Here is a 245,413-nt window from a genome sequence, read left to right as displayed (position 1 = left end):
TTGTTACCCTTTTCTGAGGAACATGTTTCTCAATCCGTGTGATCCTGACAGAAGAACTTGAAAACATGAAAACAGAAGACAGTTCTTTGTGCAATAAGAAATATACCCATTCAACATAATGCCTTCTGGAAACAAACCTAGGATAGATTTCCTAGCCCAAAGAATGGACTACCAGTTTATTGGCATCGCCACATTTTCTATAGCCCTTCAGGATCATACGTACCACACTTCATACCACACTGCTAACCAAACTGACCTCTGCTGTCTAAACAAAAGAGGCACCTTTTAAAAGTGGTGATTCTCTTTCTTTAGTAGGGGGAGAGCACATAGCACTATCCACCCCCAGCACATAGCATCCCACCAGTGGCTGTTGCTGGGGTCTGTCTTATGTTGCTTTTTTACATTGTGGGCCTTTTGGGAACAGGGATCCGTTTTATTTACTTATTTATATCTATATGAACTGCTTTGGGAAGCTTTGTTTAAAAGTGGTATATAAATATTTGTCGTATCTGTATTCATCTAGTACAACATTCTGTTTCCCATCATGGTTGCCCGGATGACGTTGGGAAGGGCTGTAGTTCAGTGGAACAGTATCTGCTTTATACGCAGAAGGTCCCAGGTTTTTGGAGTAGAACTCCCAAGGCGTTTGGACGTTGTGGCTGGGGATGATGGGAGTTGTAGTCCAATAACATCTGGGGACCCAAGGTTGGGAATCCTTGGGGTTCCGCATGTGGCCATTGAGAGAACACTGAATCAGGGGTGGGGAGAGGAGAAGAGAGATGGTCTTGTGGTAGCAAGCATGACTTCTCCCCTTAGCTAAGCCGGGTCCACCCTGGATGCATATGAATGGGAGACTTGATGTGTGAGCACTGGAAGATGGAGTGGATGTAAGGGGATGGAGCCGCTCTGGGAAGAGCAGAAGGTTCCAAGTTCCCTCCCTGGCAGCATCTCCAAGATAGGGCTGAGAGAGATTCCTGCCTGCAACCTCGGAGAAGCTGCTGCCAGTCTGTGAAGACAATACTGAGCTAGATAGACCAAGGGTCTGACTCAGGATATGGTAGTTTCCTATGTTTCTATGACCACCCTGCTCCTAAGTCCCTTCCAGCTCTGACATTCTACCAGGAGAGGAGAGCTGGTCTTGTGGTAGCCAGCATGACTTGTCCCCTTAGCTAAGCAGGGTCTGCCTTGGTTGCATATGAATGGGAGACGTGATGTGTGAGCGCTGCAAGATATTCCCCTCAGGGGATGAAGCCGCTCTGGGAAGAGCAGAAGGTTCCAAGTTCCCTCCCTGGCAGCATCTCCAAGATAGGGCTGAGAGAGACTCCTGCCTGCAGCATTGGAGAAGCCGCTGCCAATCTGTGTAGATGATACCGAGCTAGATGGACCAGTGGTCTGACTCAGTATATGGCAGCTTCAGGGGCATAACTATAATAGGGCAAGGGGAGACAGTTGTCTGGGGGCCCACTGCCTTGGGAGGGCCCCCCCAAGGCAAGTCACATGACTGACTCCCCCAGCCGCGCCCCCGCCCAGGCTTCCTTCAGTTGTATTCATCCTCCGAAAGTGATGCGAGTGTTAAGACCTGGAGCTACCAGAACAGCATGTCTTTCTCTAGCACCATTAAATGACTTGCATTGTCCACAGTTTACAAAACCTTCTGCTACGCCCCTGGGCAGCTTCCTATGTTCCTATCACTAGATTAGTCCATGCATCATTTTTAATCCTAAGCAAGTCAAGTGTCGGGATCAAATAGGGAAGAAGACCTTCACAGCAGAATTCTCCAACAAACAAAGCCACAGACTTCCTTTTCAGCCGACCACAGATATTGCTATTTTGGGTGGCAAAAATAATTCCACTCCTCATGCGGAGGGTTCGTGCACGCTTGCAAGAACACAGAAAAGGACATACTGCGTTGGCATGAGGCACCAAGTTCGGCTTTCTGAGAATTTCGCTTCTGCATTTTGAATTCCAGCAAGTGCCCTTGTCTCGACAGCTGTGAAACCAGAATTGAGACCGCCTAATGGCCGAGCCTGATTTCATGGGATTCCCAGTGGTGGGGGTGCGGGGAGACAGGTTGGATAACTCTTCTCCAGTCTACATGACTTGCAGATGTTAAATGAATTATGGCAAATCAGCAAGATGGCTTCATAGCCATAATTGACATTGTGTGCTCCGCGCTTCCATACTCCCTATTACAAATCTCACTTTTTGCAGAGAGTAAATTAGCATAGGATGCCAGAATCCACTTGGACGCAATAGAGAAATAGCCATGTTTCCATTACCCCATAGACTTTTTTTCTGTACCATATTCACCTGAAACCCACACTAGTTTTCCCCCCAAGTTCTCCGAATTTAGACATCAGAGGGGTCATCTAAAATTCAGAGTCCACTTCCTTTCGGGTACATGCAGGTATAGCCTATGTTTAACCTATATGTTTTTTAAGGGAGCTGTCAAATGTAGAGTCGTCTTCTATTTGGGTGATTTTATTTTTAATTTTTGCAGAAATGTACCAAACAAAACAAACTACCAAATCCAATCCAATCCAATCTTTATTACGGTCATAGAGCAGAGTACAAAAACACAAAAAAGAACAGACTCACAAAAACAGAAAACACAAGAACAAATATATCAAGATCAAACATTTAAAAACCTGAACGGATTTTACAAATTATATAACAGTACCTGGCCACTCTATTAATAACATTCTACAAACTACCAAAACAAAAAACAAAATACAAAAACCCCAGCAGATATAACCCAGCTGAAAAACAAATAGGAACATGGGAAGCGGCTGTAAACTGAGTCAGACCCTTGGTCCATTGAGCTCAGTATTGTCTACACTGATTGGCAGTGTCTCTCTCAAGGTTTTAGGCAGGGGATTTTCCCAGCACTACCAGGAGACGCTGAGGATTGTACACTTCCCCCCTCCCCCATTATTTCTTCACTTGATCCATTTAAAGTATTTGTAAAAACACTTGTTTAAAAAAATCATTTTCAACCTTTCAGGTCTTGTATATGCAGGTTTGGGAGCATCAATAACATTTTAAAAGGGTAATCCTGTGGATAGACATGAGGACCCAGGGCGTTCCTTTTTGGACCCATTAAATATACAGAAACCTGCCCTACTTTGCACCTGGTCAATTGCCAACTCTAATAATTCCCTTATAACTAGGCAAAGAGGCACCTTTTAAAAGTGGCGATTCTCTTGTATTTAGCAGGGGGAAAGCAATTGGCCTTATCCATCCCCAGCACAGCATCCCTCCAATGGCTGTGGCCAGGCCCGTAACCAGCCTCAAAAAAACTTGGGGGATTGCAGAAGTTTGGTGGGGGGAGGTTATAAAATGTTCAGTGAAAACAGTCAGTGGGGCTGAGGAGGAAAGAGAATTTCTTGGTGTGGCAGATACATGTCATGCTACCAGCTGGTTGCGGGCCTGTGGCTTTTTTCGATTGTGAGCCCTTTGGGGACAGGGAGAACCATCTCATTCATTGATTGATTATTTCTCTGTGTGAACTGCTTGGGAACTTTTCTTGAAAACCGGTCTAGAAATACTTGTAGTCATCCTCGTGGTTGTAACAATAGCAACAGCAGCCTTCTGACCCTCTCCCTACATCATTTTCTTCATTGCCCTCCAGACTGATGGGTTCGGTGACGTGACTTCCCTTTTTCCTAAGAGGAAACCTCAGCGGGTTGCAGGCACAGCTACTTCCTTTTTAGGCATGTTGAACCTTGCATTATTTCGCTAGGGCCATAAGGAACTTCATACTTCTTGTCAAATATCAACGGAGGCAGCCTTCCTGTGAGACATGGGAGTTGGGTTTTTAGGAACAGAGGAAGCTGCCACATACTGAGTCAGACCATTGGTCTATCTAACTCAGTATTGTCTTCACAGACTGGCAGCGGCTTCTCCAAGATTGCAGGCAGGAATCTCTCTCAGCCCAATGTACTGTATGCTTTGGTAGTCTGTTGGTTCAATTAAAAAAAAATCTTGTCCTATCTTGGAGAAGCCGGGGAGGGAACTTGGAACCTTCTGCTCTTCTCAGAGTGATCCCATCCCTTAAGGGGAATATCTCGCAGTGCTCACACATCAAGTCTCCCATTCATATGCAACCAGGGCAGACTCTGCTTAGCTAAGGGGACAAGTCATGCTTGCTACCACAAGACCAGCTCTCCTCTCCTAAGAAGCAACCAACCAACAGAAATTTTTCCTTCAGCCCTCCATTTATTTCATCCCACCTCTCATTGATCTACACCAGTGCCACAGAGGCAAAGGTAAAGTGTGCTATCGGTGTCAACTCGTGCCCACAGAGCCCTGTGGTTTTCTTTGGAAGAATACAGGAGGGGTTGACCATTGCCTCCTCCCACGCAATATGAGATGATACCTTTCAGTATCTTCCAATATCACAGCTGCCCAATAAAGTACCTGTGGGGATTCAAACCGGCAACCTTCTGCCTGTTAGTCAAGTATTTCCCCGCTGTGCCCCAGCATACTCCAGTGTAAAAAGTAGTGCATCCCACTAATCTCACATGAACAATCCTGTCACTGAAATTTCGTATCTATAGGTCATAGGGAAGGTAAAAGTAAAGTTGTCCCATCGAGTTGGTGTCAACTCCTGGCGCCCACAGAGCCCTGTGGTTGTCTTTGGTAGAATACAGGAGGGGTTGACCATTGCCTCCTCCCTCACAGTATGACATGATGCCTTTCAGCATCTTCCTAGATTGCTGCTGCCCAATACAAGAGTTTCCCATAGTCTGGGAAACATTTGTAGTCTGGGAAACACACCAGCGAGGATACAAACTGGCAACCTCTGGCTTGCTAGTCAAGCAATTTTAAGTCATGGGTTTTTGAGGGCACAAGCAGCAACTGAACTCACAAGAACAAAAGAATATAACACAGGTCTATTGAGGCAAAATCCACCTTAAGTGGCGCAGTGTGAAAATGCTTGACTAACAAAGCAGAAGGTTGCCAGTTCGAATCCCCGCTGGTACTATATCGGGCAGCAGCGATACAGGAAGATGCTGATAGGTATCTCATACTGTGCAGGAGGTGGCAATGGGAAACCCCTCCTGTGTTCTACCAAAGATAACTACAGGGCTCTGTCGGCACCAGGAGTAGAAATTGACTTGATGGCACACTCTACCTTTATATTGATGCAAATATGCATTGGCAGAAACATTTTCGGCATGCAACTTAACATATTCCCATCCCACCTATTTCTTTTCCCCCTCTGTCTCTGAAGCAGAAGTCACACCCGGCTGCCTGGTGCAGCACAGACCAGCAGCAACCACACCATCCGGGACAGAATAAAGAGGATATGGGGGCCGCCGGGGGGGTGTTGAGGCCCTGGACTTCAGCTTGGAAGTCCAGGGGTAAGAGCGCCTCTGAGTGCCAGTATCGTTATGACGCCACCAGTTCTCTATCCAGGTCTATCCCTTGGTCTATCCAGCTCAGTATTGCCAACTCTGACCGGCAGCAGCACTTCAGGATTTCAGAAGGAGGTCTCCCCTTGCCCTTCTTGGAGATGCCCAAGATCAGTGGTGTCGCCACCACGGGATGAGGAGGGGAGAAATGTCCTTGGGTCGCCAGGACACCCCTTGCCCCCATCCCCTGCCACAATGGGGAGAAGTTGTTGGACTACAACTCCCATCATCCCCTGCCACCATGGCCAAGGCTGAGAACCCCTGGGTTAGTATGAAGGACAGATATCCTTTACCAAAATAAATTTTCCTCTTGCTCTTTTCAAACCAAGAAATGATTGGGAAGGGAATTTGTATTTCTCACTTGAGGACAAAACAAAAACCCTCCACATAGTAGGAATGAATGTGGGAAGATGGAAATTGGCTTTATTGTTCTCCTGGCTGGGGGCAAACTGAAGCCCAGCATCGCATCTCCTCATGGCAGGAAGCCTTGGAGAGTAACAGGAGAACGGGGTCTGCCTTGAGAGTGCCCAGTATGTGATGCCGCCAGCCATGACTGGAAATGCAGATGCTCTAATACAGAGAGGGCAGGCACTTTACGGCAAAAACAGGAACTTCAGAACATCACACCTTAATCTTAATCTGTTTACAGCTATAAAGTCGGGCTGTGCGTGAAATTCGCTCAAATCGATTCAAATTCGAATCAGATTCAAATCGATTCAAATTCAATGGAGATTCACTAGAAACGATTTGAATTTGCCCAAAGTCGATTCGAATTCGGTCCCGCACCCTTCCTTTGATCTTTGCAAATTCATGGCGATTGAGAGAAAGTGTAATGACTCTCATAAGAACATAACAGCCCTACTGGATCAGGCCCAAGGCCAATCTAGTCTAGTATCCTGTTTCACACAGTGGCCCACCAGATGCCGCTGGAAGCCTGCAGGCAGGAGTTGAAAGGGGCATGCCCTCTCTCCTGCTGTTACCCCCTGCAACTGGTATTCAGAGGCATCCTGCCTCTGAGGCTGGAGGTGGCCTATAGCCCTCCGACTAGTAGCCATTCATAGACCTCTCCTCCATGAAATTATCCAGACCCCTCTTCAAGCCATCCAGATTGTTGGCCGTCACCACATCTTCTAGCAGAGAATTCCACAGGTTGATTATGCATTGTGTGAAAAACTACTTCCGTTTGTTGGTCCTAAATTTCCTGGAAATCATTTTAATGGGATGACCCCTGGTTCTAGTGAGAGGGAGAATAAAATTCTCTCTCTCCACTTTCTCCACACCATGCATGATTTTATAGACCTCTATCATGTTTCCGTGCAGTCTTCTTTTTTCTAAACGAAAAAGCCCCAGGTGTTGTAGCCTTGCCTCATAAGGAAGGTGCTCTAGGACCCTGATAATCTTGGTTGCCTTCTTCTGCACTTTCTCCAGTTCTGCAATGTCCTTCTCTAGATGTGTGGTGACCAGAATTGTACGCAGCACTCCAGGTGTGGCCGTACCATAATTTTGTATAAGGGCGTTATAATATTAGCAGTTGCATTTTCAGTCCCCTTCCTAATGATCCCTAGCATGGAACTGGCCTTTTTCACAGCTGCCGCACATTGAGTCGACACTTTCAATGAGCTGTCCACCACGACCCCAAGATCCCTTTTCTGGTCAGTCACCAACAGCTCAGATCCCATCAGCGTATACTTGAAGTTGGGGGTTTTCATCCCAATGTGCATCACTTTACACTTACCAACACTGAAGCGCATTTGCCATTTTGTCGCCCACTCCTCCAGTTTGGAGAGATCCTTTTGGAGCTCAGGTTAGGAACTGGCTGGGTGATTCTCTGGCCCTGATTTTGACCGTGAGAATGAGCCCATGGCCTCTAACCTCAGGGACAAAATCGCAGGCCAGTAGGGCAAAATGACTGGAAACAAATAGCAGGCATATATACAAGCAGGTGCTGATAGTAGACGCTCAGGGTTTAAAGAGCTACTGGAATGGATAAATGTTGTTTTTGCCCTTGTGAGTCTGACTAAGCTCTTGAACTATGCCCTGGGCAGGAAGAATGTTGGATATTAAGGCACAGGCCAAAGCACTCCTGGAAATCCCAGAGCTAAGCTGCTAGGGTTAGAAATACATACCGTGCCCAGTGAGAAGGTTCGTTCACTGAGCCTTCCACTGCCCTGGCCACTCACCTCTTCGAAGGAAGTGGCCAACAGACAAAATCCACTTAGACCCAGCAGGGGATCTGTGATTTTAATTAAAAACTGGGAGGGAAGTCCCCCAGAATCCCGCGGCACTCGGCACAATGTCGACATTTTTATCACATTACTTGGAATTGCTCTTCTTACCAACAGTGTTAAGAAAATGTCTGCTGCCTAGGACCCGCCGGGGGAACCGTGAATTCATCTGGAGGTCGAGATGGAGGAGTTGGGTGGAGCAGAGAACATAGGAAGCTGCTGTCCACTGAGTCAGACCCTTGGTCCATCTAGCTCAGTACTGTCTTCACAGACTGGCAGCGGCTTCTCCAAGGTTGCAGGCAGGAGTCTCCCTCAGCCGTATCTTGGGGATGCCATGGGGGGGAGCGCAGAGGGCGGGGGGGGGGGCAATGCTCTGCACCCAGCTCAGCCAATATTTATTTGTTTGTTTATTTGTGTATTCATTTATTTATTTGTCACATTCCTATACCGCCTGATATATACATCTTAAGCGCTGTACAACATTTAAAATGTTTAAAAGTCACAGATCAAAATACACGACAATAAAAACAATCGAATAAAAGAGTGGTTAAAACAGGTTTTAAAAAATGATTACAAATTAATTCTAATTAAAAGCCTGCGAAAACAGGAGAGCCTTGAGGTTCTTCCTGAAAACAAAGAGAGAAGGAGATGCTCTTATTTCGTTGGGGAGCATATTGAAGAGCCCCGAGGCAGCCACAGAGAAAGCCTGGTCCTGTGTAGCCACCAAAAGAGCTGGTGGCATTCATAACTGGACCTCTACAGAAAATCATAACAGGCGGCAGGGTTTATGACAAAGGAGGCCCTCTCTTAAATAGCCTGGACCCAAACAGCAGTGGGGAAATGACTTGACTAGCAAGCTAGAGGTTGCCAGTTCGAATCCCCGCTGGTATGTTTCCCAGACTCTGGGAAACCCCTATATCGGGCAGCAGCGATATAGGAAGGTGCTGAAAGGCATCATCTCACACTGCGAGGGAGATGGCAATGGGAAACCCCTCCTGTATTCTACCAAAGACAACCACAGGGCTCTGTGGGCGCCAGGAGTCGACACCAACTTGTTGGCACACTTTACTTTACCTAAGCCATTAAGGGGTTGATAGGTAATAACCAGCACTTTGTATTTCACCCGGAAAAATATCAGCAGCCAGTGCAGTTCTTTCAAAACCGGTGTTATGTGGTCCCTTCGTGTTGTCCCAGAGACCAACCTGGCTGCCGCATTCTGTACCAATTGTAGTTTCCGGACTACGTACAAAGGCAGCCCCACGTAGAGCTCATTGCAGTAGTCAAGCCTGGAGGTTACCAGCATATGTACCACTGTTTTAAGGTCATTCACCTCTAGAAATGTACGTAGCTGACATATCAGCCATAGCTGATAAAAAGCGCTCCTGGCCACCGCCTCCACCTGAGAAACCTGGAAGAGCTTTGGGTCCAGGAGCACTCCCAAGCTACGTATCTTAAGTGCTCACACATGTAGTCTCCGATTCAAATGCAAACCAGGGCAGTCCCTGCTTAGCAAAGGGGGCAATTCAGGCTTGCTACCGCTAGACCAGCGAAGAGGTGGAAGGACAGGTTAGGACCGGAGGGCAGGAACAGATATCTGGGATGGGAAGTGGAAGCAGGAGCAGAAAACCAGAGCAGAGACTTAGGAGCTATTTATTTAAAAAGGATCTGGCCTGGCCCTCCACTAAGAACATAGGAAGCTGCCTTATACTGAGTCAGACCCTTGGTCCATCTAGCTCAGTATTGTCTACGCTGACTGGCAGCAGCTTCTCCAAGGTTTGGGGCAGGAGTCTCTCCCAGCCCTACCTAGAGATGCTGTACCACTGAGCGACGGCCCCATTCCTAAGGGGACGTTTTTACAGCGCTCACATGCAGTCACCCATCCAAATGCAAACCAGGGTGGGCCATGCTTAGCAAAGGGGGACTTTCATGCTCGCCACCGCATGACCAGCTCTCCTCACACTGCTGATGGGGCAGCTTACAACTAACTGAATAGAATAGGATACGATACGATACGATACAATACAATACAATACAATACAAAAAAGGAACATTAAAACACAATAAAACCATCAATCCATAATAAAACAAGGAGGAGAGTTGGTCTTGTGGGAGCAAGTGTGAATTGTCCCCTGGCACCTTTTTCAAGTGGTGATTCTCTTCATATTAAGCCAGGGGAGAGCAACTGGCCCTATCCATCCCCAGCACGGCATCCCTCTAGTGTTTGTTGCTGTTATCTGTCTTACGTTTCTTGTTTAGACTTTGGGGACAGGGAGCTGTTTTATTTATTTATTTTTATTTCTCTATGTCCGCCGCCAAATAGGGTTGAGAGAGATTCCTGCTTGCAACCTTGGAGAAGCTGCTGCCAGTCTGTGAAGACAATACTGAGCTAGATAGACCAATGGTCTGACTCAGTATATGGCAGCTTCCTAAGTTCCTAATAAAGAATAACCAAACAAACATTATTTTGTTTAACCAGCAATCCAAAAGAGCAGACAGGACTAAAACAGAGGCCAGCCTCTGTCAGAAACTCCTAATGTTCCCTGCTAACTGAACAAAAGAGGCACCTTTTAAAACGAGGTGATTCTTTTTATTTAGCAGAGGGAGAGCACCTGGCCCTAGCCACCCCCAGCACAGCATCCCTCCAGTGGCTGTTGCTGGGGTCTGTCCTACTTTTCTTTTTTAGATTGTGAGCCCTTTGGGGACAGGGAGCCATCTTATTTTAGATATTTATATCTAGGTAAACCGCTTTGGGGAACGTTGGTTGAAAAGTGGTAGATAAATATTTGTCGTATTGGTAATGAAAGAGAAACCACCACAGCAATCGTCTCTATTAAAAAAAACAACAACAACATCTGAAGACCCATCTCTTCACCCGAGCTTTTTCAGCTTTTTAAATTTGTAGGTTTTAATTTTATGCTTTTAAAAAAAATTGTTAAACTGTTTTAACCTTTTATATTAGTTTTAATTGTTTTTATGTCATTGTTAACTGCCCAGAGACGAAGGTTTGGGCGGTATAGAAGTTAAATAAATAAATAGATAGATAGATAGATAGATAGATAGATAGATAGATAATGAGGCCAGCAGTTCCCCTGTCTAACAGCTCTTACGGCTAGGGAAACCCTCCTACAGTCTAGCCTAAATCTGCTTCCATTTAATTTCAGCCCACGGAGTCCATTTCTGCCCTCAAGAGCAACAGAGCCCAGGAGATGGCTTCCTCTCCCATATGACAGCCCTTCAGCCTGCTACAGTTCACATCCAAAAGGACTGAGCTGCCGTTATGCAACGGAGGTCCACAAAAAGCCACTACAAAGCAGCTCCATTAAGAGCCAAACAAAATGAAAATCCCATTCCCGGGAAGAGGGGGACGGGAGGCCACCATCTTGATGCTCAGGGGGAGCTTCTGAGCAAGAAAACGGCGTCCGTTCCGGAGCACAGGAGACGCTTTTGGTTCGGAGCCACTTCAGTGCTCCCGATGAGCTCGAGTGGGATTAAACCAGTTTAGTGTTGAGCTCTGAGGCTCCACCTCTGTCAGCTCTTCTGTGTCCCCAAGTGATAGATCTTGGAAGGCCTAGCCGGCTTGTCCCAGCAGTGGGAGCAAAGAAGCTCTTGGATCCAATATTTGTCTTTTGCAAGCTCCCCTTTCCTTGATGGCCGCTGGGGATTAGGTGTTCTGAAAACAACGCTGTCCTCTGATCCGCGGCTGCTGCCGTAGCCGAGTAAAAGGTTAAGAATGGGCCGCCGTCTTGCTGAGGAGCAGATATTTCCACCGCAGCTGGCCTTACTAACGGAGGTCTCAAAAGACAGCTCACTCAGAAGGGGCTCGAGCCAAAAGTGGTTCCCATCCAAACTGAGGACAAAACGACATAAAACCATGGGACGCTAGAGAACGCCTTCTTCTTCATCAACCCCGCCGCCTATTAAGATCATCTGAGGAGGTCCATTCGGGATTGCCACCAGCTCGATTGGTGGCGACTCAGAACCGGGCCTTTTCTAGAGTTGCCCCGGGACTCTGGAACGCACTTCCTAATGAAATTAGAGTCTCCCCTAAAGGTGCAGCGGGGAAACGACTTGATTAGCAAGCTAGAGGTTGCCAGTTCGAATCCCCACTGGTATGTTCCCCAGACTATGGGAAACACCTCTATAGGGCGGCAGCGATATAGGAAGATGCTGAAAGGCATCCTCTCACACTATGCGGGAGGAGGCCATGGTCAACCCCTCTTGTGTTCTGTCAAAGACAACCACAGGGTTCTGAGGTTGCCAGGAGTCGACACCGACTCGATGGCACACTTTACCTTTACCTTCTCTGAAAACATACCTGTTTAGCCAGGCTTTTAGTTTATAGTTTTAAAGCTTCAGGTTTTCGTGTTTTTATTTGTATTTTTTAAAATTTAATTGTGTCAATGTTTTAATGGTTTTTCAATTGTGAATTGCCCAGGGACCTTTTTGTATGGGGCAATACAGAAAGGAAGGAAGGAAGGAAGGAAGGGGGAGAGAAGGGAGAGAGAAGTGAGGGAGAGAGAAAGAAAGAAAGAGAGAGTTGGAAGGGACCTTAGAGACCCAACCCCTCCTTAGTCTAAGAACTGGCTCCAGCATCCCTGGAGGATGGAAGGACAGCTGGTTTTGCAGTAGCTGCCAATTTCCATTTGGATGGGTGGCTGCATGTGAGTGCTGTCTTCTGTGAGATATTCCTCTTAGGGGATGATGGGGCTGTAGCTCAGTGGTAAAGCATCTGCTTTGATACCAGAAGGTCTCGGGTTCAGTTCCTAGCAGCATCTCCCTGCAGGGCTGGGAGAGACTCCTGCCTGAAACCTCGGAGAGCTGCTGCCAGTCAGTGCAGACAATGCTGAGCAAGATGGACCAATCCTCTGACTCCAAATGAGGCAGCTTCCTATGTATAGTGTCCGGTGGAATTCTATGGGCCGTTTCTCACAATCGCTTTAATGTCAGTTGCACAGGGATCTATGGATTCCCGGCACACGTGTGCGTGTGTGCTTCCATGAAGTGTGTCCTGGGAAATTTCCAGGAATCTCAGTTTGCCACTGCGTCAAACCAACATTCAACTGAGATTGGTAATCTTAGATTTGAACTGGGCTGGGTGATCTCAGTTGGATGCTGGTTTGGCACAGTGAGAATCGGAGATTCTGCCACATGTCCAAGTTATTTATTTATTTATTTATTTATTTTTACATTTACAAGTTCTTGCAACACACTCCGCAGAAGAGCGAGCGAATGTATAGACGACATGGACATGGCACCCTGATAGAAGGCGACTCTGAGTTTAAGAGGATGCCTTAAGAGACAGAGGTTACATACAGGTTATAAGAAGAGGGGACTCTGAATTTAAGACGACCCTCCCATATTTTACCGGAGAGAACTGGGGGTGTGGGTGTCCTTGTCTTGGATTTGGGAAAATGCAGCAATCAAGCCTGTTGAGGTGTGGTGGTGTAGTGGCTCAGATTGAGTCTGACTTCTGATCCTTTCCACGACCCCCACAGGGAGGTCGGAGCGGGCTTCTCTGTTGTCGAGGTCACTGGGTCCTCTCCGGAGTGCTGTCGAACTCGGCGTCCCTTTCTCTTTGCTGCATCACACACACTCACACACCCCTAGCACAATGCAATATCCTCCCCGCTCCTTATCCATCGGAGAAAGCCTCCTACTTGCTTCAGGCTGGGAAGTACCTGCCCTCGCACCCCCCGCCGGACATGCCCAGCCGGCCCCCCTCCAGGTCCCCCGCCTTCCCTCTTCTCCCCGCTGACCTCACCCTCCACGCCTGACTCACTCACACACGCCTCTTCCAGGCGGCAGAGCCTCGCTTCAACCCCTGCCTCGCAAGCGCGCGATTGGCTGCCAGCAGCAGGTGGCCGCTCTCTGATTGGCCGCAGGCGGCGGCGGCGGGGCAGGGAGGCACCTGCCCCTCCTTCGACGGTCGGAGCGCTCTGCCTATATAAAGACCCCCGGCGAGCCCTTGAGCACCATACAACAGAGAGCTGGACGTCTGGGAGGAGGAGGAGGAGGAGAGCTCGGGCTAGAGGAGCGCGCACAGGAGCAGAGTAGCCGCAATCGACGTGAGCCCGGCACAAAGACAGCGGCAACCGCCGCCTCTTGCCCAGGAGGTCTCCCCGCGATCATCGACGTGAGTCCCGGAGAAGGCGAGCCGCCCAGCGCAGCCCCTTCTTCTTGCAGATCGACGTGAGCCCCGGAGCAAGAGCGCCGCCGCCTCCCGCAGAAGACCCCCCGAGAGGGCGAGCAGGAGAGAGAGAGAGCGAGCGCGCGCCTTCGAGGATGTCTCTGGCCGCCGTGGAGATCCTGGGCTTGACGCTGGCCATCCTGGGCTGGTCGGGCTCCATCCTGGTGACGGTGCTGCCCTCGTGGCAGGTGTCGGCGCACATCGAGGGCAACATCGTGGTGGCGCAGACCAGCTGGCGGGGCCTGTGGATGAACTGCGTGGTGCAGAGCACCGGGCAGATGCAGTGCAAGGTGCACGACTCGGTGCTGGCCCTCCACGCCGAGCTGCAAGCCGGGCGGACGCTGATGGTGCTGGGCGTGCTGCTGGGGCTGGCGGCGCTGCTGGTGACCGTGGTGGGCGCCCAGTGCACCGTCTGCCTGAGCGGCAGCGGCGGCGCCAAGGCGTGGGTGGCCCGGGCCGGCGGCGCCCTCTTCTTGCTCTGCGGCCTGCTGGTGCTGATCCCGCCCAGCTGGTTCGCCCACATCGTCATCACCACCTTCCACGACCCCAACATCCACGCCGGCCAGAAGATGGAGCTGGGCCCGGCGCTCTACCTGGGCTGGGCTTGCGCCGCCCTCCTCTTCATCGGGGGCGCGCTCATCGTCGCCTCGGCCCGCAAGCTGGACGCCGCCGCCGCCTCCGCCTTCCCGGTCAAGTACTCGGCGCCCAGGCGGCCGGGGGCGGCCTCCGTCTCCGGCGGCGCCGCTGCCACCGCCAACGGGGACTACGACAAGAAGAACTACGTCTGAAGCCGGCCTGGGGAAGGACATTCGCCAATGCCTGGATCGTCGTCGAAGAGGATATTTCGGAGAATTGTTCGACCCGTTCTGTGAAGGCCGCTCTCGACGGCTTGCAAAGACAGACTCTGCTGCTGCTTCTACTGCTGCTGCTGCCTGCAGACGCAAGGACTGGAGGGTGCTGGGCCCGGGCCGGCAGCTCAGATCCTTCCAGCCCCAATATTTAGCGGGGGTGGGGGCGGTCTCCAGGCATCGGCTGAGCTGCAGAAGGCTCCCGGCAGGGGAAGCATGGCTCCCCTCCACACACAGACTCCTTCCGCTGAACTGCTTTCTTTGTGCCTGTAAAACTTTACTGTTTAAAAAAAAAAAAAAGACGTCCAGGCATTTTCCTGTGGTTAGTTGCGTTTTCTGCTTTGACGGTCAGCAGTGTGGGGATTCCTTTATTTCCCCCGCCTTTGAAATCATATGTCAACTGAGTGCTTGCATTCTGATTTGTGGTTTAAAACATCTCCTTGTAGCAATATGGGTGGCAAAAGCAAGTGTGTGCAGATCGCTTTGGAAAAAAATGTCCACAGTTCTGGTTGTAGACAAGACATCTGTTTGAAAGGGGTGGGCGGGGGTCCTTGCCTGGACTTCTAATGTTTCAAAGGACCAAAGGGATTTTGCAGGATTTAAAAGTGTGGCTCTAGTGCTCTTCAGAGATGATGCTGTATCTGCGTTCTGATGTGTGTACACTCGTCTACATGTGTTTGTGTGAACGACTGTACCTGCGTTCATTTTAAAAGTGAACCTGGGCACAGGCCCTTCAAATGCAGGGTACAGATAGGAAAGTGTCCTGCTCTAACCTGCGTTCAACATGCGAACGGCTGTGTTGAGCGTAATGTGTGAATAGGACTTATAATGTTAATATGGAAAGGTGTTTTAAATGGTGCACTTCTTTTGGTGGGGAAGACTGACTTTCTTAGTCAAATTCTTTTGACTGGTCTCAGATTACATCCTTTGGAGTAGCCGGGGCATTGCTGAGATCCCAGTGGCAACAGATCCAGTCCCAACTGGACTTACTTTGAAGTCAGTGGCGTTTTGCAGGTCCACCCTAGAGTATGTGGTTTGTGGCTCTCTGAGGTCACTCAATGGTCAAGATTTCCTTCATCTAAATTTGCCTTCATGTCTTTTTAAGTGTATGATGTAACCCAATATGAAGGAGCTCAATTTCAGACCTGAATTTCTTAGTCATTTCAGTGTCCATCAGTATGAAGGAGATTAATTTCCGAGATTAATTTCTTAAACTAGCATTGCAGTGTTCGTCAATTTTTAAAAGATGCCTTTCAGAGCTGAATTCCTTAAATTCGGTATACGTCAATACAAAGAAGATGCACTTCAGACCTGGATTTTTAAAATTACCATTTCAGTGTTCAGCTTTTTGCTGCAATTTTAATTACAAATTAAGATTCACCCCAGTTCTGAAATGGGTTGAGTCATCCATTTGTTTTTGCTTCAAATTCAGACTTTTGACATGGCTCTAATGTACACCCTTGCTCCTAAGCAAGCCATATTCATTTCAGTGGGATTCGCATGGGAGACAGTACTGGTACTGGGCTTTATACAACAATTTCATACTGTAACTTAATCCTCTGTCGTGATGAGCAGTGTTTTCACTGCAAAGATTGTTATATATTTTATATATCTTCATATTTATATATTATGACTGCATGTCTTTTTTTTTCTGTACAAAAATGACATTTGAGTAAAGAGAATTGTTTGCCCCCCCAAAAATGCCTAACGTTTCTCAAGTGTCCCTGTTTGTCAATTGTTTTTAAAAGCTTGGCTTCTGCTTTTGGAATTGGGGTTTTGCAATGGTGCCTTGTGCTGCTTCCTCAGTTTCCCAATTTTCTCTCTTGGGATGGGCAAGATCGTCAGATGCCCCTTCTGCTTTCTCCGTGCCACAGCCCTGTGGCTGTGTTGAAACGGCGCCCAGTTTCCGTAGCCGCCGCCATTTGTTTCCTTTCTGGATTCTGAGTATTTGTTTAATTTCAAGGCTCAAAGGGCCGCTTGGTGGTGGAAGGCGGTTCACTCACATCCAGCGAACCAGAGTTTGCTGAAGATCTTTGGCAGCCAGCATCCACAGGCTGGCCTTCTCGAAGGGAAGGAGACCCAATTTGGCATCTCTTTAGCGCCACGCCTTTGCTCACAGTTCTTTCCCTCTTGTGTTATGCCAATAGTGCAAATTCCAGACGAGTAGCTATATGAGACCGGATCCTGAGTGTACATGGAGGTCATTCACACAATCAGAAATTGTGTTCTACCTGGGTTTGGGAGCTGTGTGTGCTCCCAATTTTCAGTTGTGTGGAAGCAAGGTGGGAGGAAAACAAGGTGGAATCTTTATTACCGTAATCGACCAGACAGAAATATAAATACAGTAACCTTCAGCAAGCATGATTTTGCCAATATTTTCTTTCAGAATACAGTTTAAAATATAATAGAAGGTAGGAGGAAAAGCAACCTAGGTTTTCTTCCTGCTTTGTTTCCTCACAATCACTTCTGCCCAGGTTTTCCTCTTACCTTGCTTCCATATAGCTGAAAATTAGGAGCACACACAACGCTCAAGCCTGAGTAGAACACAGCTTTTGAGTGTGCGGATGACCATACTATGTGCAAGTAGACATAGGAACATAGGAAGCTGCCATATACTGAGTCAGACCGTTGGTCCATCCAGCTCAGTATTGTCTTCACAGACTGGCAGCAGCTTCTCCAATCTTGCAGACAGGAAACACTCTCAGCTCTTTCTTGGAGATGCTGCCAGGGAGGGAACTTGAAACTTTCTGCTCTTCCCAGAGCGGCTCCATCCCCTGTGGGGAATCTCTTACAGTGCTCACACTTCTAGACATCTTGCTTTTTTAAAAAACACATTTATTTTTCCAAAAAAAGTGGAGCATATTTCTATATGCTCTGACAATTTGTATTGAATGACAAGATCCCAGACCTTATCAAATCAAAATCTAATTGTGGAAGGACCTTTGTCCCTCCAGTTCTTTATTATTGTTATTATTATTTACATTTATATCCCACTCTTCCTCCAAGGAGCCCAGAGTGGTGTACTGCATACTTGAGTTTCTCCTCACAACAACCCTGTGAAGTAGGTTAGGCTGAGAGAGAAGTGACTGGCCCAGAGTCACCCAGCTAGTTTCATGGCTGAATGGGGATTTGAACTCGGGTCTCCCTGGACCTAGTCCAGCATTCTAACCACTGCACCACACTGGCTCTTTGCAATAACAATCTTTGCTGCTGTTACTAGCAGTAAAATCAAGCATTTTACACTACCTACAAATTTTTAATCATCTAAAAACAAATTACTACAAATATGTATATACTGATTTTCAACAAAAGTTCTCCAAGTAATTTATATGGGGTAGGGATCATGAAAAAACAAGATGTTTTTCTGTCCCAAAAGGGTTCACAATCTTAAAAAGAGAAAAATAAGGTAGACACCAGCAACAGCCACTGGAGGGATGCTGTTTTGGGGCTAGATAGGGCCAGTTGCTCTCCCCCTGCTAAATAGAAGAGAATCACCACTTTTAAAAGTTCTCAGTCAGCATGGGTACAGCTAGACTTATTACCTTTAACTCACTGGGTGACTCTGGGCCAGTCATGTATTTCACAGCCTAACCTACCTCACAGGGTTGTCGTGAGGATAAAAATAAGCATGTACTCAGCTCCTCGGAGGAAGAGCGGGATATACATGTAAACAATAAATAAAAATAGCTGTAACTGAATATTGGTTATAGATTGTAGATACTGCAGAACTCCTCATCAACAACATTTTATCCTTGGACAACTATAACATGTACAAGTATCTGAGCCAATAACCCTGCATTTTCTCCACTGTGAATAATTGTTAACCATGTGTGACAATGGGAGTGGTGTTCTATATTTATACTATCTAGTAATCACCTTAGCTTTAATTCCCTGATAGCCAAAGACAGCAATTTAAGGCAGTTTTTATTCCATTTTTCTCCAACACTTGGGTCCCACATCCGTCTCTAAATCCAATTCCCACTTTTTCATAATATATTTCTTTTAATGAGCATTGTTCATGCAAGAGTCCTCCAGATCTCTCTCTCTCACACACAAAATCACGGTCCTCCTTTCATGCCCTTTAACTTGCCTGGCACACTCCTCTTCTAAGCTCTTCAGATTAAACACAATGCGAACAATACAAATCAAAGACAAGGTTGCTAACCAAGGCAAACAAGGAAGCCGTAATGAGAGAAATAGAAATGAATCATAATGGAAGGGGAAATGGGAACCAGATGGGGAAGCAGAAACTGTTGGTGGTTTAGACAGGTCTGCCTTTCAGAGACTTTTATGCCTATTCAGGGTGAATTGTTGTGTGTCCGTATGTCCTTGCCACATCAGTTGAGGGAAGGCAGGTAAACATTATTATTATTATTGATGATGATGTAAAGGAAATGGCTTGACTACCAAACCAGAGGCTGCCGGTTCAAATCCCTGCTGGTATGTTTCCCAGACTCTGGGAAACCCCTATATCGGGCAGCAGCTATATAGGAAGACGCTGAAAGGCATCATCATCTCATACTGCGCGGGAGGAGGCAATGGTCAACCCCTCTTGTATTCTACCAAAGACAACCACAGGGCTCTGTGGGCGCCAGGAGTCGAAACCGACTCAACAGCACACTTTACCTTTAATTATTACATTAATAATAACTTTATTTTTTTTAGGTTTACATTAAACAAGAATAAGAAGAGGGTTCCCTGTCCCACCCAAGGGCTCACAATTTAAAAAGAAGCAGAAGGAAGACCACAGCAACAGCACTGGGAGGGACGCTGTGCTGGGGTTGGATAGGGCCAGTTGCTCTCCTCCTGCTAAAGAGAAGAGAGCCGCTATTCTGAAGAGGTGCCCCTTGGCCCAGTGAGGAGAGGATCACTTGAGAGGCCGACCTTTGACCGAGGGGGTGGCTCATTCATTATTGATGGAGCAGCTGTCTGCTCTGCTTTTGAACAGCAACAGCAAAATATTCTCAAAGTGGGTTACATAGCAAAAGTGAAGAGAAGGTGGTTCTCTGCCCCAGAGACTCTCCCAATCTAAACAGAAACACAGGAGATGCCAGCAACTCAATGTGTCCTCTGCCTGCATTATGACAATAAGACGTGTGCATATCAAGTGCAACGGGTCGATATTTTCTATTTCACAATGGTAATTTTGAACAACGAACTAAAATGCAACCTTGAAAAGCTAGATATGCATCCTTAAATTGTATACCTTTGGGGAAGGGAAGAAACAGTTCAACGCTGTAATTTGGGATTGGATTGTTCAGCTACACATGTATACTTTTTTTTAAAAAGCAAATTAATCCTTGGATGAACTTCTCAGTTATAAATTTGCATCCTTCTCACTCCACCCACCCCCACTGGCCACCTACACGAGCTCAGATGATCGATGGTTTTGTTAGAACAACAACTGTTTCCCCCCACAAAAAAAATCTTTAAAAAATGCCATTTGGGGAACACTCCAGGGGTTTTCAAACTTGGGTCTCCAGATGTTGTTGGACTACAGCTTCCCATAAGAACATAGAAACAGGCTAGCTGGATCATGCCCAAGCAATGTTCTCTCTAATTGTTTTCATCTGTGTGCGGAATGAGTTTTGTTCTGGGCGGCAGTATCAAGGCAGTGTGTGCGCATGTGCATTCAGAGTGGAGCCTTCCTGAGTGGGATCTAAAATGAACTGAGTGGACATTAAAAAAACATGTGAGCATGCACACATGTGCGCACCTTAGAGCAGGCTTGCTCAACTTAGGCCTCCCAGCTGTTTTTTGGACTACAACTCCCATAATCCCCAGCCACAGTGGCCAATAGGCAGGGATTATGGGAGTTGTAAACCAACATCTGCAGGAGACCCAAAGTTTAGCAGCCTTGGTCTACACCAGGCCTGCTCAACGTAGGCCCCCCCAGCTGTTTTTGGACTACAACTCCCATAATCCCCAGCCACAGTGGCCAATAGCAAAGGGAGGATGGGAGCTGTAGGCCAACATCTGCAGGAGGGCCAAAGCTGAGCAGCCCTGCCTTAGAGGGAACACACTGCACCCAAGGCACAACATTTGTGCCCTGATTCAGAGAGGAGGAATTCAGTGTGCAGGAGCTGTTTTACTGAAAGGTGGGGCATAAGTGATTTCAATCCATGGAATAATAAATCTGTTGGGAGCCTCTGAATGGGCATCCCATGAGCATCCTCAAATGCAGCCCCATCTGCGCCACACGGCTTTCAAGGGGACACACATCCCCTTTCGCATTCTGGGACAACTAGTGGCAAGTAACTAGCTGTACAAAATTGCAGCTGGGTCCAGGTTCTGGGTTTTTTATTGGCCTCGTTGCTACCTCTGGATCACTTGCTGTCGAAGAGCAGGTTTTCAAGGCTGCCCTGTTATCTAGAGTGCCACAGTTCATCAGCAACAGGAGAGGCCAGGAGAGGCCATCAGGGCTTCAGGACCCTGGAGAGCGGCAGTAGAGCCATTTGCTCCCATAAGGACCTGACCTGGGATAAGGTCTTACATGTCCTCAGGCTTGGACTATCCCTCCTAGGCACTGCCCTCTCGCATTGGTAGGAATGTAGGAAGCTGCCATATACTGAGTCAGACCATTGGTCTATCTAGCTCAGTATTGTCTTCACAGACTGGCAGCGGCTTCTCCAAGGTTGCAGGCAGGAATCTCTCTCAGCCCTGTCTTGGAGATGCTGCCAGGGAGGGAACTTGGAACCTTCTGCTCTTCCCAGAGCGGCTCCATCCCCTGAGGGGAATATCTTCCAGTGCTCACACATCAAGTCTCCCATTCAGATGCAACCAGGGCAGACCCTGCTTAGCTATGGGGACAAGTCATGCTTGCTACCACAAGACCAGCTCTCCTCTCCAAATGCCTGGTGTGCAGGTATGGGAGAGGGCAAGGTTTGTGGTGTGGAAGAGGCCGGTTCTAAGGGTGAGCGGGGACTCCGGTTCAGGGCTGGTCCCAGGGTTGTTGCTTCTGGGGGTCTCTGCTTCTCAGGACTCCCCCCTGGCAGGTTCAGACTAGGGATGTCACAAACAAGAAAAAAAAACCAATCTGGCAAATCTCCCACCAATGAGATTATGCCCTGCTTAATTATTATTATTATTTTTGTAAAAAGAGCTCAATTTGAGTCCAGATGTTGTCCAGCTGCACCCCGTTGCTTTCAATGCAGGGCTTCTCTAGTTTGGCTCTCCAGATGTTGTTGGACTACAACTCCCATCACCCCCAGCCACAATGGCCAATACATTGTGGCTGGGGGTGATGGGGGTTGTAGTTCAACAACAGCCGGAGCGCCATGTTTGACCATCACTGCCCTTGGGGTTGCTGCCAGCAGGCTGGGGAAAATGACATGCCGGCATTTATGGATGAATTCTTTCCCCACAACAAAAGACGATATTAGAACGGAAGATCTCATTCCATAGTATATGCAAGGACACCCCGGTTTTGCAATCGCACCAGAAAAGGGACGCCCTTTTCCCCTTGAGCTCCTTTGAGAGTCAGCTGTGGTTGCTTGCCTCCCTGCAAGACCCCACCGTGGGCACCAGAAATGGGGTCTGTTGGCTTCATCAGGGTTTTTTGACTGGACCCTCCAGATAAGCCCCTGGCTAATCTAGTTCCAACCTGTCTGGGCAGTGAAGGGAAACGCACCCGTCAGCAGGCGAAGGGAAAGGGAAACACTTGGTCATGTTTGCAGCGGGATGTATAAAGTAGCATTTCCCCTTCCTGCACAGCGGGATATTTGTCGTGCATCTGCGCTCCGGAATCGAACCCCCTCCGCTTCGCTTGAAGCAGAAGGAAGCTGATAGCAGCTTCAGTGATTTGCACTGGGGAATCAGCACAGTTAACCACTCGGCTTCCCTTGCACAGGTCTATGAGGCAAGGTAAAGTGCTTGCCTCAAGCAGCAGATTATTGGGCCTTGGTGGGGTGGCAAAATGCCCCATCAGCATTTTGAGGGGAGAGCTGGTCTTGGGGTAGCAAGCATGACTTGTTCCCCTAGCTAAGCAGGGTCCACCCTGGTTGCACATGAAAGGGAGACTAGAAATGTGAGCACTGCAAGATATTCCCCTCAGGGGATGGAGCCACTCTGGGAAGAGCAGAAGGTTTCAAGTTTCCTCTCTGACTTCTCCAAGATCGGGCTGAGAGAGATTCCTGCCTGCAACCTTGGAGAAGCCGCTGCCAGTCTGGGTAGACAATACTGAGCTAGATAGACCAATGGTCTGACTCCGTATACGGCAGCTTCCTAGGTCCCTTGTTGCCTCGTGGACCTCATAGGAACATAGGGAGCTGCCTTATAGTGAGTCAGACCATCGGTCCATCCAACTCAGTATTGCCAGCACTGACTGGCAGCAGCTTCTCCACGTGATTCTCCCTGCTATCCAGAGATGCTGGCAGGGATTGAACCGGGGACCTTCTGCGTGCAAAGCAGATGTTCTGTCACTAAGCGACACAGCCCCATCCCCTGCCATGGCTTCAAAAAAGGAGAAGGCAGAAGCATTCGGCTCGGGAGCAAAGGTATCTTGGGCCGTCATGGTCCTTGCATCATGGCCCTGATCCAAACTGGACTCTCCTCTACACATGCAGAGGGTTGCTTTAGGCAAAAGAAACGGATGTCGTGGGGATGGGGCTGTAACTCACGGTTGGTGAGTCTGCTTTGCATGCTGAAGCTCCCTAGATTCAATCTCTGGCGGCATCTCCAGGTAGGGCTGGGAAAGAACCTGAGGCTCTGAAAAGCTGCTGCCAGTCAGAGTAGACAATACTACTACTCCCACTGATGCTACAACAACAACAACAACAACAAATATGTATATGTTGCTCTACAAAAAAAGTTCTCAAAGAGGCTTACTTAGAAAAATACATAATACATAAATACGATGGCCTCCCAAGGGCTCACAATCTAAAAAGAAATATAAAGCAGACATCAGCAACAGCCAGTGGAGGGATGCTGTGCTGGGGATGGATAGGGCCAGTTGCTCTCCCCCTGCTAGATATAAAAGATCCCCACTTTGAAAGGTGCCTCTTTGCTCAGTTAGCAGAGATATTTCCGAGTCATAAGAACAGCCCTGCCGGATCAGGCCCAAGGCCTATCTAGTCCAGCTTCCTGTTTCACACACACAGGGGCCCACCAGATGCTGCTGGGAAGCCCACTGGCTGTAGTTGTGGGCATGCCCTCTCTCCTGCTGTGACTCCCCTGCAACTGGTACTCAGAGGCATCCTGCCTCTGAGGCTGGAAGTGGCCCACAGCCACCAGACTAGTAGCTGTTGACAGACCTTTCCTCCATGAATTTGTCTATGCCCTTTCTAAAGCCATCCAAGCTGGTGGCCATGACCACATCCCATGGCAAAGAATTCCATAGTTTAATTATTCACTGTGTGGGGGAAAAGTACTTCCTTTTGTCCATCCTAAATTCCAAATTTTCCCAGACAGTTTGGAACCATCTCCCCCTGTCACCTCAAATTGGCTCCATTCTTCAGCCTCGAAACCTAAGAAGCTCATTTCCGGAGAAGGTATATGGTCAGTATCCTCTGCCGTGAAGACAGATGCAAAAAACTCATTCAGCTTCTCTGCAATCTCTTTCTCCTCCTTAATCACCCCTTTCACGCCCTCATCATCTAAGGGTCCAACCGCCTCCCTGGCAGGTTTCCTACTTCTGATATATTTAAAGAAGTTTTTGTTATTCCCCTTGACACTCCTAGCTATAAGCTCCTCAAACTCTCTCTTTGCACCCCCTTATTTTCTCCTTGCATTCCTTTTGCCACAGTTTATGTTCCTTCCTGTTCTCTTCATTTGGGCAGGACTTCCGTTTTCAGAAGGAAGTCTTCTTCCCTTCTAGATCTCCCCTGACTCTACTTGTTAGCCACGCTGACAATGGTCCTGCCAAGGAGTGAGATCAAAATGGGAGGAATGAGATGCTTCCTAATATCATTGGGGGACTATGTCAATCACACATCCCAGGCCCCAGCCCTACGTGATCATTAGAAGGGTCTTGCTTACTTTTTCAGAGAAGACAACTCAAGTTTCAGGGTTTGATGACTCTCCTCTCTGCTTAAGAAAACTGTTTGCCTGTGATTGACTGAATTTTGATTCCCGCCCCCCATGAGGCTGTGCTATGCTATGAAGTGTATTCTTGAAAATTTTATGTTAATTAGTTTTTTAAAAAAAATGGGGAAAGGGATGGCTAGAATCTTGGCAACCAGCCTGTGGACATAAATATAGGTCACTTTGAGGCTGCATGTTTGAGAGGCTTTGGCCAAGCTTAACCAGCTTATAGGGGTGCCAGGATGCAATTTCAGAAGGGAAAATGTTTCTGTGTGTTCCTGTTTTCATAGACATGGATAGAAAACTGCCATCACCGAGTCCGAGAATTGGTCCCTCTAGCCTAGAACTGTCTACACAGCCTGGCAGCAGTAGGAATGTCGCAGAGACCTTTTGCAGTTTCGTTACAGCCGAAACATGGAAAGCCGTGCTTGGGTCTGCCGTAGGTACCAAAGAAGCTGCCATATACTGAGTCAGACCCTTGGTCCATCTAGCTCGATACTGCCTACTCTGACCGGCAGCAACTCTTCAGGGTTTCAGAGAGGAGTCTTTCCTAGCCCTACATGAAGATGCAGAGGCACTCTTACCCCAGGACTTCCATATTGGCATAAATATGCCTGCTTTATATTCTTAGATTCTTGTGAGTTCAGTTGCTTTTTGTGTCCTCAAGAAGCCACGTGTTACAAATACTGCGTGTGTCACGGCGTGTGTGTGTGTGTGTGTGTCTAGGGGCATGATGCTTAACTTGCATTGGGGGCTGGGTAGGTGGGGCCTCCAAAGGCCTTTAGGTCCAGGCTCCAAAATTATCGAGGTGCACCTCTGCTTGGAACCTTCTGCATGCAAGCAGGCAGGTGCTCTTTCCAGAGCGGCCCCATCCCCTAATCTCTTACAGCGATCCCATGCTGTCTCCCATCCAAATGCAAACCAGGGCAGACCCTGCTTAGCAAAGGGGGCCATTCATGCTTGCTACCACAAGACCAGCTCTCCTCTCCTTTATGCAATGTCGACTTTTAGTCCTATGGAGAAACACCAGCAACAGCAACACCCCCCCCGCCCCGCTCTTTGTGTTCTCTTAACAGAAGTTTATTCCTTGCTGACTCCCCACAGGAAGAGGCCCTTGGTCTGACCTCATTTACAGCTCCTTGTAGCCTTCAGTTACAAAGCACAGGACGATTTCAGCCAGGACGTCACCACTCAGACCTCCCCATAATAACTGGGAAGGGTTTGCGGTCGCCTGGATACCCTCGCTTTGTTATACTCTTTCTCCCCTTAAAAACCCCGAGCGAGACCTTTGGCAACGAATCCGTTGCACCAGCGAGCATTGTCTGGTGGCATTTTAGGGTCTTGTTTACGACCTGCCATTTCCCTGTCCTGAGCCGCTGTGTACTTTGTGCCCATGAAGCAGATGCTGCTGCAGGAAAGGCTAGATTACAATGAATTCAGCCCAGGGTTGCCAGCTCTGATTGAAGCCGTTCTGGGAGATTTCTCCCCCTGTCACTGCAGTCAGAGGCGTTCTTACCCCTGGACTTTGGGGCCAAAGTCCAGGGCCTCCACAGCCCCTAGGGGACCCCAAATCCTCTTTAATCTGTCCTGGGTAGTGTGGTTGCCTGTTGAAGCATGATGAAACTTAAATTGCAAGTGGAGGGGGGCTCCAAAGGCTTTTAGGTCCAGGCTCCAAAATCACCTAGGTGCACCTCTGGCCACAATATTTTGTTCTGACCCTTTCCACAAAATCGAGCCATGCAGATTTTCAGGATTGCTGTTCCTGGAGACGGAGATTTCCAGGAATGATCATCCTGGAGACGGAATGACAGACACCAAATTCCTGGAGGCTCCAGGCCAGTTCTGGGGGGCTGGCAATTCGAACCCAGCCCCACACAAGGGAACATGCACACTGCCTTAAAGACGTGTGCAGCTGTTTCCTCCAAAGCTCCCCAAATCTCTTCTATAGACTGTGTTTGTATTATCCTTACATTCATCAGAATTAAGTTACCATAGTTTACCTGAATCCAAGAGTAGGTTTTTTCAAAGTTCTTGGATTTTAGAAACTGGGTGTATGTGTGTCATCTTAAATTCAGAGTCCTTTGCCTTTGGGGTAAATATTTATTTATTTATTACATGGATATCCTGCTCTTCTGCCAAGAAGCCCAGAGCAGTGTCCATGGCTATGTTTATCCTCACAACAACCCTGTGAGGTAAAAATTTGTCAGTTTTAATTTTGTGGTTGAATTGTTTTGACTTTTTATATGTGTTTTAATTGTTTGATGTTAACCGCTCAGAGACGAAGGTTTGGGCGGTATAGAAATGTGATAGATAGATAGATAGATAGATAGATAGATAATGTGGAATGGGAATATGTTTAAGTGCATGTTGAAATGTTTCTGCGTGTGCATATTTGCATCAATCAACCTGTGTTATATTCTGACATCCTTGTGAGTTCAGTTGCTGTTTGTGTCCTCAGGAACCCATGGGTTACAAATACTGTGTTTGTCATAGCGTGTGTGTGTGTGTGTGTGTGTGCAGTGTGGGGGGGTGATGCTTACTTTGTGGGAGGAGGCCTCTAGCAGAGGGGGGCCTCCAAAGGCCTTTAGGTCCAGGCTCCAAAATTACCTAAATTACCTGGACTGACCTCTGCACCATACTGCATTGTTCTCAGTGCTGGGAGGACCCTTCAAGAGGGACGGAGACAGCAGTGTAGAGAGGCTGCTGGCGGCCCCCTGGCCCTGCCCCGCACGTCAGACACGGGGGCCTGGCTAACCACGACCCCCACATCTGACGTCAGACACAGGGGATGCAATCTCCCTCCCCGAGGGGCCATGCATTTGGCACGGAGAGCTGTTCTGGCTGCACTGCCAATGCAGCACGAGCCGATCTCTCTCCTAAACGGGGCTGCGGTGCCCTGTTTGGGAGGGAGATTGCTCGGCCCCGCTGTGTTGGCAGCAAGACCAGGAGCGGGTCTCCCAGCCTTTAAGGCAGGGAGAGTCACTCCGGCTGCACTGCCAACACAGCGTGGGCCAATTTTGGCTCCAAAGGGGGCCACGGGGCCCCATCTGGGACTGAAATTGATGTCTTTGTTGTTATTTTATGGTTAAATTTATACCCCGCCTTTCATCAAGACAATCTCAAGGCAGCTAAATAACGTCCCCCGTGCCTGAGGCTGCCCTCGCGGCCCCTGGTTGGTGGTGGCCCGGGTTCTTTGTACCCATTCGCAGAAGGGGGGTTCTGCCCCTGGATGGGGACCTCTCTTAAGAGCTCCCTTGGGAAAGCACCCAGAAGGGCTACGCTTCCCAGCATTCTGTGCACACCTTCCAAGATGGAGCCAGGGGCCCAAGAGGGCCGCACAGCCCTGCGTGGTTAGTCTCTGCCCGGTGCTGGAGGACCGTGCAGAGGATTCAGCTCGGGCCGAAGCTTCACACAGGCCCAATCATGAGTCAAGGAGCCACAGAGTTGATGGGAGCTGCCACTGGCCCACAGGTCTTCCCATGAAAAACACTGGCATAGACAGAATCGCCAAGTTTCAGGTCCTCATGAAAAAGTATGAAGAAAGCAAAGCAACATCTCCAGAAGGCATTTCACATCCCGCCTGGCAGTGTACCCAGCAGGGTGACAACCTTGTTTGCAGATCTTTCAATGCACGTTCTCAAGTTGGGATCCTGTCCAAGTGGTCTGTCTTTTATTAGAAGTAGGATATCTGTTGCATTCACCAGGATAACCTTTACCACGCTCTGCTCCACACTGGCCCACGACAGATACAATAGCCGTCTTTCATTTCAACAATAGAATTCAGCCCAGCTGCTCCCTCCAAACAGATGCACCAACGAACAAGCGAGACCCACCGGGCAATTAGAGTGATTTCTTCTTTGCCGTGTTTCCTGCTATTCTTCTTTTGGAAGCTGCTGCCAAGATATGGTCGACTTTACGCTCTAGCTGGACTTGTTTACGTCTTTGCTTTCTTTTGCTTACCCTCCTCACTTTGAATATAACCCCACAACACAACGGTTTGATTACATTCTCCGGCGAGCACATAGGAAGCTACCGTATACTGAGTCAGACCACTGGTCCAACGAACTCAGTATTCTCTACACAGACTGGCGGCAGCTTCTCCAAGGTTGCAGGCAGGTGTCTCTCTGAGTCCTATCTTGGAGATGGCGCCAGAGAAGGAACCTGGAACCAGACCAGCCACATCCCCGAAGGGGAATATCTTTCAATGCTCACATATGTCACCCATTCAAATTCAAACCAGGGCAGACCCTGCTTAGCAAAGGGGGCAATTCCTGCTTGCTACCAGAAGACCAGCTCTCCTCAGCACTGCACCTACCCAGCCTTCTGAGTTATTGGTGAATACGCCAGAATGAGAACAGCAGCTTTTTAGCACGTTCTCTGCTGCGGGGTCCATGGTGGGTCCCAATTTCCCGAGCAGGCAGCAGGTCCACGTGAGTGCTACAGTTGCTCCTGTTTCCAACCCTTGGCTGTTGCATTTTTTAAAAAACCCCATGAAAACACAACAAACACTGCCCATCTTGGTGAATTCCTTCCAATGCAGTGGCAGTTACAGCATTTAACTCCTGCCAGTTACAGCATTTCCTGGCATGCTATAAAGTAAACGGCCGATTAAATGACCGTAAATTCCATGGAATTAAGGAGCGGAAAGGAGCCCTCTTTTCTTAATGGGCAGAGAAGGTTGGGTCAGCGGGTGGGGGGATAGGCCTTCCGTTGCTCCAAGACTTTCAGGAATTCTGCTGGCAATGCTTATGCTTTTTGCATCATTGCTCTTGGATTTAACGGGGGGAGAGCAACTGGCCCTATCCGTCCCCAGCACAGCACCCCTCCAGTGGATGTTGCTGGGGTCTAACATATTTCTTTTTTAGACTGTGAGCCCTCTGGGGACAGGGAGCCATTTTATTCTATTTATTTATATCTATGTCAACCGCTTTGGGAACTTTTGTTGAAAAGCAGTACATAAATATTTGTCGTATTTGTATTCCATGCCAGGAAAAGCATCACCTAAGAAGCATCCTGCTGGGTCAGATTAAATGGGAAGAACAAGCAGCATCTTTAATCTGGATCAGAGGAAACCAATCCAGGTGGAAGGTGCTGTCAGGAATCGAACCTGGGACTTTCAACATGCAAAGCAGATACTCTACCACTGGGCCTACATCATAGGAACTTCTGGGGAGATGATCCTGGCTGATCTGCTAGGTTACCACAAAAATACGCTGAATAAATACATTTGTCAGTCTTCGTTCATCGCAATCTCTGTCATTCATTTTGAATCGCTGCCAGAAAGCTCTCGGAAGGTGGGTAAGGTGTTCTAACAAAGTGAGTGCTGTTGAAATCAATTCTTTAACTGGTTTTATTGATTGTTAAATTTATATACCCCCTTTGATTAGAACAATCCCCAAGGCAGTTCACAGAAAAAATTGACAAGACAATTTAAAAAAAACCAATTAAAATATTAAGGTAAAATATTTTTTAAAAATGAATCACTTTCCTATTTCACTTTCCTATGGGAACCAGAAATAGTGTGGTTTTGTACCATAGAAAAGAAGGGAGACACTTTTCTGGGCCATTCACCTGATCCGTGCCTCACTTCTTCAACTGTGCCAAAGGATACGCAGCAATTAGGGAATGAAATGTTTGCAAGTGATACTCCTGGAGCTCAGCCCGCAATCACAGGAAAGCCTCCCCTCGAAATCCACATTGTCTTTGCCCTGCTTTATGCGTCTTCATGTTTCCTGCTGGCAAAAGGTCGCCTTCTCCGACGGCAGCAGTTTCAAGACTGCACTGTACGTTCAACATTACTCCAGCGAGAGCCGTCTGGGAAATCTGGGTACAGAGGAAACCGTCAGCAGTGAGAACCATTTAGGAGAGCTGGTCTTGTGGTAGCAAGCATGACTTGTCCCCTTAGTTAAGCAGGGACCACCCTGGTTGCATATGAAAGGGAGACTAGAAGTGTGAGCACTGCAAGAGATTCCCCTCAGGGGATGAAGCTGCTCTGGGAAGAGCAGAAGGTTCCAAGTTCCCTCCCTGGCAGCATCTCCAAGATAAGACAGAGAGATTCCTGCCTGCAACCTTGGAGAAGCCGCTGCCGGTTTGTGAAGACAATACTGAGCTAGATAGACCAATGGTCTGACTCAGTATATGGCAGTTTCCTATGTTCCTAACATAGGAAGCTGCCATATACCGAGTCAGACCGTTGGTCCATCGAGCTCAGCACACGGGCCACTGCCAGCCTCCCTACGCTGCTGACCAGAACAAATATCAGATTCACATGCCCAATGACAAATGAGTTGTCATTGGTCCTTTTCAGCCTTCCCATGGTAATGTATATACCTTCAGAGCATTGTCGAAGGCAGGCCTATGAAAATTTGCCCTCCCCTCCAGCTGTTTTTGGACAACACCCCAGCTGGTTTTGGATGACAACTGTGGCCAACTATGGGAATTGTAGGCCAACATCTGCAGGAGGGCCAAAGTTGAGCAGGCCTGGTCTAAGGGCACATGATATTATTATTATTTTACATTTTATATCCCACTCTTCCTCCAAGGAGCCCAGAGCAGTGTACTACATACTTAAGTTTCTCCTCACAACAACCCTGTGAAGTAGGTTAGGCTGAGAGTGAAGTGACTGGCCCAGAGTCACCCAGCAAGTCTCATGGCTGAATGGGGATTTGAACTCGGGTCTCCCCGGTCCTAGTCCAGCACTCTAACCCCTACACCACACTGGCTCTCTTGTGTTGAAGCTAAGCAGGTCTTTGTGTGGTCAGTGTCTGGATGGGAGACCCATGCATGCCACCTTTGGCGATGGAGCTGTAGCTGAGCTGCAGAGCATCTGTCCTGAACGCAGAAGATCCCCGGTTCAACCCCTGGAAGCATCTCCAGGTAGGGCTTGAAGAGACTCCTCCCTGAAACCCTGGACAGTACTGCTGCCAGTCCGTGCAGACAATACTGGGCTGGAAGGACTAATGGTTGGACTCGGTATAAGGGAGAGCCCTTTAGATATTTGAAGATGGCTTTCCTACCTCCGCTTCGTCGATCTCTTCTCCAGACTAAACACACCCAATTTGTCCAACCATTCCTCAGAGAACAGTTTCCAGACCCCTCAGCATTCAGATCTCCTCACCAGCTCCTCTTTAGTCTTTAAGGGCATGATAATAGTGTGGTTTCTTGTGGTGAGCTGGGGACTAGCATTACATCTGAGCCAGCCTGACATCCAAACATCAGCATATCCAGAGTTCAGCAGGAGCGACTGGATGTGTTCTGTCAGATCCAAATGGCCAATTAAGCATCCGTTTGAATCTTCTGCAGTCTTACAGGCAGTAAAATTCCACTTCTGATGCCGGGACTCTGCCTGTCTGCCTTGCGGGCCTCTTGAGATCTGAGTTGGCAGGACGGTGTCCTCTCTCAAAGCAATTCGTAAACACGGCAATCTTATAAAAACACACACAACAGACCATGCAGAGATTAGATAGGAGGGACCAGAAACCGTTTATAAAAGGCCCTTGGCACCTGATTAAAATGGCTAGACTTCTGAAAGAGGCGGCATGAATAAATAAATACTACATTCAGGGGTTTATCTTTGTTTACAGAGATAAGGCGGAACCCAGCAAACGCTCTTCACTAGTCCTCAATTGCCCTATTCAAAAATGTTCAAAATTTGCAATTTTGATTTCACTCAAAAAGATAAATCTTAGAGATTTTTTTTTACTAATAATCAAAACCAAGGTTATCAAATGTTACAGATACTCCTGCTGGTGAATCTCTCTGCTAAGGGGAATATCTGACAGCAGACGGTGCTCACATATAGTCACCCCTCCAAATGTAAACCAAGGCAGACCCTGCTTAGCAAAGAGGATAATTCATGCTCTCTGCCGCAAGACCAGCTCTCCTCCCCGCTGTTCAAGAAATGAGCCTCAGCATTTGATGAGTGTGCTTCATCTGGTCAAAAGTCAGCAAAGCATTTCCCATTTTGAAGATAGCCACGGTGGTCATAATCCTTCCTTCCCTTTGAACTAGTGAGTTTCGCCATCATGGCATATTCATATAATTTCGCTTTCCCATCAGTAGTTGCTGGGACAGGTTTTCCCATGTTTTGCTTAACAAGAAGTATACATGGAATATAACCATCAAGCTGCTTATCCCAGGGTTTTTCAAACTTGGTCCTCCAGATGTTGTTGGACTACAACTCCCATCATCCCTATCCACATCTGGAGGGCAAAGTTTAAGAAGCCCTGGCTTAACCTCACTGCATTCAAAACTGGCCACAGTTAAATATATGACAAATATTTATATACCACTTTTCAACCAAAGTTTCCAAAGCAGTTTACATAGATACAAAGATGGCTCCCTGTCCCCAACAGGCTCACCATCGAAAAAAAGTAAGATAAGATAGACACCAGCAACAGCCACTGGAGGGATGCTGTGCTGGGGATGGATAGGGCCAGTTGCTCTCCCCCTGCTAAATATGAGAATCACTACTTTTAAAAAGGTGCCTCTTTGCTCAGTTCGCAGAGGACTGTTTGCCTATAAATATTTATATGCATTCAGGCTTTTTCCCCGTACTTCAAAAATCCCTGCCTCATCTGGACCAGCTTTAGGAACATGGGAAACTGCCTTCTACCAAGTCAATCTAGCTCAGTATTGTTCAGCAAGGACTGGCAGCGATTTCTCCCAGGTTGCAGGCAGGAATCTCTCTCAGCCTTATCTTGGAGATGCTGCCAGGGAGGGAACTTGGAATCTTTTGTTCTTCCCAGAGGGGCCCAATCCCCTAAGAGGAATATCTTACAATGCTCACAAATGTAGTCTCCCATTCAAATGCAAACCAGGGTAGACCCTGCTTGCCACCCCAAGACCAGAAAAATGTAGTTGCTCTGTTTTCTGTTGCTACAGCAAACCAGAATTGTGCGGGGGTGGGTGGGTGGGGGTATATATTTTGCAGCTCCCATATAATCCTTTGAGAAAGTTTCTATTTGCAGTCACACACAACAAAATGGAATGCATACATAACAGGACATAAGCCGATTTGTTTGTCCCTCCACTATTTTTAAAATTCCAGCACCGGCAAAACGCCCAGGTTGAACAAGCAGCCACAGAAACACACTGAACTTTCCCTTTGTGGGACAGATTAATCTTTTTGCACACCGCCCACAGCCGGTGGCTACTACACAGGAGTTAAAGCCAGCCAAAATCAAGGTAATTCTTTTTAGAGGCAATTGAAATAAAGTGTGAGGTTTGAAACACAGCACCGCCATTCATCAGTTCCTCAGCTACCACTGGGGGGGTTCAGTTGTCCTGGAACCAGCATGAAGAAATACCATGCAGCAAGGGACATCCAAAAAGGTTTACACTCCACTGGAATGGTGTGTGTTGTCCACATTTCTTAGTCTTATAGGTAAAGTTGTGCCCTTGAGTCGGTGTTGATTCCTGGCGCCCAGAGAGCCCTGTGGTTGTCTTTGGTAGAATACAGGAGGGGTTGACCATTGCCTCCTCCTGCGCAGTATGAGATGACGCCTTCCAGCATCTTCCTAGATCGCTGCTGCCCGATAGAGGTTAGTCTGGGAAACATACCAGTGGGGATTCAAACCGGCAACCTTGCAAGACATTTCCCCACTGTGCCATTCTGTGGCTGCTTCTTAGTCCTATACCTTTTCCCTTTTGTTGTATAAAAACAATTCTTTTCTTTATATACTATCTTTTTTAGCCTATTTTCCAGTAGGTTTAATGAGATCACCCGGCATTCTGTATGTGTGTCCATCCATGTGAGTGTCCCCTAGGGATGTGCAAACAGGTTCAACATTGAACCATTTCAGGTCGACAACTTGGTGTCGAATCGAACCACCCCCTGTTCAGTCCAACGCCAGACGGAACAGAACCCCCTGGCCGTTTGGGTGGTTCAGGAGTCAATTAAGCTTTTTTTTTTTTTTTTAGTACACGTAGCCCTCCGGGGAGCTTCTCCGAGGCCATGGGAGGGGGTCTGGAGGTCCCCCCTCCAGCCTACCTCATGGGATTAAATCGCCCGGTTCAGGCATTCTTTAGCTCTTTCCAGGCCTTTCCTTCTCATGGCAGCCATTTTGGAAGCCACCACACAAGCACACTGGGCCCTGATGTGTCCGGGTTGTGACTGGGCAAAACTGAACCGGCCCGATCCAGTTCGGAATCGAACTGAACCATCAGGTTTTGTGCACACCTCTAGTGTCCCTGGCTATCAGCTTCACAGTGCCTGGATCAATATGAACCAAATCGGGTCCAGTGATAGGGACACCTCAGTGGCATAGTTTGTGATGCCACCCAACCCAATTTAAGACAGCGGACGCATGGAGAGGAGAGCTGGTCTTGTGGTAGCAAGCATGTCTTGTCCCCTTAGCTAAGCAGGGTCTGCCCTGGTTGCATATGAATGGGAGACTAGAAGTGTGAGCACTGGAAGAGATTCCCCTCAGGGATGGAGCCACTCTGGGAAGAGCAGAAGGTTCCAAGTTCCCTCCCTGGCAGCATCTCCAAGATAGGGCTGAGAGAGAGACTCCTGCCTGCAACCTTGGAGAAGCCGCTGCCAGTCTGTGAAGACAATACTGAGCTAGATAGACGAAAGGTCTGACTCAGTATATGGCAGCTTCCTATGTTCCTATGTGAACATTTGAGGCGCAGGTGGACTAACTTGTGAACCACCTAACCCATGTTTGTACAATTGTAGTGACACATATAGATGCCCCATTGGCATAGTTTGTGATGTCATCCACCCTGATCCAAGATGGCGCAAGTGGTCTAACTTGTGGACTGCCTAACCAGTTTGAACCCAATTTAGTCCAGTTGTAGGGACTAATAGTGAAAGGAAAGAAGGCAGATTAATTCTTACAAGAACTATTTGTTTATATGCTGTTTATCGAAGCTTGCTATAAAAATCCAATTAAAAGTTGAAAACATGGGGCTAGGAGATGACTGATATGGAGGTCATTCTCATGACCAGCCCTACCTGGGTTGAGCTGGTCATGAGAACCGCGGGGATCACACCCAATCCCAGCACTCCTAAACCGGGTAACCTGGGTTTTGTACCAGGGCTGAAACTGAGGTAGGAGGGTGTCTACCGTCCTACTCTGCTATCCGGTCATATGGGTGCACGGGCTGCTGGCAGCCATTACAACCATAGAGGACAGGGGAAGGAAGGACCCAGCCTCAGGGATTTCCATAATTCACCATGCCGCTCACATGGTACCTCATGGGATTCCTGGAGGTAGGGCTTCTCTCCCCCCCCCCCCGCCCAGCCTCCAGATTGCCACACGGCTTGCAGGGAACTGGAGACCGTGTGGTGGAAGGTAGGAATGACCCCATCGTCCCTTCCGAAGCGGCCGTGTGAACAACCGTGTTATCTTGCTACATAGATCTTATACAGACTAACACAGATCATTAAAACGTCCTTTTATTAAAAATTTAAAGCACAAACGTGCTTTGAGTACATCGGAGCTCCTGTGCGTTTAAAACAGGTTTACATAAAAGTTTATACAAAATAATGGCAGACACAAGATAACGGACAATATTTACACAGGATAAAACCCATATGCGGAAGGCAGGAAGACCCTACAAAAAGAAGACGAAAATGTTTTTAATCAACATGAACAGCCGCTCCCATCACACACTGCTGATTACTTTAACATGTTTGTGATTTAAGTTTTTTGTTGTTGTTGTTGTTGTTTTTTGGGGGGGGACTGTTCAGCATCACCTTACCATTAGGATAAAAGAGAAATAAGCGCATCCAGAAATTTACTCCGATCTTCCATTTTCAATTCAATTACTAGAGATAAAAGAAATGGTGTTAAGTGTTATATTATAGGAGAAGAATTTGGGAAGAAACTAGGCTTGTTCACACTCTCCATGAAGTCATCTTTGGAGAATATTCCAGCCAATTTTCATTTCCATTTCTCAGACAACATCAATAAAGTTGTATCGCTGTTTTTTGTGTTTTTCAAAGTTTTGAAAGCCTTTAAAACACCATTGCAGGTTTGACAGCTGCAGGCCTAATGATCAGAACAATCAAAGGATGAAAACACACTGAAAGCCCCCCTCTAACAGAGATTCCCAGAGGTTGTTGACTGCAACTCCCATAATCCCCATTGAATGGTCATTAGTCATTGAGTGAGTAGGGCAAGTGTCTTGCCAACCTTTGCGAGCAGTGTGAGCTCCCGATTTTCGGTCGTGGGGGAGTGAAAAATCAAGGTGGAGCGTGATCACTTACTAAGCTTCAAATGGGTAGGATGAACATCCTCAGCTTTACTACTACAAATATTTATATACCGCTTTTCAACAAAAGTTTCCAAAGTGGTTTACATAAACAAAGACAAAGACAAAAAGACAAAGACAAACACACATGATGGCTCCCTGTCCCCAAAGGGCTCACAGTCTAAAAAGAAACAGAAGATAGACATCAGCAATGGCCACTGAAGGGATGTTGTGCTGGGGATGGACAGGGCCGGTTGCTCTCCCCTTGCTAAATCCAAGAGAATCCACACTTTTAAAAGATGCCTCTTTGCTAAGTTAGCAGAGCAAAGAGATATGTCAAAGGCTTGACATTTATACTGGAGAAATATCTTTTACCACACAGAAGGCAAGAAAAGCAAAATGTTTACTTACTAGACATGTCGAAATGGTTGTGTAAAGTCCTAGAACTGGTGCTCTCTGCAGCTTTTTCAAAGGCTCTTCCAAAAAAGCTACATAGGGGGGGAATATTACATTTTTTAGCATTTCCCTCCAGAGCAGCCTAATTTCCCTTCCTTACTTAAAATACACCTGGACACACATTTGAAATTAAGCACTAAAGACTGCAACAATGCAGACCAAAGCATTATTTGTTTAAGTCCCTCTCATTACTTTGAGAAACCCAAGTTTTCTTCTTCTGCCTCTTTTGTCTTTCCAATAATCCTGCAAGGCAGGTGAAGCCAAATAGCTGACTGGCCCAAGATCATCTAGTGCAGGGGACCAAGATCACTGGTGGTCCCCCAGATGTTGATTAACCACAACTCCCATCATCCCCTGCCACACTCCCCACAAGGGAGATGATGGGAGTTGTAGTCCAGCAACATCTGGAAGACCACAGCTTGGGAAAACCTAATCTAGTGAGACCACAGCTAGGTAGGGATTTGAACCCGAGTCTTCGCAGCCCTGGTCCCATGATCTACCCACTCTACCAAACTCTTCCTATGCATGCACACAAAATAAATATGCAGAATTTCACTATAATTGCAGAATTTGTCTCTCTCCCTCTCCTCTCCCTCACCCCCACACCCCCCCTCGAGGTTTAAAAACATTGCTCAGGTTTACAGCCCAGCTTGCAAAAAAATCAGCCAACAGAACATTTACTTCTTTTTGTCAGAGCTTTCCGTGTGGGGCGGGATCCCCACCATGATCACCGTGCCTTGCTCCACATCCATCGGCGCAGCCACAACCATCGGCAGCAGTTTACAGCGCTTGTTTTTTGTCTGGAAGCCAGAAAGCACCTTCGTTATACAAAGCTCAAAAGACATTGTAACTCTGAGAGCTAATTTGGGAGTGAAAAGAATTAGGACATCAAACCTCCCAGAGGCCTTGGGTTTTATTTTTAGGCAGCAGCACCTGAAAACGGACTTGGGTTTCCAGTAATTAAACACCCAATGGTCCTCATCAATGTTCCCTGTAAGAGGGATCCCCAGGTGTTGTTGACTGCAATGGCTTTTGGCTGGCAATTATGGGAGTTGTAGTCAACAACATCTGGGAGCTGTAGTCCGCAATCCCTGTTAGAAGGAACACTGTTTGCAATGCTATACTGGCTTCCTACCAGTGTTTCCTCTAACAGGGATTTCCAGATGATGTTGACTACAACGCCCATAATCCCCAGCCAAAAGCTATTGCAGCTGGGGATTCTGGGAACAGTAGTCAACAACATCTGAGAATCCCTGTTAGAGGAAACGCTGCTTTCCACTCCTGAAGTCTGAAAGTTTTATAACTCACAATACTTCCCTTTCCCAAAAGGATCAAAGCAGAGTCTTATGGTGCTCAAAAATTAAACTATCCCTTATCAGGATTTTCTAGTAAATTTATATATGCATATTCTTCTAGTACGCTTATGAGAGAGAGAGAGAGAAATACAAATTCAAAATCTCTTATAAGAGTCAGTTCTTCAATTACATTGGATTGTTTAACAGGGGAAATGCCTTCTGGGAGGTAACAAGATGATCTGTTCCGATTAAGCAGACCAGAAGCAGGAACAATTAAGTTACTTACAGAGCAAATGAAGGATTTGAGTAAGGATTTGCTGAGCAGACATAATGACATTGGTCTGGAGAACAATCTCACGTCTGGTGTGCCCTGGAAAAGAGGATACGGTTTCTTTCACGTAAGTAAGAGGCAGCATGATCTGCAGATAAGCCGCAGCGCCAACATCCCTCTCAGATGTTTATGTGCCTACATGCACACTAAACACGCACACAATCCCCCTTCCCACTCCCAACATGTGCTTCTTTCAAGTTTTGAAGGGTTCATCAAGTAGCAGGGTTGTTGTTTAAGAAAAATAGGAGTTAAGGAAAGCAGTCAGACAAGCGAAGGTGGTTGCATGGGCTTCTGGATTTCAACCAGCAAGCATGAATTGTCCCCTTTGCTAAGCAGGGTCCACCCTGGTTGCATATGAATGGGAGACTAGAAGTGTGAGCACTGCCAGCTATTCCCCTCAGGGAATAGTTCCCTCCCTGCCAGCATCTCCAAGACAGGGCTGAGAGAGAGTCTCCTGCCTGCAACCTTGGAGAAAGCGGCTGCCAGTCTGTGAAGACAACACTGAGCGAGATGGACCAAGGGTCTGACTCAGTATATGGCAGGTTCCTACGAAACCACAAGAGAGCAGTTCATACAACCATACACTGGGCAAGAGAAAAGTCCTACTCAGTTCTGTTTACTGGACACGCCGCCATCTTGCAACAGTGTGCTCGATAAAAACCGAGGGAGATGGGGAGCTTGATCATCTCTCAAGCCCCAGCTGGCTAAGACGAGTTCACCCTAACCAGATCCCACCCCAGTTTATTATTTATTTATCTTATTTATATACCGCCCGATATGCGAGTCTCTGGGCGGTGTACACAAAATTTTTAAAAAACGCAACCAGTATAAGACACAACCAGGAAAGGTCTCATCGGCAGGCGGAGGGGTCTCCTTGTGAGGAGGGGACAGGAGCATGCCCAGCTGGAATGAGACCGCAGGTGAAGGTTGTGTGGGTTTGGATCACTTCGTGGAGGAGAGGTCTATCAAGGGCTACTAGTCGGAGGGCTACAGGCCACCTCCAGCCTCAGAGGCAGGATGCCTCGGAGTGCCAGTTGCAGGGGAGGAACAGCAGGAGAGAGGGCAGGCCCCTTTCAACTCCTGCCTGTAGGCTCCCAGCGGCATCTGGTGGGCCACTGTGGGAAACAGGATGCTGGACTAGATGGGCCTGATCCGGCAGGGCTGTTCTCATGAAGGTCTTCCGACTCCTATTCAAGGGCCTCGGTTACAACCAGTCATCATGGGCGCAACAATCCTCCCCGGCCATGCTTCCAAACCGCAGCCTTGCTAATCTGTGACCCTGCGGAGTTGCTGCCTGGCGTGGCCAGCTTCTGCTGGTGGTCCTGGGACATGGCGTGGTCTGACAGGTGAACCACCCCACTGGGTTCTCCTGGGTCCCAACCATCACCCCCTTTACAGAGGACTAGGCTGGCTCCTATATATGTCAAGGGTGAGTTTGATGGCAGATCACCAGACTGAGAAACAAGCAGAAGCCAATTGGTACCTCCATGAGGTAGCAATACAGGAATGGTCCCTGGGAGACGACGAGGTTGGTGCAAATGCAGCTGGCGACGGTCTGCTGGATGGCACACAACTGCTTCTTCGCAAGCGCCAGCCCGTGGTGCAGCTTGTCCAGGTTACTCCTGAAGGGGAAGGAAGCGGCTTTAATGGAAAAGGAAAGCAATTCAATGTAGACTCCAAATTTCCTACTCGTTATTCATGTTGGTTGGGCCTGTTCTGGTGATCAAAAGCGGGGTAGGAGCAGCCAGCCAGCCAGCCTCCAAGTCCTGAATACACTCTCTGAAAAAGGTTGTGTCTTGGCAAAACTTGAGAGGGGGGGGAGCGATTGTGAGCTAGCCGCTATCCAAGTAGGAGAGCGGCAACCAACCAACATAGTCTATCTTATTGTTGTGAGCCGCCCCAAGCAGTCGTGCACTGGAGGGGTGGGGTATAAATGTTTCAAATAAATAAATCGTTTACCCAGCGTTGTATCGAGTGTGGAGAAAAAACACGTCCCTCACTGACCTACTAGGGATGCACACAATATTCAACCGGAATTCTATTCCAATCCGGTCAAATTTTGTGCACATCCCTAGTAGAATCGATTTGGAACCGCTGAATAGAGTGGAGATTCATTCAAAACGATTCGAATTTGGCCAAATTCGCCCAAATTCGATTCGAATGAATCTCCACTCTATTCAATGGCTCCAAACAGAATGGACTCAAATTCAATTTGAATAGAATTCGGTTACATTTCATGCCCATCCCTACGTCCTACCCAGATCATGGCAAGCATACCACCACTCCCCAACTTCGACCATTGCTAACACATGACCAGTTCTTAGGAACACACATCAGTCTGGGATCCTGGCTGAGCAATCCAGCACATTCTTTTAAACTTGGACTTGGAAGCATTTGTTTCTTTACCCAGGGCACTCCAAGTCATTTTATGCCTCTTAAGTTAACTCAGAATCTTGGCAGGTCCAGATTCTGAGTTCACTTACATGACAACTAAATTTTATGCAGCTGCCTGTTTGATCAGACAGTCTCTCTTAACTTATGAGCTACAAAGAAGAAGGATTTATGAGTGGAAAATAAGTACAGATTAGACTTGTGTGGCTAATGTATTTTTGTTTGGTTGATTAGACTGTATTGTTGTGATTATTGGTCATGGACCAAAATAAACCGCATTCATTCATTCAGACTGGCTGAATGTCCCTTCTACGCAACATTTGGTCATGAGAACAGGCCCATTTTCTGGATAGTAAAGGTAAAGTTGTGCTATTGAGTCAGTGTTGATGCCTGGCAACCACAGAGCCCTGTGGTTGTCTTTGGTAGAATACAGGAGGGGTTGACCATTGCCATCTCCTGCAGTATGAGATGATGCCTTTTAGCACCTCCCTATATCGCTGCTCCCCGATAGAGGTGTTTCCCACAGTCTGGGAAACAGACCAGCAGGGATTCAAACCAGCAACCTCTTGCTCCCTAGGCATGTTACTTCCCCGCTGTGCCATTAAGTGGCTTTAGTACATGAAAGAGATGTATGAATACTGTCTGGCTGATATCCTGGAACTTCTTTAGTCGTAGTGGACCAACGCACAAGACACGTACATTAAGTAGTGTGACAAGAGGCGGAATAAACTCCAGCAAAAGAGATGCGTACATTACCTGGAAAGGCTATCCAAAGCCTTGATAAAATTATCTGTTCCACTTTCTTCCTTCTCTGTATTCTCCATTAAAGAAGCTGCCGCATACACTATGTCGCTGGCTAAGAACTTGTTTTTAAAACCAAAGTGGATGCTGAAGGTTTGTACTCTTAAATCCTTCATTCTGTGAAATCAAATGAAGCCAGCAGACAGTTGTGAACGTTTTTTTTAAAAGCAAAACCTCTACTTTCAACTAATGTTAACAGATGCTACCATATTTACCTGAATCGAAGACGACTCTGAATTCAAGATGACCCCCTTAACAGTGTTCCCTCTAACAGGGATTCCCAGATGTTGTTGACTACAACTCCCATAATCCCCAGCCAAAGGCCACTGCAGTGGGGGATGCTGGGAGTTGTAGTGAACAACACCTGGAAATTCCTGTTAGAGGGAACAGTGCCCCTTAAAAAGTAGAGGTTAAATATAGGTTATACCTGCATTTACTCGAAAGGAACAGGACTCTGAATTTCAGATGGCCTCCTGATTTCTAATATCAAAAAAGCTTGGGGAAAACCTAGTCTTGGGTTCAGGTAAATACAGTATATGTTGTGTTTTGGTTAATCAATTCTCTGATCCAGGTCAGGATCTAGATTTCATTCAGTCCTAGGCTGGAAGCAGGCAAAGAAACAAGCAGAAGGAGAAACAAAAGCTGTCTGCACTTGCCTTTCTATAAACAAGACTTATTTTATTAAACTATTAATATTTTTAATTATACTCCACTGCCTGCTCCTCGTATGCCACAATTCTTTCCTCTGGATTCTACACTATATACCAGCCAACATATTTTACCCAAATTTATCCGCAGATTCTTCAATCATCTCCCGCAAGTTCTCCTTCAGGGACATGTCCATCGAATTGAATTTCTGTTTCACTTGCTTCAAAGGTAAGCTATAAAAACAAGGCGACAGTGCGCATGTGGCATGTTAGCCGAAAACAAGGCTTTCTCTTTTTTTTTGCATTCTGCTAAAAGAGCGATTGCTCTGAAATATATCTCAGTGAGCGAGTTCACAAGTGCCAAGTCTTTAGAATATTGTGTGAACTGCAGTGAACCAGTAGGTTTGGCTGAGCCATCCGTTCCACAAGCACAACTTCCGGAGCACAAGCTAAGAAGGTGTATTGGGCAGAAGCGCCAAGGTCAGCCTGTTCTAACCTACTCGCGGTCCTGAACTCGACATCTAGCCATCCCAATACCAGGAGTAAGGCTTTCACATGTGGTTCCCACCTGGTGGCTTGCGGCAACCTCGCTTGCTGTGTTACAAGTGAAGCTGCCCCATGACTCTGTGATTCTACACTGGTTGCCGATAAGTTTTCAGGCAAAATACAAGGTCTTGGTTATAATCCATAAAGCTCTAAACAGCTTGGACCCTGCCTGGGTATTTAAGAGAACGTCTTCTTCCTTATGAACCCCATCGCCCATTGAGATCATCAGGAGAGGTCTGTCTGCATTTGCCACCAGCTCATTTGCTGGCTTCTCGGGGACGGGCCTTCTCCGTTGCTGCCCCGAGGCTTTAGAATGCACTCCCGGCGGAAAGAAGAGCCTCCCCATCTCAGACAACTTTTAAACGGGCAGTCAAGACACATTTGTTCACCCAGGCTTTCAATTAGATCCTGTTTTAATTGTTTGATGGTTTTTCATCGCTTTAACATTGTTTTAAATTTTAAGTGGTTGTTTTTACTGTATTGTTGTAAACTGCCTAGACTTGCATTTTGGGTGGTATATAAATATGCTAAATAAATCAATATAATAGACTACCTTCCAGACTAGGGATGTGAAGGCCCAGATTTAAAAAAAAAAGAGGGGAGGGGAGGGAAAACACAACAACCAGGGTTTTTTCCCCAGGAAAAAAAATTGGGTTTCCCCCCCAGGCGTTCACTTCTCTATCCCAGACTATCTGCTAGATGGCACCTCTCTTCCTGGTTTCAAATCCCTTCTCAGAATCTACCATTCCCATAAACTCTTTGGCACAACCTCCATTACCTATTGTACATAAGAACAGCCCTGCTGGATCAGGCCCAAGGCCCATCCAATCCTGTACCCCATTTTGTACGGTGGCCCACCAGCTGCTTCTGGGAAGCTGAGAGCATGCACCCTCTCCTGCTGTTGTGAGGCTGGAGACCTTTGCCACCAGACAAAGCTTAAGTAACTGGAATGAGTTCATGATCTTCCACTGTTTGCCTCTCCCTCCTCCATCTTCCCGATTAAGTTGTGGATTGTATGCTCCGTAGGTCCAGAGACCCGATCTTTTGCAGAGCACTAAGCACATTGACGGTGTAATAGAATAATAACAACAGCTCTTCTCATTCACTCACCCCATATCCGCAAGGAACTCCTGCAGCTTCTTCTGACCTTGCACAGACCAAAGCTTGAAGCTGGCGGAAGTGTAGCAAGTATTACAGAGGCTTTCATACAGAGACCAGTGTTGATAGAGAGCAAGACACAAGCTAGGACCAGCAATAAGAATTAGGGAAAAACCACAGCAGCATGTCGGATTACAAAGCAACTAAATGCAGGATTTAAACGATTACTGTTTCTCTTCTCTTGCCTGTTCCATCATACAAATATAGTGTATTTTAACCGTACGTTAAGCAAGACTATAAGTGAACAAAATTATGGCTATACATTTTAAACTGACATGTGCTTGGGGAACAGACGGCTCAGCCAAACTGACATGACCCTAGCTAACTGGGCAAAGAGACACCTTTTAACGTGATGATTCTCTGTATTTAGCAGGGGGAAAGTAACTGGCCCTATCCACATAGAAAGCTGCCATATACTGAGTCAGACCATTGCTCTGTCTAGCTCAGTATTGTCTTCACAGACTGGCAGCGGCTTCTCCAAGGTTGCAGGCAGGAGTCTCTCTCAGCCCTCTCTTGGAGAAGCCAGAGAGGGAACTTGGAACTTTCTACTCTTCCCAGAGTGGCTCCATCCTGAGGGGAAAATTTCACAGTGCTCACACATCGAGTCTCCCATCCAAATGGAAGCCAGGGCAGACCCTGCTTAGTGAAGGGGACAATTCATGCTCGCTACCGCAAGACCAACTCGCCTCCCTCAATGAGCTAAGGCTGAAAGATGGTGGTCTAAGGCCATTGAGCAAACCAGTGACCAAGTTAACATCCAAATCCCAGATCCAGCTACAGCACTATGGACCGCCTTGTTTTAACACGCGCAACGCAGCAATAAATGAGTGCAAGAAGTTCTCCAGAATCATTTCTCCCATTACTTCACCAAAGGATACTCGTATTCAAAGGCTATTCTCATGCAGTCAATAGAGAGGGAATTCTCTTCATCTCCATTGCGATGGTTATGCCTGGAGACGTGACGCTGTAGGGTTCCAATGTCCGTGACATATTTCATCCTTTTGACAGAGCAGAACAGGTGCAAATTTTTAACTGCCATTTCCTCAAGCACATATTTCTGGGCTCCTCATTCCCAGCACATTGTTTATCAAATCTGACAGAGGTAAGACTTGAGAAGATCTTTTCTCTTGCAGATTTAATGTTTCACCATCTACTGTGTTGACAGGTTGTCTGAGCAGAATTTCTGTTCCCGAACGTCTGTGTCCATGTGGGTTGGGGGAAGGATTTGAGCCATTTGACTGACTGACAGACAATTATATCCCGCTCTTCCTCAACGGGAAATGACTTGCCTAGCAAGCATGAGGTTGCCGGTTCAAATCCCCGCTGGTACCTATATCAGGCAGCAGCAATATAGGGAGATGCTGAAAGGCATCATGGCAGCCACCTCCTGCACAGTATGAGATGATGCCTTTCAGCATCTTCCTCTATCGTTGCTGCCCAATATAGTACCAGCGGGGATTCGAACTGGCAACCTTCTGCTTGTTGATCAAGCATTTCCCCGCTGTGCCATTTAAGGTGGTACCCCCAAAAGATGTTGGAGCACGCAACATTGCACACAGTTCTCTCAGGAAGTCAGTCGTATGAACGAGACCTTAACTTGTGCACATCAATCGGATACGTTTGGAATAACAGATATCTTAGCAGAAAACAGCTCACTTACTGAGTGATTTTGTCTTGAACCCACTGATCCGTTAACCCAACAATAGCCCACCTAAAATAAATAAATAAAAGGGAGTCAAAAATTTGCAGGCATCCCTTCCGTCCATGTTGGTATTGAACAAAGCACACATATTTTAAGGTCCCCGATAAAACTGGTTATTTCATATGGAATAAGCTTTCGGTTACACAGAATTGTAGGGCTGATATCTCCAGTATTTATGACAAATGAATAATTATTTTATTCTATTGTTTTTATTGTCATGCATTTTAATTTGTGACTTTTAAATATTTTAAATTTTGTACACCGCCTACAGATTTACATATCAGGTGGTATAAAAATATGATATACAAATAATTAATAAATAATAAACATAACATAACCCTCCTCTCCAGTTATTATTTAGAACATTTTCTTTTACACCCATCCTATTAATGGAGATACCTAGTGGTTTCCAGTTCAAAATTGCATAATTTCTTGTATATTAATTTGGAGGCAGATCTATAGTAGTACACAATATGCATCTGGTAACATGAAATAAACAGGATACGATATATTTTATAGGAAATGATCCTATACAATCATCCTGTTTTTGCTTCAGTAGAAGCAATAAAGTTCCAGCTTCAATAGTCGTAATGCAGTTTCTTTACAACTTAAAGCTACTTCAGAATACAATCAGCAATGCTATTTATTCATTGCATTTATATACTGCCCCATATAAAATCTCGGGGCGCTTTACAAGTTAAAACAATCACAACCTTAAATCATATTAAACAAATTAAAGTAACCATCAACAAAACTTCAAGACATTGTAAACCAAAAGCCTGATAAAATAGGTGTCTTTTCAAGAGTCACTTTAAAAACAAACAGAGATGGAGGACCGTCCTGATTTAATATGGGAGCATATTACAGAGCCCAAGAGGAAACCCTAGAGAAGGTCCGGTTTGAGTCACCACTAAATGAGCCAGTGGTAACTGCAGCCAGACGTCCCCCGATTATCTTAATAGGTGCTGGAGTTCATGAAGAAGGCAGCACTCTCTTAAATATAATTAGTTATCACAAGCAACTGAGTTACGTACCACAACATATCGTTCAAGTCCTTGGACATTATCCATGCCAAGTCAAACATCATCATGGCCGACTGCAAGAGAAATGATGGAAGTTATTTTCCGAATGGAACACTCAACAGATCACCATTGGTATCGACATAGGCCAACTGAGAATACCACTTCGTGTAACTGACCAAGTAGGCTCTACTCCATAAAACTTTGGCAAAAAGTTAGACTGCAACTCTATGCACACATTCCTGGGAGTAAGCCCCACAGACTTACTTCCGAGTAAATATGCATAAGATCTTAATCTTCAAGATGCCACAACACTCTTTGCCATTCTTGATATTTGATACTTACCGAAGTGCCATGATATTCATATTGCTCATAGTCGAAAAGAATTTCTTGCCTAAAAGAAAAGAACAGAACCCGTTGTTCTTCCAAATGTATGAAAGGTTAAAGTTTTTAAAAATAAAGTATTCCTGATGTGGAATGCATAGAGAGTGCCACTCAAATCCAGAACACTCCAGTATGCATATGGAACTCTTTCATGAACATGGATCAGGCACAAGGCCTATCTAGTCCAGCCTTCTGTTTCATACAGTGGCCCACCAGATGCCTCTGAAAAGCCCACACACAGGTTGCAATGTAAACACAGAGATACTTGGAAGCCAGTTCTAGTGGAATAAATATTTCCCAGTCAAAGTGGCTAGGCTTTGCTTCTGCCAGATGATTAATATTATTTATCCGATAACCTGGAAGAACTAGATTTGAACCTCTGAGGATTTTAAGTAGGTTAAACCAGAATTTCCCAACCTGTGGTACCCCAGCTGTTGCTGAACTACAACTCCCATCATCCCCAGCCACAATAGGGCTGGGGATGATGGGAGTTGAAGTTCAGCAACAGTTGTAGTACCCCGTTGGGAATCCCTGGGTTAATGAACATATATATTCATTATATAGTATAATAATATAGACTCTTAATATAGACAAATATATGACAAACCCCCTGCTAACTTGGCAAAGAGGCACCTTTTACCATGGTGATTCTCTTTATTTAGAAAGGGGAGAGTAACTGGCCCTATCGACCCCCAGCACAGTACTTCCAGTGACTGTTGCTGGTGTCTGTCTGATGTTTCTTTTTAGATTGTGAGCCTTTTGGGGACAGGGATCCATCTTATTTATTCATTATTTCTCTATGTAAACCGCCCTGAGCCATTTTTGGAAGGGCGGTATAGAAATTGAATTATTATTATTATTTCTTGTTTACACAGTCAGACAGGTGTTATTGACTGGTTTGTTTTATCCAGACATCGAGTCCTTCCCAAGGACCTGGGATGGCTGAATTTTATTGTCAGTTGTTATAGATATCGTCGCAGAATATAGGCTGTTCCCAGTAAAGCTGCCTTTTGTAATTGGCTGATGGTGATTTCTGTGGCCCCTATGGTGTTGAGGTGCTATTAATAATAATAATAATAATAATAATTTTGTTTTAAGTTCCTCAAACTTCCAGTTCTATTGTACAAAATTGTATACACAGCTTTACCTTATTTCTTCCGGGTAGTGCACAGACCACATCAGTATTTCAGAGCTCCCAAGTTAGGACATTTAGGACACAATCACATTTTTTGCAGTTCTAGTGAGCAGCAGAAATGTGCATTTCAAAAGCATACCTTCGAGCCTCCCACTCTCTCTTTTGCCGTCTTTTCATTGTCCTTTCCACAATTTCCTATACAGAGTTAAAGATATCAAGTTAAATTTATATTTCTCAGGCGTCCATAGTGTGGAAATGCAGACCATCCAAATGCAAACCAGGGTGGACCCCACTTAGCAAAGGGGACAATTCATGCTCACTACCACAAGACCAGCTCTCCTCCCCTCATGTTATATAGAGAGTTAAGATGAAGGTACTCTGAATAGTAAAGAGCATGAAAAGGAACTGTACATATTAACATGATGTAGCCAACCAAACTGAAACAATGGAGTAAACATTTTAGAGTAATTCAAAATTCGGAAAGAATCTAACTTTTAAATTTTAACTCTTTGAAACTTCCAAACCTAGGGTTATCCCCCGCTCCCCATGTTCTGAAATTCCAACTAAACAAATGGCCTGTTTACTTACTTGGTTTGTTTTCCATCACCCCCCACTAGCAAAATAATTACTAAAAATTACAACATTAATTTACAGGATTTCCCCTGTGATCCGAAAAACAACAATAACGGACTTCCTTCCATATTGGGGTCCATTTTATTTAAATGATATCAAGATACAAGGCACTTACCTCTTCAAGCCTCCGACGCTTTCCTGAAGGCTCCGATCCGTCACTTTCATTCCCAGAATCCTCCTCTTCCTCGTCATCATCCCTGAAGATATCATCATATGCTGGGATTTCAAGGTCATCATCTTGCTTAACCAGGAGTTTAATCTAGAAAAGCGTTGCATCAGAGAAGTTTAATGAAGCAATGATCCAAGTGAAAAACCAAATGTTACTGAGGAAGGGATATTCTTTCTCTTGAGTGGCATTTTACACCATAACCTCCACTCCTTCAAAGATCTCTGCCGTATAGGCTGGTGAGTAGCTGTCCCGTTTTGAATGGAAGCAGTGCCCTGGGTACACGTGTTCAAGAACAACCCCACCCTCAATTTCTGCTGTCAGTCAGTACAGACAATACTGAGCTAGGTAGATCAATGGTCTGACTCAGTATAAGGTATAGGCAGATGGTTCTTTTCTACCATTCTGGATAGATTCTTACTCTCTCTTCTCTCAAGACGCAGAATTTACCTGTGTCTCGTTGTAAATGTTCACTATGTTGATAGGCCTGTGAGTATCGCAGACAAAGAAAATGAGGTCTTCTTCAGGTTGAAGGACCTCCAACAGATCAATATTGGCACCACAATTGATTAGAACAAAATACTGGAACTGTCAATAAAAAGAGACAGATCAATCAGTCAATATGCCTCTTTTAGCTTGTGAAATGCTGTTCCGTATATAAACATCAACACTTCCCATACAACCTCACCATCTCTGAGGTACGAAAAGCCTCAGCTCTTTTGAGTTCTCTCAGAGAAAACAAGGTTACATTTCGGGGTTCCCAGAAAAAGAATGAAATCCTTCAGCTAACTCCTTTTTTAACAGCAGAAAAGGAGTTACACACAGTGAAATTGTTTATGACCAATCATTGTTTATTTCACAGTGAAATTGTTTATTAGGCATTCTTACCCAAGAGTACATCCCATCAAATTTGGTGGAACTTACTTCTGAGTAAATATTATACTTTGAAATCCTTAATGCAAAGTGGTATTTCTTTCTGTTATGTTTTTACCTGATCTTTATGCTCAAGAAATGCAGTTTCAAGTTCTTGCCATCCAGATACAGGAACCAAGGTATATTGTACATGATCACATTGGAATAAAGCCTCAAAAGAAAATTAAAGTGACATTTTAGAGGAGAAAGACCAGTCACACAAACAGCATAACACTACAAGTTATGGCTTTTGCTGAACACAAGCTTCTGAATAACTCAAAAACTTTCCACACACAGTCATAGAAAAGTGAAGATGATTTTCTTAAAGACATATCCAAAACTCTAATGACACAATTTTTAAAAAGTCATTTCTTTTAGTTATGCTACTACACTTTTTCTGCAGAAGGAGAGTAAAGGTTCTTAAAGGGGTTCTCAGGTGTTGTTGACAATAACTCCCAGCACCAGAAAAAGCCAAAATCCAAGACTAGTATGTTCTGTGAACAATAACCTATACACCACAATGGTAGTGTTTGTTATGCAAATAAAAATGCAAATTTTGCTTTCTAAATTTCAAAATATTACTGAATGATCAAATCTCTCAAGCAGGAAGGCACACATTAAGACAGCCAGACTCTCTCTTCATCTTCCCACAGGTTCTTTTGATGCCTTTAAAATGATTTTGCCTTTTTCATATCACCAGGACATTAAAAGGAGACTTACTTGGAGTATCTTACAAGCACATAATGCATCTACATCTGAAGCAATAAGCAGCAGCACACGCTACAAAACAAAAAGGCATTCAGTTAGTACATATGACAGCAGTCATTTGCAATTACCAAAGATCAGGGCTCGTTTACTCAAATTCTGCTTATATAGACAAGAAGAGGGAAGAAAAGGCAAAGCAGAACATTAAACACATTTCACTCCCAAATGTATAAGAACTTATTACCAGAAAGGATTTTAATATGTAATCAATGTATTGGGGTGCTGAGGAATAGTTGTTCTTCCATTTCCTCTCCCCCACCTGCCAAATAGATGTATCAATGATCTGGTTAACTATAAGGCAGCCTGACATTCAGAGACCAAGGCGCTCATTTCACATCTCATATATGTGTTTGTGAGAATGACTGTACTGGTGTTCATTTTAAAAGTGAAACTGGGTACTAATACTACAACAAATAATAATAATCTTTCATCATTATCTTTGTTAGCCGCCCCATAACAAATTGTTCTCTGGGCAAAACACCACTGTCCAACCAATCTTCTCAAAGTGATTTACACAGAAAAATAAATAATACATAAATAAGATGGCACCCTGTCCTCAAAGGGCTTAGAATCTTAAAAAAATTGGCCCTCCAAATGCATGTTACACATAGGAAGAGTACTTCTGTAACTTGTCCAGCATAACATGTGTACAGCTCTGTACCTGTGTACAGTACACTGCTGACTCATACAAACGAGTGCTGAACATAATGTGTGAATGGGTCTAACGTCTGAATGAGCGTCAAGCCTACAAGAGGTTTCTTTGTTACAGTGGCTGCCTGCCCCTCTTCTAAGCAACTACACAGTCGCCTTCCCTGTAAGGTAGGCTTGGCCCAATGTCAACTCCATAGCAGAGCTGGATTTGAACTCTTATGGGGTCTCTTACGGGAGAAGAGTCGGTCTTGTGTTAGCAAGCACGAATTGTCCCCTTTGATAAGCAGGGTCTATCCTGGTTTGCATTTGGATGAGACTCTTAGGCGATGAGGCCACAGCTCAACAGAAGAGTATTTGCATGCATGCTTGCATGCAGAAGGTTCCAAGTGTGACTCCTGCCTGCAGCCTTGCAGAAGCCGCTGCCAGTTTTTGTAGACAATACTGAGCTAGATGGACCAAGGGTCTGACTCTGTATATGGCAGCTTCCTATATTCCTCTTTCCTTATCTGAGCCGAACCTTCCTCCTCGGAAGGAGGACTGCAGAAGCCCCGAAGAGAGCAGCAGCCGCCTCCCCCTCACCTGGTTCACAACCACCTCGTAGAATTCCTTGCGAAAGTCTGCCAAAAACATGACCGAAGAGCGATCCCAGGAAAGGGTCCCGATTAAGGCTGGCGACTAAGACGGTAGCTAGCGGCGGCGGCGCCAAGAGAGAACTTAACTTTTCCTCTGGACAAAAGAAGGCGCCAAGCTGCTGGCTTCCCTCATTGGCCGCCAGGCTCCGAGTCTCGCCCAATGGCATACCCGTTCACTCTCCCTTGATTTTGATTGGACAACATCCTACCACCTCTCCACCAGTCACAGCGGCGCGGACAAGAAAGGCGGTGGGAGGGGCTAAATAGTTCTCTAGAAGGATTTCCGGTTCCCGTTTGCAGCTGGGTCTGTCCTCCATGTGCGGGGGATGAGGAGCTGGAAAGATCTATGGATTCATGTAAAAACGCCTTGGAAATCAAATCGCTTGAAAATCAACGTAAAAACTCAGCAAAGCATACAGGGCTAGAGGCGAAAGTCCTCTTTTTTGAAATATTTGATTGAATGTGTGCTTTGCATTCTCTCCCTTTTAAAATGCTGCCGTGCGGTGGCTTTTTCTGGTGATTTAAAATGGTTTTTAAGGTTTCAATTTGTTTTATTCGCTGTCAGAGCGGTATGCAAATATAATAAGTAAATAAACCACTTAGTGCATATTGGGTTTTTTTGAAAGGCAGTATTAAATACACACACAAATCATGTGCGCACCAGTACAGAAGAAAGATACTTGGCAAAGATGATGTCTTTTACTTTTACTTTTTAAAGAGCAGTGCGTTTTTAAAACGTAGCCAGCTTTATTTACATTGATTGCTATGCACGACTTCTGCTACTCTTATCTCGCATCAGAACCGGAAGTGACGGCTGCGAGGAGCACTACTTTTTTTTAACACGTTTCTCATTAGCAGGGGAAAGCGTGTTTTCAGCCGCCATTTTGTTTCTGAGAGCAACGACGTAAACAAGACCATTGACGAACGCGTCGTGAGCCCCGCCCACACGGAAGAAAACAGACGAGGCACCACCCACCCGCCTTGCATTCTGGGAGGTGTAGTTTAATGCCCGAAGGGAAGGAAACAGAGGGGGGGAAAAATCCTTGAGTTTGCCCGGTTTCTTGCATGCTTTGGAAGGGAGGTTGGGGCGCGTGAAGCAAGGAGGCAACGGCAGACGGCGTCGCTGGAGCTGCGGCCCTTGGGCGAGACCTGCTGGAAGCGAGCGAGAGGGAGAGAGGAAGGAGCGCCTCGCCGCCATGGTAGGCAGCCCCCAGAGCCCCACTTGGGGCTGCAGAGGCTGGACCAAGCAGGGCCCCGGGGATGCTTTCTTTGGAGGGGCAGGAGCTTCCCCGGACTGGTGGCAGCCCAGCAAAGTTCCTGGACCAGCAGCCCAGGGCTAGGAACACAGGCAGCGGCCTGCTGCTTGCTGAGTCAGGCCCGTGGCCCCTCTGGCTCAGGACTGCCTTCCCAGGCTGGCAGCCTCTTTTCCAAGATGGTAGGTGGCAGGAGCCTCGCTCCCAGCCCTGCCTGGAGATGGCAAGGATGGAACTGGGGGTCTTCCGCATGCAGAGCGGGGCCCCCAGGGCCCCTAAAGGGGAGATCTTACAGTGCTCACTCCTGGGGTCTCCCATTCCAATGCAAACCAGGGTGGGCCCTATTTGGCAAAAGGGGACCATTCGTGCTTGATACTACAAGACCTAGTGGCGCAGTGTGGGGAATGACTTGTTTGAATCCTTGCTGGTATGTTTCCCAGACTATGGGAAACGCCTCTATCGGGCAGCAGTGATAGAGGAAGATGCTGAAAGGCATCCTCTCAAACTGCAGGAGGAGGCAATGATAACTCCCACCTGTAATCTACAAAAAAAAAACCACAGGGTTCTGTGGTCGCCACGAGTTGACTCAATGGCACGCTCTTACCTTCACTACAAGACCAGCTCTACTCTCTTAGGTCCCCTGGACTAACTGGGCAAAGAGGCACCTTTTTAAAGTGGTGATTCTCTTTATTTAGCAGGGGGAGAGTAACTGGCCCTATCTGTCCCAAGCACAGGACCTCCAGTGACTGTTGCTGGTGTCTGTCTTGTGTTTCTTTTTTAGATTGTGAGCCCTTTGGGGACAGGGAGCCATTTTATTTATTTATATCTATGTAAACTACTTTGGGAACTTTCGCTGAAAAGTGGTATATAAATATTTGTTATATTTGTATTCATAAGGTGGAGTCAGGTTGGAATAGGGTGATACTTTGCCTAGTTAGCAGGGGAAACTTCTTTTTGTTGTTGTTTACACAGTCAGACAGGTGTTATTGACTGGTTTGTTTTATCCAGACATCGAGTCCTTCCCAAGGACCTGGGATGATGATGATGATGATAATTATATAATGGGTTAACCAGGATTTCCCTTAGAGTCTGTGTTCTCACAATCAACTTCTTGTGGCTCAGTGATCCTGGTTAACTCTTTTTAACCAGACTCACCTTGACTGTGTGAATGCAGCCTCAGACTGACATTTAAAGGAAATTGCATCTGCTCATCAGCCAAGTGGTGTTCTGATGTTCCTAATGCATCTTACCCAGATGGTTAGTTGTGTGAAAATGAACCAAATAAACTTAGTTTTGGGGAAAATATAACAACATGTTTTTGGGAATAAACAAATAGCCCATCATTGCTTTCCTATTACAGCTATTATATTGTATAAGGGCATGTCACATTTTCTAATGCATCCTTGTATTCTCTCCCCCCCTCCTTCCCCTTTCTCCAGTTTTCTTTTAATATGTTTGATCATCCAATCCCTCGGGTCTTCCAGAACCGCTTTTCGACTCAGTATCGCTGTTTCTCCGTGTCCATGCTTGCGGGACCTAATGACAGGTCAGATGTGGAGAAAGGCGGGAAGAGTATGTGCCGATTTTCTTTTGAATAATATTATCTTGAAGGCTAGTGGGTAGTTGTTTGTGGAGGGTGATACCTGGAGACAATATAAAGCTGCAAATGCTAAATAATGCCCTTAAATAATGTTTCTTGCACAAGTTCGAGTCATCTCTGTAAGACGTGTGAGGATCGAGCTGCTCATTATTCTGTAGGAAAGGTGGTTATGAGCAGTTGGCTTGCGATTCCTAGGCAGCTGAACTAGTGGCTTGCGTTCTCTCCCCTCTCATCTCTTCTTCCAGCTTCACGATGGCAGCTTAGAAGGAGCAATTTGGGCCCAAGGGGCATACAAGCAAAGGGGTGACATGCGGGGTTGGGGGTGGGACCATGTGAGAAAGGAAGAAGCTGCGGTGCTAGGAGCTGGTGTGATGGAAAACAAACATACCACTTCAGGAACGCTAGAGGTGACCTCATAGCAGCTGTACTAGAGGTGTGTGTGGAACTGGTTTGCATGGTTTGGTCGGAATTTGGACTGGACCATGAACCGGTTCGGTCAAACCGACCAGCTGTCTGACCGAACCGGTTCAAGTGCCTGTAAAGGGGAATCCGGTGAGGATTCCCCTTTGCTTCCAACGGTAATAAAAGGCAGTGAGAGAGGTAAAGGTAAAGCGAGCCAGCGTGATGTAGTGGTTAGAGTGCTGGACTGGGACCAGGGAGACTCGAGTTCAAATCCTCATTCAGCCATGAGACTTGCTGGGTGACTCTGGGCCAGTCACTTCTCTCTCCGCCTAACCTACTTCACAGGGTTGTTGTGAGGAGAAACTCAAGTATGTAGTACACCGCTCTGGGCTCCTTGGAGGAAGAGCGGGATATAAATGTAAAAATAAATTTAAAAAAATAAAATAAATTATGCTGTCAAGTCGATTTCGACTCCTGGTGCCCAGAGCCCTGTGGTTTTCTTGCATAGCACAGGCCAGCCAGTATGCGCCTTCTCCTTCAGATTTAAAGGCACCTCTCTCACCGCCTTTTATTACCTTTGGAAGCAAAGGAGAATCCTCACTGGATTCCCCTATACAGGTGCTCAAACTGGTCTGTGGACTAACCGGCTTAGGTCCAGTTCAATTGCTGACTGGACCCCTTTCACCGGGACCAGTCCACTCCACAATCGAACTGGTTGAACCGGCCCAGTTCACTGTGGACCAATTTGGCACACCCCTAAGTGGTACTGCTCTGTAAGTAAACATAACTTTCTCCCTGGGGCAAATGTGGAGAAAACTGGTTCTGCAGGTTTTCAAAAAAAGTTCAGCTTGAGTGGAGAAAAGCTGGATGTGGAGGGTGTTGGTTGGCTAGTACCAGTGCCGTCACCCCTCACTTCCTCCTGCCTGTGCCCCTTAAAGCAGTTCTGCAGTCACTTTTGAAGTTTGGGATATATAAACAAGGGAAGGATAAATAAACATATGCATAAACATGCTGTTTTTTAAAAATGGAGACAGACTGCCTGGTGTAGAAGGGGAGGGGCCAAATGCCAGATCTCAAAATTCAGTTTGCCGGGGTGTGTGTGTGTGTGTCTGAAATGCAAATTGTGAAGCCAGGCTTGCACCTGGGTGAAGAACCGATGGCGACAGCTTACAATGCAGCCTTCACCCACAGTCTCTATGTAGCACATCATGATTTTTTAATGCCTTCTGGCAGCGCGATACTATTTTCTCCGATGCAAATGGCTGCCACTCATACTTGCATCTGTGTAAGTTAATCAGTATCCTGTATTCCGAACTGCCCCGATTTTGTGTGTGGTCCCTTGGCACAACACAAGTGCTGATGTAGAGTGTGTGTGTGTGTGTGTGTGTGTGTGTATGCCTGCCCTATCCTGTGTTGGGGGCAGAACCTGTTTCTGTGAATTGGTACAGGGACAGTTTATGGCAGGTCTAGGTTGAGTTCTATCCCCCATCTTCCTCATGATGTGTAGTACTGTCTGCGTTGTGTCGTGGCTGATCTTTCTCCACATCCATTGGCTTGCAGAGGAAGCAAAATGCTCAGTATAATGAAGTCAGGATCCAGGGTATATTTCTCTAGCTGTTGTTAAATGGAGAGGAAAACTTGATATAGGAATTGCCATTAGCAGCAGCAACTCCATATTTCTTGTGATGTGCAGTTTTGCTCCAAGCTGCTGAAAGCTAATGGCTGGCGTACTGTGCAATGTTACACACATGGTGGAATGTAACATTTGCGCATTAGCGCGAATGTTAAACATAGGAACATAGGCAGCTGCCATATACTGAGTCAGACGGTTGGTCCGTCTAGCTCAGTATTGGTTACCCAGACTGGCAGCGGCTTCTCCAAGGTTGAGGCAGGGATCTCTCTCAGCCCTATCTTGGAGATGCCAGGGAGGGAACCGGGAACCTAGGTGCTCTTCCCAGAGTGGCTCCATCCCCTGAGGGGGGGGGATCTTCCAGTGCTCACACATCTAGTCTGCCATTCATAAGCAACCAGGGTGGACATTTGTTTTCCATTGTAATGTTGTACCTAATCTCACTGTAACTTTCTTCTTTGTTTCTGCAGTAATCATGCCGCCCTCAGCTTTGGATCAACTCAGTGAGTAATTTTTCTTCTACTTATTTGTGAAAAGCATCTTGCTAGACACATATGTACGCAAACAGCATGTGTGCCTTAACTTGTCCAGTAAGGATTACGCTAAGAGATAGTATTGTATTTATTTTTAGAAGTATTTTTCTGCCACCTTTCAGCTCCACAGTTGAGGCAGCTGGAATCCCAAGGCAGTTAATGTCTTCCATTAAACTCAGTGTTACTTTCAAACGAGCAACTATAAAACTAGAAACACTCTCAAGAAAAGGAGCACCAGTAATAAACAAGACATTAGCAACGGCATGTAACCTGCAAGTAAGCTCATTGCTGAAAAGGAAAGCAAAACGTTTTGCAGTTGGCACCTAAAGTTATAGAGTGAGAGGACTACCCCGTTGTCACTGTAACTGAGAAGGCCCTCTCTCTTTTGCCCATCAGCTCAACCTCTGGTGAAAGTGGGATATCTGACAGGACCCCTCTGAGGACCAAAGCATGTAGGCAGGCTCACACTTTCAGGCAGAGATGTTCCTTCGGGTATCTAGACCCCAAGCCATTTAAATCTTTAAAATTCCCATTTAACCAACAGCCATTCACTTAATAATCTCAAGGCTGTTTACAGGTGTGGTGAAACATAAACAAGGACCATAGCATCACAATAGCTGACCTATAGGATCTTTCCTACTATGTTGTTGTTTTTTTATGTTAAAGCCGATTCTTTCCTCTGGTTTTTCTTTTCTCATTTTCCAAATAAAAACGATTAAGGATGTGTGCCATTTAATGGGAGCCATTTTTGGGAGGGCGGTATAGAAATTGAATTAATAATAATAATAATAATAATAATAATAATAATACAACTTGAAGAGCACCTCAACACCATGGGGGCCACAGAAATCACCATCAGCCAATTGCAAAAAGCAACTTTACTGGGAACAGCCTATATTCTGCGACAATATCTATAACAATTGACAATAAAATTCAGCCATCCCAGGTCTTTGGGAAGGACTCGATGTCTGGATAAAACAAACCAGTCAATAACACCTGTCTGACTGTGTAAATAATTTATTATTTATTTATTTATTCGATTTATATCCCGTCCTTCCTAAAGTGACTTGGGGCGGTTTACATTAACCTCAAAAACACAAAATAAAACAATTGAAATCAAACATTTAAACCAGATTAATAAAATGAGATATCCTTAAAAGCCAGGCTAAAAAGACTGGTCTTTAAGGCTCCCCTGAAAGCTATTTACACCTAACACAACTTCCTATTTTATTTTATTCCACTCAAGATTCTTTTTGCTTTTCAGGAATGTTTTGTTTAGCATAACACAGCTTTCTCTCCCTGTTCTTACTAGGCCGGCTTAACATCACCTATCCTATGTTGTTTAAACTGACCAATAAAAATTCAGACCGAATGACTCACTGCGGCGTGTTGGAGTTTGTGGCTGACGAGGGCATTTGTTACCTTCCGCACTGGGTAAGTGAATGCGTTGGTCCTTCTCAACTGGGGCTGCACAAGTGAAGCCTCTGCAAGGTTTATTTCAGGTGGGTTAGCTAATGTGAAATGATGGTGGAGGAGCTTTCAGAATAATGAACAGTGGAACACTTCTTTAACGTTTAACCGAGCTCCAAATCTCAGTGGTAGAGCTTGTCAGAGGAGAGCTGGTCTTGTGGTAGCAAGCATGACTTGTCCCCTTAGCTAAGCAGGGTCCACCCTGGTTGCATATGAAAGGGAGACTAGAAGTGTGAGCACTGTAAGATATTCCCCCTCAGGGGATGGAGCCGCTCTGGGAAGAGCATCAAGGTTCCATGTTCACTCCCTGGCAGCATCTCCAAGATAGGGCTGAGAGAGACTCCTGCCTGCAGCCTGGGAGAAGCCGCTGCCAGTCTGTGTAGACAATCCTGAGCTAGGTGGACCAATGGTCTGACTTGGTATATGGCAGCTTCCTATGTTCCTAACTGCCTTGCATGCAGAAGGTCCCAGGTTCAATCCCTGGCAGCATCTCCAGGTCGGGCTGAGAGAGACTCTTGCCTGCAACCTTGGAGAAGCCGCTGCCAGTCAGGGTAGATGATACTGAGCTAGAGGGACCAATGGTTTGACTCTGTATAAGGCAGATTCCTTTATTCCTAATAAATTATACTTTTAGGAATGCAGTGCCTGTAAAGTATACCTCTTAAGACTTCAGTGACTCTTTTGCATGGCTAACTTGCAACTTTAGAGTTAAAATGGGTTGGAGGGAAAACACTACTTTTTCGAGGGCAAAATTAAGCACAGGCCAGATTAAATATTTCCAAGGACTCTTTGGTGCATTTCATTCTTTCTTTACAGATGATGCAGAACCTGCTCCTGGAAGAAGGAGGCCTGGTGCAGGTGGAGAGTGTGAATCTTCAAGTGGCTACTTACTCAAAATTTCAGCCTCAGAGTCCCGATTTTCTTGACATCACTAACCCTAAAGCAGTGTATCCTTGTTATCAGGGGAGCAAGACGCAAGGTTTGGGCTGTAGTACTTTTCTCCTAAAACCGTGGGGAAAGAGGCCGAACTAGCTTCTCCAGAAGTCAAGCAAACAAACGGATTACTATCGGGAACCTCTAAAAGGCTACATCAGTTAGAATACCCATTCGGTGGTCTGTCTGCAAAAGTTTGGAAGTGGAAAGTGCGGAGGCAAATCAGGAACTGCCTCCAAGTCAAAATGAGAAATCATAGTTTGAACTCCCTGTAAGGTATTCTCAGATGTTGTTGACTACAGCTCCCATAACCCTCAGCCAAAACAGGGAGATCATGTGGCAGCAAGCATGAATTGTCCCCTTAGCTAAGCAGAGTCCACTCTGGTTTGCATTTGAATGGGACACTACATGTGTGAGCACTATTAGATATTCCACTTAGGGGATGGGGCTGCTCTGGGAAGAGCATCTTGCATGCAGCAGGTTCCAAGTTCTTTCCCTGGCAGCATCTCTAAGACAGGTCTGAGAGAGGCTCCTGCCTGCAGCCTTGGAGAAGCCGCTGCCAGTCTGGGCTGACAATACTGATCTAGATGGACCTATGGTCTGACTCAGTATATGGCAGCTTCCTATGTTTGTGGCAACATGTGATTTTTCTCGGTTCAAATATGCTATTTGAACAAATTAAAACGCTTATATTTCTATAGTATTTGGCTATCTTGGGGATTGGTATGACACAGTCCAAGTCCCAGGAGGGGTTCTTGGCCAAGTAATTAGTGGGGAAAAGTGATCTCTACTCAGTGTAATATTTAATAATGTGGATAAGATTTATATTCCCTCTTAATAGTCTTTAAAGATTAGAAAATGCTCTGAGAAATTTTGCTTGCCTGACCACTGGAGATGTTATTGCCATCAACTACAATGAGAAGGTAATGCCTGCAGTTTCAAGCACTATCAACTAATTGTTGTAAACCGCCCAGCGATGTGAGTTTTGGGCTGTATGAAAATATGTTAAATAAATAATCCACGAGTGCCATTAAAGAGAGAAATATAAATCCTAGTTTGGGTTCTGTTCTGTATTTAGAATGAATTCTAAAAAAGTTTTATAATCACATGCTTAATATTGTTAGTAGGGCTGTTGCCTGATTTGAGAAATCTTCATTAGTTGATCTTATTAATTTGTATTGAATAATTGGGGTGATAAAACCAGGCAGCTTGGTTGCTGAAATGGCTCTAAAAGTTCTCTTTTTAGATCTATGAACTCCGAGTCATGGAGACGAAACCGGACAAAGCCGTGTCCATCATAGAGTGTGATATGAATGTAAGTTGGAAACTGGCATCTTAAATTCTACTTAATTTAAAAGGGGAAAGGGATGCTGGGTCAGAAATGTGTTTTTTAATAACTGGAAAGGAAAGGCTGCACAGCTGTTAACACAGAATTGCAAATCGACTGCATGCATCGTTTGTCCTAGATCGTCCTCAGAGCTAAGTCCTTCGCTCTGAGCAAGGAGACAGTCAGCTTTTACAAGCTCAGGGAGCAACCAGGAGAATGTGGGGGAGTTGAGTTTATCTTCCTGCTCATGGCAAGATCACACTAGCAAAGTATAAGGGGAAAGGTTTGCCAGTTCTTCCTTAGCATCAGGTTTATCAGTCACTGGGGGCATGAGACAGATATACTTGGCAAAAGAATTCCAGATAAAGTGTCGAGTAGCAAGGTCTGTGAATCTGTGAGACCAAAGGATGCGATCACCTGCCATATATCTTTACTTAATACAGGTGGATTTTGATGCACCATTGGGCTACAAAGAACCAGAAAGGCAGGCACAGCATGAAGAGGCTGCAGTAAGTGACCTGTTTTGCTCAATCTTTACTTTTGCGGGGGTGCTTTGGACACTCCTCCTCCTGAAATATAGATGATAGGTCTGGTTGATGAGTTTATATATCTTTGGAAATTAATTTTCTCACCTGTATATGTGATTTAGGCGGCAATGCTAGATGCACTTATTGGGGACTAAATCGCATCGAACTTTTTTAAAAAAAAAAAGATCTGTTCAAGCAAAAAATCTGATTTTTATCCACCCTGCTGAGAGACAAGAAAGAATTTCAGTGTACAAAACCCTGGCAAAGTTAGTAGGAAATTCTCAGGCCTTTGTATTGTACTGCATGGTAAAGCCAATATAAGATGAAACCAGCAACATATTTCCTCCTTTGCTTTGCAGGATGTTGAAGCAGACCATAGTGGTTATGTGAGTGACCTGGGCTTCCGTGTAAGTTTCTTTTCTTGATTGATGATGTTGCATCAAAAGGGATCATCATCACCATCTTTATTTATTTATTTATTTATTTATTATCCTTTTTGCACCGCCCAAAACTTACGTCTTACATAACAAATTGTTTTCTAGGCGGCTCACAACAGAGGATTAATACGTACAATAAAAAGACATAACACTTAACACATTAAATCATAACAGGCAAAAAAATGGTGAAGATAAAATACAATACAAAGCAGCATTTAAAACTCATTTTAAAATTAGTTAAAAATCAGATCAAATCTGAAAAGCTGGATTTAAAAGGCCTGGGTGAACAAAAAGGTCTTTACCTGGCGTCTAAAAGAACAAAGTGATGAAGCCAAGTGAACCGCACTTGGGAGGCTATTCATAAACGGTGCAACCACCGAAAAAGCCCTCTCCCTGGTAGCCACCTGTCTCACCCCTTTTGGCAGGGACACCCGGAGGAGGGCCTCCGAAGAAGAACTTAAGATTCAGGTAGGGACATATGGGGCAAGGCATTCTCTCAGGTAACCCAGTCTCAAGCCATTTAGGGCTTTCAAGGTTACAACCAGCACTTTGGATTGGGCCCGGAAAGGGACTGGGAGCCAGAGCAGCTGACGAAGCATTGGCATGATATGATCAAAACGTCCAGTCCAAGTTAATAATCTTGCAGCCCTATTTTGTACCAGCTGCAGTTTCCAGACCGTTTTCAAAAAAGGCTGCCCCACATACAATACATTGTGGTAATCTAAGTGGGAGGTTACCAGTGTGAGTAACTCCCCAAGCTCTCTCTCTGTCCAGGTAAGGTCGCAGTTGGCGTATCAGCTGACGCTGATAAAAGCTGCCCTGAGCCACAGAGGCCCCTTGAGCAAATAATATGCAAATATCCCTCACTTAAGGAACACAGGAAGCTGCCTTATACCAAGTCAGACTATTGGTCCATCCGACTCAGTATTGTCTACACTGACTGGCAGCGGCTGTCCAAGGTTTCGGGCAGAAATCTCTCTCAGCCCTACCTGGAGATACCAGGGATTGAACCTGGGACCTTCTGCAGGAAAAACAGATGCTCTTCCACTGAACTACTAGGAGCATAGGTTACTTATCTAGAAGCTGTTCAGACGAAACTTGCTACTCATGGGGTTCCGTTCCTCACCTACTACTGTGAGTAACGAGTCATTATTGCTATGGGGAAAGGGAGGTTAGGTTCCAAAGTGGAGGAAAAATGTGGGGGAAATGGCCAAAACTCGGTAGTAAAACATGAAAAAATTTACTGTGGCATGCTCCGTGGGGTCTGTATGTGCCCAGGAATGCAACAAAAATTGTGGAAAACAGTCAAAGTCAGTTTTTGTAAAGAAAGGAGCCACAAAATGGCACCCCGGTGACAAAATGGTGGACAGAAATTACCTCCACTGTCACTTCTGGCCCTCCAGGAACCATGGATACATGGGTTTTAAACCTTTTTTTCTCCACAGTACTGAAAACGGGTGTCAGTGAGATGAGGTTCTCCAGTACCCTTGAAAAATAATTGAGATGCAAGTGCTTCATAGCTTTGTGGCAAACACTTCATTGTACATGTTCTCATGGTGGTGTTAGGATTTTCATGCTTATATAGGACTGACTGTGCCTCTCTCATTCCCATAGGCATTTTCAGGATCTGGGAACAGGTTGGATGGGAAAAAGAAAGGTGTTGAACCAAGTCCCTCCCCCATTAAACCTGAAGACATCCGAAGGTTGGTTCACCATGAAACAATAAAAGGGGTTCTCTTGGCAAAATGCAATTGATTGTTGCCACCGGTAGCATTTCAATATGTGCGGACACAATGGATGGCATCGCTACTGGGCGTGTGTGTGTGGGGTGTTTGCTGCATCCATCTCTTTATTTAGCCCGGCTTGATTTCCTTCTGATCCCCAGATCGGAGTTTCTTCAGCTTCACCTTCAGACTTGATGGTCAGCTCCACTGCAGCCTGTAAGGGATGTTGCAAGAACCCGGGAGGGGAATAGTCCTCTGCTGAATCTACAATTTTTAAAATACTGGTTCTACAGAGGACTTAGCCATGACCTACATGTTATGTTGGAAAGAAGTCATCTTGTCTAAAAGCTGGCTGAAAATACTACTTTGTTTATAATTCTTTATTTCCAAGAAAGGGGAAATCTGGGCTAACCTCTCCGTTATGTGTGGTTTTTTTCTTTTCTGCAGAGGAATACCCAATTATGACTTCAAAATTGGCAAGATCACTTTCATCAGAAATTCACGGCCATTGGTCAAGAAAATAGAAGAGGTGAGTAAAGCTGTGCCCTCAGAATGCAGTATGAAATTCATGCAGCTAGCAAGCAGTGCTTCAGCTTGTTGGTAGACTTACACACATGTAAGTTGTTGATTATTACATAAACTCTGCAGAAGTCCCAAAAGCTGGTTACGAACTTGAGTACGTCTGCAATGTGGTGCAGTCCGGACCTGCCGAGAAAACGCTGTGAATTTCCCCTTTCCTCATTTAGTTGCCTTCTGCCTTCTGGAGTTGGCAGACCTTTTGGTCCTCACTGGCCTAAGTCCTAACAAGCTTCTCTTCTTTTCCTGGGCTTCGGCAGGTCTCCAGCTCCAAGTACAGAGCCCCTTCTGATACGACTTTAGTGATGGGAGAACCTCTGCTACGTGTCCCTCCAGGGCTGCTGTGATAACGTCAGGGAATCTCGGCCACTTGAGAGAAGCTCTTTCTCATACCTATGTTGCCCTGAGGATGTGCTGGCAAGCCGTGTTAAGGACTCTTCTCATGTGGCTGAGATCTGCGGGCCTTACTTTAGTACAGGACTAGGCAAGCTCTGTTTGCCTACAACTCCCATCCGCCCCAATGACTATTTTGGCTGGGGATGACGATGGGGGTTAGAGTTCAGCCACAGCTGGAGAGATTGCCTACCCCTACCCCACAACAAGGGGCACAGGAGTCAGCAGCCCCTGTTGATTCCAGTGGGGCAATGTGATCCCAAATGTGTTGAGAAATGCGAACAGTTCGTTGTCTCCGTGAGATCTTTGTTTTTTGTTGTGTGTCACTAGGAACAATAATAAAGCTAGCAGAAGTAATGTTTTCCTCTCTTTGCTTGCAGGATGAACCTGGAAACCGTTTCATTGCTTTTTCCGGAGAAGGCCAGTCACTGCGCAAGAAGGGAAGAAAACCATAAAACCCAGATCCCTTTGATTTGCTTAGAGACAATAAAATAGCACTGCAGCATTCTTGACCTTGTTTTCTAATTTTAATTAAGGGAAAGGAGACACTTGCCTATTAGCAATGCGCTGGGGAGAGAGCCTGCAGGCAAGCGAAGGGGCAAGGAAGAAGCCAAAGTCATGCGACCCAAGTAGCACACGCCGGGGGTGGGCGGGCGGGCGGGCAGGAAGCGAATGTTTGCCAGCAGCAGCTCCTCTGGACCCTGAGGTGCTGTGGCGGGCAGAGCAGCTAGGGGCCTCAGCACTCTCCGTGACCCCACCCCTGCCTCTGGAGTGTGAATGTTAGTGAAAATTCCATGATGCTCTTTAGGCCTAGCTAGGGCAAGGTAGACAACATGAGATCCTATGGGAGGCAGACAAGCAACCAGGACCGCATTTGGCATTTGAAGTTGTTGCATGGGAAACACACATACACACCACCACCACCAGCCTTGGCTTTTATATGGCTCAATTCATGTACAATGCCGATTATTATTTTACACTTGTCCCCATAACAGCCCTGTGAGGTAGAGACCACTGTGCGCTCGCTCTCTCTCTCTCTCTTTTTCTCTCTCTCTTTTGAGCCCAGTATATCTGCAGCAATCAATCTTCCCCTGCTGGCTGGAGATATGAGGATTTGAACCTCAGCCCTATAGACACTAGAGATGTCAGCTCCATTGCTGCATCCTCAGCTGTTGAATTTCCACCATTAAAAACTACTGGAGCCCTCCCCTGCACACACATGGTTTAAGATGCTTAGGAACCTCGGAAGCTGCCTTATGCTGAGTCAGACCATTGGTCTCTCTAGCTTAGTATTGTCTACCCGGACTGGCAGTGGCCTTCCCACAGTTCCATGCAGGAGTCTCACTCAACCTTATCTTGCAGATGCCTGGGAGGGAACGTGGAACCTTCTGCAGGCATGCAGCTGCCTTTCCCAGAGAGGCCCCCCCATCCCACTAAGAAGAATATCTTACAATGCTCATACATGTAGTTGCCCATTCAAATACAAACCAGGGTGTGGACCCTGCTCAGCAAAGGGGACCATTCATGCTGGCTACCAACAAGACCAGCTCTGCTCTCACACTGCCAAATAAAAAAGTTCATTTGACTTTTTTTAAAAAATTAAGCCCTGGGGAAGAAAGACCCTGTAAACCACCCCCACAAGAATCCATACCGTATTTACCATAGTCCAAGAGTAAGTTTTCCATCACCTTCTTTGATGTTAAAAATTGGGAGTGGGGGGGTCATCTTAAATTAACTCCTGGGAAAATACAGGTGTAAGCTGTATTTAACTCCTGTTTCTGAAGGTATCGTCTTGAATTCAGAGAGGACTTTCATTCGGGTAAATATGGTATTGACATCACGTCTTCCCCGCGCAGGGAGCCGACGACCAGCAACGGCAACCGGAAGTCTTTAGGCAGAACGAGTCAGACTGTGCCTCTTGGACTTCAACGGCCCTTCACTACCGCGGGGAGCGCGTCGCGCAGCCCGGGCGACGGTGATTGGCGGAGACTACGATCCGTCACAAAGCGCATCTTGCGGATTGGCTCTTCCTACCGTGGGAGGCGGGGCTGGGGAGGCAGCATGGATGGCGGCGGGCCGTGGAGGGTAAGAGAGGCCGGGATGCGAAGAGACGGAGTGGGGGGGATCTAAGGGGCCCTTGGGGGGCGGGGAGCCCTTCTTAATTGCAGTCGTCTGAGCGGAGGACCCAGTAGAGAATATGCACACTGTGCATATTTCACTGAGCTGAAACGGCCCTCTCGAGGTCTTCTAGTCCAACCCTCTTCTCAGTATGCAGGAAACTGCGACAGCATCCCTGACAGGCAGCCTTCCCGCGAAGGAGAGCCCACGACTGCCTGCTAATGTGCTTCTAACCGCGTGTTTTCTTCTACAGACCTTCTTACCCCTAAAGTTATTATTCGGTGTTGTTCTCATCAACTGCATGGGGCAGGCCGTTCCACGGTCTCCACATCATTTGCAGCCAGGAAATCCTTCCTGCTCCTGGCCTCTAGCCTAAATCTCCTTCCTTGCCATTTCTAGCCCTGCCCTGGGAGGCAACAGAGAACCAGTCGGCTCCTCCTTCCCTAGTCAGATATTTGGCTATCGGGATTCTGCCTAGCTTTCCCTTCTATAGACTCCTAGAGTTAACTTGGAGCTGGAAGGGGCCAGGGAGGTCTTCTCCCCCTGCGTGGCGCAGGAAACTGCTGCAGCATCCCTGAGAGATGTCAGTCCGGGGAAGGAGAGTCGGCATGCATGTCGGTCACTTGCGTGGTGACGCTGCTCCTGGTTGCAAGGAGATACACTGCAGCCCCACGCACCTGCTTTTTGTAGGAGCACCAGTGGGGTGGGGTGGCAGGTAGGCAGCGCTTTCCTGCCCCTTAAAGCGACCCCAGTTCCTCCGAACCGGTTCGAATGCCGGTTGCCGGAACCGGTTCGGCGCTCCTAGAACGGAGCGTCGAACGGTTCCGTGCTCATCCCAGCTTGCTATTCCCGCGTTCCTCCTTCCTTGCACAGATGAGGGGCCATTTCTTTTGCTTTTGTGTGTTGTGTTGGGCAGCCTCCACGAGCCTGCGATGATTACTGGACTGAATGGAAACACTGCAAGAGTATCCGGAACCTCTTTCATCACTACTATACCTACGGGAAGGCCCCTTCCTGCGGGCAGTGGAAGACGGACTACAGGAACTGCCGAGAGTGGGAGAAAACAAAAAGTGCGGTGGCTAAGGTATGCTGGCTAAGATATGATTAAAAGGCCATCACGAGCGTCTTTTCCTTAGACCCCAAAACTATTTTATAATGTCAAACTGCCGAGTAGGGATACGAACAGAGGGAGCTGCCATCAATGTTCCCTCTAACAGGGAATCCCAGATGTTCTTGACTACAACTCTCATAATTCCCAGCCAAAGGCCATCATAGCTAGGGATGCTGGGAGTTGTAGTCAACAACATCTGAAATTCCCTGTTAGAGGGTATGCTGGCTGCCATATACCAAATCCGACACTTGGTCCGTCTAGATCAGGGATTCTCAACGTTGGGTCCTCAGATGTTATTGGACTTTAACTCCCATAATTCCCAACCAAAGGTCACTGGAGCTGGGGATTATGGGAGTTGAAGTCCAATAACATCTGGGGACCCAACGGTGAGAATCCCTGGTCTAGATCATTATTGTCCACACAGACTGGCATCGGCTTCTCCAAGGTTACAAGTCTTTCCCCGCTCTACCTGGAGATGGTGCCAAAGTCCTGGGATGAACCTGGGACCTTCTGTATGCAAATGCTCTTCTGCTTTGCTGACAGATTGACTGTCAGGTTTATAAAACCTGTTCAAAGCACTCTGTATTGTGGATAAAAGTTTGTATGCAATACACAGATGTATGTGCAATGGCTGATTTAATCCATGTGTCCATGAAGCCACCTCAGACACATGGTGGGTCTAAAGTTGTGCCATCGAGTCGGTGTTGACTCCTGGCGACCATAGAGCCTTTGGTAGAATACAGGAGGGGTTGACCATTGCCTCCTCCCACGCAGTATGAGATGATGCCTTTCAGCATCTTCCTGTATCGCTGCTGCCCGATATAGGTGTTTTGCATAGTCTGGGAAATATATCAGCGGGGATTCGAATCAGCAACCTTCTGCTTGTTAGTCAGGCATTTCCTGCTGCACCATTAGGTGGCTATGGTGGGTCTAGGGTTGTACTAAAAGTTAACCTCTTGCTTACTGATTCTGTCTATTCCAGGATTCCCTTTGTCAGAGTGAGAGAGAGCGAGTGAAAGAGAAACAGAAGCATATACCGGTGTGGAATCTGAGGAAAAATCCTCCAACAGACTGGTACCTGCCCCTTTCTGAGGACAAACCCAAGTGAGGTCCTGGAATACAGCCTGTGAGACATGCACAATACCTCAAGATGGGCTCCCAAAACTGTTAACTAGAAAAGACCCCAGCCGTAATTCTAAACTCCCAGGAATCATATACCTCAACATGGTTGTGTCTGATTTTTTCTTAAATATAAATTAATCTGCCCTGAACCTTTGTACTTAGTCATATGCTAAAAGCTCCGTTTGGAGATACGATGACATTTTTAGTGTTCGCTACGAGTCCTTCAATGTGCTCAGTCGATCCACTCCCTCCCTTGCTAATCTGATCCAAAAGCCCTGGCAGTCGTGAGAATTGCCTCCGTGTACTCTGCCATTATAATACGGTGTGTGAGCCAGGACTGTGAAAGGATGAATCTTGCTGGCTGAGACCATGGGGCTGTTTAGTCTCACAAGAAGAGCTCTTCTCTCATCAGCAAAGTGTATCTTCTTGCGTCTCTCATGGGTCACATATGCTACATTTGCTCAGTTAAGCCTGCTCAGGCTAGGCTTCTCTGTGACAGAACTGACACTTCAGTAGTAGTGGCAACTAGAATAGCAGCATTTTCAAGGTGGAAGGGACTTTGGAGATGGCTGCTAGCCCTGGTCTGAACTCCTCCAGCAATGGATTGCCTACCACTGCTTGAGGGAGACTGCTCCATTGTTAAACCGCAATTCTGCTTCCTTGTAATGTCAACCCATTGGTTCCAGTTCTGCCCTCTGGAGTAACAGAGAGCACAAGTCATAGGAACATAGGAAGCTGCCTTCTACTGAGTCAGATCATGGGTCCATCTAGCTTAGTATTTACTACCCAGACTGGCAGCAGCTTCTCCAAGGTTACAGGCAGGAGTCTCTTTCAGCCCTATCTGGAGAAGCCAGGGAGGGAACTTGGGACCCTCTACATGGAAGCATGCAGATGCTACTCCTAGTGGCCCCATCCCCTAAGGGGAATATCTTACAGTGCTCCCATGCAGTCTCCCATTCAAATGCAAACCAGGGCAGACCCTGCTTAGCAAAGAGGACACTCCTCCTACGAAGTGACAGCCCTTCAGATATTTGGAGACGGCGATCCTGGCTTCCCCAAGTCTCCTCCAGGCTAAATTAACCTTACTGTGTATTCTATTTGTTTTGAGAAGGACCCATCAAACACCCACACGCAACTGATACTTCAGAATGAACGGATGACCAGACTAGATCCATCGGTTTGCCTTTACTCGACGCAGCATCTTCCACGTGTCGTGCAGCAAGCTTCCCACATCACTGCGTATATACTTTGGTGACGTCGTTGCATTTTCCGTCGGGAGCCTCATAGACAGGCAGCGGCGGAGTGAATATAGGCTCCGCCCTCTCAAAAGGGAAGAGCCCATCATCCCGTCGAATTGCGGCCTGGTACAATGGCTCCGACTCGAAGCGCAGTTCTTTCAATGCCTCTTCTTGGGCTTTCAGTAAGGACTGGATGGTGTTCCTCTCGGCCTTGCTCTGCCCTAGCTTGTATAGAGTCCACTTCTTCATCAGCAAAGCTCGCCTTTCACTCTCCTCAAAGGACAGAGGGGAGGTCTCTCGGACCCTGCCAGTGTAAAACAAACGGAACACTTTATTTAGCACCATTGGGACGGAAGAGTCTATAAACCTATGCGCAATCCTGAGCTACTATCCTTGTTTTAAAAAGTGAGATCGCAAGAGGGCATTATTGCACGCCAAAGTAACCTGTCGAGTCTTCCAACAAGGGGAAATGAAGTCCAAGAAGTCGACTTCTCAGTAAATACTGAGTTAAACTGTTGGCATGTCACAGCAGAGTTCTAGACTTGCGTTATGGAAGATTTTTCACTAAATCTGTTAGTAGCTCACTGGTGATAATGAACACCAACGTGATACTAAATTATCACAATTATCAATTGTATATTATTGGTGATAATTTAGTATTACCAACGTGATACTAAATTATCACCAAATTATATCTTTGTTTACATAATGCACATTCAGTTTTTATTTTATTTGAAATATTTTTGCCCCACTCTTCTGTAAAACATTAGAAAAAAAATGCTCAAGATGGCTTACAATAAAATATCATCATGGGGTTGTTACCCTGAAACAATGCACAAATATATTCTGGCTGCACAGTAACCAAACATTTCCCTGCAATTACCTTTTTTCATCCATGAATCTGGCTGGTGTTATAAAGTCTTCAATGGGAATCATTTCCTGCGAGGCTTTTTCCAGTTTTTTTATCTTCTTCCTCATTCGCTCTTTTATGGCAATGTCTCTCTTTGGATCCACTTTCTTCTTCTTCCTTGGTTCTGCTCTAATGGCCAAAAATAAACCCGCTCAAAAATTCCTTATCTCCAATTATCTATGCATAACACAGTAATACCTTACATTTCCCGAAGGTCTTCCAAACAGGGAGCTTGAATATGTATATTATCATCACTCAGTGTGAGTGAAGATAATATCATTCACTGCTACATCTCAACAGTGCTTCTGAGACCGTCACAGAAATGGCTCTGAAGCAGACAGATTGATCCAAAAATGTTTTGCATTATATATTTTATGGGATGAACTGTGAGCCCCTCAGATGTCTCTACATGCAGTGCGGTGGTATGAAGTGGGAGGTGTGGATTCAAATCCTCCCTCAGCCATAAAACTTACTGGGTGACCCTGTTCAAGTCACAGTCCCTGAATGTATCACAGATGGTCAAGGAAGGAATCCATAATGTATCAATTATGAAACACTTTGTATGTGCAAAGGCACTGTAGATCTTCTCAGCACAACAACAGGTAGTTGGTAGTTTTATTCTCTAAGAATAGATATTTACAGTTTCCTCTAATTTAACACATGGGCATGGAGAAGGTGGATATTCTAACCTTTGAAAAGTTAGAATATAAATAACATTACCTCATGGGCAGAACGGCTCTGAGTGTCAGAAGTGAAGATTGCCAGTGGTTCTCTCGAACTATAGAGCTATGGAAAAATTAATCAATATATATATTAGATCAATTAAATCAGAATAAGCAAGATAACCAGTAAGCCTTAAGAAACCTTTGAGCCTTTCTTTTGGGGGGGCAAAAAAGAAACTGATACTCATGGAGGTTCTTTGCCACAGTAAAATTCCCCTAACAAATCTAAACCATATATGTAACTCAGGGTGATTTCACACATTATCTTTTCCTACTTGAGCTTTGGAAAGAGTATAATGTGCAAATGGTGGCAGTGTGGGGTTTTTCTTTGGTGTTTTTTTTTTTTAGCTGAGGCACATATTGGGAAGCTGATCTTTGCAGCAGGTTTAAGATGCAAGGACTTAGAAAAGAAAGCATTCTTGAGTTGTCACTTTCCAGGGACATTGTTTTTCTAATGCAAATATTAATACTGGTACTGGATGAAGCAGTATCTAAAGTAGTCCACAGATGAAACAAAGATAGCTGAACTGAGAAAACTCATGCCCTCTGCCTGTAGCAAAGTGGATCACAGAAAGAGGTAGTTGCCAAAATAGGATCACATCTAGCACTGTGGTGTTGGGTGAGGGTGCAGAGGAGAGTCATTATGCCAATCAACAGAAGATGGGGCAGATTCCAGCACTGTCCAGCCTGCACTAAATGGGGAGAGAGGGGAGAGAGGGGAGCACTTTGGAACTGTCAGGACCATGTTGAAAAGGGTGAGAGAAAAGCTTATTGTCCTCCTTCCATAGGAAAGCCCTCTGTCTGTGCTGTTCATTTCAGGAATTCTGTTTATTACAAACTTTTTATGGACAGAATTCCTTTCCCCTTTGTTTATGAGAGCAGAGTTATTTGTTTGACTGAAAACCATTTGCAGTCAATCCTGCTTTCAGTTTGTGTGTTTGGAAGGAAAGAAATGCTTTTGGGAACATCAAAGAGCACCATCATATAAGCTTTCTCAAAACCTGAACCTAATAAGCTGTTTTAAGGAAATATAAGACTCCGTATTCTTTTATTTTGCTATACCCCCTCTGGAAATTGAAGTGGTTGAGTAAGAAAGAAAGAAAAAATGGCCACCAGGCACTAGAGACCTGATTTCCATTCCATACTTAAAATTATAGTCAGTCAATTTATTGCAGTCAAAAGATCAGGAATATTGAAAAATTATAAGATTATAGATACTGTCATCACAGTAAGTCCTTTCGTGTGTGACTTGTTTTGCCCTACTGATGTACTGAAGGACTAAACTGCTCATAATCTGCCATATTAAAAGAGGACACCTTTATCAGTGCTACCATCCATGCCTCCAGCCAACACACACTTTGCTGGTGGTCTATATCTCCAGCTAGATATATCTGCATATCTACCACCTAATGGCACAGCAGGGAAGTAGCTTGACTAGCAAGCCAGAGGTTGCCGGTTTGAATCCCCACTGGGAAACACCTATATCGGGCAGCAGTGATAGAGGAAGGTGCTGAAAAGCATCATCTCCTACTGCATGGGGGGAGGCAATGGTCAACCCCTCCTGTATTCAACCAAAAACAACCACAGGGCTCTGTGGTCACCAGGCATCGACACAGACTGGACGACACAACTTTACTTTTACCACTGCACCAGTAGCTGTTAACCCTGTTAGCTGAGAATAAAACCTCCATGTCGAGAAGCAGTCTATCCCTGAAGGCCATTTCCTGGGAGGAAGGCAAAGGATCACTTCCCAGCCCTGGCTTTTGACGAGCTTCGTCAAAAGAGACCTGAGAGAGAGAGAGAGAAACTAAAGGCTAGCCACTACTGGAAAGAGGATACTGGAGTAAATTTATCATATTATTAATCTGTCCATAGCTGAAAGAATCCGAGGAGGCAGGCTGGGGGGAAGCCACCTTTTCCCGCTGCCACCTACCTAAGCAAAGAGCTTCCGGGCCTGCTGCGAAGCAGGCTCAACACCTTGGAGGATGCAACCTGCGCCAACATGTTTCCAATGGGCCCCCTGCCTCGAAGAGCCGCTGCAGCAAACGAGCCTTCTCTGTCCCAAAGGGGGACACATCCGGCAGTGCACCGCGGTCCCCCGCGATTGGTCTCCCTCCAGCTCCCGAGCCCAGTAACAAAGGTTCCGAGCTGCAACAGCTTCCGCGGCCAGGGCCATTGAACTAATCACCATTTAAAAGTGCCCGTCTGAGTCTTTGCAGAACTACCTGCCACTACTGGGATACAACTTACAGCCAGATCCCCATCTCGCTTTATTAGAGATACAGTCAGAAGAGAAAGCCATTCATCGCTAAGACTTCTTGGTCTATAACTTAGCGGCGGCCAGAATGAAAATTGCTTATCACTGGAAAGATCCATCGGAACATCAGAAGCTGCCGTATACTGAGTCAGACCACAGGTTTATCTAGCTCAGGATTGTCTTCACAGACTGGCAGCGGCTTCTCCAAGGTTGCAGGCAGGAATCGCTCTCAGCCTGCCTTGGAGATGCTGCCAGGGAGGGAACTTGGGACCTAGATGCTCTTCCCAGAGCGGCTCCATCCCCATCACCTTCCCCATCCAGTATTATAGAGCACTGGCACATAATCTGTGGAATATTGCACTGATGGAGAAATTAACCCAACAACTCCAAATTTCTCGAGTCTTCCACTTCAATGGTTTTATTAACTATTGGCATCCTCATATCACGCACACACAAACATCCAGGGCAGAAGGCTCCAAGTTCCCTCCCTGGCAGCATCTCCAAGAGAAGGCTGAGAGCGATTCCTGCCTGCAGCCTTGGAGAAGCCGCTGCCAGTCTGTGAAGACAATACTGAGCGAGATAGACCAATGGTCTGACTCAGTCTATGGCAGCTTCCTATGTTCCTACGTTTGATGGTGCTGCTGGAAGACATCCCATCTCGGAAGGATATCCTTTCTCTTTGAAATGAAGGACAGCCCCTCTTACTCTGTTTCCCTTTCCCTGGTTGTGTCCGCATCTGGCAGATAGGAGATGTTAACCTCTTGCTGAATTCTCGCTACTTCTTCTTTGGAGAATCCACTTCTAAAGGTGTGGGGAGGAGCAGCAGCAGCAGCTCAGAGTCCAAGATGCTGCCCCCCAGATGCTGTGGGTCATGGGACTGTCGCACTCCCTTCCTCCCCTGCCAACACACGTGATGGCGGCTGGAGGAGGGGTGTGGATGGGTCATCATCACTTGATGGGTGGGGGTGGGAGTTGCAAGCTGCAGCCCCCCCCCCCGATAAATAAATAAAATAAAATAAAATAAAATAAAATCAAACCACCCCGAGGGCAGAGCTTGCTCCCCTCCGGCGCTCCAGCCAAGGGCCACCGGGCAGGGCTGGGGGCTCCGGGGCGCCTCCCACTCGCCACGCCGGCGCGCCGCGGCCCTCTCCTCGCCGCCTCTTGTTTCCCGCCGGGCCGCTTAGGTCGTTGCCCTCCACTGACTTCCGGCGTTGCCGGGGAGCCGCCGGGAGCGGGGGATGCGGCCGGGTGGAGGGCGAAGGGCCGGTGGAGGAGGGCGCGGGCGGCGGCGACGGCGGGGCAAGGACGGGCCGGAGGGATGGAGCGGCCCTGAGGGGAAGGAGGCGGCAGCTGGCGGGACGCGGGGCCGGGAGGCGGACCAGCAGGCGGCGGCGGCGGCGGCGGCGGGGCTCTGAGGCTCGCCCTCCCGCCCGCCCAGCCCTTCCGCGGGGTGCAGCGCCTGCCTCGGCCCGCAGTCGCCGTCCCCAACACGGAGGCCCCGGGGTCCCAGCGGCGGGAGGAGGACGAGGCGGAGGAGGAGGAGGAAGAGGCGGCGGCGGCCCAAAATGAAGCTCCTGAAGCCGACGTGGGTCAACCACAGTGGTGAGCAGCGGCGGGGCGGGGCTCCTGAGCATGTACAGAGCGCCCCCGGCCCAGAGCGGGGTGGGGCTGTCCCGCTGGGGTCTTGGCGGGGGGGGGGGGGCGGCTTGGGGGATTGAGGCGTGGAGGGGAGGGGAGTGGAGGGCCTTGAGCGTGTGCAGAGTGCCCTAGCCATGGTGTGGGCTTGAGTAGCTGCGGGGGTGCCTCTGAGCAAAACCACAGTACCACTCTCCTCCACCCCATCCTCTGGTGCCTAAGGTGACGAGGGCTTGACCGGTGCTGCCCGCCAAGTTGCTGCTGCTGCTGGCCCTGGGTTGCATGCTCGGGCTGGTAGCCGCTCTCGGTGGCTTCTGTGCTTTGGGGCCTGGGAACTGGGGGAGTGGAGGACTCTGAGCATGTGTGGCGGGCCCTGGCTGGAGTTGGTTAGAGTGAGTGCACACTGCAGTGTCGCTGAGCTATGGTGCAAACCCTCCCATGGCAGTTCAAAGTCGCTCAGAAGTAAGTCTTAGTGGCTGATTTTAGTCCCTTTAACTACAGCAGGACTTGGTCCGGATTCTGTCCATTGTGTTCGATGGGAGTGACTCCTGTCCTGTGCATAGCGTTGCAGTCTCAGCACATGAGGCTGCAGGTAGGGGCTTCCAGGATTATGTCGTATGGAGCCGCTTGATGCTCAGTTAGGCCATTGGTCTCTGTCTCTCTTTCGTAGTATCGTCTGGGGTCTGCTCTCCAAGCCAGAGGTTTTTCCCAGCTCTGTTATCTCAGAACTTTGAACTGGAGAGAGAAGCTGGGAGGGACTCAGTACTTCAACTAACTTGGTGAAGGGTTTGGGGCCAGTCAGTCTCCCACGGCCTGACCTACCTTGCAAGATTGTTGTGGGGATAATATGAAGGAGACCACACATGCTGCCTTGAGTTCCTTGAAAGAAGGGCAGGATAAAAATATGTCTTTAATAGTCCTCTGTTGACCGGGGTGAGGTGGAATCCACCATTAATTGCCTTGATTGTTTTATTGAAAAATGCATATATTGCCTTTCAGCAGAAAGGTTCTCAGAGTGGTTTACAGAGCAGAAGGAATGAGAAAATAGATCCCTGTCCTAAAGGGGCTCAGAAGGAAACACAGACACCAGCAACGGCTGCTGGGGTGAACAGGGGCCCTTGCGTCCCCCCTGCTATATATAAAACAAACACTGCTTGAAAAAGTGTCTCTTTACCTAGTTAGCAGGTGCTTGGTTCACCTTAGCCATCTTACTCTCTGGGAGATTTCTGTTCATTGATCTGCAGGTGCTGTCCTGTGACCATTAGGTTCTGGTCTGACTAGCAGGGTGAGGATGTAACATAGGAAGCTGCCTTCTACCGACTCAGACCATTGGTCCACCTGGCTCAGTATTGCCTACCCAGACTGGCAGCGGCTTCCCCAAGGTTGCAGGCAGGAGTCTCTTTCAGCTGTACCTGGAGGTGCTAGGGAGGGAACTTGGAACCTTCTTCATACAAGCAGGCAGCTGCTCTTCCCAGAGCAGCCTCATCCCCTAAGAGGAATATCTTACAGCGCTCCTATGTGGTCTCCCATTCAAATGTAAACCAGGGCAGACCCTGCTTAGCAAAGGGGACAGTTCATGCTTGTTACCACAAGACTAGCTCTCCTCTCCATGTAGATCATGACCAAGTTGGAGACATTTTTCTGCCCTTGCTGGAGGTAACCTGAGAGAGCTGCCAATTCTGTTTCCAGCCCAATCCAAAGCATTATTTCTTGGATCTTATTTTACACTAATTTCGGTGAAATTGACTTCATTCTTACTGGTCTTGTTTGGCATTGCAGGCTCGTTTTCAGGGCTGGTTTGTCAATATCGGGGATAATCTCCCTCTTTCGCTTTGTATCTCGTCTTGCCACCTTTAATGCTGCTTCAGACTAAACAGTTTGACTTCAAGCCCTACAAAGTATTTCTACCATTTGTTTTGCAAAACATTGTGGTCTGTGATGATAAACAGCATAATGTTTTTGTCTTACATGATCTGTTCAGCTGGGAAACCAAAATGAGCCCAGACTTTCTTGCACTGTGCTAAATAAGCTTTGCAAAGGGTCAGCTGCAAACTCTTAAGATCAGAGTTTACAAAAGGAACAATGCAAAAGCTCTTCTGTTTTAAGTATGCCTTAAATATAGTATGGGAGATTGGCTTTAAGAGCTCGTTGGGAAGCTGATCTGAGTGAAGACAGAGATTTAATCCCTGTTCATGTATGTACATAAAGAGTGGCATGCAAAAGAGGTGATACCAAAGGCACGATCTGCCTCTTGATGATCAAAAGCTGTTGCCTCTCTAGGGGTAGAGGCTGAGTAGGAAGAGTTCCAAGACTGTCTCCTGTGTCCATTCCAAAACTGGAATGAAAAGAAGTGGTTTTAATGGATAAGCATTGTTGGTTGGGTTGAGCAGCAAACCTTTCAGGCTGGTTTTAGGCCTGGTATGGAAGCAAGAAGAAGCAAGCTAGAAAAAGTATTGACGCTTTGGAACTTGGGTGCCGGAGAAGACTCTTGAGAAGACCATGGACAGCTAGGAAAATGAACCAATGGATCATAGAACAGATTAATCCAGGATTTTCACTCGAGGCACAAATGACCCAGCTCAAACTATCCTACTTTGGACACATAATGCAAAGACCCAGCTCCCTTGAGAAGTCCATAATGCTGGGAAACGTTGAAGGCAAGAGAAGAAGAGGATGACCAGCAGCAAGGTGGATGGACTCGATGACAGCAATGAATGCACCACTGAGAGACCTTGAAGGCCAAGCTGAAGACAAATCATCCTGGAGAGAATCAATCTATGTGGTCACTAAGAGTTAACACCAACTTGACGGCATTTAATCAATCAGTCAATAGAAGTTGAGCATGCCTGCATAGAACATGGGAAAACCCTCGTTTTACAGATGGCGAACACAACTTTGCTTATTGAAAATAGGAGGAGAGCTGGTCTTGTGGCAGCAAGCATGAATTGTCCCCTTTGCTAAGCAAGGTCCACGTCAAGTCAATTTCTACTCCTGGCGCCCACAGAGCCCTGTGGTTGTCTTTGGTAGAACACAGAAGGGGTTGACCATTGCCTCTTCCCGCGCAGTCTGAGATGATGCTTTTCAGCATCTTCCTATATCGCTGCTGCCTAATATAGTACCAGCGGGGATTCGAACTGGCAACCTTCTGCCTGTTAGTCAAGCATTTCCCCACTGCGCCATTGCTTGGGTAAATAACATCTAAACTGGGATTAACCGCTTTCCGGCTAACTCGGGATTTCTGTGTGGAAAAACAAAAAGAACATTCTTGTTTTTTAAGGAAGGGAGACCAGGAATATAGCTGCAAAAGTTCACCCGGCTGCTATATCATTTACCTGTCACAGGAATACTTTGCTGGTGTGCAGACACAAGCTGATATCACTGTTGAAGCTTGCTGTTGAGAATACACAAGTTGGCATATCTGCTCTGGGGCAGCCCAGTAGGAGCAAGCCTGTTTTGGCTGCTTGTTCGCGTTGAAAGAGGTAGACAAAAACGGCTGGTCGCAGATGCTAAGGAAAGAAAGAAATGTTTCGCCACTCGCTTATACTTTGGTGCCTGCCAGTATCTTATCTGAGTGTTAGGTTTTGCCTCTTACAGGGTTAACTGTGGCGAATTGGTAGCTTCCAGACGGCAGCAATGTAACAGTTCTGGAAGCCCTTTGGTAAACACTGAGGTTGTCGCCAATGATGGGAAGCGACACGTTTCTAAACACCTTGGATCTAGATGGTTTTTGTTGATACTATGTGCTTCCTAGTTTGGAGAAAGGATTGCACGCATGCCTAAGAATGACTTTCAAAACAAACAAACAAATGGAAAGGTGATCTCCTTTGTTGAGTCCACTTGTCTTGCTCTGCTTTTGTCACAGGAAGGCGGTATGCTTGGGGTCCCCAGATGGCTTTCCATCCAGGCCCCGAGCAGGCCCAGAATTGCTTTAGTTACGATCGGGTGGTTGCGTCCTGTGCCTTCATGCCATGACCCAGGGTCAGAGACCTCTAGCTGCTCTATGTGCACAGCACTTTGGGTCACGGTGAGAGAGGATATTGTGAGGAGGGCAGATAAAAGCCGCGCTCCCTCCTCTGTGGTATGAGAAGTGGGCGATGTTGTCTAACGGCAGGTGGCGAGCCCAGGGTTGGACTACAACTCCCATCACCCCCTGCTCTGAAATGATGGTGCAGGGGATGGTTGTGGTTGTAGTCCTAGTCCAACTGCAGCTTGAAAGCTTTTAGTTGGCTACTCCTATACAAGCAGAATAGTCGAAAAGATTATTTTGAGTCTGGTTATGATGACTCCTCAAAGGGCTAATGCTGTGTTTAGTCATAGGAATGTGTACCCCGGGGGGGGGGGACCTGACAGAGTAAAGGCCAGTTCCTGCAGCTTGTTGTGGTTGGGACTGGTGCGGCCAGTGTGTCTTCAGGCTAGTTTGCCCCACCTTGGATTGTTACCGTGCATTTTGGCCTGGGCTGTACTAGCATTCCAAACCGAAGGGAAGCTGTCATTAGGGAAATCGCTGTAACTAGACCGCTTGTTCGGGAGAACGTTAATTGTAGGGTATTTGGCCAGCAGAGCAGATTGTAAAATGATGGTAGGTGTGCAGGATGATGTATACCTGTCTCTTTCCAGTGCTGGACCTCTTGACTGCTGTAGCAAAACAATAAGGTGGAAGTCCTATAAATAGGGGTAGCATTAGACACACATCACTTTTCCTTACGTGTTAAAGTACTTGGAATTCAGCCTTGGAATACCCCGGAGAAGGTGAGAGGCTTGAGATGTCAGTGTTCTCCTAGGTGTCTAAATAGAAGCATGGAGATTGCAATTCATTTGACATTATTTGCATGTTCTTGGCATGATTCGCATACTACTGCCAATATTGATATGCTGCTTTTCAACAAAAGTTCTCAAAGCGGTTTACACAGAAAAATATCAACAAACAAATAAGATGGTTCCCTGTCCCCAAAGGGCTCACAGTCTAAAAAGGCAACATAAGACACTAGCAACAGCCACTGGAGGGATGCTGTGTTGGGGACGGATGGGGCCAGTTGCTCTCCCCTTGCTCAATCAAGAGAACCACCACTTTAAAAAGGTGCCTCTTTGCTTAGTTAGCAGGGGCCGTTCTGTGTCCACAAGTGCTTTAGGGAGACTTGATCTGCTGCTTTATAGAATACATGCACACGGTTTGCTTGAGTTTTTGAGTTGTGACTTTTCAGGACTCGAACACAAACCACTGGGCCCCACTCACTGTTCTCTCTAAGGTACGCGCATGTGCGTGCACTCACAAGTTTTTGGATGTCTACTCATTTCATTTTAGATCCCGCTCAGGTTGAATCAGGAAGGCCCCACGCTGAATGCACATGTGCACACACTGCCTTGATATTGCCGCCCAGAACAAAACTCATTCCGCACAGAGATGAGAAAAATTAGAGGGACCACTGGCCCCACTGGTGCATGAGAAAGGGAACTAGCAGACGTTTTGGTGAGAATATTGATTTAAACCATTTTAAATCTCCCCCCCCCAAAAAAAGAGAGAACTGATCCCCAAGGCTGTTTATAACTGATTAAAAACAAATTTAACAAATATAAGAATTGTAAAACCAGCAGCCCTTAAAACAGCAGATGAAATAAAATCAAAGTGGAAAGCAGTTAAATATAGGAAAGCTTGGGTGGATTAAAAAGTGTTGCAGTGCCATGTGTGTCATGCAAGTGCATGCCAAAGATGCCTGGTGACCCATGTTCTGGGTGCCATTACACAAAGAACAAAGATGTCCAGCTTCCAAGCTGCGTCCATCCCAGGACTGACAGATGGTGTCCTGGGAGGTGGAGATCCATCATGGAAGAATCATGGTGGAATATAAATGCAATAATCAATATATAGAAGAATAATATGTACCTTATCAATTATGTTAGGAGTATAGGAAGCTGCCTTGTACCAAGTCAGACCATTGGTCCGTCTAGCTCAGTAATGTCTACTCTACACTGACTGGCAGCAGCACTCCAGAGTTTTGGGCAGGAGTCTTCCCCAGCCCTACCTGGAGACGCTGCCAGGGACTGAACCTGGGACCATCTGGATGCAAAGCAGATAAGTTACCCATAGGAAGCTGCCATATACCGAGTCAGACCATTCATCCACCTAGCCTAGTATTGTCTACACACTGACTGGCAACAGCTTTTCCAAGATTGCAGATAGGAATCTCTCTCAACCCTACCTTGGAGATGATGCCAGGGAGGGAACTGAGAACCTCAGATGCTCTTCCTAGAGTGGCCCCATCCCGAGGGGAATCTCTTACAGTGCTCATGCATGAAACCTCCCATTCATATGCAACCAGGGCACACCCCGCTTAGCAAAGAGGGCACAGCATGCCTGCTACCACAAGGCCAGCTCTCCTCTGAGCTATGGACCAAGATCTTCCCGTTCCACCATGATGGGTGGAGATCATAATTGTTTTTCAACCTGTATGTAGAGTTAGCCGTGCACCTTTAAACTGTCAGAATGTAAATATTTAAATGCATTTGTGACTATAGATTAAAAGGGCTGGGCATAAAACAAATAAAACTTCTGTTAAGGGAGGTACTTGGGTTAGGAGGTGAGTGTTAAGAGTCCCGACAGTTTGCTTGCAGTGGATAAAGTTAAGGCAATGCATATCATTGTTCTCAGTCCAGAGAAATGTGCTCTTGTTAAATACTCTTGAAATTGCATGTTTAGAAGAGCTGATTAATCAATTCCTCATAATATGGAACTGCAGAACTGTTCCTGTGTGCCGGCTCCAATATAAAGGGCTATGCTTCAAGAAAAAAATACCATAAAACTAAGCAAGGAGCTGAGAATAATTAGAAGAGTTGTGTATAATAAATACACTGTGACTGCTCCTTGTGCTTGAGAAGGACCTCCAAGAGGGGCACAGAACTGTCACAAAAAAACTTCCTTATGAGGCAAGGCTACAACACCTGGGGCTATTTAGTTTAGGGGGAAAAGACGACTGCGGGGAGACATGAGAGGGGGCTATAAAATCATGCATGGTGTGGAGAAAGTGGACAGAGAGAAATTCTTCTCCCTCTCCCATCATACTAGAATCAGGAGTCATCCCATGAAATTGATGGCCAGGAAATTTAGGACCAGCAAACAGAGGTACTTTTTTACACAACGCATAACCAACTTGTGGAATTCTCTGCCACAATGTGTGGTGACAGCCAACAACCTGGATGGCTTGAAGAGGGGTTTGGATCACTTCATGGAGGAGAGGTCTAGCAATAGCTACTAGTCAGAGGGCTACAGGCTACCTCCAGCCTCAAAGGCAGGATGCCTCTGAGTACCAGTTGCAGGGGAGTAACAGCAGGAGAGAGGGCAGGCCCTCAACTCCTGCCTGTGGCTTCCAGCGGCATCTGGTGGGCCACTGTGTGAAACAGGATGCTGAACAGCAGGGCTGTTCTTACATTCTTATGATACAATTCCGGCATGTTTGACACTCCTGAAATCTTTTAAGTAACAGTCGCTTGCTTGCTAGCCTTCCCATGCAGAAGGCCCCAGGTTCACTCCCTGGCATTTCCAGGGAGACTTGCCTGTAAGCCTTGTAGAACTGCTGCCAGTCAGTGCAGGCAATACTGAGCTAGACGGAGCGAGGGTCTGACTCAGTAGATGGCAGCACCCTGTGTTCCTAAGCAGAAATGGAAAGTTTTCCACCGCACACCCATCGTTTGCTGTGCAGCCACACTGGCTTTTCAACAGCTCTTTGCAAGGCTTTCTAGAATACTTAGGACATATAAGCATGATATACACTATTCATTATGGACCCAGCTAGCCTGCTTGCAGAAATGTGAACCAAGCTCTGGCCATTTTGATCAAATTTGGGTTTTCAACACTTCTGTCGCTCTTTAGGGTTTTCTTTCAGTTGATGCGCTGTTTTTCCTCCTTAACTGGTCACATTTCAGAAGAGGCCCCCGGATTTCCTTCTCTCCTCGTTTGTCTGCCAAATTGTACAGTCATCAATTTTCGCCAGACAGGAGCAAATACTCTTTGGCTTGTCTCAACAGGATATAAAAGAGAGAACTCTCTCAAAGGAAGGTGAGGAGTCGGTGGAGCAAGTAGCTACTGCAGATTCCAACAGTAGCGTGTCGTGTACCTTTTGAGCAAATTACGACTGCCAAGAACATAAAGGGCTGGATCCAAAGAACCGAGAGGGGAAGGCAGACGGCAGCCTGTGCAAGTCCACAAATGCTCATGCAGAAACTTGTGCAGAAGTGAAGCAATGCAGTTGTCGGCAGGTCCTGTTGGGAACACTCCTGTGTCGGCTGGTATGAGAGGTGCTGCCAGCAGAAGGAAGTCCTTGGCTCTCATTTCTTGCACAGCCTTCTAGTGCGAGGTGTAAAACAGCCCTTTCGTGAGCAGAAGATCACGACACTAGAACCAGGGGTCATCCCATGAAACTGATTGCCAGGGAATTTAGGACCAACAAAAGGAATTACGTCCTCCCCCCTCCCCCCCCCACACACAGAGGAAGCTGTCATATACTAAGTCAAACCATTGGTCTGTCTAGCTCATTATTGTCTTCACAGACTGGCAGTGAATTCTCCAAGGCTGCAGGCAGGAGTCTCTCTCAGCCCTATCTTGGAGATGCTGCCAGGGAGGGAACTTGGAGCCTAGATGCTCTTCCCAGAGCGGCTCCATCCCCTAAGGCAGGGTTCCTCAACGACAGGCCCCCAGATGTTCTTGGACTTCAACTCCCATAATCCCCAGCCAAAGGCCACTGGGCCTGGGGATTATGGGAGTTGAAGTCCAAGAACATCTGGGGGGCCAACGTTGAGGATCCCTGCCCTAAGGGAAGTATCTTATAGTGCTCACACATGCAGTCCCCCATTCAAATGCAACCAGGGCAGACCCTGCTTAGCTAAGGGGGCAAGTCATGCTTGCTACCACAAGACCAGCTCTTCTCTCTCTCTCACACACACATCCATCCATCCATCCATCCATCCATAGAATCAATCCATGGAAGTCTCTGCCACGGGTGGTGGTGATGGATACCAGCTTGGATGGCTTCAAAAGGGGCTAAGGCCAATTCATGGCAGACAGGTCTATCAATGGCTACTAGTCTTGATGGCTATAGGCTCCCTCCAGCCTCAGAGGTGAGGATCTTCCCGATACCAGTTGCAGGGGAGCAATGGCAGCAGAGGTGGCATGCCCATCTCCTGGTTGTGGGCTTCCCAGAGGCATCTGATAGGTCCCTGTGCGAAATAGGATCCTGGACTAGAGGGGCCTTCTTGGGTCTGATCTAGCAAGGCTCCTTTTACGTTCTTAAGATGCTTCCTGCAGGCAGAAGGACACTTCTGGATCCACTCCAATGTCTCTCATGGCAAAATGCAAATGCCAAGGATCTGCTGTTCCACATGGTTGCGTCAATGTTATGAAAGAAGAGCAATAATGAAGCATTGTGCACATCCCTGGCCTCGTGCTAAATCTTTTTATTTTTGCCGCTCCTGAGTTGTTGTCCTAGAACTCCAGGCGGGGGGTCATTCTTGTGTTCAGTGTTGAGTACTTGAAGCATTCCCTGTAACAACAATGTTGCTGGCTCCCACAACCCCCAGTCAAAGGCCGTTGTAGCTGGGCTTGCCAGGAGCTGTAGTCAACATCCGGCAAGGCCCGTTACAGGAAGCGCTGATGCTGTGGATCTGTTTGAAGCATCCAGTACTACAAAGGATGCTTGATCTTGCTTGAGTCTGTATAGTGCGTTATCCTAAAGCTGGAGAACAGGTGATATTGAAATGGAAATAAAATGGACCAGGGCAATGTTATCCTCTGTTTAGGTGCTGAAAAGTCACCGTGGAAGTTCTGAAACGGAAAGGGTGAACCTTTTAACCACTTGATCAGTTAACTGGCTTCTAGATGCTTTGGGCTGTGCTGTAACATGGCTGAGCATCCAGCCGAGGGGGCGATTTGTTCCCTAAATAATCTGTAACTCTGTACAGAAGCGGCCTGGCTCACGTTCCCTGTCTTGCTCCTATTTTCAGGCAAGCCGATATTTTCAGTTGATATCCATCCTGATGGGACCAAGTTTGCAACTGGAGGTCAAGGTATGCGTGCAGATCTTCTCTTCTTCTGAAAAGTTTCAGATTTGCTTATACCAGAAATGAACGTATTAGAAATGCAGTACTCAATAGGTGGGACTCTGGTGTTTGGTATGTGGCTAGTTCAAGGCTGCATAACTTCAGCCCTCCTGCAGGTGTTGGGCCACCACTCCCATAATCCCTTGCTACTGGCCACTGGGGATGATGGGAGTTGTAGTCCAATTTTAACGATTGCATACATACTCAATAAAAATGAAGAGAAAACCTAGAACTACCCTAACCAGAGCAGAAGTACGAACCAGTGGCTATATAACAGCCAAATCTCTGTAAGACCACCTTCCTTTTCTCTGCTTGCTGATATACAAAGCAATCTGTGTTAAAATCAGCACTGTATTACTTGACAGAATTTAAAATAAGTGTGATTTGAGCCCCCTCTTTAACTTGTTTCCCCTCCTTGCTATATTTGTTTGGGCAGGGCCACATGTTTTCCTAATGAAAGGAATTTATGAAGAACAGTGCTGTTTCTGGACATGGACATCTATCTTAATGTTATTTGGCCGCTTTTGGTTCTTAAAATACCAGTTTTTGCCATTGGTTTAGCTACTTGTCTCTGTTTCGGGTACCACTTTCTCGTCGTCTGGAGTGTTCATCTGGAACCCAGCCCTCATCTGCATGTCCCTAAGTTCCATTAATTCTAGCAAATGTAATGTATGTGCAGCTATACTCTGGACTGTAACCTTTGTTTCCATATAGTTAGTTTCTGGAAAAGCATGAATTTGCAAATAAGTTCGAATAAACAGCTAGCTGGATGCTGGCAAGCTCACACGAAGGGTGTTAGTCTTTGATTATCGTCCTCGCGATGTATAGATGTTAACGTCTTCTTCGCCATGAGTCCCATTGCCTGTTGAGATCATCTGGAGAGGTTCGTCTACAGTAGCCACCAGCTTGTCTGACGGTTCTTTGGGGACGGGCCTTCTCTGTTGCTGCCCCTGGGCTTTGGAATGCGCTCCCTGTTGAAATAAGAGCCTCCCCATCTCTGGCACTTTTTAAAAAGGCACTGAAGACACATTTGTTCACCCAGGCTTTTAATTAGATTTACAGTTTTAATACTTCTAATTTTGGTTTTTAATTGATTTTAATGTTTTAATCATTTTTTATTTTCTTCAATTTGTATTGTTGTTATTACTTTGATTTATTATTATTTCTTGTTTACACAGTCAGACAGGTGTTATTGACCAGTTTGTTTTATCCAGACATCGAGTCCTTCCCAAGGACCTGGGATGGCTGGATTTTATTGTCAATTGTTATAGATACCGTCGCAGAATACAGGCTGTTCCCAGTAAAGCTGCTTTTTGTAATTGGCTGATGGTGATTTCTTTGAGGTGCTCTTCAAGGTCTTTTGGAACTGCCAAAATATTATTACTATTATTATTACTATTATTATTATTATTAATTCAATTTCTATACCACCCTTCCAAAAATGGCTCAGGGCGGTTTACACAGAGAAATAATAAATAAATAAGATGGATCCCTGTCCCCAAAGGGCTCACAGTCTAAAAAGAAACATAAGACAGACACCAGCAACAGTCACTGGTTTGTGGTGTTGTTGTTGTGCACCGCCCAGAGATGTATGGTGGCATTTAAAGATTTTATATAAATAAATTAAATGTGCCCTCTGGACATGCCAGTGCTTTTCTCTAAATGGTGTGCTGATTCTCCTTTCTCCTTAGGACAGGATTCTGGGAAGGTGGTGATATGGAACATGACTCCCGTACTCAAAGAGGAAGATGAGAAGAATGAGAAAGTACCCAAGATGCTCTGTCAGATGGACAATCATTTAGGTACCATAGTATACATCTCTGTATTTTTCAGTTGGTTTGTTCAAGAGAAGGACCAATGGCTGTGTTCTTCATTGTAAGGCCTGGGGGCCATTGGTGACTACCATAACCCCACATGCAGCTCCCTGACGGTTTATCGAGCCTGTGTGAAGGTGAGATGTGGCCTTAAATACCTGGCTCTTTTGTTTAATATGTCCTTGAAGAAAAGTGTAGTTCAAAAAGTGTGCGTGCTGGATTTCTTTACATTGCATCACTTTTCTGCATCCTTCTGTTGTCCTTTTTTTTAAAAAAAAAAATGTGTCTGGCAATCCAGCTCTCTTGTTTCCTCACACTCTTAATTAAATTAATATCTTGTACTCTAAGGAATGTCTTAAGAGCTCTTTTCTTATGAAAGTGTTTTTGAGGTAGAAACCTAAGCTGTTTCCATAGCTGAGATCAGGTGTGCAGACACGGCAGGAAGATAAGCTGCCAGTCCAGTTATCTGATGCACGCAGAGACTCCCAAAGGGTGTTAACCCATTCAGAGAATCCTACGCAACCCTGACATGCTCCTGTGTTAAAAAAAAAAAAAGTGCTTGTTCTCTGGGACTGCATTTTCTATTCTCCTCAGTCATGTTACTTGTCTTCTTCTTTTTCTAGCATGTGTGAACTGTGTGCGGTGGTCAAACAATGGGGTGTATCTGGCCTCAGGGGGAGACGACAAGCTGATCATGGTTTGGAAGAGAGCAATGTAAGTGCCCTCCCTTCCTCTCCTGAATCCAGACTCTTAACTGGATGTCAAAGTGTAAACATGTTAAATGAATAAACAAACTGCTTTTGGCTAACTTTCTTTCCTGTCTCAAATAGGTACGTTGGACCTAGCACCATTTTCGGTTCCAGCAGCAAACTTGCCAACGTAGAACAGTGGAGATGCGTCTCAATTCTTAGAAGCCATTCAGGGGGTGAGTGTGTCAAACCCTGGAAGCCATTTGATGGCCACGCATTATTGGGAGACAGCACCTCTCTGTTCAAAGCTCGCACCATGACACCTGGTTTCTCTAATGCAAGGCTGTTCAACTTCGGCCCTCCTGAGATAAGAACGTCAGAACAGCCCTGCTGGATCAGGCCCAAGGAGGCCCATCTAGTCCAGCATCCTGTTTCACACAGTGGCCCACCAGATGCCGCTGGAAGCCACAGGCAGGATTTGAGGGCAGGCCCTCTCTCACCTGCAACTGGTACTCAGAGGCATCCTGCCTTTGAGGCTGGAGGTGGCCCACAGCCCTCCGACTAGTAGTCGTTGATCAACCGCTCCTCCATGAAGTTATCCAAACCCCTCTTCAAGCCATCCAGGTTGTTGGCTGTCACCACATCTTGTGGCAGAGAATTACACAAGTTGATGATGCGTTGTGTAAAAAAATACCTCCATTTGCTGTAGGTATTTGGTTGCATACAGGAGTCTCTCTCAGCCCTTTCTTGGAGATGCTGCCAAGGAGGGAACCTGGAACTTTCTGCTCTTCCCAGAGTGGCTCCATCCCAAGGGGAACCTCTTACATTGCTCACATGTAGTCTCCCAAAGTGTAAGGCTACATGTAATTTTACTCAAAGTGAATGATTAATTTATCTGGAGATATTCACATAGCCCCCCCCAACTATAGGGTTCTAGGTATTGATAGGTGCACTGTTCATTTCAGATTCGAGAACAGCACTCAGTGCACTTAGGGGCCATGTAGATGGATGATGCAGAGTTGGACCTTTCTTCTCCCCATGGGTGTACCTTACAGCAATTTTCTGTGTCCCCTATAGATGTCATGGATGTGGCCTGGTCTCCGCATGATGCCTGGCTAGCCTCCTGCAGTGTGGATAACACCGTTGTCATCTGGAACGCTGTCAAATTCCCAGGTACGGTGCCCAGACTGCCAGAACCCCGAGACACACCAACGGGTTGCTGTGTTTCGTTGAGGGCTGCTTCACCTCTTAAGCCTCCCTTGACCAGGTGGCTCCAACATGAATTGCATCCCATGCACTCCGAGATGCATGCTGATCATACGTTGTCAAATAATATACCACTCTTCATCAAAAGGTTCTTAGACTGGTTGATGTCGGGCGAAGGAGAAGATGGCTCCCTATCCTCAAAGGGCTCACAGTCTGACAAAGAAACACGCAGGAGGTGTTGGCAACAGTCACTAGAAAGATGCTATGCTGGGCTGAATAGAAATAATTGCGCCTCCACTGCTAAATATAAGCCACCCCTTTAAAAGGTGCCTCTTTGCCCAGTTAGCAGGGTGTTCTACTCTTTTCTCTCTCCTATGTTCTTTGGCAAGGCCTTGGATACAGAGAGGTCAGGTTTTTAGTCTGTTGGTTCCTTATCCCAGCATGCTCCAGGGATGAGCGGCGACACTTCGCATGACCTTGTCCATCTGCAAGGAAGTTCCCTCTGTCAGCTGACTTCCATCCCGAGTGATTTCTTATGGCTCCTGACCTGTTTTGCAAATGTTGTCTGTTTTGTAAACGTACAGAAGCTGGCTACGGTTCTCCAGACTTTAACCTGGCACTGCTTGGAGAGTTTCTGCCTCTTAATCCATGAGCCAGCCCCACAGATGTTGGCCATGGGTCGCATCTCAGGGGATGGATGCTCACCGTGATTTTTTTTGCCAGCGTCTCGCCCCCGAGAAGTAGGGAAAGAGGTGATAGTGTTGCGGCAGTTATTTGATTGATTGATTGATCGATCGGTTGGTTGGTTGGTTGATAGATATGCCACCTGACTCCAACAGTTCTAGGTGGTTCACAAAAATAAACACCATAAAGCCAAAATAAAACCAACGATTAAAACAGCAATTTTAAAAATTAATTAAAAGAGATTATTACCCTAACCTAAAAAAAAAAAAGTCTTAAGGGCTCTTTTGAAGCCACATTGTTACTCCACAAATGTCTGTAAGGAGTGCATTCCACAGCCTAGGAGCAACTATAGAGAAGGCCCGCTCCCGAGTCACCGCCAGACGAGCTGGGGGTATACGGAGGCGGACCTCTCTCGATGATCTTAATGTGCCATGGGGATCATGCAGAAGGCAGTGCTCTCCAGGGTAACTCGGTCTTAAGCCATTTAGGGCTTTAAAGGTAAAGCACTTTGTATTTTGCCCGGAAACCTATCGGCAGCCACTGCAATTGCTTTAAAACAGGCATAGTATGGTCTCTCCGAGACATCCCGGAGACCAGTCATTTTGAACCAACTGAAGTTTCTGAACTGCATACAAAGGCAGCCCCACGTAGAGCGAATTGCAGAAGTCAAGCGTAAAGGTTGCCAGTGCACCACAGTTCTGAGATCGTTGTCTTCAAGGAACAGACTCGGCTGTCGTATCAACCGAAGTTGATCGAAAGCGCTCCTGGCCATAGCCCCAACCTGAGAAACCAGAGTGAGGCCTGGGTCCAGGAGCACTTATAGCTCTCTGGGGGTTGTCACCCCTTCTTTTATCCCTACCCCCAAACATTAAGGGTAAAATTATAGTCATTTCTGCACATTGTTCCCCGTTCAGGTGTTACCAGTTTGGGGTCCCCAGATGATCTTGGGCTACAACCTCTGTCAGAAGTTCAGGGGAGTTAGTTCATGGATCCCAAGCCTTGAGTCTCCAGATGTTGGACTACAAATCCCATCATCCCCCCCTCACAATGGTTTAGCCCTTGTGGGTAGGGGGATGGGAGCTGTAGTCCAACAATATCTGGAGACCCAAGCCTTAGTTGAACTCTTCCGTGTCCGTTTTCCCAAAGTGTGTTTTGCTGTCCCATTTTACTGGATTTTTCTTTCGCTCTCCGTAACCAGCAGTTGCATATGATCTGCTCTTTTAGTAATGGATTCCCGCTTGTTGAATACCAGCTTGCTCCCCAAAGCTGTCAGGCCCTCCTTAGTACGATGCCTGAAGAGAAGCCTCTAAATCCCTTGCGACTGAAACGCTGCCAAGGGTGCCCGAAAGTCAGCGTGTGCCCCTTTCTCTCGTTGCCCTCTGCAGAAATCCTTGCCACCCTGAAGGGTCACTCGGGCTTGGTGAAGGGACTCACCTGGGACCCCGTTGGCAAATACATCGCGTCGCAAGCCGACGACCGGAGCTTGAAGGTGTGGCGGACCATGGACTGGCAGCTGGAAACCAGCATCACCAAACCGTTTGATGAGGTAGGTGTTGGGTTGCAACACAACCCTGGGGAGTAACCAAGGCCACAGACATGATCGTTGTCTTTGGGAGTCTCATAAACGAATATTGCTAGGTCTCCGTACTAGGAGGGGTGTGGACTCTGTGCAAAGGCTGCCAGTCACCACTACCATCTTCTTCACCATCTTCTTCACCATCTTTATCACCATCTATTTGTTAGCCACCCCTATAACAAATAGTTCTCTGGGCAGCTCTCAACCGCACAACGTTGAAGAACATCCAGTAAAAACCCATCAAACACAACGGACAAATTGCAACACAAAATAGGAGGAGGAGCATTTAGGAGAGGAGAGCTGGTCTTGTGGTCGCAGCAAGCATGACTTGTCCCCGTAGCTAAGCAGGGTCCGCCCTGGTTGCATATGAAAGGGAGGCTTGATGTGAGAGCACTGGAAGGCAGGGTTTCTTAACCTTGGGCCCCCAGATGTTGTTGGACTACAGCTCCCGTCATCCCCAGACATGGCCTTTGTGGCTGAGGATGATGGAAGTTGTAGTCCAAAAGCATCTGGGGGCCCAAGGTCAAGAAACCCTGCTGTAAGGTATTCCCCTGAGGGGATGGAGCTTCTCTGGGAAGAGCAGAAGGTTCCAAGTTCCCTCCCTGGCAGCATCTCCAAGATCGGGCTGAGAGAGATTCCTGCCTGCACCCTTGGAGAAGCTGCTGCCAGTCAGTGCAGACAATACTGAGCTAGATGGACCAAGAGTCTGACTCACTATATGGCAGCTTCCTATGTTCCTACAATACACTATTTTTTTAAACTTAAAAAAAACCAGTTTAGACCATTGATGAGGTGGAGCATCTGCTTTGAATGCAGAAGGTCTTGGGTCCATTCTCTGGCATCATCTCTGAGTAGGGCTGGGAAAGACCCCTGCCCAGAACCTTGGAGAGCTGCTGCCAGTCTGTGCAGACAATACTGAGCTGGATGGACCAAGGGTCTGACCTTTTTTGGTTTTCATTTCAGTGTGGAGGCACAACCCATGTGTTACGTCTCAGCTGGTCACCTGATGGACACTATCTAGTCTCTGCTCACGCCATGAATAATTCTGGACCTACAGCACAGATCATTGAGAGAGACGGCTGGAAGACCAACATGGATTTTGTCGGCCATCGCAAAGCAGTGACGGTGGTGGTAAGCTATTTTATTTTATTTTATTTTATTTCTTTATTTATTTTATTTTATTTTATATACTTATATCCCGCTTTTCCTCTGAGGAGCTCAGAGCTGTATACATGGTTATTTTTATGCTCACAAAATCCCTGAGAGGTTAGGCTGAAAGATACATGACTGGCCCAGAGTCACCCAGTGAGTTTCATGGTTGAATGGGGATTCGAACTCAGGTCTTCCTGGTCCTCGTCCAACACTCTACACTATGCTGGCTCCCTGTCCAGAAGTGAAGCTGTGATTGGCCAGTGTCCTAGGGAACTGTGCTCACTTCAGAGGATTTAAGGTCTTGAAAGAGATGAAGACAGTAAGCTATAGGAGCCAGAGAGGTGTTCCCATCGATTGGAATTATCCCTGAAATGTAGAGAGTAGAGCGGTGACCTGCAACGATGTGTTACTCCATTTCTAGTAATTGTGCTTCTGTTCGGGAACAGTCTAGAACAGGAGCCTTGTGGTTTGACTTGGAACTTACAGAGGAGGGGTGAAAGGAAAAGGGGCACCTTTTCCTTCCCTTCCTCTTAAAATGTTTGCCTGCCGTACTAAGAAGTGCTAAAAGTGTACAGTGAGGGAAATACCGTAAGTATTTGATCCCCTGCTGATTTTGTCCATTTGCCCTCTGACACAGAAATGACCAGGCTATAATTGGAATGGTAGGTTTATTGTAGCTGTGAGAGACAGAATAACAACAAACAAACCCTCAAAAACCCAGTGCCCAAAAGTCAGCGATGGATTTGCATTGTAGTGAGGGAAATAAGTATTCAATCCCTTCACAAAAGATGTCTTAGTACTTGGTGGCAAAACGCTTGTTGGCAATCACAGAGGTCAGACGTTTCTTGTAGTTGGCCACCAGGTTTGCACACAACCCAGGAGGGATGTTGTCCCACTCCTCTTTGCAGATCCTCTCCAAGTCAGAAAGGTTTCGAGGCTGATGTTTGGCAACCCGAACCTTCAGTTCCCTCCACAGATTTTCTATGGGATTAAGGTCTGGAGACTGGCTGGGCCACTCCAGGACCTTCATGTGCTTCTTCTTGAGCCACTCCTTTGTTGCCTTGGCTGTGTGTTTTGGGTCATTGTCATGCTGGAATACCCATCCACGACCCATTCTCAATGCCCTGGCTGAGGGAAGGAGGTGCTCACCCAAGATCTGACGGTACATGGTCCCGTCCATCGTCCCTTCGATGCGGTGAAGGTGTCCTGTCCCCTTAGCAGAAAAACGCCCCCAAAGCATAATGTGTCCACCTCCATGTTTGACGGTGGGGATGGTGTTCTTGGGCTCATAGGCAGCATTCCTCCTCCTCCACACACGGCTAGTTGAGTTGATGCCAAAGAGCTCGATTTTGGTCTCATCTGACCACAACACTTTCGCCCAGTTCTCCTCTGGATCATTCAGATGTGCATTGGCAAACTGCAGATGGGCCTGTACATGTGCTGCCTTGAGCAAGGGGACCTTGCGGGCACTGCAAGATTTCAGTCCTTCACGGCGTAGTGTGTTACCAATTGTTTTCTTGGTGACTATGGTTCCAGCTGCCCTGAGATCATTGACAAGTTCCCCCCGTGTAGTTCTGGGCTGCTTTGTCACCGTTCTCATGATCATTGCAACTCCACGAGGTGAGATCTTGCATGGAGCCCCAGACCGAGGGAGATTGACAGTTATTTTGTGTTTCTTCCATTTGCGAGTTATCGTGCCAACTGTAGTCACCTTCTCACCAAGCTGCTTGGCGATAGTCTTGTAGCCCAGTCCAGCCTTGTGCAGGTCTACAGCCTTGTCCCTGACATCCTTCGACAGCTCTTTGGTCTTGGGCATGGTGGTGAGTTTGGAAGCTGAGTGATTGCTTGCTTCTATGGACAGGTGTCTTTTATACAGGTACTGTAACAAGCTGGGATTAGGAGCACTCCCTTACAGAGGGTGTTCCTCATCTCAGCTCGTTACCTGCATATAGTGAAAGGACACCTGGGAGCCTGAAATCTTGCTGGTTGATAGGGGATCGAATACTTATTTCCCTCACTACAATGCAAATCCATCGCTGACTTTTGGGCACTGGGCTTTTGAGGGTTGGTTTGTTTGTTGTTCTGTCTCTCACAGCTACAATAAACCTACCACTCCAATTATAACCTGGTCATTTCTGTGTCAGAGGGCAAACGGACAAAATCAGCAGGGGATCAAATACTTATTTCCCTCACTGTATATCGGGTGCACTGGTAAATGCATCTGTTGATTGCACAATATACCGTTTGATCTATTGTATATTATGGGGAATTGTCTGGAGAGTGGGAAGGAAAAAAGCTCTCCTTTTCCCTTCTCAATTCCCATGCCACCTTGTCTAGCACAGGGGGAAAGGTTAGTTTTTTGCTTTTTGAAGCTCATCTCTCCTGCCGAGAGTAGCATAAGCCCTGCTAACTGAGCAAAGAGGCACCTTTTTAAAGTGGTGGGTCTCTTATATTAAACAGAGGGAGACAGCAACGGGCCCTATCCAGTCCCAGCACAGCGTCTTTCCAGTGGCTGTTGCTGGTGACTACCTTAAGTTTCTTTCTAGATTTGGGACAGGGGGCCATTTTTATTACTTTTCCTATGTAAACTGCTTTGAGAGCTTTGGTTGAAAAGCAGTATATTAGTAGTAGATGTGATAGTGTTAGTGAAGAGCTCAAGCAGGGTTGTTGCTACCCTGTTTTCCATCTCCTCCCCCGCAGATAAGAACTCTTGAGTCTTCTTGCTCCTCATTGGGCTTTTTGCTTAAAAATGGCCATTTTCCTTCACACCCAGGGAGTCCCAGGGTATGAAACGCCTACCTGGCGGGTGGCACCATGTTGCTGTCCAGAGAGCCTCTTTCCACAAGTGGGAGGAGAATCGGCCTTGTAGTAGCAAGCGTGACTTGTCCCCTTTGCTAAGCAGAGTCCACCCTGGTTTGCATTTGAATGGGAGACAACATATGTGAGCACTGCTAAGAGATTCCCCTTAGGAGATGAGAAGAGCATCTTCATGCTTGCAGGCGGAAGGTTCCAAGTTCGCTCTCTGGCATCCCCAGAGAGGACTGAGAGAGACGCCTGCCTGTAACTCTCCTGCCTGGAGAGCCGTCTTCCCTCTAACAGGGATTGCCAGATGTTGTTGACTACCACTCCCAGAATCCCCATCTATAACAGCTTTTGCTTGGGGATCCTGGGAGTGGTCGTCAACGACATCTGGGAATCCCTGGGTCGACAATACTGAGCTAGATGGACCGATGGTCTGACTCGCTAGAAGTTCTGACTCTACGTTCCTCACGCCTTGGTGTTACCCTGGGCATGCAGAAACCTCCCTCCTGTGTCTGAGTAGCTCCATTCTGCTGCCAAACGCCTCAGCACGGGTCCGCCGACTCTCCTGTTAAAGGGAGCTACAAGAGGGCATTCTAAGGAAGCTTGACCTCCCCTTCTTTGCTTGGGTTGTGCCTGACAGATGTTTGCAGTCTGTTTGCCTGAATGACGCGATGGCCACCGAGCGCTCACTTGTGTTAGGTCAACGGGTCTGAAGTGGATAATTCCTTTTCAGAAATTCAACCCGAAAATATTTAAGAAGAAGCAAAAGAATGGGAGCTCGACTAAGTCTGGGTGCCCTTATTGCTGCTGTGCCGTGGGCAGTAAAGACCGGTCCCTTTCTGTCTGGGTAAGTCTTCTCTTCCGAAGGGATTCACACGTTCAGGTTTGGCTCACCGGCCAGCCGTTATTTGAGGTCTCCACCAATCCCTTCCCTCCCCACGGATCCTTTCCTGGCATACGGGCAAAGGGAGGGCTTAAGAGAGAGGACATAAGAACAGCCCTGCTGGATCAGGCCCAAGAAGGCCCATCTAGTCCAGCATCCTGTTTCACACACTGGCCCACCAGATGCCTCCGGGAAGCCCACAGGCAAGAGGTGAGGGCGTGCCTTCTCTTTTCCTGCTGCTGTTCCCTCTGCAACTGGTATTCAGAGGCACCTTGCCTGAAGCTGGAGGTGGCCTATAGCTGTCGGACTAGTAGCCATTGATAGAAGCGGGTCTTGGTTCATTTGCACTGGGAGACTGAGATGGTAAGGAATGGGGAGCCCTCTCCGACTGCTCAGGAGAGAATCCTGCTGTTTCTTACCTTCTCCAAAATGGGAGTGGAAATCAGCTCTTGGGGGAGAAGGTCTGGGTGTCCTGCTTGCCAGTGGGCTGGGGGCCCTCGCTGGCATCAAGTGGATTTGTACAGTCGGTGCCTGACCTTCTGACATGATCCATCCCATCCACTGGGGGATTCAATGCAGAATCCAGCATCTTCTGCTCTCAGAACACATCTGCTTGGCTGGTTTTCTGTGCAAAGAGAATAGGCAGTGTGTGATGTAAAATTTTGTTTTGGGGTTGGTTACCTTGGGAGAAAGCAGCTGAGTGTCCATCTGTGTCAAAGGGCTACTCGAAAGAACACTTCCCACAAGGTTTTTATATGAAACCTAGCTTGCTGTCACTGCAAAAGTCTGAGAACCCCAGGTGTATGGCATGATTTTCTGCATGCTGTGAGATTCTGGGAGGCAGCGGCATTTGAAGCAAGTGCATGGCTTGAACTTCCATCCAACCCGTAACTGGTTGTCTTTCAGCTGACGTGTCTGAAAAGGCCGCTTGTCGTCATACACGAACTATTTGACAAGTCAATCATGGACATCTCCTGGTAAGACGGCTTTTTTGTCCCTGGAAATCCTGCTCACCCACTGAATGCCGATTAACATCAGCGTGGCCTGTCGTTTTCCATTGTGGCAGGGGGGTGATGGGAGTTGTAGTCCAAGGCTGGGCACCCCTGTACTAAGCCATCTACAGGTTAAGGCAAGTTAGCCATTTGGCTTTCATGCCATTGGGCCAGCTGGGGGCTCCTTGTAGCTCTCTGAGTGGGCTTGCTCAAGCCATGGCTGTGATGGGCCAGCCAATGATTAAGGCCGTGTCCTTCATTGTAAGGCCCAGAGGTTAGGGGTGGCCACCACCAACCCTACATGTAACTCCCTGACTAACTGTTTATTGGGCCTCTGTGGCGCTTTGGTTGAAGCGGCATGCTCTACAGCAGAGGTTCCCAACTACAATGTTGCTGAACTACAATTCTGTTCACCCCCAGCCACAATACATTTTAGTTGGGGGCAGAGGTGCATCTAGGTCAGGGATTCTCAATGTTGGGTCCCAAGATGTTATTGAATTTCAGCTTCCATAATCCCCAACCCCATTGGCTTCTGGTTGGGGATTATGGGAGTTGAAGTCCAATAACATCTGGGGACCCAGCGCTGAGAATCCCTGACCTAGATAACCTTGGAGCCTGGACCTAAAGGCCTTTAGGGTCCGTCCCCCCCACTGCTGCAAGTGAAGCATCATCCCCCTACACACACACACACACACACTCCATGACACATGCAGTATTTTTAACACGTGGGTTCTTGAGGGGACAAACAGCAACTGGACTCACAAGAATATAAAACAGGTCTATTTATGCAAATATGCATTAGCAGAAACATTTCAACACGCACTTTAACATCTTCCCCTCTCCTCTATTTCTTTCCCCACTCCATCTCTAAAGCAGAGGTCCCACCTGGCACAGGGCACCGTCATGCTCAGCCTCCCGGGGCAGTGTGGGCTGATGGCATGGTGCTGTGTGGCAACCGCAGGACCTGGGACAGACTAAAGAGGATTTGGGGGGGGGGCCCTGGAAGTCCAGGGGAAAGAGTGTCTCTGGCTGGAGGTGATGGCAGTGGTCTTTCAGCCACATCTGGCGGAACCCAGGTTGTACTCCACCTCTGCTCTACAGAGTCCCCCTGGCACTCGGTGGACTGAGCCGTTCTCACGGTGCTGACCAGAGTGGGGTGGTGGTGGTGGTGCTGCTGCTCCTTGAAGGATGACGGAGCCGTCTTGAGCCCCTGCGCCATCTTGAAAGGTGTGCGTAGTGTGCTGGGAAGTGTAGCGCTTTCCTCCTGGAGCTCTGAAGTGGGGGATCCATCTCTCTCCTGGCACTGAAAAAGGGCAGTCCTGTGCCGAGGTCAGCACAGGCAGAAATGGCTCTCGCGTTAAAAGCTTGTGGGGCTTTTTTTGCCAGAGTGGTCCCCACTTGAAAAATAGTGAAGATTTTAGTGGCATGGAGATGCATAGCCCTTTTTCTTTGTCCTTCAACTGCGGATAATCCAGTTAGATGAACCCATAGATGGATGCCATTAGAGACCACCATGTCCTCAATTCCTCTCTCCCGCTCCGAGCGCGAAAAACGCAAGTTTTTAAACTGTCTACTCAGTTTAAAAAGGCTCAAAGTCTACTCAGCTGCGTACTTATCCCCACGAAGTCTCTCAAACCCTCCTCATTCCATAAGAGTTGCGGTCCTATATGATTTATAGGAAGCCTCGGTAACCCTCATGATCCAACATCTCCTCCATTTCTGCTTCCTTAGAGTCCAAGGCTGCCAATTTTGGCTCCGAAAAATGAGCTAGTGGCAAACTGGCGGCAAGCTTCCAGGGGGTGGACCTTGTGGTTGTAGCCTGCCTGCCGTTAACAGACCTGGCATTCTCTTAAGGCACGGACCTGTAAGAGGAACTGTCGTGCAATTATACCTCCCCTCCACAGGGGGGAGCTTTTCTTCTCACCTGCCGCAGAGTGTTCCCTTTCTCTTATTTGCAGTTGCTCCCCCTAGTGGTTGAAAGCAATTATGAAAACAACTTCCTCTAAGAAGTGTCAATGGGTGGCTGGCAATGGTGATAAACCATTGATAAATAGAGCAACTGGTTTTAAGTATTTTAAATCGGTTTTAAATGCTTCTGAACTGTTCCAAAATTGTTTTTATGTTGTTATAAGCAGTGTGTTTTACATGGTGCGTGTTTTTGTCTTTTTAAAACTTGTTGTGAGCCTTTGGATGGGGTGGTCTAGAAATGTAATAATTTTAATTAATTAATTAATTAACTGAAAGTTTGGATGTATTTCCATGTAAAAGCTAAGCAAAGATGCATAACTTTATTTAAAAGTTTCTGAATTGTTCCTGGATCCCACCCTTCCGAGGTGTGCCATACACGGGGTCTCTCCTTCTCCTTTTATCCTCACAACAACCCTGTGAGGTGTGTTGGACTGAGATTGGGACTGACCTAAATTCACCCAGTGAGTGTCATGGCCGAGTGAGGACTTGAACCTGGATCTCCCCAGTCCTTGCCGTCCATTCTAATCACAAGCTGCACGAGCTTTCCTTTCCACTGTACTAATCAGAATCCTTGACTTCTTGCTTTTCAGGACCTTAAATGGCCTTGGCATCTTGGTGTGTTCCATGGACGGGTCGGTGGCATTTTTGGATTTTTCCCAGGATGAACTTGGAGATCCGCTGAGTGAGGAGGAGAAGGTATTGTGTATTCCTTTGGGGTGGACTTTTAATTCAGCTTGTCGTCTTAAACATGAATGACTGTACGGGCCTTTATTTTAAAAGGGAAGCTGGGGCCAGGCCCCCGGAAATGCAGGAGACGGGTAGGAAGTCCTCTGCTGTACCCGTGTTCACCATAGTGTGGATATCTGTACCTTCATACGGGGTTTGTACCCTGTATGCACTCAACACAGATTGTACAAGTGTTGAAAATAGTGTGTGTGTGTGTGTGTGTGTGTGTGTGTTGTATTCTATTTATTTATTTATTTATTTATTCATTCATTCATTCATTCATTTGGCTAGCAAATGTATTGACCACCTGACTTCCTTAGACTCAAGGCAGTTTACATAAATTACAACAGCGAGGAAGAAAACACACACACACCCCACACACCCACATGTTAAAAATGAAAATCCTGGTAAAATAGATAAGTTTTCAGAAGCTTCTTAAAGGACAGAAGGGAGGGGGCATTACGGATCTCAGGAGGCAGGGTGTTCCATAAGGAGGGGGCTGCCACAGAGAAGGCCCTCCCATGACCCTGGGCCCCACATACCTCCCCTGGGCCTGGAACTCTGAGAAGGCCCACCTGAGACGACCTCACAGGGCGCGTCAGGGTTGGCCGGGAGAGGCTCGTATCGTGTCTGTTCACAACAGCCAGACTCTTAACTGCCCCATGGAAGTCATTCCGGGGACCTACATGGTTTGGGATATACAAGTTTTGGCTCCTAGTGTTAACAAAATGTATATGGCAAAATGTAGCAGGCAAAGCAAAACGTGGCTTGTTAGGGTTGTGTTCCTTATTTCCTGGAATATGAATTGTGTTGAATACCTTTTGACTTCTGTAGAGTTTCACCCTCCATCTCCATAGCTTGTTCCTAAAAAATCATGAAAGCCACTCACTGGTGGGGGACATAGGAAGCTACCCTGATGCCACACCATTGGTCCATCTAGCTCAGTGGATGTCTACCTGGATTGGCAGCTGATTTGTAGAGTTTCAGGGAGGCGCCTTTCTCAGCCTGACCTGGAGATGCTGCCAGGGATGGAACCTGGGACCTCCTGCATGCCGAGCAGATGCTCTGCCTTTGAGCTGCGATCCCATTCCCTGAGGAGAATAACTTTTGGCAGGCAGCACTTACAGGTAGTCACCCATCAAATGGTGATGCTTACCAAAGGGGACCACTCATGCTCGCTCCCACAAAACTGACCGCTACCCCACAAAAGATGAATAGAAAGCCTTTCCAGATGCTGCCCTTGTACCGAGGCAGACCCTTGGTCCATCTGGCTCAGTCTTGTCTACACTGACCAGCAGCGGCTTCTCCAAGGTTTCAGGCAGGAGCCTCTCCCAGCCCTACCTGGAGATGCTGCCAGAGATTGAACGTGGGGCCTTCTTCATGCAAGGAGATGCTTTTCCACTGAGCTATGGCTCTATCCCCAACAGAGCTAGCCGTCAATGAACTGCCAGCACTATTGTGTTTGTCAGTTAGGAACAGAGGAAGCTGCCTTCTACTGAGTCCGCCCCTCAGTCTCTCAGGCTCAGTATTGTCTGCACAGACTGGCAGCGGCTTCCCCGAGGTTGCAGGCAGGAGTCTCTCTCAGCCCGACCTTGGAGGTGCTACCGGGGAGGAACCGTGGAACCTTCTGCCTGAAAGGATGCAGGGGCTCTTCCCAGAGCAGCCCTAGTTTGCAGCGCTCACACATGGAGTCTCCCATTCAGATGCAAGCCAGTGTGGACCCTGCTTAGCAAAGGGGGCAATTCATGCTTGCTGCCACAAGGCCAGCTCTCCTCCCATAGCCTCGCTCTGTTAGCCATAAGGTTGGAATGTCACTCTGACATTCTCGCCCTTTGAATGTCTCCCATTCTAATGCAAACCAGGGCGGACCCGGCTTAGCAAAGGGGACCATTCACGCTTGCTGCCACCAGACCAGCTCTCCTCCCAGAGGTTCTTCCTTAAAATGCCCACAACTTGTTCATGTTTTTCGATCTCTTAGAGCAATATCCATCAATCGACCTATGGTAAAAGTTTAGCTATAATGACGGAGGCACATCTGTCAACCACGATCATTGAGAATCCAGAGATGCTGAAGTACCAGCAAAGGCAGCAGCAGGTGGAGCAAAAGAACGAAGCGATGCGAGATGCAGCCGGCTCGGCCGCGGCAGCCCCGAAAGTGGCCAGCATGGTCAACGGGGAGAGCTTGGAGGACATTCGGAAGGTAGAGGCATCAGGCAGCACTTCTCCACATTTGCAAAGCTTATGGATATCTTAACTGTCTGCACAGCCAGATTTTAGTTCGTCCTATTCCACACTTGGCCCTTTTGAATACTTCTGTGTACTGAGTCTGACTATTGGTAGCCCTAATTCAGTATTGTCTACCCTGACTGGCAGCGGCTCTCCAAGGATTCAAGCAGGAGCCTTTCTCAGCCCTACCTGGAGATGCTGCCAGGGATTGAACCTGGGACCCTCTGCATGCGAGCAGATGTTCTAGAGCCACATCCCATGAGGGAAGTGTCTTCCAGCAGACAGCGCTCGATTGTAGCCACCCGTCCTAATGCAAACCAGGGCAGATCCTGCTTAGCAAAGAAGACAACTCATGCGTGCTACCACAAGGCCAGCTCCCTTTCCAAGAATGCCCTCTCCAACATGGGAGTTTGTTTTTAAACAAATATTTATATCCCATTTTTCAACAAAAGTTCCCAAAGCAGTTTATGTAGAGAAATAAAAATAAAATAAAGATGGCTCCCTGTCCCCAAAGGGACTCACAATTTAAAAAGAAATAGAAGACAGACACCAGTAGCAGCCACTGGAGGGATGCTGTGCTGGGGATGGATGGGGCCAGTTGCTCTCCCCCTGCTCAGTAAAGAGAATCGCCACTTTGAAAAGGTGCCTCTTTGCTAAGTTAGCAGGGAGATGTTCCAGTTACCAGGAGTTGACATTCAAGTTGACGCCCTGAGCCATTTTTGGAAGGGCGATCTAGAAATCAAATAAGTAGTAGTAATAATAAAGATGGATTGCTCAGATCTTGAACCTGGGGCACTGTGTGATCAGTAAGCATACACAGCTGACTAGTCTGTTAAAAAAGAATCAGTGGGCACACGCATACCGCATGGTAAAACCGTGGTTCAGTGCTAGAAGCCTGAAGAGATTCTGGCCCTGAGCTCACGTGCTCCCCACGCCCTCCCCTCCCTCTTTATGCACAAGAGTAAGATATTCAAAGCTTTCAGTTGAGAGTAAAGCACAGTTTCCCATTAGGTCCTATTATGCTGATAGACCTTTCTAGCCATTGTAAAGCAAAAGCTCCAATAACCGCTTTTCTTCTAACAGAATCTTTTGAAAAAGCAAGTTGAGACCCGGACAGCTGATGGCCGGAGAAGGATTACACCGCTCTGCATAGCTCAGCTGGACACGGGGTATATGGCGAAGGGCTTTGTTTTTCTTTTCCATCTCGTGGTCTTCTGTGTTCATTCTCCCGAGATAAGACACAGTTTCTCTGTTTTCAAAATATTTAGCATTCGATTAAGTTGGATTTTACCTCGCATTGATTTCAAGGCATTCCGCAGTAACAACTTGTGAACTGCTGCTAGTCTGAGATTAAGTGCAGGGGCGTATCTAGGGGTAGGGCAGGTAGGGCACGTGCCCTAGGCGCCACTTGAAGGGGGGCGCCATTTTGTAAAATTATTAATTTTTTTTAAATATGGCTGCCAAAAACAAATGGCCACCGTGCATGCTCAAATGGCCTCTGTGAGGCTCTAGGTCAGGCATCCCCAAACTGCGGCCCTCCAGATGTTGCTGAACTACAACTCCCAGCATCCCGAGCCACAATTTATTGTGGCTGGGTATGCTGGGGGTTGTAGTTCAGCAACATCTGGAGGGCCGCAGTTTGGGGATGCCTGCTCTAGGTCATGCCAGGCTTTGCAGAGGCCATTTGAGCATGCGCGGTGGCCATTTTGTTTTCAGTGGCCTTTAAAAAAAAAAAAAGAGAGAGATTATTTTTAAAAACGGCCACTGCACATGCTCAAATGGTCCCTGCAAGACCCTAGAGGCCAGCGGGGGGAGGGGGAATCTTTGCAAACACCCCCCCCAGCCTTTAGGAAGCCCCCCAAAGGGGCTACAGGTAAAAAAATAATAATATATAATATAAGTCACTGTACACATATTCAGATTGGCACTATGTACAGAGAATCAGGGCTTGTGAATACTGAGCTGACGCTTAAGAGCTAGGATTGTATTCATTTGCTCTTACTTTGCTTCTTGTGATAAGTGAGTTAAATGTGATGTCTTAATAATATGGCTATTAATGGTGAGTTTGTCTTTGAATCAGTGTGAAACCCTTAATATTAAGGCCACTGGGAGTTTCTTGCTCTCTTTCTCTCATTTTAACTGTCTTTCTGAAAGACTAGAATATATACTATTCCAAGCAGTGACACAGTTTACTCTGCATATCCTTTAATTATTTTCAGGGAAAAGTCAAATTCTCCATTTATTTTTAAAACTTCTATAATAGTGATGCTACAATGCATAGTAGAGAATTAGGCAGGCACTTCTGTTTAGTTTTCCAAGTACATCTCCACGTAGTATTTGGGTATTTCATGAGCCCCCACATACTGAAATTTGTAGTTTTCCAGCATTTTTTGGTCTGGCTAAGTCCACTGCTAAATAGTTTTTGAAATATTAAAAGATTAACGAGCTTGACTTGTATTTTTCAGCTGATATAATGGTAAAGTTAGCTGAAAGATGGGTGTCAGATGCTTGGACACGGGGCGCAATTTCAGTGTTTGCCCCAGGCGCTATTTTCCCTAGATACGCCTCTGATTAAGTGGCAGCAGTTCTCCAAGGAACCGTGCGTTTTGGCTTTTTAAAATTAAAGTGTCGAAGAGATCTCAGATGTACAAGGGAGAATGAATCTCAGTCAATGTTATGGGATATGGAATTGCCGAATGAGGGCAATCTGCGGAATGCTTCAGGATTTCATTCTGCCCACGATACTGAATAATTGTTAAACTGAGCGAGGCTGTCCAGATGCAGGGACTGTAGTCTCATCAACATGTGGAGTACACTCGGCTCAGTTTTTCATTCCCTGCTGATCCAAGAGCGACTTTTAGGAACATACGTTGGGGACTGATTGTGAAAATGGAAGATGAACAAACTGAATCCGCATAAGTTGGAGATAATCCATGGGGCAAAATCTACTCAGTAGTGACAGTTTGACTTAAATCATTATTTACAAGCCAGTCATTTGGTCGCAGGTTCTGCATCCAAAAGTCGCCCACTTAAAATATGTCGCCATTTGCAGTAATGAACTTGACTGCTAGTAAGAAGGGTGAGCTATGTAGGTATTTTGGAAGCTGAGAATTGCCATATTTGTAAGGGTTGGATGGTAATTTTCCTCCCAAGGTGGTGCCTACCAACTGATAACCTGATCCTGCATTTGCAATAGTATAACCCCTTAAGATGTCACACTAACAAACTTACAGTGCTGATGTGACCAACATGGTTTGTGATATCACAGTTCGTTCCATGTTCAGTATATCTAGTGCAAACAGATAACTGATCAAGTCAGCAAACTTTAAGATTTATTAAGATCAGATGTTTAAAAATGAGAGTTCTCTTTCTGCTCTGTAGCTGAGAATAAGATGATACCAGTTAATGAGCGGTGATGAATAAATATGAATTTAATACAGATATTTTGCCTTATTACAAATGGCATGCTATGTGCAATAATGGATTTTGTGTTTTTAAAAATGTATGCGTCTTTGAGCCAGCATGGGAGCAGGAATACACTCCCGGTACTTTAAGCTAACATTACCTTTGCTTCCTTTTCTCTTTACAAAAACAGGGATTTTTCTACAGCTTTCTTCAATAGTATTCCCATTTCTGGATCCTTAGCCGGCTCCATGATGTCGGCTTCTCAAACGAATCAGCTCATGTCATTAGATTACAATGCAACCAATTCCCTCCACACTTCTAAGCCTGCCTTGGAACCCGTGGCAGTCAGTGTCAAACCAACCGAAGACACAGTCAACAAAGATGGGTCAGTATTGGCAAGAGAAGCTCTCATCTCTACCGTTCTCACGATGTCCTTGTCGCTGCAGATCACACCAACATCCATCGATGTCTGGCAAGTGTGAACGAGCCCTTGCAGAAAGAGCTCTCCTGTCTCCTTGCATTATCAAATGCGTTGCTCTTCAGTAGAATCAGTTCACTGAGCTAGATGGACCAGTGGTCTGCCTCGGTATTGTTGGAAATTCTCTGTGGTGAGAGAATTCCTTTTTCAATATAGCAGAGTGCACAGAGGCACAATACACAGCGGATTTAGTTAGGCATGCGTGTTTGCTGAGAGTAAAGTAACTTGGAGCCAATTCATAGTTTCAAATCAATATAAAAGGCATTTATTAAGGAACTCCATTCTAGATAGGAAAGTGAGGATTTAGGATCTCTAATCTATCTATCTAACTAGATGCAGATGGATTCTGCATCCTCTCTGCACATTTGGTGCAGGGAGAGAAACTTGCCATGTTGCCAGGTAGGCGGGCAGGTAGCAAGAGAGAGAGAAGGAAGAAGTAAGTTTGAATCCCTGAGATTAGCAATCTACATTTCAAAGGGATAGCATCAGAGCAGTGGAGAAGGGATGACAAATATCTTGACCCTCTAGCCCTCTGACTGTGTGCTGCAACTAGAGAGTTAGGTTTGTTCCAGGAGATCCATTGAGATCTAGCGTGGACACTTTGAATTGCTAATCTACAGCAACTGCCTTTTTGGAGCCGGTGAGGATGGCTACTTACCTAACAGGTATAAGGCACCTTCCTATGTAGCTGTGGTTCTGCGTGACGTGTGAACTCTTCCCCTTTTTATTTTTTGATTTGATTTGATTTCTATGCCACCCTTCCAAAATGGCTCAGGGCGGTTTACAACAGAATAAAAACAAGTAAAACCAGTGAACAATTAAAATCAAAACTATAAAAACAGAATAAAACTGACTAAACATTCAAACAGCTAAAAACCCTGGAGAACCAGGGCAAACATTAAAACAAATTAAAACAACTAAAGACCAAGGAAGTTCCATCTTCCATAATGTATCATTAGTGTCTGGAGTCCTGTAGCACTATCTTTTTCTTTTCTTTTCCCCTAACACAATTCTTTTTCTCTCTCCCTTCTCTTGATTTAGTGTAAATGCTACCTCGGCTCCGCCTGCTCCCCCTGCATCATCTCCCTCTGTGCTGAACACCCCTTCCAAGATAGAACCGATGAAGGCGTTTGATTCCAGATTCACGGAGCGATCCAAAGCCACCTCAGGGACGTCGGCCATCACGCATACAAACCAGATCGCCGTAGACAGGTGAGCAGGGAGTCGTCGAGGCAAAAACCCATCCTGGGTCAGCCTCGGGGAGTCGAGCGCCTAAGATTAGGGATGTGCACGGAACCGGTTCGGGTAGTAGTTTTGAAGTAATATAGTTTTATGGTTCCATAATTTCTTTTCATTATTTTATTTTATTTTTTTGCGTCATGCCCTACTGTTCGATCTTATGCTGGTCTTGGACTGTAATAAAGATGATTTGATTTGATTTAAGCACAAGATGTGTGGAGGTCAGCAGGGTAGGAAATGGCTCTCAAACGAAAGGCTTTCTTTTGCCAAAAGTGGCCCCCGCTTGAGAAACAGAGCAGATCTCTACCTTAAAGAGTTGCTGCTAGTCAGAGTAGATAACGCTGAGCTGGACCGGCAGCTGCCTCTACTCCGTAATCTGGAACCGGCCTCCCTCCCCATATGTCGAACTTGTTAAATATCTCAGCCTCTTCACAGGGCATCCTCACGCTTTCCCCCTCCTCTTCCAGGAGGTGCAAACGCTGATGCCGCCCCTCTTGCTTAGAGCACCCAACTGTTTTGGCCAACTAAACCATGCCGCTGACCCTTTTTGTCACTCCTGCAGAGCGAAGGAGGCAAACTCCATTCGGGAAAGCAAGCCCAGGGATATTCTGGAGAGCAGCAGCGACAGCGAGGAAAAGATCCCAGCAAAGCCTCTGTCGCTCTCGAAGCGCAAACTGGAACTTGAGAACGAGACCGTCGAGCAGAAGAAGAAGAAAGGCAGACCTCGGAAGGACTCTCGCCTCATGCCCGTCACGCTCACCGTTCAGGTAGCCAGGATGTCACTTGTCTCCTTCTGAGAACCATCATCAAGTGTTTTCTGTATCACAGGTGTTTGGGTCCCCAGATGCTGATGGACTACAACTCCCATTATTCCCAGCCACACTGGGCTAATGGGAGTTGTAGTCCAATAGTGTCTGGACAACCAAGGGTTGGGAACTCCTCTTCTGTGCAAAGTACAAGGTTTTGGTTATAACCAATAAAGCCCTAAATAGCTTGGGCCCAGGGTATGTAAGAGAACCTCTTCTTTGCTACGAACTTCACTGCCCACTGAGATCATCTGGAGCGGTTCGTCTGCAGTTGCCACCGGCTCCTTGGGTGACAACTCAGGGGCGGGCCTTCTCCATTGCTGCCTCGAGGCTTTGGAACACACTTCCTGCTGAAACAAGAGCCGCCCCACCTCTTACAACTTTTAAAAGGGCAGTCAAGACGCATTTGTTCACCCAGGCTTTTAATTAGATATTGTTTTAGTTGAGTTTTAATAGTTTTAACTTCTTCAGTTTTGATTGTTGAAATATGTTAATCTTTAATTGGTTGTTTTTCTTGTCTTGTGAACCGCCCAGAGAACTTGCGTTTTGGGCGGTATAAAAATATGTCAAATTAATAAATAATGAGAGGGGAGAACGGTTGACTCCCAGCTCTTTCAGATTCAGGGCCCACTTCTCTTGTTTAAACAAAACTCTTAAGTTCTTCTCTCCTTGTCTCTTTAGGACAAGGCTGCTCCACCTTGGCGCTCCTGCAGATGTTGGCCTGCAACTCCCATAACCCCTGCCTATTGGCCACTGTGGCTGGGGATTATGGGAGTTGTAGCCCCAAAACAGTTGTGGGGGGCCAAAGTTGAGCAGGACTGTTTGAGGATGAGCAGAGGCAGAGGAGGGCAACACTCCTATATCAGAAATAGTTGGGTAGAAGCGGGAATTACTTGCAATGCAGCTTCTCACGCCAGGATGAAAACAAAGTCACACCTCCCATAGTACCACCTTCTTCTGCCCAGTTGTTAAAGATTAAGGAACTCTGTCCAACATCTGCCTGTAGTACTGAGGTGTTACTCTAAAGTAGGGGTGTGTGTGTGAACCGGTTTGGCAGTCCTTTTCCGTATCGCTGAACCGGTTAGGACATTCGGCGGTGGGGATGTTACTGCTTAAGGAGCAGGGAGGGTGCTTTTAACCCCCCCCAACCCACCATGTTCCCCCAGCCGGAGCAGGGCAGCAGCGTACCCCCTTGCCACCCTGATCAGACCGGAAGTGGTCGGTGTTCGTGTGTGGACGTGTGCCACTTCTGGTCTGACACTGACCAGGGTGGCAAGAGGGTACGCTGCCACCCCACACCAAGAATTTTAGGTACAGCATTAGTGGGGTAAGAGCACCCTCCCTGCTCCTTAAAGGTAACACACACACACACACACACACACACACACCAGCTCTCTACTGCTTCGTGCACATCCCTACTTTAAAGACCTATGTAATTTCAGTAAGAGGAATTTAGCCTGTATCTCAGCTGCCGTCCCCTTTTGCATCTGCTCACCTCTAGCTGGGAGGAGAGCTGGTCTTGTGGCAGCAAGGATGAATTGCCCTTTGAGCTAAGCAGGTCTGCCATGGTTAGCTTTTGGCTGGGAGACTCCGTATGTGAGCACTGCAAGATCTTCCCCTCAGGGGATGGGGCTGCTCTGGGAAGAGCAGAAGGTTCCAAGTCCCCCCCCCCCCGCCCCCGGGCATCTCCAGATAGGGGTGAGATAGACCCCTGCCTGCAACCTTGGAGAAGCCGCTGCCAGTCTGGGTAGACAATGCTGAGCTAGATGGACCAAGGTTCTGTCTCAGTAGAAGGCAGCCTCCTATGTTCCCACATCCTCTTTTTGTCTCCCTCTTTTTCAAAAACAAAACACCACCATAGAAGGGAACAACCAGGGGTGCCCCACTGGTGTAAGCCATCCGCGGCCGGGACATCATCTGCTTGGGAATCCTCCTGACCCCCTGTCTGAAGACCCGTGCATACCCCTGTTGAGAACGGCTGCGTAATTTGCAAAGGGCATGTAAATCTGGCGCCTTGACTAACTGGTTGGCTTTTTGTGTTTCAGTCCCCGGCTGTCCTGTCTTCTGAGAAGGATGGCGCTTGCCACAGTGCACCCTTAGCACTTAAACTGCCAACCCCGGTCCCACAGAAATCATTTGCATTGCAGGTCAGTGGGTGAGGAATTAAATGGGCAGACTTGAGGGGCATCACTGGACTCTGTATCTGGCTGCCTTTGAAGACTCAACGAGGCTTGCTGTCAGAATGCACAGCTGACTTGAGCCGACGGGTGGAGTTCATGTCATTCCTGCATGCCCCTTGTTTGAAGGGACTGGATGCCAAGCCACCGCTCTAAGGCCTTCCCAGAATCTCAGAAAAAGATTGCTGGGTTGTGATCGCGAAACATGGAAATCCCTTCTCCCTTCAGGAGCTCTTTGCAGCTGGACCAGGGCCAGAAATTAATTCAAAAGTTCCTAGAAAGGGCTCCTCTTCTACCTTGCTTTCGGGTTCCTGAGCCTTTTCGGTGTAACGCCACCAGGGGCTAAATCCAGACACCTCTTTAAGCCATTTTTTTTTGGTCCCAACCGTAGCTTGGAATCCAGATCGTGGCTTGAACTTCCGAACGTGCTTATCTGGCAAAAATGTAAATGCAGGAAGCAGGCACTCCAAGGTTGGAGTGTGGGCCCTGGGGCCAGAACTGGACCACTGCTCTCCCCTGCTCCCCTGATCACTTTCTCCGGGGAAATACAAGGGGGGGGGAAGCAAAGAGGAAGTTGCCACCCAGCTGGTGGGCCTTTAGGGGCCCGGGGCCATTTGCCACTGCCCCCGCTCCAAATCATAGCAATGCGCTTGGAGAGAAGCAGAGTTCTAGATCCATGTGCCCGTGGGAGTTTAGGGGGAGATCTGTGCGTCAACTGCTTTGTGGCTGACATTTTCAAAAGTTGAACGGAAGCATGTGTGACTCCTGCATTTGGATCGCCCAGCAAGAAGTAGCACATCGCTCAACGCTTAGTTGGTTCTAAAGATGAATCCTTAATGCTTGGAATGTGCTCCCTGCTGAAATAAGAGTCTCCCCGTCTCTGGCGACTTTTAGAAAGGCAATTGAGACACATGGGCCCACCCAGGCTTTTAATGAGACTTAGTTTTTAACGCTGTATTAAATTTTAAATGATTTGAATGTTTTGGCATTTTAAATTTCCTTTTAATTTGGACTGTTTTATTGTAAAACCGCCCAGAGACAAACATTTTGGGTGGTATATAAATATGTTAAATAAATAAAATAGTAATAATAATGTGAAGCAAGAGGTTCTGTAACCCACTTCAGCTTAAAGGTAAAGTGTGCTGTCAAGTTGATTTCAACTCCTGGCGCCCACAGAGCCCGGTGGTTGTCTTTGGTCAAATGCAGGAGGGGTTTACCATTGCCTCCTCCCACGCAGTATGAGATGAGGCCTTTCAGCACCTTCCTGTATCGCTGCTGCCCAATATAGGTGTCTCCCATAGTCTGGTAAACATACCAGCAGGGATTCGAACTGGCAACCTTCTGCTTTTTAGTCCAGCATTTCCCTGCTGCACCACTTAAGGTAGCTTAGGCTAGTGAAAAAGTCTCACAATCCCGCTTGAAATGGTCTCATTGTAAACTGGTGTTTTAATGTAAACCTCCCTGAGCCTTTTTGGAAGGGTGGTATAAAAGTTTATTATTATTATTATTATTATTATTATTATTATTATTATTATTATTTAGGATCCTCCAGTCAAAGGAAAATGTCATTTTTCTACGGTCAGGTGGTATAAAGAGACCTGAATTAACAAGGGTTTAAGCACAATAATTGTGCCCTCGCATTAGCTTTTAGTGGGCCTAAAATCAGGCCTGCTCCACTGACCCTCCTGCAGATGTTAGCCTACAGTTCCCATAATCCTTGGCTATTAGCCACGGTGGCTGCGGGTTATGGGAGTTGTAGTCCAAAAACAGCCTGCGGGGGCCCAAGTTGAGCAGGCCTGGTTTAAACCATCGGTGAATGTTGTAGCTGTAGAATATACCCTGCTTGCAAGGTTAGCTACTGAACAAAGTGGTGCCTTCAGGCTCCCGGGTATTCACTGGTTTCAGCCTGGGTCTTGTTTTCGACCTTTGCTTGGTGGGCTTTCGTTCTAAGAGAACCGACTTTTGCAGGTGAGCTCGGATCCCTCCATGTACCTTGAAGTGGAGAATGAAATCACGACAGTGGGAGGTTCAAAACTTAGCAGGCTAAAGTGCAATCGAGAAGGGAAGGAGTGGGAAACGGTTCTCACCAGCCGCATTCTCTCCGCCGCAGGAAGCTGGTGAGTGTGTGTGTGTGAGTGAGAGAGAGAGAGTGAGTGAGTGTTCAAAGTGTGAACAAAAGCTGCTTTTTACTGAGTCAAACCCTTGGTCCATCTAGCTCAGGATTGTCTACACCAGGGATTCTCAGCGTTGGGTCCCCAGATGTTATTGGACTTCAACTCCTGTAATCCCCAACCAAAGGCCACTGGGGCTGGAGATTATGGGAGTTGAAGTCCAATAACCTCTGGGGACCCAACGTTGAGAATCCCTGGTCTACACTGACTGGTAGCAGCTTCTCCAAGGTTGCAGGGAGGAATCTCTCTCTCAGCCCTGTCCTGGAGATGCTGCTGGGGAGGGAAATGGGGACCTTCCGCACACAAGCAAGCATGTAGATGCTCTTCTCAGAGGAGTCCCAACCCCTAAGGGGGATATCCTACAGTGCTCAGACGTAACCTCCCATTCAAATGCAAACCAGAGCAGACCCTGCTTAGCAAAGGGGGCAATTCCCATGTGCTACCACAAGTCCAGCTCTCAGTGCTTCACGTTATCTTCTAATCATTACAGCAGACCGTTTTAAGGTGGGTTGGTATTATCCCCAAATTTTACAGAGGGGGCAGGGGCTGGGAGGGAGGGCGGCCTGAGGATATTTAGTGAGTTTGTGGCAGAAGCAAGATTTGGCTACTTCCTCATTCAGAGCCATTCTAGCGGGTGTTGTAAGGCACTGAAAGCTGTCGGGGGTCTGTCCCTGTTAACTTATGCAGCTGAGTGGCTCATAACTTCTTCTAAATGAGCCACCATTGCACGGTGCCTGATAACAATAAATAAAAACTGTATATAGCTGCCCCATAACAAGTATTCTGAGTGGCTCACAAAATAAAACATACATTTTATACACAAAACAAAACAAAGATTGTTTAAAAAGCTTGATGAACAAAAAGGTCTTCACCTGACCTCTGAAAGCACCAAGTGGTGGAGCCCGGCAAGCCTCACTGGGAGGCTGTTCCATAAACAGGGTGCCGCCACCAAAAAGTCCCTGTCCCTTGCAATCGCCTGCCTTACCTCATTTGGTGGGGCACTGACCATAGAAGGCGCTCTCCAAATATCGCCCTGGTACCTATACTCCTGTTAGGTGCCGGGTGGAAGCTATCCTGTTTTCTCCGCGCTTTAGTGAATCGTTCCCAACTCTGAGCTATTAATATCGATGCTGTGTCTGTTGTTGATCGTAGCCTGCTTGGTTTCATATCTACTGGGTTTGTTTTTCATTTTGTATGAAAATGAAAAGCAATTTCCATGGAGACCCTTGGTGGGGAACGGACGTCTTGTAGGTAAATCAGATTTAACCACTTCTGCGTTGAGACTCTTCTGCTCCTTCCTAGCGAGGTGGTGAGCGTCGCTTGTGAGAAACGGACCCTTTCGGTGTTTTCGGCCTGTGGCCGCCGCCTACTCCCTCCCATCGTCCTGCATTCGCCGATCTCCACTTTGCACTGCACGGGTTTTTACATCATGGCCCTCACGACTGCTGCAACCCTCTCTGTCTGGTAAGTACTCTGCTGCTACTCCCCGCTGCGCCTCCGGATTACAGAAACCAGCCACCGGACATACCGTAGAACGACGACACATGTTGCACACCCCATGTGCGAACTTGGAAAGCTCCCCTTCCAAAAGGCAGAGAGTTGGAGGAGAGAGAAATCACACACACGCATGCGCACCATGACGTCAGATGGGGATGGGCAAACTTGACCCGCTGTTTCTGGACTACAATGCCCAGCATCCATGGCCACAATTTATTGCAGCTGGGGAAGTTGGGAGTTGTAGCTTAGGGATGGGCACGGAACGCCATTTGTGTTCCTTTCCAAGCTCGGAACCAAACACAAATGCCCAGAACTTTCCGTTGGAACAACCGGTCGACTGACTGTTCCGACGAAATGCACTTGGAACACTCGAAATGTTCCGAGCGCCATTTTGGACTCCAAGATGGCGCTCTTCTGGCTTCTGCACACCCGTGGCAGCCATTTGCATGGTCATGACCACGTATTTATTTTTTACTGTGCAACTGATCAGAAGCAGGAAGCAGCACACAGTCCGGTTAGGTTAATCTGAAACATTGTGGTAACATCTCTCCCCTAACTGAACGGAAATGTCACTTCTTTCTCTGTGTCTTCTGCCTCTCAGGAACGTTCAGAAGCAGTCAGTAGTGGTGAAAGACGAATCCTTACAAACCATTTTAGCAGGTAATCAAACGACTTCCAAGTAGGGTTTGCCTATATGGTTAGGACTGCCTAAATGCCAGACCCTGAAAACAGTGCATAGTTGGAAGCTGGACTGGAACATAGGAAGCTGCCTTAGACTGAGGCCGACCCTTGGTCCATCTAGCTCAGTCTTCTCCACACAGACTGGCAGCAGCTTCACCAAAGTTGCAGGCAGGAGTTTTTCTTAGCCCTGTCTTGGAGATACTGCCAGAGAGGGAACTTGGAACCTTCTGCACGCAAGCAGGCACCCATCCCCTAAGGGGAATCTCTTCCAGCGCTCACACATCAAGTCTCCCATTCAAATGCAAACCAAGGCAGACCCAGCTGAGCAAAGGGGGCAACTCATGCTTGCTGCCACAAAACCAGCTCCCCTCCCCATAGCATTGAGCTCCCAAATGCCCACCCTGATGTAAGCTACCTAAGAAATTGCCTGATGGGTGTGACTCGGTTTGCATCAAACCATTCGTCCATACAATGCACTGCTCTCAGCTATGACTGGCAGCAAACCTCCAAGATCTCGGGTAGGGCCTCTTCCAGCGGGATATAGCAGGGACTTGAACCTGGGCGCCTCTGCTTTCAGAGCAAGCGATCCGCTTCTAAGCCACAGTCCTACGTGGATTTTCCTGCAAGCCAATCTTTCTTTTGCCTTTACTCGTAGGCAGCGAAACGACCGTCTCTCAAATCTTGTTGACGCAACACGGCATCCCAGTAATGAACATGTCGGACGGAAAAGCATATTGCTTTAATCCTTCTCTCTCTTCCTGGTAAGGCCAGATGTGAAAAGCGTGGAAATGCCTGGCTTTCTTCTGATTTGCATCCGGCTTAGTTTGACCTGAGTAAATGCTTTAATTCAAAATCGCGGTTTCAAATTAAGTAATTAGTTAAAAGTGTTCAGTATTCGTTTAAAAAAAACATGTGTATATATAGAAGGCCCTCGATTACATTCCACGATACCATCATGAATGGCAAAACTGGCAAGAGTTGAAACCTTGTGCCTATGGGAATTATGGGGTTACATAGGAAGCTGCCATATACAGAGTCAGACCTTGGTCAATCTAGCTCAGTATTGTCTACCCAGGCTGGCAGCAGCTTCTCCAAGGTTGCAGGCAGGAGTCTCTCTCAGCCCTGTCTTGGAGATGCTGCCAGGGAAGGAACTTGGAACCTTCTGATTCTCTTCCCAGAGCGGCCCCATCCCTTAAGGGGAATATCTTCCAGTGCTCACACATCAAGTCTCCCATTCAAATGCAACCAGGGCAGACCCTGCTTAGCTAAGGGGACATGTCATGCTTGCTACCACAAGACCAACTCTCCTCTGCATTAAGAACATATTTAACCCTTCTATCCCCTTGCCACAATTTATCCCTCTAGAGTCCCCTCCTCACTAGGGTTAGGTTCCTCGGAACATTAAAAATACTAAAAATTACCAAAATGGGGGGGTGGGGAATCCGGCAATAAGAGAAGAGTAGACAACTCTCCAACTCCTCCATGAATGGCCCCCAAAACAAATTCTCCCAAATTCCACAAAAACATGTCCCAGCGTTGTTCCACTCTGAGGAATCTATGGAGTTGTGGAATCTACTACCTGCTGAGTTTCTCTCCCTTTCTTTATTGGTGTCTGATGAAAACAACTCGGTCTGTTTGAGCTTTGTTTCCAGTTTACTTACCATAGCTTCCTCCCCCCCTCCCACCCGGTGGATCTGTATGGGTCAAAAACATGGGAAGCATCCTCAGTCAATAAATGCATTAAGGTCTGATATCTGTTGTCTTTCTAGGAACCTTGTCTCTGACAAGCAGGAAACCCTAGCACAATGTGCGGACTTCAGAAACAGCTTACCATCCCAGGAGGCTCTTCTGTGTTCGGGACCCTTAGCCATAATACAAGGGAGAACATCTAAGTAAGAACAGAAGTGTTTTGTCTTCATTAACACTCCCCCCGGTGCTTTTATCTTGACCACTAGCTGAATTTTTCTTATTTTGAGGTCTGGCTCATCACTCAGGCTCACATAGCCTCCTTTGCTCTGTAAATAACCTCCTTGCGGGGGGTGAACCAGCCTTCCGACTTGTTCCGATATTTGAACTGCAGTTAGAATGACACGTGGGTGGGCTACTTTGGAGATCAGTTAAACCATGGTTCAGTGCAACAGCTTCTAGCCTCAGTCATGACCACTCTCCCCTCCCCACCCCCATGCCGGAAAAATTCTTCTTCCAATTTCAGTCCGAAGCAAGCCAAACTCAATCAGGATGTCTGAACCAACAGATTCTGATCTGCCGTAGCCAAGTGGTTTGACATACATTGAGGTCTGAAGCAGTGTTCCCCCCTAACAGGGATTGCCAGCTGATGCTGACTACAATTCCCAGAATCTCCAGCTGCAATGGCTTTTGCTTGGGGATTCTGGGAGTTGTAGTCCACAACATCTGGGAATCCCTGTTAGAGGGAACCCTAACCCTTGGGCTCAGATCTTGGTTTATTCTCTGAGATTTGGTTAGAATAAACAAAGATCTGTTGGTTCGGACATCTCAACCTATCTTGGTTTGTTCTTAACAGCAGTCGGAAGTAGAATTCTTCCAACTCGTGCACCGACAAAGCAGGGGAGTGTGTCTTCCCAAGGCTAGGAATCGTGCTGGATCAAGATTGAACTGATTCAATGTCTGAATCGGCCTAAAGTGTATGAATTTGTAAGCATGATTTTTTAATCAGGCCAAAATAATGCATTTAGGCTTGTCCACAGTTCAACAAACAATACTATCAGTGTCCTCGAAATTACCTTTATAATAATAATAATAATAATTTGTCGGTGACCTGTACAAAATTATTGCTTAGCAGTGGAAAGTGCATGTCACCTTAAGTTTATTATTGGTTGTTATATATTAGTGTCCTTTCTGTACAATATGAAATAGATACCAAATTATTCCAAAGCTACACAGAAAAAAGTACCTTTTCCTCTTTACATAACACTACGCTTCCAGAACCTAAATCAAAAACAGACATCTCATGAAATTAGATAACAGACATTAGTCTCACACCATCAGTTCTATAAGCATGTTTCCAGAAGTCCACAAAATACCGCCATCTGTCTACAAAGAACTGCCAAGTGTTTTTCTCTGCTTGCCCATGTATAATTGCTATGACTTTACTCATTAGTATCCATTGCTACAATTTTCTGTGGCCAATGTAGTAGGAACGTTGGGTTTTTTCCAGTTTTTATGCAACAATAGTTTTGCTGCCATGACATCCTGCCAATTGTTACTGTGTTTTTAAACATATGGTTGAATATCTTGCAAAGGAAGAGGCCCTGGAAGAAGAAAAACAACTCTTTCACTCCTGTAACTTTTATATATTGACTCTTAAGTCTAATCCATAGTGGTTTTGCCTTACGTTTTGACTTAGAGATTGAACACCTCCATGATCTGGACTAGAATTCTATTAAGGCAAGTATAGACCTATAGATACCACCACACACACACACACACAGAAGGGGTTGTGACTGTCTTGAGGGAATATTCTTCCAGCTGAGAAACTCCCTACTTTTTGCTCAAGCCTTCCTTTCTGTCTCCCATTGTTAAGAGTTCCATTAGCTCCGCCCACCTGGTTGTCTGTTAAGTGCCCTCTAAGTCTGCGAACATTCTGCTCCTTTGAGTTGCCTTGGGACAGTTGGGGGTTCTTTTTGCCCCCTTGTGTGTTTTTCTTCAGTTTTTTGTGAAACCGATGTATCTGCAAGTTACCCTGCGTCTGTTGATCCTTCCCGCCTGCCTGCAGGTGTTCTGGCTCTGCGTCCATAACAATAACAACATTCCCTACGCTTTGGGGAAATGTTAAAATGGGGCGCCAGCCCTTTTTATTCCAATAGGGCTCCTGAAAGACGTTTGCTGTTGTGAGGTCTCTCCCCTCAAAAGTCTATAGGGGCTGCCATGCACACACCATGGAAGCAACAGGTGGCACGTTAACATACACAAACCAATGGCTGCTTTGCTCCTTAAATCGTCCCCTCTCTCTGCTTTTTATTCCAGTTCTGGAAGGCAAGCCGCTAGACTGTTCTCCATGCCTCACCTGGTACAGCAGGAAACCACCCTGGCATACCTGGAGAGCCAGGTCGCGGCCGCACTTACGTTACAGTCCAGTCATGAATACCGCCACTGGCTCCTGATCTATGCACGGTACCTGGTCAATGAAGGTGAGGCTCAGCTCGCGGCCCATCTATGGCAGTCGAGGGAGTTAGTGCAGGGATTTCATGCCAGGTCCTGCCAGAAAGATTTCGCTCCTGGCTGCCAGGCCCTCTGGCACCATGCCGAAATGAGCATTGTCACGGTCAGGGTCCATAAGGACAGCCCTGCTGGATGAGGCCCATCTAGTCCGGGCATCCTGTTTCACCCAGTGGCCCACCAGATGCCGCTGGGAGCCTTCCTCAATGCAGGAGTCTTTCCCAGCCCTCCCTGGAGAAGCCAAGGAACCTAGGACCTTCTGCACACAAGCAGATGCTCCACCACTGAGTTATGGTCCTTCCCCAGACCCTTGGTCCATCTAGCTCAGTCTTGTCCACACTGATTGGCAGCAGCTTTCCAAGGTTTCAGACAGGAGTCTTTCCCAGCCCTCCCTGGAGATGCTGCCAGGGCTTGAACCTGGGACCTTCTGCACGCAAAGCTGACACACTTCCACTGGCCTAAAGCCCCATCTCACAGTGGACGGAGTCACTGTTGGCGTCAGTGATCAGTTCTGACCTCCTAGTACACTTCCAAGCTAACCATGTGCCCTGATGCTCCACCCAGAAGCAGACCCTCTGGAACGTCCACAGATTTCCTCCCAATACCTCAGGTTGGAAGGGAGGCTTCTGAACTGTTCTTCGTTCTCCTTTTTGCTTTGATTCTTACCAAGTAATTTATGGACCTGATGAGGCCGAGGTATTTCTGTCTGGTAGGGGCGGCCCCTAGGCACTTCTGCTGTGTGCAGAAACATGGGTTTCTGTGTGCAGAAAACATGCACAGTGTTTTAGTAGGAGGCTGATGAATGTGATTTCACTTCCTGTGTTCCTTTAGGGTTTGAATACCGATTGCGGGAATTATGCAAGGATTTGTTGGGTCCCGTCCACGGCTCACTCGGAAGCCAGTGGGAATCGACCGTGGTGGTGAGTGCTGTTCTCGGACTAGATTCAACCAGATTTCTTGCCTCTGTGGATGGTTTTTCAGTGAGATGGCTGATCAGACTTCTGGGTCGGTGTTCCTGATGGGTTTAGGTAAACTGTAAGAATGCAAGGCTTTGGAAACTCAACAGTACTCACTTCTCTGGGTTTGTGCCCACAAAAACTTACTCCCTGCTTGGGTTATTTTCCAGTTTCACATTGGAAGCCATATTTTGGTCCCTCAATGGCAAGTGAGAATTATCCATAGTAGTCAATGGAGAATTCCAGGATGTTGATGTAGCTATATTTGGGTAGCAGCACAATCATCCCCCCCCCCCCCCCCCCCGGAAAAGGTACCAACAAAGACAAGTTTAAAATTGTCCTGCTGGTGCTGATACATCTCGTAGGCTGGGTTGGCTGTGGCTGAAAGTGCCCTGCAGTGTAGTCCAGTATTAATGGTGTGGGTAGAACTGTGGCTAATTTGGGTTTTTAGCCTAATATCGCCCAGACAAGGCACCCCTTGGTTTTACAGGATGTACGCCAGTGACTGGAGTAGCCTGTCTCATAACTGTAACATTTTAAAGTGAGCCTGTGTAAGTACTTTCTTTCTAAACAACTCTATGGGGTACCTGAGCTGAAGGCTTGTGATGAAGAGGCATAGTTGTTTTAAAAGGTTGGGAACCTCTGTGCTGGGGTACTGTGACCACTAGTTCATATGCAAAGGGCACTTTTCTTTAAAGTAGTGGTTTTCTTTATTGAGCAGCAGGGAGAGCAACTGGCCCTCTTCATCCTCAGCACAGCATCCCTCCCGTGGCTGTGGCTGGTGTCTGTCCTCAGTTTCATTTTTAGATTGTGAGCCCTTTGGGGACAGGGATCCATCTTCTTATTTATTTTGCATTTATATATTGCTTTTTCAGGTGAGCCTCCCAAAGCAGGTAGGTAGGTGGTTGGTTGGTTCGCGTGCGTGCTCTCTCTCTCTTTCTTTCTCGCTCTCTTTCTCGCTCTCTCGCTTGCTCCCGCTCGCTCTTTCTTTCTCTTGCTCGCTCGCTCGCTCTTGCTCGCTCGCTCTCTTTCCATGTAAACCGCTTGAGAACTTTTGTTGAAAAGCGGCATATACATATTTGTAGTCATAGGTTTTTCCATGTGACTGTATGCCTGAGGATAGCTGATGTGGCAAACTCCACCTCGAACACTTCAATTCGCAACGTAACGCATGTTAAGGGTTTGTCTTGTCGCTTCCACGCAGGGCTTACGGAAGCGAGAACTCCTCAAGGAACTGCTCCCTGTCATCGGACAGAACCTCCGTTTCCAGCGGCTTTTCACAGAGTATCAAGAGCAGCTAGACATCTTGAAAGACAAGTAGCCTCTTTCCAGCTGCTTCTCTGGCCTAAGCAAAGTTTGCATTAATAACAGAAGTAGAGGCGACGTAGTCGGAAAGGAACACTCCAGGGCAAGGGCAAGGGCCCAAAGTGGTGTTTTACGGAGTGAAATACTGTCACGTTCCAAGAAAGTTGCGAAAGGAATATGTGGAAATAAGGGGATGAACTGAACACCTTTCCCAAATGGAATTTGAGCACCGCAATTGTGGCCTGTGGGTGCCTTGGGAAGTTATGATGGAGAATGTCCTTCAGGGGTCCTTCTGAGTCCAGATCGCATTGTGACAAATATCAAAGAGACTATTTGAGAGTCACGTGGATTTTGGATATCCCACGAAAAGCACAGTACGAGAGAAAAACTGAACATATTAGTCCTCATTCTAGGGTTCTTTGCTACGGATTTCTTGAGGCTCTGATCTACGTTTGGGTTACGAGAAGGAGCCCCGTACAAAGAAAGTTTCATAGAATACTTAAGGAATTATGCAGCCAACAGACTCATAACTGTGAATACAATTTCAAAGGAAAAAAAAATTACAGGCTGTTCTATCACATGGACTATTTTTGTACTAGAATTTGCTAACTTGTAATATGAAATTTTATTTGGCCAATAACCGGAATTTCCCCTTCCAAGTCACCTGGTTGTATGAAACTTGTTAATTATGACAACTCTGTTGATGAATAATTGTACCAAAATTAACGTCATCTGTTTTTTAATTTTTAACTGTTTGTAAAAGGCATTGGGGCGGGGGAGGTAGCTGAAAGGGAGGGTTGGGTTTTGGGGTTTTTTTGTAAGTACAAATAATAAATGAACATTGCATTGATCTCAGAACGAAGTGGATGTTCTCGTGCTGCTTGTAGTAGCATTAAACTGTACAGGCCGCAGCCTGTTGAAACAGACGGAATTCAGCCTTTGTCTTTCAGTTGGCTTGTTTCAACCATAGGTGGTCACTCCCTTGTCTGAAAGGCCCTCGATTACAGTCCGCTTGAAATCGGTGGCTTCCTACCTTAGGGCAATGTCGTCTTCACTCTCCCCATCACCCCCAACTCAGCAGGCCCTTCTTACCTGCTCCAGATGCCTCCACCTTTCACTTGGTTCCTGCCTCCTATTCCCATACCAAGTCCAGCAACTCCAACGTTTCTCTTTCCACTGCTGTCTGGCTCTTAGACTCACAGGCAGGGAATGGTAGCAAATGGGTACATCCTCTTGGAAGGGAATACCTCACCATTTCTACTTGTTGGCTCCTCAGCGCTAACGCCAAATTTTCTCTTCCGTTCTTCTAGTATCCTAGGATGCCATGCAGCCAGCCTTGAAAACCTGAAGTCGTTCTAAAGTATCTAGAGGCCCACTCACAAGTTATGTTCAATAAGTGTACAGTCTACACAGGTACAAATCTGTACAAAGGTGCAGTCATTCACATGTTATGTTGAACGCAGGTACAGAAGTACACTTCCTGGCTGAACCTTACATTTGAAGGGCCTGTATCCAGGTTCACTTAATATGAACACAGGTACAGTCATTCACACAAACACATGTATGAGAGTACAGATAATCTGTGCAGTTGTACAGCATAATGTCTGAATCGGGCTTTAAAGGTAAAGTGTGCTGTCGAGTCAATTTCGACTCTTGGTACCCACAGAGCCCTGTGGTTTTCTTTGGTAAAATACAGGAGGGGTTTACCATTGCTTCCTCCCACGCACTATGAGATGATGCATCTTCCTTTATCTCTGCTGCCCAATATAGGTGTTTCCCATAGTATGGGAAACACCAGCGGGGATTTGAACCAGCAATCTTCTGCTTGTTAGTCAAGCATTTCCCTGCTATGCCTCTTAAAGTGGCGAATTGGGCTTTAGGCTTACCTTAATGCTGACCAGCTCCTTATTAATCTAGAACTGCGATTTCGACTCCTCATTCACACTGCTTTTGTGAGATTTGGGTTATTTTAGCTTATTATAGCTTAGTTGGCTACCTTTCATCTCACAATCCCAAGGCAGTTTACAAATGCAGTGAACGCAATTAGCACTTAAAAGCACAGGGTTTTTTTAAAAAAACCTTTTAACAGCTTTGAGAACTTTTTTGGTTGAAAGTAGTATATAAACATTTGTAATGTAAAAAATAACAGATGATCAATTCTGTATCCATGTGCATAGAAAGAACAGTGGCTAAAAGGCCAGCAAGTGTAACCACTTGCCTCTTGTTAACTAGACCCAAAGCTCAGGTGAAGAATATCGCTTTTAAATAGCCTATGAAAGGTCAGCAGACCTTGCAGGTCTGAACTGGTTACAAGGAGTTCTGCTTTTGAGAGAAGATGGAGGCAAAATACTAAATTTACCTGAATCCAAGATGAGGTTTTCCTCCCACGGTTTTTGATATTAGAAATCAGGAGGTCATCTTAAATTCAGAGCCCTTCAAGTAAATAAAAGTATAACTTGTACTTAAATTACTTTTTAAGGGGGTCATCTTAAATTCAGCCATCTTTGATTTGAATAAATAGGGTAGGAGTTAAGTAGTTAGTTTCTATCACCTGTTAACATTTCACCATCCTTTATGGAACAGCAGAGCTACTGTTTTGTCCTCTCTTCCTTCAAACATATATCAAAAGGTCCATATCCTTTCTCAGAGCATCTTTTGCCGCTTTCAGCTCATGCTGAACTTCAGCTTTCCTGACATGCAGCACTGCTGAGCTCCACGTAATGTAGCCTAGCTGCAGAAAGGTAAGTCTAGAAAGGATACAGAAAATGCCACCTTCCCCCGCCCTTCTGGCAAGGCTTTTGTGCCTTTAAAGCTCTATGGCAGGCAGAAACCCAACAGGTGTGACTTTTCTTGCAATGTAGTTGCAGTGTTAGGGTAATATCAATGGCTTCATTTTAGCCAGGCAGATCGGTGTTCAAGGATGGAGGAACTTTGGCCAAAAATGCAGGGGCTACCCAAGTTCTAGGCATCTGTATGACGTTAAAAAGAAATGTGTACATCCTCTATCAAAGCAGGGAGGAGGCCCTAGTCTTTTGTAAATAATACCCCTAAAGGGCACAAAAGGTTATAAACACTGTAAACTGGGTAAAGAAGCACCTTTTCCGGTGAGGAAGAGCAACTGGTTCTGTTCAGCCCAGTACAGCAAGCATCCTTCTGAGGCTGTTGCTGGAGACATCTCCCTTGCACTGCTTTTTAAGATTGGGAGGCTCTTTGGGGCAGGGAACCACTTTCTCTTCCTTTTAGTAATGCAAGCCACTTTGGGAACATTTTTGTTGAAAGGCAAAATGGACCCTTTGGCCAAAGGTCAGCCTCACTAAGTGCCCCCCACCAACTGGGCCAAGGGGCAGCAGCTTAAAATGGCACGTCTATTCTCTTTTTAAAGTTTCATTTCATTTCATTTCATTTCTTTATTATTTCTCTATGTAAACCGCTTTGAACAATTTTGGAAAACAGTATATACATTTTGTTGTTTAGCAGGGGGAGAGCAACTGTCCCTATACACCACAGACCAGGCAGCATTTTTTATTTATTAATTTTTATTTATCTATATTTTTATGCCGCCTGATATGTATATCTCTAGGTGGCGTACAAAATTTAAAATATTTAAGTGTCACAAATCAAAATACATGGCAATAAAAACAATAGAATGGGATTATTAAAACAAGTTTTTAAAATTATTAAAATTCTAATTAATCCTTCCTAGTGGCTGTTGCTTTCTCCTGAGATGATGATAAAAATAAATAATAACTTATGATCATTATTCATTCCCTTTTGGGATAGGGAAGGAACCATTTTCTCATCCCTTTTTGCTATGTGAGCCGCTTTGAGGACTCTTCTTGCAAAAAGCAGTATATAAATAATTTTTTAAAAACCCTTTAGAACCAACAGCGCTTTGCAAACCTCGCATGCCTATTGCAGCTTCTAGCACGCCGCTTTCCTGCATACTGTAGCCGATTGAGGAACCCAAAGATCCTCTTTCTGGCGATTTCCCCCACCAGCACCCCTCAAATCCTCTCTCTTTGCCACGCTGTTGGGATGAATAAAAAAAAAACCCAACCCGGAACATTAAGTTAGTCTCTCCGGGTTTCTAGGGGGAACGTTATGAGCGAAGCACGATCCTCAGCCGGAAGTTCCTGGTCTCTTTGGGAAGCAAGCGCTTTCGACACCGGCTGTGCAGCGACTTTGCGGGGCGGCCCCTCTTTCGCCTCGGGTATCTGGAGGAGCCGCAGTTGTGGGGTTTTCTCAGCCGTGGGTGACCCAGCGCAGCCGCCATGGGGAAGAGGCAGCACCAGAAGGATAAAATGTGAGTTAAATGAGGGTCCCCAGAACCTCCTAGCCCCCCTGCCCCTGAGTGGCTTAGGAAAGTAGTGTGTTTTGGAGCCCTGGTATTCGGGGTTGTGCTGCTTTTGACCCCTTGAACCCCTATTTAAAAGAGCTCTTGTTGCTGCTGTTGCAGGGAATAAGGTGGTCAACCCAAAGGGCGGCTTCCTAGCCGGGAAGGCTTTCTTAAGGTTGCTGCCAGCCTGGGATAGAGGCTCCCCCGCCCCCAGGAGGACTCTGGACACCTCCAAGTCAGCCTGGAGGCTTCAGTGGCTTGATATTGGGAGGAAAGCTGGGAGGCAAAAACCCCAAGGAGCATTTGGCAATCCTCCTTGGCTAAGCAGGGTCCACCCTGGTTTGCTTTTGGATGGCAGACTATTTCTGCGAGCTTAGATCTTCCGCTTTTGGGGGGGGTGATGGGGCTGCTCTGGCAAGAGCATCTGCATGTTTGCAGGCAGAAGGGGAATGGGAGGAGAGCTGGTCTGGTTGCTAGCAAGCTTGAATGGTCCCCTTTGCTAAGCAGGGTCCACCCTGGTTTGCATGTGAATACAACAAATATTTATACACTGCTTTTCAACAACAACAACAAAAAGGTCCCCAAAGCGGTTTACATAGACATTCAATAAATGGATAAAAATGGCTCCCTGTCCCCAAAGGGATCATAATCTAAAAAAGAAACACGATAAGACACCACCGACCGCCACTGGAGGGATGCTGTGCAGGGGATGGATAGGGCCAGTTGCTCTCCCTGCTGCTAAATAGAATCTCCACTTTTAAAAGTGCTTCTTTGCTCAGTTAGCAGAGGATTTACCTGCTTGAATGGGTGGCTACATGTGTGAGCACCGTGAGAGATTCCCCTAAGGGATGGGGCCGCTCTGGGAGGAGAACCTACGTGCTTGCATGCAAAAGGTCCCAGGTTTCTTCCCAAGAAAGTCTGGAGGAGTCTCCTGCCTGTAACCTTGGAGAAGACTCTGCCAGGCTGTATAGGCAATATTGAGCTAGATGGACCAACAGTCTGACTCAGTATATGGCAGTTTCCAATGTTTCTACTCTTGTCTTTTTCTTTAAATTGCAAGTTTTATCAAGTTTTATCTAAGAAACTTAATTTCCCTGTTAGTTGTGTTCCCCTGATCAGTGTGAAAGACAAAACACTACCTTTCTGCTTGCAGGGAATAAAACCGAAATTACATTTCAGGTGGCTAAATTTTGTGCTGTGGCCATTACGATCAGACAAGATTTGTTTATAACTAATTGTTAGATTTGGAAGATCTTCGATTCGAGGTATAACAGTTCCTAATAGAGTCTGGTAATCTGTATAGCTGAGAGGTTTTTGTTTTTTCTTGAGTTGACAGCTGTGATTGTTTTTGTTATTTGTCTGTTATTGTTTCTGGTCATAGACCGGAGTAAACGGACTTGTCTCTTTCCTGTCTCTCTGGTAGCCCACTCCAGACTGGAAGAAACATGTTTGTTTGCATTTCTGTACTGCCAGTCAAACACTCATGGCAGTTTACAGCCAAAGATTAAAACAATAAACAGCCAAACCAGACAGCTAAAAACAATTAAAACTAAAACAAAGCGGTTAAAATTAACCACCGAAGCCAAATGCATCAACCAGCTTCTCTACCACTGAGCTATCTCCCCATCACCTGAGCACTGTAAGATATTTTCATTAGGAGATGGAGCCACTCTGAGAAGTTCCCTCCCTGGCAGCATCTCCAAGACAGGGCTGAGATAGATTCCTGCCTTCTACCTTGGAGAAGCTGCTGCCAGTCTGTGTAGACAATACTGAGCTAGATATACCAGTGGTCTGACTCAGTATATGGCAGCTTCCTATGTTCCTCCCTCCTTATGTACATGGTGGATTTCATTTGTCAGGGGCTGTGAGGCAGTTGTATTCCTCCTTGCGTAGAAGGATCTTGGTTGAAATGCTTGTTGGAGCCACTGCTCGCGTCATTGTTCTTGCCAAATAGAGAAACTCATGACTGCAGCTGGGTGTGTTATTTCCTAATTGTGTCTTTTCCCTCTTTAGGTACATAACATGTACAGAATATACGCATTTTTATGGAGGAAAGAAAGCAGGTATGTAATGGCACAGCGGGGAAATGACTTGCCTAGCAAGCCAGTGCTTGCCGGTTCGAATCCCCGCTGGTATGTTTCCCAGACTATGGGAAAAACCTATATCAGGCAACAGCGATATAGGGAGATGCTGAAAAGCATCAGCTCATACTGCGAGGGAAGAGGCAATGGTAAATCCTTCCTGTATTCTACCAAAAAAACCACACCAGGAGTCGACACCGACTCAACAGCACACTTTGCCTTTAACTTGGATCCACACAGTTGTTTTTGCAGCCAGAGTTCTTACACATTCATCACAATATCTTGTAGACCTATCAAGATGCTCTAACTTTGCATCCGTGCACAGGTGGAATATTCTTTTAGAAGTATGGACCCACAAGAAAATGTTGTAGCATATTCCTGATGTGTGTATATTACCTGAGCCTGTGCTTGAGGATGGTGAAGGTTTTTTAGGCACCTTTTCCCCCTCAGAAGCAGAAGGGGTTGTGACTTGTCTTGGAGGAGTATTCTTCAAGCTGAGGCATTTTCTGCTCTTTATGCTCAAGCCCTCCTTCCCTCACCCTTGCCACTGAGTTCCAATAGCTCCGCCCACCTGGTTGTCTGTTAACAGCCCCCTGAGTATGAAAACATTCCACTCCACAGAGTTACTTTGGAACAGTTGCTCCTTAGGTTTTTCCAGATTTCGTGAAATTGATGTATCTGCTGGTTACTCTTGAGTTATTTTGTACCTCCCTCTTGCCCACAGGTCCTCTGGTTATGTGTCCATAAGGACCAATTACAGGGGAGTAACAGTAGGAGAGAGGGCATGCCCTCCACTCTTACCTGTGGGCTTCCCAGAGGGATCTGGTGGGCCACTGTGTGAAACAGGATGCTGGACTAGGTAGTCTTTGAGCCTGATCCAGCAGGGCTGTTCTTATGTTCTTATGACCATAACATTATCTATTTATTTTGGAAATATATATTAGATCCTTTCTATGCCTGATTGGGTCCCATATATTCCTTTATTTTTGCCTCTTTCCTATCCATCTCTGTCATTTGCTTTGTTGCATTAAGTTTTGTTATCCATCCATGCACTTCCTTCTGATATCTTGTCAGATATCAATTCTGATTGAAGGGGGCAGCTGAGATCATTTAGGATAGTTCTGAGACTGGGGGTCATAAATGCCATTTGCATCCATTAAAAAGTCCACAGTGCTTCCTAAAAATATATCCTTGAGGGTCACAGGACCTTCAGGGACATATTTTTGGGAGGCACAGGAAGCTGTAGAGGGAACAACATTTGCAAGAATCATCCCTCTGCTATTACATAAATGGAACATTTTTCAATGTGTACAATGTTAGTCTGGGTGTCAGCCATCTAATTAAATAAACAAAATACTTGCTGGACGTTTTCAAGGGAGGCTGGATGTCCATTGGTCAGCGATGCCATAGCAGATTGCTGCACTGAGCTGGGAGTTAGCCCAGAAGACCTCTTCCAACTGTAGAATTCTATGACACACACCTAGTCAAAGTAGTATGAATCTTAAACTTCTTGCTGATTTAAAAAACCCACTAAAGAGCCCTCAGTTTTCCTGTGTGTTGACAGCTTTAAAGAGTGGCATATGCCCTCAGATTTTAGGATTATATCATTTTAAAACCTGAAATGTGGACAAACATGAGACTAAAATATCCTTTAAGTGTAAGTATTTTTTATCTACTTTAGACTGCATTTATTCTGTGATGGTTTTTTTAAAAATGTTTGTTACATTGCTCAGGATTTATAGGAAAACCTCCCATGTTGCATCTAAAATGTTATCTTCTTGCTTTTTGAACAGAAATTCCAAAGTCCAACTACAGACGTCTACCTTTTGATCACTGCAGGTGAGATCTTAAAAAATTCTAGATTGACATAAAGTCAGCCCAGCTGGATCAGGCCCAAGGAGGCCCATCTAGTCCAGCATTCTATTTCACACAGTGGCCCACCAGATGCCTCTGAGAAGCCTACAGGCAGGGGTTGAGGGCATGGCCTCTCTCCTGCCGTTGCTCCCCTGCAACTGGTACTCAGAGGCATCCTGCCTCTGAGGCTAGAGGTGGCTTATAGCCCTCCGACTAGTAGCCATTGATAGACCTCTCCTCCTTGAATTTGTCTAAGCCCCTCCAGGCATCCAGGCTGTTGGGTGTCACATCTTGTGGCAGAGGATTCCATAGGCTGATTATTTGTTCTGGGGGAAAGTACTTCCTTTTCAACTTTCTCCACACCATGCATGATTTTGTAGACCTCTATCATGTCTCCCCTTAGTCGTCATTTTTCTAAACTAAAAAGCCCCAAATTCTGGTACAGTATGTATATTCCGTCATACTTTCCATCATTTTGAGCTGATCATCTAATTGTGTGACTGGCTTGTTATTGGTGCTCGTCTCTTGGCGTTTAATATATATCTATTCTAAAACATTTTGGGTGTTTTTGTCTTTCGCTAGCTTATCTTTGCAGCCCTTTGAATATCCTGTTTGCACGCCGGAAGGAATGGTCTTTGACTTACTGTAAGTTACGGCCCTTCTCATTTTACTTCATTTCACAGGCACTGATTTTGTCAGTCGGCCAGTCAGAATTTGGGTCACATGTGAAACGGAAAGGAATGTAAAAGGAGTCGTTCACAGTCAGATCTCAGCCTTGTCGTCTGGACAGGCTTTCTGTCAAAAACAAGCAAGGCTTGGTGATGTATCCTGGTACAAATCTTTAACCTGGACTCAGTGCAGGGTTGAAGATTTGTTCTTCCAGCTGTTGTTAGACCACAGCTCCCATCTTCTTTAGCTACAGTGGCTGATACTGTATTTACCTGGATAAAAGACAACTGAATTTAAGACAATCCTTGTAAAAAAAACCCAACACTACTACTCTGTATTTAGGGATGTTCATGGAATGGGATTTGCTTTCCGTTCCAAACTCGAAACGGAACACAAATGCCTGGAACGTTCCATTGGAACCACCGGTCAAACTCAGAACATTTCGAGTGCTCCGAGCTCCATTTTGGAGGGATCTTTCCCCCTTGCTGATGGGTTTTGACACTGGCTTCCGGCTTTCAATCTCCCTGCTTCCAGGTTGGCTTGTTATCATACAAATCTAGCTGATTCACTCTTATCCAGGATCTGAAGCCAGTTTCGAGACCCTGATGAGTGAACAGTGTTAATGTCTGGGACCATAGCTCAGAGGCAGAGCGTCTCCTTGGATGAAGAAGGTCCCAGGTTCAACCCCTGGCAGCATCTCCAGGTCGGGCTGGGAGAGACTCCTGCTTGAAACCTTGGAGAGCTGCTGCCAATCAGTGCAGACAATACTGAGCCAGATGGACCAAGGGTCTGACTCGGCATGCAGCAGATTCTTTTGTTCCCACCCGGAGGGTCAGCTTTTTTAATGAATAGAGTTGTAACCTAGTGGCAGAGCCTCTGCTGTCTCTGTCTTTTTCTATATGGCTTAACTGTCACGCCTGCCCTCCCAGGCAGTGGGGTGAACCCAGCCTGCCTAACTTTACTGGGCATTTTAAAGCATAATTCATGATGCAGAAATGCCATAGCTGAGTGGTGGAACACCTGCAGACAATCCCAAGTTCAATCCCTGGCAGCATCTCCAGGTAGGGCTGGGAGAGATTCCTGCCTGATGCCTTGGAGAGCTGCTGCCAGTCTGTGCAGACAATACTGAGCTAAATGCACCAAGAGTCTGACTCAGTATAAAGCATCTTCCTGTATTTATGCAACAGTGGATGGGATGGCAAGGAGAGAGATCTTGTGATTCTGTCGCTTGCTCCAGTTTCCTTCCTTCCTTCCTCCCTTCCTCCCTCCCTTCCTTTTTACTTTGTTTTTACTTTGTTTTTACTTTGTTTTATATACTGCTTTTCATTAAAATAATTTCAGACTTTACAATATAGCTGAAGGGACTTTTAAAGCTTAACTTTACAATATAGCTAAAGGAATACACAATTAAAATACAAAAAGTAGAGCTATTAATATGAATCTAAAAATCTCTATTTAAATATTTTAAAACCTCTATAAAACAGTAATACATAAAGCACAGAGCAGCCACAGTAAAAACTAATATAAAAGCCTGGGTGAAGAGCCACATCTTTACTTGTTTTCTAAAAACCGTGGTGGAAGCTGAGGAGCGAGTGCCAGCCAGGAAAGCATTCCAAAGCCTGGGGGCCATGACCGAGAAGGCCCTGTCCCACATGCTCGACAGCCGAGCCTCTTTCACCGTCAGCATGCTGAGCAGAGCCTCCTCTGATGAGCTTGCCCAACGGGCAGTAACCCTTAGGAGCAGGCGGACCTTCAGATATCCAGGGCCCAAACCGTTAAGGGCTTTAAGAGTCAAAAACAGCACCTTGAATTGGACCCAGAACGGCTAATGGATTGGAAGTGCTAGATTTAAAAACATCTCTTTCTGGTGAGAGCTGAGCTTTGAACTCGAGATCGGCTAGCTCACGCTCCTTGCCACTGACCTGCATCAAAATGCAAATGGGATTTTGTGGGGTTTTTTAGAAGACTACGGATTTCTTGATTTGCTGTCTGACCCTTGACCTTTTTTGCTCTTTCAGTAATATTGTTCCTTGGTTAAAGAAATTTGGGACGAATCCAAGCACCGGGGAGGTAGGTGTCCTTTGTTTAATACGGGTTAGGTAATTTCAGGGTCTCTTCTCTGCGGTGTTCTCTCCGGATCTCTCATTTACTTCTGTTTGGCCCCATCTTGCCTTGACCAGGGTTCAGCTTTGAAAGGGAATGTGCGTGCACATGTATCTGTATGCCTATATGCCTTTTTGAGTTTTCACGCTTGCTTCTGCCAACATAAGAGCACCAACTCAGAGCTACTTGGATGTAGCCTGCCTCCGTTCAGGTCTCTGCCTATATGAGGGCTTGTCTGCAATGATTGCTGGCAATTACTGTCTACAATTAGGGCTTGTCTGCAACTATATTAGGGCTTGTCAGACAATTAAACTCGTCTGCTTTAACAGTTTCAAGAAACCCGACTGAATATGTACCCTGATCAGTATTCTCCACCAGGACTGTACTTGGCCTTTCTGTCATAATAGCTATTCAAAGTTTGTAACCGCAAACACATTCCCCCCCCGTTAGACTACTGTAATGGTGCATCCTGTAGAGCTGCCCTTGAAGACTGTTCAGAAATTTCAATTGGCTCAAAATGCAACCATGAAACTGTGAACTGGGATTAGGGATGTGCACGGAACCGGGTGGGGGTGGCTCGAGGGGGTTGGGGGTCTTGCTTTAAGGGTGGGGGAGGGTGCACTTACCCTTCCCCCTGCTTCCCCCCTCCAGCTCTCGGTTTTGGTAAAAGCCTTTAAAACCTTTCCTCCGCCGCCCTTAAAGCGAGACACACACACACACACCCCTTCAAACCTTGAACCCACCCAGTGTTCGAACCTGTTCGGAGGCCCATAAAAGTGGCTTGGAACAGGTTCGTGCACATCCCTAACTGGGATGCATCAACCTAGACACATGTGGCTACTAAAATAAAAGACACATGTGGCTACTCAAATAAAAGAATAAATGAAAACTGCACTAATAACCAGTTTGTTTCGAGGCACCAGTTAGAGTGTGCGTTTTGACATTTATATCCCTGAGCAGCTGGGGACCAGGATACTTAAAGGTGCCATCTTCTGCCCAATCTTTAAGATCAGCTTTAAGGTCCTTCTCTGGGTGCCCTTGTCTTCAGCAGTGAATTCTAGACCTTTTGAAAGTTCCTGTTCCAGCCCTTTGCCCAGTGAGGCATTTGGCAATGGGAAGAAAGCCTTCAGGCAACCGTGCCCCATCTCTGGATTACACACAAGTTCAGGATGTCCCGAGGCGGCTGCTGTTGGGTGCTGTTGTCTTACTGGTGTTACTGATTGCTGCTTTTCCCGATTGTTGCTGTGGCTTATTTTCTCTGAGATAGTTGGGCTCGATTCTTGTGTTTTATGACGGTTTGCCCCTTTGAGGAAAGTAGATCCAGTAATACTCAAAATGAATAATTTTTTAAAATCCCAAAGTGCACTCGGTGCTCTCTCCAGCACACATTTAGGAGCGGAGGGGAGAGGTCCCATGCCAAATTTTTGTCAGAGTTTGGAACCAATGCCCATTTAGCCTCCATCTTGGATTTTAAGATTGACCTTGCCTCTGTGGGCATTATGAAAGCAAGCTCACCAACCTATGGTATGGACCTGAATCCAAGACTAAGTTCTTTCAAAGTGCTTTTATGTTAGAATCTAAGGGTCATCTTAAATTCAGAGTGCTGTTATCCCCTGCCAACTGAGCAAAAAGGCACCTTGTTAAAGTGGCGATTCTCTTTATTGAGCAGGGGATGAGCAACTGGCCCTATCCGTCCCCAGCACAGCATCCCTCCAGTGGCTGTTGCTGGTGTCTACCTTATGTTCCTTTTTTAGATTGTGAACCCTTTGAGGACATGGAGCCATTTTATTGGTTTGTTTTATAACTATGTATACATATAATATTGGGAACTTTTGTTGAAAGGCAGTATATAAATATTTGTCATAATCATATGCTGTTCCTTAAGGTATAATTTATGTTTAACCTCTATTTTTTTTGCGGGGGGGGGGGCATCTTAAATTCAGTGCCGCCTTCTATTCGGGTAAATATGGGTAACTCTTTTTTTGACTGTCCTGCAGCATATAAAGAGTCAGCTGTAGAGAGCTAGGAAACAGATGGTTAGTATAATTAGATTTCCCTCTTGGCGTAATTGTGTGCCTTGCATTACAAAAATATTGTTGCTTATATATGCAGAGGAGAGCAGAGCTGGTCTTGTGGTAGCAAGCATGACTTGTCCCCTTAGCTAAGCAGGGTCTGCCCTGGTTGCATATGAATGGGAGACTAGAAGTGTGAGCACTGGAAGAAATTCCCCTGGGGATGGAGCCGCTCTGGGAAGGGCAGTAGGTTTCAAGTTCCCTCCCTGGCAGCATCTCCAAGACAGGGCTGAGAGAGATTCCTGCCTGCAACCTTGGAGAAGCTGCTGCCTGTCTGGGTAGACAATACTGAGCTAGATGGACCGATGGTCTGACTCAGTATATGGCAGCTTCCTATGTTCCTATGCCATCCCTCCTCCCTGCTCTAAATGTGTTTCTTTTGGGTATTACATTCTGGTCAACAAAGGGTTGATTTTCATTTTATGGCCATGTTCACATGGAAGTTGGAAATGTTTCCAGTCGCCCAACCTTGATCTTGTAAAACTCTACATATTCTGTCTTGCTGGTTGTGGGAGTTTCATTGCATTTTAAGTTTAGTGCCTTGTAAGCATCTTCTGGAATAAGTGGATTGCCAAGTTTAGTGTTATGTTCTTCTGCTAAAGTTGGGATTTTCAATTTCGCAGGAAGCCTTCTTAATCCTTCTCTTAGTATCCCGATCAGTTTTATACACCTCAAAGTAATATTTCCGTCTTCTACTAAAGCAACCTATATCCTCTTCCCTGTTTTTATAGACAGTCGAGGTTTGTGTTTTGGAATCTCATTCTATCTTGCTTCTCTCTAGAATCAAATCATAGTATTTTCAGAACATAGGTGCTATACAATAAACATACAACAATTTCAACATAATTTCTCCTTTCAGCTTTTTCTCACTTATGCTTTCTTTGTGGTATTCCTGATCAGACTGCTCTTTATTCTTTTCCTCTCCCCCGTTCTCTCGCCCACCTCCACTATGCATCAAGACTTCAGAAATTGTTTCTCAGACGTTAATAGTACTCAATTCTATATCCCCCTGTTGCACCTTCAGAGACAGAAATAATGTCTTTCTTTTCTCCACATTTTCTTGATTGCTTGTAATAAAGTGGTGCTGAATCTGCAATTACCTGGATGCAACCTGAGATTTTTTTTCCCCTGCTAGGCACAAAGTAACCTAATCAACCTGCAAATAGCTTCCCAAATCATTATCTAACATACTTCAGACAGGCTCTTTAACGGCAACATGTTTTTCTTTCCGTAAATCCTGCTGGTTTACCTTTTTCATATATCAAGTCCAAGGAAGAATTCTTGTCGAAAGCTACCTCAGCGGGGTTTTCCTTATTTATTTATTTTGTCACAGGTATGAGAGTGTGTTCCCTTGGACCAGCTGCCTCATCTATTAGAAAATCTGGACTTGTGGTGTGAACTGTCCCCTTTGCTAAGCAGGGTCTGCCCCGGTTTACATTTGAATGGGAGACTACATATGTGAACTTTCTTTCCCTCAGTGGGGACGTTCTGGGAAGAGCACCTGCATACTTTGATGCAGAAGGTCCCAAGTTCTGTCCCTGGCGTGGATTGTCCCCTTTGCTAAGCAGGGTCCACCCTGGTTTGCATTTGAATGGGAGAATACGTTTGTGAGCAGCATAAGATCTTCCTCTTAGTGGGGACATTCTGGGAAGAGCACCTGCATCCTTGCATGCAGAATGTTCCGAGCTGCTCCCGTTGACATCTCCACACAACCAAGTCTGAGAGAGACACCCACCTGCAACCTTGGAGAAGCCGCTGCCAGTCTGGGTAGACAGTACTGAGCTAGATGGACCAATGGTCTGACTCAGTATAAGGCAGCTTCCTATGTTCCTGTTTTTTTGTCTCTCCCACCACAGCTGCTTTCTATATCCCCCCACCCCACCCAAGTCAATAGCTGTTAGTGCCCGAGTTCCCAGCCTTTTTAAAACAAGGGTTTATTGCAAACCTTCAGCTCAGGTACTCCACAGAGATTTTTTACTGTGTGTGCGCTAAATATATGGGATGAGCACAGTTGTAAAGCGATTATATTGTCTTCCTGGCTGAAATAAGTAGGCGGGCCAACCAAGGTGGTTGGTACCATCTTAGGGGAAGAAACTTCATTGTGATTTTTGACAAGGTCTTGCACCCCTAGAGATGGACAAGGGGTGAAAGCATAGCAACTCGGCGTGTGATGCTGTTATTGTCCTGACCATCGGGCCTGCAGAGGACACACCTGCGATGGTGTTTTAAAAACTTCTAAAAGGTCCCCAAACACAAAAAGTACAATTTGTATTTTAAAATTTTATTGATGCGATCTGAGGAATGGAAATGACAATTGGCAGGAATGTCCTCCAAAGAGATTACTCCATGAAGAAATGGTACAGCAATTTGTTCCTTGTTACCTTGAGCTTGCCACCTAATGGCGCAGCGGGGAAGTAACTTGCCTAGGGAGCAAGAGGTTGCAGGTTCGAATCCCCGCTGATGAGTTTCCCAGACTATGGGAAAACACCTGTATCGGGCAGCAGCAATATAGGAAGATGCTGGAAGGCATCATCTCATACTACGCAGGAGGCGGCAATGGTCAACCCCTCCTGTATTCTACCAAAGACAACCACGGGGCTCTGTGGGCACCACGAGTCAACACCGACTCGAGGGCACACTTTAACTTACAAAGGCAAGAGTAACCCCTTAAGTGACGCAGCGGGGAAATGCTTGACTAACAAGTAGAAGGTTGCCGGTTTGAATCCCTGCTGGTATGTTTCTCAGACTATGGGAAACCCCTATATTGGGCAGCAGCGATAAAGGAAGATGCTGAAAGGCATCCTCTCATACTGCGTGGGAGATGGCAATGGGAAACCTCTCCTGTATTCTACCAAAGACAACCACAGGGCTCTGTAGTCGCCAGGAGTCGACACCAGCTTGATGGCACATCTTTAGTTTACCCTGACCTTAATTAAGCCTTTGCTGTAATTTTACCCTAATTAATTGGGGGTAAGGATAAAGAAGTGGTGATAATGCCCAGAAAACTCTGAGTGTGACAATATATCTCCTGTGTTCCATCTTTAGGGGTGGTGGACATTACTAAAAATCACTCTGAGCATTCCCCCCCCCCCCGATATGGTACTGATGGTGCTTCATGGAGTATAAAACTGCCAATACTATTACTGTGTTTTTAGACACTAGGTGGCAGCCACAGTATAAGTGATCAGGGGGTTTATAGGTGTGTTGGTCTCAGACAAAGAGGGAGACACAGGGCTTTCGTAAATGTGATGTTCTTTTTGCAAATGCTTTCTGGCTCAAGGATTTGACCTTTACTGGAGTTGCCAGAAAAGGTGTCTGAATAGGGGTGTTGGATTTCTCTCTGTCCCTGCCCATGATCTTTCTGGGTAAAGTTTGCTTTGTTGAGAACACTTAATATCCTGCCAAAAATCCTAAGCAGCCAACAGACACACAATCTTAACCGATCCAAGTAAAATATAATATCAGACGTCTAAATAGACATCTAAATGTAATTTCAGATGTCATTGTATTCCATGGAGTAACATGCAAACTCATTACAGTTCATATAATGGATTAATCACTCACCTTTTAACTCATTAACTAGAGCCCTTTAATGTCAGCCTTGTATTTATAGCAATTGTTCAGGAAAAGGCATCTCTGGGAAATGCTGTATCCGTGCAAAAGGTTCTTATTGTTTTGTTTTTGAGTGAACTTTATACAAGCTTTTTCCTCAAGCACACACCAGGATCGCATTTATTTACGACAGTTTTATATACACCCTTTCTGCCAAAGCACTCAAGGCAGTTTAAAGTAATGGCTTATAAACGAAGAGACGTGATACAAAAGAGAAAACAGGAATATGGGTTGAAGCAGAAAATCAACAAATCTGAAGACAGACTCTTTCAAACTTTAACATGAGCTAGGTTCAGATATCACGTGAAACCACAGTTTATTTTAACTAAGGTTTCTGTAACAAACCTGGATAGGCACCATAAAGAATTGCCCGATCTTGGCGTGTTCTGACATAGCCTGTTTTGTTCAGGTCCTGACGTTCTGTAAACTAGGCTTGCCTCTCTTTATGTCAGGGTCCCACTAGGGCAGAGCTTCTGAAACATGCTGAGATTAGACCACTCTTGCCGGTTCAGACAACCCATGAGAACCACAGTTAGGAGAAACCAAACAGCTTCACATCTAGTCCAGCATCCTGTTTCACACAGTGGCCCATCAGATGCCTCTGAGAAGCCCACATGTGAGAGGTGAAGGCATCCCCTCTCTTCTGCTGTTGCTCCCCTGCAACCGATGTTCAGACTGACTCTTGTCATGAACCTCAAACCTGACGCCAAGGAGTCTCAGGATGAAGGGGTCATGAACTCCAAGCCTGAAACAGGTGACCCACAAGATGAGCGAGGTTCAGGGGGTCCCCGTCAGAAACTCCTGTATCTGATGACCTCCTCTAGTGGGATGGGGAGGAGAGTCGAGTCGGACTTGTGGTAGCAAGCAAGAATTGTCCCCTTTGCTAAGCAGGATCCACCCGGGTTTGCATTTGAATGAGAGACTACGTGGGAGCATGTATGAAACAATACATAAATAAATACAAATTAAACAAGTTAAAAGATCAAGATGGACTCGTCTGGTGGCTACTCCGGGACGGGCCTTCTCCATTGCTGCCCCCAGGCTTTGGAACACACTTCCTGCTGAAATAAGAGCCTCCCCATCCCTTACAACTTCTAAAAGGGCAGTCAAGACGCATTTGTTCACTCAGACTTTTAATTAGAGATTGTTTTAATTGTGTTTTAATAGCTTTAACTTTTTAAATTTTAATTGCTGAAATATGTTAATCTTTTTATTGGTTGTTTTTATTGTCTTGTAAACTGCCCAGAGAACTTGCATTTTGGGCGGTATAAAAATATGCTAAATAAATAAATAAATAGTAAAACCACATTTTAAAGGCTACACATTTTAAAAGTTACAAGTAAAAAAGCTAAAAGCGAAGAACTAGGAAACCTACCAGATGGAAAGAGTGGATAAAACATTAAAAAGCCTAACTAAAAAGATTTTTTTAAAAAAACCGTGAGGGAGGGAGCATTGCAAAGCTCTCCCAGGATGGTGTTCCAAAGCTGAGGGGCCACAACCGAAAAGGCCTCGTCTCTAGTCCCTGCCAACTGGATCTCCGTTAGGGGCCCTGAGCAAGGCCTGAGTTGCGAATGGAGGGCCCTGGCAGTCCCAATTCCTATTCCATGACAGCAAACCTCTGAAAACTCCCTCTTGCAAAGTTACATGGGGCACCCAAGAACAGCTGTGCAGAAGGAATTTGCGTTGTATTGTGGTGTGTTTGGCACAAGCCTGGCTCGTTCTCTGAAACAATTGCCATGCCTGTCAGCTGTTTGTGGGAGCCAGGATTTGCGTCCACAAAGAGCCTGCAGCCCAGTAGAGTAAATCGGACAATGCAGCAAGAGTCATCCACGCTGCAGTTCCATGAATAGCTGGCCGTTTTTCAAGTAGGGAGCCTTTTTGTCTAGGCGCTCCTGCTGTCTCTGCCGACACGATTCTGCCACCCATTGGCTCCGCTTAAAAAATGTGTTTGGGAACGCAATTCATCCCCAAACGTGTCTGCATAACATGAGATCAGGCTGCTAGACTTGCCTCCCCAGATCTTATAGAACAATTTTAAAAAGAGATGTCTAGCTACTGTTTCACTTGGTTCTTGACAAATCCCAGGTGCCAGGGAGCCATGGCACCTAGAGATTTAACCATGGCTCCTAGACTAGATCGTTCAGAAGCACCGATTTTAATAAAATCTTTATTTGCCCCGAGTGGCCCTTTTCCTGTTCTCGGGATGTGTCTTGTAACACCACTGCCTACTGGTGAGCGTTCCTTCACTGGAGGTCTCCAGACAGAGGCTGGATGATCATTTCTCAGGGATGCTGTTAGCAGCTGGTCTTGTGGAAGCAAGCATGAGTTGTCCCCTTTGCTAAGCAGGGTCTGCCTTGGTTTGCATTTGAAGGGGAGACTACATGTGTAGCACTGGAAGAGATTCCACTTAGGGGATAGGGCTGCTCTGGGAAGAGCAGAAAGTTCCAAGTTCCTTCCCTGGCATCTCCAAGAAAGGGCTGAGAGAGACTCCTGTCTGTCACCTTGGAGAAGCCGTTGCCAGTTGGGGCCAACAATCCTGAACTAGATGGCTCGATGTCCTGATTCAGTAGAAAGCAGCTTCCTGCAGTCCTATGCTTTGTATGCCGAAGTTCCTAGCTCCAATCCCCGGCATCTCCAACTCGTGCTGGAAAAAAAGACCCTTGTCTGAAACGCCAGAGGGATGCTGCCAGTCTGGGCTGGCAATACTGAGCTAGATGGACCGACTCGGTATATGGCAACTTCTGATGCCCCTATGTAGGTTTCCTGCGGAGGGCTGAATCATAAGACCTCCAAGCTCCATCCTGCATTCCTGTCCGGCAGGTTGAAGATGTTTTTGTCTTATCCGCAGCGTATTAACCAGATGCCGCTCACACTTAAAATGCACCTTGGGGGCGACGCGATGGTTGCCACATGCTTAATGGGATGCTCTCCCTTCCTTCCTGTGGCTTTCCTGGCATGTTTTTCCCATCAGCTCCTGCTGTCGGGAGAGGATGCTGATCTCACAGAGCGGGGAACAGTAGCCCAGTGATTCACTGACCGGTTCGACTTCCTCTTGGATTCCTCCAGGGTGGTTCCAAAGAATGGAGTCATATCCCTTCCTTGGGCTGTTGAGCTCAGCCGGCGATGCGGTGGTTTGTGGGAAAGTAGCCCCTTTTCTTGTCTCCTCCACCCCGGCCGCGACACCAGACCCTTTATGGGTTTTGTCTGACTTCCTTCATGGTTGGCCTGTCTGCATCAGCGCCGTAACTGACAACTCAGCCCTTGAGAATGAATGGTTTTAAACAGGTGGTTTGCAGCTTCTCTCTTGCTCTCGCTCGTGAATTTGGCAGCGGCTGCTTCTGCGAAAGGCTAGCATTTCCACCCACCGCGTTGTCGTGACTTCGGCTGATCCTTGTTGAGGTCACTGAGTTTTATTTTGATGGGAGTGGAATTATAATATTATGCCTCTCGTGTAGCAGGGAGGGTGATTCTCCTGCTCAGCTCTGGGATACGGAATTGGAGTTGCATTTTCCTGGTTTTTATGCACGGGGAAAGGTTTCATGTAGTCTTAGAAACACAAGAACAGCCCTGCTGGATCAGGCCCAAGGCTGGTCTAGTCCAGCATCATAGGAACATAGGAAGCTGCCATATACGGAGTCAGACCATTGGTCTATCTAGCTCAGGATTGTCTACCCAGACTGGCAGCAGCTTCTCCAAGGTTGCAAGCAGGAGTCTCTCTCAGCCCTATCTTGGAGATGCTGCCAGGGAGGGAACTTGGAACCTAGATGCTCTTCCCAGAGCGGCTCCATCCCCTGAGGGGAATCTCTTCCAGTGTTCACACATCAAGTCTCCCATTCAGATGCAACCAGGGCAGATCCTGCTTAGCTATGGGGACAAGTCATGCTTGCTACCACCAGACCAGCTCTCCTCTCATCCTGTTTCCCATAGTGGCCCACCAGATGCCTCTGAGAATAGGCAAGAGGTGAGGGTCTGCCTTCTCTCCTGCTGCTGGTATTGAAAGGCATCCTGCCTCTGAGGCTGGAGGTGGCCCACAGCCACCAGGCTACTAGCCATTGATAGACACTGGGATATGGGGATTGAGGAGGTGGGAGTCCTCTCTTCTTGCTCAGAAAGGGTCCCTGCTGCTTCCTGCTTTCTTAAAAATGACAGTGGCACGGAGACGTTTGGTGAAGAGGTCTGTGTGATGCTGTGCGTCCTGCTCGCCAGAGGGCTGAGGGAAGTCTCCGCTGGCGAGCTGGCGGTGGGGTGGGGTGGGGCTGGATCCCTGGACATGGGGCTTGATGTGAAAGTAGCTGGAACTACAGTCCCCAAGGAAAAGAACTGGAGCAAAGTGACCAGAGGTCGTGGTGTGTGAGCTGTGATTGTGTGGTGGTGGTGGGGACATGATAGAGGTGTGTAAAATTATGTATGGAGTTGAGAGAGTGGGCAGTGGGGAAACAACCTGCCTAGAGAGCAGGAGGCTGTGGGTTCGAATCCGCGCTGGTGTGTTCCCCAGAATATGGGAAACTCCTATATCGGGCAGCAGCGATATAGGAAGATGCTGAAAGGCATCATCTCACCCTGCGCAGGAGGAGGCAATGGTCAACCCCTCCTCTATTCTACCAAAGACAACCATAGGACTCTGTGGTCACCAGGAGCCGACATCGACTCGACGGCATGCTTTAGAGAGAGTGGAAAGAGATAAATGCTTCTCCCTCTTTCACAACACCAGGACCAGGGATCATCCCATGAAACTGAAGTTTGTATAATTTAGGACCGACAAGAGGAAGTACTTCTTCACACAGCGCATAATTAGCTTATGGATTTCTCTGCCACAAGATGTCGTGATGGCCACTAGCTTGGATGGTTTTAAAAGGCACTTAGACAAAGTCATGGGATAGGTCTGTCAATGGCTACTAGTCTGGTGGCTATGGGCCACCTCCAGCCGCAGAGTTATGATGCCACTAAATACCAGGGGAGCAACGGCAGGAGAGAGATGGGCATGCCTTCACCCCCTGCCTGTGGGCTTCTCGGAGGCATCTGGTGGGCCACTGTGGGAAACAGGATGCTGGGCTAGATGGGCCTCCTTGGGCCTGATCCAGCAAGGATGTTCTTATGGATGACTTGCTATTTATTTACTTGCTATATTTATATCCTGCACTTCCTCCAAGGAGGCCAGAGTGATGTAGATGGTTTTATTTTATCTTCCCAGCAACCCTGTGAGGTAGATCAGGCTAACTGGCCCAGAGTCACCCAGGGAGTTTCAGGGCTGAACAGGAATTTGAACTCAGGTTTCCCTTGTACTAGTCAACACTCTAACCACTAAACCACATTTTGTCCATTCTGCTCACTGTTGTGGCCCAGATCTCTTACCTTGAGCAGTAGCAGGCAAAGATGTAGGTTTCAGAAAATTCTGAACGGGGGGGGGGGAATTTCGGTGTGATTTTTCCCCATTTGCTTGACATCTGCGTCAAATTTCTCAGAAAATATGACTCTGCAAGTTTTCCAGATGTCCTAAACAGACTGTGACCTCTGATCTGATGTGGCATGTTGTTTGATCTATACTTTTAGTAAGAAAACCCCACCACATTCCTTTTCCGTGCTATATCTCCAAATTTTTCACCAGTAGCTGAACTGAAATATTGGATTATGGGGTGATCAATAAAGACACGTAATGTGGTTTAAACGTTCTGCTGAAACAAATTCAAAGCTTTATGTGGAAATACATTTAAAAATGACAAAATTTCCATGGAACAATAAAGTATGGAGGAAATTTCTCAGAAAATGTTCCAGCTGGAGAAAGCCTATTTTCAGCAGAAGATGTTAAAACCCTCCTCTCTGGTAGCCATAGAGGCAAAGCCCAGACTGTTTGGGGCTGTAAATGTGATAATGAACACCTTGAATTGGGCCCGAGAGTTAATTGGCCGCCTAGGCCAACGAACAAGATAATCTGTTCCCTCCCTGTGGCCTGCTCGAGCTAAAATGCAGGCTGCCGAATTCTGTGCCAACTGCAGCTTCCGAACTGTGCCGCCCCACATTTCGGGAATGATTATCGTTCTGAGCGCTTCCCTGGACAAAAGAGCCTCCGTGTTGAGCGGTGTGCATCGCAGCCTTTTAATGGCTTTGGTAGCCAATCTTGGGACAGAGCATGGAAGAGCAGGCTGGCAAGGACTGAAGAGGGCGTGTGTGGGTAACGTGCGCGAATCGGAGGCCGTATCGTCCCTCAGCAGGCCTGCCTGTGATGGAAGGGCAATTAGTCTTGGCCGCCCGGCCCTGTTCCGTCTTCAGCCTGGCCTGGTGCCCCACTAACCTCCACACGGAAAGAGCTCCTGCTTTCTGTGGCAGGGAGGGAGGCTGCCGTCTGGGTCCTGGGAGGAGGGGGGGGATGTCGGCCGGATTGCCAGGAAAGTAGGTCACTGCCCAAAGAAGCTTGGCTGGCTCTGTGGAAGGCATGTCTCCCAAAGAAGAAACAAGCCAGCCGAGGGGGGATCTCTGTCCAAGCCGTTTAGCCGCCTGACGGCACAGCGTCGCCTGGCTGGCTTTGCTTTTGTTTAACCGGGCGGCTGATGTGATAGGAGGGAGCAAGCCGGTCTTGTTAATTTGCAGCGTTGAGTGCAAAAGGGCTGGGGTCAAGCCGGGTCTGTCTGCCTTAGCTGGCATGCCGCGCCAAGGAAGGCCGAATCCTGCAACCTGTACATGTGCGGCGCTGTGCAGTACAATTCCGACCGGTGCCCTGCATTGAAGGGAGCCTATGCCCAGCTGCGCTTTTGGAACGGACGGAGGTACATGCGTCCACACAAACAACGCGGATGGACACTGGTGCGTGTGTACAACCTAATGTCAGAATGAGGCCTTTTGAGGCTCTGAAATCAGTACAGTGGTTTCATTTGACTGCCAGGTAAATCATGTTGTTTGGGACTTGAATCAAGGGCGAGGCGGGCCTTTTTGAACACCAGTAGCGCTTTCTCCACACTGTGTCCAACACAAAGGGCCACACGTGTCTCTCCTTCACATGAAGGACCTCCTAGTTTGCAGTGGTATCAACCAGATGTAGGTCCACCATCTTGGCGAGCATCTGTCTACGTTTTGCTGGACAGGAAACTCCCTTTCTGTCTCTGGTCATTACTCCATCAGTGTGGATTATGCTTGACAAAGTGCATGAGGACAGGTCCCTGCCCCCATGGAACATACAATCTAAAATTCCACAAAAAGGAGGGAGATGGGTACAGGGGACGACAAAAGAAAGGGGTTGTGCCAGAGGAAACTTTGGATATTGAGGATGGATTTGAAGGGAGTATAGGGGTACCATCATAAGGTGTTGTGGGGCAGCAAGATTGAAAGGGTGGTGTTTTTTGAGAGAGCAGAAGACCTTCGGGCACCTGAGGGTGGGGGAGCCAGAGGAGAAAAGGCCAGAGAGATTTAATGGGGTAGGAGCAGAGTCAGACCATTGGTCCATCTAGCTCAGTATTGTCCACACTGACTGGCAGTGGCTTGTCATGGTTTCAGGCATGAATCTTTCCCAGCCCTACAGGAAGCTTTCCATAAGAACATCAGAACAGCCCTGCTGGATCAGGCCCAAGGAAGCCCATCTAGTCCAGCATCCAGCCCACCAGATGCCGCTGGAAGCCTACAGCAGGAGTTGAGGGCATGCCCTCTCTCCTGCTGTTCCTCCCCTGCAACTGGTACTCAGAGGCATCCTGCCTTTGAGGCTGGAGGTAGCCTGTAGCCCTCTGACTAGTAGCCCTTGATAGACCTCTCCTCCATGAAGTTATCCAAACCCCTCTTAAAGCCATCCAGGTTGTTAGCTGTCACCACATCTTGTGGCAGAGAATTCCACAAGTGGATTATGTGTTGTGTGAAAAAGTACTTCCAGTTTGCTGGTCCTAAATTTCCTGGCAATCAATTTCATGGGATGACCCCTGGTTCTAGTGTGATGCGAGAGAGAGAAGAATTTATCTGTATCCACTTCCTACACACCATGCATGATTGTATAGACTTCTATTCCCAGACTGCAGGCTTTACTGCGTTTGAAGTTGCCCCCCCCCCAACCAATGCAATAATTGGGTGTTGTTGTTTTTTAAAAAAAACCCTGCATATAAATGGGGCTTCACTCTAACACGCAATGAAGAACCCGGATTGTGTGTGAAGTGCTCTCTGATAGCTTGCAGGGACTCCGGGTAAATTTGGCCAATTTGTGAAGGTACACCTCCATTCTGGTGCAGATGTGTACTAAAAGCTGGGTGTGGAAAACTTCCCAGGGAAGCCGGGCAATGAACCTGGGGCTTTCCGCATGGAAAGCAGGTGCTTTCCCACTGAGCCATCCCCAAAGGGGAATCTCATGCAGCCCTCACATGCAGTCTCCCATCCAAATGCAGACCAGGGTGGGCCCTGCTTAGCAAAGGGGGCCATTCACACCCGCTGCCACAAAACCAGCTCTCCTCCCCTGCAGGGGTTGAGAGAGGGGTGGGGAGCAAGGCCGCGGAGCGCTTTGCAGTCAGGATGGGGATTTTGTGCTAGATCTAGGAGCGGACCTGCCGGGCTTTGAGGAAGAGTGTCGCTAGGTCTGAACGACAGGAGAGGCTGATGATCTGGACGTACAAGCCAGCCGTCAGTGAAATTCACAAGGGCACTCGGTGTCCCGCACGTACTTTTCTGTCCCTGACGGGCAGCTGACCGTCCCCCCCACGTCCAGGGCTTGCATTTCTCCAGATTGGATTAAGTTTCCATCGTCTCTAAATCGGCAAGGCTGCTGGCCTGGACGCTGGATCCTGCCCAGAGCCAGGGGACGCGGCTTGTGCAGAGGAACATCCTGTGCTTCACGTCTGCGCCGCCGTTTCCAGAGGCCTCGAAACTGCTGCTGAGCCCATGAAGCTCTTTCTGCAGCGGATGCTGCTAAGCTGCTAACCTCAGCTTCTGTGGGGCGGTTTGCAGAGAGAGAGAGAGAGAGAGGAGCAATCCGTGGCCCTCGGGCCTGTGGCAGGAACCAGAGAGGAGCGCTTTTGCTTCTGCCATCCCCCGGGCAATTCATAGCCGAAGCAGAGAGTGGTTTTCTTGCAGTTGAAGGGGGAAAGTAGGTTCCCAGCAACTGTTCTCTCCCTGCTCAGTGGATAAGGCCAGGCTGGGGGTCTCCTTGCCCCTGTATTATTCCCAGAAAGCAAGGGTCACAACCATTTCCCCCCTGAAACGGGGATTCATTCATTCATTCATTCATTCATTCATTCATTCATTCGATTTCTATACTGCCCTTCCAAAAAATGGCTCAGGGTGGTTTACGCAGAGAAATAATAAATATAAGAAGATGGCTCCCTGTCCCCAAAGGGCTCACAATCTAAAAAGAAACATAAGATAGAGACCAGCAACAGCCACTGGTGGGATGCTGTGCTGGGGATGGATAAGGAGAGTTGCTCTCCCCCTGCTCAATAAAGGGAATCGCCACGTTAAAAAGGTGCCTCTTTGCCAAGTTAGCAGGGGTATTCCCAGGGGGTCTTGACTACAACTCCCATCAACCCCAGCTAGAGTGGTCTGTGATGGGAGTTGGAGTCAACAACATCTGGGAGTCCCTGTTCACAGTGATCCTGTCCGGGGCGGAGCTGGGCTCTCCACCAAGGTTAAGATCCAGGCGCGCCAGCAAGCAACCCTGGCCAGCTTCAAAGGCCAGAATTCAGCACCTTGGCTAGCACCCAGCAAGATCACAGGAGCTGGGCATATGACAGGGCTGCTCAATGCCGGCCCTCCTGCAGATGTTGGCCTACAGTTCCCATAACCCCTGACTTTTGGCCACTGTGGCTGGGGATTATGGGAGTTGTAGTCCAAAAATAGCAGCGGGGGCTCAGTTGAGCAGGCCTGGTATATAACAACATACTAGGGATGTTGCTCCAGCAGAACACCTTATCTCCGCCCCTTCCTTAACAATCGGTCTATTGAAGGGGCTGTGCCCGATTTTCTAAGTGTTGGCTCTGGCGATGGTGTGGGATTTCTGCAAATCCTGGTATGTTCTCCGGGGATTCCCCAGAATCAAAGCCCAGACTGTGTCCTTGGGCCATGGCAGAAGGGCGGCCTCAGTTTCTCCTGGTATGGGGAGTCCCAGCAGCAGAGGGGTCACCAGGGGTCTGGGTCATAGGCTTCCCCCACCCTTTCTCATTCCCTGAACTATCTGCCTCATTTCCTCAAGTGACCAGGTCCTAGACCTGGGTTCAGGACACCCAGCTGCTTGCATTGGGCAGGCTGGAGCAACTCCTCTGAGACGAAAGCATTCGACGTCCGGGCCTTTTTAGCTTAGAAAGAAGGCGGGAAAGGCATGATGGAGGGGTATAAAGTGCTGCACGGTGTGGATAAGGAGTTAGGCAGGAGTTTTTTTCCTCCCTCTCTCATAATATTCGAAATTGGGGTCATCCGTTGAAGCTTAGTGCTGTGAGAATCGGGACAGACAAAAGGAAGTACTTCTTCACATGATGTGTCATCAAACTGTGGAATTCGCTGCCACTGGATGTGGTGATGGCCACCAATCTCGATGGTTTTTAAAGGGGATTAGACAGATTCATGGAGGAGAGGGCTATCAATGGCTGCCTGGATAGCTGTATGTTTCCATCAGAATCAGAGGGGGCATGCCCCTGAACACCAGGTTCTAGGGAAGGCCAACAGGAGGGAGTGTTCCCCTCTTTCTCCCATCTCTGGGCATCCCAGATGCACCTGACTGGCCAACATCCATGAAGCAAAATGCCGGGCTGGATGGGCCTTTGGTCTGACCCAGCAGGGCTTTTTCTTATGTTCTTATGGCCAACTGCAGAGGCCAGAATGTGCTTCTCTTTGCTTTTGCCATCACCAGGTAACTTTGGTGCTCAGAATTTAAATCTCTCTTGCTGCAGCAGGAACTAACACCAGACAACATGGAGTTGGCCATATTCCCTGCCCCACACTGACCCCAACGGGGCTCATGTGTCTTAACGTTCCCCTGGCCCACTTCTCTGGGCTGTGACGCCACTGGAAAGGAACCTGCTGTAGTGTGATGAGCCTGATTCACGCCACAACAATTATGCTGCAAGTGTTTACAGATGGCGCCGAGTCACAGGACTGTGTGGGAGTACCATGAGGCCACACAGACCATGCTGTTGCGAGGAAGATCTCGTCTGAATCACCGGTGTTTACTGCATCGGAACTCTTTGCAGTCTCACTGGCCTTGAATTGTGTTGCGTTTCCAGGCTGGGAACGATCCGTTATAGAATTCTGTGAGGTCGTCTCAGGTGGGCCTTCTCAGGGTTCTGGGCCCAGAAGAGGTGCGTGGGAGGGCCTTCTCTGTGGCAGCCCCCTCCTTATGGAACACCCTGCCTCCTGAGATTCGTAATGCCCCCTCCCTTCTGTCCTTTAAGAAGCTTTGAAAAACTTATTTATTTTGCCAGGCTTTTAGTTCTTAGTATGTGTGGGGGGGTTCTCCCTGCCTCTCCTTGTCTTTGTCGTCGTTGTTTTAATTTATGTAAGCCGCCTCGAGTCTAAGGAAGTTGGGCAGTAAATAAATAAATAAACAAATAAATCTCTGTTGGAGCTTGCTGGTAGGAACATAGGAAACTACCATATACTGAGTCAGACCGTTGGTCCATCTAGCTCAGTATTGTCTTCACAGACTGGCAGCGGCTTCTCCAAGGTTGCGGGCAGGAATATCTCTCTCAGCCCTATCTTGGAGATGCTGCCAGGGAGGGAACTTGGAACCTTCTCCTCTTCCCAGAGCGGCTCCATCCCCTGAGGGGAAGATCTTCCAGTGCTCACACACATCACGTCTCCCTTTCATATGCAACCAGGGAAGACCCTGCTTAGCTAAGGGGGCAAGTCATGCTTGCTACCCTAAGACCAGCTCTCCTCTCCTTCAGGGCCGGAAGAAATTGCTATGGCATTATGGCCATGCAGACTTCGCGAAGGGGAGCCCACCATGGCTTGAGGCAAGCTGTCCCATTGTCAAGCAGCTCGTAGAGTCAGGCCTATTCCGAAGATTAAAAGTAGCCAATAAAAAGCTAAACACTCAGAAACCTGCCAGATATAAGCAGCAGATGCAATATTAAAGTTGTGTCTTCAGTTGGGTCTTAAAAACACGGAGGGAGGGAGGGAGGGAGCCTGGCTAAGCTCTTCCGGGAAGGTGTTTGGATAGAAGGCCCACTCGCATGTTAGGAAACCAATACGTGACAGTGTATCCCTGGTGTGCACGTGTTACCTGAACCTGTAGCTGAGCATGGTGAAGGCTTTCGGCCCCTTTCTCCTTAAAGCAGAATGAGTTGTGACTGTCTTGAGGGGAGCATTCTTCAAGCTAAGAAATGCCCTGCTCTTCTATGGGGGAGGCTGTGGGGATTGGGGCTACAGCACAATGGAAGAGCATCTGCTTGGCATGCAGAAGCTCCCAGCTTCAATCCCTGGCAGCATCTCCAGGTAGAGCTGGGAGAGATTCCTGCCTGCAACCTTTGAGAAGCCGCTGCCAGTCTGTGTATAGACTATACTGAGCTAGATGGATCATGGTCTGACTCAGTATATGGCAGCTTCCTATGTTTCTAGCCTACGTTTTCTAGTCGGGTTCAAGCCAAAAAAGACTAATGTTGGTTGGTTCACTGAGCAAAACTAATAAGCCTAATTGCAGGAATAATAATTTGGTTCCTCTCTAACCTTCCAGCAAAAAATCCTTTCTGGAGTTGTCGCTTCTAATCAGTCTGTCTTGCCATCCCAGAAATGCCTTTGCTCTGGGTGCTGCCTGTCTGGTTTCCGTGCGAAGACCTCTCTCTGTTTATCTCACAACAAGCTGGGAATAAAGTTGGAATGTGGACTTTTTCCATTTGTCCTGGCCTAGCCACAGATCATGTATTTTTCAGCCGGCGGCTTGAAGCCCAAGGGGGACCAGGGGGGAAAGTGGAGCAATTTTTAATTACGTTTGAGGAATTCTTATTATCCCTTTGAAAAATGGGGAAAATAAAAATGTTGCCTAAATGCTTATAATACGAATGCAACAAATATTGATATAACACTTTTCAACAAAAGTTCCAAAGCGGTTTCCATAAATAGAAAAAAATAAAATGACTCCCTGTCCCCAAAGGGCTCACCATCTAAAAAAAGAAACACAAGAAACACAAAAAAAGAAGCACCAGCAGCAGCCACTGGAGGGACGCTGTGCTGGGGGTGGAGAGGGCCAGTTGCTCTCCCCCTGCTCAGTAAAGAGAATCACCACTTTGCAAAGGTGCGTCTTTGCAGTGGATATCATTAGGTGTTAATGTAATCGAACGAGAGCGATGATTAAAAGAAGAGGTCTGTTCCCCACTTTGAGACTGCGTTTCCGCACCCGGGAGCATTGGTTGGTTGGGTGGTGCTCTCTGGCTCTCTGTGTATTTGTGTGTGTAGAGAACAGCTGTGCTGCCTTCGGAGTCTCTGAATGCCATGGTTACTCTCTCTCGGTTTCTTCGGGGCCAGTGCCATGGCCGATGATTAACGGCGGTGTTTGTTTACCCCTGCAGAAGCTCGACGCCAAAGCCCTCGTCAAACTCAACTTTGCTAAAAACAGCGATGGTGAGTTGGCACCGGCCCTCTGGAAGGCCTTTTCTATTTCCAGTTGATGAGACATGATGATAGATGCTGTGCAGAACACAGAGTGAGGCGGTCCCTTGCTCACACATGGCTTGTCATTGATCGTCGCGTTTCATGAGAGGGGAGTGTGCGTTTTGCCCATCAGCAGGAGGCGTAGGAGCCCGGAGGAGTTTGTACAGATCTAGAAAAATCCTTCAATACAGGGGCAACCCTTTCATGAGGAGAGCGGGGCATGGTACCCTCCCAGAAGCCTTTACACCACTGCTGCACTACAACCATTGTTTTCTCCTATTCTCCAGACTGGGATGTCAAACACTGCTTTGTTAACAAAGACAAGAGAGTCTTCATCCTTTAGGAAACAGTATCCATCCTTAACTATCCTGCCTGAGCATATTTACATATTTTGCATGAATTACTATAGAAGTGTTCATTTAAAAAGTTTACAGATTTCACCCATATTCTTGTACATGCATTGAACCTAGTACCGTATTTACCTGAATTCAAGACTAGGTTTCCCCCACTTTTTTTTTTTTTTTTTTTTTTTGGATGATGATAGGAATTGGGAGGTGGGGGGAGTCGTCTTAAATTCAGAGTCCCCTTCCTTTCAGGTAAATACAGAATAACCTGTATTTAACCTGTCTTTTTTTTTAAAGCAAAGGGGGTCATCTCAAATTCAGAGTCGTCTTATTCTGGTAAATACGGTATGTGTATAACTCTGTGTGTGTTGAACAGTAAGGTGTGAATTGAGCGTTGTCAGCAGTTCAAAGCTAGCTTCCCCAGCTTTATGAGCTGGCAGGCTGTGAACTCCAGGATGCCTTAATGCTCATGTGCGGACATTTCTCAGGCATGTGCATTAGAGACGATGCATCCCGTTACCCACTCCAAGATGTAACTTTTCACGTCCAAAGCAAAGGAGCTAGAAATGTCAAAGACAAACGACTCTTTTGTTTTAAGATTAAAATTAAGGCTGCAGTGATCCAATTCCTCTATTCCTGAAAGCAAATTCTGCAGCTAGGAGGCATTCCCAGTGTGTGTGTATACAGCTCTAGCAAACTGTGCTCATTGAACGCTCTTATCTCTCTCTATATATTGTTGTTTTGTTGATTGAACTGTAACTAAGGAGTAGAGCTTCCCACGAGGGAGTTGCTTTGCAGTTGCATCCAAGTATCCCACGGTGGTGCGCTGATCTAGTATTAATAATTTTCGTACGTATGCCAGCTGGTGTGGTTGGGACCATCTGGGGGAATGAATGCTTATTGTGGCTCTTGACGGGGTTTACACCCCTAGAAATGGAAAAGAGGTGACGGCACTGCAGTTCTTTCAGCTCTCCGTGTGTTCTTGTGCTTTGGTTGTCCTGACCATCGAGCCCGCAGCTGCCAATTTTGCAATGGTACTTCAAAAGCTTTTACAGGTTTTAAAAACACAAAAACCCCGATGAAATTGTATCAATTTGTTGTCGGAGGAATGGGAGTGAAAATGGGCAGGAATGTCCTCCAAAGATTACTTCATGGAGAGAGGACAATTAGTTTATTGTGACTCTAACCCCAGGGCTGCTCAGCTTTGGTCCTCCGGCCGATGTTGGCCTACAGCTCCTACAATCCCTGGCTATTGGACGCTATGGCTGGGGATCATGGGAGTTGTAGTCCAAAAACAGCTGAGGGGCCTAAGTTGAGCAGGCCTGCTCTAACCCTTTTATCTCTGCAAAAATGCCTGCAAATTTACCCAAGGTGTTTGGGGGTACAGCTAAAGAAGGGAGGCCAACACAGAGAAAGATGTCAGTGCAAGAATGCTATTACCTATTTTCCATCCCTAAGCAGGTAGACGTTGCCAACAATCACAATGAGCATTCATCCCTTGAGATGGTACCAATAGCCAAAATTTGTGGCCCTGGCTTATGGATAATCTACTTCTTGTAGATACACACAAAGCTCTACATTTCCTTAATCCATCAGCTCTAAAACTTTGTTTACCTAAGACGCGTTTAAGATTTCCCTCAACCTTCCGGAAAATGTGCAATTCAAGTTCATCTGAAACCAATGACCTTGCTGTCAAGTTCGCGATCAGGTTTAATGACCTCTGCCTCTGGTCGTCTTAAAGCGGGCTTGCTCAGCTTTGCCCCTGCCCCAGCGGTTTTTGGACTACAACTCCCATAATCCCTATCCAGAGTGGCCAGTAGCCAGGGATTGTGGGAGTTGTAGGCCAACATCTGCAGGAGGGATGAGGATGAGTAGCCTTGTTTAAGACACACTTTGGCTTGTGGATGACAAAGTATCCCCCAACCTTGTGCTTGGCCAGGTCCCTAACAAATAGCATCTCCTCGGGTATAACTGGAGGGGGATGTCCGTGGAAATTGGAGCCCCCCTTCCCCCCCCCGGCTTTGTGTGAGCCCCAATGCTTTGTGCAATCCAGAGTGTTTATATTACGAGCATGTCATGTGCAGAAGATTGCGGTATGTTGTAAGTGTATTTAATGTCGTAGTACGTGCATTTGATCGAATTGCAGCCTTTATGCTCTGAAAAATGTGTGCCGTATTTGCCCGAATAGAAGATGACTCTGAACTTAAGACACCCCTGTAGCCTTCATTACCCCCAAAGCATGCAGTCATTACAGTTCATTTTTTTCATCCTTGTATTCCTCCAAACCAGGAAAATACCACTGTCCGGTGCTGTTCACGGTGTTCACCAATAATTCCCACATTGTGGCCATCAGGACAACTGGGAATGTGTTTGCGTATGAGGTGAGCTTCTTCTCTCCGTCGGGTCTCATGATAAAGTTCTGTGGCCGCCTTCACCCCGATCCAGCCAAGATGGCCCTGCTGGGCTTAGCCTGGAGTCTCTAGGAAGCCTCTTCCATGAAGCTGTCCAATCTCCTTTTAAAACCATCTAGAGCAGCGGCTGCCAACCATTGGTACTCCAGATGTTGCTCAACTACAACTCCCATAATCCCAACTGCAGTTTATTGTGGCTGGGGATGCTGGGATTTGTAGTCCAGCAACATCCGGAGTAGCACAGGTTGGCAGGGGGCCATCACCACATTGGCAGCCGAGTTGGAGATCCAAGTCTTCTCAAAAACCCGACAATTGTGTCTCAATGTAATGTAGATTCAGAAATGTTCTCCTGGCCCAGTTAGCAATTTCATTTTTCTCTTTATCTACAAGATGGACTACTATTTATATCCTGCTTTTCGACAAAGTTTCCACAGCGGTTTACCTAGAAAAATAAGGAATAAATAAGTAAGATGGTTACCTGGCCCCAAAGAGCTTATAATCTAAAAAAGAAATATAAGGTAAAAACGAGCCACTGGAGGGATGTTGTGCTGGGCTGGGGCTGGATAGGGCCAGTTGCTCTCCCCCTGCTAAATATAAAAGATTCACTACTTTGAAAGGGGCCAGTTCGCAGGAGTCAGGCTGAAACGAGTGCCTCTCTCTCTTCCAACAGGATTGTAAAAGGCAGAGAATCTTTTATTATTATTTATTTATGGCATGTTGCTTCTGATTTCATATTTTCTTTTCTACGTCTGTTGTTTCTTTTAGGCAGTTGAACAGCTGAATATAAAAACAAAAAGCTACAAGGATCTGTTAAGTGACGAACCGTTCACTAGGCAAGATATTATCACACTGCAGGTAAGTTGTTTCCCCCCATTTTTGGTGGGAATGTAGAAGGTAGAAGCTGGTTTCCCTAGAGTTTCCAACCTTGGGTCTCCAGATGTTGTAGGACTACAAGTCCCATCATCCTGGTCCTTGTGACCCTGCAGAGAGAGGGCAGTCTGTTGTTGGACTTACCAGTTTGTGCCTTCACTTGAAGTACTTTCCTCTGTTACCCACAGTACCCTCAAGTTTTTGTTTGTTTGTTAAATTTATATCCCAATTTTCGTCCAAAGAGCCCACAGTGCTGTACATGGATATGTTTCTCCCCACAACAAACTTGCGAGGTAGGTTGGCTGGGAGAGAAGTGACTGACCCGGAGTCACTCTGAGTTTTGTGGCTGAACAGAGATTTGAATTTGGGTCTCTCTGGTCCTAGTCAGACACTCGTAATCACTCCAACACGCTGGAGACAGGAGTTGTGATTTAACCTATTTTACAGGCTTATATCCTGTAAAATAGGTAGGTGCCATTTCATTGTGATGGCTGGTTCTTATTATTTAGACAATCCATGCATCCTCAGCAATGTGCCTGCTGCAGAAGGGGAGGGCGGAGGATGAAGACCCTCTCCCTCTATTCCTGATTGGCTGGCGATGTTCTGAAGCTCAGCGTGGCCCTCCCCTCAGCCTGACCGACAGGCTTCAGAGAATCAGCACTGAGTACTTGACTTGAGGCACACTTTGCCTTTACTCCCACTGCAACTAATAGAACAAATAACATACCAGCGGGGAGATTTGAACCGGCAACCTCTGGCTTGCTAGTCAAGACATTTCCCCCTGCACCATTAGGTGGTCACAAGCATGAATTGTCCCCTTTACTAAGCAGGGTCCACCCTGGTTTGCATTTGAATGGGAGACTACATGTGTGTGTACTGGAAGATCTTCCCCTAAGAGCAGGCCTGCTCAACTTCAGCCCCTGCATCGGTTTCAGATAATGCTGAAATGGCCAGCGGAGTGCTTTCTTTCCCTCCCTCACTTTGTTTGCCAGCTGGGTGTAGGATGGAGACGAGGGGGTGCCCTGGGGAAGGGGGCACTGTGGCAGCCCCCAAAGCCCAGTGGCCCAGGGACAATTGTCCACCCTTATCCAATAGTGGCTATGCCACTGGTTCTCATTGGCTGGGAAAGGTTAGAACTTTTGCATGATTGGTGGCTTTTGGTCTTGTTAGGGATGTTTAAAATTGCCGCTGGGTATGATGGGAATTGTAGTCATCAACAGTTGGGGAGGCTCAGGTTGATCTTCATTGGACACTAGGTTTCCCTCCCACCTTTGCTCACTGTGGGTTCCCTGTCAATCCCTGACCAAGGTTTTTTTCAAGCTTAGCAGCCATGTTGCCATCTTCCCAAACGATTGCCTTAGTTGTTGTTTTTATTCTGAGGAATGAAAAAAGCTTTTCTTTAGCAGCACCATGCAGACGGGATTGCCTCCCAGTTCTGCAGCAGAAGGGGAAAACAAAGAAACACCATTAAAATGGAGGAGAAGGACAGCAGAGAGCCTGTGGGTTGCCATTTGGGTGCCGGATCACGCTGCTTGACTCTCTAAATGTGTCTTGGTTTTACTGCCAGCAGTAAAACTAAAGATTTATTCACCAGTGGAAGCAAACAATTTCAGGGATGAATGAAAGACGTAATTATATCATTTAATGAGAGATGGAGTTATTGGCTCTCCGTGGCGTTGGAATATTGGACGGGTTCTTATCTGAAGTCACAATGTTGCATTCATCTTGAGTCATGCAATTTGCATTCATATTGAACAGTTCTTTCAGTGTTACTTTTGGACTTCAGACCATTGTGTGGTCTTTCTGCTGCATTTTTGGATTTTAAAAAAAAAAATATAGCACTAAAAAATCATCTTTATTTTGAAACCCAAGTTTCAGTACAGTTGGATAGATTTTGCACTAATAAAGAGTGATTTTCAATGGAAATGGTCATTTGGACAAGCAAAAAAGAGGACAGCCCCCCCCAAGGCCATTTGTCCAAATGGTCATTTGGACCAAAAAAAAGAGGAGAGCTGGTCTTGTGGTAGCGAGCATGTCTTGTCCCCTTAGCTAAGCAGGGTCTGCCCTGGTTGCATTTCAATGGGAGACTTGATGTGTGAGCACTGGAAGAGATTCCCCTTATTAGGGGATGGGGCCACTCTGGGAACTGTATCTAGGTTCCAAGTTCCCTCCCTGGCAGCATCTCCAAGACAGGGCTGGGAGAGATTCCTGCCTGCAACCTTGGAGAAGCCGCTGCCAGTCTGGGTAGACAATACTGAGCTGGATGGACCAATGGTCTAACTCAGTATATGGCAGTTTCCCATGTTCCTAAGGGCGCGCTGCTGATCCCTGAGACCGCTGCTGTGCCCATAGCTTTCATCCGGTGGTCGTGGAGTGACTCTCTCACTGCCCATCCAGAGAAGAGGCAGTCCCCTGGGGGGGCAGTTTTTCCGAGGCTTCCCTGAATCCTGGAGGGAACTATGTTGAGGGTCGTCAACAATGGCAAAGACCGATTAGGGTTCAACCAGACAGACAAGAAATTCAAAAAGGATCCAAAGCAAAAACATCACCCACCTAGAAAATGCTGGCATCTATTAATGTGCCCAGGTTACTTATTTGTAACTTACTTATTTGAGACTTACAGTGAAGGATCATTTGGGGCAAATTTTGATTTTTTTTTATATATATATGAATGAATAGATCAAATTTTTATTTTTATACACACACACACACACACACACACACACACACACACACACACACACACAATGACTCTTGATTTAATAATAATAACAATAATAAATATTATCTTCTTGTTTACACAGTCAGACAGGTGTTATTGTTATTGACTGGTTTGTTTTATCCAGACATCGAGTCCTTCCCAAGGACCTGGATAAAACTTCAACTTCTTCTTCTTCTTCTTCTTCTTCTTCTTCTTCTTCTTCTTCTTCTTCTTCTTCTTCTTATTATTATTATTATTATTATTATTATTATTATTATTATTATTTCTTGATTACACAGTCAGACAGGTGTTATTCACTGGTTTGTTTTATCCAGACATCGAGTCCTTCCCGAGGACCTGGGATGGCTGAATTTTATTGTCAATTGTTATAGATACCGTCGCAGAATATAGGCTGTTCCCAGTAAAGCTGCTTTTTGTAATTGGCTGATGGTGATTTCTGTGGCCCCTATGGTGTTGAGGTGCTCTTCAAGGTCTTTTGGAAGTGCACCCAGGGCGCCAATGGCCACTGGGATTATTTGGGTCTTTTTCTGCCACAGCCTTTCCATTTCAATTTGTAGATCTTTGTATTTGGTGATTTTTTCTATTTCTTTTTCTTCTATTCTGCTTTCCCCTGGTATTGCTATGTCGATTATTTTAACTTGTTTTTCTTTCTTCTCGACTACAGTTATATCTGGTGTATTGTGTGGCAGATGTTTGTCTGTTTGTAGTCGGAAGTCCCAGAATATTTTTACATCTTCATTTTCTACAACTTCTTCAATTTTATGGTCCCACCAATTTTTGGCTACAGGTAGCTTGTATTTTTTGCAGATGTCCCAGTGTATCATCCCTGCTACTTTGTCATGCCTTTGTTTGTAGTCAGTCTGTGCGATCTTCTTACAACAGCTGATTAGGTGGTCCACTGTTTCATCTGCTTCTTTACAAAGGCGGCACTTGCTGTTTGTTGTGGATTTTTCTACTTTTGCTCTTATTGCATTTGTTCTTAGTGCCTGTTCTTGTGCAGCCAGTATTAAACCCTCTGTTTCTTTCTTCAAGTTGCCATTCTTAAGCCATTGCCAGGTCTTGGTGATGTCTGATTTTCCACTTATATTGTGCAAATATTGACCATGCAGGGGCTTATTTCTCCATTTTTCTGCTCGGTTCTTGACTTGTTCTTTCTTGTAGACCTGTTTTGTTTCATTGGTGTTGAATAGTTTCGCGTTCTTGACCATTTGAAGTGCATCTTCTTCACTGTCCCTTATATATTCTTCAAGGCCTCTTTTCTCCTCCTCTACTGTTTGATGGACTTGCAGCATTCCTCTTCCACCTGAGCTGCGAGGGAGGTAGAGCCTATCTACATCACTGCGGGGGTGCAGAGCATGATTGATGGTCATGATTTTCCTGGTCTTACGATCTAGCGTCTCTAGCTCTGCCTGGGTCCAGTCTATTATTCCTGCAGTGTATCTGATAACAGGTATAGCCCAGGTGTTTATGGCTTGTATGATGTTCCTGCCATTGAGTTTGGACTTGAGGATTTTTCTGACTCTCCTGAAGTATTCACTTCCAAATTTTCTTTTAACTTCAGTGTGTGCGATGTTATCAGCCTGGAGAATGTCCAAGTAGTTGTAAGGTTCTTTCTCTTCCAGGTTCTTGATGTTGCTTCCATTGGGCAGTTCTATTCCTTCTGTTTTTGTTATTTTCCCTCTGTTTATTATTAATGCAGCACACTTGTCTAGTCCAAACTCCATTGCTATATTGCTACTGAATATACGGACAGTGTTTAGCAGTGATTCGATTTCTGACTGGGACTTTCCATACAACTTCAGATCGTCCATGTACAGCAGATGGTTGATTTTACTTGATGTTTTAGATGCTTGGTTTCCGAGGCTTGTTTTGTTTAGTATTTGTGAAAGTGGGGTCATGGCGATTACAAACAATAGAGGGGATAGTAAGTCCCCTTGGAAAATGCCTCTTCTAATGCTAACCTGTCCAAGTGCCTCGCCATTGATTGTTAACTGTGTACTCCACATGCTCATTGCTTTTTTAATAAATATCTGAATGTTTTTGCTGACACCAGTTGTTTCTAAACATTTTAGTATCCATGTGTGAGGCAATGAATTGAAGGCTTTCTTTTAGTCAATCCATGCAACACTTAGATTTGTTTTTCTTCTCTTGCAGTTTTCTAAAATCATTTTGTCAATCAGCAGCTGGTCCTTTGTGCCTCTGGTGTTCGGGCAATTTCCTTTCTGTTCAACTGGAAGCTGTTTGTTGGTTAATAAGTGTTGCATCACTTCATCTGCTATTATTCCAGTTAATAATTTGAACATGGTTGGCAGGCAGGTTATCGGTCTATAGTTACTTGGAACTGCACCTTTTGCTGGGTCTTTCATAATGAGATGAGTTTTTTCCCCTGTCTGGAGACCATCAGTATGGGATCAGGCACTGAGCATGCTCAAGACAAGACCGGATATTGAAGTTGTAGATCCTCCCACCATTTGGAGGCTTCCCCAGTTCCGGTCTTGTCTGCTCAAGGCTTGGTCGCATACATATTGCTCTGCATTGGAATCTTCTTTTGCTGTATTTTCCACTCTGTGCAAGGTGGGAAGGAGACTGCTTAGTGTTTTTCTTACTTTACCAAATTTCCAAAGCTGTTTTTTCTTTTGATAATCTGGCTAATTGGTACTTACGTTTTCCTTTGCTGTTTATTTGTTTGGCAGTTCCTTCCCTCTCTAATGGAGGTAGCTCACGCGGAAGAGCTTTTGCAGGGCTCTTTATCTGAGGGCACTATGACACCAGATGGGCCAGTCACGAACCCTCTGCCCGACTTGGGCAACTCCGCTACCTCGGGGACAGCCTACCCCGCTCTGGCGGCGGCCTCTCCCCCACTCCAACGGCTTTCTCCAAAGAAAGCCAAGAAGAAGACCGACAAGGAGAGCAGCGAGAAAGCAAAAAAGGCTAAAAAGTTATCGGGATCGGTCAGACTTTAGCGAACGCCTTCTGCTTCAGGCGGTCTGCAAACGCTCCCGCCGCCAGCGGGACCCAAAAACCAAAAAGAACAAGGGAGACGCCGCTCCTCTGGGTGAGTCCTTCCCCCCCAGCACCTCACCGGTTCTCCCCTCTGGCAGCGGCGTGCCCGTTCCGCCGCTTCTCCCGGCAGCGCCAACTCAAACCGCGCCAGATATCCCTCCGCCCGCTCCCACCAAGGGCAATTCGGAGCCGCTGCCTGCTTTCCCTGCTCCGGGCCCGGGCTCTACAGCTGCCATCTCTGGAGCCACCATGCCTCAACTACCCCCCGATGTGGCTGGCTGGCTGAAAGAGTTTTTTGTGAAGGAGTGCCTCCCGCTTCTACCGGGCCAGCCGGCTTCCATTCAGGGCGTTTCGCTGCCTGCCCCCGCCGCACCGATATCGGCCGTTCCGGCGCCCAGTTTCCACCCCCGCAGAACCCGGGGACGCCTCTCGTCTTCTTCCCCTGCCTCCAGTCCCCGCAGGGACGCTATCCCCCTTTTTGAGCGGGGCCGTTTCACCCCTATTGGGCTACATAAACGCAAAAGACGCAGGCTTTCTTCTTCTTCTTCCTCTACCTCTGATCCTGACCGCCCCCTGCCCAAACTCCTTAGGAGAGGCGGGAATCGTCATCCCCCAGCCCCAACTGGACCCCCCCTGCTTCCTGATGGTCCCCCCCCTCTGAACCCAACCCTATGTTCCCCTCTCTCCCAGTGTTACCAGCTCAGCCCCCATCTGAAGAGGAAGTTCCTATCACTCCTGATGTAAACCCTGATAAGGGGGAATTGTCTGAAGAGGAGGCAGCACCTGCTCTTTCAGTCTCTCCGCGCCTGTTTTCCTCACTAGATTTTGAGGTGATTTTGTCTAAGGCTAAAAGGGCTATTAAAGATGTTTCCTCAGCTGATGTGGTTCCCCCCTCAGAATTTGATCAGGAGGTCTTCCCTTCCACCTCAGGGGCCCCGGCATCAGTCCCTTTTCCTACTCTTTTTAAACAGGTTATGCTGGCAGAATGGCAAAATCCGGCTTCATGCAGACCTACAGGCACTCTCCCTAAGAAACACTATAATCTTTCTAATGAGGTGTCAGCTCTCTTGGCTACCCCAAAAGTGGATTCCCTGGTCGTTCAAATGGTCTTGGGATCCCTTTTGAATATGGAGGGCCAAGAACAGCTTAAATCCACAGAGGACAAAAAGAACGACTCTGTCCTAAAGAAGTCTCATGAGGCAACAGCCACGGTTATTAAAATGGCTACCACTAATTCGGTTTTTGCGCGGGCCTCCATTTTGTGGATCAAACAGCTTATGACCCTGGTCCCTCCTGGTCATACTCAACTCCGCCAGGGCTTAAATCTAGCTAAAGCTTCCGCCCTTATGGCAGACTCTAGTCTGGATTGTGTACAGTACGCGTCACGGGCACTAGCTTCTGGGGTTGCCCTCCGTAGGTCCCTGTGGCTTAAGGGGTGGCAAGTAGATTCAAAATCAAAAATGGCCTTACAGGCCACTCCTTACTCTGGCAATAATCTCTTCGGACCCCCACTGGAGTCAATACTAGTAGATTCTAAAGACAAAAAGAAAGCTATGCCCTCTGGTAGATGGGATTTCCGCAAGGGCCCGCGAGGTCAGAACTATTCCTTTCGGGGTTACAGGCAATCTCAGTATTGTTCCTCCTCCAGATCAGATAACCGACAGCCCCCGGGCAGAGGCTTTTTCAGGTCACAGTGGAGATCCAGGGGCAGAGGTACCTTCAGATACCAAGGCTCTAAGCCCGCTATCCCTCCGCAATTCAGCAAGCGCCAATGACTATCTTCCCATAGGGGGCAGACTTCAACTGTTCGCCCTTACATGGCAATCCACCTCTCAAGACTCATGGGTCCTAGACACCGTAACTCAAGGCTACGTCATAAACTTTACACACGCCCCGCCAGACTTTTTCCTAGCCACCCCCCTATCCCGGAGATTGGAGAAGCGTCATCTGATGCGAGCGGCGATACAGCATCTTCTTGACATTCAGGCGATCGAGATGGTTCCCTCCACCGAAGAATGTTCAGGCGTCTACTCGCTGCTCTTCTTGGTCCCAAAGAAGGATGGATCCAGTCGGGCGGTCCTGAACCTCAGGCATCTCAATCGCTTTGTACAGAAGCAGAAATTCCGCATGGAATCAGTTCGATCCATCAAACAATCTATCCTTCCAAACGAATTCCTCGCATCCATAGATCTCACTGAAACATACCTACATGTGCCTATTCATCCGTCTCACAGGAGATATCTCAGGTTCTTTTACAACAACCAACACTTCCAATATTGTGCCCTCCCATTTGGCCTCTCAACAGCCCCTCGGGTGTTCACGAAGCTCATGGCGGCGATGTCCGCTCATCTGCACCTTCAGGGCATTCAGATCCATCCGTACCTCGATGATTTACTTGTGAGAGCACCTTTGTTTGAGACGGCCTCTCAACACCTGCAGTCCACCTTGATATGTCTCAGGGACCATGGCTTCGTGGTAAATCAAGAAAAGAGCCACCTCATTCCCTCACAATCCCTTCAACATTTGGGGGTTGTGTTTCATACCATCCCAGCCCTGGTGACTCTCCCAGAAGACAGACGGGCCAAATTGGTAGACATCCTCCGCCCCCTCCTACATTCCATCAAAGCGGATGTCATGCTGTTGGCCCAAATCCTCGGGATGATGACGGCAGCCATGGAATGTGTCCCTTGGGCCAGGTGGCACTCCCGACCGCTTCAGTGGCTCCTTCTGCCTCACCAGGACCTGATTTCATCGGGCTCCCACGCAGAGGTGCCCCTTCCCCGCAAGGTGAGCCAGTCCTTTGCATGGTGGATTTCCCCGGCTCTGCAGACGGGTCTCCACTTCACGGAACCAGACAGGATCCAGATCACCTCGGATGCCAGCCGATCCGGCTGGGGGGCCGTATGTCTGAACCATCCAGCGCAGGGCCTCTGGAGCTCAGAGGAGAAAGCCTGGAGCATCAATCGTCTGGAACTTCGTGCCGCGCGACTGGCCCTATTAGCCTTCCAGGATCTCATTCAGGGATCCCATGTTTTACTCAGGACCGACAATACCACCACCAAGGCGCACATCAACCGACAGGGAGGCACCCGCTCCAAGGCTCTGATGTCAGAAACGAACCTCCTCTTCAAATGGGCAGAGAATCACATCCTCTCAATCAGGGCGGAACACCTCAGCAGGGTAAATAACACAGTAGCGGACTGGCTAAGCAGATTCTCGGTCGATCCATCCGAATGGAGCCTCCATCCCCGTGTCTTTCTTCAGATTACCCAACAGTTCGGCAATCCCGCCATCGACCTGTTTGCATCCCACCTCAACACCCAACTGCCCAACTTCTTCTCAAGGTTCCTCACTCCCTCAGCCATGGGGACAGATGCCCTCGCCCTCCCATGGCCAAAAGCCCCTCTGTATGCCTTTCCTCCCATCCCGATTCTCAATCAAGTGGTCAGGAAAGTCCGGTTGGAAGAGGCGGAAGTAATCCTGATTGCCCGGTACTGGCCTCGTCGGACGTGGTTTGCGGAACTAGTCAGCATCAGCACGGCTCCTCCGTGGCGTCTTCCTCCATGCCGAGACCTTCTGCGCCAGGGACCGATCCTTCATCCGGATCCCACCTGGCTTCAGCTATGCGCGTGGAAATTGAATGCAGCCTCCTAGAGTCCCAGGGCTACTCTCCTCAGGTTCTGCACACTATCTTGGCGTCCAGACGCCCTTCCACCCAGCACATTTACCAGACTACGTGGACAGCTTTCTCCGGTTGGGCACGCAAAAAGCGCCTAGACCCCCTATCAGTAGGCGTTCCAGAAGTCCTAGAGTTCTTACAAGCCGGTTTGACGCTGCAGCTCAAATCCTCCACCTTACGGAGACAAGTTTCCGCCTTAGCTTCAGTCCTAAGAATTTCTGACCCGGGTACTCATTCCCTCCACCCTCACATATCTCGCTTCCTCAAGGGGGCTTCCAACCTCGCCCCCCCGCCAATACCCCATTTTCCGTCCTGGAATCTCAACAAGGTGCTGAACGCTCTGACTGCTCCCCCTTTTGAACCTCTGAGCTCCATTCCGCTGAAGCTGCTCTCTTATAAGACTCTGTTTCTCGTAGCTATTACTTCAGCTAGAAGAGTTTCAGAATTGGGAGCTTTTTCCTCTAGAAAGGAATTTTGTGTTTTTCTCCAGGACAAAGTGCGCCTCACTCTGGACCCTACCTTTCTACCCAAAGTCAATTCAATCTTCCACCGAGCCCAGGAGTTCATCCTTCCTTCCTTTTGTCCCAATCCTTCGCACCGCTCGGAACAGCGTTGGCACAAACTGGATGTAAGACGTGCCCTGCGATTTTACGTTAGACGTACCAGGGACATTAGGAAGTCATACGCACTGTTCGTGTCCTTTTCTCCACACAACCTTGGCCAACGGTCCTCCAAAGCATCCCTAGCAGCCTGGATTAAGACTTGTATCAAGCTAGCATATGAGAGCCTCGGCCTCTCTCCTCCTTTGGGCATTACAGCTCACTCTACCCGTAGTGCGGCAGTGTCTGCAGCCTTCTCAGCCAATACCCCTCTCGCGGATATCTGCAAGGCAGCAACCTGGAGTTCGGTCTCCCCCTTTGTTCATCATTATAAGATTCTGTCTTTCTTGGAATCTCAGGCGGCCCTTGGCCGTAGAGTCTTACAGCAGGTGGTATGACATCCTTCCCTCCCAGGGACATTGTCTATTCCGGCTTGGGTATGTCCCATACTGATGGTCTCCAGACAGGGGGAAAAGGAACATTGGGTCCTACCTTGTGAAGGGTCCTTTTCCCCTCGTCTGGAGACCATCAGGCCCTCCCGGATGTATCTCAAGTCTGGGGGTGTTTCGTTTTTGGGTGGAGGCAGTTCTCCAGGGATCTAGTTGGTCTTTTCTCTCCACCTTTTCTCTATTTTCTATGTGTGTTCTTTGCTGTTTTGGCTTTAACGACATGTTTGTAGTCTGTTCTGGTATACGTCCTCACTTACTTAATGCAGAGCATTTTAGGTCCTCTTCACCTTTCGCTACAATCCCGGAACTGGGGAAGCCTCCAGATGGTGGGAGGATCTACAACTTCAATATCCGGTCTTGTCTTGAGCATGCTCAGTGCCTGATCCCATACTGATGGTCTCCAGACGAGGGAAAAAGGACCCTTCACAAGGTAGGACCCAATGTTCCTTTCCCAGTTGTTAGCCATTGTTCAATATAACTGCCTTTCATAATGTGATTGAACTGTTTTGATAGTTGTTTATGAAGGCTTGTTAGGTGTTTAAGCCAGAAGCCATGTAGTTCATCGTCGCCTGGCGCAGTCCAATTTTTAATTTTCTTTGCTCTTTCACTTATTAATTCTGGTGTTATTATTAGATCTTGCATTTGTTGGTTACATTTTTTGACCTCTTTCATCCAGCCTGCTTTTTTATTATAATCTATTGGATTGTTCCATAATTTCCGCCAGAATTGCCCTGTTTCTTCTTTATTTGGTGTTTCTACGTTTCTTGCAGTTTCTCCTTCTATGCTTTGGTAGAAACGTCTCTGATTCGACTGGAATTGGAGATTCTGCCTGTGTTGAGTAATTCTGGCTTTATATCTGCTAATCTTTTTTGACACTGCTGTTATTTGCTGCTTTATTATTTCCAGGACTTCTCTAATTTTCCTTGAATCTAGGTGGTATTTTTGGCTCAGATACTGTTTGGTGTTTTCATTTTTCAGCTTCTTGTCTTTCATATCTTTCAATTTACTAGCATCTGATCTAAGCCTGGAGATTTTATTTTCTAATCGAATCTTCCATTTAGGTGATGTACTGCTTTCTTTTTTTACAGGTCCACTGATCTTATATCCGAGCTCTTGTGTTGTTATTGTTGCTGCACTGTACATTAGTTGGTTTGTTTCTTGCAAATTATTGGTTGTTATTTCTGCAAGTGCAGCATTGACATCTTTTAATGCCTGAGCAAGTTGTTTTTTGGCAACTGTTTTTAGAGCTGGAAGTCGAACCCTGGTGGTTGTTTGGTTCATGTGCTCAGTTATTTTTTGCTTTAGTTCCTGTTGCTTTTCTGTTAAACGGCATTCGGGTTTTTGAGGTGAAGGCAAAGGGGAGGTTGCCTGGTTTTGATTTTGAAACAGTTCAGCAATGGTGGTATCCTCTATTTCCAACACCTCCTCCATCTGCGCCTGAGCAACTGCTTCAGTTGGTGGTAATTCTTCTTCCATATCTTGAGCCTGTGTTGCTCTTTGCAGTTCTTCCAGCTCAACTCCTGTGAATACTTTATTTCTTATTATGTATCTTCTCTGGTCTGCTAGCTTTTGTTCTGTTATTTCTGTATCTGGATGCTTCTCTTTCCAAATTTGGTACATTCTTTTTAAATAACCTCTTCTAGTTGGACTAGACTTGTAATAGCAGATCATTATTTCCTTGTTGGCATTTTTTTTATATTTTTTTCAGTTAAGCAACGTTTCTTCTAGTAGCTTTGCTGTCTCCAGCCCTGGTTGCTCAACTGAAGATCCTGAGTCCTGTAGCCCACTTGCCACCAGATGTCCAGGGACTATAGCACCTAGCGCAGTCCTTGTTGACCCGGGCGATGACCGATCCGGTATAGATTTATTAAAGTTGCGTCTCACCATATTGTTGATGGCGTCTCACCATACTGTTGATGGCGACGACCGATCTGGTATAGATTTATTAAAGTTGCGTCTCACCATATTGTTGATGGCGTCTCACCATACTGTTGATGGCGACGACCGATCCGGTATAGATTTATTAAAGTTGCGTCTCACCATATTGTTGATGAGTTGCGTCTCACCATATTGTTGATGGTAAATAATAATATGATTATCTATATACCACTCTTCCTCCAAGAAGCCCAGGAGTACATGGTTATGTTTATCCTCACAACAAGCCTGTGAGGTAGGTTAGGCTGAGAGAGAAGTGACTTGGCCCAGAGTCACCCAGTGAATTTCATGGCTGAATGGGGATTTGAACTCAGGTCTCCTAGTCCAACACTCTAACCACTACACCGAAAGGAATATTATCCACTACTGTTTTAGTCATTTATTTATTTATTTATTTTATACCACCCGACACTGAAGGCTCTAGGCAGTTCACGACCATAAATACAGTGAAAACACAATAAAATAAACTATTAAAATGACAACTTAGAACTATTTAAAACATTCAATTTATCCTATTGTTTTAAATTTTGACCTTTTTTTTTTTACATGGTTCATTGCTTGTATTGTATTGGGGGATAATATTTATTGGTTCCATCTAATGTTGGCCCATGAATAGATGCCAGCATTTTTTAGGTGGGTTATATTTTTGGTTTGGGTTCTTTTCGGATTTCTTGCATGTTGAGAGTCAAACAGGAAGTGAACTCCAAAGTTGTGCAAGGTTTTGTGTTGTTGTTGTTTTTATGTGCACCACACACAGGAGGCCATGGGCTGTTCCCAGTCACCAGACCACTGGGCGTTGTGCCATCTGAACTAGACAATGCAAACTGGTTGTGTTCGCTTTTTTAGTGCTTGAGAACTGATGTGGTTTTCCTGGTTCTGCTGTCAGGTGTTGCAACTGGAATTCCCAGAAAATGTACACTGCCTTCCATATTTGGCTATGCTATGAAACTGAGTGTGACTTTCCCACCTCCATGATATTTTTTTGTAAATCAGTATATGACTGGAAACTTAATTGTATAAATCTTTTCCCAGGATTTCAGGAATCACATGTTCAATTCTCTCTTCTCTTCTCTTCTCTTCTCTTCTCTTCTCTTCTCTTCTCTTCTCTTCTCTTCTCTTCTCTTCTTTTTTTTAGGATCCAACTAATTTGGACAAATTTAATGTCTCCAACTTCTTCCATGTTAAAAACAACTTGAAAATGACCGATCCAGGTAACAACAATGTCAAGAAAATGGACGAAAGCAAATGAACAACAGTGAATTGAAAACAAATTAACTGAGCAGCTACAGTAGTATCATACAGGGTGGAGAGCCTGTCTTGTAGCAATGAGCATGGATTTACGGTAGTGGGGCCCATTGCTAAGAAGGGTCTGCCCTGGCTTGGATTTGGATGGGCAACTAGTTGTGAGCGCTGTGTGCTGTAAGAGATGTCCCTTAAGGGATGGGGCTATAGCTCAGTGGTAGAGCATCTGCTTTGCATGCAGAAGGACCCAGGTTCAATCCCTGGCAGCATCTCCAGGTAGGGCTGGGAAGGTCTCCGGCCTAAAACCTTGGAGAGCTGCTGCCGGTCAGTGTAGACAATACTGACCTATATAGTTTGATTCCATACAGGACACCTTCCTATGTTCCTTGTTTGTTGTTTGTTTTGTTTTGTTTAGGCAGAACCCAAATGTCACATAGCAAGGGAGTTCATCAGAACGCTTCTTCAGACTAAATGGCTGTTCTTTCCTTTCCATTCAATACTTCATTATGGTCAATTGACCCGTAGGACTGGCTTTTCTTAAAACCAAAAAACAACTTATTTAAATGTAAATCTTGTTGAATCAGTGGGGGGGTATCCAAACCTAGTGCTCTGCCATCCAAAGCTCATCCACAGGAGAGGAGAGCTGGTCTTGTGGTAGCAAGCATGACTTGTCTCCTTAGCTAAGCAGGGTCTGCCCTGGTTGCATATGATTGGGAGACTTGATGTGTGAGCACTGCAAGATATTCCCCTCAGGGGATGAAGCCGCTCTGGGAAGAGCAGAAGGTTTCAAGTTCCCTCCCTGGCTTCTCCAAGATAGGGCTGAGAGAGATTCCTGCCTGCAACCTTGTAGAAGCCGCTGCCAGTCTGTGAAGACAATACTGAGTTAGATAGACTAATGGTCTGACTCAGAAATGTAGCAGCTTCCTGTTTTCCTAAAGCTCCTTTCCGTCTCTGCCTGTTTTCTTTGTATTCTCCCCTTTCTCTATAGCCACCCATGCTGCATCTCATAGGAACATCGAAAGCTGCCATATACTGAGTCAGACCCTTGGTCCATCTAGCTCAGTATTGTCTTCCCTGACTGGCAGCGGCTTCTCCAAGGTTGCAGGCAGGAATGTCTCTGTCTCTCAGCCCTATCTCGGAGATATCAGGAAGGGAACTTGGAGCCTTCTGCATGCAAGCAGGCAGGTGCTCTTCCCAGAGCGGCCCCATCCCCTGATGGGAATATGTCACAGTGCTCACACATGTAGTCTCCCATTCAAATGCAAACCAGGGCAGACCCTGCTTAGCAAAGAGGACAATTCATAGCTGCCACCAGGAGACCAGCTCTTCTGTCACATATTGCCAAGGATCAAATGACGCATCTGTTCACCCAGGCTTTGAATTAATAATGTTTTCATGGTTTTAATGCTGTTTTAAAATATTGTCCTAAAAATTTCAAATTGTTGTAATGTTTTAAGCTTTTTTGTTCCGGTTTTAACTAATGTTTTGCTTTTTCTGTTTTTCTCTTGTTGTAAACCGCCCAGAGACATAGGTTTTGGGTGGTATAAAAATATGTTAACTAAATGGCTTTCCCAATGGTTCTGGAAGCGGCAGCGAATACGGCTTCCATTCATGCAACAGCACGAGTGCCCCTCTGGATGCTAGCCTTGCTTAGTTTAGAGCATATGTGCAGAATATGAGGAATATAAAGGAGTTTGTGGCAAAAGGTTATGTGTGACCAAATTTGTCCCTTCAGAGTCCACCTGCCCCTTCGTCTCCCCTCCACAATATCTTTGGGAGAAAAACATAGATGTCCTTTCCTAAAGGTCAGACAGAGAACAAAAACCCCTTGAATCTCAAGAGGCCCTTTTCTAGAACTAATCTCGCGTTGTTTTGCAGACGAGGAGAAAGCAAAATCAGACCCATCTTACTACCTGAAAAACACAAATGTCGAGACGCGAGAGACCTTGTCCGAGCTTTATAAAGAGTTCAAAGGGGACGAGCTTCTGGCAGCCACCATGAAGCCCCCCGAGAAGAAGAAAGTGGATAAGCTCAATGCGGTAAGTGGATGTGGGTGGCTTTTTTTTTTTTTAAAGAACTAGTTCTAAATGGGTATCAAGGAAGGTAAAAGGGGTTTCAAGTGTGGAAGAGGGATCCTGAATGTACCCCCAGTGGGGAAGCAATCCAGCAATCAGCAGTGGATTCAGTCCTCCCCAGTAGTGTTTGATTGGTGAGGCTGTTAGCCGTTGTGCTGTCAAAATTCAGAATCTGCCAGACATGATGTTGTACCTGCACTCAGAGGCTGTCAGCGGGGATGTGCACAAACTTGTTCGGCGGCCCTTTTAGGCACCGCCGAAGCGGTTCGAAGGGCCGGCAGTTCGGAAGATTTGGCAGCAGGGGGCGGGTTACCTTTTAAGGAACGGGGAGGGTGCTCTTCTCCTCCTCCCCACATTTCCCCCACCGCGGTGTGCTTAAAAACGTTCCCATGGGGTGGCAGCGTACCTCCTTGCTGCCCTGGTGGGTATTAGACCAGAAGTGCCTGGTACACATTGCGGACTGGGCATCGGGCACTTCCAGGCAGCAAGAAGGTACACGGGACCATTTTTAAGAACTGCGCCGGCAAGGGAAATGTGGTTGGTGTGTGTGTGTGTGTGTGTGAGAGAGAGAGAGAGAGAGAGTGAAGAGCACCCTGCCCGATCCTTATAGGTAAACACACACACACGCACACAGCCCGCTGCCGAACCGGCCGTCTCCGGTTCCATGCACATCCCTACAGAACAGCCCTGCTGGATCAGGCCCAAGGCCTCTCTGGTTCAGTATCCTGTTTCGCACAGTGGCCCACCAGATGCCTCTGGAAGCCCACAGGCAGGAGTTGAAGGCATGCCCTCTTGTATCCTGCTGTGACTCCCCTGCAACTGGTACTCAGAGGCATCTTGCCACTGGAAGTGGCCTATAGCCCTTAGAGACCATAGCCATTGATAGACTTGTCCTCCACGTCTGTACGCTCATACATGTTTTTGTGTGGCTGACTGCATTTCAGGGGGCACAGCCCCCCTGAAACGCAGCATACCGATAGATCTGCTGCATCTGCTTTCAGCATAATATGTGAATAGCTGTACCTGTGTGCAGATCTGTGCCCGCCTGCACTGCACACAGATTGTACGAGTGTTGAACAGAATGGGTGTGAATAAGGCTCGTTCATGTTGAACACAGACAGACAAGCTCACTGGAAGCTGACCCTTTTTGCTATGCCGTACTTTGGAGCCATACATGCCTTGATAAAATTTCCCCATATGTTGCCAAATCAGTGTGGTGGATTTTTAACTGGTCTCTCTCTCCAGTTGTGTGAGTTTTACATGATGCCTTTTGTAGTCTTCTTGCAAGCTTTGAAAGGGACAGTTGCTATTGCTGCTCGCTGCTATTAAAAGTTATCTGGCAAATAAAGAGACGTTAGACGAGGGGCAACGAATCCCGCTTCTCTCTCTCTCTCTCTCTCTCTCTCTCTCTCTCTCTCTCTGAACAATCTTTGGCTTAGCCTAATGCCAGAGGGGTTCATTTTGCTGGGAAAGGAGAAGTCTAAGTTTTGATACAAGATACATTCTTGGCAGGCACACACATCTCCTCGTCAAAAGCGCCAAAAAAGAGGAGAGCTGGTCTTGTGGTAGCAAGCACAGGAGGCAGCAAAGGAGGCTTGGGGGGCCTCGTGCATGGGGGGGGGCCCTTACGGCTGGGCAGTTTGGGCACCCAAATTACCTTGGTGCGGCCCGTGTCACCACCGCCTCTGACTGGGCCCAGCTCCTGCGTGGCTCTGTGCTCCAGGAACCTTCAGCATGCCACACATCGCCTTAGCGCTCCCTCTCTCTCTATCTATCCCTTCTTTGTTCGCTGCCCCATAAAAAAGTGTTCTCTGGGCGGCCCGCAACGCAGCATTAAAACATCAAGTAAAAACACACAACGCGCGGAATCCCGCGTGTGTGTATAAGAAACATGAGTTTGAAGCACTGGTTGCTGATCGGGTTTATGCTTGCTGCCTTGATTGCTTTTAGCAGGATAGAGCTGCCCATGAACCTCTCGTGTGGCTCTTTGTTGTTCAACAGGCGCACTATTCCACAGGCAGAGTCAGCGCATCTTTCACCTCCACAGCCATGGCACCTGAGACCACACACGAAGCAGGTACTCTTCCCCTCTTCTACCTATGATACAGGCGCGCCAGGATCAGCAGGGCACATGTGCAGTCCCCGCACCACACCCCTACAGTTGCTCTTGCCGGTTTCTACCTTGCCTTTCTCCTCCCGGCAGATCAGGACCCTGATATTTCGTTCCGAGTGGCCAAACTCTGCACAGTTGCTAGCACGATAGGCAGCAGGAAATTTTGCATGCACGTTTGAGAATGAATTAATAGGGGTTTATATATTACTTAGGTTAGATGTTAAGAACATAAGAGCAGCCCTGCTGGATCAGGCCCAAGGCCCATCTAGTCCAGCTTCCCGTTTCCCACAGTGGCCCACCAGATGCTTCTGAGAAGCCCACAGGCAAGGGGTGAGGGGCATGCCCTCTCTCCTGCGGTTGCTCCCCTGCAGCTGGTATTGAGAGGCAGCTTGCCTCTGAAGATGGAGGCAGCCTATAGCCCTCAGACATACATTATACAATTAAGTTTTGCTTTTATTGTTTGGTGTTCTTTACTTTGTTGCTCAGTGCCTGGAATAAAAGTTGGTTCATTCCGTCAATCTTTATTTTTAGACTGTGAGTCCCTTTGCGGGGGACAGTGAAACATCTTCTCCTTCATTATTCCTTTTTTTCTGTGCAAAACATTGCATACATTTTGTTAAAAAGCCAATTGTAGTAGTAAATGAGAAAAAAAAGAAAAAGGTGAGTTTTACGAAGTGATCAAACCCGAAGGGAAAGGAGTACAAAAGAAAACAAATGCATATCTCTTTTTAACAGAAGAGAGAAATCAAAGGAAAATGTGCGCTGTCCGTTTGCGTTCTGCTATTTTTCTTCTATTTTTGAAATAACTGACAAATTTAAGGCAAAAGCAGATAACCCATAACATGGCATAGCATTCCGAGGTACAGAAGGGAAATCAAAGCAAAAAGAATAATTTTGAGCATACTGTGAAACCTGCTGTCTAATATATTTGCCTTGCTGTGGCTTGGTTTGAATTTCCCCGTAATTAGTGGGGAAATTATTATATTTAGCACTAAATTGTTCCCGACCCTTGATAATTTGAGTTGCCTTGCCATGTCTGCATAAGTCTGGCTTTCTGAAATGAAAACTCTCTAATGCAGCAAAGCACATTAATGTGAAATTACCGTCTGAGGGTTTGTAAATCGCCACCTGTGAGCCGAAATCTATGGGAGCAGTCTGGCCTCTGTTTTGGCTGGCTGGCTGTCCATAAACAGCTGCTGCAGACTAGCAAATCGTCCCAGAGAGTTTCATTTGGCGACTTTCATTTTCTGCTCTATGGGCAGCTGCCATCGACGACGACGTGGTGCGGTACCAGTACGTGAAGAAGAAAGGTTACGTGCGGCTGCACACCAACAAAGGGGACCTCAATTTGGAGTTGCACTGCGACATGGTACAGTGTGTTGTCCTTTGTAACAGATTGCTCTGCTGTGTGTCCCTCTTACTTTTTGCAGGAACCGGCGGTAAGGAAGAGGTAGGGGGCCTTTACTAAGCAGGGTCCACTGTGGTTTGCATTTGGATGGGTGCCTACGTGTGAGCGCCTTACGGCATTCCCCGTAGGGGGATGGGTTTCAGCAAAGTAGTAGAGCATCTGCTTTGCATTCAGAAGGTCCTAGGTTATCTCCCTGACATTTCCGGATAGGGCTAGGAGAGACTCCTGCTGGAAATGGTGGAGAAGCCACTGCCAGTCAGTGTAGACTAGGGCTGCTCAACTTCGGCCTCCCAGGTGGTGTTGAACTACAACTCCCATCATCCCTAGCCACAGCCAATAACCAAGGATGATGGTTGTTGCAGGCCAGGCCTGTTCAACTTAGCCCCCACCAGCTATTTTTGGACTACAGCTCCCATACAGGGGCGGATCCACCATTGGACTAACAGGTTCAAAGAACCTGGGCCACCGCCAATCAGGGGCCACGCCTCACGGCCCCGACACGCCCCACGCGTCTGACGTCAGATGCGGGGGTGCTGGTTTAGCTCCCGAGCGGAGGCCGCATGGCCCCCGTTCGGGAGTTAAATGGCCCTTGCATTCGTGACGCGGCCAGGAGCAGTTCTTCCCTGCCTGTAAGGGTGAGCTCGATGGACCAGCAGTCTGACTCGGTACAAGGAGGCGTCCTAAGTCCTGCCATGAAACGGCGACCGAGTGAGGTACGTTCCTGATGCATTCGCACAAGGAGGTTGCAAGACGGGGGAGGGAGGGGCAGAACGCAACCCCCTCACCCCCATCTCTCTGCCTCTCTCTCCCAGATGGGAGTACGCAGGTGGCGTGTGTCGCTTTGGCTTCGGAGGCGATGATTCAGCAACGACAGTGCTGTCGCATCATGTACCAGGGCGGCTTCCAGGAGCCGTAATCGAGTGCTTAACACTCCTGTGTATATATATTTATCTTATTAATTAGCATGGAAATGGAATGGTGACAGCTAGAGGAGATCGGGGCGGTAGAGACTGGGAGCAGTACCAGGAGGAACAGACTGTTTCCAGTCATTGCTCGGATGTCCAGCTGTACAGCGTTCCCAGTACACTGTCTTCGGCCAATGTGTGTGTCCCTTCAGGGTCTTTTGTTTCCCCTTGGGCATTTCTAGTATGGGGCCCGTCAAGCTCAGCTTGCTATCGCTGGGAGTTTCGGAAGATTCGCGCCACCCACCCCATTCTTGAGATCCTGTTAGAAGTGGCAGTGTACACTTTTGTATGCAGCCATGCCTGCTCAGAGGTAGACCTCCCTTGAGCCACCTGCTTCTTTATCTGCGTTCATGAAATCTTGGCCAAATAAAGCAGCCTTTTGCCTGTGCTGGAAAGCCAATTAGAACAGAGGAAGGTAGGAAGCTGCCAAATACTGAGTCAGACCCTTGGTCCATCTAGCTCAGTATGGTCTGCACTGACTGGCAGCAGCTTCTCCAAGGTTTCAGGCAGGAGTCTTCCCCAGCCCTACCTGGAGATGCTTCCAGGGATTGAACCTGGGACCTTCTGCATGCCAAGCAGATGCTCGGCCATTGAGCTACGGTCCCTCCCCAGACCTTTGGTCCATCCATCTCAATATTGGCTGCACTGACTCTAGAGGTAAGGTAAAGTGTGCTGTCAAGTGGATTCTGACTCCTGGCGCCCACAGAGCCCTGTGGTTGTCTTTGGTAGAATACTGGAGGGGTTTCCCATGGCCTCCTCCCACGCAGTAGGAGATGATGCCTTTCAGCATCTTCCAGTATCGCTTCTGCCAGATATGGGGAAACCATACCAGTGGGGATTCGAGCTGGCAACCTTCTGCTTGTTAGTCAAGCATTTCCCCGCTTCTCCACTTAAGGTGACATGCACTGACTCTATTATCCTCAATATTGTCTGCACTGACTTCACCTCCAGCTAGTTTCAGATTGCTTGGAGTGTGCTTGTACATGAAGCCAGAGATCAGGTCTTGCTGAAGGAGGTTGTCTTGGAGCAATGGAAATGGTGTCACCGAAACAGGGCAGTTGAGAATGGAAGGAGAGCTGGTCTTGTGGTAGCAAGCCTGACTTGTCCCCATAGCTAAGCAGGGTCTGCCCTGGTTGCACCTGAATGGGAGACTTGATGTGTGAGCACTGGAAGATATTCCCTTTAGGGGATGTGGCCGCCACTCTGGGAAGAGCAGAAGGTTTCAAGTTCCCTCCCTGGCTTCTCCAAGACAGGGCTGAGAGAGATTCCTTCCTGCAACCTTGGAGAAGCCGCTGCCAGTCTGTGAAGACAATACTGAGCTAGATAGACCTATGGTCTGACTCAGTATATGGCAGTTTCCTATGTTTCCTAAGATGTCTCTCTTATCCCACCCCCCGCTCCACATCTGTGAATTATTGGTCCAGTAAAGCAGGTACAAGCTTTATTTGGGCAGCGGGGTTGCTTTCCTTTATGATCTCACAACCCAGGGACCAGTGGAATATCTGGTGTGCCCTGCCTGACTCCCTGCTCCATCCCTTGCTATAGCCATTCATGCTATATGTGGGCAAATCATGGCATTCTTAGGGGATGGAGCCATAGCTCCGAGGCAGAACACCTGCTTTGCCTGCAGAAGGTACCCGGTTCAATCCCTGGTATCTCCAGTTAGGGCTGGGAAAGACTTCTGTATTGGCAATGGGGCCGTAACTCAATGGAAGAGCATCTGCTTTGCAAGCCGAAGTTTCAATCTCCAGCATCTCCTGGTAGGACTGAGATAAATTCCGGCCTGAAGCCCCAGAGAACTGCTGCCAGTCAGAGTAGACAGAACTGAGCTAGACAGACCAAGAATCTGACTCAGTAGACAGGTGTATTTTTCACACACCCTTCTTCCCGTGAGCTCAAGGTGGAGTAAAATCTGTCCCCTTTTTTTCATCCTTACATGGTGCCGTGAGCAGGAGCAGATAAGGCTGAGAGAGGGCGACATGCCAGAGGTCTTCCAGTACACTCTGTGGCTGAATGGGGATTTGAACTCGCCTCTCCCCCGTCTAACACTCTAACCACTCCACCACACTGGTTCTCGCGAGACTGCATCAGATCATGACAGGGAAACGAGGTCTTCCCATCACAGTTTTGGAGAGGACCTTATATCTTACATCCGGCTCCTTGGGTGACAGCTCAGGGGTGGGCCTTCTCCATTGCTTCCCTGAGGCTTTGGAACACACTTCCTGCTGAAACAAGAGCCTCCCCTACTCTGACAATTTTTTAAAAGGCATTTGTTCACTCAGGCTTTTAATTGGATACTAGCTTAACCCACGCAGAGCATCTGTGGGCTAGTACTTGATTGCTCCTCTCACCCCCTGCCCCAGCCCCCTCACCTCAGAGATCTCTCCACCCTCACCTGAGCCACACTCCTGCTCCTCCTCCTCCATCCCATTGCTTCCATCCCCCTCACTCCTCTTGGTCACTCCTCCATCCCTTTACTCTTATTTCCTCATCTAATTCACGCAATGGCAGCCTCCTTCTCCTGAAGGGGCTCTTTCCTCTCTCACGACCCCTCTCTTGGCAGACCCCTGCCCACTATTATTTATTTGTGTGTGTGTGTGTGTATTTTCTTCATTCCTCTCCTCTACAATCAAGAACATTTTCCAACCAGTAACAGTTGCATTCCAACTGACCTTAACCATCACAGGCTTCTCCTCCCTATCTGCATATGGAATCCCCACAGCCCAATCACCATGGTGCTTCTGCTCACGCACTCTCACGAGAGCTGCCACACACAGGATTAGCCACGGGTACACCTTAGAGAAGTATATATATCGATTGTTTTAATTGTGTTTTTAATAGTTTTAATGTTTTAAATTTTAAATGGTTGTAATGTTTTAACCTTTTTGTTTTTATTGTTTTGTTGTAAACCACCCAGAGACTTGTGTTTTGGGCGGTATACAAATGTGTGTGTATAAATAAGTAAGTAAGTAAATAAATAAATAAAATCTTCCCTGTCCCTCTGACTTGCTACACTCACACAGGGCAAAACGGACATGAATCCCAGATGAATGCCAAATCCCATTAGAAGTGTTAAAAGTAGGAGCCAGTGGCAGAAGATCCGTTTTTAAAATTTATTTCCAGCACCTTTGCTTCTAATAATTTACTAACAAGTAAGGAGAGACTTTTGAGTGAAAGTCAAACACAAAAATTCAAGTATCAGATTGTTTGTTACTGGAGGAAACGAAGCCTGTCACTTCTTCACCGGCTCCAGGCATGAAATTGGCTTGTGGCTTTGTGATGGAGAGAAGCAATCCTGACAGCTTTTTCCTGTACTTCATTCCAGTAACGTTGCTAAGGAACTGCTTACCTGCCAGAGCACGTGTGCTGTGTGTGACCATGGGAACCAGCGGAGAGCTGTAAAGGAAACCTTTCCAGAAGAAAATAAAAATTGCAGAAAATGTTTGCTAAGCCCCAGCCTACAGAGTGCCTTCCAAATGAGTAATTTGCCTTTTATCGGCATTCTGTGGGTTTGTGATGGGCTTAACAAAGGTTGGGACAAGGTTGTGTGTCTTCACTTCAAGCTAACTTCATTTGTCCTAACCAAAAAAAGTCACTGCAAGATGGTTATTTACTCCAGTTTGGTCTAGAGGTGTAAAGGCCTGGGGGTGGGGGGAACGAAGAAAACATTCCCCTCCCCAGGAGGAATTACTGAAAAAATGGGGGGGTTCATCCCCCCACAGGCCTTCACATTTCTAGTTGTGTCTCCGATAACTATCCCCACCTGTTTCTCCTCATGCTGCATGTCAATTGGATAAAAGTGACTGACTTGCTTTCTGATTCCACAAAGTAAAAGGAGCTTGTTCATTTTCTCTTTTGTCTGTTCATTTAACTGCATCAAATAATTCTTTCGTAATGAAGTATCTGCAATAGAAACAGACCCTGCACCCCGAATCCCAGAGTTCAAGCTTCATTTTCAAGAGGAAAGCTGTCAATTTTTAAATATAAATATGGCGAATATTTATATACCACGTTTCAACCATAGATATAATATATTAAAATGGCTCCCTATTGCCAAAGGGGTCTCACACTCTAAAAAAAGAAACATAAGATAGACACCAGCAACAGCTACTGGAAGGATGCTGTGCTGGGGATGGATAGGGCCTTTGTGAAATAAAGAGAATCACCACTTTTAAAAGGTGCCTCTTTGCTCAGATAAAGGTGTAGGGTTGGTTAGAGTGTTGGACCAACACTGGGGAGACGTGAATTCGAATCCCCACTCAGCCATGAAACACTCTGGGCCAGTCACTTCTCTCTCATCCTCACCTGATCTCTCCGCTGGGAACTCCTGTTTTAGAGAAATAAACATATTTCTGATTGCTCCTCTGTCCCTTCCTTTACCATCTGACACGAAGTGGTTCCATGCTGGCTATGGACAGCCATCATGGACCCAGCAATCTAGACTGTGGACCGTTGTTTGAGGGTACTGCATCTATTCCTAGCCCCCTGCTAAACCGTTTGGGGATCCTGCCAAGTTCGTCTCCAGTTTGGGAGATGAAAAGTTGCAGGGGGGAAATCAAGTACAATTCAGGAGCTCCTCTAGATCATCACCAAAGACTGTCAAACATTCGGTACCGTGAAAGTGCCAAGGAGTGATGATAAAATAAGGTAATGGGGGGGGGGGGTGGAATTGTGAAATGATAGCCTTACTCTGGGAAGGATTGACTATCTGGAAACGCTGTTGCGAAAATCTGTCGGGGCCCTAGCCAAATAACCGCATTAGTGGACTGCTTATTAAATTAGACCAGCCAGTCCTAGCCAGTGTCTGCTAACAATCTTTGTTTGGTTTGTTACAGTGGGCCCAATAATTTATTTTTAAAATGCACATGAAACCTATAATCATCAGTTTTACTCTGTAAAGATGTTGTGTGTGTGATGACTCGTTTTCTTTTCCAGACCCCTAAAACATGCGAAAACTTCATTAAACTATGCAAGAAAAATTACTACGATGGGACTGTTTTTCACCGATCAATTCGTAATTTCATGGTAAGTATTGAGAAGAGATATTAATGTGTTGTCCGCAGAACAAAGAACTGTAGCCACGTAGCGGGGAAAGGAAAGATCGTGCTGTCGAGTTGGTGTCGATTCGTGGCGACCACAGAGCCCTGTGGTTTTCTTTGGTAGAATACAGGAGGGGTTTCCCATTGCCTGCTCCTGTGATGATGGCCTTTCAGCATCTTCCTAGATCGCTGCTGCCCCATATAGGTCTGGGAAACACACCAGTAGGGATTCGAACCAACAGCCTCCTCAGTCAGGTTGCTTCCCCGCTGAAATATTCGGTATCTTAATTAACATTAAAGGGTTGTTTTTTTAGTTTTGGGGGGTCCCTCTGGACCCAATATATCAGCCTTTGCAGCAGATATAAACTAAGGCTGATGCTAATAGAAAATATTCCTTGAAAACAAAATTGCCCTTCTGGAATAAAAGCAATTTGTGATTGCCTAGCAACCTACACTGAACAGGCTAGCTGTCGTCAGCCATTTCGAAGTGCGTGCAAGTTAAGAATGTTCTCATTTGCAGTTTCAGGAAGGTTAGTTGGTAGCCTTTAAAAAACCTCAAAGATTCGGTTGCAGGAATATCTTATAATAAACGTGTCTCACACCTCCGTGATTGGTCCATAAAGTCTATGAGAACCCAACCCTCAAAGAAACAGGACATAAGGAGCAAGTAGTTCATTGATCACTAGGCCCAGCAACACACTTCCGAATATGCTTTTTCTGTTCCATCCTCCCTTCCCACACCTCTCTAAGTTCTCCTTCTGTTTTGATTCTGCAGATCCAAGGAGGGGATCCAACCGGAACAGGAACGGGTAAGCAGGCTGGTTTCTTGATCTTCCTAAAAACCATAGGAAGTCGCTTTATGCCGAGTCAGACCCTTGATCCATCTAGCTCAGTCCCAGGGATTCCCAACCAGTATCTGGAGTACCACGGATTGGGAACCCCTGGTCTACATACAGTGACTGGCAGCAATTATCCAAGGTTTCAGGGGAAAGGCTCTCTCCGCCCTACCTGGAGATTGCAGGGATTGAATCTGGGACCTTCTGCGTGCTAAACCGATGCTCTGATCAGTGAGTTATAAACATCAAACTCAATGCTTCAATTTGGGTAAAGGCACAACAAGAGATTTCTGTGCTAGTATTTTAAATATATATTTAATATTTCATTCTCAGCCAGTGTGAAAACTAAAAGTATCTAGAGGAAGCTGGCAGCATGGCTTCCATTGGGAGGGGGGCACTCCAAAGAAGGTCCTAGATTGTGTTTCTCTGATAGACTTGAGATAGTGGTGGTACCCCCCACAAGGGCCTGCCACAAAGATCACAAGGCATGGGGGAACATTAAGGGAGGAGATGCACATTTAGGGCCCACACTGTTTTGGACTTTAAACCTGCCCTTTGGACTGGGACCAGAAATGAACTCGTAACCAGTAATACTCTTTGAGAACTGTTGTATAGCAGCCACTCACTTTAATGGGATTCAGATCTCATGCTGGCTCATGGCAAGTCTTAAAATCGTTTCTAGGCAGTATTTGGTTGTAGTCTACAAGAGCCGCGGTCTGTCAAAACGTACTGTTGTGCTTAAAGACACCTCTGGTGAAGAGTACCCGCACTCAAAGTGTGCCAGGACATGGTGTCCTTCGATTAAGAGCAGGGATTCTCAAACTTGGGTCCTCAGGTGTTATTGGACTTCAACTCCCATAATCCCCAGCCTCTTTGGTTGGGGATTATGGGAGTTGAAGTCCAATAACACCTGAGGACCCAAGTTTGAGAATCACTGGATTAAGAGGATTCTGGTATCTAATTGAACTTCTGACAACATATTTGATGGTGACCTTAGCCTAGTTTCCTTAAGAAAAGTGAGTTTTTGAGATGACCTGGCATTGTGTGTGTTTGTGTTTGTGTGTCTGGACTGATTTGGACCAAATTGAGTACAACTGTAGGGACGCATAGGGACGCCTCAACTGCGTGGCTTGTGATGATGTCATCCACCCCGATTCAAGATGGCGGATACCTGAACATTTGAGGCATAACTGGGCTCACTTATGAACTGCCTAACCGATTTGAACCAAATTTGCTACAGCTGTAGGGACACACAGGGTGGCCTAAGGGCGTAGTTTGTGATGATGTCATCCACCCAGATTCAAGATGGCGGACACGTGAACGTTTGAGGCGCAAGTGAGCTAACTTGTGATGGTGATAATTAGCAATTGAGATTATAGTGAAAGGAAAGTAGGCAGATTAGTCCTTCCCCGAGCGTCTTGTTTCCTTTATTGTGTTGCTTTGTTAAAAGAAAGTGGGAGAGGGAACCCATTCCTAGAGCGGCTGCACTTGCGCACTTTCCTCTGGGCAGTGGCATTGCCTTCCCTCCGGCCGCTCCAGAGTAGGTTATTTTGAGAATGGCAGCCTGAGAAAATGCTGTGTCCTTGAGCGAGGCCCTCATTAATTCCAGAAGGCCCGAGCTGTGATGGAGTCGCTACAGGCCAAACACAGCCAGCTCCATCCCCCATTCAGTCTTGTTCTTTCATCCCCGGCTGCTTCGTAAAATTCAGGTTGAAAAGTTCTCCGGCCTCCCCCACATGTTTCACCTGCCTGGCTCTTGCTCACACTGGCAGCCTTGACAGGTATTCCAGGGAAGCAGAGCGGCGGCAGCTCCGGAGGGTATTCCCTGCACAAGGCTGAATCCAGCCGACCGGTTTGCCTCTTTGCGTCAATGAGCCGGGGAGACATCTGCACAGGAGCGGCATGCAAAGCAGCCGTCTCTCTCATTAGAGCACTCCGACGTTTTGCATTCTGTGCAGCTCATTTGCTGATTAGTCCATGTGCCACGCCTGCAAACCTTTAGCCATCGGCCACCTCATGGCGCAGTGGGGAAACGGCTTGACTGCAAAGCCAGAGGGTGCCAGTTCAAATCCCCACTGGTATGTTTCAGTAGGCGGGGAAATGACTTGAGGGGAAGGCGGGGAAATGAGGAGGTGGGGAAATGACGGCCCTCGGCCCCCATCCCCCCCCCGCCAGCTGTATGTTTCAGTAGGTAGGGAAATGACTTGACTAGCAAGCCAGAGGTTGCCGGTTCGTATCCCCGCTGGTATGTTTCCCAGACTATGGGAAACGCCTATATTGGGCAGCTGCGATACAGGAAGATGTTGAGAGGCATCATCTCCTACTGCGTGGGAGGAGACCATGGTCAACCCCTCCTGTATTCTACCAAAGACAACCACAGGGCTCTGTGGCCACCAGGAGTCAACACCGACTCTATGGCACACTTTACCTTTACTGTCTCAGGGGACAAATATTCATGGTGGTTTTGGGCAAAATCTACCCCCACTAGAGATGGGAAATAAGCAACAGTATTGTTGCACGTTTTGCTCTCTCTGTGTTATCACCCCTTTTCCTATCCCTACCCTCCAAACTATTAGGGTGAAATTGCAGTCATTTCTGCCCAGAGGAAAGAGTTGGAGTCAGGGTGAGGCTAAAGGCAAAGTTGTACCGTCGAGTTGGTGCCGACTCGTGGCGACCACAGAGCCCTGTGGTTGTCTTGGGTAGAATACGGGTGGGGTTTCCCATTGCCTCCTCCCATGCAGTATGAGAGGATGCCTTTCAGCATCTTCCTATATCGCTGCTGCCCGATATAGGTGTTTCCCATAGTCTGGGAAACACACCAGCAGGGATTCGAACCAGCAACCTCTGGCTTGCTAATCAAGTCGTTTCCCCGCTGCAGCATTAGGTGGCTAGGGTGAGGGTAGCAAAGAACAAATTGTTGTATTCTCTCCATGGAGTCCTCTTTGGAGGTGTCGTTCAAAATGGGCATCATTCCTGCCAATTTTCATTCCCATTCCTCTGACGACATCAATACAATTTTATACTTTTTGTGTTTTCAGAACTTAAAAAAACTTTTAAACCACCATTGCAAATCTGTCCACTGCAGGCCTGATGGGCAGGACAGTAAAAGCATGAGAACACGCTGAAAGCTGAAGGTTTTCGACTGTGATTGCCTCTTTCCCATCTCTAGGGGTATAGAGCTTGTCAAAAACTACCATGAACATCTGTCCTGTTCTCCCCCACCCTGTACTGACCACCTCAGCAGGCTCGTTTTACTAGATGTAGGTTTTCTGAGCAAGCATAAAAACAGACTGATCTGGTTATTTCAGATCTCTAGGTGAAATTTAGTAACCTCCACCTCTTAGGTCAATGTAGTCTAATTGCTCTATTTTACCAAAAAAGAAAAAGAAAGAAAGAAAGCTAAGCTCTCACCCTTGTAGATGCAAAATGTGCAATCACTATTCGGCTCAGGAATTATTTCCCAGCTAATTTACATAATATGCAAATTAGGCACCCAGATTGGGAAAGCCAGCATATGGCAACCCTAGCTTTCGGGTGCCACCGGCCCATTTGGTGGTGGCCCAAATCTGGGCCTTCTCTAGGTTTGCCCCGGGGCTCTGGAACATACACCCAAATGAAATCAGAATCTCCCCATCTCCAGTTGTTTTTAAATGAGCTTTGAAAACACACCTCTCTTATCAGGCTTTTTAGTTTACGATGTTTACGCTGTTTTCAAGTTTTCTTGATGGTTTCATCACTGTGTTGTGATCTTTAGGTTTCACTTGCCGTTGGTTTAAACTGTAAACTGCCCTGAGATTTTGATATAGGGCGGTGTGTATAAATGTGGCAAATGAATAAATGAGTTGCCTGAGAGGCCACAGGTGGGGAGCTAGCTCAGAGGAGGAGCAGCTGCTTTGCATGCAAGAGGCCTCCTCCAAGATGGTTATCATTTAGGGCCATCATTCCATATAACAAAGCAGCCCTCTTTCTATGCAAATGACTCTGTGAAGCCTTTGTTTCCACCCCCAGCCTTTGGAGTGTGGTGGATGAAGCACTTTAAATGAACACCAAATGCTGATAAGACACGGGCGTAATTAAATTATCTTCTTAGGGAACAAGGAGGCCTCCTGCTCTCTGTATGCTGTTTGGGTTTCCCTGGGCTGTCCTCCAATTTCCACTCCCTATAGCTACTCAAGCAGGGTCCTTTTAGACCTGTGTGCTTAGCAAAAGGCAATTAGAATTTATTATTATTATTATTACATTTATATCCCGCTCTTCCTCCAAGGAGCCCAGAGCGGTGTACTGCATACTTAAGTTTCTCTTTCACAACAACCCTGTGAAGTAGGTTAGGCTGAAAGAGAAGTGACTGCAGGGGCGTATCTAGGGTAGGGCAGGCAGGGCATGTGCCCTGGGCGCCACTTGAAGGGGGGCGCAATTTCTTAAAATTAATTTTTTTAAAAAATGGCCACCAAAAACAAAATGGCCACTGCACATGCTCAAATGAGCTCTGTGAGGCCCTAGGCCATGCCAGGCCTCGCAGAGGCCATTCGAGCATGCACGGTGGCCATTTTGTTTTCAGCAGCCATTTTAAAAAAATAATTATTTTAACAAATGGCCACTGCACATGTCCAAATGGTCTCTGCGAGGCCCTAGAGGCCAGCGGTGGGAGGGGTAACCTTTGCGGACCCCCCCATGGCCTATAGGAAGCACCCCGAAGGGGCTACAAGTAAAAAATAATTAATTTAATATAACATAAGTCACTGTACACATATTCAGTTTGGCACTATGTACAGAGAATCAGGGCTTGTGGATACTGAGCTGAAGCTTATGAGCTAGGATTGTATTCATTTGCTCGTACTTTGCTTCTTATGATAAGTGAGTTAAATGTGGTGTCTTAATAATATGGCTATTAATGGTGAGTTTGTCTTTGAATCAGTGTGAAATCCTTAGTATTAAGGCCCACTGGGAGTTTCTTGCTCTCTTTCTCTCATTTTAACTGTCTTTCTGAAAGACTAGAATATATTCCAAGCAGTGACACAGTTTACTCTGCGTATCCTTTAATTATTTACAGAGTATCTGGGAAAAGTCAAATTCTCCATTTATTTTTAAAACTTAGGTAATGGTGATGCTACAATACATAGTAGAGAATTAGACAGGCACTTCTGTTTAGTTTTCCAAGTACACCTCCACATAGTATTTGGGTATTTCATGAGCCCCAGCATACTGAAATTTGTACTTTTCCAGCATTTTTTGGTCTGGCTACATCCACTGCTAAATAGTTTTTGAAATATTAAAAGATTAACGAACTTGACTTATATTTTTCATCTGATATTATAGCAAAGTTATCTGAAAGATGGGTATCAGATGTTTGGATGGGGGCGCAATTTCAGTGCTTGCCCTAGGCGCTATTTTCCCTAGATACGCCTCTGAGTGACTGGCCCAGTGTCACCCAGCTAGTCTCATGACTGAATGGGGATTTGAACTCGGGTCTCCCCAGTCCTAGTCCAGCACTCTAACCACTACACCACGCTGACTCTCCCCTTAATCGAATTCAGCACTTCTGTCCTGGGGTGGGCCTGTTTGATGTTGCAGAAATACTTATCGTCCAAGCCATGTGCTGGCTAAATTCCTCAACATGGTGGGTCTTAGATACGCACTCAGTGTGTATTCCCTGTTTAGGGTGTGTGTGTAGATAAAAGCTCCTATCTCCAGAAACACTCAGGGATTTGCCCACGGCTATCTCTGTGCCGATTTTAAATAGCTTAAGTGTCCTTGCCAGCCCACGAGGAGGCCTAGGAGTTGAAGCAGCAAGGCAGCTGGGGATCTCACATCCCCACAGTCCAAACCGAACCAGTGCATTCCTAATTGGTGGCTCCCTGCCGGCTGTGGGGGGAAACACAGTCTGCCTAACACTACTGGGCGTTTTGAAGTGTAATTCATTCTGTAGGGAGGAAGGACCAAAGCTCACTGGCAGAGCATCTGAGCTTGGCATGCAGACGGTCCCAGGTTCAATCCCTGGCAGCATCTCCAGGTAGGGCTGGGCAAGACTCCTGCCTGGAACTTGGAGAGATGCTGCCAGTCAGAACCCAGACAGTCCTGGGCTAGAGGGGCCATGTAAGAAGCAGGTTAGCCCCAAGTGACAAGGAAAAAGGAGGCGGAAAATGAGCGGTCACGTCTGTGAACGGGAGTCCTCCCACTTGGCAATTCTCACACACCCCTTCCCTTTTTTAAAAAAAAAGGGATATTTAAAATAGCAATTCATTTAAAAACTACAACTGTCATGAACGATGTCTTGTCTGCCCACGCCTCTTGTTTGGAGTATTACTGGCTTTGTTATTTTTAACGTGCTTCTGAGGCCTCTCTTTAAAAAGCTTTTAAAAGGCCTCGCTTAAGAAGCACCCAGCTTCTAAAGAGCAGCAGTGCTTTACAAGAGATGGAGTGTTGCCATTTGAGTCGCAAGCTCGAAATCCGTTGCACAGGGGCGCCAAGTTTCCTCTTGTATTCTGGCATGTCAGGATCAAAACAAGCAGGTTCTATTTGTGTCTCTTTAATCTCTCGCTCTCCTGTCCGCTCTGTTTAAAAGGCCCGAACTCTCACTGTGTGTGGACCGGCTCTATATCTGTACTTGATACCTGGAAGGCATCATCGGAGACGACTTCTTGGGCTGGGAGGATGCCAGGGAGAGGCATTCTGGTGTCTGCCACTGGTCAGAGAAACACGGCCCCTGGGGAGGGTGGATCCTGCTTCCCCACCTCACAGCAAGGGGAAGAGCAGCTATTGGCCAAAGGAGAAGCTGCAGGGGTCTTGCTTCCCTCTTCCCTGCCGGAAAGAACTTTGCTTCAGGCACTAGCTGACCTACATCTGTGAAAGTAGGGGTAGGATCCAGCCAGCAGGACTCCAGGGTTGTGTTTGGGGTGGTGAGGTAGGAAGCTGCCTTCTACCGAGTAGGACCTTTGGCCCATCTAGCTCAGTATTGTCTACCCAGACTGGCAGCGGCTCCTCCCAGGTTGCAGACAGGAGTCTCTCCCAGCCCTACCTGGAGATGCTGCCAGGGATTGAACCTGGGACCTCCTGCATGCCAAGCAATGCTCTGCCCCGAGGCGAAGCCACCAAAAAAAAGCTCCCCGACATTTTTTGTACTAACAAGGCTGGATGGAGCTCCCTCAGTCCCTCTGTGCATTTGGGGCTATCATCTTGTACGGCTGGGTGCATTAAATGAAAAGCGTGTATTCCAGCAGGCCTTCCCCAAACCCTCTCTCTTCCTCGATATATTTCCATTCAGGGACTGCCCTGCTTTGATGATCATCCCTTATCCCTGCATGCACGGTGATGATTTTAGAGGCTCTGTTTTGTTGTGGGATTTTTTAAAAATCCTGTTATAAGCCGCCGTGAATTAATACATGAAAAGCAGTGGCATATCAATATTTTAAAACAAAGGTCTGTTTTAAGACACCTTGGAAACCATTGCACCAGAAGGCAGGGTATAGATTTTCAAGAGTAGTAAATACCCACAGCCACCTAATGGCACAGCAGGGAAATGACTTGACTAGAAAGCCAGAGGTTGCCAGTTCAAATCCCTGCTGGTATGTTTCCCAGACTATGGGAAACACCTCTATCGGGAAGCAGCGATATAGGAAGGTGCTGAAAGGCATCATCCCATACTGCGTGGGTGATGGAAATGGGCAACCCCTCCTGTATTCTACCAAAGGAAACCACATGACTCTGTGGGCACCAGGAGTTGACACCGACTCGATGGCAAACTTTACTTTAATAAAGTCAGCTAGCCTTCTCCCCTTCTCTAGTCCAAAATTCCCCACCCCTGTGGCTACATGCTTTTGAAAACAGCCTGTTTGTGGACCTGTTGCATTATGGCTAGTTTGAACCCGAGAAGGAAACAAGCTAGATGGATGTGCCTGCAGAAGGTAGCCAGGTATGCATCTGTGTGAGAGAGGGCAATTGGCTGCTTGGATTTTTCACTTCGAGGGTCAGACGTTCCCAGTTACTGCAGGAGTTCCCAATCTGGGGGCTTAGGGTGGTGTTGGACTACAAACTCCATCATCCCCAGCCAGAGTGGCCTTTGTAGTCCGACAATATCTGGAGATTCAGGGTTGGGAACCCCAGCAGTAACTGGTGGTTTGCTTCTCCTCTCCCTGTTCCTTTGATTCCTCCCTCCCTTTGCACATGCTGGTCTCTCAGATTGCTCTGTAGCTTCCACGTTGTGCCTACTGAGTATAGACGTTTTTGGAAACAGCTGCTCTGCCAGTGATCCGGCTCCTCCGGAGGATTCTTACGCCGATTCTGTAAGCAGACCAGGCCTCTCTCCCCAGCCGGTTCAAAGGCATTGCTGGCGCTTTGCTTTCTCCCGGATAACGATGCAGTCGGGAAAGAGGCATTTTGGAAATGGTTTGTCAAACAAGATTACAGAGTTGACTGGCGAACCACGGGAATGACTCATCTCAGCATTTTCTCTCCTGATTAGGAATAAACCGAGAGGAAACTGAAAATGTCACATCTGTCATAAATGACTTGGAAGTGACAGCCCAGCGAAGGAGCAAGTGCCCGGAGACCAACCTGGGTCTCCAGCGGAAGGTTTTCGAGAGAAAATCAAAGCCCTGCTGAGTCTGGGCTACTTCAGAGCTGCAAATACCGCAGGGAGTGGATTCCCAAAGGGAGCTTCTCAATGGGTTGTGGGGGCTGCAGATTTGGGGGAAAGGCATACGTATGCAATGCAAGGGGTGTACGAAATGGAGAGCAGTCCATCTTTTGACTAGACTCCCATCCAGTGGATTTCCGGCAGGTAGCCTTCTGCTGAAATCTCTACCATTAAAATCTCAGCTTCCAGTCAAAAGACTTACCATCCATCTGGTTGCTGCGCTCCCAGACCTTACCTGTGACTCCCAAACAAGATTTCCAGCCCCTGATCTAATTTCTTGCCTTTGGGTCTTGGTTGATGCCCCTGTGTGTATTCTGTGCTTCTGCAATCTCTGCTTGCAGAATTTGCAGTGGGACACTGAACAGGCATCCCAAAGAATCTGCCTTAGGAATGGGTGCTAGCTTCAATCAATCATCTTTCTTATGGTCAAAGACCAGCACAGGATATAGTGCAGGTACAATGAAATAAACTCATTAAAATTATTATAAACCAGATAGATACACCTAAAATGCTATAAATCCATGGCTATAATTAGCCTAAAATATAATAACTATAATTATGATGATTATGGTTATGATTATATTATGATTAATGAAATACAACTCTAAAAGCTGATTATGATTATATTATGATTATGGCTAGTGAAAAACAGCTTTAAAAACTGTGGGGTAATTAATTAATAAAATAAGATACTACAGGATGTCCATCCACCTTGCTGCTGGTTGTCCTCTCCCCTTTCCTTCAATTTTCTCCAGCATTATGGACTTCTCAAGAGAGCTGGGTCTTTGCATCTTGTGTCCAAAGTAGGATAGTTTGAGCCTGGTCATTTGTGCCTCGAGTGAGAATTCGGGATGGATTTGTTCTCTGATCCATTGGTTTGTTTTCCTGGCTCTCCATGGCCTCCTCAAAAGTCTTCTCCAGCACCAAAGTTCCACAGCTTACCGTTCCAAAACAAGAAATCCTATTCTGGGTGTGTGGCGGGAGACAGGCAGAACTATCACACAAGGGCAGAGAAAGGTTCTACTTCTCAGGTATCACAAAGAAGAGAGTACACTGACCATCAGTGGAGTGAACAAGCCATTTTCGTCATCGTTGGTAGGAGCACAATAAATGATTGAGTAGATTGAGACAGGACCAGATGCACAGGGAGAGCCTGGGATGGGTGGGTGCACACCTCCCGAGGCTGATTCCAGGCCCCTTCCCTGCATTTTACTTTTTGGAGTAGGTCTCTGTTCCATGTCCTTCTGGAGATGTAAGGACACTCCTGCAGCCAGGATTCTACCAAGTTGTTCACTAAGATGGTTTTAAACTGTTTTAAGGTTTTTGTTTTTAATCTGTTGTAAATCACCCAGTAGCGGATGTTTGGAGCGGTCTACAAATTTGAAAAAATAAATAAAGTAATATAAATAAATAAATAAATAAATAAGACACAAAACCCCACCATGGAGTCCAGAGTGGGATCACGGACAAGTCCTAAGGTCTTCCTTTAAACTTGATTCCGTTAATCATTCCACACTTTTAAATGATTTTGAACGTATTAGGCTGTTGTCTGTATTGATGTCTTTGCCTTTCGGCCCCACAGAGGTTCTGGCTATGGATGTGGGTAGACAGACGGACGATTCTGTTTGCAGAGTGTCGTTCTGTTTCAGAACTGGTGCAGGGCTGGGGTTATTTTTGGAGCCCAGTCAAACTCGCTCGTCCTGCATTGGGCGCCCTGACATTTGTGAAGTGAAAACGGGTGTCCTGGGGCCAAGACCAGACTCCATTAGGTGTGACAAGCCGTTGCCCGTGGGGACAAAAACCTCAAGGGGGCCGTGCAGGCTGTCCATGTCTTCAACCCAGCTCCAACCCCTGAACACTCCCTCATGCTTTCTCATTTTGCCTGCTCCGTTGTTTTAGTTTGGGGACATTTTACTGGCTGCTGATCCCCATCTTTATCAGAGAGGGACCCGTCACCCAGCGACTGAAATCCCTTCCTGAATTGGCAGCAGTTCTTTTGCTTGGAAATGGAGGTTTCCGTTGAGTGGGGTGGGTGGGTTGACAGGACGTGTGTGTGCTTTGGGGGGCATGGCATAGGGCTGCCAGATCACCAGGATTGTTCAGGGCTGATGGCTTCAGCCCTACAGCTGTTGTTGGGCTACATATCCCATCATCCCTGGCTGCAGATGATGGGAATTGTAGTCCTGCAATAGCTGGGGGGGGGCCCTGGAATTGTGCAGCCTGCCCTAGAGCAAGACTCGTGTTTCCAACTTTGGGTCCCAGGTGCTCTTGGACAACACCTCCCACCATCCCCTTTCAGCCCTCATGGCTGGGGGCGATGGGAGATGTAGTCCAGCAGCATCCAGAACTCCGGAGGTCTACAGGGATCAGCAACCCTAGTTTGTGACGTTAAGATTGGGGTTTAGAATTAATTGATTTGATTTGATTTCAGGAGGAGAGTCTTATTGGGGGAAGCCGTTCAAAGATGAGTTCAGGCCGAACCTTTCTCACACAGGGCGTGGTGTCCTCAGTATGGCCAATTCGGGACCCAACTGTAACAAGTCCCAATTGTAAGTGGTGGCTCAGTTCTGTTTTCATCTCTTAGAGCACTGGAGAAGTGTATGGAATCCTGTGAGCCAGAGAGAACTATTCTCTTCTCCCAGGCTTTGGGCAGAATATCATCTTTGCAGTTTTTGTGGATGTTATCTGTGGTTAAGGCTGTAATGCTGTTCCATTAGTGGTTTTAGTCTACTAGATTTTGGGTTTTATCCTTGTATATTCTTTGAACTGTATTTGAGAACTTGCGTTTTGGGCGGTATAGAAATATTTAAATAAATATTTGTTTGCCACTTTGGAAACCTTTGGTGGAAAGCTGGCATATAAAAATCTTTTAAATTATTAAATACCAAGCATGGTTGCTTACAACCCTGATTGTTTCTCTCATGCAATGGTTAGACAAAGTGATATCCCGGGGCCTATAACTGGGTTTAGAGCCACCTAATGGTGCAGCGGGGAAATGACTTGAATAGCAAGCCAGAGGTTGGCGGTTCGAATCCCCGCTGATATGTTTCCCAGACTATGGGAAACCCCTATATTGGGCAGCAGCGATATAGGAAGACACTGAAAGGCATCATCTCATACTGTGCGGGAGGAGACAATGTTCAACCTCTCCTGTATTCTACCAAAGACAACCACTGGGCTCTGTAGTTGCCAGGAGTCGACACCGACTCGACTTTACCTTTATAATTGGGGTTGCCACTTCATTGTTTCCCTACAGACAATGGGATCTGGGAGAGAAGAGCGTCTGAATTATATGCTTCCTCAGCGGGTGTAGGACATGTTCTAACATAAGCCTTGTTGGGTCAGGCCCAAGGCATACCTAGTCCAGCACCGTTTCCCACAGCAGCCTACCAGATGCCTATGGGAAAACTACAAGAGATGAAGGAAAAGGCCCCTTTCCTGCTCCAGATCTCTGACATTCACAGGAAGTCACCTTACAGAGGGCAGGTTCAGACCTCATGTGAAACTACATTTAAATCTTGGTTCTGTGAGATGTCCCTGAGCCTTGGGAGCATGGACTCCCTCTTCCCTGCCCACACCATCCACAGAACTCTCCTTCTGACTCCAACTGGTGGTTCTTCCAATTCCAACCAAAATGCTTGAAATAACTGCAGTCTGAAATCTGCCTCGAACCATGGGCTCAAACCCACAGTTCATTTCAAGCAAGTTGAAACGGCTGAGTGTACACCCTGCCCTCACAATCCAATGGCATGAGCCAACACTCTTCATGGGTTACAACCATCTTCATCTATGAAATACTCCCTTTTAAAAAGATGTCTCTGTGTGTTCTCTTGGGTGTGCCTCTATGATCTGATGGTCTTCTTAATGTCCCTCCAGCTTCATCACGTTTCGCTCTTGCGCATACCTGGACAAGAAGCACACGGTGTTTGGAAGGTAAAGGTCTCCACTGCTTTGTATCATCTGTACAATTTCTCTGCTTACTGGGACAGCAGATGAATTGCCAGCGTGGTGTAAGGGCTTAAATGGTGAGCCGCCATTCTGATCAGCACAGGACAATCTTAGCCAATCCTGATCAGGCAATTTCATCGTGGAGGCTTTGCTGATTGTCTGTCTGGGGGCTTCTTCACGCTGCAGGCTAAGAAACCCCTTGTTTGAGACCCACACCTGCCACTCTTTGGTCAGATGTGTGACCTTCCTCTGAGTAGCAAACTCCAGAGCAACTCCAGCAGAAGGTGGTTGTGTGCTGGGTTGAAGCCAATTCCCTCCCACCTCTGCAGCCAGCTCATTGGCTGCTTCATGACGGCCACTGTTTCCCTGCCTGGAACATTTATACATTTTTTAAAAAAAATTCTGACAGCTTGGCGAAAGCATGGTGTGTGTGTGTGTGTGTGTAGTCGTCAGCACTGCACTGGATTTAGAGCCAACCTCGTTCGAAGAGCAAAGGTGCCAGGGAGTAGAGCTCACTCTGCAACTGGAAAAAATAGCCCTGAAGACAAGTACATCCACACTCTAAAGTGAGATGGTTGAAGTGTACAAGATAGCATTTCCCTCCAGGCAACCAAACCGTTTGCCTTGGCCAGAGTATGAGAACGGGCTGGATTTCTGTCTCTTGTTCTCCAAATTGCATTGATGTTCAAATCAATCGCCTCTAATTGCATGTTTCCTAAAAACAGCAATCGAATCTATTTTGTTGCAGGTACATAGATCTTCTTGCATGCTGTGTACAGTGTGCATGTACAGTCTTTAATTGACACAGAGTCCGGAGTCCAGATATTGATGTCCAAAAGGTGGCTTTTCCAAGGACACAATATTTAGACCCCTACCTAGATCTAATTCTTAACCCTATTTTTTCTTCTTCTGGTAAACACAGATTTGTGGGGAGCGGATGTCTGGATTGTTCTTACACAAACAAGTTTCTTTCCTCCCTTCTGCTATGTTCTTGTTGCTCTCCTGAATCATTCCAGATATAGTTGTGCATTGTCTTCCATGCAGGAAACTGTGTTTTGCTTTGGGCCGGCGCCAGCACAATATGGCATAAGGTTTAATTGATATAATTTGGGAGGGAAAGAACACACACAAGGAAAAAGAAAACGTAGACGGCAAGATGCTGCTGGAGCCGGGAATTTGCATTGAATGGTGATGGGGGGGGGGATAGTTTGATGCTTTTTCAAGGCTTAGTCTAGTAGCTCATTTCCCTTTGGTAAATTAAATTCAGCACTTGGAAATGGGTAGTCTGGAATCTGAGGGGTCACCAAATTGTGGCTGGCTTTGGTTTGCTGGCCCTCCCCTATAGGGAGGAGTTCTGAGCTTCAGGAAGGCTCTGAGCATCTCCAAAGCTGGGGGTGGGTGGGTTCAGATGTGTGGAACCAAGCCAAATCAGTTCCGTGCCCCATCTCCTAGCCTCTGCATGACTTGGAAGAATTCCGCTTCCAGTTGAGGTTAGAAACAAACCAGGATGGGCGGTGACATCCAAACCCGACCAAGCTTGGTCTATTCTAACCAACTTCCTTGAAATTAACTGAGCTCGACCTTGGATTCAGATATTGGTGTTACTTCCAGCACTTTTGGTTTGAATAAACTGAGATTGGTCGGTTCAGATGTCACAATCAATCTTGATTTGTTTCCAATCAAAGTCAGAAGTAGAATTCTTCTGACTCCTATGCAGGTACCGCACAGCTCGACCTGATGAATGGCCAGCCTGCAGCCAGCATGGCTCTCAGGCAGGAGAGAGAAGAGCAACCTTTGACGCTCCTCTGGCTCCTTAGGACCGACTGCTACTGGTTAATAACGATGCGTTTCTCATTCCTTTTTAATTCACCCTGAGAAAGGACAACAGTACTAGCGAAATGTGTTTCTGGCTATGTTTCAGGTCAGAGATAGGTGGAGGAGGGTTGTTCCACAGAGATGGGTGTCATGTATTATTCTGGAAGCTCTGAACAATCAAAGCTTAAATAAATAAAGTCCCCCAAAGTAGCTACCGGCGCTACTTGAATCTGTTTATCTTTTATTTGCATTACTTAATAATGCAAATAAAAGGTGCATTACTTGATCAAGGAATATATCGGCTGACTTTCTGTTCTACTGGATTCGCTGCTCCACACTGACTTGCAGTAACTTCTGTTCGGCCTGGTTTGAGTACCAACAAAGAACTCTGTAGTTCCAGGGGGTGCTCTTTTACTTGGAAGGAAATAGTTCCCATTCCCCGCTTTTGCTCTTTCTTCTAGCATAAATATTCTCTCTCCCTCTTCTGCAGAGTCGTCGGTGGTTTTGAGACCCTGACAGCCATGGAGAACGTGGAGAGCGATCCAAAAACTGACTATCCCAAGGTAATGTCAACTATCCCAAAAAACAAAAGTTACTAGGCCAAGACAGTATTTTTGTTTTGCTGTCTTGCGTGTATTCATTCTTTAAAAAAAAAAACTTCAGGGGAAAACACTCCTCCAAGCAAAGCCGATCATGACTGTGATTTTTCTCCCTTTCTTCCCAGGAAGAAATAAAGCTCAATTCAACAACTGTTTTTGTTGATCCATATGAAGAAGCAGACGCTCAGGTGATGGTGGGATTGCTGGCGTAGCAAACGTGGGCAAAGGAAATTATTTAATACCTTTCCCTCCTCACTACTGTCTGTGTTTGTTTTCTCTCAGGTTGCTGCAGAGAGAGAGAAGGCCCAGCAGGAAGAGGAAGCAGCAAAAGGGAAAACCAAAGTGATCGTACTGAAGAAGGAACACCACACTCCGAAAACGTATCGCGAGGGTGTGGGGAAATACATTAATTTGACTGCAGCGTAAGTTTCTGGAGCATCTTGCGGGATTGATCTTGTGTCTTTATGAGAGATTAGGGATTGTGTATTTATTTTAGGGAGACAAAAATCACGAACGAGTTGTTTTGTTTGAACCCAGGCCACATGGCACTCCCAGCATGGTAGCTGATCTCTCAGGTTAAGAGAAACAAAAGTTGGCTCCAAGTATCCATCAATTTTATTATCCCACATATAAGCATTACAGCATTTCCTTGTTTGGGAAAAGACTCACTGTTCGATCTCTGCACAAGCTCATTCAAGAAGCACATGTGATGCTGCCATGGATGGCGTCTGGTTTCATGTAGGATGTTCAGGGGCCTTGGAATTCAGATTCTGACGCCCTGCTAAACAGCCAATCCACCAGTTGATGACATGCCAGAAACAGTTGGGAGCATAAGAACAGCCCCCATCCAGTCCAGCATCCTGTTTTCAATAGTTGCCTACCAGATACCTCTGAGAAGCCCACAGGCAAGAGGTATGTGCATGCCCTCTCTCCTCCTGCTGTTGCTCCCCTACAACTGGGATTGAGAGGCATCCTGCCTCTGAGGCTGGAGGTGGCCTATAGCCACCAGACTAGTAGCCATTGAGAGACCTGTCCTCCATTAATTTGTCTTAGCCCCTTTTAAAGCCATCCAAGCTAGTGGCCATCACCCTGTGGCAGAGAATTACCTAAATTAACTGTGTGCTGCATGAAAAAGTACTTCTTTTTGTCAGTCCTAAATTTCCTGACCTTCCGTTTCAGGGGGTGGCCCCTGGTTCTAGTGTTCTGCAAGAGGGGAGAAAGGTTTATCTCTGTTCCCTCTCCCTACTTCACGCATAGTTTTATACACCTCTCTTATGTCTCCTGTAGTAGCCTCTTTTCCAAACTAAAATGCCCCAGATGCTGTAGCCTTACCTCATAAGGAAGGTCTCCAGGCCCGACCATCTTGGTTGTCCTCTTCTGCACCCCTTCCAGTTTGCATTTGCCATTTTGCCACCCACTCACCCAATTTGGAGGGATCCTTTTGGCACTCCTCACAATCTGTTTTAGAGTTCACTACCCTCAACAGTCTAGTGTCATCTGCAAATTTGGCCATTTCGCTGCTTACCCAACTTCTAGATCATGTATGCTCTCTGTCCCATTGAAAATCATGGTGGAACTCTGCATTTAAAATGGCTTTCTCTCTTCTAGCTTTGGTTTCTATGCAGAAGTATGGCAAACTGATCATTGATGTCAGGGAGTCTGGCTAGTCCAGTGTAGTTACTAAAAAATTCCCATTTCCGCCTCTAACCTATTTGAAAGGGAGGTGCAGCTTGTCTCTGGGCTTATTTGGTCTACAGCTATTGTTGGGTACTTTGTCCAAATTACCTGTGTGGGAGAGGCACCATAGCAACGAGGGATGTGCATGCAGCCAGCGACTGCCAGTTCGGGGGGGGGGGAGTAAACTTTAAGGATTGGGGAGGGTGCTCCCTCCCCCCTACCAGCGGCAGCGACCTCTTTGGAATGGAGAGACCATCCTCAAAATGGAAACTTGGGCCAAAAGCAAACCAGCAGCTGCTCTGGGACTCAAGGGCTCCTTGGGTCTTCTCAGGTGGCCTTTTCTCACCTTGGAATGAGCACTAACCCTGACCAACCATTTTAGCCACAGCCAGAACTCTCCCTGCCTTTCAAGCCAGCTGGTACCAATCTGGGCTCAAAGAGCATCTCCACCACATCCAGAACTGGGAGGAGGGGTATAGAGCTTAGCAGGTTGTAAGTTCAATCTTTGGCCGTTCCAGTTAGAAAGACTTTTGGTGGTGGGCCTGGGAAAGACCTCTACCTGGCGTGTCTGTAAACCCTGGTCATGTCTCCACTGTAGGAAGCGAGCAGCAGAAGATGACGGACCATCAACCAGCACAGCCACGAAGAAAGAGAAGAAAAGCACAGGCTTTGGAGACTTCAGCTCCTGGTAGTTAGCGAAATAAGCCAAACCTAAAGAACAACTCCATAGTCAAGCCTAGACTCTAGATTGACTGTTCTGAAGAAAGCAAAGGGCTGATCCCCACTCCAAAGCACAGGTTTTCTAACATTCCTTAACTGAACCTTGTTTCCTCAGCTGCTCCTTCCTTTTCAGTACTTTCTTATTCAGTAGCCAACATGAGGCTCTCCAGTTGTTGGACTACAATTCCCATCAGCCATAATAACTTACAGCCTGGAATGCCGCTAGTTGTTTTCTAACCACCAAAGTTTTTAAATATTTTATTGCTTGCAGTAATTAGCTAAGATTCCCTTTCAAGAAAGATTTGGAAATGGATCTCCTTTGTACATATGAATACTATTTTACTTGTATTAAAAAAAAAGTCTCCCTTGATTAAAAAAAGAAACTTATTTGGACAGCTTCTGTATAACATTTTTCATTAAAGGCTCACATTTTCCGGTGACCACCATTTGCAGTTTTTCAAATAGTTTTTTTCCAAGATTCTGCCAATACACAGTTCTCTTGCCAGGAAATGAGTCATCTTTATTTCCTCAAAGAGCCCAGACTCTGGTAAGGATCTTAAGAAGATAGTTTCAGGTCTACAGAAGGTAGGAAGTTCAGCTTCATTTCAAGAGAACAAGGAGCTTCAGCTTATTTGCAATCTGCTTCTAACCCCCCAAACTGTGCCTATTCATTTAGAGCTGATGTTGGGGTTTATTTTTTAAACTAGTTTGTGCTTGCAAAGCAGATATGCTTACTACTAAGCCAGGGTAGACAATACAGTGTAACCATGCCCCTGCCTTTTCAACTCAAAAGATAGATACAGACACCATCTAACTTTTAAACCATTGACCCATTGCCCCTTTGGACCCTTTGACCCATTGCCCCACTGACCCTTTGACCCACGGACCCTTTGACCCACTGACCCTTTGACCCATTGCCCCACTGACCCTTTGACCCACTGACCCTTTGACCCATTGCCCCACTGACCCTTTGACCCACTGACCCAATGGAGCCACACCACAGATTGGCTTCCTGCTCGAATGCAGGTGGAACCTGTTAACTGCGGTTTCGTGTATCCACAGTTTAAAAATAAGCACCAGATTAAATATCCGTGGTAGGGTGTTTTGCGTGTCTGAGGTTTTGAACTTGAGCGTTGGGGGGAAGGAACTCCCCTGTGTGTTCGCTGAAACTGGATCCAATCCTGTGCTGCCTCTCTAGCCAACTTGCCAACTTAGTTGCGGTTAAGTGCTGAACTTCTTTGAGGAAACAAGACAGCTCTTCAGCCAAGCTTTTTAGCTATTTGGGAGTTTTTATGGGTATTTTAATTTGATATGTTCTACTTGTTAGTTTCTTGGATTGTTTTATTGTGGGTCTGCAGCAGTTGGCTGTTCTTGGCTAGAAGTTTTCTGATAAAGGCTGCAAAAGTTTCCTGTACCAAGCAAGTGGCTTGGTACGAAAAGTGACCATCAAGGTCACTCAGTGAACTCCATGGTAGAGAAGGGCTTTGCAGCCGGTCTCCCTCACCAGAGTTTGACACCAACTACATCACCACTGGTGAATAAGCTGCCCACTAAATTACCTGTCTTTGGCTCCATCTTTGAGATGCATCACTGTAAGTATCTCTACAAAACCTTTGTTTGCATTGTCCTGGCTGATGGGTCCAATCCGCCATCTGATCATGTCATGATGAGCTTCTCTCTCTCTCTCCCTGGCCGCCGGGCACAGCCTGTGCCTTGAATCAATCCCACCTCTCTCATCTTCCACTAAGCTGAGAAACTGCTGCCTTGATGACTTCACCTTCTGGAAAGAGCCCCTGAAGGAAACATTGGTTGAGCAGCCCTCCCCCACTCTCCGCTGTCTACAGATGAGGGCGATAGCAGCAACAGCAGCAGCGCTAGAAATAGAAAGCCGAAGGGGACAGGGGCAGGCAGCTTGCCAAGTGGCTTCAGACAGGCCAGATGACCTAATGCAGATGCCATTCAAAGGCAAGATGCATTTGGTTTAAAAATGGCACTCCAGTTTCCAAGACCACACAGTTTCCATCACCCTCTGTGGGAGGAGAGCTGGTCTTGTGGCAGCAAGCATGACTTGTCCCCTTTGCTAAACAGGGCCCACCCTGGTTTGCATTTGAATGGGAGACTCCATGTGTGAGCACTGGAAGATATAGTCCCCTGAGGGGATGGAGCTGCTATTCTACATGTGAATACTGTGAACCACTCTGGGAAGAGCTTCCCGTTTCCCTCCCTGGCAGCATCTCCAAGAGAGGGCTGAGAGAGACTCCTGCCTGCAACCTTGGAGAAGCCACTGTCAGCCTGTGCAGACAATACTGAGCTAGATGGACCAAGGGTCTGACTCGGGAGAAGGCAGGTTCCTATGTTCCTAAAGGATGCTGCTCATGCCATGTGCAAAGAGGGTTTGGTAGGGTCCACTCTGCTTGGTTTAAAGGCCCAGTGGGAATTTCACTCCTGTGTCTTGCCAGCCTGAACACAGGAAGTTGCCTTGCATCAAGTCAGACCATTGGTCCATCTCGCTCAGTATTGTCTATACTGACTGGCAGCAGCCCCCAGGTAAGAGTGTCTCCCGGGGAGTGGGACCTTCTGCATTCCACCTGCTATGGTGCCATGCCCTAAGGCAGGCATCCCCAAACTGCGGCCCTCCAGCTGTTGCTGAACTACAATTCCCATCACCCCCAGCTACAATGTATTGTGGCTTGGATGATGGAAATTGTAGTTCAGCAACATCTGGAGGGCCACAGTTTGGGGATGCCTGCCCTAAGGCAGTGCTTCCCCACCTGGGGTCCGCCAGATGTTGCTGAACTACAACTCCCAGCATCCCCAGCCATAATAAATGGTAGCTGGGGATGCTGGGAGTTGGGAGCCACTGCCCTAAGGGGATCACCTTACAGCACTTACAGGTCACCCATCCAAATGCAAACCAAGGTGCACCTTGTTTCGCAAAGGGGACAACTTCTGCTCACTACCCCAAGACCAAGTCTCCTCCGCAGGCACAGAAAAAAAAAGAAACGGCTTGAAGCAGAGCGACACAACTTCTAGCCCAACCAGAGCTGGAGAGGCAAACCACCATCATTCTCGGCCACAGGGCTGATGGGAGTTCTAGTCCAAAGTTGTGCAGCCCTCGCTTAAAGCAAAGATGACTCTGGCCACAACATATTGCGACACAAGCTTTCGTACGCAAGAGCTTGCTTTGTGGACAGTGAAAGCAACATGCAGACGGAGAGATCACTATACCTACAGGACTATTAGGAGGTAAGATGCACAGCCTGAAAGTTGAAACCATCCATGAGCAGCTGAGCTTTAAATAATGAAGGGGGCATGGAGGGAGACTCCAAAGCCTTCACCCGTTTGCTCTTCTGAAACACCATCGTGAACATTCTCCAAGCAAGAAGGGGGCGGAAAAGGCCCTTTGGCTCCAATCAGTCTGCCTGCAGTAGGCAAGTGGCTGACTCTCACTGCAACCACAGCTTATGGCCAGCTGGTTATCTGAGCACCCCTATTCCAATTTCTGTGATTAAAAACCACCCCCATCTCACCGAGGCTCCTAACCAAGTGGGGCACTGCAGCTGGACAGGCAGTGTGCCCGAAAGCCATGGGGCTTGTTTCAGGCAGCTTCTCCATGCACCCCTTTCCCAAACCCCCCTGGCCTGTACCCCAGTAAGACAGCTTGCTTACCCGTCACTAAATGATCCCCGAGTGGCAATTAGTTACCACTCGTGCTTATGGGGATCGGTGTCTGTGCAGTACATCATTGGTAACGTCTGGAGCAGGGATTCTCAGCGATGGACTTCAACCCCCATCATCCCCAACCAAAGGTCACTGGGGCTGGGGATGATGGGAGTTGAAGTCCAATAACATCTGGGGACCCAACGCTGAGAATCCCTGGTCTAGATGAGGGCTACTCAACTTTAGCCCATCAGCTGTTGTTGGACCACAACTCCCATCATCCCCAGCCACACTGGCCTGTAGTCGGGGATGATGGGAGTTGTAAGGCCAACGTCAGCAGGAAGGCCACAGTTGAGTACCCCAGCTCTGGAGCTTGGCCGGAAGCAATCTGTGGGGCAAGACCTGACTTACGGAAGCGGAGACGCTAGCATGGAGCGAAGCCCCCTCCCTCAGGGACAGTTGATGGGGCTATCCAACCACAGCCACTGCGTCGAGAGTATTGCCTCAGCTACTTTGTTCTTTTTCCTGTTTCAAAAGAGTGAAAAATATAAACTGACGTTTCTGCCTACTTATTTTCCCCCTTCCCCATAACTTCTCTTCTGGAAACGGATCGGCATGTAAGAGTACACCCTTGTAACTAAGGTTGCTGCCCGATTAGGGCCCTTTAGCACTGCTGACCCACAATTAGCTAGCAACGGACGTAAAAAGGAGGTTCTACACTGCACTTAAGATAGCACTGTGTTACCCAGAATTGCCAAGCTCCTTCGAGAACGTTTGAGCACCCGTCAATGCCACTCAGCAAAGATCCTTTCAAATGTTAGTTCAGGTCTTTGATTTATCTCTTGGCCTATCCCACAGCTTACAGCATTTTTTCCTAAAAGTTAATACTGCTGTTCCCAAGGAGGTCACCATCTATACATTTATAATTAATATTCAGTTCTTGGAGACTGTTTGAACACTGGTTGACAGTGTGAATTGTTTACAAGGGCTAACATCACGCACGAGCAGTATGTTGTGCTTGCACAAGGGGAGAGAGGCCAGACAAGTTGAGATCCTAATTGTCTCCATGTTCCATTTCTGTTCCCATGAGCGGGAACAGAATTACTGGTTTTCCTTGCATTCTCTTTCTCTTCCCATTTTATATACCAAAATTGCCACCCTTTGTTCATGCACTTTTTACAGAGAATCCAGATACTGGGTTAGCCCCATTTCCCTATTTTAAAAAGGAAAAACGTCAAGGAAGCCAATAATTTGAGCTTTCCTCTCTCCCCCCATGGACAGACACTGAAGCAATTGGGAGAGGTTACTCAAAGGGCAATGCATCACTCATTCCCAAGCTCAACAGAAGGCAATGGAACAGGCTGAACTTACAAACAGGAAGCCTACAGTTAAAGGCACAAGAGCTGTGGAAAGTCTCAATAGCACTTTGCCCCGGTTAAAGGGGCATCTGCATTTTGATGCCAAAAGACCAACCAAAGTCAGGGCACGAGCACAAAAAGGGAAGGCGCCAACACAGGATGGCAGCTCCAGAGAAAAGGGCTAGTGTGGAAGCAACCCAAGCCAGGAGCATATGCAGTACTATACCAGTTGACCACTGACCCTGGTAAAGCACATAGCCATCTGATTGAGGGTGGAAGGTGCTCCCCCCCCACCCCCCATGACTGTATTCAGAGCTGAGTGACTAACAACTTCCAGAGGTGACCAGAGGTGCTTTTTTTTATCAGCTTCAGCTGATATGCCAGCTGCGTCCATTTCTTGAGATGAACGACCTCAAAACAGTGGTACATCTGCAGGTAACCTCTAGGCTGGATTACTGCAATGCCCTCTAGGTGGGGCTGCCTTTGTACGTAGTCCGGAAACCGCAGTTGGTTCAGAACGTGGCAACCAGGTTGACCTCTGGGTCATCTAGGAGAGACCATATTATTCCTGTGTTGAAGGAATTGCACTGGCTGCCGACATGTTTCTGGGCAAAATACAAGGTGCTGGTGATTACCTATAAAGCCCTAAACAGCTTAGGCCCTGGGTATTTAAGAGAACGTCTTCTTGCCATGAGCCCCACCGCCTGCTAAGAGCATCTGGAGAGGTTCGCCTGTGGCTGCTGCCAACTGATCTGGTGGCTACTTGGGAAAGGGCCTTCTCCGTTGCAGCCCCTGGACTTTGGAATGTGCTCCCTGTTGAAATAAGAGCTTCCCCATCTCTGGCAACTTTTAAAAAGACACTGCACACTGAAAACACATTTGTTCACCCAGGCTTTTAATTAGATGTATAGTTTTAAATAAGTTTAATACTGCGTTTTGAATGTTTTTAATCTTTTAAATGATTTTAATCGTAAACCACCCAGAGATGCAAGTTTAGGGCAGTATAGAGATATTTTAAATAAATAAAAATAAGTAATAAACACACTTCTATTCGCCATCCATACTAGGTGAAGGTCAGTTGAGACTGCAAAACCTTCCAGAGCAGCATTTGGGCTCTGGAGTTTCTTGCGAGTCATTAAAGGTCTCTCATGATAGCGAAGAACAAAAAGGGCAACAAATAAAGTTTGTGCAGCTTATGAAGTGAACAAGTTGTGAGTCATCGAGCTCACTGGCTTCCTGATTAACAAACCAAGCTGCAGCTGTCCTGAGGGAAAAGTTGTTTGCAGCACAGACTGCCCTTTCCCAAGGTCTGCAAGTAGACAGTCAGCTCTTATATGGGTCTTTGTTTCGTGCGCTCCTTGGAGGGCCATGCAGTTCCTCTAGCGCACCTTTCAGGCCGCCCAAAGCTACTCCCATTTTCGACAAGGAAGCTTCTGGAAGCAGAAATTGCTTCCAAGTCTAGGGGAAATCCATGACCCTGCGGGCAGGGAATTCCACCCCGCCGTTTCCGTGTATGCACGCAGCAGGGAGTCGTTCCAAGTGGTTTGCTAAAACTGTGCTATACTTTCAGTAAAAACCAGTTCTCTTGTCCTAGTACAGATGAAGTCATGTATTATTGTCATGAAAGCAAGTTAGCCCACTGTTAGAAAAAATGCTTCTAAAAAAAGAAAAAAAACTCACTGTAAATTCTTGTTCTTGAGGAAAGCAGGAAGGCATTCATATATCCTTCAGGATATTTCCCGCACTCTAGTTGTCTGCTGACTTTTCAAAATTTTCCTGGCACAGGGGATCTCCCATCTTCTTTAGACCAGACTGGCAAAGACAAAGGAACCCTATAAAACATGTAAAAAAGAAACTACCCCAAACAATAAGCCAACCCGGCAAACAATAGAAGGGTTACTTCCCAGGGAAACTTAACTACCTGCCCATATGTAAGATTACCATCAAGGACAAGACAATCTCAACCTGAGATGGGGAAATGGCTGCCTGTTTTCCCCAAAGAACAAGAATTGTCTGTAAGCACTGGACATTTTTTCTGTTCCCCCTCAAGGAATGCACCAAAGCTACATTTTATGCTAGATTTTCACACTTGACAGTTCTAGGAACGTTGCTTGCTCTCTGTAGCACTGCTAGAATGCAACATTCCCTACGGGTTTGGAGAAAAACAGCACAAGGTAACAAAAGAAAAATCAACAAAACAACCAAAAGCTTTTATTATGATATCTCAAATAGATACAATAAAGTGAAACAACAAATTGAGTACAGTATCGCCAAGACAAAAACCATAAAGAAGCCACATCAGCTGCAAAAGAAAGCATGTCAAAAGTGTTCCAGCAATGAGGCACAAGTCAACTGCCACCGATGACCCATGTATGCAACCCCAAGTTTCTCAGAAACCCCTGTTCTTGACAACACACACAACTGGTTGGTTCATACCAATGGGGAACAGTACATGGTGCGATCAAACCATTAACTTGAATGCTTGCTTCCATTCTCACTCCATTATACAAGGTGGATATTTAAAAATGTGGCTATCTGGATACGTCAACCTAAATTACCATTGCAGAAGAATGAAGCATTTGAAAAAGTATTTTGTAAATCTCCTATTTCAAATGCACTAGTAATCAAAATGGCGTACCCCGGTTCATGCTGACATTCATATTAATGATCAATATGGATTTCCATTTCCCCCCCACCGAGAGGGGGAAACAGTTACTTTGAGGTCTGATTTCAGCTGACATTTCAATAACTGTATTTGTCACATGGTTCTACTTAGATAAGATTCAGGCATGTTAAGCAGTTTAGAGGAACAATGGTAATTTTGACATGCCACAGCTTAAAATTCACATTGTCTTTATAAAGGATAAACAAACTTTGGCCAAAAGGAAAAAAGAACACACACTTTATAGCACCTTCCTATCACAAGCGGAGGCGAGCGAGGTGCTGTGGGTTAAGTCATGGATTCATGGCAGGAGCACAGCAAGTCAACTCCATATACACAACAGAACTGGTGTTGCTGAAAAGCAAGCCCTCATTGGGAACAACTGGTGACTGATACCACATAATATATCCTGGAAGTGTACTAGCATTTCCGTCCAATGGTTTAAAAAAGGCATCCATAGCGATCAGAGAAAGAACTGCCACATGACATGAGTTCTTCACACGGGTCTGCTTGTGCCATAGGAGCTGGAAAAGGAAACACAGGTGGCAACCGGGGCTGGTTCAGATGCACCAAAGTCCGCCACGCAGGGCATCCTGGCATGGAGGAAGGTACGATCCAGCGTGTCATGTGACCGCTGCAGCTTCCTGGTTTATTTACATGCTGGGTTTGTGCAGTGCCTGCCAATGTGGCCACACAGGGCTAGATGGCCTTTTATAACCTCTCCGTTAACCCCCAGTCATATCATATTGTGTGGTTATTTTTATGAGAACCATGGCTATCGAGTTCAAAGAAAAACACTTCAGTACACATACACTTTTGCCAGCACATTCCTGTATGTGCCAATGAACATTCTTCCCAAGATCCAGCTTGTGTAGGCAGTTCATCTAGTCCCAAAAGAAACAAAACCTAGGAGATCTCACACACACAGATGCTCACAAAAAACTGTTACGGTTTATAAAATATATATAGATATATATATATTTATAAAATAAATGTTAAGACCAACAGTAATAAAAACAACAGGTAACAAAAGTGCTCAAGTCAGAGGGGAAGTGTTCACTTGCCCAGAAAGAACACACAAACCTTAAATAGAATACATTACAAAAATGGTTAGAGGGAAAATGTTTTGTAAAATGTTCTTCAAGTATTATGTTTTTATGTAATGCTGGAAAGTTCAGTAGCCAGACTGATCTTTATCTATCAACCAACATCCATCAGAATCTAGATTCTTCTTTCAACCCAACTGTCCAAACTGAAGCAGCTGGTTATGCTAAATTCACTTCCTCCCAAATACAATAATATGGAATGCTACTTGATACCGATGGTATCAGTTTTAGATTTAAAATTCTCTACTCTTCTCCTATCCCCTTTTCAAAATCCATAAAAAATATTGCTCTATTTGGTATTCTTAAATGCCGTACAACTTGCATTGAATTTTTACCCGCAATTGGATACTCCACGTGCCAACTATTTATTTATTTATTTTTAAATCTCCATTGGGGGGCATACAGGTTAATGCAAGGTTTTGGTGAAGACACCACATTCATTAATTCAGAGGGCGAAACGACACATTACAAGCTAAAGCACACAGTGCTAGCCACATAGCCTGTTTCTGGTTAAAAAAATCAATTGGGAGAGCAGCAAGAGAAAAAGGAAACGGCATGGCATAAAAGGAGAGGGCTTGACCTTTGCAGTCCTCCAGATCTCTCACTTTGCCCCCAACTGGTTTCAAATGCATTCTTGGAAAGGCAAACTGCATCTTTTGAAACCTTGCAGGGGGGAAACCTGACTGATCATAAGGAAGGCGGGGAAAGGGTTAAGCAGCCCTCTCCCCTTGCTGCTTTTCCACTCTCCATTACCTGAAGTGGGTTTTCAACTTTAAAGACATGCACCATGCAGTTTGGCCCTAAGCGATTTCCATTTGTAATACAAATAATGCACTGATAAAGAGGTTGAACTACTCTCAAAATACTTCCTCCCCAAGTTCTCGGCCTCCCCAACTCCAAATCCTTAAAATCTGTACCCTGACTACTACAGTACTAGGCGAGAGAAATTCTTCAAGTGAGAAGCCATGCTACAGAGAAGGAGATATGCTTCTAGTACACTTGCAGACACGGTACTGGTTAGAGCTAGCAGTATGAGCTAACAAAAATGCCTTCCTGCCTACAGTTGTGGTACTTTCATTGATAGTCGTGGAAACTGCATGGGAGGGAAGCAGGGGTTCTCAACCTTGGGTCCCCAGATGTTGTTGGACTTCAACTCCCATAATCCCCAACCAAAGGCCACTGGGGCTGAGGATTATGGGAGTTGAAGTCCTAGAACATCTGGAGACCCCAGTTTGAGACTCCCCAATTTATAGGGATATACTCGGTTTGAGCAACTGGTACCTACTTAGGACACTACCAGACAGATATCTGTGAGTGCCAAAACCCCACGGAACAAACCATGCCTGCCTGCACTAGTTCCCATGCTAATCCAACAGGTGTGATCAGCATCCAGAGCACAAGTGCTAAACCTGCTGCCACAAAGCAAGCCTTCTCATTTGGAAGGATCTGGAGAACTGTCAAGTTCCTTCCATGGCTCTATATTTTCTGAAGTTGCTACTGTCTGGAAGGAAAGCAAGGCAAATCCTGCTTCCAGTACACTTTAGGTCAAGTACTATTCTGAAGAGTCATAGATCTAAACTCATTCATATTAAATAAAGCACCAGAATTAAAAGGTCATTCAGCAAAAAAAGAGAAAAATTGAATCTAGCTGTCACAAATACAGCTCTTTGGATCTGAATGCCTAGGAGGTAACTATATACATTTAAATAGGTATATTCAATATCCTTTTTGCATCACAGTGTAATCACACAACTTCGCAGATGGTTTACTTGGGAAATAATTCCTCAACTAGGAAAAGGGGGGAGGGATCTATCTTTAGAGAAAGAGTACTCCTACTTACATGACACGTATAGGTAAAGTGCAGTAGAGATTTGAAAGCCCATCAGAAGATGTTAGCAGCAGCCACCAAGGAGAGACAACACAAAGCTTTGTAACGCCATATAAAAGTATCGTATTAGAAAGGAACAGAGTTTCCACCACAAGGCTTTCCATGTTATTCATGCTGTCAACAATTATGTAGTGTTACTGTAAAATGTTCTCCCACAATTTTTTCCTCCAAAACAGAGATTAATGCAAGAAAAAACAACCCATAACATTAAAATTATTCAAATCTCTTGAAAAATAGTATGCACCAAAGTTCCCCTTAAGCGAACTTTGCACACGCGCACACACACACAGACATACATCATGGATGTGACTGAGTGAGTCACCCCACTTAACAGCAGCAGCTGGAGAAAACTACAAGATGATGTTTCTTTTACATAACTGTAGATTACAAAAATGTGCTTAGGGATGATTCAACCAGCAAATCAAACACCCCCTTTAAAACTATTTTGCTTCCCTTCCCCCCTCCTTTCAAATGAAGGAACCAACTCAGTTTGCCACTTTCTCACCTGCTTCCAATCTCCCACAGGTAAGGTAGCTTATAGGTTCTGGCCACTTTTCATGTCAAAGATGACGATTTGTGTTTCAGTACTGCAACAGCAGAATACTTCACTGATATCAACCTCTTTGCCCAATGCATTAAAACTGTGTAGCTACATGGAACCAGCCACAGAACTTCAACAGATGTACAAGTCCCTGTTCAAGAAGATTTTACGCCGACATCTTAAAAATAAAAGCTGCATATATTTGCGTCCTTTGATCTTAAAGTTCTACTTGTTAGAAAATATTCCTTCAAGACCAAAGTTTAACTTTCTTAGGAATGTATTGATTTAGGTTTCATATATTCTACAGTATTACTGTCTAAATCATTCTCGTAAGTTATTGTCCAAACCCCTCTAAGTAAAAAAAGACAAAAGACTTTACTAACTTCAATCAGTACAACTGACTGAACCTTTAACCCATCCAGGCAAAAGACGCACACAGATTGTGATGCACGTCCATTTGTAGGAGTAATAATGGCCACTACAATACCATGCCCTTTTCACAGCAAAAAGACCACAGAAATTGCTTTGTATGGTAAAAGAGACACCCATCTCATACATTCTCTCCAGGACTGTTCACGCAAGCCTCCTGCGAGACTCTGGGGGCAGGTGGGCAAAAAGCATGCACAGTAGAGGAGAGCGTTGAAAGGCAGAGGTCAAAGAGAAAGATGCTAGCCAGTAAGAGTAATTTGAAGTTAGGAAGTTATTCCTCTAGAATTTTAGAAAAAGTCCATCCAAAACAACTGTTCACACAGGGATAGAGGTACAAAAGAGGGGAACTTACACAAGAGGGGGGAGGGGGGCAAATCATGGCCTGAAAAAAGCCACAAAATTACACTACTTAGTTTGGAGGTTTCAAAGATTCAGTGATTCTTCTCAGCCACCTCAACCAAAATCCTTTTTGCATTAGTCTTTATAAAGCATGTTCCACAGATTAATTGTCCATAAAGAATTGAGAAACATTCCAGTCTACTCCCAGCCATTGTCTTTGATCATGTGGGCAAGTTCAATGATGAATTTTCCTTCTTTGTATTTCTGACTGCTCTCAAATGCATGTTCCTAGGCAAGAAACAAAGTGTTAGAGTTCTGCAATCCATCCAGCCCAAACAAACAAAAATGCTGCCAAGGTTTCTATTCAGGACGAAAATATTGCTCCACACCACAGGCCATAGTGATGGTTTAAGGTCATAACTTCCTAGAGCCTCTGGAGTCAGGCGGTATATAAAAACAAACAAACAAACATGCCCCAAGTACATACTAGAAAATATCTATTTAAAAAAAGATATCAAGCAATCAGGTAGACATTTTGTGAAGATGTTTCTCTCGACTTTTTCATTACTTAGAATATTTGTTTCAAAGGAATTGCAAATCCTATGGAAAACTAACTTTCCACTAGCACTGTCCTCAAAGGGAAGACCTTAAAGACTGATTCCCACAGAGGTATCAATGTTCTATGTGTCATGAGATGACACAAGGCCTCCACAGGTATGCATGTATCTTTCACCCATACAATCCATCCTCCGAACAGTTCATCATGCCACGCATTATGCGTTGTGGCCAAGCAGACACAAGAGAAAGGCACCTTCCAGAGTCCCACTGCACATTAGACATTAGCCTTATGCATACATTATGTTCATCACACATACAATCTGTGTAGTGTACACATATACAAATCTGTATGTACCATCATTCAGACTATGTATTATTAGACATGCACAGTGGTACCCTTCCTATCTTTGCCCTGCCTGTGAGGGAGCCTGGATCCAGGTTTTTAAAATGTACAGTTACCCATACAAACACATGGACTTGTGTACAACCACCTGTAGGCACGTATAATGTAATGTCTGAACAGGGCAACAGAAGCAGAGACCCTGTGTGAACAAGCCCACAAGCCTCCCTGAAACCTAAGCAGGTCTGGGTCACAGAAACATTTCCCAAATGAAGGTTTTTTTAATTTCTGATTTCATTTCTGTTGTAGATTTTAATTTCAAAAACCAATGTCTTCTGGCTAAGGACAGCCAGCGTGGTGCAGTGGTTAGAGTGCTAGACTAAGACCGGGGAGACCCAAGTTCAAATCCCCATTCAGCCATGAGACTTGCTGGGTGACTCTGGGCCAGTCACATATCCCTCAGCTTAACCTACCTCATAGGGTTCTTGTGAGGATAAACATAACTATGTACAACACTCTGGTCTCCTTGGAGGAAGAGCAGAATGTGTGTGTGTGTGTGTGTAAAAATATGACTCTTAAAATCAAGCTGAACTGATGACAAGATCAGTGTTTCTGGGAGCCATGTACAGCTAGCTACTCATGGAGAAGTATATTTATATTTATTATTTATTTTAAAAAAATTATATACCTCCAAAGACTCTAGGTGGTGAACAACAACAATACCAATAAAAAAATTTCAAAAAAATAAATAAAAATTAAAATTAAAGGGCAAACGCCTGGCGAAACAGGTAGGTCAAGAAGGGCTTTGAAAGCAGCTGGGGGGGGGGCTGAACGACTCTGGGGGGGGGGAGTGTTCCCAAGAAGAGGGGCGGCCACAGAGAAGGCCCTCCTACGGGCTCAGGCACCATGCACTACACCAGGGCCCGGGACACTAAGGAGAGCCAGCTGAGAAGACCTCACAGGATGGGATACAACCGGCCGAGAGAGGCGATCCCAGAGCTATACAGGTGCTAGGCCCATAAGGGTTTTGTAGGTGAGAACCAGCACTGTGAATTGGACCCAGAAGCGAACAGGCAACCAGTGGCCATAAAAGAGGTGTGACACTATCAAATCTACGGCCACCCATGGGGAGGTGGGCCACTGCATTCTGGCCTAGTTGAAGCTTCCGAGTCATTTTCAGAGGCACCTCTAGGTAGAGCGCATTACAGGAATCCAAACAAAAGGCAACAAAGGCATGCATGACTGTTGCCAGGGCCTGCTGGTCAAGAAAAGGCTGCAACTGGCAAAGCAGCTGAAGCTGGGCAACAGCACCGCTGGCCATAGTCTCCACCGGCTGTTCAAGCAGAAGCTGCAAGTCCAGAAGGACCCCCAGATCACAAACTGTCTCTCTCAAGGGAAGTGCAACCCCGTCAAGAGATAAACTCACACACAGCAACTGGCCAGGTCACAGACTGAACAAGAGCAACTCGGTCTTGGAGGGATTGAGCCTGAGCTTGTTTTGGCCCATCCAGGTCCTGACAGCCTCTAGGCACTGAGCCAGCACATGGACAGCATCACCTGTTTGGCCAGGGGTAGAGATATAAAGCGGAGGACCATCAGCATATTGACGAAAACTTACCCCAAACCGACAGATGACCAAGCCCAGCAGCTTCACGTAGATGTTAGAGAGAATGGGAGCGAGGACCGAGCCCTGTGGAACCCCACAAGAAAGGGGCCAGGCGTAGAACACTCACTCCCAATCGACACCGACTGGAATCGCCCACTGAAGAACAGTGCCCCCTTGGCCCAGCTCACTTAAGTGCTCCAGAAGGAGAGCAAGATCAATGGTATCAAAGGCCGCTGAGAGATTGAGAACCAAGAGAGGTGCACTTCCTGCTTCCAGGTTACGATACAGGCCATCCAACAAGGTGACCAATGCCGTTTCAGTGCTGTCCTGAGGCTTAAATCCTTACTGGCAAGAATCCAGGAAATCAGTTTCCACCAGGTCTCTCATCATCTGAGCACAAACCACTTTCTCAAAAACGTTACCAAGAAACAGAAGATTGGATGATAGTTATCCAGATTATCAGGGTCGAGAGAAGGCTTCTTCAGTAGACCACCGCCTCTTTAAGGGCTGATGGAACAAACCCCTCTCAAAGAGAGGAATTAACTATCTTCCAAAACCAGGAGAGAACATTTCCCCTCGCAGCCCTAATGAACCAGGAGGGACAAGGGTCCAGGCTAGAGGTCGCTGTGCCCACATTGGTGACAATCCTGTCCTTAACAAACTTCAACAAGCTCAAAGGTATCCCAGATAGTATCACAAAACCTAGCCTCTATTACCTCAACGGATAGCAATTGGAATCCAACTCCAACCAAAGACGAGCAACTTTATCAGTGAAAATCCTAGCAAACATGTCACAGTGGCCAGACGGAAGGTCATCAGAATCAACCCTTCTCAGCAAAGAACGGATGATTCAGAAAAGGGCCACCGGATGGGAATCTGCTGACGCAATAAGCGTGGAGAAATGAGTAGATTTTGCTGCCCTTATTGTCACTGTATACTCCCGAACATGGGCAAGCAACCATGCTCAGTTGTCTTCTGTCTTAGTATTCTTCCAGCGGCGCACTAGGCGTCTTTTGACTTGCTTCATCTCTTGAAGTTCCTCAGAGAACCAAGAAAGCGGAGATCCACAAGCCCCAAGAGGCCGCTCAGGAGCAAACACGTCAAGCGCCCTCGTAGACCCTATATTTCAGGCCTCTACGAGTAGTGCTGGCGATTTGCCTACCAGATTGCCGGGAAACTGCCCAAGTACCCTCTGAAAACCATCAGGATCCATAAGGCACCTGGGGCAGACCATCCAAATAGGCCCATTGCCCCTGCGAAGGGAAGGAGCGGCAGCAATCCGCAAGCAAATTAGGGAGTGATCAGGCCACGGCAAAGGACAGATGGATAAGTCCCCCATTTTAAGAGCATGTCGCTACTGCTCCGAGACAAAAACCAGGTCCAAAGTGTGACCACCAACGTTAGTCGGGCCAGAAATAAGTTGCAATAAGCCCTATGGTTTCCATGAAATCCTGGGCCATCATCAAACCCTCACCCAGGGCCAACAGGTCAGAATCCCCCAGAATAAAAAATCTGGGGTTCGTAACCAGCAGGCCTGAAGCAAGGTCGAGAAACTCAGGAAGGGCTGAGGCTGGGCAGCGGGGCAGCCAGTACACAAGCAAGAGCTCAAGCTTATCATGAAGACCCAGAGTCATGAAAAGGCGCTCACACATAAAGGGCCCCTCATTAATACAAGATTTCCCCTGTTAATCACTGCTACTCCACCTCCCCAGCCAAGGACCCGGGGCTGATGAAAGACACAGACACTTGGCAGGCAGATCTCAGATCAATGTGGTTATCAATCCAGGAACTGGGGGGTGCGTGGGGGTGGGGTGGGGAATAGCAGGGAACAGGCCTCTGGCTAGAAATTTTGTGACGGGAGGGCTAAGTGCATGTGGGGGAGGGGGAATATCAACACAGGTGTCTGAATACAGGTAGCTTAAGGCGCTTCAGATTATTTCACTATATTAATATTCACAAATTTAAAAATAAAAGTGCTAGTGACTGTCAATCATTCAAGTGCCTTTGCACTCACTGGCCAGAACACTGGAAGGTGGGAGCACATTGACAGAGCGGGGATATAAAAATGTAAAAAATGTTCTGAAGCCTTTTTAAAAAACTGCTGAGAATTCAAGGAAAGAGCCTGGTATCATTTTGAAGGGTCCAACCCCTGTTAAGGCAATTCTTGTAAGTAAAGGGAGAACAAGATGGCAGAAGGCAGATGAACTTCAATTCTCAAACGCCATGCAAAAAAGAACCAAAAGCAAACCCATCACTCAAGTTTCTCCCCTCTGCCCCTCAAAACACACAATGGTTACGAAAAGTGTCTATATATTAACCCTTCAAGTCCTAACAAAGAGGACCGTCAGTCTACAAGGTCAGCTGGGGATGGAAGACCGGGTTCTACAAGAGGAAGAAAACTCCACACATGGGTCTGAATCACAACCGGATTCACTGGATTCATTTTCAGGTTATTACTCCTCAAGCTGCCAATCTGACAAGAGCTCAAGGTTTTGGGGATTGACACCTCCAGAAACTCCCACATCTGTACAAATCCTATTCCAAAGAAGAACCAGACAGCAGCACACGCGTTCGGTCCAGAAACAAACTCTTGCTTACGTATTTCCATCCAAGAGTGGTTTTGCAGTTTTCACAATAAATATCCGCAACCGCATGCAAGCCTGTCAGAAGAACTCTCTCTTCTGCAGGGCCACAGCCCACGTTTACCCTGCAAGAGAGAATGAGAGAGATGTCAACGATCACAAAAGACTTTATGTTCCTATCCAAACAGTGTGTAAAAACAGACGTAAGGTTTCAGAACCACTTATGCCAGGATTTCCAGGCAAATATTTCATGAAGTTGTTTTGGGATGCGGTTGTAAAGGCTTTATTATTATTATTATTATTATTATTATTATTATTATTATTATTACATTTATAATATAAATGTACCCACCCATCTGCACATCAAGCTATTGGGCCATTAAACCAAACATCCACATAGTTACCAAACAGCATTTCATCACTGTCCATGTGAACCAATGGCAGCTTTAACTATGAAACATAGAAAGCCGCCATATACTGAGTCAGACCATTGGTCTAACTCACTCTGTATTGTCTACACAGACTGGCAGCGGCTTCTCCAAGGTTGCAGGCAAGAATCTCTCTCAGCCACCTCTTGGAGATGCTGCCAGGGAGGGAACTGGGAACCTAGATGCTCTTCCCAGAGTGGCTCCATCCCCTGACTTTGTCTCCACTGAGTAACAGCTACTGTGATGTAGGGGTTAAATGTCAGCAGTAAAAATAAATTACTACTCTGTATTTAAGAGCTGAAACATTGGTTGACTTCCAAAGATTTTACCCTAAAGTTTTATTTACTTGGAACTACGATTGTTTAGAAGTATGTTTCCATACAGTGGAGATCACCTTGGCTGATCTTCACAAGGCAGTTAAGATTAGCCTGTTCCAACAAGCATATTGCTGTTGAGTATATTATTTGTTTGATGCTTCTGAAGAGACTGTTCTAGATATTTTAAAGTGCTGCTCTTGGATCTGTCTAAATCTGCTGTTTCAGAGATGTTGCTTTATACAGTTTTATTGTAATTCATAAGCCAGTTCAATCTCTGTGTCAATGAATTATCATCTTGCTTTCTATCCAATGACAAAATCAATACAGGTCAAGTCCAAGCACCAACCAAGCAGAACTTACTAGCCATGTGAGAAGAGCTTCAGGAGGGTTCCAACACCCAGGGTTGTAGCCTTGCAAAGCCAATGCAAGAACCCTCTGCTCTGTCATTCAGAGTATCTAAATGCCATCTCCAGATTGCATTGACAGCCTCTAACAGATCGCTCATTTCAAAAGCCAGCATTTGATCATAGACTGTAGGCATTTGGGCAGTTTGCTAAGAGATAGAATTCTACTTACACTGAATTAAAGAGGTAGGCCCGTCCCTGGCTTCCCTGAAAGGACTGTAAGAGAAAATAGATCTTTTAAACAAGATCATACTACAAAATTCTCTCATCAAATGTCTATTGAGCTTTTTTTTTTAAAAAAAAAAAGAGACAAAGCAAAATACTCCACTTAAACTTTGAAACTGGTAGATTTTATGGTGTTCTTTAAGTGCAAATTCAGTTGCATGTATTTGTCCAAGGGAACTGAACCAAATGTGAATCCAAAACAGTGGTTCAGAGTGCTTCCTTCAGCGAAGCAGAACTGAAGCTAAAGTCTCTTGGTCGTCTTGAACCTGAACCAAACGCCTAAGCACAAAAACAAGTTCAAAGTAAATATGTCAATATCCAGGCACTCATAGTAGTTCAACTGATTTTTTATTTTCCAGTTTTCTGTCCCATTTTATCTACTGTACGTACTTTGTGTTGGTTTTTTAACTGTTCTAGAACATTAAAAATGAAGTTTTTTTCTTGAAAAACCTGATCCTGAGCTAGAAATCTCCAGTTCACCTCTGCTGCAAACACACTCATGCAGGTGACCCACTCTCTCATCCTTGCCCCTTCTATCTGTACTATGAGGAAAATGGCAGGCACTCTCACAGGGTTAATACAAGGTTACTGAAACAATGTGAACGTTGGTGGGGCTCTTAGTATTTTCCCCCAATCAAGAATTTAACCAAACTAGTTTGACAGCCCACTTTTCTCCAGTTCATTTAGTAGGCTAGAACTGCAGACAATCCAAAACAAGGCTAATGCCATCCTGCAATGATTATGCATTCTTCCCCTCCAGTTGCCTGAGAAAAGATGGTATCAGATAGCACAGAGTTTCTTGGAAATGCACCAAATGCAGAGAGATAAGATCTGCAGGAATATTGTAGTCATGAGATTACAGACGGCAGAGTGGATATAATTCTAAATCCATTTGCTGTTAATCAGATTAGCACTCCCATTCACCAAGCAAAACACAAAACACCAACAAGGAGGCACAGATGTAAGTGTATAATATTGCTGAAAATTAGATTCCGATAATTAAGAGTGTATGCAAACTCAATGAATGGACAGATTCCATGATGAAGTTGATCTGTTAGAAGCCGATCACGTTCCCATTTGTAGGGTGGGCAAAGGAAGGGGTGCATACCTCACTTCCTTCTCTTTTAGTACCGCAGCAGTCGGGCCCAAATACTGACAATAACCAGCAATCTTGAATCTATTTTTTCAGATCATCACACCCTTTCTCCAAAAAGCTCAGAAAAGCATAAATATTTCTCCCCGTTTTATCCACACAACAATCTCGGTTGTGGGATTTCTGCAATCACCGAGCTAACTACTGCAGGATTCTGGATCTGCACTATTTGGATTATTAGTCTGATAAAGCAGGGCTTATGTCAGGTGGGCTGGACAGAGAGAGGGGCTTCATGGGTTTACTGCAGATTCAAATCTGGGTCCCTCTGAACATGTGAAGCTGCCTATACCAAGTGAAGCCACTGATCCAGCTAGTTCAGTATCGTCTACGGCACACTGCCTGGCAGCAACTCCTCAGGGTTTCAGAGAGCGCTTTCCCAAGCCTACCTATAGATGCCACGAATGGAGGCTCTGAAGCGGCAACATTTTGTTAAAGACTTGAGCCAAGCAAGCAAATTGTATCAGATTGTAACGGAACAAGAGATCCCACAAAGGTATCCCAGTTTTGCTTAGATGTTATAAGATATTAAGGCACTTACAGATCTACAAACATCCATTATACATTCCATGTATCACCCACTTGCAAGAAGAATCAACTATTTCTAGGGAGAACATAGAAACAGAACATAGAAATTTTATAAACTATTCTCAAATGTGCTGCCTGTTCAGATCCCGAACATTTCTTGCCACTTTGGCAGATATGCCTCTCTGGCATCTGAAAATAGAGCAGCTGCCTCTTCAGTACTACAGCAGACTACCATCTGATGATGACTGTGACTAGTCATCATTTCCTCATAATTCAGAAGTTCTCAGCCTGGAAGCTGTAACACTGATTTGCCATGACTAATTTTGAAGCATGGGTGTAAGTTTGTCTCCAAGTATTCTTACAAAAGTTACAAATGGAATATATGAATGGGATCACAACTTTGTTTATGCTAAGGTGTTTTATCTATCTTAATCAGCACAGCGTAGTCAGCATAGTGGTTAGAGTGTTGGACTAGGACCAGGAAGACCCGAGTCCAAAACCCAATTCAACCACGAAACTCACTGGGTGACTCTGGGCCAGTCATGCCTCTCTCAGCCTAACCTACCTCAAAGGGTTGTTGTGAGAATTAAAAAAAATAACTATGAGCTCCTCGGAGGAAAAGCAGGATATAAGTGTAAAAATAATTTGTTTGTTTATTTTATTGTTCTATGTAAACCACTTTGAGAACTTTTGCTGAAAAGCAGTATATAACTATTAGTAGTCAGGAAAACAAAAAAATGGATCATAGAACAATCCATCCACAATTTTCACTCAAGGCACAAATGGCCAGGCTCAAACTGTCCTACTCTGGACACATTATGAAAAGATCCAGCTTCCTAAAAAATCCATAAAACTGGGGAAAGTTGAAGGAAAGAGAAGAAGAGGACGACCAGCAGCAAGGTGGATGGACTTGATGACGACAGCAATGAATGCATCACTGAGAGACCTTCAAGGCCAAGTGGAAGACAGATCATCATCCTGGAGAGAATTTATCTATGTGGTCGCTAAGAGTCGACACTGACTTGACGGCACTTAATCAATCATCAGTCGTCAAACCCAGGACCTTCAATAGGCAGCATTGTGAGGTCTTGATGGAGACTGGATGAGACTATCAGTGGTTTCAGGATTTAGATCTATTAAGCATTATTCCCTTTTAGACTGTGAGCCCTTTTGGGACAGGGAACCATCACATTCATTTATTCTTTTTTCTATATAAACCACTTTGAGCATTCACTGACAAGTGGTATATAAATATTGGTTGTTGCTGAGGACATTGAAAGGCCATGTCCTTTATTCAAGAGGCAGATACTCCACCTGAACTGGTAACAGAATCTGATTGCTGGCACTTAAGCAAAACCAAAACAAAACAACTAAAAAACACACATTTTAGCACACTGCGGTTTTTACAGAAAACCATCATGAGCTGAGCAGCATCCAGTTCAAGACAGTCACTACTCAGGGATGATGGTCTTTAAAGTAGTGGCAGACGTTGACAAATCACATGGAAATAAGACCCAATTTTTTAAAAAAATTGAATAATATGCAAGGGGAAAAAGTCACATTCACAATTTTTAAATGAGAGAGGTGCTGTTACACAAATATCGGAAGCCTCAAAAGCGATATGTGTATTAGAGTGCCTGGTAGTGAAAGAGGTATCCCTTTATACTTCTTTTAAATTGAAGGTACACACTAGATAAATGGGGGGAAAATTCAATCAATACAGAAAGAGAACAATAACTGTAATTATAATAGCAATCAGTGTGATAGTGCACACTATGATAAAATTAGAAAACTAGTTGTGAAAAAAATCCATTCAATTATTCTAGTTGTGAGGTTAAGCAAAAAGAAAACATTTAGCCAAAGAATTACAATTAGAAATGGACTCTGAAATAATTATTACTCAAAATCAAAAGCTTCTTTCCATCAAATATTGATAAAATAGGCAATGGCACTGAAATGCATTACTGTAAAAAAAAAAAAAAATCAAATCTTGAAAACAATGTTCCTAAACCAAACCTATGCAGACAGGCACATGAGAACAAACCTATTCCCATGTTATAATCTGATGAAGCATTATTTTAAAATCTGTGTTGTGCTATACAACACTGTGGAGAAGGAAAACAGTTAACAGTGACCTTGCTGGAGATGTGGATTTGATATATTACTAAACTGCTGCACCCATGGCGGTAATGACTGAGTGTTAAATGCACACCGGGTTCAAAGTTTTGAGGCAATGTTCAAGATCACAGGGATCAAGATGCACCTAAATTGTCATTTAAATACTAATTAAGAAGTTTCAACTTTAATGACAAGAATATTAATAGCACAAACTAAAAATTGAATACTTTGGCAATTATTTTTAAATTGTTTCCTTTAAGAGAACTAACACCTGTGCTTGATGGTGTTTCATCATTTGAGAGACAGGAACAGGTTCTAGATTCCATATAAATGAGTAGTGAAACGGCACCTCTTCGCTCAGCACATGAATCCATCTGCCACAGGCTGCCCCAAACAAGCTCTGGCAAGGTACTCCTGCTGGATAAATAGCTGGTTGCCACAAAGCAAGTGAATGAATGAGAGAGAGAGAGAGAGAGAGAGAGAGTGTGTGTGTGTGTGTGCACGCTCTATTTATTTATTTATCATATTTTTATACCACCTGATATGTACCTCTCTAGGCAGTGAACAAATTTTAATGTTAAAAATCACAGTTTAAAAGAAATAACACAATAAAAACAATATAAAACAGATTATTAAAAGCTTGTGAGAACAGGAGAGGTTCTTCCTGAAAACAACAAAGAAGGAGATGCTCTTATTTCAGCAGGGAGCATCTTCCAAAGCCCTGGGGCAGCCACAGAGAAAGCCTGGTCCTGAATCACTACCAGACGAGCTGGTGGAAACCGTAACCAGACCTCTCCAGAGGATCGTATCAGGCTGCAGGGTTCATGACAAAGGAGGCACTCTCTTAAATAGCCTGGACCCAAGCCATTAAGGGCTTTATAGATAATAACCAGCAATTTGTATTTCACCCGGAAATATATCAGCAGCCAGTGCAGTTCTTTCAAAACTAGTGTTATGTGGTCCCTTCATGTTGTCCCAGAGACCAACCTGGCTGTCACATTCTGTACCAATTGTAGTTTCCAGACTATGTACAAAGGCAGCCCCACGTAGAGCACATTACAGTAGTCAAGCCTGGAGGGTACCAGCATATGTACCACTCTTTTAAGGTCATCTACCTCTATAAATGGACGTAGCTGATATTAGCCGAAGCTGATAAAAAGTGCTGCCTCACTGCCACAACCTGAGAAACCAGGGAGAGTTTGGGGTCCAGGAGCACTCCCAAGATAATAAATGAAAGTAGGGCTACTAACACCAGACTTTCAAGCAGCTGTGCATCCTATTTACTACTAATTTGTATGCAACAGTGATATTGGTTTCAATAAGCCATTGACATGAGAGCGACTGAATATGCTATAGCTTTCTCTAGTAGGTTAACTGGCATATCAATGCTATTTTAAAGGTTAGCCATGACAATTAATGAGACTTCAGTGAAGTCCCGTGTCAGATCCACTGCGGGGGGAAACTGGAATTCAGGAGGAATTCACTGGAGGAACATCTGAGTGGGTGGGTATACTAGGACTCAAAACTCCCACCACCTATTATTCAGTAGTGTGAATAAATTCATTTATCACTGTGTTTAGATCTGGGAGAGTCTGGATTTATTTCAAGGACAACCATGACTCAACTTCTAGAATGGCTTATTTTTAAAATTATTTTTAAAATAGACAACACACACAATGCTTCATACCTTTAAATTAGCGCTATATGTTCAATCCTCAACTCATTGAATAGACTGTATACAATTAGGAAAGCCAGAAAGAGACATGATCCGCAGCTGTAGCTGAAAACTTTACCTCTTTCATTATAGGACACTTAATATATTTACGCAAAGTAATTACCAGGCAAATTTTCTGCTTACATGAACCTGTCCCCCAAAATGCAACACGTAACTGACTATCCACAGTGTACTAAAAGTGAAACAGTTCAAAAGAGTGGTTAAGACAGATTGCCTGAAAACACGTTTACTGTAGTGACCCGAAAACAAGACAACCTCCTTAAAAATATAAGTTAAAAACAGGTTATACCTGTATTAGCCTAAAAAGAACAGGATTCTGAATTTAAGGCAAGTTCCTGAGTCCAAACATCAAAGAAACTTTGAAAAACTCATCTTGGATTCAGGTAAATACGGTATGTTTGGTAAAACTTTACTCAAAACCTTAAATGCTTTTACCTGAGAAGTAGACAATACTATTTATTTATTTTTAAATAACATAGAAGTTGCAAAGTGTGAGGACAGCTTACACAAGATATTTGGTTTAAATCTTTTTCTGACTTCATTGTAGAATGGGGCGGGGGGGGGGGGAGTCAGCAGCCTGGTAACAAGTGTAACCAGGATTTTTATATCCGTATTTATATTTTTATATCCAATATATTTGTCCTCAACAAGCTTAAAATCCACAGCATAAATAAATACTGTAGCAACACAGATGACTAAATGTATCTCCTCCGGCCTCTACAGTGATACATGTTGAAATTATGGCAGTCCTGTGAAGGAGACCCTGGACTATTTAAGAACACATCTCCATTCTGAGGTCCAAATATTAGGCAAATAGAACCTCGTTGCAGAGCCCCTCTGGTTTTACCTGCTGACCAAAGTACATTCTGTGAAAGGTTTATTACTTCAAATAATTTGTAGGTTGTTGAAAAGATTTCCGCTGTATACAACTGGACTTTCTGTATATCTGAATATTAAGCTTCAATTATCATTATTATTATTCTAAACTGCTGTATTTAGTCTAGGTCAATGGCAGTAAGTGCTACAAAAATTCATGCTATCCTCTAAAACAGAGGCTATTCCAGTATGGATTATTAAGTTACTCATGAGTAGTGCTATTGAAATTAGTGGGTCACGCTTACTTGTCCCATTAATTTCACTGGGATACTCATGAGTAGCTTAGTCTGGATGTAAGCCTGTGTGTGTATTTTTCACGTACTCACTCTCTCTCTATGGGGTACCTGAGCTGAAGATTTACAACAGATGGGATACACTTTTTAAAGAAGGTTGGAAACCCTTGCTCTAAAACGCTTTAAGCCAGAAATTACTCACATGACCTTGTGTATTCAACCCTCATCAGTCTGCTTCACTTCAACAGCAGACCTTTCCTTTAAATGGTCAAAACATATAATCCTGGCCTGATAGAGACCAAACAGGCACCAAGTAGTTGCTCCTAGACATTCTAACAGAAAGTATGATGTTTGTAAATACATTGGGTCAATTGTTATTCACTACATTTGCAAGAGGACTCTTGGTATACCCTTTGGTCTCGTTAAATCCATCCGAGAATATCAACAGGCAGCAGATCACCTGCTCGTGAGGTCTAGAGACAGACCACTTGCCTTGGAAATTAGTTCATCATGATTGGCTAGATGGGCTCTGCAGTGGATACAGCTGTAGGTCCGATGACAGTTTGGCAGGTAAGCCTGGAACGTTTTGGATTTTGTCATTTTTACCATCTCTGTTACCGGTTCCTCACTCTGATCAGGGCTGGCACTTGAATTACAACTTTGCTGAACTTGCTGACAAAAGAAACACTGGAAAATACAAGCAAAAGCCGTTGTTGTTCTGGAGTGTGTGTGGCACTTTCCACACAGACGCCACAGAAGAAACAGTCAAAACCTGCAACAAAAGAAAGACTGTATAAGTGACTCCACATCCACTTGCACGATACATTTCTAATCACACGCACCTCATATTACAAGAAGGTTGCAATAAAATGTGTAAGGCAAAATAAGAGATTACTCCCACCCTAGTGCAGTGAATTAGGGCGCCCACAATGGGACACAATGGGACTAAATGGGGGGGCAGGATAGGGAAAGGTGCAAACAAGTGTGGGGTAGATTAGAAAATCTCCCTGCCTTCCCACCAAACCAAAAGAGATCTAGACAGAGGATGCACATTTATTTGTACTTGCTCCATGTGGCCAGGGAATACCAGCAACATAAGAATGGCAAGCCCCCAGACCCAAGGGAAGGGGGAATCATGCTGGATGTACAGAAAATCAAGCACAGTTCACTTTTTGCTCTGCCAACACAGAGACCTGCCAGGTGAGACAACCAGGAAGAGGCAACCTGCTGGTTGCCTGCAGAACCGATTATTTCCTCTTGGGCAGAAAACTCAACTGCATCCTTCAATGGCCAGCCACAACCCAGACAACAAGCACCGTTTAGGAAGATGACCTGGCGTAGGACAAGTGATTGCTATTTTGCCACTGCAAGGAAGATGGCATGCCACAAGGGATGTGGTGTGAACTGGTCAAAGAGATATTTGTGCCATTTCTATAACATGGCTTATAAGCTTCCCCCAGCCTTCTACCAATATTGCAGTTGTGCAAGAAAAATGTTCAAAATTACAAAACACCCTTAATATAGCTTTCCCATAGAGGCAAAAGCCTATAGGCCTATTTAACACCCATAGACAACAAGAAACTTTTTTAGGCAGCCTTCCAGATCATTCCTTCAAACCACCTGGTAACACATGCTCTTTGGACAGATCAAGACAGTTACACACACACACACACACACACACACACCTGGATGCTGCCCAGCATGTTTATTAAGATTTCACTAAATTATTCACATAGCACAGGGACAAGACCCCCCAAAATGATGCAGGTAGTTTTAAAAATGGGGGTGTGGGTGTTTACAAACAACAGAATTAACAATGCTAATCTAATCTATTATAATGAGACTAGTAATTTTAAGCCCGTTAAATTAACGGGCGCTAGTAGGGTTGTGTCGATCTGTTTGTTAGATCTGTATTTCATCCTCAGCAAGGTTTTTTTCTTCTCTTTTCTTTTTTGGGGGGGGGGGTGCTTGTGTGTCACTTTATCTTTTGCCGTGTGGATGGATGGGCGGCTGGGGCCCGAAAATTCATGCCCTTTGCTGTGTTTGCTGCCGGTGCCGCCGCTGTCTTTTCTCTCCCCGCGGTCGGGCCGGACCTGGCGTCGCTGCCTCTACCCTGCCCGCGGCTTGGCCGGTCCCGTTGCCGCCACCTCTACCCTCCCCGTGGCTTGGCCGGTCCCGTTGCCGCCGCCTCTGGCCTCCTCAGGGCCGGGCCGGACCCTCTGCCGCCGCCTCTGGCCTTCCACGCAGCCAGGCCAGACCCGCCGCCCAGAGTGCTGCTCCCCGCCCCCGCCTCTACCCTCCTCGCAGCTTGGCCGGTCCCGTTGCCACCGCCTCTACCCTGCCCGCGGCTTGGCCGGTCCCGTTGCCGCCGCCTCTACCCTGCCCGCGGCTTGGCCGGTCCCGTTGCCGCCGCCTCTACCCTGCCCGCGGCTTGGCCGGTCCCGTTGCCGCCGCCTCTACCCTGCCCGCGGCTTGGCCGGTCCCGTTGCCGCCGCCTCTACCCTGCCCGCGGCTTGGCCGGTCCCGTTGCCGCCGCCTCTGGCCTCCTCAGGGCTGGGCCAGACCCTCTGCCACCGCCTCTGGCCTTCCACGCGGCCAGGCCAGACCCGCCTCCCAGAGTGCTGCTCCCCGCCCCCGCCTCTACCCTCCCCGCGGCTTGGCCGGTCCTGTTGCCGCTGCCTCTACCCTCCCCCCAGCTTGTCCAGTCCCGTTGCCGCCACCGGCCCGGACCCTCCACCACCGCCTCTGGCCTCCCCACAGCTGGGCCAACCAACCGGGCAACATGGCCGCCTGGTGCCGGCAGTCGTGTCTCCCTCGGCTGTTCTGGGCATGCACGCCGCGCATGCCCAGAACAGCCGAGGGAGACATGGACGCAGACACCATCCTTCGAAGACACGGACGCACACCAGGCACTTTATTATATAGGATACTTGTACTGAGTTGATTTCATTGCCCGCCCCCAACAGTTTTCAAATAAGGGGATTATGTCAAAGTTAACTGCATCTCCATGATGTCACATTTCACAAACCTCGTAAGTGATCATAGTAGATATTCTGATCTCTATGAGGTGGCGAAATTCTATTTTTCCAATTTACTTGCCCCAACTATCATGGCATCAAGGAACAGGCAACAAACCAAAACCTTACAAGGTTTCCACAAGCTATCGGGTTCCAGGTTGTGTTAGACCAAGGGTTGCCAACTTATGGTGCTCCAGATATTGCTGAACTACAACTCCCATCATTCCCAGCTACAATTCACTGTTGCTGGGGATGATGGGAGTTGTAGTTTGGCTACATCTGGAGGACCTGACAGCTTTGGATCTTTATTACAGAATGTAGAATGGCCTGCCCGACAACTTGCAAGCATCCTGTCCCAAAACTCTTATGCCCATGGCAAGCCCACTGGGTGGTGGTAATGGGAATCTGTGTGTCCACAACCCTTCGAACATCTGGGAGCACATTCCACACTAATCCTGTGAATCTTTTGCCCAAGCAAAATACCACCATCTCAACCTGTCAATCTGAAGGCTATTCTAAAGATTTCTCCTACACCTTTTTGCAGTCGTTCCCACAGATCTAGTTCCAAGGCTTAAGCATATGAAGGCTTTCCAGAAACATCTGTGATAAGTAGAATTTTATATAGTCAAAGGAGAATTCCTCTGGAAGTACCAGCAGCTGTTTGGAACACATGTTCCATTTGAGTTAAGTCTTTTTGCAAGTGCTGCTTAATTTGAGATTACGCAAGCAAGTGTTTGAACTGGGGGTATTGATAATATGAGAGCTAATGACTTGCCCACCTACATGAGCAGTACGCTAGTACAAGCGATCACACTTTTCCTGAAAGTATTTAAATCAAAGCACAATTCGAGGGAGGACATTCAGACAAATGTTGTGCATGCAGAAAGATGTTCTGCATGCATGATGGGCGAGGGGTGGTTTTTGCCAGATTGTGGGGTCCTCACTGAATGAATGAATATCTTTATTACTATCATAGATCAGACATAAACACAACAAATTATAAAACATTCAGATACGACATCTATTATACACCAACAAAGTAAACATTTTATGCTAAGATCTAAAGGGTAGAAATCAATTGTTGGCGGATCTTAACAGTGGCCCCACAAAATTTAGCAACCTTGTGTGTAATAGAAGATTTATTGTCTGCAAGGAGACGTGTGATGTAAAATTCATCAGTTCAGCCAGGGTGATGTAGTAACAAGTGAGTAATAAGACTACGTCAACTGTCATTATAAAAGGAACAATATAGCAACACATGGTGGACAGATTCAACTTCACCCGAACCACAAGGGCAGATCCGACCGGCCAGAGGAATTCCCAGATATTTCCCATTAAAAACAGCCAATGGTAAGGCATCATATCTTGCTCTAAGGAATACTCTCTGATGGTTGAGTAAAGAGAGTGACGATAAATAACTGGCTGGTTTCCAGCTGCGATTGCCAAGGCGCTGTCTTATGGTCTGCAGGATGACACCTAGGTAATTTTAATGCTCAGTGTCCAAGATCCTCTGTTTGAGGATCTTCTTGGCTTGATTATATCCTAATAGTGACTCACTGAAGCTGCAGAGGGAAATAGAGATTGACAAAAATCACCCCGCCCTCCCTGATTTGAACAATTTTTTGCACATTCAATGTTAGTCTGGGTATCAGCCAGTACTGATCATCTTTCCTTTAAAGAGCCAGAATGGCAGAAGAGTGTCCTTAAAAGACTGTTTGCCTCCCAGTACTGATCTTTCCCTGCAAAGTACATTTACCAGTAAACACACACTATCGTAATATGTGTGTGTTTACTGGTAAGCATGCCCTGAAATCCTCTGTTTGAAGCAGGGTGGACTGATCTAACACATGATTTATTACACTGAGAATGCATTCAATCACATTTCCAGTTTCCTTTCTTTAGGAAGCATGCATCCCAATTGACTGATGCAATAACTGAAACACGTCTATCTGCAATTACAGACTTTTATATCACTACACCTATAGTCATGGAGCCTATAAGCCTTTCACTACAGATGTGCTTATGGGTGTGAAATTTCCATTTGGCTCTCTGTATACACAAAATGCAATATTACTTTCTTGGAACAAAGTGCCCACAACTTTCATCAAGTTAGTGAACATAACTAAAAAAGTGTTGTATGTGTGCGCACAAACACACACAATGGGGGAGGAGCAATTTCCCCCATGGCCCTCAGGACCTATTTTCAGGACGCACGACGAGCCACAAAGGGAAGGAGAGATGGGGTGAGACTGTTTCTCCCTCACTGGGTGTTCAACCTTTTTCAGCGCACACATTAGTTTGCTTGCCAGCCGCTGTTTCTTCATGAAATGGGAAAGTACATGTCGTAAGGTGACAATCTAAATATGTAGAGCTTGCCACAAGAACACGTTATCCAAAATCCATATTTATAGTGCTTCCACAGAATTTGAGAGTCAGAAGGGATCTTGGAAGTCTTCTAGTCCAACACACAACTGCTGACAGATGGCCGTCCAACTGGTCTTGTGGTAGCAAGCATGCATTATGCCTAAGCTAAGCAGGGTCCACCCTGGTTCACATTTGAATGGGAGCACTGTGAGATACTCCCCTTAGGGAACAGGGCCACTCTGGGACGAGCATCTAGGTTCCAAGTTCCCTCCCTGCCAGCATCTCCAAGACAGGGCTGAGAGAGACTCCTGCCTGCAACCTTGGAGAAGCCGCTGCCGGTCTGTGCAGACAATCCGGAGCTAGATGGACCAAGGGTCTGACTCTGTATGGCAGAATCCTATGTTCCAATTATTTGAAGTTTTCTCCCACTGTTCTTCTACACTGAGAAGTAGTTTTGATGTATTTGTGTCATGGATTCAGTTACAATGAGTGCAGAATAATTCTGATATTTTAAACCATGTGGTGGTGGGTGGTGGTTGTTTTCATTAAGATGACCAATTTAAACATAAAGAAATCACTATTTTTATCTGCCCTGCTTTAAAAATTTACATGTTCTCATAAAGTTCAAAGAGACCATCTGTTTCTTGGTCACTAAAAACCAGGGTTCCCACATACCCTTCCAGGTCACCAATGGCAACACCAGCCCCACCCACTCTGATGACTAGCCCTCCTCCCCACAAGTTTTCCATTAACTGCAGAGAACAGAAAGGAATGGAGAGGTCTGTTTCCCTCTGTGCTGGTTTTGCGGAAGGGTCTGCATTCTGTAAAAGTCCTGTGTGAAATGAAACAATTCAGCACTTCCATCACCAGGCATCTGGCATGCAAGAAGAGTTGGGGGAAGAGAAAGTTCTTGTTTCACTCCATGCAAGGCTTTGGGAAAGGCAAGAAGTGGCAGGAGTTCCTTGTACCATCTCCTCCTTTCCCAGTTCCTGCAGGTATACTGAGGGAGGTCTCAGGGTAGGAAGTTTTGGTTCACACGGACAGAAATTTCATAGAAAGTATCCTTCACTGTGCTGAAGACAGATCTGCAGAACTTATATTTAATTTTTGTTTTTAAAAGGTACACATTGTTTATTATTCATTATTGTTTCTCTGTCCCAGCAGCTTTCAGCACAACTTGGAATCTATTTTGTTTCTCACAGAGAGGATAAATGCAGACAACATGGTAAATGTGGGAAAGCACGCTGTTGTCCTTAAAGAAGTGCGTGAGATGCAGCAATACAGATGACCAGGGCTGGTTTTTAAGGACTCCTGGACTGCTCTTGTGCCACCCTGGCTATTTACATTGCTATGGAGTCAAGTTCTACCTATCCTTCCATGCATTACTGCTGTTTCATCATTTGTTCCCAATTCTTTGTTTCAGGAGGTAGAAGGTTAATCTGTTCTGCTGTGTGGCTTTTTAAAGATAAGTGTGTGTTACTTTGAAGCCTGTGAAGCCCTCTTTTGTTTGTAGGTTATGAAGTGAACTTTGTTTCAGGGAGTTTTTGATTTCCTTTTTTATTGTGGTTGTAATGTGCACACATATGCATTCGTGCACATTGCAATAAAGATATTTAAGGCCAAAAAAACTAAAACCAACGTTTTACTCTGAAAAGCAAGGTGAATTATATAAATCATCCGATCCAGCCTCATCACATAACACACAGAACCAGAACTTCAGAGACTGTTGGTGCAGGGTGGGTGGGGAGAGACCTTTTTAAAAAACAAACAAACAGCACATTAGGAAGCAAGGTTCTTGCCATCTGCAGACCAAAGATATATAAAAACCAATCACGCGGTTCAGTCTATTCTACCAAAAAGCAAGTTTTTGCAGTTTGCAGAACTCTTCTTCAGGCAGAGTGTTAAGCAAAAACACAGTGTGCTTTTGTTGAAAATTGGTGTATAAATACTACTACTACTACTACTAGAAGAAAGGTGTGTGGGGGGGAGAGAGGTAGTTAAAGCTCCAAAGTCTGCAGAATTCTAGGCCTGATATACATATGAATCAAAATAATGTGGAAGAGTCCTGAGTTGGTGGAATAGACTGAACCACTTTATTTGTTGTGTTTACATATTTGTGAACTGCAGATGGCAAGGGGGGAGAATAACCATCTGATTTTGATTTTTTTTCCCCAAACAGGCTAACACAGCTACCTATGATTTTTTATATAGAATGCAGAAACTTCTGAAAGGCCCACACAAAGAAAAGACTTCTTCCATCTCCCCAGTTTGCTGGTACTCCCTTCTGGGGGAAGGGAGAGTCAGTGGGGACCACAAATAATGGGTGGGTAGTAAGCCAAGTCCAAATGTGTGGGTCCCTGATTAAAACAATCATTTCCTTAAGCAGAGTCCACATGACCACACTACTTTTCTGGACATGACTGTACTATAGTCTTCCCCACAAAACAACCGAGTGTTGTTCTACTTCACTACTAATAAAAGATTAACAAGCTAAAATTACAGCATCCCGAGCTAAATGGCTGTAGTCTGGAAACACTTAATCCTCACTTCTTGGCTGCAGATCCAGAAATTAAGGTAGCAACCACAGTGTATGTAGATGAAAACAAACCTCAACAATTTGCTAAACTATGGAAAAACCAGCCTTTAAAAAGTACATGCCAAATTGTTAAAATACTTGGGGGGGACGGGACCTGCATTTGGGCCCTGTCAGAACCATTTTCCAAATGGGTAAAAAAAATCCCTGTTCTTCTTGACAACAGCATCAAATGGAAGCTTCAAAATATATATTTCCATGAATACAAATTCATGGAGGAGAGGTCTATCATAAGCTACTAGCCTTGTGGCTATAGGCTACCTTCAGCCTCAGAGGCAAGATGCCTCTGAATCAAGTTGCAGGGGAGCAACAGCAGGAGAGAGGGCATGTTCTCACCCCTTGCCTGTGGGCTCCCCAGAGGCATCTGGTGGGCCACTGTGGGAAACAGGATGCTGGACTAGATAGGCCTTTGGGCCGGACCCAGCAGGGCTGTTTTAATATTCTTATCTATACCTAGATAGCTAGACAGAAATATGCATACCTACAAGGTATTTCTGTGTCCAAGACTATGGACACAGATGGTGTTTGACAATATTTTACATTGAAAAGAAAAAAAAAAACACCAAAGATGGTGTTTGACAATATTTTACATTGAAAAGTCAAATAGTTTGACAGTTTTCACATACATTGTCCTATGTATTATCTGTCCCCTCCCCTACTCTTACTGACCATTAACCCAGCTACTTACTAAAGGCTGAATATGCCACCATTATTTATTAGGTGCACAAATAAGTATCATTTTCATCTGATCCTGCAGCTCATTTACTGCATACATGCAAACTTGGTTGTTCTGCCTGGAAGCAAAATGACATCATTTGAAGGGAGGCACACTTCTGACAGTCAAGCAAGCAGCCAATCATAAGCATGGTGGGCTGTCCTAACTGCACCCGGATGTATAAACAAATACTTAAAAGCATGTTAGCTGCAATAGAATAAGATCTACATAATATTATGCTAGTCACTGAACAACACAATAACAGGGCATTTAATTTTGCAGTACAGTATAGCATTGCTATTTCAGACATCACATTTATAAATGCTCCTTGATGCTGTGATGGTGGGTTAATGATACATCAAAACACAAAAGTGGCCTTGAAATTAAAGTCTGTAAAGGAAGGTTTAATCTCAAGGCCATTGATGTATGTCGATACATCATTAAGCCAACATATAAACGCTGGATAAGCATAAGCAAAGGCAATTAAGGCTGCAATTCTATGTGCATTTCAAGTGAAATCCCCACTGAAGATCATGGGACTTGCTTCTGCATGCACAGAACTGGGCTCGAAGCCTTTTAGGACCTCCCAATATTTATGTGGGAGATGCAATGTTTGGAAGTTCATTGTTCATTCCCTTGAAGCGAAGTAGTTTTCCACTCAACGGAGGCCACTCAACGCCCCCCCCCCCCCCGCTCGCCAACCTTCCCACAAAGGCGAACGGAGCTCAGCTTCCCGGCGCTTCGGTCTCGGCTGCCCAGCCTCGCTCCCCCACCCACCTCTTCCAGAAGGCGACCCGCCGCAGCTGCCTGCTTCGATTGTCGACCCGGCGTCGCTCCCTCCGGCGAGCCTGCAGGACCCCGTCAACTCCGCCAGACGCACATTGCAAGAGGCCGCCTCCCCAGACGAGCAGGCAGGCACGGCCAGCCCGCTTGGGACAATGCCGCCCCGGCGGGGGGAGGCCAGGCGGGCGCCGTCGCCCAGTGCCAGCGCGGCCGGCCGCTGCCAGCCCGCGCCTGCCAGAGCAAAACAAAAGGCAGCGGCGGGGAGCAGCTCCCTTGCCTGGACTGTTTACAGACAACGCCGCAGCAGCCTGCAGGGAGCCACGCTTGCTTCGGCCTGCGGCGACGGCGGCGGCGGGGGCTCCGAGGGCCGGTTATGTAAAGCCCCCCGTAATCCAGGCAGCTGCAAAAGCAGCGCAGCAGCCGCAGCCGCCCGTTCCTAGGGCTCCGCTACGCACAGCGCAGGACCCGGCGCGGCAAAAGCCCCGGGGGCTGCGGAGAGGCGCGAGCCAGCGTGCCGAGCAAAACAAAGCCCAGCCCGAGCGCAGCGCCTTACCTCGAGGGCTGAACGCTGCTGAGACCCATGGCACAGCAGCAGCCGCGCAGCCTCGCCGAGGGGAGCCGACTGGAGAGGGACTGCACGTACAGGCGACCCCCCGCCCGCCCGCCCCAGCACCAGCGTCATCATCGGGAAACGTACCAAGCAGACCAAGCGCGCCCCACCCCCCCCCCCCGCACCCGACAAAGACGAGCTTGTGCAGCCAGCCCGAGAGACGCAGCGCCGCCGCACAGAGGCTCACTCACTGCTCCATTGACCCACATCACAGGCTTCAGGGGGGCGGGCTGGCTCTCCGCCGCACCACGAGGATCCCCGCGGTTAAAGACGCGGCCGCGCGCGGGGGGGGGGCGCGCGCAGTGCACCCCGGAACGATGGGGATACAATGCAGCCCCTGTGCACACGAATCCGAGGAATATTTATATACCGCTTTTCAACAGAAGTTCCCGAAGTTCCTTTTCACAGAGACCGAGTAAAATTAAAATAAATAAATAAATGTCCTCAAAGGACCCGCTCGATTCCCTTGACCTCATCGCAGTTTGGATTCACAATGCAGCCCCCGACCACAGTGGAAACAACTCGGCGCCTGTTACTGCCCCCCCCTCCACCCCCGCCGCGCTGCAAAAGCAATCCTCCCTCGCAACAAGAGAGAAGCCAGAGGCGAGTCCAAAGGAGTGCGTGCGCCTTTACGCAAACCAGGGCTCAGCTCCAGTCGCCCTGGAACACAGAAAGCCATGGCACAGCGTGCCTCGGAGCATGTACAGAGCATTCCCACGCCACCATCATGCAGCAGCTCCAAGCGACAGTGGGAACATTAAGTCTAGCCCCGCTTCAGCGGCAGGATATACAATCGGGCCGTGCTCAAGGGCGACAACTTTTTCTCCACCTGAGTGGCTCCTTGGCTTTTGTTGATTTCAGGATTTTATTATCCTGGCGGGGTTTAAATTCCCCCCACCCCCGAAGACTCCATCTGAATGTCTAAAAAGTAGGTTTGTGTTTTACTTATTTTGCAAAATGCTTAAATAAGTAAGAAGTGAGCCCTTCAAAGGGACATCGCAGCTAAGGCTACAAAATCTTACTATAGCCGCCTTGAGCCCGCGAGGATCGGGCAGGATACATCCAAACAAAGCGATTATCAAGGCTCAAGCTCCACGGCGGCAAGAAAATATTACAAGGAAGGAAGTGGAAAATGTTTCTTTTTTGTTTGGCCTCCGTTTGTATTTCCTCTAGCCACATAAGCCTACATACTTAAGAGACTGCCCCCCTCCAGATGGGTCCCCAGAGACTGGGAATTGGGGAAGTTGGCCCCTGCCACACACACAAACCGATTTCTTGTTAGATTTCAATACCACCTTTCATTAAAACCATCTCAAGGCAGTGCTGAAACACATCTCAATGTGCTTCTGTAAAGCGCCCTGAACCCACTGGATACATAACGTATTGTACATTATAACAGAATTGGAAAAGCAATATATTAAGCCTTTGTTATTCTACTTAAGCAATGCCCCCACCACAGACACAGAGATAGGGGGGCATATTGCAAGCTTCCCTTCACAGGAACATAGGAAGCTGCCATATACTGAGTCAGACCTTTGGTCCACCTAGCTCAGTATTGTCTACCCAGACTGGCAGCGGCTTCTCCAAGGTTGCAGGCTTGCAGTCTCTTTCTCAGAGATGCTGCCAGGGAGGGGACTTGGAACCTAGATGCTCTTCCCAGAGCATCTCCATCCCCTGCTGAGGGGAATCTCTTCCAGTGACACACTTCTAGTCTCCCATTCATATGCAACCAGGGCAGACCCTGCTTAGCTAAGAGGACAAGTCATGCTTGCTGCCACAAGACCAGCTCTCCTTCCATTTGAGATAAAAAAGGATAAAAAGATATAATGGGGGGGGGAATAAATACTCCACTACCTTCCAATCAAAGGACCACACACATCTCCTCCCTCCAAAAAGCATGGGAGGAGTGCAGTGGGAGAAGCAGTGTGGTGTAGGGGTTACAGGTTTACATCCTCAAGATTCAGGTTTACATCCTCACTCAGCCCTAGAACTTAGTGTGCGACCTGAAGCCAGGTGCTCTCAATCAGCCGAACCCTACCTTGCAAGGTTGTTGTGAGGATAGAGGGGGGGGAGCCATATGCTCCACCTCGTGTTCCTTGCAGGAAGGGCAGGGCCAAAACGCAATAAGCAACTTTTGAACTACTACTGCTACTTATATACTGCTTTTCAACAAAGTTTCCCAAGCAGTTTACAAAGAATAAATAAGATGGTCCCAAGTCCCCAAAGAGCTCACAGTCCAAAGAAGGAATAGAAGGCAAGACACCAGCAGCCGCCCCTGGAGGGATGCTGTGCTGGGGTTGGACAGGGCCAGCTGCTCTCCGCCTGCTAAATAGAAGTGCATCAACAGCTTGCGGAAAGGCGCCTCTCTCTGCTCTGGAAACACACCTGTTGGGTCAGGCTTCTCGTTTGACGCTTGGGTTTTTACTGATGGTCCTTTGAACCCCTTTACAGGATTTCTAGGCTTGGGGGGGGGCGTGTTGGCCTGGGCGGGAAGCCGCCCTGCGATGTTACATGGGGCGGTATAGAAAAGCGACAAGCAAATGAAACAAGGATAATATATAAATATGTCCCTAGATTTTTTCCGGGGTGGGGTGGAGGAGGAGGAAGTCTGTCTCTCTCCTCCCCCGCCTGCCGCAAGCATAGGAGCTCTTCTCCCCCCACTCCGAGAACTGGGGAGGAGAGCAGGGGGCTCCTCAGCTGGGGGGGGACGGGGGGCGACCCAAGCCACCTAAGAAGGGGGGGTTGGCTACCTCCTGTGGCGGGGGGGTGGCGAGCGAGACCCCTCTCCACTCTCGCAGGGGTCGAGCGGGAGGGGCGCCGTCCTCTCCTTCGCCTTCGCCGCCGCCTCCTGCTCCAGCAGCGGCAGCCCCCCCGCGGTGGTGGTGGTGGTCGCGCCTCGGCTCATGGCGCCCGCGCCGCCGCGGCAGTGGCGGTTATCCGCCTCGCGCCCCGCAACCGCGGCGGCGCATGGCGGGGGGCGGCGTGGCGTCGCGACGCGCACGCGCGTGCGGCTTTGTTTGGGTTCCTCTTTGTTGCCGTTGCCGTTGCCGTTGCCGCCGCTCCTCCCGCCCCTCCTCCCCGGCGCCTGCGCACTGCGGGGGACACGCTCCCTCGCGGCGGTTTAAGGGAAACGGCCAATCCGCGCGCGGGCGGGCTGGCTGCGCGTGCGTGCTCTTTGTTCTTCTTCCTCGCGCGCGCTCCGCTCGCAGGTGGGGGGCGGGGGTGGGCCTCTTTGCCCCGCCCCCTCCAGAGGCTGCCGGACTGCAACTCTCATCTAAACCCCGCCCAACCGCAGCTGGGGATGATGGGAGTTGTAGTCCGACAGCATCTGGAGGGGTGTGTGCATGGCGGCCGGTTCTCTGTCACGTCCGGCTTCATCCGCCACGCCACCGCGTCAGGCTAGGAGCTTTGGGGTAGACTCTGTGCTCTCTCCAGTCAAGCCTCCATAGCCAGAGGCTGTCTACCTAAAATGGTAGGATCCTTGCTGAGTTGGAACTTAGAGACCCTGGAGGTCTTCTAGTCCAGCCCCTAGTCCGAACAACACCCCCCGCTAACCGACAGATTGCTTGCCCTGTTTTATAAAGTTGTCACCTGCTGGCAGTCCTCTGTGTGGCTCCACAAAAGAGAAAGCAGAAATTGTAGGGTTAAACCCATGGTTCTCCCCACTCCCATTTTGTCCTTGGAATGGCCCTGTAGGTTAGACTGAGAGTGCCCCAAGGTCACCGGTGAGCATCCATGGTCACAGTGGAATTTGAACTCAGGACTGCTTTATTCTAGTAGTTGTACACGAACCAGCACATCACAGCACTTCGAATAATTGTTTCTGTATCTCTAACTCCAGGATACTATCACTCAGCTTTGTTGCCAGCTTTAAATCATTGCATTTCAATTGCACTGTTGGACAGGAAAAAAGTAGTGCTATGGCTTGACAAATCCAATAGTACAGGGCTTGACAAATCCCAGGCGCCAGGGAGTCATGGCACCAAGAAATTTAACTGTGGGACAGCCTCCAGACTAGGATATTCAGAGGCACAGTTATTTAATAACGTCTTTATTTGTCCCAGCCAGCCCTGTTTCTAAGTATATAACTTGTAAAGGGGATAAAGAGAAGCACATTTGTGCTCGCCATCAAAAATATCCATCGCTACATCTGGTGACTTTGTCAAGTGCCTGTCTCTTAAATTTTGGCGCTGGCTAGATACCAAGCAAGATTTGTCAAGGCCTGCTGTAGTGATCCCCTGCTAAATGGGCAAATAGACAGCTTTTTAATATGGTGATTCTCTTTCTTTAGCAGGGGCAGAGTAATGCCCTATCCACCCCCAGCACAGCACCTCCAGTGACTGTTGATGGTGTCTATCATGATTCTTTTTAGATTGTGAGTTCTATGGGGACAGCACAAAGGTTTATTTATTTGTATCTATGTAAACTGTTTACGAACATAGGAAGCTGCCATATAGAGTCAGACCATTGGTCCATCCAGCTCAGTATTGTCTACACAGACTGGAAGTGGCTTCTCTAAGGCTGCTGTGTACAAAAAGACAAATGTATCTCCTCCAAACAGCAATGGGGGAAATTGTGGAAATGGACACTGGACATAAACCCTCCGATAACCTGATATGTTTAGAAATCTTTGCTCTTAGGTTACAGTACTGCCTACATATACTCTATTTCACTGTTGGTTACCAACTCCATGCATACAAACCTCTCTCTCTGTGTGTGTGTGTGTGTGTATAAAAAATGTAAAAACAACTCCTTTGTATATAATTGTGCTTTAGTAACATACTGTATAATTTGGTAGTTTGTTGGTTCAATAAAATATTTATTGTCCTAAAAAATTTATTGTCCTATCTTGGAGATGCTGCCAGGGAGGGAATTTGGAACCTAGATGCTCTTCCCAGAGTGGCTCCATCCCCTAAGGAGAATGTCCCAGTGCTCACACTTCTAGTCTCCCTTTCATATGCAACCAGGGCAGATCCCACTTAGCTAAGGGACAAGTCATGCTTGCTACCACAAGACCAGCTCTCCTCTCCTTGCTTTGGGAGCTCTTGTTGAAAAGCGGTAAATATTTGTTGTTGTTGCATAGTGCAAGATATGAAGATAACTTAGCTTTTTTCTTGGTTTAATTCTGGCAGCTTGTCCACAGATATTGGGGTTCACAAAAGGCTCATTCACACGTTATGTTCAACACTCATTGTATGAAAGTACAGTATACACAGACACAGATATGGCTGTACAACAGGTACAATCATTCACACATTATCCTGAATGCAGGTACAGAAGTACACTTCCTATCTGTACCATGAATTTGCAGCACCTGTATCTAGGTTTACTTTTTAAATGAACGCAGGTACAGTCATTCACAGAAACGTGTGCAAGTGTACAGACATCTGTACACTCGTACAGCATAATTTATTTATTATTTTTCTGTGTAAACCACCTTGAGCCATTTTTGGAAGGACAGTATAGAAGTTGAATGTATTATTATTTATTTACAAAGTCAGACAGGTGTTATTGATTGGTTTGTTTTATCCAGACATCGAGTCCTTCTCAAGGACCTGGGATGGCTGAATTTTATTATCAATATTGTTGTTATTATTATAGACATCGTTGCAGAATATAGGCTGTTCCAAGTAAAGTTGCTTTTTGTAATTGGCTGATGGTGATTTCTGTGGCCCCAATTATTATTATTATTATTATTAGAAGAAGAAGAAGAAGAAGAAAAAGAAATAGAAAAAAATAACAAAATACAAAGAACTACAAGTTGAAATTGAAAGGCTGTGGCAGAAAAAGGCCAAAATAATCCCAGTGGTAATTGGCGCCCTGGGTGCAGTTCCAAAAGACCTTGAAGAGCACCTCAACACCATCAGGGCCACAGAAATCACCATCAGCCAATTACAAAAAGCAGCTTTACTGGGAACAGCCTATATTCTGCGATGATATCTATAACAACTGACAATAAAATTCAGCCATCCCAGGTCCTTGGGAAGGACTCGATGTCTGGATAAAACAAACCAGTCAATAACACCTGTCTGACTGTGTAAACAAGAAATAATAATAATGATGTCTGAATCGGGCTAATGATTGGTGGACATCTGAGTAGTCAAACAAGAAAATTAAAGTTGGTAGCCGTTGTTAAGGGAGACATTATGGATACTCCATGGCAAGCTAACAGCACCATAATCGCAGCTAACAGAGGGATGTCGCTCATAGAGTCTCCCTACCAGACATCGTTACTTGTGAAATGGACTTTGGTAATGAAAGAAACAAGCCCTTGGGGCTTGGTACTATTTTTGATCTGCAAGTTTATGACCTTTAGGGGGGAAAGCTGGACATTGGGGAGAGAAACCCATTGATCCATACATGTTCTGACTGTCGCTGAAATCCAGAGAACGCTCCAGGACCTCCAAGGAACTGCCTGACGAAACAGAGCAAGTGCCTACAAGAATATGTCAGCAAAAATAGACTGTCCCTGGTTTTTCTTCTTGGTTGTCAGTGGCGTTCCAGAGAGCGAGCTCAGACAGAGCATATCAGAACACAGGTCTGCAATGCAGGATGCATTGGGCGGTGGGGTTGCTGAAGAGGCAACCAGTCTCTTCTCCTTGTTGAAAAGAACACCATACTGGTGTGACTAATGTGAATATTGACATATACCCCTTTTCTACCGTTCTCAAAGCAGTTTAGGGGGAATCCTGGAGAAGATGGTTCCTCCCTGTCCCAAAAGGGGTCACAATCTCAAAAACGAAACACCAGCAATAGCCACCGGAGGGATGCTGTGCTGGGGATGGATAGGGCCAGTTGCTCTCCCCCTGTTAAGAGGATTGCCATTTTAAACAGTGCCTCTTGGCTCAGTTAGCTGGGGTAGAGAGTAGATGAGAACAGGTGGTCAGCCGAGGATTCGGGGATGTTTCCCCAAATAAATATATAAAGTGATCAGGAAGCAGGCAATGTGATATCCTTTTGAGATGATACTTGCCTAGAAAAAGGAGTTTATGTAGATTATTAATCTGTTATTAGTGCCTGCCAACATGACTAAATAGCTTTGAATCACCACATCTAAAAAAGGACATTATAGAACTGGGAAAGGGGCAAAAGAGGGCAACCAAGATGACCAGGGGCCTGGAGCATCTTCCTTATGAGGCAAGGCTACAACACCTAGGGCTTTTTAGTTCAGAAAAAAAAGACGACTGCATGGAGACATGACAGAAGCCTATAAAATCATGCATGGTGTGGAGAAAGTGCACAGAGAGAAATTCTTCTCCCTCTCCCATAACACTAGAACCAGGGGTTCATCCCATGAAATTGATGGCCAGGAAATTTAGGACCAGCAAACAGAGGTACTTGTTCACACAGTGCATAATCAGCTTGTGGAATTCTCTGCCACAAGATGTGGTGACAGCCAACAACCTGGATGGCTAGATCAACGGCTACTAGTTGTAGGGCTACAGGCCACCTCCAGCCTCAGAGGCAGGATGCCTCTGAGTACCAGTTGCAGGGGAGTAACAGCAGGAGAGAGGCCATGCCCTCAACTCCTGCCTGTGGCTTCCAGCAGCATCTGATGGGCCACTGTGTGAAACCAGGCACTAGACTAGATGGGCTTCCTTGGGCCTGATCCAGCAGGGCTGTTCTTATGATTAAAATCCTACTGAAAGTAAGTAATCCTGAGTAGTACAATTGAGTAATGTAGTTGGACTGTCACCCATTACACATATACACCAATTTTCAATGCAAGAATTCTGAAATAGGTTTACATAGAAAAAGATGATTCTCTGTCCCCAGAGGCCACACTCTAAAAAGAAATGCAAGGTGGACACACCAGCAAGCAACCATAGGAGTTCTGCTGTGCCTGAGTTGCTGAGTTGGATAAGGCCAGTTGCTCTCCCCCTGATAAATCTCAGGGAATTGCCAGTTTGAAAGATGCCTCTTTGCCCTGTTAACAGGGAAATATCCGGATTATAGTGCATAAGTAGTAGCTGCCTACTGAGTCAGGCACTGGTCCATCTAGCTCAGTATTGTCAACACTGACTGCCAGCAGCTCTCCTGAGTTCAAGGCAGTTTTTCTTTCCTAGCCCTATCTGGAGATGTCAGGAGATTGAACCTGGGGCCATGCAGGGCTCATAGGTTACTGAAATTACCCAAGAGTCCAGTTAAATATCTGGTCAGCATGTGCTTCGAGAACTCAAGCGTTTTATAGCTGCTTCCCTCACAAACACAAAGTAATCTTATGCGGATTTAACCGAGGGTTTGTTCAGATAAAAGTAAGTAAAGTGTGCCATCGAGTCGGTGTCGATTCATGGCGACCACGGAGCCCCGTAGTTGTCTCTGGCAGAATACGGGTGGGGTTGACCATTGCCTCCTCCCTATGAGACGATGCCTTTCAGCATCTTCCTAGATCGCTGCTGCCCAATAAAGGTATTTCCTATAGTCTGGGAAACAGACCAGCGGGGATTCGAACCGGCAGCCTCTGGCTTGCTAATCCAGTCATTTCCCCACTGTGCAACTCTGTTTTCTCTCCACACACACACACCCCACTTTTCCTCCCTTTTCCTTTCTGACTCCAGCTCCCACACAATCCCCACTGGGACAAATTTCTCAACAACATACAAGATTACTAGATAGAATACAACATAAAGGTTTGGTGACTAGGCATCTGAAATTACTAATGCTTCCCTTGCAACCAACCAGAATCTCTCTAAAAACAAAAACCAAAAACAACCCACCACCAAAAGATTCACTACTTTTCTAATACCTTCCAAAACTTGCATCCTCCCATCTACACAGAACTTGGCACGACCTCATGGACACGATCTTACCTTGGGATTACTACAGCAGTGGTCTCCGATGCCACACAGGGCAACAAGTGACTGTATAGTGATTCTTGAAGACATCGTTGACCTCATGCTCATCATAAATGGGCAACGATGTTAATGAATGTGACCTCAAAGCCCCATTTGTGAGCATTTATGATGTCACCCTTACAACATACAGTGTGTCTCCGGAAGGATAGGACACCCAGTGGAGGAGGGAGTCCTGAGACCTTTTGAAGATTCTCCTGGACAAAGACTGGGAAGGAAGCCCCGAGTTCAAATCCTGCTGTGGCCATGAAACTCACCGGACACTTCTCTCTCAGCCCAACCTACCTCACAAAGCTGTTGTGAAGATAAACATAAACCATGTCAGGAAACTGAGGGTAGGGATAAATGGAGAGTTTTCGCAATGGAGGGGAGTAAGAAGTGGGGTCCCCCAGGGATCTGTACTGGGACTGATGCTTTTTAATTTATTCATAAATGATCTAGAAGTAGGGGTAAGTAGCGAGGTGGCCAGATTTGCAGATGATACCAAATTCTTTCAGGTAGTGAAATCCAAAACGGATTGAGAATAGCTCCAAAGGGATCTCTCCAAACTGGGTGAGTGGACAACAAAGTGGCAAATGTGGTTCCATGTTGGCAAGTGTAAAGTGATGCACATTGGGTTGAAAACCCCAACTTCAAGTATACACTGATGGGATCTGAGCTGTCGGTGACTGACCAGGAGAGGGATCTTGGGGTCATGGTGGAGGACTCATTGAAAGTGTCGACTCAATGAGCGGCAGCTGTTATAAAAATGCCAATTCCGTGCTAGGGATCATTAGGGAGGGGATTGAAAATAAAACGGCTAATGTTATAATGCCCTTCTACAAAACTATGGTGCGGCCACACTTGGAGTACTGCGTACAATTCTGGTCACCACATTTTAAAAAGGACATTGTAGAACTGGAAAAGGTGCAGAAGAGGGCAACCAAGATGATCAGGGGCCTGGAGCACCTCCCTTATGAGGCAAGGCTACAACACCTGGGGCTATTTCGTTGAGAAAAAAGACAACTGCTAGGAGACATGATAGAAGCCTATAAAATCATGCATGGTGTGGAGAAAGTGGATAGAGAGAAATTCTTCTCCCTCTCACATCACACTAGAACCAGGGATCACTCCATGAAATTGATTGCCAGGAAATTTAGGAACAGCCAACAGAGGTACCTTTTCACACAATGCATAATCAACTTGTGGAATTCTCTGCCACAAGATGTGGTGACAGCCCAAAACCTGGATGGCTTGAAGAGGGGTTTGGATCACTTCATGAAGGAGAGGTCTATCAACGGCTACTAGTCAGAGGGCTATAGGCTACCTCCAGCCTCAGAGGCAGGATGCCTCGGAGTACCAGTTGCAGGGGAGCAACAGCAGGAGAGAGGGCATGCCCTCAACTCCTGCCTGTGGGCTTCCAGTGGCATCTGGAGGGCTACTGTGTGAAACAGGATGCTGGACTAGATGGGCTTGCTTGGGCCTGATCCAGCAGGGCTGTTGTTATGTTCATGTCCACTGCTCTGGCCTCCTCGGAGGAACAGCAGGATATAAATTTCAAAATAATTAAATAACAGGACTATAAGACAAGAGACCCCGACAGGGGAGCATCCCACACCATCCTGCATCCTTGCAGCATCGTGACAAGATAGAGCTGATCCACACCCATTCGGGAAGAAAGAGAAAAGTTGGATACGTTGCCCAGGAGAGCGAAATAAAGACAACCTAAACTCCCATGTCTTTCACTCGTTGCTGTGATTGTATTTCTTTCTTTCATTTCAAGCCGTAAGCTTAGAGCAACAGGGCCCGGTGCATAGAAAAGGTATTCGAATGGCTCCACCGTGTGGTTAAATGTGCTAAAGCTTTTAGGGTCAGACAAGCATGATTGCAAGCGACATGCTCTTTTTACAG

At 46.6% G+C, this 245,413-nt stretch overlaps 8 protein-coding genes and 1 non-coding gene across 15 annotated transcripts; 6 read left to right on the top strand and 3 right to left on the bottom strand.

Annotated features, from left to right (window-relative positions):
• The first annotated feature begins 13,616 nt into the window (after positions 1–13,616).
• On the top strand, positions 13,617–16,390 carry CLDN5 (claudin 5). Its single transcript, XM_053280482.1, has one exon. The coding sequence runs from the start codon at positions 13,925–13,927 to the stop codon at positions 14,615–14,617; it is 693 nt and encodes a 230-aa protein (XP_053136457.1). The 5' UTR covers positions 13,617–13,924; the 3' UTR covers positions 14,618–16,390.
• Positions 16,391–36,083: 19,693 nt separating this feature from the next.
• CDC45 (cell division cycle 45) lies at positions 36,084–52,720 on the bottom strand. The gene is made up of 19 exons (XM_053279950.1): positions 52,470–52,720; positions 51,195–51,254; positions 50,554–50,646; positions 50,013–50,150; positions 49,512–49,655; positions 48,903–48,958; positions 47,590–47,638; positions 47,260–47,321; positions 46,184–46,234; positions 45,402–45,521; positions 44,476–44,607; positions 42,955–43,053; positions 42,128–42,289; positions 40,464–40,602; positions 38,936–39,019; positions 38,036–38,154; positions 37,310–37,386; positions 36,407–36,473; positions 36,084–36,259 (listed from the first exon to the last, which is right to left on the bottom strand). The coding sequence occupies exons 1-18, from the start codon at positions 52,518–52,520 to the stop codon at positions 36,409–36,411; spliced, it is 1,701 nt and encodes a 566-aa protein (XP_053135925.1). The 5' UTR covers positions 52,521–52,720; the 3' UTR covers positions 36,084–36,259; positions 36,407–36,408.
• Positions 52,721–53,422: 702 nt separating this feature from the next.
• On the top strand, positions 53,423–65,834 carry UFD1 (ubiquitin recognition factor in ER associated degradation 1). Of its 2 annotated transcripts, none has more exons than XM_053280413.1 (12): positions 53,423–53,721; positions 55,215–55,321; positions 57,878–57,910; positions 59,253–59,374; positions 60,227–60,357; positions 61,194–61,266; positions 61,590–61,658; positions 62,114–62,179; positions 62,557–62,604; positions 64,249–64,337; positions 64,806–64,887; positions 65,708–65,834. In XM_053280413.1, the coding sequence occupies exons 2-12, from the start codon at positions 55,315–55,317 to the stop codon at positions 65,780–65,782; spliced, it is 795 nt and encodes a 264-aa protein (XP_053136388.1). In that variant the 5' UTR covers positions 53,423–53,721; positions 55,215–55,314; the 3' UTR covers positions 65,783–65,834. The 2 variants fall into 2 exon arrangements, with proteins under 2 accessions (XP_053136388.1, XP_053136387.1); XM_053280412.1 differs by having other exon boundaries at positions 53,428–53,721; positions 55,215–55,347.
• A 1,433-nt stretch (positions 65,835–67,267) lies between these two features.
• On the top strand, positions 67,268–69,827 carry C15H22orf39 (chromosome 15 C22orf39 homolog). The gene is made up of 3 exons (XM_053279864.1): positions 67,268–67,412; positions 68,362–68,529; positions 69,539–69,827. The coding sequence occupies exons 1-3, from the start codon at positions 67,389–67,391 to the stop codon at positions 69,662–69,664; spliced, it is 318 nt and encodes a 105-aa protein (XP_053135839.1). The 5' UTR covers positions 67,268–67,388; the 3' UTR covers positions 69,665–69,827.
• A 1,021-nt stretch (positions 69,828–70,848) lies between these two features.
• Positions 70,849–75,730, bottom strand: MRPL40 (mitochondrial ribosomal protein L40). Of its 2 annotated transcripts, none has more exons than XM_053279863.1 (4): positions 75,511–75,730; positions 72,547–72,612; positions 71,800–71,955; positions 70,849–71,220 (listed from the first exon to the last, which is right to left on the bottom strand). In XM_053279863.1, the coding sequence occupies exons 2-4, from the start codon at positions 72,549–72,551 to the stop codon at positions 70,911–70,913; spliced, it is 471 nt and encodes a 156-aa protein (XP_053135838.1). In that variant the 5' UTR covers positions 72,552–72,612; positions 75,511–75,730; the 3' UTR covers positions 70,849–70,910. The 2 variants fall into 2 exon arrangements, with proteins under 2 accessions (XP_053135838.1, XP_053135837.1); XM_053279862.1 differs by lacking the exon at positions 75,511–75,730 and adding an exon at positions 74,482–74,667.
• Positions 75,731–76,000: 270 nt separating this feature from the next.
• Positions 76,001–123,082, top strand: LOC128338003 (protein HIRA). Its single transcript, XM_053279861.1, has 25 exons — positions 76,001–76,407; positions 86,431–86,493; positions 88,218–88,328; positions 88,964–89,054; positions 89,171–89,265; positions 90,107–90,202; positions 92,305–92,465; positions 93,459–93,626; positions 97,183–97,296; positions 98,239–98,309; positions 100,883–100,988; positions 102,997–103,218; positions 104,328–104,413; positions 106,840–107,034; positions 108,169–108,339; positions 108,929–109,133; positions 111,218–111,319; positions 113,318–113,466; positions 114,823–114,984; positions 115,619–115,677; positions 116,354–116,459; positions 117,468–117,590; positions 119,704–119,867; positions 120,727–120,815; positions 122,056–123,082. Exons 1-25 carry the CDS (start codon positions 76,371–76,373, stop codon positions 122,170–122,172), a joined length of 3,063 nt encoding a protein of 1,020 aa, XP_053135836.1. The 5' UTR covers positions 76,001–76,370; the 3' UTR covers positions 122,173–123,082.
• Positions 123,083–124,513: 1,431 nt separating this feature from the next.
• PPIL2 (peptidylprolyl isomerase like 2) lies at positions 124,514–199,952 on the top strand. Of its 2 annotated transcripts, XM_053279188.1 has the most exons (21): positions 124,514–124,897; positions 126,248–126,459; positions 128,506–128,555; positions 130,367–130,412; positions 131,010–131,072; positions 133,115–133,166; positions 152,344–152,395; positions 155,059–155,150; positions 155,946–156,035; positions 169,573–169,648; positions 171,558–171,718; positions 173,756–173,831; positions 175,130–175,236; positions 181,176–181,265; positions 182,055–182,088; positions 193,179–193,296; positions 194,624–194,680; positions 197,001–197,073; positions 197,235–197,297; positions 197,392–197,531; positions 199,385–199,952. In XM_053279188.1, exons 2-21 carry the CDS (start codon positions 126,428–126,430, stop codon positions 199,476–199,478), a joined length of 1,566 nt encoding a protein of 521 aa, XP_053135163.1. In that variant the 5' UTR covers positions 124,514–124,897; positions 126,248–126,427; the 3' UTR covers positions 199,479–199,952. The 2 variants fall into 2 exon arrangements, with proteins under 2 accessions (XP_053135163.1, XP_053135164.1); XM_053279189.1 differs by lacking the exon at positions 126,248–126,459 and having other exon boundaries at positions 124,522–124,897.
• TRNAA-UGC (transfer RNA alanine (anticodon UGC)) lies at positions 169,880–169,951 on the top strand. Its single transcript has one exon. It is a non-coding gene; the product is annotated as a tRNA-Ala (tRNA).
• A 6,761-nt stretch (positions 199,953–206,713) lies between the features above and the next one.
• Positions 206,714–243,500, bottom strand: YPEL1 (yippee like 1). 4 transcript variants are annotated; one of them, XM_053279194.1, is made up of 5 exons: positions 243,482–243,500; positions 225,082–225,361; positions 217,897–217,940; positions 216,592–216,700; positions 206,714–211,777 (listed from the first exon to the last, which is right to left on the bottom strand). In XM_053279194.1, the coding sequence occupies exons 2-5, from the start codon at positions 225,196–225,198 to the stop codon at positions 211,688–211,690; spliced, it is 360 nt and encodes a 119-aa protein (XP_053135169.1). In that variant the 5' UTR covers positions 225,199–225,361; positions 243,482–243,500; the 3' UTR covers positions 206,714–211,687. The 4 variants fall into 4 exon arrangements, with proteins under 4 accessions (XP_053135169.1, XP_053135165.1, XP_053135166.1 ...); XM_053279190.1 differs by lacking the exon at positions 243,482–243,500 and adding an exon at positions 237,422–237,763; XM_053279191.1 differs by lacking the exon at positions 243,482–243,500 and adding an exon at positions 234,615–234,707.
• Positions 243,501–245,413: the final 1,913 nt, after the last annotated feature.

The sequence above is a fragment of the Hemicordylus capensis genome, chromosome 15, assembly GCF_027244095.1.
Source record: "Hemicordylus capensis ecotype Gifberg chromosome 15, rHemCap1.1.pri, whole genome shotgun sequence".
In the NCBI taxonomy this organism is placed as follows: domain Eukaryota; kingdom Metazoa; phylum Chordata; class Lepidosauria; order Squamata; family Cordylidae; genus Hemicordylus; species Hemicordylus capensis.
Note: the sequence above shows the minus strand (reverse complement) of the source record. Positions and strands in the feature narration are given on the sequence as shown.

Bases quoted from the DNA above. Each gene is read 5' to 3' on its own strand.
- CLDN5 (XM_053280482.1), top strand. From the start codon at position 13,925: ATGTCTCTGGCCGCCGTGGAGATCCTGGGCTTGACGCTGGCCATCCTG.
- UFD1 (XM_053280412.1), top strand. The intron at 60,358-61,193 runs GTATCCTTGTTA...TAGTCTTTAAAG, and splicing joins ATCACTAACCCTAAAGCAGT to ATTAGAAAATGCTCTGAGAA. The intron at 61,659-62,113 runs GTAAGTTGGAAA...TACTTAATACAG, and splicing joins TCATAGAGTGTGATATGAAT to GTGGATTTTGATGCACCATT.
- PPIL2 (XM_053279188.1), top strand. From the start codon at position 126,428: ATGGGGAAGAGGCAGCACCAGAAGGATAAAAT. The intron at 128,556-130,366 runs GTATGTAATGGC...CTTTTTGAACAG, and splicing joins TTATGGAGGAAAGAAAGCAG to AAATTCCAAAGTCCAACTAC. The intron at 173,832-175,129 runs GTACTCTTCCCC...CTCTATGGGCAG, and splicing joins TGAGACCACACACGAAGCAG to CTGCCATCGACGACGACGTG.
- YPEL1 (XM_053279194.1), bottom strand. From the start codon at position 225,198: ATGGTAAAAATGACAAAATCCAAAACGTTCCAGGCTTACCTGCCAAAC. The intron at 217,941-225,081 runs GCAAGTGGTCTG...TTTCTCTTACAG, and splicing joins ATGATGAACTAATTTCCAAG to TCCTTTCAGGGAAGCCAGGG. The intron at 216,701-217,896 runs GTAAGTAGAATT...TCTCTCTTGCAG, and splicing joins GCCTACCTCTTTAATTCAGT to GGTAAACGTGGGCTGTGGCC.
- MRPL40 (XM_053279862.1), bottom strand. From the start codon at position 74,552: ATGTTGGCGCAGGTTGCATCCTCCAAGGTGTTGAGCCTGCTTCGCAGC. The intron at 72,613-74,481 runs GTAGGTGGCAGC...ATTTTTCCATAG, and splicing joins CCCGGAAGCTCTTTGCTTAG to CTCTATAGTTCGAGAGAACC. The intron at 71,956-72,546 runs GTAATGTTATTT...TTTGGCCATTAG, and splicing joins AGAGCCGTTCTGCCCATGAG to AGCAGAACCAAGGAAGAAGA.
- CDC45 (XM_053279950.1), bottom strand. From the start codon at position 52,520: ATGTTTTTGGCAGACTTTCGCAAGGAATTCTACGAGGTGGTTGTGAAC. The intron at 50,151-50,553 runs GTAAAAACATAA...TTTTATTGACAG, and splicing joins TTCTTGAGCATAAAGATCAG to TTCCAGTATTTTGTTCTAAT. The intron at 38,155-38,935 runs GTAAGTAACTTA...TCTGGCTTCCAG, and splicing joins TCAAATCCTTCATTTGCTCT to ACAAAAAACAAGCGCTGTAA.
- LOC128338003 (XM_053279861.1), top strand. From the start codon at position 76,371: ATGAAGCTCCTGAAGCCGACGTGGGTCAACCACAGTG. The intron at 92,466-93,458 runs GTAGGTGTTGGG...TTTTCATTTCAG, and splicing joins TCACCAAACCGTTTGATGAG to TGTGGAGGCACAACCCATGT. The intron at 117,591-119,703 runs GTAAGAACAGAA...TTTTTATTCCAG, and splicing joins ATACAAGGGAGAACATCTAA to TTCTGGAAGGCAAGCCGCTA.
- C15H22orf39 (XM_053279864.1), top strand. From the start codon at position 67,389: ATGGATGGCGGCGGGCCGTGGAGG. The intron at 67,413-68,361 runs GTAAGAGAGGCC...TGTGTTGGGCAG, and splicing joins ATGGCGGCGGGCCGTGGAGG to CCTCCACGAGCCTGCGATGA. The intron at 68,530-69,538 runs GTATGCTGGCTA...TGTCTATTCCAG, and splicing joins CAAAAAGTGCGGTGGCTAAG to GATTCCCTTTGTCAGAGTGA.